General features: G+C 45.6%; 5 protein-coding genes across 6 annotated transcripts in view; 4 read left to right on the plus strand and 1 right to left on the minus strand.

Annotated features, from left to right (window-relative positions):
* The first annotated feature begins 56,803 nt into the window (after positions 1 to 56,803).
* On the plus strand, positions 56,804 to 152,025 carry PCSK6 (proprotein convertase subtilisin/kexin type 6). Its single transcript, XM_035130465.2, has 21 exons — positions 56,804 to 57,078; positions 77,695 to 77,799; positions 86,643 to 86,753; positions 88,000 to 88,143; positions 90,342 to 90,418; positions 93,804 to 93,892; positions 103,963 to 104,135; positions 105,548 to 105,760; positions 106,755 to 106,855; positions 111,440 to 111,543; positions 113,775 to 113,892; positions 121,397 to 121,585; positions 123,936 to 124,072; positions 128,258 to 128,437; positions 132,825 to 132,927; positions 134,057 to 134,253; positions 134,900 to 134,987; positions 141,034 to 141,137; positions 145,358 to 145,487; positions 146,949 to 147,061; positions 150,113 to 152,025. The coding sequence occupies exons 1-21, from the start codon at positions 56,908 to 56,910 to the stop codon at positions 150,208 to 150,210; spliced, it is 2,745 nt and encodes a 914-aa protein (XP_034986356.2). The 5' UTR covers positions 56,804 to 56,907; the 3' UTR covers positions 150,211 to 152,025.
* A 4,880-nt stretch (positions 152,026 to 156,905) lies between these two features.
* On the plus strand, positions 156,906 to 166,449 carry SNRPA1 (small nuclear ribonucleoprotein polypeptide A'). Its single transcript, XM_035130466.2, has 9 exons — positions 156,906 to 157,065; positions 159,875 to 160,022; positions 160,217 to 160,295; positions 161,519 to 161,565; positions 163,474 to 163,576; positions 164,438 to 164,517; positions 164,962 to 165,037; positions 165,542 to 165,635; positions 166,211 to 166,449. The coding sequence occupies exons 1-9, from the start codon at positions 156,984 to 156,986 to the stop codon at positions 166,267 to 166,269; spliced, it is 768 nt and encodes a 255-aa protein (XP_034986357.1). The 5' UTR covers positions 156,906 to 156,983; the 3' UTR covers positions 166,270 to 166,449.
* Positions 166,450 to 169,040: 2,591 nt separating this feature from the next.
* LOC118093023 (F-box/LRR-repeat protein 14-like) lies at positions 169,041 to 170,853 on the minus strand. The gene has a single exon (XM_035131742.2). It carries the CDS (start codon positions 170,797 to 170,799, stop codon positions 169,261 to 169,263), a length of 1,539 nt encoding a protein of 512 aa, XP_034987633.1. The 5' UTR covers positions 170,800 to 170,853; the 3' UTR covers positions 169,041 to 169,260.
* Positions 170,854 to 171,938: 1,085 nt separating this feature from the next.
* SELENOS (selenoprotein S) lies at positions 171,939 to 184,436 on the plus strand. Of its 2 annotated transcripts, none has more exons than XM_035130469.2 (6): positions 171,939 to 172,058; positions 175,353 to 175,481; positions 176,986 to 177,092; positions 179,427 to 179,516; positions 179,855 to 179,930; positions 182,237 to 184,436. In XM_035130469.2, the coding sequence occupies exons 1-6, from the start codon at positions 171,986 to 171,988 to the stop codon at positions 182,314 to 182,316; spliced, it is 555 nt and encodes a 184-aa protein (XP_034986360.1). In that variant the 5' UTR covers positions 171,939 to 171,985; the 3' UTR covers positions 182,317 to 184,436. The 2 variants fall into 2 exon arrangements, with proteins under 2 accessions (XP_034986360.1, XP_034986358.1); XM_035130467.2 differs by having other exon boundaries at positions 179,852 to 179,930; positions 182,237 to 184,112.
* Positions 184,437 to 196,924: 12,488 nt separating this feature from the next.
* Positions 196,925 to 288,358, plus strand: part of CHSY1 (chondroitin sulfate synthase 1) — a 91,645-nt gene continuing 211 nt past the window's right edge. The window contains exons 1-3 of the mRNA XM_035130563.2: positions 196,925 to 198,071; positions 211,263 to 211,758; positions 286,794 to 288,358. The exon at positions 286,794 to 288,358 is cut by the window's right edge and continues 211 nt beyond it. Of these exons, the coding sequence (XP_034986454.2) occupies positions 197,755 to 198,071; positions 211,263 to 211,758; positions 286,794 to 288,358 (2,378 nt within the window). The 5' untranslated portion in view covers positions 196,925 to 197,754. The remainder of the gene's footprint in view (positions 198,072 to 211,262; positions 211,759 to 286,793) is intronic.

Below are 288,358 nucleotides of genomic sequence, written 5' to 3' on the forward strand. Positions count from 1 at the left end.
ACGAATTGACTCACAGAACGAATTAAATTTGTCTTGCGAGGCACCACTGTACTTTGGCCTACACTCCCTTAAGCTACCTGGCTGCCCTCAGGTGCAATGAAGGGACATGGCCCCATCGCCAGGAGTAAAATACAACTGCCAGCCCAAGCAGCTTGTTCACATGAAATGCTTGGTGCGTTTCCCCCCTCAAACCAGCTTCAATCCAACAAGAAAACTCAAGCCACATTCACTTCATACTACATTTGAGACAGCTATTGAGCATGCTCAGATGAGCATGCAGAGGACAGCTTCATGAATAGGGGTTCCCTATGCAATCCAAGGACAGGAAAAAACTAAAAGGTCATGCCTGTCAGGTGAAAACAACCCTGTCCGCCTCTGTGATGTGAACAACACTGCAAATGCAGACCCTTCAAGTGTCCCTATTTTCTAAGGACGTCCCTGATTTAGAGAAGCCGTCCCAGTTTCTGATTTGATCCCAGAATGTCCCCCTTTTCCTTGTTGTTGTTGTTTAGTTGTTTAGTCGTGTCCAACTCTTTGTGACCCGAGCATGCCAGGCACTTCTGTCTTCCACTGCCTCCCGCAGTTTGGTCAGACTCATGTTGGTAGCTTCAAGAACACTGTCCAACCATCTCAACCTCTGTCGTCCCCTTCTCCTTGTGCCCTCCATCTTTCCCAACATCAGGGTCTTTTCCAGGGAGTCTTCTCTTCTCATGAGGTGGCCAAAGTATTGGAGCCTCAGCTTCAGGATCTGTCCTTCCAGTGAGCACTCAGGGCTGATTTCCTTAAGAATGGATAGGTTTGATCTTCTTGCAGTCCATGGGACTCTCAAGAGTCTCCTCCAGCACCATAATTCAAAAGCATCAATTCTTTGGCAATCAGCCTTCTCACTTCCATACATCACTACTGGGAAAACCATAGCTTTAACTATACAGACCTTTGTCGGCAAGGTGATGTCTCTGCTTTTTAAGATGCTGTCTAGGTTTGTCATTGCCTTTCTCCCAAGAAGCAGGCATCTTTTAATTTTGTGACTGCTGTCACCATCTGCAGTGATCATGGACCCCAAGAAAGTAAAATCACTCACTGCCTCCATTTCTTCCCCTTCTATTTGCCAGGAGGTGATGGGACCAGTGGCCATGATCTTAGTGGGTTTTTTTTTATGTTTAGCTTCAGGCCATATTTTGCACTCTCTTCTTTCACCCTCATTAAAAGGTCATTTAATTCCTCCTCACTTTCTGCCGTTAAGGTTGTGTCATCAGCATATCTGAGGTTGTTGATATTTCTTCCGGCAATCTTAATTCCGGTTTGGGATTTGTCCAGTCCAGCCTTTCACATGATGAATTCTGCATATAAGTTAAATAAACAGGGAGACAATATACAGCCTTGTTGTACTTCTTTCCCAATTTTGAACCAATCAGTTGTTCCATATCCAGTTCTAACTGTAGCTTCTTGTCCCACATAGAGATTTTTCAGGAGACAGATGAGGTGACCAGGCACTCCCATTTCTTTGAGCCTTTTCCTTAGGGTGTCCCTATTTTCATTGGAGAAATATTGTAGGGTATGGAATTGTCCAACCCCCAAGGCGTCTGAAGACAATCCTGTGTAGGGCAGTTCCCCCCCCCAAAAAAAAATGTTTAATGTTGTATTATGTTTTTATATATGTTGGAAGCTGCCCAGTGTGTTGGGGCAACCCAATAAGATGTGTGGGGTATAAATAATAAAATTATCATTATGGAATGGGACGTCACTATTTTCATCGGATAAATGTTGGAGGTGGGTATGCAAATGTGGCTTGAAACATAGCAAGAATGACCTTGGGTTTTAAGCTGATAATGTAAGCGTAACCTCGCTGTACCCAAAGATTTAATAGGTATCCTGACATGGTAAAAATAGGGATAAAGTTGGAACAGTAAATTACGAGCAGACTTACCCCGGTGAACATGAAAAAGAAGTGATTGCAGAAGTGGACCAAAAGAAGGCTGCTTCTGTGTCCAGCCCACGAGACAAGGCTCATAGCTTTCTGAACAAAATCAGATTTTTTAAATACTCTCCCCCCCCCCCCCCCGTGCACGGTCTGCACTTTGGGACTCCTCTGGCATCACCCCCAAGGCCTTAAATATCACAGCTGAGTAGCAGCGTCATTGCGATTTCGACACACTGGACAGATAGAGGAAGTCATGTGAAGATGAGCGTAAGAGCACTTCCCCCAAATGTAAACTGATTTGGATGAGGTTTACAAGGGGGTGGAGGTGGGGGGGCAGCATATAGAACTACAAATGGAAAATGAAGAAGTGCCTACATGAAAGTGTAATAATAAATAAAATAAATCCTCACACCAGCAACTAGCACCCTGACAGCTACTTGGAATCCAGTTCCCCAGTGGGATCCATTGGCTAAACACAGGTGCAACTGGACTGTGGGATACTGTGAGTGGCCATTTTTAATCTACCACAATGCCCCTGGCATAGCTTCACTCCAATACTTCCCCCTCTGAGGCTCCTTAGCCCACTGTAAAACTCCAAACTACTAAAATGGCGAAACCATTTCTCTTGGCTGTGAGCTATACATGTGGGATGTGTGGGGTAGATCAGTGTTTCCCAACCTTGTGCCTCCAGATGTTTTGGGACTACAACTCCCATCATCCCTAGCTAGCAAGACCAGTGGTCAGGAATGATGGGAATTGTAGTCCGAAAACAGCTGGAGGCACAAGGTTGGGAAACACTGGGGTAGATAACAGTCACGAGCCAGCGAAAGCTATTGATGTTCATTCAAGCACTAGCCATGTCCATGAAAGAAGTATATTTGGTTTTTAGCTACTGGGTCCATGTGACATGGGTCCTGAAAGCGCCACACTGGCTGCCAGGCCAAATTCAAAATGTACTATCATATACAGCCCTAAACAGCTTGGGATCCAAGTACTTAAAAGAGTGCCTTCCCCAAGACTCATCGTCTTGAACCCTGTGATTGGCAAGTGGTGGTGGTGGTGACAGGGCCTTTTCAATGGTGGCTCCTTGGTCGTGGAATGCCCTTCTTAGTGAGGTGAGCCTGTCCCCATCATTATTAACTTTCAGGAGGAATTTGAAAAAGTTTCCTGTTTACCCAGGCATTTGCTGGCTGAAGGATACTGTTCCAGGCAACCCTCAGATCTTCAGATGGAGAGATGTTTGTGACTGCCTTCAGGATGTTTTTAAACTGCAACTGATTTTAGAAATTAAAAAAAAATTAGAATGTTTGGTTTTTTCTTCTTCTTTTAAATGGTGGTCTGTTTGCCACCCTGGGCTCCTTGGGGAGGAAGGGCGGGATATAAATTCAAGACGTAAATAAAATACTGAAAAGCTGAGAGGAAATGTCAAGGACATTGATGTAAAGCCAACCTCAGAACTCCACGGAGTTTTGCAAGTGTAACGGAGAGAGCCAATTTAGCCCTTGAATGAACAAGTCTGTGGCTGGCCAAAGTGACGCTGAAGGAAGACAGGAGATGCAACATTTCTCACCGAGAGAAGTACAGCCCTGTATCCAATATAGAGGTGAGGATGGGGAACAGAAAAGTCCCAGTGAAATATAATAACACCCCTGCCCCGAAGAGCCCTATGTCAGCAAGTATGGGGGAAGCTTTTAACGTCCAATGAAACTCTCGCTTTTGGGACTGATTGCTCTAGATCTCCAGTTTTCAGACTTCAGGACAGGGCTGGCATGAAAGAGGAGCATATAAAATTATGGATGATGTGACGAAAGTGGGTAAGGTAGGAACGGGGAGACTCCAGATGTTACTGGACCCTCACCAATGGGGCCTGTGGCCCTTGGGACTGGTAGTGGAGCCCAAAAGTAGGTGGATCCAGAGCCAAAGACAGGCACAGTCAACTAAGTGTAGTGGTGACTGGGAACGGCCGCCGAGACCACATAATACCTACGTTGGCTCCCCGTACAATTCCGAGCACAATTCAAAGTGTTGGTGCTGACCTTTAAAGCCCTCAACAGCCTCGGCCCAGTATGCCTGAAGGAGCGTCTCTACCCCCATCGTTCAGCCTGGACACTGAGGTCCAGCTCCGAGGGCCTTCTGGCGGTTCCCTCGCTGCGAGAGGTGAGGTTACAAGGAACCAGGCAGAGGGCCTTCTTGGTAGTGGCACCCACCCTGTGGAACGCCCTCCCATCAGATGTCAAATAAATAAACAACTACTGTATCTGACTTTTTGAAGGCAGCCCTGTTTAGGGACATTTTTAATGTCTGATGTCTTATTGTATTTTTAATATTTTGTTGGGAGCCACCCAGCCAGATGGGCGGGGTATAATAATAATAATAATAATAATAATAATAATAATAATAATAATAATTATATTGTCTCCATGCTCCTCGCGGCTGAATTCTATAAGGGGGAACACTGAATTCAGGAGGATGAAGCTGTCGGGCAGAGACATCCGCGGACTGGTTGTAAGTGAGAAGGTAGGGAGGTGGGGGCTGCCTGGGGGAAGAGGGGCAGCACCCCACTTGCAAATAGACTTTCCAAACATGCAGAGGAAGCTGTGGAAACACAAACAGGTAAACCATAAACAATTGCAATAGCTGAGATTGTCTCAAACCATCATCTGTGTTTACGTTTATGGGAGCTAATCTTGGAGACTATAAAATGCGGTTAACCTCACTAAACAAGATTAAGCCAATATGTATGTATAAATCATTACTCTGATTTCATTATTCTCAGTCCAGCAGATCCCTCTTTCCATACCTAATGCACCAGCAGTGTGATCTCCATGACTCTTAGATCCGAAGCAGAATCTTTTGACTTTGGGAGGCAACTCAACCAGAAAGGCCAACCTGAATATATTTATGAAGGAGCCGCACTTTCTGATGGAATGAAACCCTTCTGCTGGAAAAAGAAATATGATGGTGATAATTTAGCATTTATCTAGCACATATATTTCTATATATATCTCATAGGTAGGTAGATAAAATTCTATTTTTATTTTAAAGTTAATTTTGGCAACATTCAGCCTAAAAAACTTGAAGAGAAACATTGAACAAACCTTATACAATTGTAATACTGTTTCACTCACACTTTTATACACCACATCTCAATAATGTATTACCAAATAAAATATTATAGGGTCATTAATGATTACGACTAAAAAAAAAGTCAAACCCAAATTGAGATTGTGGGAGGTAGTAGTTCTCTTGACAGAACATAATTTATAGCCACCCCCTTTTATCCAAAGAGCTCAAATTGGTATACCCAGTTCTCCCTCTCTCCATTTTATGGGGGAAACCCATTTTATGGGGAAACCCAGCCAGATGGACAGGGTATAAATAATAAATTATTATTTATCCTCACAACAGCGGGCTGAGAGACAGCGACTGGTCCAAGGTCACCCAGTGAGCTTCGTAGCTCAGTGGGGATTTGAACCCTGGTCTTTGTCATGAACTGGCAGGACGACATATAAGAGGTTCCTTCTTAACAGAAAGTGTTGTATAATTCACCAATTATCTAGCAACAGGACTAGGTATGGCACATTTCTAAGGGTTCAAAATGCTTCATGTACAATTGTACATGCTTCATGTAGACCTTCTGTCCAACCTTCTGTTGTACGGGCAACTTCAAAGCCCCTGTTCTCACTTCTTATGGTTTTTCACCTTTACACCAGGGGTGGGGTAATATCCCCCAAATATTGCTGGATTTCCATACCTGTTAGCCAGTACAGCCAAGCGAACTTGATCAGACGCACAAATTTCCTGGCTACAGTCACCCCCTCTTTGGTGTGATGCATCATATTTCTATTTAAGGTGTAGTAATAATTTGTGTGTGCATTTTATGCAAATTTTTGCCCCATTTTGCCTTATTTATTTGGAGAAGCATTTCCTCTTTTTGGTCATGCATAAGTAGCAGTCAAAACCAAGGGCTAAGAAGAAGAGGGGCTGGGGGAAGCTGACTCATGTATAGCTTGTAGTCGTGTGGGGAATGTACATAGGATACAGAGAACCGGAGAACTTTGGAGGCTGGGCTTGCAACTTCTATCAGTCTAACTCTCTCTCTCTTTCTCAAACAAAACAGACACACATTCACTGTATCTGCGAAGAACTGATAGCCATCTGATTCTAATTATAGTGCAAATATCAGTGGTGTCTGCTGGCCACTGGGACAAGAAGGCTTGAAGGAGGGAGCCCAACAGTAGGTGCAGCCAAAACCACTGACTGGCAGAGCTAACATTTGTCTCTGACCTCCTCCCTGATGAGTTCTACAAGGAGCAAAACTGAGACTAATAATCCGGACAGGGGGACAGCTGAGGGCAGTAGGTCAGCACCCCACTTGGTCTAAAGGACCAGCCTTGACTAGTTATTATTACCCCCACATTGGGGACTGAGGCAGAAATAAAAAGGCAGGGTCACTTCCAAGCTTGAGGGGCCTCTCAGCATGATGCGCTCTGGAGGACACTTCCACAACACTCCTGGGCCTTACCTGATGAATTTACAATAGTGGCTTATAGGAGCACATCACCCAGGGCAGGGATTGGTGGCAGTGGGCCCTGCCTGAGGAACAGGGTTGCTAATGCCAAACCTGGATGCAGGCCATTTAATGAGCTTCTGGCTGTGGTGAGATTTGAATCGGAGACTTCCCAGCTCACATGTTATTTGGGATATTGTTTGTTTGTCAGTTCTGTATGCCCTTAAGGCAGCAAAATCCAATTTTGCATGGTTCCTGAGATCAAGGTGCAGGTTTCTGCCTGTTTTAAGGTTGCCAGACTTGTTTAATTTCCAAGCAAAGGGTCTGCTGGTTTTTCTTTAAGGTTTCCAGACTCAAAAGAGAGCAGGGCAATTAAAGGCACAGAAGTCCTGTCCTCTATTGAGTCTGGCAACCCTAGCCTGTTTCCATACCGTTGGACATAATTTTGAATCAAAATGGCGGAGTGAACCCTTCAGAACTGCATAGGTCTTAACTACTGATTTAATAACTGCACTGATTTTTTTTTGGCGGCGGCGGGGGGGGGGGTGTATTAGAATTTATGATCAACCCTAAGTGTGAGTCTGTTGGTAGCCATTAAGGTCCACTCAACCAGCTCTAAAAAACAGTGCATCTTTTCCAAATGTGGATCTACAGGAATGAGGGAGAACCGAGCGGGCAGAGTTTTTTCGTCTCAGGTTTTTTTTTTGCCCCAGCTAGCACAGCCATGGCGACCCTCTTTAGTGGCTACTGAACATTATTGGGCTGGCAGCGTTCGAAAGGTGGCTTCTGATATCCAACAGGTCAAAGGGCAGCACAAAGCTGCACAGTTTGCAGAACCTGCAATGGTCTAAGAGGCCTCTCTAAATGGCACTTCAAACACTGCAGGCTCTTAAAATAAACTGCAAACTTATTTTTGCTTAAGCAATGCAGCTTCCAGAGGAAGTGTGGTTGTTGAAACTTTTAAAAGGTGTGGGCCTTGTGTCGTCTCTCTTCCCCCTCCAACTTGGCACAAGGTCTCAATAGTAGAGCATCTGCTGTGCATGTAGACGTTCCTAAGTTCAATTCCCTGCATTTCCAGGTTGGGCTTAAGGTTGAAAGTGGTGGCTGAGTGTCAGGCAGGAACCACTTCTACGTCTCGCCCACCACTTTCAGTGGGTTTAATTGGGGATGTAAAAAAGGAAGGGTTTGAAATCAGATGTTCAAACTACAAAATCTCACGTTGTGGAATGGGGAACCAGCTGTAATATGGGACAGTTTCTCCCATGTGTGTGAGTGTGTTTAATTTGCACAAGAAAAGATTTTACGACAATGATTTTCATCATATTAGAATATGTTCAGTTGCCTTAAACATATTCATGTGTGTGTGTGAGGATGGTTTTGCATTAATTGGTGTGGTACTGACTTTGCAGACAAGTCATTTAAGGAGTTTTCTGTTTGAAGAGTTTTATGATCTGAGTCTGGTTTACAGAAAATGAACCCTGAGAAGGGAAAAGAGGGGCCTTGAAGTTGCCTGTCCCCAGTTAGAGTCTGGACAGCAGACACAGCTCACCTAGTCATAGTCCTCCTCACTCTGGTGAGATGTCTCCCCCCTCCCATTTAAATTCTCCCCCAAATGTGTTCTGTCATACTTCGCATTCACACTATACATTTAAACCACACGACTTCTCCCAAGGACTCTAGGGAACTGTAGTTTGTTAAGGGCACTGGGGATTATAGATCTGTGAGGGACACACTACAGTTTCCGGGGTCCTTTGGGGAAAGCTATGCACTTTGAATGTATTTTGAATATACTATGTGGGTGTGACCTCATTAACTTAACGTATTCCCTAAGAATGTCAACAAGTGCATACATAGAGGTGAGGGGGACACGGGTGGCGCTGTGGTCTAAACCACTGAACCTCTTGAGCTTGTAGATAGAAGGTTGGCGGTTCGAATCCACACAACGGTGTGATTTCCCATTGCTGTGGCCCAGCTCCTGCCAAGCTAACTACAGTGGTACCTCTACTTACGAATAACTCTACTTACGAATGTTTCTACTTACGAATGGAGCTCCGTCCGCCATCTTGGATGCGGTTTAGATAGGATTTTTTCTACTTACGAATTTTTAGATAGGGTTGCTTCTACTTACAATTTTTTTTCTCCCAATGCATTCCTATGGGATTCGACTTTTTTTCATCTGGCCATCTTATCTGGTGGTGGCTGGTGCCCATGGGGACTTTGTGGGACAGAAGGCAGAGGTCAAAAGAAAGCAGAGTCCAAGCCAATGACAAAAAGAGCCAACTCATTCTAGTTTTTGCCCCATCTTCCTCCCTGCAGAGTTCTCAAGGGGCAGCATTAAGAGTAAGGAGGAGCAATCTGGCAGGCAGTTGTAAGTGTTGGTGGGGCAGTGCCCCATTAGCCCTGATCAACCAGCCTCCACTGACCCCATTCAAAGTACGGTCTGTGTTAAGAATTAGTTGCTCAGTGTGATCCTGCAGGAAATTCCATGCAGCCTCTGCATAATCCCACAGTGATTTTGGATTGGTATCTCAGACAAAGTGGAGTCTTCTGGATGTATGACATCACATTTTGACAAAAGAACTGAGAAACACACACACACACACACACACACACACACACACACACAACACTTGCTGCGTGAGGCAAGGACATTTTGGCTGCCAAAAAGCTGGAGAGGGTTGGTGGCTTTTGCCTAAGATTTGTCATGATCGCATGAGTTTTGCAACTGAGCAAGGAGACGAATGGCAATCTCTCGCATTGAAAGACAATGCACTAAGTTTTGCATCTGGGTTGAGGTGGGTGTTGTTCTTGTGGCTTACAGTGCAGGATTATGAGAGGCAGAGACCTCCCACCACCCTGCAACTAGGAAGGCTGGCATCCGTCTGTCTCATGAGACAATGGAAGAGTGTGCCTTCAGAGGTGAAGTCAAACTGTTGGAGTCTTATAGCACCTGCTGTGGCTGTAGAGGCTGATATGGGAAAGATGTGTTTTCTTGCATCTGGGACACATGAAGGCATCCAGTGGTGCTGATGCAGGTGTCCCATGGCATTTCTTCTTTCTGCACTCCAACCAGCAATCATTCCTCCTCTGGTCACTGCTGTGAATTTTAGTTGTGTCTATTTGAGCCATATAGCCAGTCCATTTGTTTTATACAAGTCAAAGTCTTCTCGGTGCCATTTCATTTTGAAACGAAGGTCCATGGAATAATTAGCCGCTAGGCAAATCGCATAGCAAAACGACAAGAGAAATAACAAGTGGGCACTGCAACGAAGTGTTGCAGTGTATTCTTAACTCCTGTTCAGGGTTCCATCTTCCAGCCATGTCCTCTCTTCTTCCCCGCCTCCCTCAAGTTTTCTGTTTCTCTTTCCCACATTCTGTGGCTATTGAATATGCTCAATCTTCATTGGCTGTTACTATGTGGGGATTTGGCCACTATTTTGTAACCAGTCTCAGCACCCATCGCAAACTACAGTTCCCAAGATTCTCTGGGGGGAAGCCATGACTGTCAAAGTGGGATAAATGTGCTATGGATGTATGATGTGGATGTGTCCTCATATTAATTTAATTACAATTCAAGTAAAAATAAAAATAAATTTCAACCAAAATGTGTGATGTACTGTATGCTGAGTGTTGTTAGGAGATCCTATTTATTCCCTTTCCAGAATTCCAGATTTCCCCGTGAATAAGAGGGATTGATTATTAAACCACTCTGAGACTTGTAGCTCTCGGGGGGGGGGAGAATTGAAGTATGTCTCCTAATAAATCTCAGCACCCTTAACAAACTACAGCTTCCATTATTCTTTGGAGGAAACCATGAATGTTTAAAGTGGCACTATTATGCTTTAAATTTACAGCGCAAATGGGGGTCTGTGTTTGCAAAGTTGACTTTGGTTAATAAGAAAATTAATTTTTTTTAAACAAAAAAACTCCACCTGCAAAAAACACTAGGGAACACAAGATATTTCAGATTAAACCTGCGCATTGTAAACATAGCCCATAAATTATTAAGGAACAGCAGGTGGGAGTAGATCAGCAACCTTTTTCAGCTGTGGGGCGGTCCACCGTCCCTCAGACCATGTGGTGGGCAGGACTATATTTTGGAGAAAAAAAAGCAAACAAATTCCTATGCTCCACAAATAACCCAGAGATGCATTTTAAATAAAAGCACACATTCTGCTCATGTAAAAACACCAGGCAGACCCCACAAATAACCCAGAGATGCATTTTAAATAAAAGGACACATTATACTCATGTAAAAACACGCTGATTCCCGGACCGTCCGCAGGCCGGATTGAGAAGGCGATTGGGACGCATCCTGCCCACGGGCCTTAGGTTGCCTACCCCTGGAGTAGATGGACATACTGTGGGGTGGACCTGAGAATGTCCTGCTGTCTGCCCATTAGTGCTTTATCATTGCCAGTGTCTGGTTTCACTTACTGAGCAGAAGAGGGGGGGGGAGGTACAGCCCACCTTTGGCTCACTTGCAATGCATTTACTTGATACATCCCTGGATTCCATTCTCTGGAAGTTTATCAGATACTTCGCTATTAGAAAATCAAGATTGGGGACAAGCTTCTTATCAGCCATCATCACTGTTGGTCTTTTGTAGGGGAACAATGTTATAAACTGAGATATGAAAGTTAGGAGCTGAATGGCACCTTAAACCTAGCTTATGGGCAACAACGGAATGTCTAGGTGCACTTTTTAATAACAAGAATAATAAGCTGGAAATGAATGAACTGCAGCTGAAATATTATGTTCATTTTTCACATGGTCTAGTCCTCATCTGAAGACTTAAAAAACAAAGCAATGCTTTCTCTGCCTGCCCCCCTCCCCCAATATTCTTATGAGGGTCCCTTCTGCAGACTTCAGAGAGTGGTTGGAAGTGGGGAGGCAGAAAAAGTCCTCCATTCCTTTCACTCTGCAGACAAACCCTGGATTCTCTCTACACCCCCTTTCCTCCAAATAAATACTGTACCAATAATTTCGGCACCATAATTAACAAATATTTAAGTCCTATACAACTGATAGCAGAGACACCCACCTTGAGTGTCCAGTTTGCAAACCTAAGACTTAAAGGTCCTTCAGTGATCCCACTCCAAAATTTGTTTTGGTTTTAAGCATCACTGTGAGAGACTAAGGTAGATAACACTTTAACATGCACTACTTAAACCGTCATAACTAACTGGCTAGTATATTTCAAATTAAAAGCACGCCATACATTAAAAGTACATTAAACAAGGCAACTAAAACCTGAACAAAACATGTTGGGTTTAAAAGAAAAGAAGATAAATTTTGTCAGATCCCCCAATCCATGAATGTTTTACTTGGGAGGAAGCCCCATTGAACTTGGTTGGCATTTACCTCTGGGTAACAGTGGCAATTTTAATCTGAAATCTTAGGCACAGTACTGCGCCAATAGCTCAGAAACTGCTCACGTTTATGAAATTCCCTGTCACAAAATGCACCTAGAGCAATAAGAGTTTTGAACGCTGTTGGGGAGTATCAGGTGTGCAGTAGTTCCACGTGCTCTCATGATGTGGGGATGACAGTGAGCTCTCACTAATTAACACTCCATGAGCAGGGCTGACTCATCCTTCCCAGGCAAAGGGCTACACTGACCCATGGCTAACCCCTCAGGCCAAAGTGTGTGTGGTCAAAGCCAACATTTCTTACTCATTTGCATAGCTGCCAAATTCTCCTTTTTTTAAGGGAAATTCCCTTATGCTGAATAGGCTTCCTCACGAGAAAAGGGAAAACTTGGCAGCTATGCATTTGCTTCGTTAAAGACACTTAGCCCCACAACCCTCTTTCCCTAATATACCTTATTAATTTCCACTCCAAAAAAACCCTGAGCACCTTCATTACCTTATGAACTTGGGGGCAGTGAGAGGGGCTCAGAGGCTTGAGGGTACCAAAGGAAGGTCACAGCCCTGGGCTCAACACTAGCATCCGCTCGTCTAAGGCTTATTCCTCAGGTAGCAATCTACAGTTTGAGCATCGTGACTGGAACTGGAGGGCTCAGATCCTTAAAAAGATCACTTCCTCTAGAGTAGTCCCAGTGAAACCTAACTCTCCACTTTATAACAATGACCATCTTGACTTTTGTAATGTTCATAGTTTAAATTGGCCTATGTTGGTCATATTATCCCAAATCTGATCCATTTTATTCTCATTTTAGGCATTTGATCTGCCATTCCTGTCCCAGCAGGAGAATTGCAAGCTGTTAGCTCTCAAAGTGGATGGAAATAGTAGTATCCATTGCATGAGACTGTCCCGTTTATGTGTTGGCAGCTCCCTGCTAAAAGCAAAAAAATATTTCTGCATTACAAAGAACATGGGAGTCTAGAAGATGTACTTTCCCAGTCAGATTAACCTAATGTAATAATGGCCATTTGCAATCTTAAAGAATAGATTGTTGTGTCTGCACAATTGGGTGCACATTTCCCCCTCTCAATTCCAAAGATAATCCTGGAGGTGTCCACTTACTTCTGCATACGCATTAGCCAGTTTTGAACAGATTGGTTTCAAACAATTTTGGGTCTGTAATTAGAAAAGCACGTAAGAAATGTTGATGTCATAAGCAGGCAAGCACACAGAACTGGGTTGCAGAGCCCAACCTCTGTATGTTGTTGGACTCCAACTCCCATCAGCCTGTTGTTGCATAATTTCCCCACAAATATATGCTTAGTAAATACCTATTTGTTGAATGTTCGTCCTTGGTTGCATGAATTATTGTGCAACCAAATTGAGATGAATGTTCAATAAATAGGTCACCGGAAGGAGCCCAAAATGTTGCAGGAGGAATCCTGCTCATAACTTCCACTTTTGCATGGATGGTGCCGTTTTGGCTACCTTCGGGTCTACGATAGATAGATAGATAGATAGATAGATAGATAGATAGATAGATAGATAGATAGATAGATGATAGATAGATGATAGACAGACAGATAGACAGATAGATAGATAGATAGATAGATAGATAGATAGATAGATAGATAGATAGATGAATGACATACTGGTAAAATGTATCTGAAGAAGTGTGCATGCACACGAAAGCTCATACCAAAATAAAAACTTAGTTGGTCTTTAAGGTGCTACTGAAGGAATTTTTTTATTTTACTTCGACCCAGACCAACACGGCTACCTACCTGTAACCAGACATACTGGTAGTTACTGTATATTCCTGCGTATAAGACTACTTTTTAACCCAGGAAAATCTTCTCAAAAGTCGGGGGTCATCTTATACGCCGGGTCGTATTTCTTATACGGCGAGTATATCCCAAACTCTATATTTTAACTGGAAAAGTCGGGGGTCGTCTTATATGCCTAGTTGTCTTATATGCCGGAATATACGGTAGTTTTTAGAACAGCAATCTTTAAAAGCTGCCCCTGCTGTTTTCTAACAATCAGATCATTGACTCAAACAATTCCATGTAATGTTGGGGAATCCAGACCATGTTGTATGCTCCCCTCCCCCCCAGTTAACCAGGGTCCTAGAGCAGGTCATGCAAAAAGGGGGGGAAAGAGCTTCATAAAGACCAGGCCCCGAGACAGCTGATTTGAGGACGTGGATTTCTAGTGCTTAACATTTTGAGTTTGTTCTAAATAAAATGTTTTGCTCCCTATCCTTAATGCAAAGAGCAGGCTCTCCAAGTGTCCCTATTTTCCAGGGACAGTCCCGGATTGACAGAAGCCGTTTCTCAGTCACATTTTATTTGCCCCTTTCTGAATCTTTTCGAGCTCTAGAATATCCCTTTTGAGGTGTGCACAATACACTAACAGTGGCCAAGTTCATAGATTTATATTTCCCATAACTGGTCTTGGTCTGGTTCAAGAAGTAGGTTAGGATAAAGTGGATTAGACATGGATTTACAGGGCAGCACCAAAACCCTTTTCACGTGAAGGTTCTAAATCTTTCACGCCATTATATATGCAGAAAAGGCCTTTTAAGAGGCAGCACATGGCTGCTAATGAATTAATGCAATTGTGGAGCATGCTAAGCATATGGATAAAGTTGCAATGCATTTTCCACATGGACTTTCTTTTTGGAGACGGCAGTCCTGTATGTAGCCTGTATGCATGGGGAATGGGTGTTGATTCCATTGGGCCCCAGAACAGTTCTGTTTCTCCCAGAACCCACTGCGCATGGTGCCACAGTGTTCCCCTGAGGATGCTGCAGCTCAGACAGGTTGCTCAAATCTGGCAGAGACCTTCTGAGACTTTTCTCCCAAGCTCCTACCTACTCTAAGGTTGGGGAACCCCAGGATTGGGAGCCAAATACATCTGTCTAGTTGTCTCTATTGCCTTAGGCCACACACCCTTTCCCCAGGCCTCACCCCTCATTGGCCCTGATTTACCCCTTCCTTGAGTATTTTGGCCTGGCTGAGATGGGTCCTTGAACTCCGAAAATGCCCCTTGCATATGGATGTTTCCAGAGGGTGTTGCTTGGGGAGTGTTCTTTGTTAGTATTTGTATTGTCTTTGCATTGTAAAGTATTTCACAAAGAATAAATGGCATCATGGAAAGGAGGTAGCGGTTGGCAGTTGGTTGGGTGATTCTTTGAGAATGAGGGAGTGTTTTGACTTCAAGCAGAAGCTGGCTCGAGAAGTTTGTGAGGGCAGGCAAGCTATGGGTTCATATAGGGTTGCCCTATTTCAAAAAGTGAAAATCCGGACAGAATAGCTTTTTTTTTTTTTTTTTGCAAAATCTCAAAATAAAAATAATTGAAGATTTTAAGCTATTTTTTAAGGGAAACCGCCAAAAATGACACTGATGACATGGGTTGCCATACATTCAGATTTTCCTGGACGTTTAAGTGATTTCCACCCGGACACTGTTTCCGGCCATGCACACTATGTCTGGGAAATTCCAGACGTATGGCAACCCTAAATAATAACTTATGTACTGCTATGAAAGAGTTTAGCAAGCAAAAGGACTAAACCCTCAAGGGAGAGAAATGCATTGCATTCATTAATAAATATATATGAATAACACTTGTTCAACTATTGCCAACCTGGCAAGTAAAGATTTATCTTCAAGTCTTGCGTAAGGCTTCTATTTTATCAAATAAACCCAACGTTCTTCGGCCCTGTGGAACCTTCAGCATCACTTTAAATAATAATGGTCTCCCCCAAAGTATTGTGGGAGCTGTAGGTTGTTAAGGGGTGTCAAGAGTGGTTAGGGGACGCCTATTCCCCTCCCAGAGCTACAATTCCCAGAGTTCCCTGTGAAGAGAGATCAACTGTTAAACCACTCTGAGAATTGAAGCTCTGTGAGGGAAAAAGGGGTCTTCTCACAACTCTCAGCACCCTTAACAAACTACAGCTCCCAGCAAAATAAAAAAATTCCTTCAGTAGCACCTTAAAGACTGATATCTGATGAAGTGTGCATGCACACGAAAGCTCATCCTATATAATAATGTCCAAGTTGTTCCTGCGTCCAGTTGTCCCGTGTGTCCCTGGGGTACTGCGCATGGGCCCCAGGGACACAGGGATTGGACAGCAGAGACAACGTACACACACGCGCACACGCTCTCCCCCCCACCCCTCTGCCAACTGCCGCTCCCGGCCGGACAAGCGCCTCAGTGTGCTTGCGCTAAAGAGCAAGGAGGAGGAGGAGGCTGCTTTAGCCCCCTTTCCCCTCCTACGACCAGCAGACCAAGGGGCTCAGTACCTTGGATGCCGGTCTGGTGGGACATGACGGCAAGCAGCCGCCAGGAACTGCCGCCTCTCGGGCCGGGGGCAAAGGCAGGAAGCGGCGCCGGGGAAAGAGAGCTGCAACTCAGCGCCTCGCTTGCCTTCGCCCCGGCGGAGGCTCCTTCGGGCCAGGCAGCGGCGCCAGGACTCGGGCCGGAGACACCGGGGAAGCGGCAGAGACACCGGGAAAGTGGCAGAGTCACCGCTGCCATGTGCAGCTGAGGACGCGGCGGGCGTCGAGCCGAGGGGGCCGCCGGGGAGGCCGCCTCGAGCTCCGGGCTCCTTCCTTCCTCCTCCTCCTCCTCCTCCAGCAGCAGCAGCAGGAGCGCGACAATGGTGGGACCCCCTCCTCCCATCTCCCGGCAGCTCCGGCCGCCCCTCGTGGCTCCTCACGGGCGTCGCCATAGCCTCTGGCTGGCTGCTGGAAGAGGAGGAGTAGGCTCGCTGGCCCTGGGATCCACCCACCGCCGCCTCCTTTCCGCCCCTTGGCTGCCTGAGCCCCGACACCTCTCCTTTTCCTAGCGGCGCCCATGGTGTCCTGGCCGAGGAGGTGGCGCCGTGGCCCCGGCTTCTGCCGAGACACGTGCTCTAGCGCCCGTTTTTAAACGGGCTGAATTCCACTAGTCCTATATAATAAAGTCCAAGTTGTCCCTGCGTCCAAGTTGTCCCGTGTGTCCCTGGGGTACTGCGCATGTACCCCAGAGACACAGGGATTGGACAGCAGAGACTGGACGCACACACGCGCGCGCTCTCCCCCCCACCTACCGTTTCCCTGCGGCTGCCAACCGCCGCTCCTGGCTGAACTGAGCGTTGGCGGGGGGGAGCGCGCACGTGTGTGCGTCCAGCGAGGACAGGTCTCTTTCCTGTCGCCTCCCGTTTGAGCTGGTAGTGGCACTCCTGCTGACGGGGCAGCCGGTCACCCCCGCCGAAGCCTCCCTGTCCCCGGGCTCCGGCTCCTGCTGCTGCGGCTCCGGCGGCCAGGCTTTCCCCGTCGTCGTCATAGGCGAAGCCCACGACGAAGCGCACTATGGCTGAGGGAGGCGGCTAGGCCCAGGCGCCGGACTCCACCTCCCCTCGCGCCTTCCCCTCGCGCGCTCGACGGAGGAGCCCGTAAGAGGAGCGGCAAGGCCACGGCCTTCCCTCCCTCTCTGTGCTCAGCTGCGGGGCACGGCGGGATAGCGAGTTTGTTTACTTGCGTTCCTGGCGCGCCCCGCGGCAGAGCGCAGAGCGCGCGAGAGAGACAGAGAGAGGGAGAGAGAGTGCTCCCTCTCACATATCCTCTAGCGCCCGTTTTCTAAACGGGCTGAACAACACTAGTACCAAAAAAAAACCTTAGTTGGTCTTTAAGGTGCTACTGAAGGATTTTTTTTTATTTTTTTTTGACTCAGACCAACACGGCTACCTACCTGTAAACAGCTCCCAGGATTCTTTGGCGGGGAAGCCATGACTGTATGAAGTGATATTATAGTGCCTTAAGTGAGTGGTGTGAATGTGGCCCTCGATCAGGGCAGTTCTACTTTTCATACCAAGTGGGTCTCCTTCTCAAAGCCTAGCACCTTGCTTACCGTACCTGGCTTTGGGAAGGCAGTGAGAGAGCTGGGGTGGGGCATCCAACGTTGCTGGGGGCCACCAAAAAGACCTTGAGGGCTGCATATGGCCCTGAGGGTTGGACTGCCTTGCCCCTACACCATACTTTAAATCAGACACCCCCAAACTGCGGCCCTCCAGATTTTTTGGCCTACAACTCCCATGATCCCTAGCTAACAGGACCAGTGGTCGGGGGAAGATGGGAATTGTAGTCAAAACATCTGGAGGGCCGAAGTCTGGGGATGCCTGCTTTAAATTCTGGCCTTTCCCCCCCTTCCCTCCCTTTCATTGTGTTCACACTTATTATCTCTCCTACAACTACATATCATCTATTACTGAGAACACTGGAGAGTCATGTTTAAATGAATTTTTGAAAGAAAGAAGAAAAAAATAGAAGAATGTGCTTGGGATTGTTGTTGTTGTTGTTTAGTCGTTTAGTCGTGTCCGACTCTTCGTGACCCCATGGACCATAGCACGCCAGGCACTCCTGTCTTGCACTGCCTCCCGCAGTTTGGTCAAACTCATGTTCGTAGTTTCGAGAACACTGTCCAACCATCTTGTCCTCTGTCGTCCCCTTCTCCTAGTGCCCTCAATCTTTCCCAACATCAGGGTCTTTTCCAAGGATTCTTCTCTTCTCATGAGGTGGCCAAAGTATTGGAGCCTCAGCTTCACGATCTGTCCTTCCAGGGAGCACTCAGGGCTGATTCCCTTAAGAATGGATAGGTTTGATCTTCTAGCAGTCCATGGGACTCTCAAGAGTCTCCTCCAGCACCATAATTCAAAAGCGTCAATTCTTCGACGATCAGCCTTCTTTATGGTCCAGCTCTCACTTCCATACATCGCTACTGGGAAAACCATAGCTTTAACTATACGGACCTTTGTCGGCAAAGTGATGTCTCTGCTTTTTAAGATGCTGTCTAGGTTTGTCATTGCTTTTCTCCCAAGAAGCAGGCGTCTTTTAATTTCGTGACTGCTGTCACCATCTGCAGTGATCAAGGAGCCCAAGAAAGTAAAATCTCTCACTGCTTGGGATTAGTTGTGGTTTTTAAATTGTAATCCCAAACTTCAGACCTCCTGCCAATTTGCTGTTGCATTTATATACAGAGAGCTGTTCTCATTTTATCTTCAAGCCGCCTTGAGTCCCTGTCAAGGAAAAAGGTGGGCTATAAATAAATTTATTATAATCAGTGCTTTTTTTCTGTGGGCACGCAGAGGTACGCATACCCCCAAACATTTTGTGAGTCTTTGTACTTTTATCCATTTACTGTAACAATTTCCCCCAATTTAACTATAAAATGGTGATTTTCTTGAGTCAAAATGAGAGTACCACTAAACATTTTTTAGAAAAAAAGCACTGATTATTATTATTATTATTATTATTATTATTATTATTATTATTGCTTTGCAGATCCCTTTTGCACCCCTGACTATGTTTTCCCAAGAGGTTTCCTCCTTGTCTGACTGTCTTGCTTTGTGGATGAGAGAGTGGACCTGTTGCAAGAAGCACAGATGCTTTGAGTGTCAGAAGGGAAAGACCTCGTTGTTGAAAGTTTCTTAGTCATCACTTCCCGGCATCCTCAAACTCCCCCCCCCCCCCGCTGCCGCAGGGGGTGAGAACCTGGCCTTTTACCAGATGCCCTTCATAATCCTCCTCTGTTGCTGATGGGGCTTGCTTCCTGTTTCCTTTGCTGCCTGGGTTACAGACCTGTAAATACAGCTTAATACAGGCTGCAATGATAATCCAGCCATCAGACTCTCTGGCCGCTGCTGTGACTGGTGTTAGCTTGGCTCCAGTTTTTTTTGTTTTCAGATCTTTCTTATCAGCTACATCTGATTGCTACGGTTCTATACTATATCTTGCTTTTAACTTAGGTGAAATCTGCACACATATAACAACCGTTTTGAAAATGCTTTTTTAAAGCGTTTTAAAAAATACAGTACATTGAATTTTCCATAAGGCTCATCATCGCCATCTAGTGCCACATTGTATATGGCACTTAAAACACAATTAAAAGATTTTATTTGCAGCTGTATAGGTGAGTCCTTAATGTGCTTTGAGCCAATACTCCAGGGAACTGTAGTCCAAAATATGTGGAGGTATAGTTCATACCTTCCAACATTTCTCCGTTGAAAATAGGGACGTCCTATTCCATAATAATAATAATAATAATAATAATAATAATAATAATAATAATTTTACTATTTATACCACGCCCGTCTGACTGGGTTGCCCCAGCCACTCTGGGCAGCTTCCAATGTATATAAAAACACAATAAAACATTAAACATTTTTTTAAAAACTTCCCTATACAAGGCTGCCTTCAGATGTTTTCTAAAGGTTGTATAGGAGGATGGGGACTAGCAATATCTTGAAGGCTGCAGGTTCCTCACCCTTGAATTAAAAGGATCTCACTTTGAGGAGCTGTTGCCAGTTAGGGTTGACAAGACTGGGCTGGAAGGACCAATTATTTGATGCAGTATAAGGCCCCATCTACACTATACATTTAAAGTAGCATCATACCAGTTTAAACAGTGATGGCTTCCCCCAAAGGATCTTGAGGACTGCATTTTTTTAAGGGTAGTAAGAGTGGTTAGAAGACCTTTTTGCAGTGTGGGATTAATTAATATATTCACTTAGCAACGTTGTTGTTGTTGTTGTTGTCGTCGTCAACATCATCATTCCAGGAAGTGTCCCCCTGCCTTAGATCTTCTATAGCAGAGCCTTACGTAGGATGGCAACTGAAGCAAGTGGGTGGGTGTATAAAAATTAGCAGACGCGTTTGTTCTGTATTTCATACTATGCAGATAAGGTGCAGAATGTACGCTTAATGTAGAAGAAGAAAGGATCATTCAGAAGGATTTATAGACTAGTTTCAAATCAAAATGTGTGGGGTGTTCTGCCCTGTGTAAGATTCCCAAAGAATCCCGGGTACTGTAATTATGGGTGCTTTGAATTGTAGCTCGTAAGGGTTAAACTACTGTACAGTTATCAGGATTCTTTGGGGGGGGCATGTGTATCAAATGTGCTTTCAATGTGTGGTGTGGATCAGGGGTGGCCCAGGATGTTTTGCCACTTGAGGCAAAACTGAAAGTGCCATCTTTTGGTGCCACATCCTCCTCCTCCTCCGCAAACCCTTCCCTGCCGCTGCCCAAACCTTCCTCCTCCTTATCTGCAGTGCTCAGATGCACCTGCACTACAGTGGCTGAAAGGATGCCTGCACCATGGTCAAGAAGATTACGGGGCAAGGGGGCTGGATGGCACAGGCTCATTGAGGCTCCAGTCGCTACCGGAGCATATAAACAAGGTTCTGCTCAGACGGATGAGGAGGGATGCTAAGCGTCTTTTCCCTCCTGCCCCACAGGTCAGTGATGGGGGCGCCACCTGCCCGTCCTTGCAAGGGAGGGTCATGAACTTGGCCAGTCAGAGTGGCAAGGCTGGCACCAGCCAACTTCTCTTTGCTATCTTCCGCTCTGTTCTTCGCCAAGAAACAAATCCTGCATTAAAATCTCACACCACTAGAGGACAGCCAAAGCCTTCATTTCTTTTCACGCATGTACCCAACTGATTCCGCAGCCTGCAATTGAACTCTTCCACTGCAAAAGATATATATACCGTATATATATATATATATATATATATAGAGAGAGAGAGAGAGAGAGAGAGAGAGAGAGAGAGAGAGAGAGAAATACAGTCAAGAAATACAGTATGAGGTTTGCCTCTGAGAACGTACCAATTTTGTTGCACGGATTTATGAGGGTCGTCCGTCCCCGTCCCCCCCGGAGGCTTATGGTTAGGTAGAAAGTGGGCTTACCATTCCTTAGCACAGTTGCGGCTTTCTCCCGATTGAAGTGCAGAGTGTTTGAGGACCGGGACATTCGCAGGGAAACCAAAGTGCTTGTTTACAAAGCTATTGTACTACCAACCTTACTATATGCTAGTGAAACATGGACCACTTATAAACGCCATCTCCAACTCCTCGAAAGGTTCCATCAACGGTGTCTCCGAAAAATTTTACACATCACTTGGCAAGACAGGTGAACTAATATCGGTGTACTTGAAGAAGCAAAGATCACCAGTGTTGAAGCAATGATTCTTCAACATCAACTTTGTTGGACTGGTCATGTTGTGCGGATGCCTGATTATCGTCTTCCAAAGCAACTAATCTATTCCGAACTTAAAAATGGAAAGCGTAATGCTGGTGGTCAACAAAAGAGGTTTAAAGACTGTCTCAAGGCAAATCTTTAAAAATGTAGTATAAACACTGACAACTGGGAAACACTGGCCTGCAAGCGCTCCAGTTGGAGAACAGCCTTTACCAAAGGTGTCATGGGCTTCGAAGACATTCGATCTCAGGATGCAAGCGAGAAACGTGCTAAGAGGAAGGCACACTTGGCAAATCCACACCGTTATCAACTCCTGCCTGGAAACCAATGTCCCCACTGTGGAAGGACGTGTGGATCCAGAATTGGCCTCCACAGTCACTTACGGACCCATTGTTAAAATCGTGTTTATGAAAGACAATCTTACTTGGCTACGAGTGATCGCCGAAGAAGAAGAAGAGGATGAGGAAGAGGATGAGGAAGAAGAAGAAGCACACTTGCATCTTTATGAAATAAAGTTATGTATTAAATTGAGCTTGCTGGTGATGTTGATACCCATGCACCCCACCTCTGTCCTCTACCCAGGCAAGCAAAATGGATTATCAAAATTGAAAGACATATTTCAGTCAGGCAAAAGCACTCAAGGAGGGTGCAAAGCAGAGCTGCTGAGTGGCCTGGGGAGAGTGGATGTGGCTGGGGAGAGTCATGAGAGCTAGCTAAAGACACCTGGGGGGCTGCATTCCCCCCCTCCACTTTTCCAACCAGGCCTGAGGTTCCCCATCCATGAGAAAAAATAACTCAACACAGCTGTGCTTTTCGACTTTTGCGGGGGGGGGGGGGGTTGGGGACAAGGTTGTTACAATGAGCTTCTGCTATGGATAAATGAATCTGTCAATTTCTGCTCCTCTCAGCTGGCTATTTTTCCAATCTTTAATTCAGTTTTCCACATTTCCACATCAGTTTGCCTTTAACAAACCATCCTCATGGAAATTTGACTGTATATTTTTTCCTCTTAATCTACGTATGTCTGTATGCAGTTTTGCCTAATATTCACAATTTGCAAAGCAATATTCTTTGTGATAAATTTTAAATGACCTTTTCCCACCATGTGTGAATTTTAATGCACACTTTACCCCAGGGGTCAGCAACCTTTTTCAGCCATGGGCCGGTCCTATATTTTGAAGAAAAAAATGAATGAATTCCTATGCCCCATAAATAACCCAGAGATGCATTTTAAATAAAAGGACACATTCTGCTCATGCAAAAACATCAGTCAGGCCCCACAAATAACCCAGAGATGCATTTTAAATAAAAGGACACATTCTACTCATGTAAAAACACACTGATTCCCGGACCATCCGTGGGCCAGATTGAGAAGGTGATTGGGCCTCATCCGGCCCACGGGCCTCAGGTTGCCTACCCCTGCTTTACCCTATTACCGTATATGCATTCCTGTATGCACTGCTTGACTGGAGAAGTGTGTTGCAAAATTCATAGGTGTGCAGATTTCAAAGGTTGGTGGTTCATTGATTTATGTATTATTTTGGAAAGTGTGGATTAAGTGATTTTTGCCTTTAATTGTGAGCTGAATCAAATTTCTCCCCCACTCCCAGCCTCTATTAATTTCCCACTACACCACTGCAACAGTGGGGTGGAGGGAGCCCTGGGCTCCCAAAATGGCTTCCATAAATATGCAATTGAAGGAGCCTGGTGTGGACAAAGGCCAGGTACTCTGTGATCTTAGCCTTTAAGCTGCTTGTCTCTCTCAGGCTTCCTCCTCCTCTGTAGATTCAAGGCCAAGTGACTCACACTTTCTCCTGGCAGTGTTGCAGCAAAGTGTCTTCTCCAAGTCATTGTCCTCCTGGAAGCCGTTCTTTGCAATTAACAATGTCCATTTTGAAGGCTGGATCTCACTGAGCAACGGCCTCAAACTCCGACTGGCCTGCAGCACCAGCGACAAAGTCAGAAATCTAAGCTGCCAAATTGGCTGTGGCCAAGAAATGAGATAGGGTTACACCTTTCTGGACATTCGGTGATGGCTTGTTAAAATCTGGGATGCTTTGATTGTGGAAAAATGGAACAGATAAAGTGAGAAAATTGCTGCATTTGGCTGAAAAGGGTGAAGGGGAGAAAGGAGCTCATACTATTCGGTCCTCATTTTTTCATTTTTCGAAGCAGACATGGTGTTGTCTCTACCCAATCCTGCCCAAAGTCAACCTGTTGAAATTTAATGGGCATGACTAACTTTAGAGTAACTCTGAGTTAAACCTAGTTGGATACAACATCTCTAATTTGGTTCCAGTGGGCCTACCTTGAGTAGAACTTGGGACACAACCCATAGATTCAGCCCATTGCTCATAGAACAGTATTATTATTATTATTATTTGAGAATAAACCATATGTAGTTACAGAGGGTTGTTTAATGATGTGTACAGAAAGGGGCGTGCATCTGCCACACATTTTAGCAGACATTGGGGCAGCTCAAGGAGAAGCCAGTGCAATGTCAGTGCATGGATAGCTCAGTTGGTTAGAGCATGGTGCAGATAATGCCAAGGTTGCAAGTTCGATCCCCGTATGGGACAGCTGCATAGTCCTGCATTGCAGGGGGTTGGACTACATGATCCTCGGGGTCCCTTCCAACTCTGCAATTCTGTTGCTCATGGGATAGAAGATCAACAAAGCCTCAACACTCTGCTGAGTGGGTTGGGGTGGGAGAAATCTCCTCCTGAGTTGGAAGGAGGGGAGGCGTTCCCCCGAGCTTTGCCACCCATTGCTCTCTGCCCTTAGAGGCTGGGAGACCAGCAGCAAAGCTGGGCTGTGGAACAGGATGCTATCCCTTGGGAGATGCCACCACACCCAGCCTTATGGGCAGACAGGTCCTGATTTGTAGTAATGTGCAGGGAATAGAGAGTGCCTCCTAGACACTCTCGGCACCCTTAAAAAACACAGCTCCCATGATTCTTTGTTTTATATTGTTTTATGAATGTCAAACTGGGTACTGTTGTAGATAAATTATATTATATTAAATTTCCCTTCCCAGTTGAAAGACTAAAACAGATGGATCAAGCTGCTCAATGTTAATTTGGCTCATCTAAGCCAGGTTCATTGCTGTCTGGCTTTGAGAGTTTCTTTTTGAGCTCGAAATTAGCTTGTTTTCTTTTCTTCTTTCTTCTCATTTGCGGATTAACACGTTTTGCATATTATCTATGCCATAATTTTTTTTAGTAAGATATTTAAGAGGCATAAATGGCATAATGAGAACAGCCCAGTCCAGAGTTGCTAACATTCACATAGATAGAAATGTTTTGAAAATAACATTACAAATTATCAATAAATATTGCATACTCGCAGTTAAATTACAACCTACTCATACATCAGAGCTGGGACAACAGCTTTTCTGTTTCTGGCATTAGTTTATTATCTTAACATAAAAACAAAGTCTGCTGGTGGGAATAGAGCTTGGTGATTTAGGAAACTGCTTGTGGTCTGGTACAGTTCCCTTGACTTCAGAGAAGTTCATAACAGGTTATGCCTCATGTGTCTATAATAATTTCCTGACTGGGAGCAAGGTCCATGTGTGGTAAATGCCTTGGCTTAAATAGGATTTGTTTCAGCATGGAAATATCCCAAAAGCTTCTTGATTGCCGGGGGTGGAGGGGGGCTGGATGGCGAAAGTACATCCTTATCTCTCTGCTGTTCAGTTCCACAGAAGTATTTCCCGAAATTTACATTTTTCTAGTAGCGCAGTCTCATTGAAAATATGCAATTTCCTGCATTCTTGATGTCATCTCAAAGATTAGAGCAACTCAGGAATTAAAAGATTGTTCTCTTCTCTTCAAACAGCTTGTAGCGTTCGCATACCCCTCATCCTTTCTGCAATTGTTTTCTCTCCTGTCACCAACTTTTAATTTTTCTGATTTATGGCTCAAGCTACATGTTACAATAGCTATGCAGCTTTTTTAAAAAAAAATGTGGGTGAGGGTTGCTTTAACACATTGTATGTGCTGGCCCCCATTCAGACAAGAACCCTTATGTGGGGACATAGGGAACTTTAACCAGCAGGTATTGAACGGCTTAGGAGAACCCCACAGTTTACCAAAGTACAAAAAAAGTGTTTTTTTTTTGGGGGGGGTATCCAAAGCAGGGACCCTCAAAACAACCTAATGAGGAATCAGTGGCCACAGTCAGTCAGTCAGTCAGTCAGTCAGTCAGTCAGACAGATAATTGGCCCCAGTCAGTCAAACGGACTGACTGGGGCCAATTGGGGTGGGTGGCGTTGAGTCAGTGGCTGGAATCTTGAACAGGAACACTCCATGCTGCAAACTTTTGCTGCAGGTCCCATTCAGAAATTTCTCTCAAGGTGGGATTGTGGTTTGGATGGCTTGTGACTGCAGCTCTTGATTGTTTTGGGGGAATGGGCCATAATTCAGTAGAACAACATGCTTTGCGTACAGAAAGTTCTAGACTTGATCCCTGATATTTCGAGTTAAAGCACAGGTGCAGAATCTGTGCCGCCCCCCATTTGCCATTGGATTTCAACTCCCAGCAAACCCAGCCAGCATGGTCGTTCATCAAGAATGATGTTTGCTCCAGAAACATCTGGAGACCTTCAGGTTCCCCACCCTTGAGTTAAAGGTTATGGTGTATAGGGTTGGGGGACTATGTCAGTTTCAGTTTCTCTCAGCTCCTCTTTCTTCCTTAAGTTCTGTTTTCCACCTTTCTACCTCAGTTTGTGATTTTTAAGTCTTCATGAAAATTTGCCTGCATTTTAGTGCAGATTTCTTCTAATATCTGCATTTGTTTGCAGTTTTACCTAATATATACATTTTGCAAAGCAATTTCCTCTAGTATGATGCATTATTGTATGCTGTTTTCACGGCTATATGCAATTTTGTGCCCATCTTACCTTATTATATGCATTTTTGTAAACTACATAGCTGGAGAACGCATTGCAAAATTCAGAGAAGTGCAGATTTCAACGCACATCTGTGTTGTGTTTCAAGTATTGTTTTGGAAAATGTGAATTAGGTAGATTTCCATTGAAATGCAAATGGAATTGGATCTCTTCCTCATCCCTAGTGTGTAATAATGACAGCATCTACTAGCCAGAATAGATGGACCAATGATTTCTACTCAGAATAAGGCAGCTTCCTGTGCCCATTTTAATGGAGTACTGTATGTAGATACCATAAATTTAAACAGTGCTCCCCTGGGGGTACTCAAGGGTACACAGTACCGGCACCTCTTTTGTTGTTCTTAAAAAGTGTGGCACTTACTGTAACAACTTCATGGTGAGTACTGGCACCTATTTCTCTATTTTAAAAAAGCACTACATTTAACGCACTATGATACCACTTTAAGGCCCCTATTCCCCTCACAGAGCTACAGTTTCTAGAGTTTTCTGTGAAAAGAGATTGACTGCTAAACCACTCTGCAAAGTGTAGCTCTGTGTGGGGAATAAGGCTCTCCTAACAACTTTCAGCATCCTTAACAAAGTACACTTCCCATAATTCCTTGGGGGAAGCTACGGCTGTTTAAAGTGGTACAATTGTGCTTTAAATGGTGTGAATATGGCCTGATAACTATAGCAAAATCCCAATGCAAATGCTAGCAAGGCTGTCCTAAGACTCCCTTTTTGTGAGTATTTTTGGCAATGTGTGTGCTTTTGTTTTAATCACTGCCCTGTGTATGTCTCTGTCCATCTCTTTATCTCTCCCCAGCCCAATCTTATCAAAGTGCCTCCTTCCTCCAGGCCAATATGACTGCTTTCAGTGTGATAGATCTTGCCCTCTGAGCTTTCTGGCCGCTCTCCCATCCATCTGACCAGCTGTTTGCTAGGTGATGGTTGTAATGAGCCCACTCATTCCTCTGCCTTAACCAGAGAGAAGCTTATTTTATCACCTCTGCCTCTGCCTATTATCCTGGCATTTCTGTTCAGGGATGAATTATTAGTGCATAGCTTGCGGCAGTCCTACATATAGGCCCCCTCACTTGTTGTGGGCAAGTTTGTGACTCTTGAGCTGGGTCCTTTTGTTTAAAACTTCAGTGAATACACAACAGGATGTTTCTTTTGACTGTTTAGAGGCCTGAAATCTCGTTAGCGTCTTCATTTGAGATATCAGAGAATTCTGTTGGAAATGGAAGCAGAAATCAACGATGTTCACTTATTAGCCCCATGTCTGCAACAGACATCAATCCAGGAAATATGACTGGTATTCACTGTACTGTAGTTGCTTTTCAGTCTGCAAATGATACATAATTGATTGCCCCCCCCTTTGCACTGCATTTCCTTAGCATTGAAATTAATGGTGTGAAATAACATAATGATAACATAATTAAATTACAGCAGACAGGGGAGACTAATTACGTATATTGTGAGCGTTCTTTTTATTTTTATCTAATATATATATACCAGGCACGTCCAACAGGTAGATTGTGATCTACCAGTAGATCACTGGATGTCTGTGGTAGATCACTGCTAGATCACTGGCACCCCTAAAAAAAGCTCACCCAAAATTTTCCTCCTCCCTAAAAAAAGCTGAACTATGACCTGAAGCCCTAAACAAAAATGGGCCTCCCTCCCTCCTAAAAGAAGCTCAACAAGTTTGACCTAAACCCAAAAAAACAGGGCTTCCCTTCCTTAAAGAAACTCAACAGCTTTGACCTGAACCCTCCAAAAGGGGGTAGATCACTGCCAGTTTTTAACTCTATGAGTAGATCAGAGTCTCTTGGGAGTTGGCCACCCCTGATATATACAGTATATATATACTGCCTCATGGTAGTAAGACCTCGAAGTGGTTTACAAAAAAGAATACAATAAAATGATCAGCAAGAAACAACTATTTAAAACATTAAAAAATATAGTTGAAATCAATAACAAGCTAAAAACTAGATTGAAACAACATTCTGAATAGGCTTGCCTAAACAAAAATGTTTTAGGCAAGTGCTGAAAAGGGTATGTGAAGACGCCTGCCTGATGTCAATAGGCAGGGAGTTCCAAAGTATGGATGCAATTCATTGTCCAATTGGGTTGTGTCCAACGTAGTGCTAAGTTACATTATGCTTGTTCTGTTGGCAAAATGTTTGACAGAACATAGCTGCGTAAGAAAATGCATAAATGGGTTGATGGTAACTCCGTTGCGTAATAGATTGCACAGTCTGCACAAAGAGCTTCAAGTAGCACAACTGTTTATTTGGATTCCTATGTTGCGCAACATTTAAACTCACCACTACATTAGCTCAAGAGTTCCTGCACTGGGGGACAAAGAAAGTTGGATAAAGCATTGGTTTTGTCAGAAGCCGAACTGCAGCAGAATAGAAACAGCACTGCATGTGACAAATACCGGTCAGAACGAAAAATCAATGCCTACTTAACATCCCTCATCCCCATTGGGCTTTATTTGGGCTTCCCCCTACCACCCTTAGAGTCCCCCCAACCCTGCTGATACCTCCTTCTTGTGCAAATTTGGTGCACATACGGTAAGGATCGGAACTCACAGCCTGGACATCAGAAATGGTGGGCCTGGTGCTGTCTGTCTCTCTGTGGAGGTTCCATTTCAGTGGTAGCTGGTACCCATAGGGTGGAAGGCATGGGGGGGCAACAGTAGGTGGAGCCAGAGAGAAAGATGGTGGAGCTAGAACCAATAATAGGCGGAGCTAACTAATTCTTTTGAAGAGTGGGAAGAGGAGTTGGGGAAGAGGACAGGGCCAGCTTCTAGACTGGTTATAAGCAAGCAGGCTGGCAGGTTGGACTGGCTGAGGGTAGACTGAAGTTGGTGGGGCAGTGCCCCATTTGCCCTAATGGACCAGCCTCCACTGTTCTATTTAGTTGTCACAAGAGCTATGTGCAGAAAACATTCAAGCAGAGGGTACACTCATCACCAGCACAACTGTGTGATGCTGCCAGTTCCCGTCAGAGCTGAAAGGACTGTAATTTTTTATTATTCAGAACTCGGCGGCTTAAAACAAACAAACAAACACCAACTCTGTGGTGCAGCAAAGGAAACCTGGGACTCTTATTTCTCCTACCTGGAGGATAGCAGGCATGCAAATGAGCCCTCCATCTGCTTGTTCAAAGTGACTCCTTCCTTTTCGTCAACTCAGGTGGGTCTCCGAGGGATTTCGGAACAGGCAGGATGCCAGCCTCGCTTGCAACAGATGCTGGGAAGTAACGGCTGCCCGTCCAGGCACACGCTTTCAAGTGTCCTTAAACTCACAAAGTTTCCCCACACCCTCTCTCGGAAACATGATGCGATGAAAAGAAAAGTACCATATGCCCATGATGTGCTTTGGGGAAACACAGCCTTTATGGCAGCTCCCAGATCTTTTCATTGGCTCCTTCATCCTTCTCCTTGGCATTTGTTTTGTTGTGTTGTGTTTTATGATGGGCGTACAGCCGAATAAACATCTTTGCTTTGCTTCTCCTTGGCTTCTGAGTTTCTTTGTAGTGAAGCTGGAACAGGTGATCTCACGATATGCTATATGGCGGAGCAGAAGGTGGCCCTCAGGTTCTCTCCATCTGGCCCTCAGAACTCTCACCAGGCCGCACACCCTCTCCACAGCCTGTTCCAACCACTGGTCCTGCTCCACCCTCTCCCCAAGCACTTTTGCCTGGCTGAAACGTGGCCTGATCCAACATAGCTCTTTTGTGTTCTTAGCTCTGCTGAAATTCTGGTAAAGAGCTAATACACAAAACGTCTTATTTATAACAATAATCACCGTGTGGGTGTTATAAAGTGGTACCCAATGCCAGTCTTGCTCAGAGTGGACCGACGTAAATCAACAGGCATGGCCTGTATTATTTATTCATTGTATTTATATCCCACCTTTTCCCCCAAAGTGGTTTCCCCCCTCCTCATTTAATTCTCGCAACAACCTTGTGAGGTAGGTTAGGCTAAGAGGCTGTGGCTGGCACACCCTCACCCAGAGAGCTTTATGGCTGACTGGGAATTTGAACCCTGGCCTTCCAGGTCCTAGTCCCAACATTCTTTTTTTTAAATGATTCTTTATTATTTAAAATTACAATTTAAACACAAACAAGCGCAAAAATAAACGATCGCAATGTGAATAAATCATAGCGAATATACATTTCTCCTGTCACTTTAACTTTACTTAAATACTTCCCTTCCTTCTCATTATGTACAATGTTTTGCTTCCTTTGTTCCACAGGTTTATATTTTGTATTGTCTTTTCTTTCCTTCTATTTTTTGTTCTTATCAAGCTTATCTTTTGCAAACATCATTCTATTTCTGCTAGCAAAGAGTCCCAACATTCTAACCACTACACAACACCGGCTCACTTAGGTCCATTTATTTCAGTGGGTTTACTCTGAGTAGCTCACCTACAGTCTCCAAGGTTACACAGCCTCCCCCATATATGTTGAAATCTTGAGAAAATAACTCCTCCGAACTGGGTTGTTGAAATTCCAGGGTGCCTTCAGCATACAGTAGTTGGACAGCAGCTGTGGAGCTGATTGAAGCAGGGATGTGGCAATAGGGACCACCCACCAAAAAATGTCACCACACACGACAAACCACCCACCAGAACTACAACAACTGTGGGCTTCCACATCAGGAATGGATATTTTTACTCAACAGACTTTCTGCAGTAAGAGGAAAAAGGCAAATACGGAAATGTGGATTGAAAATTAGATCTGGATTAAATGCAAAAAAGCACGGGTTGGCATTTGATGACGGTGGTGTCATGTGGACAGTGGGAAAAGCTTTCGTTTATGAGCAGCACCGATTCCACAATAAACTTCCACTGGGAAGCACCCAGTACTGTTGAAGCAGGGAACAGTTTCGGAAATAAGAGCAGTAATTCTCTTGTCAGACCAATTATTTCAAATGTAAGTCCCAGTGAGTTCCACAGGGCCTGCTCTCTATTCAGTTTGCACTGGGCAGCAGCTGTACAGTTTGAGGAGGCCACGTTTACTCACAAGAAAACCCCACCGCACTCAGTTGAGTTTACTAGGGATGGACAAATCTGCCCATTTCAGTTTCTCTCGAGGCTCTAATTTTTTCAATCTCAAATTCAGTTCTCCACATCAGTTTGCAATAATAATAATAATAATAAATGAAAATTCATTGGCATATTAGCACAAATTTATCCCAATATATACATTTTTGTTGCAATTTTGCATAATATACACAATTTTCCCTAATACAGCGCATTTTGTATGTTTCTTTCCTTCACATATACATTTATGTGTACATCTTTGTATATAGATTTTTGTACCCATTACTTGGTTGGAGAACTGCGTTGAAAATTTCAGAGAAGCACAAATTTGGGAGGATGGCTGTGTTTAATTTGCTAACAGAATCAGATCTCTCTCTCTCTCTCTCTCTCTCTCTCTCTCTCTCTCTCTCTCTCTCTCTCTCTCTCCCACACTTCCAGGTCAGTGTGCATAAGATTATAGCCTCAAAATGAATCTTCCTTGGTCATATCACAAGCCAATATTCAAAGAGCTAATATATAATCGTGCCATTTTCAGCCAGAAGAGGAAGGATGTCTGTTTCAAAGAGTATCCTTGATCAATTTCCTTTTTAAAAAAACTGCCTGGTTTTCTTTCTAATTGGTTACTAAGAGCTTATTAATTTGACACAGGTCACAATTGTGCACCCAAGTAGCTACCAGAAACAGCCATCCTAACACATAAATCATATTTAATATACAGTATTATTTTTTCAATTTCTTCATAATCTTAGTAACATATTAACTTTCCATTAAACAGTAAAAATTCTTTCAGATGCCTCGTTTTGGGGGAGAGTGTAATTATGTTTAACAAGGACTAATAAGTCATTTTCAAAATAGAAGCACATTAACTCCCCCCTTCTCTTGCCCTCTCTGAAGGAGAAATGGATGTTTAATTTATCCAGGGCTTAATTTATCAAGTCTAACGTCGAATGTACGTCAGCTACAGCCCATGAATTGTGTTAACATTTCAATCTGTGTTTAGCCTGAAGAACTGCCAGCTTCAATAATGCTGTCTAAATTTTATTTTCTCTGTCTATTAGCTATAATTTGAGTTGTATTGTATTTGTTGAGAGAGAACTACCCATATCTCCACTCTGGATCTCAAACTGGGATTAAAGACTCCAAGATGCAAATTCTAAAAGCCTAAGGAGAATGCAGATGTGGGGGGGATGACACCCTGCCTGTTAAATCTTGCAAGTAGTGCTGTCAGTTTCTCCTCCTTCCCAAGACAGACTCCTGTACCTTTAAATACTACATAACAGGGAGAAATTCAACCGGTGATGCTTTCCTCACTACTCCATCTCCATCAACACTGGGGAAAGGTGCTGAAAGTGTGTGTTAAGTTCTAATTTAACACTAGCTGGCCCGGCTACACGTTGCTGTGGGTCATCCCTGGGATTCCCCCACCCTGTCCCGATCCATGACGTATCCCACCCCTCCTCCCTCCAACCCCCTGGCTCATCCCTGTGTTTCGGTAGGACATCCTTCCCTCTGTTTTCCCCAGGGAGTGTTGACCCCTCCCCCCTGTATCGCCATACATTGGCCCCTGCGCACGCATCGTGAACATTTTTATATATTTAGATTTTTTTTTTAGAAATAAGAACATGAGAAGCAGAAGGTATTATTGTTTAATTTTATTTTTGGGGTTGTAATTTATTTTGGTGGGTATTATATGATTTGGGCGTTGTGTGTTTTGGTGTGTGTGTGTGTGTGTGTGTTTTGTTATTTGGATTTTCGAATTTTGGTGTAGGTGACCCAGAGAACCTAGAGAACTACTTTAATAATCCCGACCCGGGGGGGGGGGAATCAAATAATGAAGACCCACAGCCCCGTAGCAACAGAAGGCGAGTTCTGAAGCACCCGAGCTGTTTGGTTCCATTAAAAACCCAGGAAGTGGCAAGGGGAAGGTAGGAGATTGTAAATGGGGGTGGTGTGGTTGGCCACTGCAAATATCTGAGGACTTAAACTGGGGCGAGAAAGTGCATGGTTGTTTTTTTAAAAGACGCAGAGGCTTGCAATCAGTCATAGTATAAAGCGTAGTGTGAGGGACAAGGGATACAGGGAAGTCCCTCCCATCTTAAGTTCCAGCCCATCACCAAGCGCTGGAGAGAGCAAGGAGAGCTCTGCCTCCAGCGGAGAGTCAGGAAGTGGTGTCCGAGGCTCAGGCAGGGTTGCGGAGCCCATGCCTCAGGTGGGACAGGAAGTTGGACGCACGGGGGGGAGGCCAATCCCCCCAACTCCCGAATTGCGACGCAAACGTAGGGGGAAGAGGTTGGGTCTGCCAAAGTTGTGGTGCTGGAAGAAAACGCGCCAATCGCCATTCGGGAGTTCTGACACCTCACCTTAAGGATGCATTTTTATTGCTCTGAACACTGTAAATAATCAGCACTTAATAAAAGCCGTAAAAGACCATGCTGGAGTCGTTACTCTAGAGTAGCCATACCAGGCCCTCTGACAGCAACTCCCGAATCTTTTTTTGGCTACTTTGGAGTGCAGCGATGAGCGCTCAAGAGGCTGAGCATTGGAGGCTGGAGGCCGAAGCAGCGAAGCAGGAGCTACAGAACCTCACAGCGCACGCACAGCAGCAATTGCATGCCGCTCAGGAGGAAGCGCGAGGGGCGCAGGAGGAGCTGAACAAGCTGGTGGACCAGGTGAGGACAAAAGAGGAGACTGAGAAACAGCTAAGGGTGATGGTATTAGACCTGCAGAAAAAGTTGGAAGAGGAGAAAGCCGCTAGAGGTGGGGGGGCACCCCAGCCGCAGCTAGTCCAAGTGAGAAGGGGACAGAGCCTAGTCACCAAGTTCAGCGGAGACCCGAGGGAGTACCTCGGATTCGGGACAGAAATAAATTATGCGCTGGAATTGCATGCAGCAGAATTCCCAGATGACGCGCACAGAGTCTACTTTATCATAGAGCATTTGACGGGGGCCGCCCGGGAATGGGTAAGACCGCTCATCGCGCAAAAAAATCCTTGCATGAAGAACGCAACTTTATTTCTAGAAGCTTTAAAATTAATGTATGCTAGCGACAGTGAAATGGAGGCCACTAAACAGGAGCTTCATGACTTAACACAAGGAAAATCGACAGTTAGGGACTACTGGGCGAAATTCACCATGCTGGTGCACAAACTGGGGTGGGATCTGAACAGTGAGCCAGTGAAATCAGCCTTCTACCTGGGTTTGCATGCAGACGTTAAGGATGAGCTGGCAAGAGGTCCTAGACCGCAGACTATGGATCAGCTCAGCAAAGCGGCGCTAGCGGTGGGGGTGAGACAGGAATCCAGATGGTATGACAAACAAGCGACGCGCGCAGCAAAACCTTGGTTCCCACGCTCTCAGGACAGACCACATCACCAAACCCCACCCCAGGGACCGCCCCCAGACCCGCCCAGACCAAACCCAGAGCCGGAACCGATGGAGATCGGGGGAGCGCGCGCGCGGGCTTTTCAAACCCCGGCGGCGCCAAGACGCAAGGAGGGAAGAGGCGGGAATTGCTTTCTCTGCAACTCCCCCCGGCATCGCGTCAGAGACTGCCCTCATCGCAGAGAGTGGCAAGGAAAGGCGGGAACGGTTGTACCTTCCCCCACTGACGTAGCACCACAGCAGGGAAACGAGACAGCCTGGCTGCAGGAGACAAGGGGCAGCAGCCAGGCACAGTCAGCAGTGAACAGCCCCAGCCCGCCCACCCGCACAGAGAGGAGCAGAGCCAGCCCACCCCTCCCAGAGCAGGAGTGGTTCTAGAAGTCACGCTGACGCTCCCAAATGGCTATCCCCTGACAGTCCTCGCCTTAATTGACAGTGGTGCCTCAGCCAACTTCTTCTCGAGAAACTTTGCAGAAGAGCACCAGATCCAACTTCTGCAGCTGGATTTTCCCCTGCATGTGGCCACCATTGATGGCAGAGAGTTGCTGGGAGGGGCCATCACTCATCAAACCCCCCCCCCATGAGAATGACAGTGGGAAGGCACTCAGAGACACTGGCTTTCAACGTCACGACCATCTCAGATCCCCCCATCGTTTTGGGAATGAGCTGGCTGGCGCGCCACGACCCCTCCATAAGTTGGCACCAGAGATGCATCACGTTTGGGTCGGACTTTTGTCTGGAACATTGCATGCAGCACCAACCAGGGGAGGGGCCTCCGATAGCCACGGTGGCCACCATGCACGTCAAAGGGGGTGAGGCGATACCCAAGCCGTACTGGGACCTGCAGGAGGTCTTCAGCGAAGCGGAGTCCGACCACCTACCTCCACACAGGCCTTTTGACTGCCAGATCAACCTGGTGCCTGGGGCAACGATACCCCCAGCCAAGCTGTACGCCATGTCAGACCAGGAACTGGAGGATCTGCGCGCTTTCATCGACAAGAACCTCAAGCGGGGGTTCATCAGAGAAAGCAAGGCAGCAGGGGGCAGCCCGGTCTTCTGGGTGGACAAGAAAGACACGCAACAGCGCCGTCTGGTGGTGGATTTTAGACGGCTGAATTCGGTGACAGAACCAGTGGCTTTCCCCATGCCCAGAGTGGATGATCTTCTGACAGCGGCACGCAGGGGCAAGATTTTCACCAAGCTAGACCTAAGAGGGGCGTACAACTTGATCAGGATCCGGGAGGGCGATGAATGGAAAACCACGATGTTCACGCCTCTGGGCTCTTTTGAATATCTGGTGATGCCCTTCGGGTTGCAAGGGGGCTCAGCCTGCTTCCAGGCCTTCATGCACCACGTCCTGGGGTCCCTCCTCTTCAAGAACTGCTTGGTCTTTCTGGATGACATCCTTATCTATTCCAATGACCCAGTGCAGCATGTGAAGGATGTCAGGGAGGTGTTGCAGCGCCTGAAGGACAACCACCTGTATGTGAAGCTGGAGAAGTGCAAGTTTCACACCAAGGAGGTAGACTTCCTGGGCTACAAGCTGTCAGACAAGGGGCTGGCGATGGACAAGGACAAGGTGCAGACCATCCTGGACTGGCACAGCCCCAGGACGCGCAAAGATGCCCAACGCCTACTAGGCTTCGCTAACTTCTACAGGAAGTTCATCAAGAACTTCTCTCGGGTCACGGCTCCCATCACCGACTGCCTGAGAGGCAAGCAGAAGTTCAGGTGGACACCAGAGGCACAAGCAGCGTTCGAAAGCCTCAAGAGGGTATTCGCTTCAGACCAACACCTGTTCCACGTGGTGCAGGATGCGCCCCTACGCCTGGAGACAGATGCTTCTGATAAAGCTGTGGGAGCGATTCTGTTGCAACTGGACGCCAACAGAGAGTGGAGACCCTGTGCCTTCTTCTCCAGGAAGCTGACCCAGCCTGAACGCAACTACACAGTGTTTGATAGGGAACTTCTCGCGATCCACGCTGCGTTCCAGCACTGGCGACAGTTCCTGGTGGGCGCCAAGCACCCCATCCAGGTGTGCACAGACCACAAGAACCTGGAGTTCTGGAGAACGGCCAGGGTGCTCAACCAGCGGCAGATACGGTGGGCAGAGTTCTTCTCGAACTTCAACTTCTCCATCCACTACATCCCGGGGGAGCAGAACGTCAGGGCGGATGCCCTCTCCCGCAAGCCAGAGTACATGGAGGAGGAGTTGCCACCAGCACCCAGGCACGTTTTCCCCCCATCTGCATGGTCATGCGGTGCAGCAGTGGTGAGCGAGGCAGAACTCACAGCACTGACGGCAGCGGATGAATTTGCCACCCGCATCTTCAGAGACCTGAGAGGGGGGAGGGAGCAGGCCAAAGACTTTGAGGAAAGGAGGGGTTTGCTTTTTTACAGGGGAGCCCTGTACCTCCCAACCAAACAGCTGAGAGGTAAGGTTCTCAAGCAGATGCACGACAACCCAACGGCGGGTCATTTCGGAAGGGACAAAACCACTCACCTAGTCATGAGACACTTCTGGTGGCCAGGGGTGCGGGAGGATGTTCGGGATTATGTCAGGGGATGTGACACCTGCCAGCGAGCAAAGGTGGTCAGAGCGCCACCAGCAGGTTTGCTGGAGCCATTAGCCACACCGCACAGGCCGTGGGAAGTAGTGTCCATGGACTTCATCACAGACCTGCCGTCGTCCAGGGGCAAGACCGCAGTGTTGGTGGTGGTGGACCTCATGTCCAAAATGTGCCACTTTATACCGTGTGCCAGGGCGGTCTCGGCAGAAGAGACGGCCAAACTGTTTGTGGACCACGTATTCCGACTGCATGGATTGCCTTTAAGAGTTATTTCGGATCGTGGCCGCCAATTTGTTTCCAGGTTCTGGCGACGGCTAATGAACCTCCTGCAGGTGGAGGTCAGCTTGTCGACGGCTCGGCACCCGCAGACCAATGGACAGGCGGAGCGGGTCAACGCCATTCTGCAGCAGTACCTGAGATGTTACGTCAGCCAGAGGCAAACGGACTGGGTGGATCGCCTGCCACTAGCAGAATTTGCCTACAACAATGCGGTGCACGTCTCCACAGGGGTGTCGCCCTTTAAGGCCAACTACGGGCGCGACCTCAGATCTTTCCCGGAGAGGGAGGGGGAGGAGGAGGAAGAGGGCCCACAGGCAGAGGATTGGGCAGAGGACCTGGAGACGGTGCACCAGCAGCTCAGAGAACACTTGGAGAGGGCCAAGGAAGCGTACAAGAAAGGGGCAGATCGCCACAGGCGGCCGGGAGAGGTCATCAGGGTGGGGGACAAGGTTTGGTTATCCTCGGAAGGTCTTCCCACCAGGGGGCGATGCAAAAAGTTAGCACCCAGGAGGCTGGGCCCCTTCACGGTCACGCAACAGGTCAACCCGGTAGCCTTCAGGCTAGCACTGCCGGAGGACATGAGAGTGCACCCAGTGTTTCATAGATCACTGCTGTCGCCGTACAGGGAAAGTACCAGGTTCAGGGACAGCGATCAACCTCCAGAGGGAGGGGGGGAGACGGGAAACGCCCGACAGCTCAATGAGGCAACTGAGATTTTAGACTCAAGGAGAGGGGTGAGAGGGCTGGAGTACCTGATAGCATGGGAGGACACTCCGCCATCCCACAATGAGTGGATACCGGCCACGGAAGTACCTGAGGAATTTTTAGTGGAAGAGTTCCACGCCCTGTTCCCCCACAGGCCCAAGCCCTGGCACATGGAAAGGGAGGGAGAGGGGGAGGAGCAGGAGGAAGGGATAGCAGGCAGCAGCTCCCCATGGAGATGGGAAGCGGAATTTGAGGACACGGAAGAAGAGGTGTGGGTTTCACCGAGGTCGACGACGTCAGAGGCAGGAGAGGACTGGCAGAACATTTTTACTCCCACCAGCTCTGATGCCACTGACTTCTTGGGATTTCCGTCTTCTCAGGGGGAAGGAGAGAGATCGCAGGATTGGGGGGAAATTTTCACACCCACAGGCTCGGATGCCACTGACTTCTTGGGATTTCACTCGTCCCCAGCAAGCAGAGAGCCACTAGGGAGGGGGAGAGAGGAGCCTGGGAGGGGGGTGGATGTGAGGGACAAGGGATACAGGGAAGTCCCTCCCATCTTAAGTTCCAGCCCATCACCAAGCGCTGGAGAGAGTAAGGAGAGCTCTGCCTCCAGCGGAGAGTCAGGAAGTGGTGTCCGAGGCTCAGGCAGGGTTGCGGAGCCCATGCCTCAGGTGGGACAGGAAGTTGGACGCACGGGGGGGAGGCCAATCCCCCCAACTCCCGAATTGCGACGCAAACGTAGGGGGAAGAGGTTGGGTCTGCCAAAGTTGTGGTGCTGGAAGAAAACGCGCCAATCGCCATTCGGGAGTTCTGACACCTCACCTTAAGGATGCATTTTTATTGCTCTGAACACTGTAAATAATCAGCACTTAATAAAAGCCTTAAAAGACCATGCTGGAGTCGTTACTCTAGAGTAGCCACACCAAGCCCTCTGACACGTAGGTTAAAAGGGGCATGAGTGCCCTCACATGGCTGCCGGAGCCTCGCATGTGACACAACGCCCTCTAAATTTTAAAGTAAAAACCCCTTGCCGTGCCCCCAAGTGCGTTGCTGTGGGTTATCCCCCCCCGGGCCTAGTGGGGGCCTGGCAGGGGCCTACATAAAACAAAGGTCGTGCTGCGGCCTGCGATCCATGCACTTGCCCTCCCCCCCGGGCCTAGTGGGGGCCTGGCAGCCTGGCAGGGGCCTACAAAAAACAAAGGCTGTGCTGCGGCCTGCGGCCCGGGCACTCGCCCTTCCCCCCCCCGGGCCTAGTGGGGGCCTGGCAGCCTGGCAGGGGCCTACATAAAACAAAGGCCGTGCTGCGACCTGTGATCCGGGCGCTCGCCCTCTCCCCCCCCCTCCAGGCCTAGTGGGGGCCTAGCAGCCTGGCAGGGCCTAGGGGTCTGGTAATGGCCACCTTGGTGGTTTCAGTTGCTTGGTTGGTGATGTCATTATTTGGTTTGTGGGTGTGGTGTAGATTTCACAGGAAGGGAGGGGGTGTACTGTGGGAGGAGTTCCACTTGAGGGCGCTGTTTTACTTGGTGGGAAAGCAGGTTTCTACCTGCGCAGGTGTGAGATTTGAGGTTTTTTTCCCTGCAAATACTCGGGGAGTGGCATGGATCGTTGTGTCCAAATTTCAGGACGATTGGTCAAGCGGTTACGGAGAAAAGTGGAGCCCACCATTTTTAAATATATAGACCAGAGGCTGCCGCTATATCCGGAATCCTTCCTTAGAACATACACATGATAGTGGTGGATGGAGCCAGAGGGGAAAGTGGGCGGAGCAACACATGAAAAATTTACCTTTTGCACATCAGGCTAGTTTCTACACACACACACACACACACACACACACACACACACACACACACACACCAAAAAAAAAACCTCCATCCCGCTGAACAAGAGGCATTATTGGCTCCATTGAAGGAGACATTCCAGACTGGGGAAAACACTTGAGGAGGGCCCAGAGCAGGGTCGGTGAGGGAGGAAGTTTTGTGAGCCACACAGAGAGGGCTTGAGGGCTGCATTTGTCCCCTGGGCCTGAGTTTCCAGAGAGGACTATGCAATGAGAGCAGGGGACGGAGGGAGTGTTACATCCTCTCCTTTTTGTTTTGCCTGTGCTTGCCTAGTTTAATTATTGCCACTCACTCGCCCTAACGTCTGTGTACTCTGCAAAAATTATTAATGAAGATTCTGCTGTATTACGTCCCCCTAGCGGCCTGTCCAGAGAGGAGATGAAGCTGGCCGTCGCTTCTGGGGATTACTCAAGGGTAAATTAACAAGATTGCTCTCCAGAGTACACAGCATGGGGCTTTAAAATTTTTAGCTTTAACCCCCCCCCCTTTTTATTTTATAAGGAAAAGCAAGAATTATTACAGTTCTCAGATACATCAGGAACATAGAACTCTGCCTTATACTAGGTCACACCATCCGTCCATCTAGCTCAGCACTGTCTACACTGACTGGCAGCTCTCCAGGGTTTCAGGCAAGGAACAGTCCTGGCCTTACCTGGAGATGCCTGGGATTGAACCTTCTGCATTCAAAGCAGGTGCTCTGCCACGGAGCTACAAGCCCTTCTCCTGAAGCCTTAGCCAATGCAGCACATATAGGGTTGCCAACTGATCGGGGAGGGACCTGTCCTGCTCCTCTAAAAGCCATTGGTTCAGTAGAAATACTGTATTGGCCTGAATATAAGCCGCACCGGAATATGAGCCGCACGTTTAAAATTCAATTGGGGGGGGGAGATACAATACCCAAATATAAGCCGCTCTCTTAAAATTCTGCAGGTACTCATACCTGTTCCGTTTTACCGTGTGTTTCAGCAGCAATATCGTAAATGCCTATTTTTGTAAGGTCACGAATTTAAGCCGCACTTTAATTTTTCACAGTCGGAATTTGGGGAAAAAACTGTGGCTTATATTCGGGCCAATATGGTAAGCAGGTTAGGCTTTTAACGGCGTGCAGAGAAGCATTGTCGTCTGCTTATGCCTACAGATCAAAACTGCTGCTAAATCCCCCTAAAGGTAAAGGTAAAGGGACCCCTGACCATTAGGTCCAGTCGTGACCGACTCTGGGGTTGCGCGCTCATCTCGCATTATTGGCCGAGGGAGCCGGCGTACAGCTTCCAGGTCATGTGGCCAGCATGACAACGTCGCTTCTGGTGAACCAGAGCAGCACACGGAAACGCCCTTTACCTTCCCGCTGTAGTGGTACCTATTTATCTACTTGCACTTTGAGGTGCTTTCGAACTGCTAGGTTGGCAGGAGCTGGGACCAAGCAACGGGAGCTCACCCCGTCACAGGGATTCGAACCACCAACCTTCTGATCAGCAAGCCGTAGGCTCTGTGGTTTAACCCACAGCACCACCTGCGTCCCAAAATATTTAAAGTATTGGGCTAGATTTATATTCTGTTTCACATTTTTAAGCACTTGCCTTAGCATTTAGAAGATTACAGAGCTGGGTCAAACTGCTGGTGGTTTTGCCTTATGGAATAGCATTCCTCAAGGCACCCGAGGGCAGCAAGCTAGTTTAAGGTATGCAGGATAGGCTGTGGGGTACATGCAGGCCTGTCCTCCAACAAGGGGAAGGCCTCAAAAGGCCCTCCGGCAGCTGCCGTCTGAGGCAGTTGCTTCACTCTGCCTCATGGTAGGGCCGTCTGTGTTGATATGTTCCAGAGGCTGGTCTTGCTGCCAATGGCTTTGCCTGTACTGTATTCCAGATTCTGAGAGCTGCCTTCTGTTTGTTATGAAACCTCTGGGGCTAAAGGGAATGATTCTACCATCTGTAAATACCTGTCTTTCGGGAGGACAGGTGAGCCTGATGAGCAAGAGCTATTTTTGACAGGGAACATATTGTGTAGAGGAGGTTGGGGGGATTTCTAAAAAGATGCTCTCTATTCCCTGCTCAGGAAATTCCACCCATCGCTCCTCATCCTGCCGCCGCCGCCAGCCACTCTGCAGTACTCAGTGTGCAGTTCATTCAAGGGCACCTGTTGCCATTTCTCCTGACATTTATGAATAACACCTTTTACCTTGACTGCCTTTTGTCTTGTTCTTCTCTTTTTTTTATTTAGCATGTTAAACCTCTGTTTAGTTAAGGCAGCACTGGCAACATAAGAACAAATCCATACTATACATTTTAAGCACATTCAGTGTGCATTTAAAACACATGCACACCCACACCTACACCCACCCAATCCTGGGAACCTGTCCAGCACCTATAACAAATTAAAGTTCCCAGAATTCTTTGGGGGAAGTCGTGTGTCAAATATGCTTTAAACATACAGTGTGGATCTGCTTTCGTATAGTGTCCTTGTCTCACCTAGACAGCTTGCCAATTACAGCCATCATCTTCTCCAGGCATCCCCAAACTGCGGCCCTCCAGATGTTTTGGCCTACAACTCCCATGATTCCTAGCTAACAGGACCAGTGGTCAGGGATGGTGGGAATTGTAGTCCAAAACATCTGGAGGGCCAAAGTTTGGGGATGCCTGATCTTCTCTGTCCATTGGCCATGCTAGCTGGGGCTGATGGGAGTTGGAGTCCAATCACACCTGGCAGTCAAAAGTCCCAACACCCCTGCTTTAGAGATTCCTTGGCAGCATGCAGACAATAACCAAATAACCCCCTCCAGAAGTCCTTTAACTGATAGTGACCAGGGGCATAGCAAGGCGCCGTGACACCCGGGGCGGCAAATTGCTATGCACCCGGGTGGGCGCAGCATCACTACGTAATGATGCATGCGTTGTTATATGGTGGGGTATCGCTGCCCCCCCACGCCTCCAAAGCCGTGCACCTCACTCCAGCTACAAACTCCAGGTAAAAGCCCGCTCAGCGCGGCGCACCCACCGCACTGAGCGGGCTTTTTACCTGGAGTTTGTAGCTGGAGCAAGGCGCGAGGCTTTGGAGGCGCCGCTCATGGGACGGGGGCGCGGCAGGAGGAGAGATGGGACCCTGTGGATGCCAGGGAACACCTCTAAGGGTTGTTCTGTGCCCGCAATGCTGTATTGGTTACCAATGCCTTTATGTGTTTCTGCTTCCCTCTCTTTCGTGGGAAAGGATGGTGATCACCCAAGCAAGGGCTGGATTTCAGTAACTCCCTATTGTGTTGCTAGCCATGGGAAATGATGCGGTTCCCATCTTCTTTGGGAGGGCTTTTCTGTTTCGAGAAAAGGCAAGCAAGAGGTGACACAACAGAAGTACGTAAAATTATTCATGGCATGGAGAAAGCGGTCAAAGAACAGTTTTTCTTCTTCTCTCATAACACTAGAACTTGGGGACATCTACTGTTGGAAGACACAGGACAGATGAAAGGAAATACTACTCTGTGCATCGCATAAACTATTTAACTCTCTCCCACAGGAGGCAGTGAGGCCAACAACGTGGATGGCTTTAAACAGGGCAGGATGGCTTTAAACAGGATGGCTTTAAACAGGGAGGATAAGGATATCAGTGCCTACTAGCCATGATGGCTATGCTCTGCCTCTGTGGTCAAAGACTGTGCTCTTGTGCTTGGATCCTGCTTGTGGGTTTCCCGCGGGCATCTGGTTGGCCACAATGAGAAGACGAAGAGAAGAAGAGTTTGGATTTGATATCCTGCTTTATCACTACCCGAAGGAGTCTCAAAGTGGCTAACATTCTCCTTTCCCTTCCTCCCCCACAAAAAACACTCTGTGGGGTGAGTGGGGCTGAGAGACTTCAGAGAAGTGTGACTAGCCCAAGGTCACTCAGCAGCTGCATGTGGAGGAGCGGAGACGCGAACCCGGTTCCCCAGATTACGAGTCTACCGCTCTTAACCACTACACCACACTGGCTCTCGCAAGGATGAACAGGATGCTGGACTAGATGGCCATTGGCCTAATCCAGCAGGCAGTTCCTACGTTATTAGGTAAGGTAAGGTAAGGTAAGGTAAGGTAAGGTAAGGGCAATGGACCCCTGGACGGTTAAGTCCAGTCAAAGACAACTATAGGGTTGCAGTGCTCATCTGACTTTCAGGCCGAGGGAGCTGGTGTTTGTCCACAGACAGTTTTCCGGGTCATGTGACCGGCATGACTAAACTGGTGCAATGGAACACTGTGATGGAAACCAGAGTGCACGGAAACACCATTTACCTTCCCGCCGCAGCGGTACCTATTTATCTACTTGCACTGGCATGCTTTCGAACTGCTAGGTTGGCAGGAGCTGGGACAGAGCAATGGGAGCTCACCCTGTCGCGGGGATTTGAACCGCCGACCTTCCAATTGGCAAGCCCAAGAGGCTCAGTGGTTTAGACCACAGCACCAGCCTTGCCCCATCCCCAGTGTCTTCAACAGCAACCCGATGTGGAGAAGTGGTACAGGCTTGGATGCTTTGCATTCTTCCTTTTTGTACTCCAGCCAAGGGAAGCTTCACCCATTGAATTTGTGCCTTTGGGGCCACTGCCTGAATGCTGAAGAGTTTGCAAACTCTGCAGTCTGGCGATGGCGAGCCAGACTTCTGCCACATCTAAGGAAGAGAGGCTCCTCTTTGTATGCTGCCGAAACAGGACCTCGGTGGTTTTCCACTGTATTTGCATTGACACCAATTTCCAGCGTGGCTCACAGAGTTTCTCGGGGGTGGGGTGGGGAGGGTGAGCGTTGCACACGGAGAAGACTTTAAAGCTTTATTTCTTTCAATAATATATTGCTTCTTGGGACCAGAGCCATGGAAACACACACTGAGTGTTTGTATGAAGGCAAAGGAGCAGAAGAAAGCCCAGGCTTTTCTGTTTGCCTAAGGGAATCCGTAGCAGGCCCGCTCTGTATTTACTGAGCACATTCTTTATTTATTTAACTTATTGAACTCGTGCTACTGAGGGTGCCGTTGCCCACAGTCCGTCTGGCTTTCCCCGTCGCTCTTTTTATGAAAGGAATCTAGGAACCAGTGGCGTGTGGGTATGGGTGAGAAATTTATCTGCTTCACATTGGCAAAGGTTGAACTGGTGGGCGCTTGGGGTCTAAAGCCCGGAAATACACCCAAAAAGCAACCCAGAGATATATGGACACTAAAGCTTCAGACCTGCAGGTCCAGCAGTGTGACAAAGATGACAATAGGGACAGGAAGCCGAGTCAGACCATTGGTCCATCTAGCTCAGTATTGACTGCACTGACTGGCAGAGGCTCTGCAGGGTTTCATAGAATCGTAGAGTTGGAAGGGACCTAAGCGTCCTTTTGGGGGACGCGGGTGGCACTGTGGTCTAAACCACAGAGCCTTGGGTTGCCGATCAGAAAGTCGGCAGTTCGAATCCCCGCGACAGGGTGAGCTCCCGTTGCTCGGTCCCAGCTCCTGCCAACCTACGGTAGCAGTTCGAAAGCACGCCCCGAAGTGCAAGTAGATAAATATGTACCACTCCGGCGGGAAGGTAAACAGCGTTTCTGTGTGCTGCTCTGGTTTCGGTGTTCCATTGCGCCAGAAGCGGCCTAGTCATGTTGGCCACATGCCCCGAAAAAACTGTCCGCGGACAAACGCCAGCTCCCTCGGCCTGTAAAGCAAGATGAGCGCTGCAACCCCAGAGTAATCTGTGACAGTCTTTCCCAGCCCTACGGTACCTTTCCCTTTTCTGGGTATATGTATGAGACCCCAATGTTCTCACACCAAGGATCACAGCCTAAGCAATGGTAGCCAATGTGATGCCCTTCCGATGCTGTGGACTAGCAACAGCCCCGTTCAACACAGCCAGTGGTCAGGGGGCACTCAAATTAATTTGTTGCAAGCCTTTGGTCATCACAAAGATGCAAACAGCATAGAAACACATTTGAGCACAGGTGGCTCCCAGCACACAGGACCCCATGCTGTACAACAAAATTCTGTCTGATCTGTTGAGCTGTGGAAACCTTGCACGAAGATTATTTATCCCCATCTATCAACAAAATAACAGATTTTTCTCTTTATTATTCAAAAAAGGAAGTTCTCCGGAGAATTCCTTTGAGAAATCTGTCCCTAGGAGAATCGTATAAGCTGTGATACTGAACACAATGAACAACACTTTCCACCTCTCCCTGGCTGCAGAATGGTCATGGCTGATGGGAGTTGTATTCCAGCAACAGCTGGAGACAGTGCCTTATCATTAGGCAAAGTGAGTGGTTTAACAGCCAATCCCTCTTCCCAGGGAAATCTGGATATTGTCGCTCTGTGCGGAGAATAGGGGACTCTCAGCATCTTTCACTAACTACATTTCCCAGGATTCTTTGGAGGAGGCCATGACTCTTTAAAGTGGTACGATACACCTTTAAATCATAGCTGTCAAGTTCTCCCTTTTTTTAAAGGGGAATTCCCTTATGCTGAATAGGCTTCCTCCAGAGAAAAGGAAAACTTAACAGCTATGCAAATGTATAGTGTGGATGGGCCCATACTCTTGACTCTGTAACTATTCACCAGATGATGCAAACCTGGAAAGTGCTAAATTAGCTTTGGAACAAAACTTCTTCTCTTTTGAAATTCCTTGAGACGTGACAGATTCCTTCCTCACAAGGCACATGCTTCTGAGAGGCTAATCACAGGATTAGATAATAAGATCTGTTTGGTGTAATTCCAGTAATCCAGTCTCTGCTTTAGCAAAGTGAAAGGTAAAGCAAATCTCAGATAAAAATCAAGCCGGGGTTTTGAGTACTCGATACTTAGGAAAATCTGGTCTTAAGAGTTGAAATCTACTCGGCTTTTATGGCATCTGCTAGTCCGTGCTAAATGGCAAAAAATACAAGACTGAGTCTTTTGCTAACCCACTGCTTGGAGTAGCAGCATAAGTATAGTCTTATGATCTAATTCAAGGGTAGCCAACTTGGATCTCGCCAGTTGTTGCATGGCCAACAGTCAGGGATGTTTGGGACCATTGGAGGTAATCCATTAGGCAAGCAGAACGCTGCCCCACTAAGCTCAGTCTGTCCTCAGCCAGTCCCCACCTGCCCACTTCCTTACTTACAACCAGTTGAGGCAGTTGCTTAGACGGCCCATCTCCTTGTCCTTAGTCACAGTGTTGCCCTTGTAGAGCTCAGCAGGGAGGAGGATGGAGACAAACCCAGAATTCACTTACCATTCAGGTAATGTGCTCTGGTGCCCCCTAGTGTTGGCCTCCCTTACTTCTTTCCTATTCTTCCCAATGGGCACCAGTTTCCACTGGTGGGAACTGTAATCCAACAACATCTAGAGAAGAAGTCACAATATCAGCTACTCTGGGTGTTCTAGACAGGGACTTAAAATGGCAAATAGGTTGGTAACACAAATTGGCAACTGACATGTTTTTGCAATGCTGCATTTTCCACAGAAAGGGAAAATCTGGATTCAATTTGAGAAGGGAAGAAAGATAGGCTGGCATTTTGATGCTAACAATGTTGTGTTGACACTGTGGCTGCCTCCATACCAGGCATTTAAAGCACATGCCTTCCCCCAAAGAATCATGGGGACTGTAGCTTACCCCTTCACAGAGCTACAATTCCCAGCACCCTTAACAAACAAACAAACAAACAAAAAGTTCCCAGAATTCTTTGCAGGAAGGCATGCACTTTAAATGCATGGTGTATACACAGCCTTTGAAAACTCTGCATTCATAAAGAGCAGCAATCCTCCAATAAACATTTATTTGAAAGCACCCTTTCCCTTCCTTGCTATTGCAGAAGGACCTCAGATTGCCATACTTGCTGACCCTAAGAATCTCTGCATACCATTGGCTGAACTGCTTTGACCTCCCAGAAGGACCAGGCAAGTCAGGGTGTACTAGGAAAGGAAGGCTGGAGAAGAATATAAGGGAGCATTTGAAAAAAAAGAAAGAAAACTGGAAAAGGAACAGGGGAGAGCTGCAGAAGGAAAGGAGCTTCAGAGGTAAAGAAAGCTGAAATTATTGCAGATACGAACTCTTTCACCTTGCCAATTTTTGCGTCCCCTCCTCCCCTCCCCTCTGGAGAAGTATTTGAAGTGGTTTTTCCTTACCCTTAATTGCTTGGCTCACAAATTTCATTGAACTGTTTGCATCACACAGTGTGCCTCTAGCTTTGAATTGAAACATTCATGCAGAAAAGGTTATTATGATAAATATTCATTTCATGATTGCATCCACTGCCTGGGCTGGAACTCTGGATCCAGTTCGGGGCTGGCATCAGCAACTGGCGCCCCAGGGTCCTTGTAGCCCTGACAGGGCCCACTGCTGAAGCCCCCACCCCCTACATCTGTTTACCTCCTGCCTCAACCGGCACTCTGAGAAGCACCAGGCAGCTGTATTTAACCATACATATCCCACCATGTCCCAACCTGGCGGCATTACTCTGGGACATGGTGGGACATTAAAAGGGTGGCTAGACCCAGCTGCCCAATCAGCGCTCTCTGGAGGGCTGCCATGACAGCCAGATAAACTCAACAGAACACACCAGAAGAGGTGGCGGCTCATCTAAGGACACTTTGACCAGAACCTGCCCAAACCTGGAGCCCTCCCTGGCACAGTTTGAGGAGCTCTGAAATAATAACTAACTACTAACTAGCAGCAGATCTCCAGGGTTTCAGACAGCTGGCATTCCCAGCCCTAGGATGCTAGGAATTGAACCTGGGGCCCTCCTCATCCCTAAACCAAAGCATCCCTACCAGTCCTTGGTACATAGGGGCCTATGAAGTCAGGCTACATCTACTGGTAGTTCAGTACTGCATGACACTGGCTCTCCAGCTTTTCAGGCTGGGGACATTCCCAGCCCTACGTCAAAATGTCAGGGATTGAACCTCCGCATGCAAAGCAGATGCTCTACCACTGAGCTAAGACACTTTCCTCAGGGCCCAGTACTTTATAAAGGTAAAGGTAAAGGGACCCCTGACCATTAGGTCCAGTCGTGACCGACTCTGGGGTTGCGCGCTCATCTCGCATTATACGAGGGAGCCGGCGCTCATCTCGCATTATACGAGGGAGCCGGCGTATAGCTTCCAGGTCATTTGGCCAGCATGACAAAGCCACTTCTGGCGAACCAGAGCAGCACACGGAAATACCCTTTACCTTCCCGCTTTAGCAGTTCCTATTTATCTACTTGCATGTTGATGTGCTTTCGAACTGCTAGGTTAGCAGGAGCTGGGACCGAGCAACGGGAGCTCACCCCGCCACAGGGATTCGAACCGCTGACCTTCTGATCAGCAAGCCCTAGGCTCAGTGGTTTAACCCACAGAGCCACCTGGGTCCCTCCAGTACTTTATAGAGAGCAGAAAAAGACAACATTAGCTTCTATGGCCTTATAAAGCAACCTTTTGTCTGTTGCTTGCTATTCCTTCCCTGATTGCACCATCCCAGCAATTATGACACCTTCCTTCCCTAACCAGGAAATGGTCCTTTGTGTGATGCATCATCGGAGGGTCCTAGTCAGGCAGCAAATCAGACTCAGGACATCAATAAAACAACAGCCTTTCCCTTTGATGGCATGTTGGTATAATACATCAGTGGAGCAATGGGTTGCCCCGATTATGTATCGGCGCCATCCATCATTGGCGGAGGAGAACCTCAGAGAGTGTATTATTCCTGGCACATCATCATCATTCGATAAGCAGAAGCACCATGAGCTAAGAGCCACTGCAAGTTCGCAGGCAAGACAAATATCTGCTCCTTAATGGTCCATTCAGGGAAATCGTAGCTCAAATGTGGTGAATTTGTATGGGTTATTCTCTGCTGATTTTGCTGTAGCTGGAGGGGCTGCAGATGGAACCAGGGACTTTCTGCATGAGTGAGGGGTGGGTGGGGAGAAGCACATTTCTGTGATGGGAGTTGGCCTCTCCCAAACACACACAGGGTTGAGATCGCTCAGCTGCTTGTGACCATGACAGCACTCAACCCGGTGAAAACAGCCATAAAACAAGGACAGGCTAAAATCCTTAGCAGAATATAGAAGCTGAGCTTTTATTTAAAACGCACCCACCCATTTCTAAGCCTTATGGTAGTGCAGAAAAAATGTAAACATGTGTATGCCCTCTGAATACATACATATCGAATTCTACATATAGTTAAATGTTTATTTCCATGCATAAAGCTTTGAGATGAGCCTTAAAGGCAGAGTTAACAGGGTTTATTTGGTGGTGGTGATTTGTTTGTTTAGAATCATTGAAGTGGATCCAGCCAAGGCTCTAGCTGAAATCATGAAATGAATATTTTATTTAGGCACTTAAAAAAAAAATCTTGCCACCCCTGTACCAGGACTCTCCATGTGCATAAAAAACAAAAGTTTGCAATGACCTTTATTATCCTCACAAAGAAGGAAATCATACACTGAAAGACTGGCCCAAGGCTGAGTGGGAATTTGAATCTGGGTCTCCCAGGTCCTAGTCTGACTCTTTGAGCCAGAGGTGGCAGACTGGCTGGCTGGTCTCCCTCACCCATTTGCTCGCTTACTCTGAGGCCGCCTCAGCTCCTGGCAACCAGCACCCCCTGGCCAGCCCCAGAGGAACCATTCACCTGGCGAACTTGTAGCCAGGGCTGCTACAAGAAATAGCTGTGCAAGTCTTTGGGAGGCAGAGACGCAAGAGGGCATCAGAGGAGGGAGGGAAGGAAAGGTTGCCCGTAGCACCCCTGACCATCATTCAAGGCACCCTAGGGTGCCATGAAACACTGGTTGAAAACCACTGCTTTAAGCACTACACCACATAGGTTCTCTTTCATGGTAATTTCCAGGTGCATTTTTCACCTGCAAAAACCAAACAAAAGCTGAAGAATAGTCAGTGTGGTACAGTGGCCAGAGTGCTGAACTGGGGCCTGAGAAGCCAAGGTTTAAATCCCAACTCAACCATGAAGCTCACTGGGTGAGCTTGGGCCAGTCACTGCTTTTCATCCTCACCTACCTCACAGGGTTGTTTTGAGGATAAAGTGGAGAGTGGCAGAACAATGCAGCCGTGAGTTCCTTGAAGAATAGGTGGGATAAGTGTGAAGGAATGAATGGATGGATGGATGGATGGATGGATGAAGCCTGGTGGAGCGAATGGATTTACTTATCAACCATTGTTGAGTTTTCTCTTCAGAATTATCCAAGGTGTAACATAAATATGAAATGCATTTTAAAATTCAAAAGCAACCAGACCAAGCTAGCCAAGTTACGCTTTTCAAGCCACATTGGTGGAAGAGATTTAATGGCACATTCCACTCTTCCACTGAAAACAGAAAGGATTTCAAAGTGTTTCACGGTGGCTGGATTGTGACCAACATTAAAAAGATCCAAAAGGAACACAGGAAGTTGCCTTATACTGAGTCAGAGCAGTGGTCCATCTAGCTCAGTATTGTCTACACTGACTGGCAGTGGCTCTTTGGAGGTTTCAGACCGGGGACACTCTCAACCCTGCCAGATATGGAACCCGGGACCTTTTGCATTCTAAGCTATTCGACAATGAGCTACAACCCTTCCCTCAAACCAATGAATTACGGTAGTAAACTCATGGAAACAACTGAAGCTGCCTATATACTGAGTCAGACTCTTGTTCCATCTAGCCCAGTACTGTCTTCACTGACTGGAAGCAGCTTTCAAGGGTCTCACTGCCTGAAGATGCTGGAGACTCACTGAAATGGATAGAGGTGAGTTGAGAAACAACTATTACACACACACACCCTGCTATTATGCACAGGATAGAAACTTAAATTTGGGGTCCCCTCCAAGCCACTGTCAAGGTTTTGCAGCCAAAACCGGGCTAAGGGCAGCTAACACCAAATATATAATACATTAAAAACACAAAATCAAACGATTAGTTTAAAATAAAATTTGAATCACATTTAAAATCAGAATGAAATTAAGTGGGAATCCACAAATCATAACCGTAGGGGTAAGGAATTAAAAGTTCACCAGGCCCGGCCACTCGTGCTGATCCCATATGGGCCGTTAGAAAGAGACAAGGAGGCCACTTACCAGTACATACAGGGTCCCATAGAAAGAAGGGGGTCAGACTGGGCCTGGACCAAAGGCCTGGCGGAATAGCTCTGTCTTGTAGGCCCCGCAGCATCCCATAAACTGAGCAATTGATACATCAACCCTGGGGGTCATAGGTAACACCCCCTAAAAACAACATTCTCCAATTCACCCCAAACCTGGGGCCAAAGTTTTGCGATACTTTTGCAAAACCTCACATTTTGCAGTGTCCTCCAAACTGAGAAATCAGTACTCAAACTGGGGATTTGTAATTAATGGGGATTTGTAGTTAATGAAGCTGAATAAGCCCCCTGCTTCAGAGTACATTACAGAGTCAGATGTTGGAAAACTGATAAGCTTTGGGTAGGTGTTGCAAACCATAATCTGTTCTTAAAGGCCCATCTGCACAGGTGAGAGAGAGATGTCACCCATCCACCTAGCACCCCAATCAGCATACAACTGTTGCTTTGTTTTCAAGGCAGTGATGCATTTCCTCTTTATAATCACACCCACTCATCAAGAGTAAACTTCATTTTAAAATGATAAAAGAGACAATGGTCTCCTGCCCTAGACCTGACCCAAAGCCAATCATGGTTTTTTTAAAGCAAGGGTCAGTCTCCTTTTTTTTACAGCAAGGTGCTCAATTCTAGATGTTCTTAGATAAGAGAGTAATCCATGGACTAGGGAGGGGAATCCTTAAGCCCATGAACACTTCCCAGGAGAGATCCCTCGCTGGCCCAACTTTTAGAATCATAGAGTTGGAAGAGACCACAAGGGTCATCCAGTCCAACCCCCTGCCAAGCAGGAAACACCATCAAAGCATTCTTGACTTATGCCTGTCAAGCCTCTGCTTAAAGACCTCCAAAGAAGGAAACTCCACCACACTCCTTGGTAGCAAATTCCACTACCAAACAGCTCTTACTGTCAGGAAGTTCTTCCTAATGTTTAGGTGGAATCTTCTTTCTTGTAGTTTGAATCCATTGCTCTGTGTCCGCTTCTCTCCTTGAATGTTTTCGCCTGACCAGAATGTGTCGATCATGCATCCTCGTGTGTGTGTGTGTGTGTGTGTGTGTGTGTGTGTGTGTGTGTGTAAACCAGCCTACTGTGCAAAGGTAAAATTTGCATTCATTGCTCCACCTACTTTTGTCTCTGGCTCCACCCAGCACTGATGTGTGGCCCTTGGAATATGAATGCCCTTGGGCTGAAAAATATTCCACAGCACTGATCTCAAGGGTGGCCCAGCCCATTTTGCCACCTGCTGCTGTGCCTCGCCTCCCACTTTGGCTGCCACTGGAATGCCACCCTTGGCGAAACTTGGTGAAAGGTGGGGGGTGCTCCACAAGGCCTTGGTGCTCATTGCATTCCGCAAGGCCTTCACAACCCTGTGCGCCAGAATGCCCCTCCCTCCTTTTCTCCGATCACTTTGTGATGGCAGAAGCAGTGGGATGGGCAGAATACCTCCTCTTGCACTTCCACTGCCTGAGGCAGCTGCTTCACCCTGCCTCATGGGTGGGCCGGCTCTGCCTGGTCTATGCTGCCTGGAAGCAGCTCTCTAGGATTTCAGACAGGGGACATTCCCAGCCCTACCTGGATATGCTCAGGATTGAACGGGGGACCTTCTGCAAGCAAAGCAGATGCTCTGGCCCTGAGCTATGCTTATCATATAATATAGTATATTTATGCACATTTACTTGGCAGCAAGCCCCGTTGAACTGACTGGGCCTTACTTTTGACTATTCTGTTTTTAATGTTCTGTTGAAAGCCGCCCAGTGGCTGGGGAAATCCAGCCAGATGTGTGGGGTAGAAATAAATTACTATTACTATTATTATTATTGACATAGTTTTACTGTGCCAGGATTAGGGGAGTGAGTTTGCCTGTGACGGTTATGGTGAATGCCACTAATTTGTTGAGCTGCCTTCCCCAAGCTGGTGCCCTCCAGATATTTTGGACTACAACTACCATCTGCCCTGACCAGCATAGCTATACTAAAGGGACCCCTGACCATTAGGTCCAGTCGTGACCGACTCTGGTTTTGCGGTGCTCATCTCGCATTATTGGCCGAGGGAGCCGGCGTATAGCTTCCAGGTCATGTGGCCAGCATGACAAAGCCGCTTCTGGCAAACCAGAGCAGCACACGGAAACGCCGTTTACCTTCCCGCTGTAGCGGTTCCTATTTATCTACTTGCATTTTGACGTGCTTTTGAACTGCTAGGTTGGCAGGAGCTGGGACCAAGCAACGGGAGCTCACCCCGTCACAAGGATTCGAACCGCCGACCTTCTGATCAGCAAGCCCTAGGCTCAGTGGTTTAACCACAGCGCCACCTGGGTCCCCATAGCTATACTAGCCAGGACTAATGGGAGTTGTAGTTCATAACACCTAGAGGGCACCAACTTTGGGAAGGCTCGATTGGAGGCAGAGTGGATATGTTTTAAGTAATTCTGGAATGCCAAAGAGAACATGACGACTGGAAATGCTTTTTTTTAATTGTAATTATGCAATGTAAGTCCAATGTAGTGCACAATACATATTTATTATTGTGATTATAAAATAGAGCAAAGTTATTTCTGACATCCCTCCTTTGGTAATTATTTCACCATTTGTTGAATGAATTTTTATTTTCACCTGATCCTTCCCCAAATTATAGAATTTTAGAGCTGAAGGCAGCCTTGGAGATCTAGTCCAACCCCTTGCTTAATGAGGGATCTGTAACGCAGGATGTACGGTAACTAGTTCTACAACTGCCCTTGGCAGATGGCTGTTTAGTCTTTGCTTAAGTATCTCCAATGAAAGAGAGCCAGACACTGCCCACAGCAGTCTATCCCACTGCTGAACACCTCTTACTATTAGGAAGATTCTCACAAAAATATTTTTTTAAAATAAATTCCACCCCCTACAATTTCTGCCTGTTGATTTCTAGCCCTGTCCTCTGGAGGAACAGACAAGTTTGCTCCATCTTCTGTGTGACATGGCATACGGAGAAAAATGTAACTCCTAGTCAAATGTATACTGCTTCTGTGTCTGGAGGTTTTGCTTTGTTCATGGTCATTGATAGGACTATAATGAGTTTTGCTTTTCCCCTCCCCATCTAACAGAGACTATGAATTCCCTGGGGCAGAGCCTGGCATTTCTGAGCAACAAGCCTTAAACTCAAATTTAGACACTTGAGGGTGTTTGCTTTGTTTCACAACTACAAATTTAAGCATGTAAGAGAGGTGACCGAGTAAAACACATTAACTCCTGTGGATGTTGTCATATTAAAACGGAGTTTAAATATGTACTTATAAATTAATGAAAAGGTATGTGAACATGCTTTCTCAAATCAGCTAGGACTCTCTGGATTATTGAGAGGGCCTGGTAGTCACTGATAGTTTTACCTTCCTTGAATTTGTCTCATTCCCTTCTAAATCCACCCAAGCTGGTGGCCAGCACTTCATTCTGAGGTGGGGAATTCCATGGTTTATGCTGTGTTTAGGACTTTATTGTCTCTCTCCCAATACTGTATCCAGCTTCATAACGACCTAGACTATAGAAGAGGAAAAAGGCTTTCCCCTATCCAGTTTCCTCACACCATGCATCATTTTATGCAGCTCCGTCATGTCCCCCCCTTTTTTTTCTGAGCTCAGAAAACCTTCTGCAAACCTTTCCTCACAGGGAATAACTCCCTTGTGGATCTGGGTTGCCTTTTGGGGCACCTTGTGTAATATTTGTGGGTCCGACGACAAAACACCCTGAAAGTGGAATAGTTTTGTGAAGAAGCTTTATTATTCAATGCGGCCTCGAAGACCTTCTGCTAAAACGCAAAACTAAAAGCCTAAGGTAGCGGCCCAGATCATGTGACCCAGGAGGGGGTGACCATGAACGACTGACTTGAACCCCAAGCGATCCGCTTTCGCTCGGTTTAGACGGCCCGGAGAGCGCCAAACCAGTTCTTCCGACTGGGAGGCGGCAGCAGCAGCAGCTCCCAAACTCTCCCGCTTTTCCAGCAGCGACAAGCTGAAGAAGAGCGCGCGAGGAAGGGCTTCGGCGGCTCCCAAATTCGGGATCGCCTGAGCCTCCCCCCGGCGGCGGGCTTGGCTCCCGCCGGGCCGCTGATCTCGGCTTCTGCTGCGTTGCGGGGATCCCGAGCGGATCCTTCCCCGCCTCCATCTCTCCGTCCGCCCCATCCCTCCCCCCCCCGCCTCAAAAAGGCTGAGCTTCCCCCACTGGCCGGCTGAGGCAGGCGGGGGCCTGTCTGCGATTCGCTCGCGCCGGCTTTGGAGCGGGCGTCTGTGCACGCCGTCGCCACCAGCGGCTCTCTCGCTGCGCCTCTCCCCGCGCGCAAAGAGACCTGCGCCGCCGCCGCCGCCGCCACCATGCGCGCCTTCGGGGCTTGCCTCCTCCTCCTGCTGCTGGCGGCGCTACCCGCTTGCCCGGCCAGGCGCCCCCGGACCGTCTACACCAACCACTGGGCTGTGCGGGTGCTGGGGGGGCCCGACGAGGCGCATCGGCTGGCCTCCGCTTACGGTTACCTAAACCTCGGACAGGTGAGAGAAGCAAAACTTTTCTTTCTTTCTTTCCATTCGCCGTTGTGGAACCCGAGGATCCTGCACCCTTCTCCATGAGCTGATCCCGAGTGTGGTTTTTTTTTTTTTGGTGGGGGGTGTTTCCGGGGATGGTTTTTGGGGTTCTTTAGACTCCCCCCTCTATAATTTCGTAGCTGCGCTGCTCCCCAGAAGGAACTTTCTGTGCGCCCCCAAGGAACTTTCGGTCCAGTTTTTGGCACCCCTTTCCCACCCCCTCTCCGTACAGTTGTGCTGGGAGAAACCCAGGAAAGGTGCAGTGTCGACGGTGCCGGTCCGGTTTAAGGCAAGCATCGCTTCTGGATCGAAGGGGGTTAGGTAGAAAAATCCGCACGCGCGTGGCAGGTAGCTGTGTGCAAGTGGAAATCAGGAGCCTTGCCGCACCTTTAAGACTAGCACGTTTAAGGTGCAAGCCTGTACGTGTCTGCTCGGCAATAAGCCCACATGGAGTTCACTGGGACTTCAGGCAAGTGAACACAGGATCGCCGCAGTATTAAAGCCGGCTTCCTTACATGCAAACTGGGTTCCAGACGATGAAAGCCGGGAGTTCAACGACCCAGTGAAACCAGTGGAATCCTTAACAGGTTCCCGGGTTAAGTACTTAAGAGATCCCTGCCAATTTCTGTGGAAGAGTGAAATCTGAGCATATTCTTAGCTCTCTCTTGGAAACGAATGGGGCTTTAAAAGTGCTGAACTCCAACTGGGTGAGTGCCCTAAGAAAATTGTGGCAGATGTTTTCAGGGGCTGGAGTCCAGGTTTGCAGATGTGTGGTCTGCGTAGGTTTTTCTCTCTCTCTTTAGCCCCAGCTTTATTTGGTCCCCATGTTGTTGGGACTCTCATCCCAGCCAGCATGGCAGCGGTGAGAGATGATGAGAGTTGTAGTCCAACAACATCTGGGGATCAGAGTTTGGGGAAGACTGTCGTAGCTTATGAAAATGTACACCGCAACATATGTGTGAGTCATTTTAAAAAAAGATGCCACAGATTTCTTTGCTAAGACTGAATCTCTGGGCTTTAAAATATACAACTACAAAGACTGATTGATTCTTTTCGGAGTGGAGGCTTGTCGGGTCTTTGGAAAGATGCTAGATGCTTGAAAGGTAGAATCCCAGTGTTACAGGTTGTAAGTCATTTGGCAGAAGGGTGAGCTACAAGTTGTGGAGACAGAGCAAGCCTTTACGCTTTTACATAGTGAGCTGCCTTATCAGACCATTGCTCCAGCTCTCCCAGTGCTAGCTAGTCTTGAACAGCACTGCCCCTCCAGCTCTCAAGCATACAGGCCTTAAATTTGATCATTTACCTGGCATTGCTAAGGATTGAACCCGGGGCAACCTGGCTTCTTCTCAAGCAGGAAGTTCAAGGCAGTGTTTCCGTGTTCAATGCCTGCAATTTGCTGCTTCTGGTTCTGTGGAGGTGGATGGATCCTGGATCGGTGGAAGCCAGCAGGAGTTTTCCTCTTTCCTGCATGACCTCTCCCCTTCCCCACCATTTGCATTCTCTGTAGTCATTCCAGTGACACCCCCTACTCAGCCTCAAATCCCTCTCACTCATTAAATCCACCATGACTCTCCCAGGCTATTGTTCTTCCAGATTCTTTCTTTCTTTCTTTCTTTCTTTCTTTCTTTCTTTCTTTCTTTCTTTCTTTCTTTCTTTCTTTCTTTCTTTCTTTCTTTCTTTCTTCAATCTCCAGAGTTTCTTAGGCTGTGCAGACTCCATACATTTAAAGCTTACCCGTCCCGAAGAACTGTAGTTTATTCAGATGGGAGTTGTAGCTCTGTGAGTTGTTACCTACAGTTCCTGGGATTCTTTGACTGTATGTGCGTTTTAAATGTGCTATAAATGTATGGAGAGCATTCAGTAGCCTGCCCTACCCGTCCCAATCCCCACCAATTAATTTTCAGCTCAGCCCCAACTTTTGCTGAGTGGTTCCAGCCAACCGGCTCCAGTTGACACATGATAGCAGATGGACCCAAAAGGTAATTAGTCAGCTAAAGCATGACAGAAAACATCTGAGGCGGACTCCGAGGGGAACTGCCAAGTGGAAATGAATCAATATTTAATTTTTGCACAGCAAAATGCACCCTTATCAATTTAATACCGTTTATAAAGCTATTTTATATATTTCTTACCCAATTGCTGTACGTAAGACTAATCAATTTTTCTGTGGGTGGTTGTTTATTTTAGGGTTGGGGTGTGTGACAGTGGAGAAGGATTGCTATAAAGATGGAAATGTTTATATTGAGATCACTGCCAAGATTTTTTCATATATTTTTTAAATTTTTGGTAATTGCTTGAACTTTATACTATCTTTGCAGATTTTAATAACAACTCTGCTTGGGGAATTTTTTAATTTTTGTTATTTTTAGGTATGCGGGTCATTTAGTGAAGGTGGCAAAAGAACCAGCATGGGACTCATAAAACACACCCGTTGGTGTTTCTTAATTGATTCTGTGAATGTCAGGAAGGGGGCAGAATATAAACTGAAAGCACAAGGGAGATCTGATTAATCTCTCTCCCTCCCTCCCTCCCTCCCTCCCTCCCTCCCTCCCTCCCTCTCTCTCTCTCTCTCTCTGTGTGTGTGTGTGTGTGTGTGTATATAAGAGAGAGAGATCAAGATCGCAATAAGGACAGTGAAACAGCCCAGTTGTGACACACTAGAATGTTTAGGTGGCCCCACTCTGAGTTCTTTGCATTTCCAGTTTACATCCAAATGAAGCCAAGTTTCTAGCTTGCTTGCTGCTGTATTTTAAAGCATCTTGAAATCCAGTGAAAACCAAGGAGGAAACACAACAACAACATAAAACTCATTACTACTACTACTACTATCTCAGTTCTCCTCATTTTAAGACCAGAATAGGAAGCCAATTTATCCCCAGATGTTTTTGGGCTACAATGCCCATAATCTCTGACCATTGAGCATTCGGGCTGGGCTTTATGGGGGTGGGAGGCAAACAACATCCAGAAGGGCCACAGGTTCCCCATCTCTGCTGTCGGACCTTGGTCAGGAACTAGTAAAACCAAACGGTCATGTTGATAAGGAGTGGGAGGAGAATGGGCCAAACCAAAACTTATGTCACTACATATGTTTACATATACATACATGCAACTTGCCAGCAAAGCATCACCTGCATTCTCCAAATAATGCTTTTTCCTGCTGGTTGGCCCCTGAAAGGTCAGATTTGGCCTAGGGGCTGTCAGCTGCTGACCTCTTGGTGGGGGAGATTGTGAGAAGTGGCATAGAAAGGGGGGGAACCCAGTCCTCCCAGTATCTGAAAACCTGATCAAGCCTTATAGCTTGAGGAACCTCAGTCCCCCAGGGCCAAATGTAGCCCCTAGGCCTCTCTGCTTAGCCACTGTTCTTACTGGCCCAGTTTTGCAACCTTCTTGAATGTTTTTGCCTGGCTGGAGGAATAGGGAGGTGAGTGTGTGTAGAAGCTCATCTACTGCATAAAGTAAATTCACATTTGTTGCTTCATCCATTTTTGCCAGCAGCCCCCACCTGCCACTACCATGTGCCCCCCCCCAGAAGGCTGCATGGAAGAGGATGTGGTTTTCAGGTTGCAAACGACCCCCCCCCCACTCCCGAGTTGCCGTTTAGCGGGGGAGCAGCCATTGGCACATGCTTCCTACAGCATATGCCATTCAGGCAGGAGTAGCGGGTGGGGAAATGGCACCACCCACCCACGTGGTCACGTAGAAATGACCTTTCCTTTCTGGGAGTTTGCCAGTGGGTACGTAGAGAGGCCTCCACCCACCTGAAAAATCCTTCGCTCTAGAGTCTCATCATGGCTATATTGCCATTTCTCTTGGGAAGATGATCTCACAAGATGATGGAGCAGCAGATTGAATCACTGTAACTTCCTGCATTTGTAAAAATTCTGGGCTGATGTCTCACCCTCAAGGAGATATGAAAACTCATAGGGTGGGAGCCCTGCGTGCTGCTGGCCAAGGCATCCCATTGCTGGGGGTGGGGGAAGAGAGAGAGAACGAATGCCCCCATAAATAAGAACATAAGAATACATGAGCATAAGAGGAGCCTGTTGGATCAAGCCAATACCTTCTCTAGTTCAGCATCCTGTTCTCACAGTGGCCCACCAGATGCTTCTGGGAAACCTTCAAGCAAGACCTGAGCATGAGAGCCCTTTGCTGTTGTTTCCAGCCAGCGCCAGGCATGCCGAGTTGGGTCCAACCATGAAGGCAGCGCATAGCCATCATGGCTACTGGCCACTGATCCTTTATGAATTTGTCCAATTCTCTTTTAAAGCCATCCAGATTGCTATCCATCGCTACTTTCTGTAGGAGTGAGTTCCATACTTTAACTTAAGGTTACCTGATTTTTTTCCATGAATCCGGGGACACTTTTCAACTTCAATGGATTTTGTATGGGGACTGACTTGTAAATTTGGGGGCTGTCCCTGGGAAACGGGGACGTCTGGTAACCTTAGTTTAACTACGCTCTGCCTGAAGAAGTGTTTTTCTTCTATGTATCCTGAATCTTCCAGCATTCAGCTTCATTGGGGAGGCCGTGAGTTCCAATGTTATGCAAGAGAGAGAGAGAAAGGAAGAAAGGAAGGTGAACATAGGAAGCCACTTCACACGGGTTATTCTAGCTCAGTGGCATCTGCACTGATTGGCAGTGGCTCATAAAAGGGATGTTCCCAGGCCTACCTGAAGATGCCAGAGGTTGGACCTAGGACCATTTGCCTGCAAAACACTGACCTACAGCCCTTCCCTGTACCTGATGAGACCATTGTTCTACCTAGCTCACAAAACTACAATTCCCATAGTTCCCTGGGAAGAAGGATTGATTGTTAAAACCACTCTGGGAGCTGCAACAGCTCTTCTGAACGTCCAGCTTCCAGGATTCTTTGGGTGGCGCCATGCTTGTTAAAAGTGGTACCATAGCGCTTTAAACGTAGGGAGTGAATGTGGCCACACTGCTGTTTTATAGTTGTGTGCGTTCTTTATTAATATTACGGACCTGCTGCTACCTTCTTATTTATGGGGTGTCTTCACTCCCTCCCCTCCCCCATGTGGACAAGGCTATGTGCTACCTCCATTTTTTGAGGCAGTAATTAAATTTCTATACCACCCTTCATCTCAGGGCAGTTTACAATACAAAAACACAAAAACACATACCATAGTAACAAACAAAAACAGTACCCCCTCCCACAGCTTAAAAGGCCAGATTGTTTAGCCTGGGAGAAGGGGAATGTTTCTGCCTGTTGCCTATAGATATGTAACAAAGGCAGCAGGTGAGCCTCCCTGGAGAGAGCATTTGGCAAGAGGGGAGCCACTGCAGAAAAGGCCCTTTCTCATGTTGCCACCCTCCAGAGTTTTTGCGAAGGAGGCACATGAAGAAGGGCCTCAGATGAGGAACACAGGGTAATTATATAATTATAGTTTGCTCAGAAAGAGAAAACCCAGCCTGCTCTCTTAAGGGCGGAAGTAAGTTACAGTATTATGAACTTGTAATGTATGCAGGCTTTCTCAAGGGGTTTGGGGTGGAGCAGGGCGAGGGGAGCTGGGGTTAGCAAATGCATGCGAACGACAGACACAAGCAATCAAATAGAGTTTAAAGATAAGCTCTTTTTGTAATTCAAACCATAGCATCTTGCAGTGTTTCCACATGGAGTGTTATCATCCGTGACGGAAACCAGTAAAGAGCAGGGTGCTTTAATCTAAATAGAATTTTTCTTTGCATCACAAATCTTGTCCCAATAGCAGTAATGGACAGTGATTTTGGTGCTCTGCAAAAGATTATCTCATCCTTTTGTGCTTGTGTGTCTAGCCTTCAACTCAGTGGTCTCCGGATTGACAATTTAGAATGGACTTTCCCTGAAAAAGGAGGAGGGCAAGGGGAAAACCATTTTTGTCTTGTGCTTTCTAGGCAGGGGAAAGTGGAAATATGGATGAGTGAGTACACAGCTGCTTTCCAGGCTTAAGAAACCTTTGCAGACTTCACTGGCTGAACTCTGCTTCTGTCAATACATAGGAAGTTGCAGGATACAGAGCCAGACCATTGATCTATTTATTTCAGTAATGTCTACTGGCTGGCAGTGGCTGTTCAGGGTTTCAGGCAGGGGGCATCCCCAGTCCTCCTTGGAGATGCCAGAGATTGAGCCTGGGACCTTCTGCATGCAAAGTAGATGTTCTACCACTGAGCTACAGCTGTTCCCAACTACTTCCTAAATCTTTTTCTTATGCCCTTCAGTTGTAAAGAACAAAGTTGGTGGGTTGGGGCCAGTGGGGGCCAGTTATCCTAGCTTATTGCTTTCCTTGCGGGCTCTGCACTCTTTTGCAGTTCACTGCTCCTCTGCCCAAGTGGCACGGTAATTTGTCTTGGTGCTAAAAAGGATCCGTTATAAATTCTGGCTTGACTTTTAAATTTCAGCCTTGCTCCAGTATAATTAAGCTGGCAGATGTTTGGGTGCAGGAGTGCGAGGGAAGGAACGCCAAACCCTGTAAACCACTGTTGGAACCAAATCTGCCAAAGGGTGGTGGTATATCAATTAAAACAAAAACGGGGATTTCTTGCAGGAAGCTTAAATAGGAGATTTTCCTTAAAAGCCCATTGCAATGGAAGCTTGAGAGCAAGTGTGGCATTGAGTCGAATGTTGGGCTTGATCTAGGCTTAGATCTCTGCTTATTCATGAAACTCACATAGACTGAGTGGCTCAACCGGCCTTGCAGTATTCTTGAAAAGATACAATGAGGGTGGGCAGTCATTTCTATGTCACCCTGAGGCATAATACTATTGTGATTCTTCATTGGGGGTTTTTTTTAGCCAGAGCTCAGTTCCTGCACCTCTCAGGTGGGCGTCATTGCCATTCTGGTGACTGGGAGCGGCCACCGAGACCATATAACACCAGTCCTGAAATACCTACATTGGCTCCCAGTACGTTTCCGAGCACAATTCAAAGTGTTGGTGCTGACCTTTAAAGCCCTAAATGGCAATGGCCCAGTATACCTAAAGGAGCGTCTCCACCCCCATTGTTCAGCCCAGACACTGAGGTCCAGCGCCGAGGGCCTTCTGAAAGTTCCCTCACTGCGAGAAGCAAAGCTACAGGGAACCAGGCAGAGGGCCTTCTCAGTAGTGGCACCCGCCCTGTGGAATGCCCTCCCATCAGAGGTCAAAGAGATAAACAACTACTTGACATTTAGAAAGCATCTGAAGGCAGCCCTGTTTAGGGAAGTTTTTAATACATTTTATTGTATTTTAATCTTTGCTGGAAGCCACCCAGAGTGGCTGGGGAGACCCAGCCGGATGAGTGGGGTACAAATAATAAATCCAGCACCTCTTTTTGCCTAACTTGTTGGTCTGCTTCAGAATTTACCCAACAATATATTTAGACCAGAGTGCTCCAAACTTGGGTCTCCAACTGTTTTTGGACTACCATAGCTGCCAAGTCTCCCGTTTCCCCCGGGAAACCCCCGTTTTTCCAGCTGTTCCTAGCTGAAAAAACAGATTTTTTTGTTTTTCCTCGGTTTATTCTGGCGCGGCGGCCATTTTGGAACTGGACGGAGCATGCTCAGAAGCGACTTTTGATGCTGCTCTGCCCAGTTCCAAAATGGCTGCAGTGCGACTTCTGGCGCGGCAGCCATTTTGGAACTGGGCAAAGCAGCATCAAGTCACTTCTGAGCATGCTCCGCCCAGTTCCAAAATGGTGGCAGTGCTACTTCCGGTCTGCTATTTTCGGCCCGGTCCCTTATTTCTCTGACAGCAACTTGGCAGGTATGTGGACTACAACTCCCATCATCCCTGACCGCTGGTCCTGCTAGCTAGGGATAATGGGGGTTGTAGTACAACAACAGCCGCAGACCCCAGTTTGGAAAACCCTGATTTAGACCATGCCATGTGCCTCTAGTCCATTGTGTGTTTTGCTTGCTCCAGAATCCTGTTTGGAACTCCACCATTTTCTTTTAACCTAACTGGGTAGGCTTGCCTTTACCATCATGACTGGTAGCCATAGGTGGCCAGGAGGTGGCCATGCAGGTGCATGAGCAAGATGGTTGAGTGAGTCAACCTGACACTCTCCTAATGTTTTGGGCAACATCTCCCACCCATCTCAGCCATTGTGGCCACCGAGTTGGTGCAAGCTTGTCTAGTGGCACTTGCCCTTCTTTTGTTTTGTGGGTGACTCATGCTTGAGCGAGCCTGGCAGGCACCTGCATGTTTAGGGGAGTGGCTCCTATGTCAAGTTGAGCATGGAGTGTGTGTGTGAGGCAGAGGAGGACCAAGGCCAAGGCAACCTGCAGCTAGCACAAGAAGCAACTGCAGTGGAGTCTGCTAGTTACTCAGACCAGCAAGTGAGGCAACATTTACTCCATACGTTCAAACCACTATTGTACCAACTTAAACAGCCATGGCTTCCCCCAAAGAATTATGGGAGCTGTAGTTTGTTAAAGGTGCTGAGAGTTGTTAGGAGGCCCCATTCCTCTCACAGAGCTACAGTTCCCAGAGTTCCTGGGAAGAGGGACTGACTGTTAAATCACTCTGGGAATTGTAGCTGTGTGAGGGGAATGAAAGTCTCCTGACAACTCTCAGCACCTTTGAAAAAAACAACAACCATGGCTCCCAGAATTCTTCAGGGAAGCCTGTTCAAAGTGGTATTGGTGCTTAAAAGTAAGTGTGAATGTGGCCCAAGTCAGACTTAGAAGCTGCCTAAAGTCGTCACCTGTTTTTGGAATACTGAGGGCCAGTGTGGCATAGTGTAGGGGACCGGACTAGGAGCAGGGAGATCAGGGTTCAAATCCATTAAGATCTCTGGGGACTCTTGGACCAGTCACTATCGCTCAGCCTAAGCTACCTTGCAGGGTCGACGTAAGGATAAAATGGGGATTTTAGATTGGCGCCTTCTTTGTTGTTCTTCCACCAGCAGGCCAAGACCTTCCTCTTCAGTCAGGCCTTTGAAAATGAAGGTGCAGATGATTCTGATCACTGATGGGCTGCTGTCAGGGCAAACTTCTTTTAATGGCTGGTTCTAAATGTGTTCTGATGTATCCTAATTATTGTTCTTAACTGCTTTGTTTTGCATTTTTAAATGTTTTTAAATGTTGTAAGCCGCCTTGAATCTCAGCTTTGGAGGAAGGTGGGATATAAATTCTACTACTACTACTAATAAACAATAAGATGTTGCGTACCAAATCCACATCTTACTCACTTCAGGTCCTAGGTTCAGGACCTGATGTGGGCTTGAGTCCTGAAAACCACCTAGCAGGCCCAGGTGAGGAAGCTTCCACCTTTGGTGCTAGGTGCCACAACCGGAAGTTGCTCCAGTACCAGAGAAGGTACTTCCTGCCTCTTGGGCATTCTTGCTTCTGCAGCCTCCGCTGTCAACAATATGTGGAAGTGCCCCAACCCATAGACCATCCTTCTCCATTATGACTTCTTTTGAGCTCAGCTGGTCCGTGATGCATAACGTCCTTGGTCCAATTTCACTAAATAGTGATGAATGGTTCCTTCAGTGCCTGGCAGTTAACACTTAGTCGGATGGAATTGGCAGGGCCCCATTTCCATGGCAACCGAGCGAGCCGTACCCTTCATGTGCAAATGGTGGCATTGCAAGGCAAAAATAACACTTTCTCATTGTTTTGAGACTTGCTTGCTGCAGACGTAAACACCCAGAGCTGAGTGGTGCCAATCTGGAGCTTTGTGACAACAAAGCAGAAATATGCAAAAGAAGGCCAAAAAAAGAAGAAGAAAGGGACTTCTGCGCTTCAGGAAAACAATAAAACCTACATTGGTTTGAGTTAAAAGCCTAATTGGTGCATGGACGCCTGTCATAGTAGTGTAACATTATTCATCACCTTTGCAAATGGATATTAACATTGCTGATTGCTTCTATTGCTAGCTAATACTTTCAGGCCCTTGTTGGAAGAACGTAGATGAAAACTGATGCTGCTGGAAAAGCAGAAGCACAGGAGCTTCCTTCCTTCCTTCCTTCCTTCCTCCTTTCCTTCCATCACTAAATGTATGGGACAAATTGCCACTTGTCCAATGGCTGGGCTGGCCAATACAGGAGAGGACAAAGTCATCCTCTGGATGTTGCGGGGCCCCAGCTCCCCTCTTCCCTGATCACTTGCAATGCTGCTTGTGACTGATGGGGAGGCTACAGCTCCCACTCCAGGTTTTAGAAGATTAGCCAGGCAAGGATGTTGCTTCAGGCAGCACCAAAAATGAAGCAAACAAAAAATGTTTGCAATGTGATCATTACTTATCTCAAATGGTGAAGACTGTTCTTAGCCTCTACAATTCATCAGGGATCTTAATAGGGCTGAAAGTCCCTTTCCTGAGATATTGGACAGCTACTTCAAGTCAGAATAAGACAATTTTATGCTCAGTTAGGTATGGGAACTTGCAGCCCAGCAACCTCTGTTGGGCCACTATTGCCCCTTCTCACAGCTAGATGCACCCAGCTTCATATGTGTTCAAAAACTGTCCTAAAACCAACTAAATGTATCTAAATTCTCATGGCCCTAATCTTTGTGCATTGGATGGGTATGCTTCTGTGCACTCTAGTAATATCAGATTTTGTATGGCATTTCCAAGAGCCTGTGATAATTAGGGATGAGCTAATCAATTTTGGTTTCTCACAGTTTCTCATTTTTCCACTAATAAGTTCAATTCTCCACATTTCTGCATCAGTTTGCTTAATAAAAAAGTTGTCATGAAAATTCATCAGCCTTATAGTGTGAATTTAATGTGAATAATAGCCACATTCTTACATGCGATTATACTTAATGTACAATTTTTGTGTGGAGCAATTTCCCCTAGTATCATTCTTGCATGTTATTTTCGTGTATCTCTCTCTCTGTTTTTATATATATGAATGAATATGAGAACACACACACACACACAAATGAATATATGACACCTGGGAAGAAGGATTGATAAACCACTCTGGTAATTCCGCCCTATAACAACTCTCAGCACCCTTAACAAGGTACAGCTCCCAGGATTCTTCGGCTGAAGCCATGAGTGTTTAAAGTGGTACCATAGTGCTTTAAATATATGGTGCAGATGTGGCCCTATTGATATAGCTACATAGAGCCTTGCATGCAGAAAGTTCCATGTTCAATCCCCAGCATTTCTAGCTGGGATTTGGTAAGACTACAGTGAAACCTTGGTTGTTGAACGTAATCCGTTCTGGAAGACCGTTCGAGACATTCGCAAAGGGCGGTCGGCAAAGTTAAAGGAGAAAATTGAGAAATGCCCATTCAACTTCTGAGGTGCGTTCAAAAACAGAAGCATTTACTTATGAGCTTTCGGTGCTCGGCTTCTGAAACATTTGGCAGCCGAGGTGTTCGAAAACCGAGGTTTTGCAGTATCTGAAACACTAGAGCAAACCCTCCAACATTTCTCTGATGAAAATAGGGACGTCCTAAGGAAAATCAGGACATTCCAGGATCAGATAAAAAACTGGGATAGCTTCTGTAAATCCAGTACCATCCCTGGATAATAGAGACACTTGGAGGGTCTGCTAGAGAGCTGCTGTGGAGCAGACAACAGTGAACTACAGAGACAAATAATTTGACTAGGTATAGGACAGCTTGGGAACAGACAGGAGAGGTCCAAGATCACACCATGAGTTCCACGGCTAAGCAGAGATTGGAACTTTGGTCTCCCAGATCAGAGTCTAGTCCAACACTCTAACCACTACACAATCCTAGCTCTTTGCCCAGCATACAGACAAGCTAGAGGCATTATCAACATTCTGGGGCACATTCCAGCCAGGTAAAAGCACTTGCAAAGAGTGCAAATAAGAGCCAATGAAGGATGTGGCCAGAACGAATTTCAAGGGCCACAGAGAGAGAGGCCTGAAGGGCCGCATTTGGCCCCACAGTTTCCCACACCTGATTGTAAGGACATTCCAGAGGAGATCAAGGAAGAAGCTTCCTAGACAGATTTTGGAAGTAAATCTTGGCATTCAAACTGGGATAACTTCCCAGATGCGTCTTCCTGGACCGGCAGGAAATCTTCCTTGGAAGATTTCGTCTGCTCACTAGGCCAAGAGAAGACATCCTTTGCCTGAAGGAAACTGTATTTCCATAGCTTAACTTGGTTTCTCTTTTCTTTCTTTTGCTTTTATGTTTTGGCCTTGAATTCCTTTCCCTCTTCTGCCCCAACAGCTGCTTGTTTTCCTCTGCTCTTTCACTAGTGGTGCATTTCAAACCTTGCGTTTAGATTTTACAAATGACAAACACAGGGGACTGCGTAGCTCTTCGCGGGTGGCGGGGAATGTGAGTGCTTCCTTTGCCTTGCTTGTTTATGAATTTAATTTATACTAAAAATGAAGACCCCAGGGGTTGCAGATTAGAAATAGATTTAGAGGTTAGAACTAAATGAACATAATAAAGACTGAAAAATGTAAACTCTTAACAGCGGGGGGGGGGGGAGAATACTGCAGGAAAGGAAAAAAAATGACTACCCAGCAATGGGGATTGGAGATGGATTCTGGAGAGAGATGCATTTGAATTGCAAACATCTGACGTGGTAGTTTGGTCAGATATTTAATACAGTTTGCACACGCAATTGTAATACAGTGGTGCCTCGCTTAACGAATGCCCTGCTTAATGAAATTTCCGCTTAACGAAAGGATTTTTCGAGCGGAGGTTGCCTCGCTAGACGAATTCATTTTATGAAAAATTCGTCTAGCGAATCGCGGTTTCCCATAGGAATGCATTGAAATTCATTTAATGTGTTCCTATGGGCAAAAAAAATTCAAAAAAAGTCAATGCATTCCTATGGGATTCGCTAGACGCATTTTTCGTTATAAGAAAAGACCCGTGGAACGAATTAAATTCTTCTATTGAGGCACTACTGTATATGTATTGGGATGACGAGCCCAATTGTGTAATGGTCAAAGGTTGTGAGGGGGGGCATCAAAGACCTGTCACTATTTCTGCAGCAGGGTCTGTGTCTCCTAGAGCCATCCCATCAGTGTGAAAGGGGACCTTTTTAGCCACCCCAAGTTCCAAAGCTAAGCATTTTGGAACACTGAAAACACAGAGGCTTCAGTTTCAAGAAAATGGTGTGCAAGTTCTGTTATGTACAGTGGAAAACACAGCTTAAGTCACTCCAAAAGAAGGTAAGGGGGCATTCCATATCATTTGCCCACGTATGTGCATAGAAAACGGTAGATCTAGCTGAAAGACAACATGTGGATCAGTTCATCAATAATAATAATAATTTTATACAGTGGTGCCTCGGGTTATGAACTTAATTGTTCTGGAGGTCCGTTCTTAACCCGAAACCGTTCTTAACCTGAGGCACGCTTTCACTAATGGGGCCTCGTGCTGCCGCCGTGCAATTTCCGTTCTCATCCTGGGGCAAAGTTCGTAACCCGGATACTTCCGGGTTAGCGGAGTTTGTAACCCTAAGCGTTTGTAACCCGAGATACCACTGTAATTGTAAGCATATTGAAGGGATATGGGCAAGATTGTGAGATCTTGATGGAATCCCAGTGGGGCGGCAGAAACCAGGCTCACTCCCACTGCTGCCGCCACAGTGAGGCGAAGAGGTGGTGCCTTCCAGCAAGACCCCACGAAATCTCGCAGAACTCTGCCCAAGATCTTGCAGGACTCTGCGAGTTCTCGTTGCCGCTTCACTTTCTGCTGTTGCTACCAGCGCCTCTGGACTCCACGCTGCTGCTGGAGAATCAAGAAGGGGCTGCAGCATCTATTTCTGTGCTCTGGTAAAATCTTGCCGGAACCTGGAAGCAGCTGCTACTTCTCCCACAGCGGAGGGGGCGCTATTGGAACCCGGAAGCTGCAGCACTGAGCCGTTTTAGATGGGCCACCCCAGGGTGTGGATGTGATTATCGCGAAAGGACCCTGGTCTTCTGAATTTGCCAGCATTCCGCTGGGTGAGCCCTGGAGTTGCTCTCATTTGCAACTCCCAAGCTGTACCTGGAAACAGCAGAGCAAGGTGCTGCTTGTTTCCAGAGCACTCCCACCATTGGAGAGCTCCAAAAGCAGGGAGGAGCACTTCAGTCCACTGTGATGTTTCCAGGGATGGCTGTGGAAACATCAGACCAAATCAGAGCACCTTGTTTCTGGGCTGTTTTAATCCATTTGCAAAGGTTGTGAAAAGAGGGTTAGAGGTCCCCCTTGCAGTGCCAATTTTGCCACTGGTAAAAGGTGAGGTGATGGCAGTGCTGGGCTGGGAAGAGATCCCTTAAAAAGTTTTTTTGTCCCTCTGATCTGCTTCCGGGGCTTGGGGTTATTTTTTTCTATTCCTGAGAAGTTTGAAAGGGTGGGGTGGACCTTGAAAGGCTTTCCATAAGTTCCACTGCCCCATCCATGCTAGAGCTCTAGATCTGAGTGGGGATGATAGGGTAAGGTAGTCTCTGTGTGCCCATGTGCTCTATGTGTGGCAAGCTTGTGGTTTGTATAGCATGCAGCCATTAGAGGATTCAGCACAATTATTGGGCCGAAGAGGTTAGCCACCTCTGATCTATAGGATAATCGAAAGAGGGTGATAAAAGCATGTAACTGACGATAGCAAAACAGGATCAAACAAAACGACCTGGCAAAATCTTGCTAACAGAAATGCACAGATTTATCATAGCTTCACAAAACACGGTGCTATGTTGGTGCAAGGCAGAAACAAGTTATGCCACTCACAGCTGCTGCACGTGCCTGAAATGGCAGTCCACCAAAACATCTTTGCAATACCGGTAGAAGTGGTGCTGTGAAACCTGCAGAGACATGTTGGGAAGGGCGAAGGCTACTGGAAACCCAGGTGTGACGTACAAAACTGGCAAGTTGGAGAGAGGCTTTAGAATTGCAAGTTCTGCCATAATGGCTGGGGTTTCCCAGTACGGTAGGTGTAGGAAAGAGCATTGGAAGTGGACTTAAACTAGGTCATGTTACTTGTTGATTAAGCTCAATTGTGTCTTCTCTGACTGGCAGCAGCTTTCCAGGGTCTTGGGGAGAGGACTTTCCTTATCATTTAGTACCTGATTCTTGCCGCAGCCATCGTAACAAGGGCAAAAGGTTAAGCTCTCCTGCACACACCAAAGGCTCAGTCCAATGTTCTCTCTTTTTCTCTCTTTCTCTGTATATGCATGTGCACCTGCTATTTACTTAAAAACCACTCAATCAGTTGCTCCTTGTGTGAATGTTCTTCAGTTAGATCACCTCCTGCAGACCCTGGTATTCTCTCTTAGATGTTGTAGATCAGGCCAGTGGCCTATCTAGTCCAGCATTCTGTACTCACAGTGGCCGATGAGATGCCTATAGGAAGAACACAAGCAGGACCTGAGCACAACAGTATACCACCCAACTGTCCCGTTTTAAGCAGGACATCCTGGATTTACAGAAGCCACCCCGGCTTCTGATTCTATTCCCAGATGTCCCATTTTGGTTCACCTTGTGCCTGCGCACCACCCACTCCTCTTCTTCTTCCGGACCCAGGCACCAAATACCTGGAAGACCATCTCCTTCCCAACAGGTGTTTAGATCAGCAGAAGTGGCCTGGTTTTAACCTGCAGCAGAAGTGTGTGCCGTACAAATGGGCTTAAGTCAGTGCACAATGATATGCCCTCCAAAAAGGTGCCACTGAAAAAGACTTCATGCGTTCTTCAGCAAGTCATTTGGAGCACAGCCTTCGTAACCATTGTTCATCTCTTGGATGGGTGGAAGTGCTGCTGAACATACCGTAATCTGCCTGGGACTTTGGAAACTTACTGCTGGTTGGAATTGTTAAGATTTAGGTGGATGGATTATAAGATTGATGTGGTGTATGGCAACTTCATAGATGTGTCTGAAGTTACTGGTACACTTCATTTTTCCTAAAACTTTTTTTATTTGTTTTTTATTGCTTCCTATCCTCCAGGCTAAATATAGATGTTTCTTATTTATAATCTCCACTTTCCAGAGAGGAGAAGCCAAGTCTAAGCAAGAGCAAAACTTGCTTCTGAAACTATATAGTGATGGTTCTTGGCACATATGAATTGTCTTCTATCTGGGCCGGTGTCTCTGATATTTATGTGGTTTCTTAAAGGAGGAACACCATACTTTACATGGGCCAGGAGCCTTCTGGCTGCTCTGTAGCAAAATAATAATAATAAAACAAACCAAGAGATGGATAATTCTGGTGCAAACAATGTCTCTTATGAAAATAGAACAGCTGTCAGTCTGATTTGCCTCATTTCCCTTTTTGGAGTTGTGAAAAGATTAGAACTGCAACGTTATAGTAGAGCAATTGGATATACTCAGTGCTTTTTTTCTTTTCTAAAAAAAAGTTTAGGGGTACTCTCATTTGGACTCAAGAAAAGCACCATTTTATAGTTCAAATCGGGGAAAGTAAATACAAACTACAATACAAAAGTACAAAGATTCACAAAAAGTTTAGAGGTATGCGTACCCCTGTGTCCCCCAAGAAAAAAAGCACTGGATATACTAATGGAAGAATAGGCTGCTTCAGAAAGTTATAGTTTCTCTTTTACTGTAAGTATTTAAGTATCCACATCATACGTTCAAAACACCATTCGTTCCCCCAAAGAATATTGGGAGCTGTAGTTTGTTAGGAGTGCTGGGAATTGTTCTGCGAGGAGCAAACTATAGTTCCCAGGATTCTTTGGGAGAAAGCCATGTGTTTTTAATGTACAGTGTGCATTTTACCTAGATGGCCACATGTCAGGAATGCTGTGGGAGTCTGGAGGAGATGACCTCCAAGATCCCATCCAACTATATGACTCTTTCCTATTTTTTTATAGACAAAAAATATGCCTCTGTCATTAACAGAAAAAAGCACAAATATCCAACACAGGCAGGACACACATGCATTTCAACCACTGTGGACCTTATAAAGAAATTTATACGATCACAAAAAACATCAGTCAAAATAGCATTGTTCTTGGAGAAGCAATTCATGCAGTAAAATATACATTATGCATTGAAGGTTATTTATTTTATTTTAAATCTCATTATTTATAATTTCTAATTCATTAGTTGCCTAATACTGCAACATCTAGGTCCGTGGTTCCCAAACATTTCTGGGGCACATTCCAGCCAGGCAAAAAAACACAAGGAGGATGTGAAATAGGGCACATAGTGGGTGTACCTTGGGGAGAGCCCCAAGGGGTTCATAGAGAGTCCTGGAGGGTCATGTCCCCCACTCCAGGCCTGAGGTTCCCATTCTTGACTTAGTGAGTGTACAGGCTACTGTGCTGAGCTAAGCCAAGGTTTAGTTTAGCACAGGGGTCAGCAATCTTTTTCAGCAGGGGGCCGGTCCACTGTCCCTCAGACCTTGTGGGGGTAAACACGCTGATTGCCGGACCGTCCGCGGGCCAGATTGAGAAGGCGATTGGGCTGTATCCGGCCCCCGGGCCTTAGTTTGCCTAACCACGGTTTAGCTTGTTTTCTGAACCAGGGCTTGCGGCTACCCCTTTCCTCACTAACCATAAGCTGTAACCTTTGCTCCTCTTGGGGAGCCTGCATACTTCTGCATATCCCACAAAGCCGCTGTTTGGTTTTGCGTGATGTATAAACCAAGCCAATATAAATGAAGATTTAACATGCCTGAGCAAACAAGGAAGCCTTACCTTGGCGCTGAAAAGACTGTAATGTTGGTGCCAGTCTTCTGAAATGGAGCCTGTTGCAACATGCATGCATATCTAAAAATAAGTATATAAAAATAAGTATTTTCCTCTTCTTCTGCACTACAGTATTGGTTTATTTCTTCCAATGCAGATTTAAGCAGAATTAATCATAGGCGCTTTAGTGGATTCATCAAATACGGCTTTAAGCAAGTGATAGCTCTAGGAAAGATGGCTCATAAAAACTTGATTTTTATTTTTTAAGGAAGAGGCTTTTGGGGCTTGATTCTGACATGTGCCAGTGGTTTTCTCCCCATTGAGTTAAATTTGTGATTTGCAGCGCAATCCTAACTGTGGCTACTCAGAAGTAGGTCCTATTGAATTCAGTCGGGTTTGCTCCCAGCTGATTGGAATAGGATTGCAGACTAATTCTCTTAAACCAAGGTTTGAGGGATTCCCCGTTTCCCACCCCTCAATCCTTTAACAACAGAGGCTCTCCCTGTGCTTCTATACAAAGGGGAGCAAACCTCCAGTGTCCAAATTGGACTTGTCTCCAGGGTACCTTAGGGCTCTGCGTTCGAAACCTATTGCCACCAGTGGGGTCTCCCTCCCATGGATCCCTACTGCTACAATTTGCCTCTCCCTTAGGCAACTATGTGGCTCCTTCGGCTTCACTAACCAGCCCTTCGTATGACAGGAGAAAAAGCAAACAGTTTCCTCTTCCACAGGAAAGCTTTGTTCTCGCCTCTTAGTCACACCTCTGAAGGTACTGAGACACTGCCCGAGTCCACGAACTTTTAGGCACATTTAACTTTATTATTTAACTTGAAAACATTGATTTCTCTGGTTCTTAAAAGTGCATATCTTCTTTTCATATAATATAGACTTGTTAATACATCTCCTGCATCTTGATAATAACGGTTATACCCTTTCTTCCCATCCACCCAAACCTAATCTCCTGCTCCCTCTCTAACCCTCCCCTCCCCAACTGCCTTCCAATGGGTTGTTCCCCCTCCATTTAGCTCCGCCTCCCAGGGAACACCTGCCTATCATGGGAGTGATAGGTTAACCCATGATGAACCGGAATCATCATCAGGCACTATTCCGCCACACAAGGCAGGGGAACCTTGGGCTCCAGATGTTGCTGGACTACGAATCCCATCACTGCTAACCATTGGCCATGCTAGCCAGGGTAACAGCATCTGGAGGGCCAAAGTTTCCCCGCCAGGAGACAATTGGAGGGAAATCGCAACCGTCACTTTTGCAGCTGCCTGTATCTGGAGACCCTGAGCACTGTCTTGGCAGCATCACGAGACGCTGCACTTCATTGTGCATTTTGTCAGAATAAGTGCAGCAGGCGCTGCTGCCATGGCACAGCCGCACGGCTCTTTGCCTGCGTGATGTGTTTGCACCTGTGAAGGGCAGATGGTTTCCTGAGGATTTTGGTTCCAAGAACTCTGGAGGCTGTTTTGGATCAGGCATATTCTGTTGCTATTAAGTGGTGGGGCGGGTGGAGGGGAGGGCCGACAGGCCGTATGCATTTCGGAAGTGCAGTTTTCACATTTTATCTTTGGCCCATATGGTGAGCAGGAGATAAGAGACCCCAAGCTCATCCATTCACATATGCCTTTAACCAGAAGAGGAGACAGATGGGTCATGCAACTGAGATTCTGCTCTGGAAGAGGTGTAGCTCAGTGCTTTGCATACAGAATGCCCCAGGTTGTATACGGAAGCCCTCTAGCTTCTCCAATACCTTAGTCTGAAACCTTGGAGAGAGATGCCAGTCGGTGCCAACAAAAGCAAGCTAGATGAAACAATGGTCTGATTTAGAGCTTGTGCACATTTCTGCTTTTGTCCCAAGCCTAGAAAGCATAAGTCTGAGCTGTTTTCTGAGCAGGTTCCCCATGCTTTCTAGGCATGGATCTGAGTGGTTCTGCCTTTGCCATGCCATGCCATTCCCCGCCCCCCCCAAAAAAACCCAAGATTCAGTGCTAAATCAGAACAAATGGTGATCCACGGAAAACCCAATTGCCATCTGTTCCGATTCAGCACTAAAATGTGGGTCCGCCCCCCCACACCCGGTGAAAGTAGCAGGACAAGTGGAAGTGTGGAGGAGCCCTTAGTGAACCAGTGCTCTGCCAGATTCCTTTGCTCCCGTTTTTGATACTGCCCACATTTTGATAGGATGATAAACCATGCCTACTCTGCCTCCTTCATCCTTGGCATGACTGCAGGGAGGGGTGTGATGTTTGATTAATTACACCTGACAAACTCTGGTTAATGTTAATTTTGTTCTGCTTGGGGAAAAAGTTTGCTGTAGTTGTGAAGCTGGCTTGTTTCAATAAACTGTAGCTAATGTTAACCACAGTTTGAGGTGCGCATGCAACACTAAAATGTGGCTAGTTAAAATTACCTAATCCTTATGTAGCCAAAATGACGCCATCCACATAGAAGAGGGGGAGATATTGGTTTGCAGAATTCAGAGGTGAAAACTGAAAGATGTGGAAATGCAAAAGCAGCCAATAAGGGTTGCTCTTAACAAGTGGCATTGGAATGCTGATGGACTATTGGTGGGAGAGGTAGATGGAGTTGGAGCGGGAACGGAATGGAGTCTCCTGGAGCAGAGCTTGGAAAGTTGATGCCCTGAACAGGAGCTTTCCATCCTGCAATGTTTTGTAGGTCCCACTTGAACTCTGAATTCCCTTTTATGGAGGGTAAGCTGCTGGCAAGGGCTGTCTTCATCTTCTTCTGCTTGTGATCTTCCTAGTGGTATCTAGTTGGCCACTGGTGGGAGAAGAGCTGGACACTTGGTCTGACCTCTGCAGAGGCTGTTTGAATGCCTCCTGGCGGCCAAATGCGCAAGAGGTTTAGCTGTGTGAAACGAGCCTCTCCGGTTGCTCGTTGAAACTTTTCCTGCCTGAACTGAATTGCATTCTTTCCTGGTTCTAGTGTGCTGTGAAAGAACATGCAGCTATTCCTTACGGTCCTCGTTGCCTCCTGTCCTGACACTTTTTCTGTATATTGCTCATTGCAGATTGGCAGCCTGGAAGACTATTACCACTTTCACCACAGCAAGACGATTAAAAGGTCAACGTTCAGCAGCAGAGGCCCACACAACTTCCTCAGAATGGATCCAAAGGTACTGTCAGGGAGTTGTTGCGGCTACTCCCGAGTAAAGACGCTCCAGTCCGTTGTGTCTTTAAAGGTTTTATTGTGCATACTATTTACAGTGCAGAGATAGCAGGAAACATGACCTCCTAGTCACTCTCAGAACCGGCAATGGCGCCCGTTGGTTTCGGGGCCAGCATAATAACCTGGGCACCCCAAAATGCCGCCCCTTCACCCTGTGTTTGGGTGCGCACCTCAATTTGGGCGCCGGAAGGAGCGGTGCCCCTTCTTCCCCTGGCTGGCTGGGGCAGTGCCTGGGCTCCAATGTCTCCCTGAGCCATCCCTCCTCCACTTGTTGGTCAGAGTGGTGCAGGGGCTCTGATGCCTCGCTAAGCCCTTCCTTCACCGTCTGTTCCCCAGAGCGTTGCCAGGGCTCTGATGCCTCGCTGAGCCTTCCCTCCTCCATTCCGCTCCCCCCTGACCCGCTGCTAGCGCTGCCGCTGGGTGAAGTGCTGGTCAGGATGATGGGGGGGAGGCTCCCTGTATGGAGTCCCCCTGACAGGTACAGTAGGAAGCTACTGGTGTCAGGTCTACTTTGCAAGCTTGTCTTGCATTAGCCCAAGTTCCAGAGCAAGGTGACGCTGCAAAAGGCAAAGGGAACTCGGTGAAAGCCCAAAGTACGCTTGGAGGGAAATCACCATTTTTATTTAACTAGCTTTTGGGTGTGTGGGTATGTGTCCTTAAAACCAGCAAGATTAAATATATGATTACCATAATCCCAGAGTTAAAGGTAAAGGTAAAGGTCCAGTTGCGGATGACTGGGGTTGCGGCGCTCATCTCGCTTTACTGGCATACAGCTTCCGGGTCATGTGGCCAGCATGACTAAGCCACTTCTGGCAAACCAGAGCAGCACACGGAAACACCATTTACCTTCCCGCCGGAGCGGTACCTATTTATCTACTTGCACTTTGACATGCTTTTGAACTGCTAGGTGGGCAGGAGCTGGGACTGAGCAACGGGAGCTCACCCTGTCGCGGGGATTCGAACCGCCGACCTTCTGATCGGCAAGCACTAGGCTCTGTGGTTTAGACCACAGGGCCACCCGCATCCCTAGAGTTAAAGGTAGGCAGCATGAAATGATGATGGCATATATCCCCAAATATATTGCCTAAGAAGCCCCTTAGGCCAGTGTTTCTCAACCTTTTTTGGGCCACGGCACACTTTTCTATGAAAAAAAACCCCGCAGCACACCAACTCTGTGCCGCCCTATATTAAGTTTAATTTGGAGGGGAGACGTACCGGTAAAGCATGCCGCTGAAGAACTGCATAGTAGCCAGGCGGACCCACCAGGCGCAGAGCCTGCGGAGCGAGCGGGGACAGACCCCAGGCGGGCAGACACGGGCACGCAGCTGCCGCCGCCTCCCTCCCAGCCGCCCCAGGCAGCCGCCGCCGCTCTGGCCCGGCGAAGGGAAGCCCTGCGCAGCCTTCCTTGCCTGCCTCCTCCTCCCCAGGAGGGCGATTTGCATTGTCACATGCCTGGCGGCCGCCAATAACCAACACTGACCCGCCGGAAAGGAAGCCGGCCGGGTCACGACGCGGGCGCTCGCCTCGCGTCGTGACCCGGCCGGCTTCCTTTCCGGCGGGTCAGCGACGTGACAGTGCAAATTGCCCTTCTCGTCGCGGCACACCAGCCAGTTGAGAAACGCTGCCTTAGGCAAATGCCACCTTGGAAGGAGCATCATTGGGTCAACCTTGATGGGCTACACCAATGATAGCCAACATGGTGCCCTCCAGTAGTGTTGGAGCCCAACTCCCATAAGCCCCACCTCACATGGCCAGGGGTCAGGAATGATGAGAGTTGTAGTCCAATATCTTCTGAAGGGCACCGCTTTGGCTATCCCTGCAATATGCCTGCCTGCAAACTATACTCTCCAGAAGTCTGTGCAAATGAAAGTCAAACGAAAGGTTAACCCATCATAATGGCGGATGTTTTGCTAGAATATAAGATTTGGGATAACGGTGGGCCCCTAGGTTTTGCAGGACAACTTTATGTGGGTTTTACTTTACTTTATTTATTTGTATTTACTTCAATTTGCAGTACAGTACTGTAAGTTGCCTTGGGGTGACATTCCTCTCCGCAGAAGCCCTTTTAGTTGGCAGAAGGAAAGCTTTCCTCTGGGCCAGAACCATTTTAGTGGATGAATAAAATTGTGGGCATGAAACTTGTGTACAGACAGTGGGCCTACCCTGAAACAGCGTCATATAGAATGCATTTTGTTCCAGTGTGCTGGCTGGGCCTCATTTTTAACCAACTGAACCTTTCGAAACTGCATTTGATTTTTTGATTCTTTGGAATGCTGATTATGAAGGCTGCTGGTCTACAATACAGCAGAGAATGGTGCTCTCCGACCAATTCCGTATTGCCAAACGTAGCACGTGTGCACATACAGCAAACAAATTAACCCATGTGCCTTCTCATTCAAATATTTGAACTTATTTGCTCACTGTCTAACAAGCTGATGTAGATAATTCTTGAATGTGCACCCACATTGCATCAATAATAGTTGATGATGGCGTGGGATTTTGGGGGATGGGTGGAAGAAAGAACTAGAATAAACAAACCGCAAGTGCTGAACATCCCACCAATTGCGAGAAAAACTGATGGCTGTTGTTGTTGTTTTTTGGTGTTCTAATTAAGTTTTGGAGCCCTAGGGAAGCTAGGGCGAGGGAAGGGTATGAATCCATATCTGCAATGGAAAAGCAGGCATTTTAAATTGATGCAAACCAAATGGTTTTCAAAAGAAATTCGGCCTATTTACCGAGTTGTATCGATCAATACAGTGTGCACACCAGACATTTAAAGACACCCCCCCCAAAAAAAGAATAATGGGGAAATGTGATTTCTTAAGGGTGCTGGGAATTGTAGCTCTGTGAGAGGTAAACTATGGTTTCCAGGATTTCTTTTTGGGATTGGGGGGTGCACTTCAGATGAATGGTATGTATGCAGCCTAACAGTTTGAAAAATAGAGTACAGCTGTATTTTGGGTGCTTGGAGCTAGGCTGGATTCATACCTGTATTCCATGCCTTGCTTTTCTCCCTTAGAAGATCACTTGGGAAGTGTTTTGCTACTTTCACTGGTGTACCTAATGTGTATGCATGAATATGCTAATACTGGTGCTAAAGCAAGCCTTTAAACAAGTCGTGCTGCCTTGAATTTAACTGGAAAAGATGGAACTGCATAACTTAAGGATTTGGGGAGGGGTGTGTGTGTGTGCGCGTTGTTTTTAAAAGTTTAAAGCTCCCAGTCAACTAAGTGACTTGGTGCTTTTAAAGCTGAAAACCTCTCAAGATTATTTTTGTTTTTATAGAAATCTGCATCCTATTTCAGAGGGTCCCTGAACTGGGCGATCTTTTGCCAATGAAACTTGGTAGATCAAGTGGCTTTTCCCACAAGCTTTGCAGTTTGTCTCTTTCAATTTACCTAGACTTCCTTGATGAAGGGAGGAGAAAATGTTCTCAGAAACGTGTGGAACTTTTTAGATTTAAAATATTAGGAAAAGTGTCTAGTGCTATTGACTTCTTCTTTTTTCCAGTTCAGTTGACTAAAGTTCTGAGGGTGGGGCACGGCATCTATATCTCACAAGTTTTATTGTAGGGCCAAGCTGTCACAATACTGCATATAGACACAGAAAGCAAACACAGTTGCGGATATCTGTCAGGGCAGCTGATCGTAATGCTAACAAGCACCAAAAACCTCCAGATTTCTGACAGAAGTGATGAAAAAGGAAGAGGGAACTAGGAGGGAAGAAGAAAGCAAGGAAATACTGGTATCAGTTATTAGAGCGGGGAGGGGGGACGGGGACCTGTACACCGTAGGTCAATCTTGGGCCCAAATTGGCCCATGCAGCTATTTTCCACAAATCATGCCCACCTGTCCACTGTTGGGTAACATCAGCTTCACCAGCACATTCCCTGCAGCCAGCAGGATTGAACCCTCCACTCACACTTGTGCTAGAAAATCGTGCTTAGTCTGGCTCTGCCCTCACCCACCTGTAAATTGTGAGCCTCCAAGGGTGAAGAGATAAGAAGCTGGCCTGTAGGCCAGGAAAGGTTTCCTGCCGCTATAACTGATCTTATACTGTAGTGACCGGCTGGAATGGCCACCCAGATGACGAGAGACCAGATGACCACTGGCCCCAGATGATGCAGCAGGTCAGCTTTGCTTGCTGATGGAAGCATTTCTGGAAGAGATTTCTATTACAGTCATACCTCGGTTTAAGTACGCTTCGGTTTGACTACTTTCAGTTTAAGTATTCCGTGGACTTGTCTGGAACAGATTAATCCACTTTCCATTACTTGCAGTGGGAAAGTTCGCTTCAGGTTAAGTACGGACTTCCGGAACCAATTAAGTACTTAAAACCGAGGTACCACTGTACTGCTCTTTCTAGTAATGATCTCAGGTGGTGAGTGGCAATGGGAAGCCGCCCATAGCAGCTAGGGCAATCCAGTCAGATGGGCGGGGTACAAATAATAAAATAATTTATTATCAGCCAAAAGAAGAGTAGGATGTAATAAGGCATTGTTTTTCCATCCCGCCTTGTGGTCTTTGGATTCAGTGCTGTTTTCGTTCCACTGCATTTAGTCTTCTGCCAAAAGCTACATTATTTGTCCCTCTGTTGGCCGTGGCAAGATTACATCATTATGTTACCCTATCCATGCCAATGCAAAGAAAACAACGTGAACAGATAGTTTATGGATTGAAAGGGACAACAACTGATCATATTTGCTGGATTAATTTTCGTTTTAGACATGGGGGCAAATAAGCGGACAATGGCAATTTCTACTCCTGTTTCCATTGGAATTTTGCAGCATCCCTAGTGAGGCGAGTGGGGGTGGAACTGGTGTCCTTTTCCTCCCCCCCACCCCCCAGAGAATTGTGGGAAGAAAATAATGCCCAAACAGCCAGCTTTCCCATGCCATTTACATGCAGTGAACTGCAAACTCCTAAAAGCACCGAATCGGATGATCATTCTACATGCTAGTCTGATGCATCTTCCGTATTGGAAAATCATAACAAATAAAGACATCCCAAAGGGATACCCTTCATTAGCATTACATCATGATGAGGGCATCTTGTTTTAATGACTAGGCTGAAGTTTTAGTCAAGGTTCTGGGTTGGATTGGCTTGGCATTTTCGTTGTTTTCCCTCAAGTGAATTGAATCACTTTCCTGGTTTATACGTGTCTCGGCCTGCGTGTTGCAACATTTAGGCAGGGTTGGAAGTAGACCAATAAACCAGCATGCCAATTAGCAAAATGCAATTAGCCATGCAAGATTTCGTTCTCTTCCCAGTGGGCGTCGCTACGGATGCATCTGGAGGCAGTGCCGGATCTACACATTTTGTTGCAGGGGGCAAAAGTCTGTACAGTCTGCTACCCGCTTCTGCAGATTCACGTCCTCTCCTCCATCACCCTTGAGAGAAGGAGGCCTGCCATGGGATTCTGCCACCCAAGGCAGCTGCTTTAGCCTGCCTCACGGGTGACTGGCCCCAATGGGTACCAGCCCCCCCTGGAACTCTCTCCCTTCGGAGGTGCATCTCGCCTCACCTTTCTTTAGCTTCAGGCGACTGGCCAAGGCTTGTCTTTTTGGGGGGACATTTTGAGGAGGAGATATGAGGTTGTCGCTGCTGACAGTAACTGTCACTCAGTGCGGGCCTGCTCCGTCTTCCTTACGCACAACAAAATTCAAAGCGACCATCTCTCGTTCTGCTTGTGTTTATTACATTTTTACCTTGCCTCTTCTCCAAGGAGCTCAGAGTGGCATACACAGTTTTCCTCCTCGCCCTCATGTTTATCTTCTCAACAACCTTGTGCGATTCTTCTTAGGTTATGGGGTTATAATCCAGAATGCGGCTGCCAGATTGGTGACTGGGAGCAGCCGCCAGGGCCATATAAAACCCGTCCTGAAAGACCTACATTGGCTCCCAGTATGTTTCTGAGCACAATTCATTCAAAGTGTTGGTGCTGACCTTTAAAGCCCTAAATGGCCTTGGCCTTGTATACCTGAATGAGCCTCTCCACCCACAACATTCACCCTGGACACCGAGGTCCAACTCCAAGGGCCTTCTGGCTGTTCCCTCGCTCCGAGAAGTGAGGTTACAGGGGACCAGGCAGAGGAGGGCCTTCTTGGTAGTGGCACCTGCCCTGTGGAATGGCCTCCCATCAGATGTCAAGGAGATAAACAACTATACAACCTTTAGAAGACATCTGAAGGCAGCCGTGTTTAGGGAAGCTTTTATTATGTTTCTGTAATTTATTACGTTTCAGTAATTCTGTGTTTATAATGATTCTGGAAGCCGCCCAGAGTGGCTGGGGCAACCCAGTCATATGGGCAGGGTACAAATAATAGAATTATTTCTATTATCAGTGGTAGTATTGGGTAGTGACCGGCCCAATGTCACCCAGTTGGCTTCATGGCTGACTGGGGATTTGAATCCGGGTCTTCCCAGTCCTAGTCAGTCACTGTAACCACTACGTCACATTGCCTCTGCTTTGTTGTTGGACATGAAGCCCTGTCTGAGAAGCTGGTACCCAAGGGGTGTTGGGGTGAGAGAAAGTTTGCGTAACGTGTTCACCACCTCTGCCAAAAGGAAGAAGGGGACAGCAGTAAGTCCAAATAGGTTGAGTGGTTTTCCTTGCCGAATTTCTGGAGTAGACTTGTTTGCTAGGCCTGATTAATTAGACAACTGTGAGTGACTTTTAGCAGTCTTCAGGCTGCCTTTGCTTTGTGCTAACCCTCAATTTTCCCAGTCCCATCCTGCTCCGCAGCTTGACAGGAGCTGTGAGCCTTGGCAGGAAATGACCTAGACAAGTGTGTTATGGAAAAACTATATTATGCTCATCATCTTAAACCACATAAGAAAGAGAGAACCCCCAAACCCTGCTTTTAATGCCCCCCCATCAAGCCTTTGAGGGGTTTTTTAAATAAAATATTTCTAAGCTTCTGAGGCTTGAAGGGGTGAAAGTGCCGATAATCCTTTAAAACAATAACGCTAGAGTCGGTTGAGCACATTAAATGTCTGGTTCACGTTGTTTCTTAGCTCTTGCGTTTCAAAAGGTCACAACCGGCCTTCCCCCACCCAGGGATTCCTATTTATTATTGCAGAAATGTTAGGCTAATCCGTGTGTCGGAAATGTTCTCCCTTGCTGAGAATCCACTTCAGATCCTTTGAATCCCCTCGGGGATCCTTCCTACCTTGGAGACTAATCCCAGATTTTCATGGCTCCTTTCCTTGATGAAACTGTCCTTGTAGAAGCTGGGGGTGTGGAGGATTAATTCTCTTATGTACTTGAGCAGGGAAGTTTGCATTAATTCACTGGAGTTGTATTATAATTCCGATCTGTTCCGATGAATAAACATTTGCTTTAAACCTCATACTTTTCGGTATACAGCATGCCTATAATCTAATTTATCTTGTTAATGTGCTGTGGAGGGGTCTCTACAGCTGTGGAACATCTGCTCTATCAAAAGCTACTCGAGAGCAAAGGGGAGCATTCTAGAATTTTTATCTCGACTTTTGTTATCAAAACTCACTGAAGCCCTTTTAACAAACTTTCATTTTTCCTCAATGGCGTGTGTTTGAAGTAGGGTTTTTTTTTTTTGGCACCCACTGCTCTAAGAATTACGTTGGAGCTTCTTTGTACTGGGATTTGTTTAGGTTTAAGAAGAGAAACCCATTAAAAAATGGCAAAAACCGGGAAAAGGCAGACAGTTATGTAGAAAAACAATACAGTATGCACAGGATGAGGAATTCTTCATGTGCTTGAAACTGCTTTTAATTAGATAAATGGCCTTGATGTCTAGTGTCATTCTGATGAGGTTAAGATAGGCACCTCAATAAAATGGAAAGGCGTTTTCATTCCAGACAAAGCAGGGGAAGAGAGCACTTTCTGTGGCAAACTTTTGTAGAATTCTCTACCTCTAGTAGGCCCATCAGACCTCTTTTGTTGTTTTGAACAGATTGTAGCAAACAGTTTTTGGTACTGTTAGGGCTTGTGGGTAGGCATGAATAAGTTAGGCTTTGTTAATTAGTTAGGTTCATTAAAAGAAAAAAAATTCTCAAAGGTTTATTGCTCATAGCATAAGAGTACAAGAATAGTTAAATCAAACAGAATAGAGAAAAGCCTGGGTTGAATTATTCCCCAAAACAAAACAGTACAGTATTAAGATAGGGAGATTAATGTAACAAAATTCTACCGTATCTCTACACATTTTGCTTACAAAATCGTCATATTATACACAAAACACTTATAAATCGATTCTAGACAAAGTCAAGTTTCAAAACAACAGATACTGATTAATTCAATTGCAAAAAATGTTGTTAGTTTGTATTGAATGCTTGTTGGGTGAAAACAAGATGCATATTAGGTTGTTAGGTTAATTTTTTGATGTTTTAAGGTTGTGCACATTTGTATGTATATTATTACTTTCAACAACCTGGATGATACACAGTGTTAGTGAGAGTAGACCTAATGTAGAGTCCATTGATTTCAATGGAACTTCTTTTGATATGATGTGTTTTCATAATATGGGCATCCCGTTTTTTCTGATTTGTGCCTTCTTGTGTAATTGCCAGAAAGAACAATTTGAATGCTTCCTTTATTGTATTTTTAATTGTTACAATTTATTCTCTTAATCTTTGTGAGCGTGTGTTGTTGGCTGGTCGTACAAATATAGTTAATAAGCAATTTGTGAGCCATATGGCAAGAACTGGGATTTAGATGTCAAAGCAAACAAATATTTTCTTATGGATGCTGTTGTTAAAAAAAATCCAAGCATTCCTGTGAAACACTGCTATTTAATTTTTTTTCTAGGTAAGGTGGCTGCAACAACAGGAAGTTAAACGAAGAGTCAAAAGACGCATTCGGCGTGACCACCATTTTGTTTCCTTCAATGACCCACTCTGGCCTGAAATGTGGTACATGGTAACTATACATTCACACTGTGTGTGTGTGTGTGTGTGTGTGTGTGTGTTCATATTATGCATATTTGGGGAGTCTTGCAAAAGTCTTTTGGCATCACAGAATCACACATTCCCTCCACCTCCTTCCTCTGCTGTTCAGGAGTGGCAGGATGGTGAGCGTGAATGTGTGTCCTAATGTGGCCCCCGAGCTTCTATATCTGGCCCTTTCAACTCTATACCTCCTCTTCCCAGTTTGTGCTGCATTCACACAGCAGTTTATTCCATTTCTTCACGTTTCCCTAACTGTTAATTTCCACGTTGCATTTGAGCTTTTGCACAATGTAAAAGCCTCCTCTGGAAAACTAATCCAACACAGAGCATGTTTAGCACTCAATTGTTATTTGATTCCAGAAAAAGTGGTTATTTATCTTTAAAAAACAACAACATTTTATTCATTGAAAATCAAGATAGTGTATACAAAATACTCTAAATGAGCAGAATGCAGTCAATAAATTGAGCCTGATACAATATCACACTTTAAACAGATTGCCTTTTTTAAAAAAAATACAAAGAAGAAAAATCAAATAATTAAAGAAAGAAAAGAGAGAGAAAACTAACAAATAAAACTACCGACATAGCAAACAGGCTTAAGTACAAATTTAAAATAATCATAACGTAAATGTTGACCCAGGTCAATTTCCCATTTTGGTCATAGTATTTCTTATAAATAATAATAGGATATGTAACCTAATCTTAGATGCTTCAAAATGCTTAAATTTGTGTGCATCAAGTTGGGTTACAAGCTAAAAAACCTAAGCAGCTAGTCTTAAGTTTGCTGGTTTTGAAGACTTGGCTAGTTGCTGTTTACAAGGCTGAATTTGATTGGTGAACAGAGCACATCACAAGGCTGGATGGGACATTTGAACCTCCCTCAAGCTTCTAGGGGTAGCCTTGGCAAAAAGGACCAATCCACTGAATTTGGCTTTCTGCCCAGGAAGCTGTCTTACACTGAGTTAGACCATTGTTCCATCTGGATCAGTACTGTCTACAGTTCTCCAGGGTTTCAGACACTGTTCTCTCCCAGCCCTATCTGGAGATGCCAGGGGTTGAGCCTGGGAGCTTTCTGCATGCAAAGCAGATGCTCTACCACTGAGCTACAGTCCTTCCCCTATCCTAGCTTTTAAACTTGCTTGTTTAGCCGTGCAGAGTGTTGCTTGCTGGCCTGTGTGAGGAAGAAACGGCTAACCGACTGCTGCCTTCGCCCTCAGCACTGCGAAGACAACAACAGCGACTGTAGGTCAGAAATGAACGTCCTAGCAGCCTGGCAGAGAGGATATACTGGCAAGGATGTCGTGGTAACCATTCTCGACGATGGCATAGAGAAGCACCACCCTGATCTTGTGCAGAACTATGTAAGTAAAGCTGGAGACCCTTGGATCACCTCTTTTACACTAGCCCTTAAGACCGCAGTCCTATACAATGGTGCTTAGAAGTGAGTCCCATTGAATGTGCTTCTGAGCAAAGGTGGCCTCAGGTGGAAATTGGTAACTTGGGCTTTGACTCAGTTATGTGCTCCATTGACAGGAGACTGCCTATGGACCACAAAGAATCATAGAATTGTAAAGTTGGAAGGGACACTGTGGATGAACTAGTCCTCCAACCCCCTGCAATGCAGGGATACGCAGCTGTCCCATCCAGGGATCGAACCTGCAACCTTGGTGTTATCAGAACCATGATATTTGAATACGTCAAGGGTATGGGAACCTGTGGCCTTCCAAATGCTATTGGACTCCAGCCTCCGTCAGCCACAGCCAGCATGGCCGACGGGTAGGAGCATCTAGATCAGGGGTCAGCAACCTTTTTCAGCAGGGGGTCAGTCCACCATCCCTTAGACCATGTGGTGGGCTGTACTATATTTTGAAAGAAAAAAAGAGAATGAATTCCTATGCCCCACAAATAACCCAGAGATTCATTTTAAATAAAAGGACACATTCTACTTACGTAAAAGCACGCTGATTCCCAGACCATCCACGGGCCGGATTGAGAAGGTAGTTGGGTCGCATCCTGCCCCCGGGCCTTAGGTTGCCTACCCCTGATCTAGATTATCAGAAAGACTGACTTAAGGGCATTAAGAAAGGAACCCAGTTGGTCTCCCAGGCACCCTCCAGCAACTGGCATTCAGAAGCAGAGAATAGCCATTGTAGTCACTGATGGCTTTATCCTCCATGAAATTGTCTGATCCTCTTAAAGCTCTCCAAATCGCTGGCCGGGGGATCAAGTTCCATAGCTTAACTATGCGTTGCACAAAGAAGTGCTTCCTTTTCTCTGTCCCGAATCTTTCAACATACAGCTTCATTGGGTGTCCACAAGTTCTAGTGCTATGAGAGAGGAAGAAAAACATATTTCTCTACTTTTTTCATGCTGTGCATAATTTTATAAGCTTCTGTCGTGTCACCTCTGGCTCACCTTTCCTCTAAACTAAAAAGTCCACTTGCTCCAGCCTCTCCTTATGGGGAAGATGTGCCGTCCCCTTGATCATTTTGGTTGCTCTTTTCTGAAGCTTTTCCAACTTTGCAATATCCTGTTTGAGATGAGGCAACTAGGACTGCACACAGTATTCCAAATGCAGTCACACCATAGACTCATCTGATAGGTATCTCTCCAGGCACAAAATAAGGGAGTGGCTCAGAGGCCTCTGTGTTATGCATGGGCCCTCCAGAGCATAATCTCATTTCAGGATTTTTTAAAATAAAAAAAATCTGCTAATTAACTAATTTAATAAATAAAATGCCACAGCCCTAAATGAATAACTCAAAACAATTTCCTCCCACCCATACTCTAAATGCATTGTATTGTCTGTTGGCTTCCATAAAGGAGAAAAAATATTCTGTGAGGTGAACTAAGCCGCTGAAGAGAGTTGGGTTTTTTTTTTTTTTTAAAAAAAGCATTTTGTTGAATTTGCACGCTTACCCGCTTTCAGAATTGGGCTGGATATCTATGAGAGCACGATGAAGTCAGCGCTCTGGAATTGACATTTGCTTGATGCTTACTGGCTCCTTATAGCCTCAGATGAGTAAATGTAAAAAATAGGAATGCCCAGCAACATTTAGAGGGCCACAGGAACTCTGCCCTTGTCCTAGAACAGGCATCCCCAACCTCGGCCCTCCAGATGTTTTGAGCCAACTATTCCCATCATCCCTGACCGCTGGTCCTGCTAGCTAGGGATCATGGGAGTTGTAGGCCAAAAACATCTGGAGGGCCGAGGTTGAGGAAGCCTGTCCTAGAGTTTTGCTTCTTTCAGCAGGCAGAAAAAGCGGCAGAATGGGGGACCTCATAAGAAGCTACCTTTACATCAGGTGCAACCTTTTGCCCCATATGGCCTAGTAATATCTGTTGCAACTGATAGTGACTCTCCAGGGTCTCAAGCAAAGGTCACAAAACCTGCTATATGATCACTTTCTTATTAATTTAACAACTTTTATATCCTATAAACTGTGTTGTTTGTAAGAACCTCTATCCTGCCAGAGTGTCTCTTGTCCTGGTAAATGCTTGCTCCTGGCGATCACGTCTTAGTTTTTCTAATGTGAACAACTCCCTCTGTTTCTTTCAGGACCCTCGTGCAAGCTATGATGTCAATGGGGATGACGAAGACCCAACTCCGCGCTATGATGCCAGCAATGAAAACAAGTAGGCCTGCTTTTTAACACTGACTTAATGCTTTAAGGGGTGGAGGATGTTGCAGTCTGCACTTAACCTGAACCAAACGCCACCTGCTACCTGTGCTGTATGACAGCATATGGACAGTCGTCAACAGTTATCAGTCAGTCAATCACCCATTCCCACCACCCTTCTGAGTAATACCCCACCCCCACCCTCTGACTATTCATAAGGGTCTGGTGACTTCTATTTCAGTGTATCTGAAGAAGTGTGCATGCACACGAAAGCTCATACCAAAATAAAAAAACTTAGTTGGTCTTTAAGGTGCTGCTGGAAGGAATTTTTTTTATTTAGCATATGGACACTTTGCCGAATTACATTTTGATATAGATTATAGTCCTTTCTGCACAGATTTATAAAATCAGTGGATGGAATTCAGCATTGAGCTAACATGATTGTTCCATCAGTGCAGGCATTTTTGCTTTGCTAGCCGAAACAATCTCCCCTCTCCTTCCCCGCCGCATGCTGTTCTGGGGGTTCTTTTTACCTGCCAGAGCAGATGGGGTCCTGCAAGAGTGGGGAGGGAGATCATGTTGCACTAGCAGGAATTTGGGCTAATATGGCAAATAATTGTGCAGCCTTTGAGTATATTTTTGTCCTTTTGGAGTCTGCTTTTTCCACTTCTGTTGTTGTTGTTTTTTTGCCAATTAATGAAAACTTGAAAATGAGTATTAAAATATATATAGTCGTACCTTGGAAGCTGAACGGAATCCGTTCGACTTCCAAAATGTTCGGAAACCAAAGCACAGCTTCTGATTGACTGCAGGAAGCTCCTGCAGCCAATCGGAAGCCGCGCCGAACGTTCGGCATCTGAAAAATCGTTTGAAAACCGGAACACTCCCTTCCGGGTTTTGATCGTTCAGGAGCCGATTTGTTCGGGAGCCAAGGCGTTTGAGATCCAAGGTACGGCTGTATATTTAGAGGCCACTCATCCTCCGAGACCCTAAGATGTTGTTTGCTTAACGTGTGTGTAAATCCGGCACTGAGAATTATAGTGGAAAACACCTGGGGGCGGGGTCATCAAGGTGCCAGGGAGATTGTGGCCTCTTTGAAGGCAGGGCTCTGGTGCCTGCGACAGCTCTCCAGTGACCAGTTGCTTCCTTTCTGTGCTGGCAGCAGCTGCCTATGAGGCTCTGAAACCCCCACTAGAAAAGAGGTCACAACCCTATCCACACCTTGCCCCATTAAAGTTAGTGATCCAGCACAGACATGATCTGACAGCTGTATGGTTATTGCTACTGGGCCATCTATAATACATGGTACATTACAAAGGACAAAAGTACTGGTCCCTTTCCTGAGGGGCTTGTGAAACAGAGGAAGTGGAGGGAAACAGAGGCAGGATAAAGAGTGGAATCATAAGATTCTAGTTCCATGTGCTTAAACCCAAACCCGACCTGTACTGTATATTTAAAGTAGCAGAATATACTACTTTATTTTTTCAATAAAGTATTTTATCAGTTTTTTAAAAAAGAAAAATACAAAAAAACAAACCAAGTACATTCAGACCTGGAATACAATTTATGGTAACCGTACAAACTTGTGTATCATACCACTTAAACAGTCCTGGCTTCCCCCGAAGAATCCTGGGCACTGTAGTTTAAGGGTGCTGAGAATTATTAGGAAGACTCCCATTCTCATTACAGAGCTCCAATTCCCAGAGTGGTCTAACAGTCTAACCTTCTTCCCAGGGAACTCAGTAGGAGTAGTAATAATAACAACATATCTGAAGGCGCCGAAAAATGCTGCATTCCCCTCCCCTTTCCAGATAACCTGACCTGTGTTTAACACCTTTAATGCTTTTTATTGGAAAGAAGGGTGGGATAAAACTGTTAACCATGAATATAAATAAATAAATAATAATAATCTCCACTATCATTTGGAACTCAAACCATGGTTTCAGCTTCCAGATGTAATGGCAAACCATGGTTTATGGCCACTTGGATTGCTTTGCACTCCAGCTTTAGGTGAAGTGGGCAAAACTGCTCAGTCAAACCAAAACTAAGCTTTAGACTAAACCATTAACCATGGTCAAAACTAACCTTTAGACTAAACCATTAACCATGGTTTGGTGTAACGTTTAACTTGGGATGCTATGATGGCTACATCAAGTGCAGAGCTCCACCTCCACCTGCTGTGTCCCACCTGGTGTGGAGAGAGTTGCCTGTGATTCTCTTAAAAGGGCAAGTTGTGTGGCGGAATTCACAGATGGCTGGCTGAAGTGCAAAAGCAGTTTCCAAACCGGCAGAATCCAAGCCAAGAATTCATTTTTATTTGTATTTATTATGGAGGCCTTCTGTGAATTTCTCTCTTTAATGACACTAATCCTCTGAGCACTTCATTAATTCGGGGGATTAGTTACCAAAAACGTCTGCACACTTCTGAAAACTTGCAAGAGGCCAGGGTTTCCATACAGAGTCTCCACTTCAACACAGAAAATAGAAGGGGTATTTTCATCATTATTTTTGATAAAGAACTTTCCCACTCTAAAACACTGTAATTCCATTAAGGTCAGTGTACCTTAATGTATATTAGGTGTATACATTGTACAGTATATTAGGTGTTCACAGTGTACAAACTGTGTACACAAGATGGTTTAGCTGTATACTCATACTGTTATTCACATGTAACGTTCAACTAGCATACACTCTTGTGTACCTGTGTACAGAATTTTTGAGAGATACAAATCAACAAATGTATACTCTTTCACACAAACACTTATATATGTGCAGAGATAGCTTGCATCTGAGTTGAGTGTAATGTGTGAAAACACCTGACGTTCATCAGAATGGAGTGATAAAGGTTTTTCTGAACTGAATCGCTTGAAGATGAAAATCGGGCTGTTGCCTATTTCAATGTTTCCCTATTTTTTTTATTTAGAAATAAAGACAGTTCAGACACCACCATTGGCTAGCACGTAATGTTTGAAGTGGTCTGGGGTCATGGCACCACATATATCTATATCTATATCTATATCTATATCTATATCTATATCTATATCTATATCTATATCTTGGATAGAGGGAGCAGACTGCATGTGTAGGGAACACTGAACTTTTCCCCACGTACCTTGGGAGTCGAACGGAATCTGTTCCAGAAGTCCGTTCGACTTCCAAAACTTTTGGAAACCAAGGCACAGCTTCCGATTGGCTGCAGGAAGCTCCTGCAGCCAATCAGAAGCTATAGAAGCCGTGACGGATGTTTGGGTTCCAAAGAACATTCGCAAACCAGAACACTCACTTCTGGGTTTGTTGCGTTTGGGAGCCAAAACATTCGACTCGCAAGGCGTTCGACTTCCGAGGTACGACTGTATTTGATTTCTGAAAGAGAAATAACATTCTCTGTATTCTTTCCCCAGGCATGGCACCCGTTGTGCTGGGGAAGTGGCAGCGTCAGCGAACAACTCCAACTGCATAGTGGGAATTGCATACAATGCAAGAATTGGAGGTAAGGAAGACATTTCTCTTCTGAGCATGGTCTGCAATCAGCTTTTCTGGAGGGCTGATTTGAGAAAGTAGCACTGAGTGTTGGCCCTCATCACACCTTTCCGAGGGCTTCTGGCTAACCCCTGTTACTACTAATATTCCTCATTCACAAGTCTCTTTTTTGCCTCTAAATCTGGCATTTTGGGGGTGGGTCCTAATTTTTTACGTAAGAGACACAATTCTCTAAGCTCTGCTATAAATCCTCCATGGCTTTTTCTAAACCACCATGGAAGTTTTGCTGGGGGACAGTATATACAGCTTCCCAATAAATGAACATAGAACAATACCCACAATTTTAGTTTCTACAGGTTAAGTCCTCCTCTGCCCGCACCCTAAGGTCCTTAAGTAACCTCACAGCTTTCTTTATGCTTCGTCTGAAATGTAAAATCCCACATTAGGGCATTTTTGTTCTTTTCCTGTGTAAGAATTGTTTGGTGTTTTGGTCCTTTTCTTGTGCATTTTAAGTTTCGTAAAGATGTCTCTGGTGTGTTAGTGTTAGGGCTTGCTCACACTTACTTTTCCTCCGCTCTTTCCAGGCACGGCCTGCAATTTAAAGCTCTGTGTCTGAACACCCCTTTTAAGTCTCTGGAACTTTCCCTGTGAAAACCTGCTCTTTAAAGCTCAATTGGAGCAAACTGCAGGAAACCAGCATTGGTGTTCTGTCTGATTCAGCTTTTAAGAGTGGAAATTTTGGGGCAAGGAAATTTTGGGGCAAAAAAACCCCACCATGAAGCATAAAAGCACAGACCTCTGCCTGGAAAAAAGAGCAGGGCAAAAGCTAAGTGTGGATAAGCGCTTATTTCTGCTACACAGAGGTCAACCTCCATGTGGGAAAAAGATGTGTGCGTTGGAATGGTCAGATGGGAGTTACAGCAAAATTCTCCTCCCATACAAACATATGAATCTCAGAACCACAAGAAGCTGCCTAATACAGACAAGGTTCTCTCTGCTTGAAGATGTCAGGTGTGCAAAACAGGTGCTCTGCCCCTGGGCTATGGCCAGGATAACAGGGATTCCAGAGCTAAGGACTGTCAATTTTGTAAGTGAATCTGTTAGTTTCAGTTTCTCATTCCCCCAATCTTAGTTCAGTTCTCTACATTTCCACATCCATTTTGGGTGGTGGGTTTTTTGTAAGCACTCATGAAAATTTATCAGCATTTTAGTGTGAATTCCTTATTCCAGCGTGATTTTTTTTTCTAATACAACTTTGCCTGATGGACGTATTTTTTCTCACAGCAATTCCCCCTAAAACAAGGCATTTCTGTGTGCTGTTTTCATGAACATGTGCGTTTTTATGGACACTACCTGTATATTTGTTTTTGCACACATCACTTTTCTGGAGAATTGTATTTCAGAATTCAGAGGATTTTGAATTCAGTGTGGATTTCGAAGGATGCTTGTGTTTTGCTTCTCACATTGTTTTGGAAAGTGTGAATTATGTAGGTTCACCTTAAAATTCGAGTTCACTTGAATTTCTCCCCCACTGGTAGTGGGAGTGCTTTTGTGCGTTAACTGAATATGAAATTACTGTATTTTTGTAATGCTGAATTCGCTTGCTCTTAGATCTTTTGCACAGTAAAGGAAATTGAAACCTCATCTGTTTACATCTGTTGACTTCCACTGACCTCTCATTCCTCTCTTTCACTGGACTGGGAACATTTTGGGGGTGCAGACTGGATGCATGTTGACAGGGAAGTTCCCTTCCAGCTAGGCAGCTATCTAACCTGGTGCGATGGAGTAACTTTCGCCCCTATAATCCTCTTGTTCCACTGCACAGTGCCAGAGGAGGGGCTGAAAGGGCATGGCTGCGCCTTGGTGAGAACTCTGAGATGGAACTTGTTTGATGTATCTGGAGGAGGATTTGTGTTTTTTACTTGCTTTGCGTGTTAGCATTTGGAGCTGCATGCTCAGCAGAAACTGCATACGGAACCCCTGTTGGAGCAGCACACATTGCCCTGGATACAATCCCACCAAGTCTCTGGGTTTAGGAAAATAAGAAAGCTATGTTTATTAATGGAAATACATCTTAGTTCCGTCTAACAATGGTAGAGATACTTTGAGCCATGCTTCCTCTTGCATCTAGAGAGCTTGAAGTATGTCTGCTCTCCTGAGGGAGGGAGGTGCGGAGAAGAAGAAAATAAAGAGGAAGTGAGGTCAACAGTCTAACACTGAAGGAAGATCTACAGGTCAGCACAAGGACGGTCTAGGAATCTTAGATGTTCCTCTCTCTCTCTCCTTTCTTATGAAGATGCATCAGCTTATATGAAAGCTGAGTTGCACACTGGCAACCCAGTAGTCACTGCAGGCAGTTTTCCATCACCTTTTGAAACTGCCTTCTCAACCTGTTACCCTCTGAAAGTTATTCTACACTTCTGCTTGTCCTACCTCTTTCCTGCAGGAAAACCAGTTGTTTACCTCTGATTTGGAGCACACGTCAATTGGGCTTTCTGTGGATTGCCAATTGCTCCGATTCAGTGGTAAAGAGCAGGTTTTCCTGGGGAAAGTGGCAGGGCAAACAGAAAACCTCTCGGATCCATGCGGAGATAGGTTTGCCATATATCAAAAAAATAAAATGCCTTTCATCCTGGATGTCATTTCTGCCTTTCAAGTCCCAGTAATGTCTAGAAAAATTCAGTTGTATGGCAGCCCTATGCATAGACAGCATGGGACAAGTAGGATGCTTCCTGAATATTGCTGGACTGCAACGCCCATCATCCCTACCCATTGGCTGTGTTGGCTGGCACTGATGGGAGTTTAAGTCCCACAACATCCAGAGTCGTCTAGGTTTGGGAAGCCTGTTTAAAAAAATAAAATTACCCTGCCAATATTGGTTTTTTTTAAAGATGGGTGTAGGGAGCACTGTACATTTTGTACAATGTACACCAGAAGCGAATCTAAATAGATTGCTAAAAACTACAGCTGGTAAGGACTAGGGTTGCCAGATCAGCAGCATGCCAACCCTGAGATATCGGGGCTGAAACGTGAGAGGTAGGGTGGCCCCTGGTGATGTTACAGGATAGGCCCTGGAGACAGGGGTTAATTGGGAGAGGTGAGCACAGGAGGGCAACCCCAGCCTAATTGTCTATGCCATAATTTATAGCCAGCTCCTGCTGGGCTGAAGCTTGCAAGCTGCACGCACAGTCTTCTTATTGAAGGCACCCTTGCCCACCAGCAGATTCACCTGGAGGGGGCCAGACAAACTTGGAGACTTCAGGTCAGACCTGGCAGTCTGGTAGCCCTTGTGAGGATTGTGCTCAGCTTGATGGGGAGTCCTATCTGCCACAGTCCCATTCTTTTTCTTTTACTTTCCGATCTCTCATTGCCCTTGCATTTCCTTTCCGTTTTACTTCTGCCGAGGGCACAATACATTTACCGCTCAATAAACAAAAAGGGGATGCCAGCCCATCTTTCTTCCTCACACCCCCTCCTTTAAAGCTGTGCGCCTTCTGAAGCTTTTATTGCTCGCACCGTGGGAAGTGGCTGATTTATTCCTTCTCCTTCCCATCTCCTCTCTTTAACCTCTACTTCACTCTGACAACCTATAGATTCCCCCTGCAGTTTGGGCTTCTACTCCGGGCTTTGATTGTTGGCTCTGCTAACTGCGTCGGATGTTATGTGCTTGGGAATTAAGGTGATGCATTTCTCGCTTTTCTGCGTGCCCCTGTTAACTTTAATAAGCCTGATTCACAGGCACTGGCAGGTTGATTCAGAGAAAGCAAAGTTGGGAGTGTGGGAGGGGTAAGGCAGCAAGCCACAGACCAGTTTGAAACTTAAATTGAGCCTTCACCAGACATGCAAAAGAAATAGTGTTAGCTTAAAACAGGGTCCTAATGTCCCTGGGTACACCAGAACCTTTCTTGATCTTTCAATGTTATTTATTTCACTGCTCGACCTGGTTCAATTTGCAGGACTGAATGTGGATTCTAGCTATATTCAGTTGGATCATGGCTAGAATCCTTCCCATAATTGGGAAAAACCTGCAGCCAGGGTTTCCAATTGAAGAGAGGATTAGTACATAGGAAGCTGCCTTAAGTGCCTTATGCTGAGACTTCGTCTATCTAATTCAGAATTGCCTGTACCATCCTTTCTCAGGCTTGAGCCCCCCCCCGATGTTGTTGGACTACAACTCCCATCATCCCTGATCACTGGTCCTGCCAGCTAGGGATGATGGGAGTTGTAGTCCAACAACATCTGGAGACCCAAGCTTGAGGAAGGCTTGTCTACACTGACTGGTAGTGTCTGTCCGAGGTTTCAGATGGGACACTCCCAGCCTTACCTGGAGATGCCTGGGATTGAATCTGTGACCTGCTGCATGCAAGGCAGATGCTATACCACTGAGCTGTGTCCCTTTCCAATGCAGTTGGAATCCTCCTTGCAGTTCAGCATACAGGTCAAGAGAAGAGAAGATGGGTTTGGAGTCAGTGCACGTGTCCCAATTCTCTCCACAACAACTTGAGTCCTCATGCTTGAAGCAACTTCCTTTCGTTTTTAATCCAAGATAAATTTGGGCCAAACTGCTAAATGTCTCAAAATAGTTAAAACAGCTATGGATTTGTCCTGAATAAGTTCACATCTATGCTGCTGGGAGAGAGTTGAGTTAACCCTTCCGCTTGTGTTGTTTTCCTGATCTAAATCTCCCATCTCCAGCGCTCAAGTTGCTATTTGCCACAAACAAAAACACAGCCTGGTGACAATGCAACGTATGTGGGAATTCCTAGCCGCTTGCTGAAGCTCGCAGTACCGTAATGGCACCACCAGCCCATCCATGCCAAATCCTTATCCTGTTATAAAGATTCTCTCTTTCCTGTGATTAACTATGAAAGCAATCGGTGGTGTCTGATCTGTGAACACAGCCTTGATTTCAGAGTGACTGAAATGGAGGTTTCATCCTCCCAGGTATGTACCTGCAAGTCAGTTTCAACGCTGAGTGCATTAGCATCGCCTTTCATGAAGAATAGATGTTCAATCTCTCATTAATGTCAGCAGTGGACTCCTTCTCTCTGGTCAAAAACAGTAGAGGGCAGCCATCAACTTTTTGGAAGCATTTGGCTGGCAGATGTTGGCAGTAGAAAGCTTAACTAAATGAACCTTTGGGCTGATCTGGCGTGGTAATGTTTATGGTCTGGCTTAATTGGGTTTGTAATAGCATAAATCACAGCATCTTAAAAAGCAGAGACATCACCTTGCCGACAAAGGTCCGTATAGTTAAAGCTATGGTTTTCCCAGTAGTGATGTATGGAAGTGAGAGCTGGACCATAAAGAAGGCTGATCGCCGAAGAATTGATGCTTTTGAATTATGGTGCTGGAGGAGACTCTTGAGAGTCCCATGGACTGCTAGAAGATCAAACCTATCCATTCTTAAGGAAATCAGCCCTGAGTGCTCCCTGGAAGGACAGATCGTGAAGCTGAGGCTCCAATACTTTGGCCACCTCATGAGAAGAGAAGAATCCTTGGAAAAGACCCTGATGTTGGGAAAGATTGAGGGCACTAGGAGAAGGGGACGACAGAGGACAAGATGGTTGGACAGTGTTCTCGAAGCTACGAACATGAGTTTGACCAAACTACGGGAGGCAGTGGAAGACAGGAGTGCCTGGCGTGCTATGGTCCATGGGGTCACGAAGAGTCGGACACGACTAAACGACTAAACAACAACAATAGCATAAATGCTTTGTCGAAAGGATCAGACGTTGATTGATTTGGCTATTTCCTTCTGTCTTGCTCATGTGACTCCCCCCCCCTCTGGAAATTCGAATACCACTCCTCTTTGTTTTGCCCTCCTATTAGGATCAGGGTGGGGAACTGGATCTGACTGGTCAGTTGGGTCCTTATCTCCTACACACCCACCCATGGACCATGGGCCAAGTTTCATAGGTGGGTGGGGCCAGCCACCTGTTAATCACCTGGTGTCAGGTGACCCGTTTTTGCCTGTGATCAGCTGGTGGTTGGAGAGCTACAATTCTCAGAGTGGTCTAGCAGTCACTCCCCCTCCCCAGTGAACTGTAGGATTGCAGCTCTGTGAAGGGAAGGGTGTGTGTCTCCTATTAACTGTCAGCACCCTTAGCAAACTACAGTTCCCAAGATTCTTTGAGGGAAGCCATGGCTACTTAAAGTGGTATGATGATGCTTTAAAAGCATAGTGCACATGTGGGCTAACTGAGGAGATCTGTGACCTGCCACAGGACCATCTCAGCAATGGCTGCCTGGTAATGGAATCGCCTCCCCAACCACCAAAGTCCTGCTGGTGCCAATTCATGTCTTTTTTCTGGCACTGGTTGAAGACAGTTCGATTCCTCCAGGCCCTTGAGCAGACCTGCATCTGAATTATTTGCGGACTTGCAACAGATGGATGTGTTAATGATACGTTTTGAGTTTTATTCTCTTTTTATGTTTCCTTTTATATTGCTGTGATCTGTCCCTGAGCTCACTCGTGATGAGCGGTGGAATACAAATTTAATAAATAAATAAAATGTGAGAGGAATTGTTTTGAGAGCCAGCTTGTGCGATAGATTTGTACATAACAATAAGAGCTTTGAAAGAGGCAAAGGGATAGCTCACTCTGTGTAGAACAGGAGGCCCTTAATCTCTAGGTTGTGGGTTCGAGCCCCACGTTGGGCAAAAGTTCCCTGCACTGTAGGGGATTGCACTAGATGAATCTCATGGTATTCTCAGGAGCCAGTCAGGAGTAGGTCAGCAATAAAAATATACCGGTGTGGGTGAAGTCAACTCTTTATTCAAATACTGTAACCAGTGCATGCCTAGTGATCACAGCAACTCTTCCCAGTAGGTCTTGCCCCAATGTGGCAAATGCATGAGGACTGAAGGTCCCCACCTCCCCACCGCACTCTAAGGCTTCTCCCCTGGTTCCTTCTTCAGCTCCTCATCTTGTGTCTCTTTCCTCTGCCTTCTTCATTTCTCTGTGTATTCTGGGAAACCAGGGAGGAAGGGGCCTGGTCCCAGCAAGAGGGGGAGATTCCCTGCTTCTTCAGCAGCCTGCCTCCACTCTGCCTCTTGGTACTCCCTGCCCCGTTGCTGCCTCTCAATCTGGACTGCTGTCTGCCACAGCCTCTTCCTGCTCACTAAACCCTGTTTCCTCTTCAGCTTTGGACACCTCCTCCTCCCAGTCTGCTTCCTCCTCTCCTTCTGACCACTCATTGTCGTCCCACCACCAATCCCTGGGCTCTGAGCCTTCTTCCCCACCACTCCTCTGCATTCAGCCAGTCCACAACATGGTCCCTTCCAACTCTATGATTCTATTATTCTGCTTTGTCTCTGGTCAAACATGTGGGTTTATAAGAACATAAGGAGAACCCTGCAGGCCTATCTAACCTTTCCTTTTAGCCTACCCTTTTATAATTTTTGCTACCTGTTTTTCTAGTATGCTTGTTACCATGAGACCTTGAAATGTGTTTGAAACAAACAAACAAACAAACAAACAAACTGCAAAATGTAGAATCTTCAGAATGCTACTATCATGTGTATCTCCCAACTGTTGCAGCAGTCATGGATTATAGATTTTTCTATCCCAGGTTTGTGCAAACTTACACTTATATCTCCCCTTTTCCTTGACCAGCTGTTCTTGTAAGGTGGCAAGGCCTGGCAATGAACTTTTGTATCAATAAACTTGCTGGGAAATGCTTCTGAGAATTCAGCTCGAGGGAAGGATTTTGCCCAAACAACCTTGCTCCATTCCCATTATATTTAAGAGGTATCTTTGCGAGCAGAGAATAATGTTAGAAAGGAAATCCATTTAAGTTGACTGCTGTCTACCACGTAGCTGCAACCGTAATTTTATTTCTGTCTGTCGATTTTTGTTTTTCTTAAGGAAAAACATACAAAAAAATAGATACGTCATGAAAAAGGCAAAAGAAAGAAAGAAAGGCTCCATGCCTAGCTATATTAAGCCCTAAAATTATAATCCACTGCGCTTCCTTTTCTGCCACCCACAGTAGCCCTCTATACTGTGATAAATAATCAACCTTTCCTCTTTACAAAAATGATGAGTCAAATGTCCCAAAATCTAGAGATTGCCTCATGTGCATAGGAGAGTTAAATTATATATATATATATTCTCAAGGTTGGGCACTCTGCTGTTAGTAATTTTGTCTTCCTGTTTGCTTGGCTTTATTTCTGTCTGTTTGAAAAAAATATTTTCAACTGCAAGTAAGATTTTGGGTGCAACCCAATACAAGCAGCTGCTGCATGAATGCCATTCATTTTGATCAGGCTTGTGCTGGAGGCTTCCCAGTGGATCGTGCCCCTTCTCATCCTCATCCAGGAGAGCTAGGGCCAGTTAATTGCTTGATTATGTTCAAAGTCAGCCTCAGAGATTGAGACCCTCCCCCCTGTATTTCACTACCAAATGGCTTTAGCTCCCTATAGAAATTCCATAAATCTTTTGGTTTCCTAAATGAAGGAATGTATCTTCCCTCCCTGCCACCCCCAGCAATTTCTTGTTTATTCTAATTTTTGAAGGCGTTGCCTGAGGCATACCAGAATTACGGACAGAGCCATCATCTTTTCAAGTTGCAGATATGGCCAAATTTAGATTTGCCTGTGGTTATGCAAAAATTGGAAATCTTATAACTGGGAAGCATTTTATCTGAGGGCATTCCTGAAGACTGTGTGGAAGCTGGATCTGGTCCAAATTTCAGGCTGTTTTTATCTTAGCATTTTCTCTGGAATTGTCATTGTTAGCTCACTCAGTTATGGTTGCTTGACTTTTATTATTGCAGCCTGTAGACCAAGACTAGGAACATTGCGGTCCCTCCTAAAGCCCTGTTCATTGAGCATTCGTCCTGATTTGCTTGCACAAAGCTCATGCCGGTATTGGATTATATCTGGTCTTTATTAAGCATTCGTCCTGATTTGCTTACAAGGCAGTTGTACAACAATGAACATTCGTCTTGCATGTATCCTTATTTGTTGGCAGGCTGGTTATACATCTTCCCCTTGGACATTCATTAATCCCACACTTTTCAATGCTTTTTTCCTGTCACTCTCCAAGCCTGATTCTTTTAAAAAGTGGATTTCTTGCACTAAGGTGCCAGGCAGAGCCCATTAATCCACTTGAACTGTACAAATCTAAAATACTGGTATGTGCTTGAATCCCTCCTGCAAAATAGTGACAGTCTGGAGGCACCCTACAGATAAAGATACAGCTACTCGCCTTGTTTGCATATAGTGGAAAGCCTTGGTTTGTTAAGCCTCAATGTGGTTTGTTTGAATGACTTAACCCAACCCATCAACTTAACTGTAGCTTGTTTTCCATCAACAAAGCACAATGTGAAGTTTTTGGCTTATGAACCATGGCTTGTACACTGTGGTTGGGTCAAACCCAACGCCCTTGCTTAACCGTGGTTCGTTTGGCTACCCCATTCCAGATGCTCGCCAAGCTACAGAGCAACAAGAAAATAAAACCCAAGTGTAGGAGAAATCAGCCATGCTTTGGTTGCTTGTATTCGTGGCAATTCATGGTTTGTTGAACCAAACCATGGTAAAAGCAACCCACCCTGCCTACATGGCTGCTTGAAAACTTTCCAGCTTGCTTCAAACAGTCTAAGGCAGTGGTGAAATGCAGATTTTGGGTGTAGAAGACAGAAATGTAGTGGTTGCCATTTGAAGAAGAGTTCTGTGTCATCTGGAAGTGGCTTTCATAGTTTTGAAAGAAAAGTCACTTGTGTCACTGGCTCTGTGTCACTTTTTCCTGTTGTGTCAAGAAAACTACTTCCAATATGCAGTTGAATCAGCAACTGTGGAAGAACCGGGGGGGGGGGGGGGAGAGAGAGAGAGAGAGAGAGAGAGAGAGAGAGAGGAAGCATCCAAAACAAGCTGGCAAAATGAGAGCTTGTTTTAGGGCAGCACAAGTTGCAATTGTTTGGGGCTATTCAAGATTGAAAAGCATCTTTTCATGCCTCAGAACAAAGGCCTTTGATTGCAGTCCTCCAGCTTTTCTGGAAAAGAAAAAAAGAGGGGGGGAACCTTGAAACTCTAACACCTGATACATTTTTTTTTTAATTCGGGGGATGCTTTTAGGCATTCGGATGTTAGACGGCGACGTGACAGATGTGGTGGAAGGAAAGGCGATTGGCACCAAACCTGAATACATCCACATCTACAGCGCAAGCTGGGGCCCTGACGACGATGGGCGGACAGTCGATGGGCCTGGCCCTTTAGCCAAGCAAGCATTTGAGCAAGGCATTAAAAAGGTGTGGGGAAAATTCAGCGCGGTGTGGATAACCTTCTTCTTGGGTGTTTTTCTTTTTCAGTCTGCATTTTGCATAGGGTTCTTAACGTTTCTGGCTGCTTTGGCAGGGGGTTGCCAGCCTGTTCCTGCCTTCTCCAACCTCTAGCCAGCAGCTACCAACCACAGTGACGATGCCTAGCCTTCAGAGGTGTTATGCCTCTGAATACCTCTGGGCATAGCTCTGAATCCCAGAGCTCTGTTTGGTCAAGTCCTGCTTGAAGACTTCTCATGGTCACTGTGAGAGCAGGATACTGGACTAGATGGGCTGTGGGCTTGATCCAGCAGGCTCTTCTTACGCTCTTCTGTTTATGTTCTTAGTATCCTCCAGGTGTTTTGTGCTGCAACACCCATGATGGGAGTCAGAAACACCTGGAGTGTCTATTCAGACAGTCATGGAACGCTGTACCCCTAGCCCAGAGTTTGCAAAGTGGTTAACTTTGGGCTAATTGTTGGAAGGGTGGTGATAGCTCCACTGCCCTTGGGCGTACCCAGGATCAAAACTGGGGGGGGGGCACGCCGGCCATGCCCCCTACCCCCAGCCACCTGATTGGCTGGCTGGCGATGACGTGGCCGGGATCCCCACAGGAGGCGTGGTCAACATCCACGCCCCCCAGAGGGGAGGGGGCCGTTTCCAGCCAACGAGGCAGCAGCAGCAAAGCTGCCTCCCTCGAGAGAAACCTGGACCTGGACCAGGTCTCATACATGCAAATGAAGTGCCGCAGAGCATTGTGGGGCAGCAATTTCTGTGCTGTGCTCGCTGTGACTTGAAGGAGTGTGGGCTGGAGTTAGCCCTGGTCCAGATTTCCTTCAGTGGAGGCAGCGCTGCCGCTGCTGCTGTTTCGCTTCAGCCGAGCAGGCTGAGGTGGAGCACAGCTGGCAGCGTCCCTGCCTGTTGTGCTGTGCTCTCCCTTTTCTGCTTCTAGGGGGCAGCTGCCCCCCTGCCCCGTGCTGGGTACGCCCATGCCACTGCCCTCAGCCTGCAGGCAAGTACACCCCTCTGAGCTTGGGAACCCCTTACTCATTGAGGTATAGGTCCTGGAATACCAGCCACCAGTGGAAAACCAGTGTCGCAAGCCTGCGAGACAAAGTTTTGAGGTGACACCATCCTGAAGTAACCACGTTGAAAGGCAGAAAAAAAAACCAGACCGTTGTTAGTAGCCCTTATTTTCACTGAGAGTAACCCCCTTTGTGCCAACAGTGGGACCCACAAGAGGGTATGGGGCCAGTCATTTCCTGATCCCTGAAGTTGCGGAAGGAAGTTGTGGAAGATTCATCCTTCCAAAACTTAAATCTTGTGGAGATGTAGGAATCCAGGCTAGCGCCAGCCAATGACATATTGCTTTCCATTTCCATTTCCTCACTCCAAACACTCAGGGCCGTAGAGGAAGGGGTTCGATATTTGTCTGGGCCTCTGGGAATGGCGGAAGAGAAGGGGACCACTGCTCTTGCGATGGATACACCAACAGCATCTACACCATCTCCGTCAGCAGCACCACGGAGAACGGGAACAAGCCATGGTACCTAGAGGAGTGCGCCTCCACCATTGCTACCACCTACAGCAGTGGGGCTTTCTATGAGCGGCAAATTGTAAGTAGACGGTGCAGCCAGTTTAATTTGACTGCCTAGGCTGTGGGAAACCTGACCCTCCAAACCAAAACTTGGGATGTGAGTTCTCCAACTCAAGCGTCCCTGAGACTGACTACAGATGTACGTTGAAAGTCGAACGGAATCTGTTCTGGAAGTTGTTTGACTTCCAAAACGTTCGGGAACCAAGGCGCGGCTTCTGATTGGCTTCAGGAAGCTCCTGCAGCCAATTGGAAGCCAATCAGAGGTTGTGTCAGACGTTCGGGTTCCAAAGAACGTTCGCAAACTGGAACACACACTTCCGGTTTTCGATCGTTTGGGAGCCAAAACATTTGGCAACTAAGCCGTTCAAATTCCAAGGTATGACTGTACTGGAATCAGAACAAGGAATTAGGAAGGAACAAATGCTTCATATGTTTGAAGGCATGAAGCTCGCAGGGTGACCTTTGGTCAGTCACTCACTCTCACCCTGTTGTGAGGATAAAATGGGGAAGAGAACTATGTATGTCCCCTTGAGCTCCTTAGAGAAAAGGTGGGATATAAATGTGATCCATCAATCAGGAGATGCTCGGTGTCTACCTTGTAAAATCTTGCTCTGACTTACTCTTGAGGGCTACAGACTGCCTTGGCCTTGGCTAGCTGTACAGAAGCTGGGCACAGTGGAGGTTGGTCCATTATGACAAATGGGTCACTGCCCCAATAAGTTTTAGTCTGCCTTTAGCCAGCACCCCCCAAGTGCCCACCTTCCTTTTTTCACCCAGTCCAGAGCATGTCAGCTTCGTATAAGGGTTGCCCTTGTAGAACTCAAGCAGGGAGAAGGATGCAGACAACCCTGGAATGAGCCGACCCTACTTGACATTAGCTCTGGCGCCACCTACTGTTGACCTCCCCACCTTCTGCCCTTCCAGTCCCAGTGGGCACCAGACACCACTGCCTGAATGTGAACCACTCTGCCACTTCCACTCCCTACTAATAGCTGCACTGACTTTCTCATTAGGTTACCACCGATCTGCGGAAACGTTGTACAGATGGACATACTGGCACCTCTGTGTCTGCCCCCATGGTGGCAGGGATCATTGCTCTGGCTCTGGAGGCCAAGTAAGAGCTCTGTTTCTTTCTCTCGCAGTTTGTAGATTTGTTGTTAAAAGCAAGAGTCTGCTCTGGGGAGCAGGACACAGGGGAGATGGAGCGTTTGAGGAAGGCAGCATAACAAACCATTGGTTTTCAAGTGTGCTGCTTACCATGAATTGCATATAATTGCTTTCTGAAGTTATGTAGAAGAGCATAAGAAGGAGCTGCAGATTGAGACTCTCGTAAGCCTGCCCTCCAGATGTTTCAAACTACAGCTCCCATCTGGGCAGTCTAGAGCCAATGACAGATGTAGCCCAAAACATCTGGAGGGCACCAGGGGGAGGTTCCTGTGCTGCCTTAAGCAGAAATGAATGGTCTCTGATGCCCTGGGCCAGCTGCAGCATGCCAAGCTGTCACTGATTAAGTTTGTCTGCAGTCTGGGTAGCTAAGTTGGTTAGAGCAGTGTTTCCCAACCAGTGAGCCTCCAGATGTTTTGGGACTACAACTCCCATCATTCCTGACCACTGGTCTTGCTAGCTAGGGATGATGGGAGTTGTAGTCCCAAAACATCTGGAGGCACACTGGTTGGGAAACACTGGGTTAGAGCATGGTGCTGATAATGGTTCAATTCTCATAAGGGACAGCTGGATATTCATTCCTGTGGGGGTTGGACAAGATGATCCTCAAGGTCCCTTCCAACTTCACAATTCTATGATTTCGTTGGTTTATTTTATTTCACAAAATTCATATACTGCTTGATTGTAAGGAGCAAAAAAGATCCTCAAAGCAAAAAAGAACAAGGCGATGAATTCATCAGTAAAAAACAACTATTTAAAACATCTTTTAAAAAAATGATTGAAATCAACAATAAGCTAAAAAACAAGATTACGATGCATGTCAACATTCTACATGTCTGGATGGACTTGCTTAAACCATGAACCTTCTCACTGAGAAGCACAACTTCCCTGGACAGGCTTCCGAAGAACCCCTGAAAAGCACCACCCCATCTTCCACTAAGGGGGCAGGCATCAGATTCCATAACTTTGCTGCATCTTCACTCCCACAAGATGTAGTGATAATGGCCACCAACCTGGATGGCTTTCAAAGTGCGTTAGAAAAAAAACTCTTGGAAGATAAGGCTCCTAGTCGTGATAGTGATATGCTCCCTACAGCATCAGTGGCGCTGGGTGTGCCTCTGAGTACCAGTTGCTGGGAGTCACTGGTGGGGAGAATATTGTCGCATTCAGGTCCTGCTTGTGTTCTTCTGGTTGGCCACGGTGAGAACAGGATGCTCCACTCGATGGGCCTTCGGTCTGATCTGGCAGGGCTTTTCTTACACCCTTGAAACCTCTCTTCTCTCTTATTCCTTTTGCATAGCAATAGACTTTTTCCAGCTTTGTTTTATTTTTAGAATTAGGAGGGGTGGGGGAAACAAACCCCCGAGCTCAGACTGCTGACTACTTTTAATACTCCCATGCTGTGACTTTGGCTCTCGTCGCTAATATATTGTCGGCTGCTGTGAGCTCACAGCGGTCGAGACGGTTAATTTGTTACATTATTGTGACTGGGGATGTAGAAGTGTCTTGCCAGCACAAAGAGAGCTGGCAGCGGTGGCCTCGCTCCCCACCCCCTGCGTTTTGGGGTGGGTTGGCTCAATTCTTAAACACTTGTGTGAACGCAGTTTGAAAGGAGTGCAGTGTTCGTGACCAGTACATTGGAGAAGGTTAAGCCTGTAAATTTTGGAATTGTTTAGCTCTTGACATAAAATGCACCACTAAGTACCCGGGATCAGGCACGTTAAGCGAAGCTGAGTGCTGAGACGTTTCCTTTTTTATTGCCGGGGAGCAAATGAATTAACATTTTTCTGTTGCTAAATGCATTGCTATAATTACAAATTTGTCTCTCCAGGTCAGGGAATGGGGAAAACATTTCACCCAGAGAATTGCATAGGCAGTAGTGGAGTGACCCAGGGTCACAGGAATCCAAAGACCTATTACTATTTCTGCAGCAGGGTCCGCGTCTCCAGCATCCTAGAGTTGCTGAAGCATCATGAAAAGGGGAGCTTGTTCAGTGACTGGATGCTCCAAAGCTAAGAACTTGTTGTTGTTGTTTAGTCGTTTAGTCGTGTCTGACTCTTCGTGACCCCATGGACCATAGCACGCCAGGCACTCCTGTCTTCCACTGCCTCCCGCAGTTTGGTCAAACTCATGTTCGTAGCTTCGGGAACACTGTCCAACCATCTCGTCCTCTGTCGTCCCCTTCTCCTAGTGCCCTCAATCTTTCCCAACATCAGGGTCTTTTCCAAGGATTCTTCTCTTCTCATGAGGTGGCCAAAGTATTGGAGCCTCAGCTTCACGACCTGTCCTTCCAGTGAGCACTCAGGGCTGATTTCCTTAAGAATGGATAGATTTGATCTTCTTGCAGTCCATGGGACTCCCAAGAGTCTCCTCCAGCACCATAATTCAAAAGCATCAATTCTTCGGCGATCAGCCTTCTTTATGGTCCAGCTCTCACTTCCACTTTTATATGCTCTCACTTCCACTTTTATATGCCTGTTGTCTTTGTCCATGGAGTTTTCTTGGCAGGAATACTGGAGTGGCTTGCCAGTTCCTTCTCCAGGTGGATCACGTTTAGTCAAAACTCTCCACTATGACCTGTCCATCTTGGGTGGCCCTGCATGGCATAGCCCATAGCTTCTCTGAGTTACAGGGCATTGATCCATGAAGGGGGCTAAGAACTTAGGAACACTGAAAACACAAGGGGCTTCAATTTCAAGAGAATGTTGTGCAAGTTCTGTTGAATACTTCATGGAAAACACAACTTAAGTCACTCTGAAAAAAGTTATCGGAGCACTCTGCATCATTCCTGTGTGTGTGCACTGATAATAGTAGCTCTGGTCAAAAGGCAACACAAGACCTGCACTGATCGTTGCAATGCATCTCCAATGATTATTGTATAGTTATCAGATTATTGTATAATCTTAGAAGGGGTGATAGGGCTCATAGGGATAGTTCCAGAGGCTGCATGAGAGCACAGGGTGGGGTCAGAGGCAAAAGTGATTGCAGCGTTGGATGTGACTCTGACCTTTGAACGGAAGCTACATTCAAGCTTTGCAAAAGCCAGAGGTTTCTATGCATGCATGCATACCCCTCTCTCTCTCCATCTAGGCAAGCAAGAGGCATTGTCACAGCTGAAGGATGCATTTCAGATTTCCGACCAAGCAAAAGCACTTGAGGAAGGCCTAGAGCAGAGCTTTCCAAACTGTGTGTCACGACACATTTGTGTGTTGGCTGCCGTGTGCCGTGCGAACGTTCCCCACGCTCCTCCTGGGGCTGGAAAGGTGTTAGTTTAACCTCTGATAGTAAAACTGAACTACTGTGTCGTGAAATGATGCAAAACTGAATTGCTGTGATGCGAAATTGTGGATGTCTAAGAAGTGTGCCATCGACGTGAAAGGTTTGGAAAGCTCTGGCATAGACGGCCAGGGAAGATAGAGAGGCTGCGGCTTAGAGAGTGTGTCCAGAGGAACACCTGCTCGACAGAAGCATTACAGGACCATGTGACAGCTTGTAACTGGAATTCTTCTAAATATTTTGGCTTATGCACACATAAACACATTTTCAGAGGCAAATATTTAGGGTAGCCAAACTACTTAGAGGTACATACCAAAATCTTCATACACACTCCACTTATCTAGCTGGTATAAACAAGCACTTCCATTTTGAACCCATGACAGTGGGGGGGGGGGGAGATCGCTTGAGTTACTTATTGGAAACCTATTCTATTACTTTGATACAGTGGTACCTCTACTTACGAATTTAATGCGTCCCGAACGCACATTTGTAAGTCAAAAAAAATTGTAAGTCGAATCCCATAGGAATGCATTGGGAGAAAAAAATTGTAAGTAGAAGCAACCCTATCTAAAAATTCGTAAGTAGAAAAAATCCTATCTAAACCACATCCAAGATGGCGGACGGAGCTCCATTCGTAAGTAGAAACATTCGTAAGTAGAGTTATTTGTAAGTAGAGGTACCACTATTCCTCTATACCAGGGGTTGCTGTCCTTTTGGGGGTCACTGGACACATTTGGAATTTGGATCAAAGTATAGTGCGTGCCAGTCACAAAATGGCTGCCGTGGGGGGCGTGGCACAACACAAAATGGCTGCCACATCCAGAACAGCAGAAAAGAGGCTGGACCACAAAATGGGTTTGGCCATGCCCCTTTGGTAGGGAAAAGATACCTACACTGCTGCTGATGCGCTCAGAGGGAAGCTCTTTGTATACCCCATCTCTGTTCAGAACAGATGGGAGAGTGGGTGTCCAATATTTAAGGGGGTAAGTTCAGTGTAGGAGAGACTGAGCCTGTGCAAAAAGGAACTGAGTGGGAGGAGCAAAGAGTCTTTTGTGAAGTCTGCATTTTTGAGAGGATGTTTACTGAGACCTTTTCATGGGCACCATAGGAGATACTGTCAATGCTTGCTATATACTGGCTGATGTTAGAGGGTTTTCTGCTGTTGCCTTAGTCTTTGCCTAGCCATTTCAGAACCCTGCCAACAGAACAAGAGAGACTTGTCTTACCCTTGGCTTGTTCTTCCTTCCTTGACTTTTAGCCCTTTACTGACCTGGCGAGACGTTCAGCACCTTCTTGTTAAAACATCTCGACCAGGACACCTCTTGGCCCCCGACTGGAAAACAAATGGAGCTGGACGTCGAGGTGAATTAACATGCATGCTTGGGGGCTGGGTTTGCTTTCTGCATTGCTGCATGGAGGTGTGACAGTCAACAAATGGGGACAACACTGCAATACCTGCAGTCTTGGGATCATCTTCAAGGGACAGCCCAATGTAGAGCACATTGCAGTAGTCTAAATGTGAAGAAAGCATTCATCCTGCACCTGCCTGTCCTGGCCATTTGAAGCTGGCTTTAAAAATGCCAAAAGTTCTCTCTCTGCTGTTGAAGCTCCATATTTCCAAAGGTTAACAAGATCACCTACAAAGATCGCCTTGTGGGTCCCAAGTCTGTGTGCAACACATTCTCAGTTAGGTTACTTTATCTGAAGGCTCAAGCCATAGCAGTTGCAGTCTGTGTACACTCCTACTTTTTAGCGGAAAACCTCGCCACTAGGTGAGAAACCTGTATGATTCTTCTGTTTCTTATTCTTAGCAATGCATCTCCCCACATGGCGCTTGTGGGATTAAGTTATAAATCCAAATCAATATCCACGGAGATTTCTGAGCTGGAGATCTCATGTATCCATTTCAAATAGCTCCTTCTATTACTTGCCCCACAGACCTGCCGAGAAAAATGATTATTGGTTGCTCGGAGGTCTGATAATCCCCTTAGAAGCCTTTTTTATCAATGGGTATTTGCGAGCTCCTGTCTGTTTCAGGAGACAAAAATCCAAGCAGCGGTGACAGATGTAAAAGCAAATAGCATTTTGAGAAGGCTCAACTTCTGCTGGATTGGAATAGTGATTCGATGTGGGAAATCCTGCCTTTTTGTGTTTTGTTTCATTTTGTTTTGTTGGATGTGACAAAAAACTATTGCCAAGGTGCAAAACAAGCCTGTGTCAAAATTAAGTTCCACCTCTGGGGTTTCCTTTCAGTGACTTTAAAGTAATCCTTATAGTAAGACTGTTGGTTACTTCTGAAACGAAATAATCTGTAGGTTCTACGTTATTTTTCCTTCCAGAAACATTTTTTATTAGGGATGGTTATGTATGCAAAAGGAAGTACCTTTCAATTTGTGTGTGTGTGTGTGTGTGTGTGTGTTTGTGGGGGGGGGATCAGATAACAACACTAGTTTTCCTTTGCAGTTTTATAGTCAAACTGAAAATGCTCAGGTGTTATCACAGATACTGGTTAACTTCTTTAATATAAAATACATTACCAAAGTCTGATTTGGACACATGTTGCAGATGTGATCTCCATTCCAGTCCTCATAGGTTAATAGGTGGGCTGAGACATATATCAAGTGTTGTGTGTCAGTTCAGTGGCCCAAATCATTTTATTTGTCCGGCCTGTAGGCAGAAGAGCTTGTATAAACATTTAAGATGGGCAAAGCAATGCACACTTCATAGGAAGTTAACACACCCTGCCTTGATTTGACATTAATTTCAACCACATTAAAAAACATTGAAGAATCAATTACCAATCCCCCGCTTCAAATGGTTTCCAGTGGTCTCTACGCATTACAGCACAGCTGAAACCTCAAAGTAATTATTGAGAAATGTGTAAGTTTTGAAGCCAGGAATGTAACCGCTAGAAAGCCTTTACAAACTTTTTCAAAATTAGCAAATGTGAAAACTGCACTTCCAGTCTTGCATTTGTGAAATTCCTTGCTCTGAACCTTGACTTTAGTTCTGATTCCAATGGTGTTTTGAGCATACGAAGCTGTTATGTTTTTAAATGTGTTGTAAGTCACTTGGGGACCTTGGGGTAACAAATGTCTAACAAGTCTAAATAATAATAGTAATAATAGTAGGGCAATATGGGATATTAGAGACAGGTCTATGAGGCTGGCTTTATCTTTTGCATTTTGCCTCTGGATGCTGAGCATGAAGTTAGATACCTGGTTCTGTTCCCCATTTTTATTTTAAATGCTGTATTTATTTCTGTCAACAATTTATATACCAATACTGTGGCTTCTATTTTTTTAATAATAATTTTTATTAATTTTAATCCAAATCATTTATACAACATTATTTAAAAGTAAAGCAGGGGAGGGATCAGAATATCTAAGCTGATGGCACAAGAGGCGCAAAATACACAACGTTTTGTAGGTTTTGAATGGAGGAAAATTAAAGCTGTTCTTTTGTGAAAGTGTTGCACAAACACATGAACAAAGCCCACAAGGTGCTGGGACAGGGGAACAGTTTTGAGAGGCTTTGAAAAATAAGGGTTTGTTTAATAAACCAGTGAATCTCTGAGACACCTGTCTTTTCAGTTAGCCATTTGTATGGATTCGGCCTGGTGGATGCAGAAGCGCTTGTTGTCGAGGCAAAGAAGTGGCGAACAGTCCCCACTCAGCACATTTGTGTCGGGACCTCAAATAAGAAGCCTTGGTGAGTGTTTAAATGAAGTGGCTTGTTAGGTGGGGTGGAATCGCTATGCAGGCTTCCTGGTAAGTAGCGCACTGTTGCATACCTGTGGAAAGAGAAGAGGGGAAGCGAGGCAGTCAGCGCAGTGCAAACAAACCAGTGGAACCAATTTAGCATGCTCACTAGTGCATGCCCACTAGTTCGTCACCATGGGGTCACGAAGAGTCGGACACAACTAAACGACTAAACAACAACAACTAGTGCATTTGCACAGTTTGACCCTGCTCTTTTGAAGCCATCTGAGTTGGTGGCTGTGACTGCTTTCTGTGGGATTTTGTTCCATAGTTCAATTATGTGCTGCATGAAATAATTTTTTTATGTGTCCCGAATCTTCCAACATTATGCTTTATTGCATGTCTGAGTTCCAGCGCTATGAGAGAGGGGAGGAAAAACAACAACTTTTTTATCTATCCACTTTCTGCACACCATGCATAATATTATCAACTTCTATCATGCCACCTCTTACTCGCCTTCTCTGTAAATTAAAAAGTTTGAAATACTGCAGCCTTTCCCCCTAGGGAGCATGCCACACTGCAACATTTTGTTGCAGGGCCCACTTGTCCGTAATAAATCACTCACACACACAAAAAACAGGGAACGTTTTAGAATGGAAGTCCAATGAGTCTGAGAAACACTGGCAAGAGATGAAAAGCTATATCACCCCCGCTGTGGTTTAACAGGCTTCCTTGTGTGCTTTGGCTCATTTGCAGTGTTTATAATCACCCAGTCACAGAGTTGTCTGGAGTTGGTTAGTACAGTTTAATGTGTTTACTCCTTGTGAGGCTACAATGACAGATCCATTCCTAGATCTCCTCCAGTATTTCTTCCCTTCACGCATTATGTTTTTATTTTTTAAATTTCACCTTCCCCCCCCCCCTTTTAAAAGTTTGTTTGCTGCTGGTATAACTTGGTGTGGCTTCCATGTTGACAACTGTTTCTAATTACTGAACTGCATAACCTTTTTCTGAACCTTGAGGATGACTGGAAGTTGGTTCAGTTCTGCCTCGATCCCTCCCTTTCCCCTTCCACCCATTTTGGGATGGGGATAGGTTACAGGGCGAGTGTTGCTTAAGTGTACGTTCACAAGGCTTTGGCAAGACTGCAGAGCCAGTGTGATGTCATGGTTATGTCACAGCCCGTCCCAGATAAGGAAGACATGTGTCTGATAGTTAACACTTTATTGGCAAAGGAAACACTTACAGCAGCTTCCATGGTGCTCCGGATACACATGCACACATGCTTCCAACCTCTAGGCAGCTGGCCACAGGTCTGGGCCCCATGGAGCAGTTGCAGCAACAGTGGGACCCCTCCCCTCCTCTGGGTTATATACCCTCCTCTGACAGCTTGCCTGCCCACAACCTGAGGCTTTTCCTGCACAGAAGTAGTCACTGCTTTAATAATAATAATAATAATAATAATAATAATAATAATAATAATAATAATGTACTGTATATGATGCCCATCTTTCTGAGTTGCCTCAGCCATTCAACAAAAAAATAGTAAAAACACAACACAACATCAAACACTAAAAACTTTCCTGAGCAGGGCTGCCTTCAGGTGTCTTCTAAAAATCACAGAGCTGTTTATCTGTTTGACATCTTCTGGGAGGGAGGGAGCAACTACCAAAAAGGCCCCCTGCCTGGTTCCTTTTCAAGCCCCTTCTGGTTCTAGGAGACATTGGGATGGAGGAAGTGAGGAATCTACTGACCTGTCGCTCGTTCCTTTTTCCTCTGCCTCAGACTACCTTGACTCTCCCTCTCCCCAGGCTTCTGCCTTGTGGGTGGCATCACACCCCATAAATCACTGGTTCCCTCTCCTGGGTCACTCCCCTGGTCCCCTGCCTCAGCCACGCTCTCTTCGGAGCCCTCCCCCCCCCAAACTTTGACAGGTTAGTATTTCAGATGAAGAGTGGGGAGACGTGGCTTCGAATCCCACACCAGTTAAGAAGCATACTAGGTGACTTTGGTCCAGTTACTGTCTCAGTCTAGCCTACCTCACAAGGGAAGACCCTATACAGTGGTGCCTCACTTAACGAATGCCCTGCTTAACAAAATTTCCGCTTAACGAAAGGATTTTTCGAGTGGAGGTTACCTCGCTAGACGAATGCGTTTTACGAAAAATTCGTCTAGCGAATCGCGGTTTCCCATAGGAATGCATTGAAATTCAATTAATGCGTTCCTATGGGCAAAAAAAATTCAAAAAAAATTCAACGCAATCCTATGGGATTCGCTAGACGAATTTTTCGCTATAAGAAAAGACCCGTGGAAGGAATTAATTTCGTCTAGCGAGGAACCACTGTATGCTGTTGTGAAGAGAAATTAAAATGCAGTTAATTCATTTTCCAATAGGTGGAGGACCAATACCCATTTAATAATAATGATACTTTGTTAATAAAACACCTAAAATTGTTTGGCACTGTATAAAAACTAAAACTAGCACTGGCTCAGTCTACCGGTTACGGTCTAAAGCAAAAGTAGGGAACCTTTGGTTCTTTACATGTTGTTGGACTACACTTCCCATCATCCCAAGGTAGGATGGCCAATGGTAAAAAATAATGATGATGATGGGATTTGTAGTCCAACAGCGTCTAGTGGTGGAAGGACACAGTTTTCCCACCCTGATCTAAAGAAATACTTATTGTTTATTAATATCATGCTGTTCTGCTCAGAGCATCCAAACCAACGTTTAAAGCATAAATAGATACATTAAACAACGAAATAAATGACAGAAAATTGTATGTTGATAAATACAACTTTAAAAGTGGCCATCTCAGTCTAATAACAGCAAACAAAATACAGTCATAACTCGGGTTGCGATCGCTGCAGGCTGCGCTTTTTCGGGTTACGGATGCGCCTAACCCGGAAGTACTGGAACGGGTTAATTCTGGGTTTTGGCGCATGCACAGAAGCACTAAATTGCGCTTTGAGCATGCGCGGAAGCACCAAATCGTGTCACACGCTTGTGCAGATGCGCCGCTGTAGGTTATGAACGCTGCGGGTTGCGAACGTGCCTCCCACATGGATCATGTTCTCAACCCGAGGTTCCACTGTATAGTATAAATTAAAACAGCATTTTACACGTTAGTGTTTGTAAACCTTATAACTGTGAATACATTAGCATTGCATTCATTTTTGTAAGGCTTACAGTATGTGTACATATAACACACATTATCTCAGTGATCATTACAACAACCCTGTAAAGTAGGTCAGGGCTATTGTCTTTGTATCACAGAAGGAGGGGAAAGGGAAAACTGGGCTTGAGATAGTGGTTTGCTTGTGTGTGTGTGTAGATGTGCAGCAGGGTGTATATATGTATATGGCTTTGGCCCTGCCCACATTTGAAGTTCGCCCCACCCACCCTTAGTATGTGCCTCCTGGAAGGTTAACCGCATGGGAATGCAACCCTTGGCTTGAAAGTGGTCCCCCACCCCTGCAGTAACGCATCTCCAGCTTGCCTGGTGTTGACTAAAGGCACCTGGAAACTGGTGTTTAACATTTGCTGGAATCTTACAGTCTGCAGCTGGTCAGTGAGGATAACCTAATTTCCTATCCTCCTCCTCTCCACTTCTCCTACCCTGTGGTATTTTCCCCTGTGAAGTGAAGTGGTTGAGGACTTGGGTCTGAGGCTTAATTCAAGCTGATACTTTCCAGTGGAACTTGTAGAAACAGGGTGGAGTTTATAGCCCAAGCAAGTAGCTGCTCAATAAGAGGCTGTCTGATTGCTATGATGATGATAATGATGATGTTGATGATTCATTCCATCTCTGTACCGCTTTTTGTTTTAAAGTAAAAAATCCCAAAGCGGTTTACAACACATTAAAACTTCAAAGAAAACAATCCAGAATAAAACAAATTCAAGCTTCAAAATATTTCAGATCCTTCTCTAAGCGATGTTTTGCTTTCCTCACTCCTGGACCAGACCCCATTCACCCAGGTGTCTGATGAGCAGTCACCTTGGATGGATAAGCTTCTAGAAGCGTGTTGAGTCAGGCCACCAGGGCGACTCCAGGCAGGTGTGGGGATGCCTTCATTGCATCCTCACCCATAAGAATGAATGTTTCCTTTCACAAAGACTGGGGCAGGAGGAAACGGGCTTTGGGTTAGGATCTGGGAGGACTCCATGCCAGTTGTAGGTCAGGCCAAAGGCAAAACTGTGTGAAGCCATAGATGTGACTCTTTGTACAGGAGGCTGCATTGCAGCCACAGACAAATAAGAGGTTTCTGTGTACAGACCAGTGTGGTGTAGTGGTTAAGAGCGATAGACTCGTAATCTGGGGAACTGGGTTCGCGTCTCCGCTCATCCACATGCAGCTGGTGGGTGACCTTGGGCTAGTCACACTTCTCTGAAGTCTCTCAGCCCCACTCACCTCACAGAGTGTTTGTTGTGGGGGAGGAAGGGAAAGGAGATTGTTAGCCGCTTTGAGACTCCTTCGGGTAGTGATAAAGCGGGATATCAAATCCAAACTCCTCCTCCTCCTCCTCCTCTTATTCCTATTCTTCTTCCATCCTCCGTCTAGGCAAGGAAGAAGTGTTACCACTGTTCCAGGAGACATTCCAGCCAGGCAAATGCAGTCAGTGAGAGTGCAGTGCAGGTTTGGTGAGGAGTGTAGCTTAGGGAGAATCCAGAGGGCCACACAGAGAGGGTTGGAATGGTGTATTCGGCCTCAAGATTCCCCACCTCACAGTAGGTTCACATAGAAAGAAGATTTTAGCTGAACTTTAGGAAGCATTCCTGATGGCACAAGTTATTCAGCAGTGGACCAGGCCGCCTCGGAACGTGGACTCTTTTGTTAGGGGACTGTGCAAGTCTCTGCTTTAAAACCTCTATCAGGAATCCTGTAGTAGTTGGCTCCCTGTATAGGCTGGTGGTTGGACTAGATGACATTGGAGAGACTCTTCCAACTTGATTATTTTAAGCATTACGAGCCAGACAGAATTCACTTTGTATGACATCCTAATGGTGAAGTATATTGTTGTCCTGAGACTCCCTGAGGACAGATTCCGTTATATTCATGGGGAATCTAGGTATTGTAGTGGCTAAATAGTAAGATGGATACATCAGGCAGAAGAGGTAGCTGTGTCGCTATGTCCCTCTCATGAACACTTTTGTCTGGCTCCAGCAATCTGTTTTATTTATTTAAAAATCCTCTCCTCCCTTCCCCTCAAAGTAGTGCTCTTGAGGTAACAGCAAGTCATAAGAACGGCAGGCATATAGCAGTAAAGCTTGCCTGTAAAAGGAAGAGAAAATCTAAAGATGTTAAAATGCTTTTCAGTGAAGTTAGTATTAAGAGCAAATAAAATTGGCTGTTAAAATAAAAACGTCTTAATCTGCTAACAAAACAATGTAAGTATTACTATTGCCCACATCTCTTTGATAAGGGTATTTCATGAATGAGGTGCCACCACTGAGAAGACCCTGTTTGCCACACCCTTAATCTCTGCCAATGCAGGCACTCAGAGGAGAGTCTCTGAAGCAGATCTTAACTTTAGGGGAGGCCCATCTGGAGGAAGAATGTTCTTTAGATGCCCTGGATGACCAAAGCTGTTAGGTCTTTTAAAATCCAGAAGTTCACCCAGAAACTTACTAGAAGCCAGCACAGATTTTTTAAGACGGGCGATAAATATTCAGATATGGTGTGGGAATGGGAGTTGTGATCTACACACAGAGAAATCTTCATTGTTCAGGCGTCCCCATTCCTTTTAGCAATGTATGGTCATTTCTATATAGCAGGGACAAGGCAATCTGTGGTCCTCCAGATGCTATTGGACTCCCGTTCCCATCAGCCCTAGCTGGGATGGTCAATGGCCAGGACTGATAGAAGTTGTAGTTTGGCAACATTTGGAAGGCCACAGGATCCCCATCCCTGCGTCACAGGCTTGCGCTTAAGCACTCTGTTGTTCCAAAGGGAAGTCAATGCATGCAGGAACATATGGGGCTCCAGTTCTGGAGGTAAGCCCCACTGGCTTCAGTAGGAAATATTTCCATACAATTGACTTAGAATCTGGCTGAAAAACATTGCTTTCTTGGCCTTATGCGATTTGTCGGTGTTTCCAGTCAGGACGCTAGAGCTGACGCTTGCTTAAACTGAAAGTTGGGAACATTTGGCCAAAACAGCTTCTTTAAATCAGTTCATGCTGCATGCAAATAATGTTTTGAAGTCCCCTTGTAAAAAATCCTGTTTTCCCCGGGAAATGACATCACTGTTTATAGCTTTCATCGATTCTCCCTTTATGACTAAGGCGAAATAAAAGACCAGCGATGTAATCCCCACGAGTCTCTTCCACCATATGCTGAGAAGCGTCCCTAGAGCACGTCTAGGGACTAGTGAGCAGCTTCCTCCCAATAAATTAGACATTAACAACATGCTCCAGACCCTGTGCTGGGAGTTGGTTCGTTGCTGGTGGGCGGTGACTGTGTAGGAGAGACGATGGTCTCTGACAGCACGAAATCCTCGGCTGAACGAGATCCAAGACTGCTGTCGAGATTGGCTTCTCGCTTCAAGAATGCTGTTAAAAGCAGCTGTAGGCTGACCCTTTTTTTATTGGGAACTGAAGTGGCAGTTCCAAGGACCAAGTCATGAGCATCCCCACCTGAGTAAGGTAGCATTCCCAGGGGCGGGCCAAACATGCAACTTGGTCTCGTGGTACCAAATGCAGCCCCTTTGCTGAAGCTAAGCAGGTCATGGCTTGGTCTGTGCTTGGATGGGAGACCACCAGGGAACGCCGCCTATGTGACCTTGAGTTCCCTGATGGAAGAGCGACAGGACATATATGCTCTTACTAAATAAATATAAATACATTTTTAAAATCCTCTAGGCTGCAATACAAATTGTTATTGGAGCAGCATGTGGTGGAGTTTGGCCAACTACCAAAATGTCTAAAGTGTTCCACTTTGACTTAGGGTAGGGCTGGGGAACCTGTGGCCCTCCCTTCCACATGTTTCTGGACTCCAATGCCCAAGAGCCCCATCCATCATTGCCAGTACCTAGGGATGATGGGAGTTGTAGTTCAGCATGACTCGGCGAGCGAGAACAAGTTCAGCTCCAGCTCAGAACGAATGCTGCAGACTTCCTTGGCCACCAGAGGAAGAAAGGAAAGCATGGTCTGGATAGTAGAGCCATTTTTCCAAACAGAGAATTGGGAAATAGAAAGAGAAACTGGCAAACAATCAGAACTGGGTGCCACCTCTCTAATGAGCCTTGCCATATATAAAAGAGCTGGAAAAGATAATAGAAAGGGGCTATCTTGAACGAAGGCTTGGAGCCCATTTCATAGGCCTTGAGGTGGGCAAACTGTAGCCTTTCTAGATATTGTTGGCCTCATGGCCAGTAAGCAGGGATAATGGGTGATGCCATTCAGCAACATCTGGAGGGCCAAAAATTCCTCAGCCCTGATTTAGGGTAAACCTATTCTGTCAGGATTCTGGACTGCTGACCTCTGAAGGCTTCCCTTTATTTCCCGTTCTCTAGGTTCATCCCCACCAACAAGACGGTGCGGACGGCAACTCTAACTAACGCCTGTGTGGACCACCCTGACCATCACGTAGCCTATCTGGAGCATGTCATCGTACGGGTTTCCATTGCACACCCACGCCGGGGAGACCTGCAGATAAACCTCATCTCTCCTTCTGGTACGAAGTCCCAGCTCCTGGCTAGAAGGTGAGCAGATGCCCTCTTGAGGGTTTGTAGCCTGGCTGGACTGAGGTCAAAAGGCATTTAGGGCCTGCTCCTCATGAATGCCAGTAGGTGGTGCAGGGTGGGGAGAGCTTGGATTTTGCAGGTGGGATTGCAACTCTACTAGGCCTGCCCATTCATATGCCTATTTTGGCATTAAATGGTATGGATTGTATTGAGTCGGGGGGGGGGGGCGTTTCTCAGAGGAGACCCATTGAAATTAATGTACCTAAGTGAGTCCTGGGCATTAATTTCAATGGGTCTACTCTGAGTAAAAGTTGGATGACGGCAACCCTATGTAAATAAATAATATAAAAGCCTTCCCATATTACTCAAAAGTTTAATAAATATATTATTATTACATTTATACCCCACCTTTCCACCAAGGAGCCCAGGGTGGTTCTCTCCCTCACCATTTTATTCTTCACCCAGTGAGCTTCACGGCTGAATGGGCATTTGAACCCTGCAAAGAGCCCTGCAAAGGCACTTGAGGTACACAGCAGAGCTGGGCTAGTGAGGGGTGTGACGTTGAGAGAGGGACTTGGCCTGGAGAGAACCTTGAAGGCCAAATATAGAGTCTCAGAGGGCCACATGTGTGGCTCCCACACCCGACACCCCTCACCCCTGCTGTATAGAGAACAGGAAGCCAGGTGGTTACAGGGAGATAGGCCCCTGGAGGACAACATGAGGCTGGGAACCAGACAGAAACCAGGGAGAACCTCCCTCCTGACCCCTGGAGGACAACAGTAGAACTGCACCCTTTCTCCTTGAGGCTGAGGCTCTGGGGAAGAATCCCATGGCAGTTTCCTGGTACCTCCAAGATCCGGTCCCCCCACCGAGGGCAATGTAATCAAGACTAGGTTGCACAATATGTCCACACTACACAAGAGGGGCTATAGGTAGCCACTGAAATCCACTGGCATTTGAGAACCGTTCAGCATTTTGTTGATGCCTGCCTTCATTGGTCTCTACTTCCAGCTGGACCTGTTTTGCATATTTGCAACAGGCTTTTCGGTCGTGCTGCTTTCTGCTCCCCCCCCCATTAGCACATGGTGATTGCATGCCCCTCTGCCAGCTGCAACTTCACGTACCGTGAACACGAGCAGGAGGCCATTACTGTCCTTTTGGATTTTCTTTTATAAAGATGCTGACATGGCTTGTGTTGCCAAGTCAGTCTGCTAATCCGGAAAAGCAACCGAAGCCCTCGAGATACAAGCTGCTCTATGGCAGCGGAGCTGAATCAAAACAGTTAAACATTCCGGGATGCATGCTAGTAGAAAGCAGCCAAGTGGGTCCAGAGACATGCATGCTGAAATAAGTCCCCCCTAGATCATGGGTAGGCAAACTAAGGCCTGGGGGCCGGATCCAGCCCAATCATCTTCTAAATCCAGCCCGCGGACGGTTCGGGAATCAGTGTGTTTTTACATAAGTAGAATGTGTCTATGCATTTATTTAAAATGCATTTCTGGGTTAATTGTGGGGCATAGGAATTTGTTCATCCCCCCCCCAAATAAAGTCTGGCCCCCAACAAGGTCTGAGGGACAGTGGACTGGCCCCCTGCTGAAAAAGTTTGCTGACTCCTGCCCTAGATCTCTTCCCCCACCACATAACTCCTCCTCTCCAATTTTTTATGGCAGATATTATTTCATTGTTCTGTTGATGTGTAGATGTTGGCAAAAAAATTGCTGTTCCTTTGGTGCCAAAAAGGAGAGTTTTCAGGGTTGATGGCAAAGTCGAATTTGGAGTTCTATTCCGAGTTTTAGTATGAATGGGTTGAATCCAACTAGTCCTACAGAGTAGGCATGGGGAACAGGGCCGGATTTAGGTTTGATGAGGCCCTAAGCTACTGAAGGTGGTGGGGCCCTTTATATGTCCAGCTGTCCTTTGTCAACAACTAATTGTCACTGTTTTTTGTGTTGAATATATGATATATGGTAATTTATGGACCAGTCCATGCAGAATGTAGGCACCCTATATATAGAAATGAGCAAACCAGTGATATTTTAGGGAGCAGGCTAGCAGGCGGGGCCCATTACTTACATCATAGGAGCCTACACAACACAAAACACTGTTGCTGTATGTAAGTTTTATTTTGTTTTTTATCTTATATCTTGGAAATGTACATCCAGGTGTTTTTTTTTTGCTTAAATTTTTGGGGGGGCTCCCAAGAGAGTGGGACCCTAAGCTATAAACTTGTTTAGCTTATACGTAAATCCGGCACTGATGGGGAACCTTCAGCCTGTGAGCCTAAATTAGGTGGTTGAACTAGATGGCCCACGAGTTCTCTTTGCCACCTCTTGGTGTGACCTTTTGATGTTTGTCATCCTATTAACAGACAGCACGATGATTCTAGTAATGGTTTTAAGCACTGGGAGTTCATGACTGTCCACTGCTGGGGAGAAAGGGCCGCAGGAGAATGGACACTGGAAATCCAGGATAAGCCATACCACGTGAGAAACCCAGACATGCAAGGTAAGTGCCTCTGGATTGTGTCTTCTCTTGCAGTGAGAGGCCCAAATGTTTGGTGCAGGTGAGACATGTGACAGGCTGCCACCCTACAACTCCCTTCCCTCTTCTCTCACCCCACAGCCACCAAAACTTGAAAATCAGCACATAAAACTCAAGCTTCCTCGCAGTGTTTGCATTGGCAATGTAGGGATTTCTTTTAACGCTTCTTGCATGCTGTTTTTTAGCTCTGGATGGGGCTGTTCTGTAGGTTGCGTCATACGGTATAGATCTATATTTATTTCTCGCTGGCTGAAGCTTTGCAGTGAGTTGACATATTAACAAGTGACGGTGTGTGTTTTTGTGCTTGGTACGCAGGCCTCTTCATTCCTTAGGAGCCGCTCCTTTCCCTCCAAGATTTCTGGCCCCTAGTCTCTCTCCCACCCCCCAATCCTGCTCCCAGTTAGAGTCATGAATGGTGTTCAGAAACATTTCCCCCCTGTTAATACAAGAGGGGACAGTGTTCTCGGGAACTGGCTGCAGTTTGGGCAGGAGGCAAAACATCATGAAATACCTCTGATACAAATGCCATTAAAAGGCCTCAAGTTGACGTTTAAACACTGAGCAACACATGTCAAGAGTCTGTGCCTTTCCAATAGGGTGTAAAAGGCTGGCGTAAGGACAGGATTGTTGTCATTTTCTTTCCTTGGTGTGATTCTGGGTCTCCAAACCTTGGCACTGAAATGAAGTGCCCCCCCCCCAAAAAGTGACCTTTGCTATAATTTTTCATTGAGGCTCTCACAGCTGACATAACAGTTATGGCTTAGCTTTGTCGAAGGGCTGACTTTTGATGCTGCTCTGCCCAGTTCCAAAATGGCTGCAGTGCGACTTCTGGCGCGGCGGCCATTTTGGAACTGGGCAAAGCAGCATCAAAAGTCACTTCTGAGCATGCTCCGCCCAGTTCCAAAATGGCGGCAGCGCTACTTTCGGTCTGCTATTTCCGGCCCGGTCCCTTATTTCTCTGACAGCAACTTGGCAGGTATGCCTGTGGCCCTTCTGCAAGCATCTACCAGCTAGACTTGGAATGGTCCCAGTCCAAGATCTTGGAGAATTGCTGCTGGCCAGTGTGGACCATACTGAGCTAGTTGGAACAATCATCTTAACTTTGTGTAAGGCAGCTTTCTTTGGAAAAGCGGCAGCCAGTGGTGGGTATGTGAGCCCCTTAAAAGAGAGGAGGGATAAATGGCGTATCTGCAACTTAAGTTCTGGAGATCATGCCTAAAGCCAAAATCGTGCATAGTCAAAACACGTTGAGCGCAATGGTGAGTGGGATTGCCGAAGTCATTTTTCCCAGACGCCTGCCCTCTTTCCTCCTCCTTTTTAATTTTTAAAAATTATTCTGCGTGTCAAGCTGAATGTGCGTAAGTTGCAGGCTTACTGTAAGTAAGTAAGTAAGTAAATAAATAAATAAATAAATAAATAAATAATGTGCTCGTTGTGGGTGCTGCTTGTGATCCCTGCACCCACTGGGAATGAGTTACTGCAGCTTCTTTTCTGAACGCCTCCCAACATATTTTAACCACCGGAAGCAGCAATAAATCCCTGGGAACAGATTCCTCCTCATGCCCTTCCTGGAGTGCTTTAGAGCAAATTTGTTCTGTGCTTAGGTGGATTACTTCTAATGCCCTTGATAGTTGTTATTTTAAACCCTCAAAGCCCACCCCATTCCTGAGCTTTCATTGGAAAGGCAACCCCCCCTTTCCCCCTTTTGCTTCTGTGATACCATTGCAGCACAATCCTAACCATGTCTACTCAGAAGTACAGTGGTGCCTCGCAAGACGAATTTAATTCGTTCCACGAGTCAATTCGTTTTGCGAAAAATTCGTCTTGTGAATCGCGGTTTCCCATAGGAATGCATTAGAATTTCTTTTTTTGCCCATAGGAACGCATTAATTAAATTTCAATGCATTCCTATGGGAAACCGCGATTCGCAAGACAATTTTTTCGCAAAACGGATTCGTCTTGCGAGTCACCATCAGATCGCAAGATGCATTCGTCTTGCAGGGCATTCGTCTTGCAAGGTACCACTGTAAGTCCTATTGAATTCAGTGGGGCTTTCTCCCAGATAAGTGGAGTTAGGATTGCAGACTTGAATCAGGCTGGTTGATACGTTTTAGGGTTTTTTTTCTTTTAACAGCAACAACAACAACAACAACAACAACAAAATATCGTAATGCTTATGAAAAGAATGAGCAAAAAGCAAGGAATTGTGCATGTTAGCAAATATTTAGCCGCCCCCCCCCCGAGAATGATTTAGTGCTTCTGCTTCATACCAGATGTATTAAATGCTTGAGTAGCCAGCCTTTTTGAGGACCATTTGTAAATCTTGGACAGCAGTTCAAGTTGCAATCTTTGGAGAAGGGTGACTGCACAGGCTTACAAACTGTCTTCCAGGGAGTCCTGAAGTCACTCAAAACTTGTCTGGAACTCCTCCAATTAAAACAAAGCTTTCCAACCTTTGGGGGCACATTTGGAATTTTGAGAAAGCACTATGAGCACGTGTCACAAAATGGCTGCTGTGGAAGTGTGAGAACACAGCTGGGCAGACCACGTTGAAGATCCCTCAGTTAGAAGACCATCTGTTCCGCAGACGAGCCGTTCTGAAAGACACCTTTCTCGCCACTACTGATCTTCCCCAGCAATATGCAGCCACCAAGAAATGAATGTTATTTATGTTGTGGTGGAGGCGTTGAAAAATATGATTCACCTTTCTGTAGTTTTAAGCACTAAAGGCCATTCAACTGTCTCATAACTCTGCCACCTCATTCTGAGGTCTGTGTTAATGAGGTCTTAAAAGGATGAAGGAGAAACTAAATTGTCAATCCCTGCATTCCCTTGTTATCTCAAAAAGTCACTTATGTGTATATTAGTTGCCTCATAACCAGTGTTGCTTGGGAAATATTGGAAACAAAAAAAAAATCAGTGCAGTTTTGAAAGGTTCGGTCTGCCATCTTGATTCAAAATGGCATCCAGGTGTATCCAAACATAGATGAAAACCTGCTTCTTAACCTCAGGAAGCATCTTGCAATATTTGGTTAGAGTATTTTAAGATACTCCAAATTGGTTCATTCCAAATGTGCATGGAATGAACCAATAGCTTTCCGAAACATACAGTAGACTTTTGTAATTTTCACACTTATTTAATTTGAATTGATGTTTTAATCACTTTATTTGAGCATTGAAACATTTCAAAAGAGTAAACACATTTACCAAGATTTCATTAAGCACTCATTTCAAACGTAACTGCTAATTTTCTCTTCCACGTTCTCTTTTCAGAGCCATCAAGGATCAAAATCATTAAAAGAGATCAACATCAGAATAGGATTAGTTCTAGCAAGACTTTTACACATCTCCCTTTTGGAGCGAATATTTACCTGAAATAGGGATCATTTTCACAAGAAATCACCCTTGAAATTAGGATGCAAAGCTGCCGTAATTTGCATAGGTGTTTTATCCATTTTAAGTAATTGTGTCCATTACAACCTTGTCAAATAATCCATTAGTAGGTGGTACCTGGGAGCATTTCCATCAGTTAAGGCAGATGACTGATTATTAACAGTTAATAGACTTAATGACCTAGATCATACATAATGCTAAGTGTTTGTTCATTTAAGGCAGCCTTCCCCAGCCTGGTGCCCTCCAGATGTTTTGGACTGTTAATTCCCATCATCCCTCATCATTGGCCATGCTGGCCTAGGATAATGGGAGTGTAATCCAAAACATCTGGAGGGCACCAGATTGGGAAAAGCTGTTTTAAAAAATTGTTTAAACCATGGTTTGTTTAACAAAGCATGAGTTAACCATGACTTGTCCCACGGACAATCAAACAAACTATGCTTTGTTCCTCCAAACTTGGGTTGTTTTCCAGCTGCTCTTGCCTCATGCTTTTGTAGCTTGGTGAATCCCTGGGTTGGGATGGCCAGGCAAGCCATAGTTAAGGAAGAGTGCTAGGTTCACACTTCAATGCCAAGTAATCATTTTTTAAAAAGTTGTAAGGTAACAACAAGCTGTGGCTTATGATTGTGGTTTGTTGGGAGTAAACAAACCCCTGGACAGGGTCCAGACTATCATATAAACCATAGTTTAATGCACTGTTGCTCAGTGTTAACGTGCAAACCAGCACAATATTTATGAATGCCGAATCTTTTGCAGGAAAGTTAAAAGAATGGAGCCTCATTTTATATGGAACAGCTGAGAGCCCATCCTCGAATTCCAGCTCCCATCACTCCAGGTCAAGGATGCTGGAGATGCCATCTTCTGACATGGAAGCCTCAAAAGCGGCTTTCTTCCAAACTCAGATGGAGATACTGGAGGATGACGAGGAATACACAGGTAAAGTGCCCAAATCCCATTTCTCTGTCTGACCCTCCCTCCCTCTCCTGCCTCAAACTCCACTTCCTTATGCAAACAACCGGAGCTGTCACTCCCCCCCCCCTGGAAAAACTAGGAGATGGTTTGTAATCCAGTACTCCAAGACCTCTGTTGCCAAGTCCACCACAAGTACTATGAACAGAGATGGTACTCCATTGGCTTCAAAAAAAAATTGACCCTATCCAAAACTAGTACAATGTTTTGTCCATTCCCCATTGGCATTCAGCAAGTACAGGAATCCCTTAAGATTCCTGAGAAAGTTGGGATTTGGTTTCCATGTTTCTAATTCCAAACTGGTTAATCCCAAATGCATGGTGCTGCCCCTACTAGCATAAAGGGAATTAAAACCGCATTGCAACAGGAAGTTTCCAAGCCTTTTTGGGGTTATACAGATAAATTTCCGACAGGTATGGACAATGCCTCTTAAATTTCAGAATGCGATTTGATTTGATTTATTGTATTTCTATGCCTCTTTCCATTCAAATGAATCCCAGAACAGCTTACAAACAATAACGTCATAGAACATCACAAAGGCAGGATAAATAATCTAAAATAATTGACGACCATCAATAAAACAATAAGCTGAGCGTCACAATTACAGCAAAAGTCATAATATATGATTAACAAATCAATGTGGCGTTTATAATCTCCATCTGGTACGCAGGCTGAGACCCTACCTGCCCACGGACTGTCTCACCAGAGTAGTGCATGCTCTGGTTATCTCCCGCTTGGACTACTGTAATGCGCTCTACGTGGGGCTACCTTTGAAGGTGACCCGGAAACTGCAATTAATCCAGAATGCGGCAGCTAGACTGGTGACTGGGAGTGGCTGCCGAGACCACATAACACCGGTCCTGAAAGACCTTCATTGGCTCCCAGTACGTTTCCGAGCACAATTCAAAGTGTTGGTGCTGACCTTTAAAGCCCTAAACGGCCTCGGTCCAGTATACCTGAAGGAGCGTCTCCTCCCCCATCGTTCTGCCCGGACACTGAGATCTAGCGCCGAGGGCCTTCTGGCGGTTCCCTCGCTACGAGAAGCCAAGTTACAGGGAACCAGGCAGAGGGCCTTCTCGGTAGTGGCACCCACCCTGTGGAATGCCCTCCGACCAGAGGTCAAAGAGAATAACAATTACCAGACCTTTAGAAGGCATCTTAAGGCAGTCCTGTTTAGGGAAGCTTTTAATGTTTGATGGATTTCTGTATTTTAATGTTTTGTTGGAAGCCGCCCAGAGTGGCTGGGGGAACCCGGCCAGATGGGCGGGCTATAAATAAATTATTATTATTATTATTATTATTATTATCTACATAACAATATTATCAACATTCACAGAATAGCAACTGAAAAGATAAGCCCTGCTAAGTTTATGCATACACTCCCCACGCCCCCATAATTCAGTTCATTAAAATACACATGAAATACATACACATAAAGTGGGGGTGCAGAAAGCCACACCAGTAGTCCTTCCCCCTTTTTCATGACCAGGGCATGGCAAATCTCTCAATTTCAGTTTCTCAATTTTTCAGCCTTACGCTCAGTTCTCCACATCAGCTTGCCTTTTCTTTTTAAATTATTATTCCCTTATGAAATTTCATTGGTATCACGTTGCTAATTTATCCTAATATACACAAATCTGTATGCAGTTTGGTCTAATATGCACAGTTTTGCAAAGCAATTTCTCCTCATAGAAAGCATTTTTGTATGTTATTTCACGACCATATGCAAACTGTAGCCTATACCTTTTTGTACACGTTTCTTCGCTAGAGGACTGCATAGCAAAATCCAGAAAAGGTGTGAATCTCGAAGTATGGCTGCGTTTCAGTTCCTGTATTTGCTTTGTAATGTATGCATTTCCTGTAGTTTTGCTCGATCTTTAGAACCCTCCCCAGGAAAGGTGGCTTAACTGATTTCCTCTCAATCTTCAGAAAACCAGAAATGCCTGTCCTGTTTCAGAGGGGTCCCATGCATCCGCGATCCCTCTCCTTTCTCTGCAAATATGTGGGCAGCAGACTCATCCTAAGTGAGAGGGGCTAAAGATGTGCAGGAGCTAACATAGCCTTGCTCAGCACAGCAGGGTTGAGGATCTTGTGGCCTTCCAGCTGTTTCTGGGCTACATCTCCTATCATCCTGGATCCCTGGCTATTCTGGCTGGAGCCAATGGGAGCTGAAGTATAGCAGCATCCAGAGGACCACTGGTTCCTCATCCCTGCACTACAGCATGACAGGTGTGAAGCACCACCATTGCCTAGAAACCATAGCCTGGGAGTACAGAACACCAAGGAGGCAGTATTAACTTGTGTGCTGGTACAAGGAGCTACTGGGCTGCTCTGTAGTTGCAGACAGGACCACTGCTGCTGGTTCCACTTTTGTGTCTATCTTGCTATATGCATAAAAATGTAAGACTGTTATCACGCAGCCCCCATTGGAGGATTTGTAGTGGTGCATCACAGTCCTGGATTTGCATGAACTCGGAATAGGAGAAGGGAGCAAAACAGAAAGCAGGTTTTAAATGGTGGCTTTAAACAACAGCAGAGGCTTGAATAATTAAGGCAGAGGAGCTGTAAGGAGAAAAAGGTTAGATGAGATGTAAAGGGAGAGGGGTGGGGTTTGGCAAGCAACACAAGCAAAGACAGCAGTCCCTAGTAAATTTAGATGCACCTTTAAGACTGAACTGTGTCTCCAGTTTTAATCCGAGGGGGGAAATGCAACCACCCAACATCCCGGACACCAAAAGTTTTGGAAATGTGCATGCCTTTTTAATGGCCACCTCCTTGAGACAATTAAGTGGACAAGCTGTATTGCCAGGGTGAGACGTTCAATTGGCCTGGTAGCTCCACTTTAGGCCTTGTAACTCAAAGCCCCATAAAGAAATGAGCAAGAAATGTGAGCTGCTGCTGCTGCTGCTGCTGCTGCTGCTGCTGCTGCTGCTGCTGGCTTGGCTGATATCCTGTATACTAATATTATGGCTGTGAGATAAATGTTAGGTTCTGTTTGACTCTTGGTTTATACAGCCTCTTCCTGTGAGCCAAGAATTCAAGAGTGGCTGAATGGGTTTCTTTGGACAGAGCCCACTCCTCCTGTTAAAAACCGGCTGCAGATGCAGCTTTGTTGTCCTTCCAAGCTCTGCCCAACCCTCCCCAGTGTTATTAAATTATTCACACAAAATTTATTGTCGCGTTTGGAGTCTTTTTCCAGGTGGTCTTATAAACGTTGGCGAAACCCTCAAAAATGTAGAATCATACACAGCTGCATAGCTCAGCTCAGCTTTGAAATGTGTCCCAATATTGGACCTCTGTGTTTTGTGGGACATGCAAGTTCTTGTGCTCATTTATGTCATTTTGGGCGGCGCTTGCCATAATACCTTTGACTCTTTTTGCTGGCAATATCTGGATTCTAGAAGTAAACAAAACCACGCTTAGGGTACTTATACCTTTGAGTGTATCTATCAATACCAATGAAATCTGGACCCCAAGCAAGACATTTTCACAATTCAGGGATGGATTCCAGACAGACCAAAGCATTTGCACAGGGACAGTGAAGGGTGTGGCCTGGAGACAGTCCTGGGACTCAGCTATACAGCTGCAAATAAAATGTTATGATTTGGGCCATTGGGGGGGACCTGGCCCCTACCCCCCAAAATATGGGGGGGTCCAAAGGGCTCGGCCCCCAGGAGCTGGTGGCCCTTCCTCTGTGTGTTGCCTTTCAGCTAGATATACTATTTTCTGTGCATAGACATGGGCAAATGTTTTGGAGTAGTCTGTATCTTCTTTCAGAGTGACTTAAGTTGTGTTTCCCACAAGGTTTCAGTGTTTGCAACAGAACTTGAACGCCATTCTCCTGAAACTGAAGCACCTTGTATTTTCAGCGTCTGCAAATGCATACAATGGTTAAAAAGCTCCCCTTTCATGCTGATTGAGCAGCTTTAGGATGCCAGAGATAGGGACCCTGCTACAGGAACAGTAATGGGCCTTTGACCCCCTGTGACTCTCCCCACCCCCTAACCACTAAACGACTGATCATGGTGCAGTCTGAAGCGGGACACCTAAAGGAGAGCTAAGCGGTGGACCCCTTTTTCAAAACCTAAGTTGGTTTCAGGCTCCTCGTGCCAGGCATACACTGACCGAAAGAGCCTTGCTGGTTTTTGGCTCTCAGTATGATTATGGTAAATGGGGTTGGGGAAGGAGGGGAAATGAGTGCAAAGTATTCCCAGCGTTTTTGGGTCTTTTGTTTTTTTTAAATCCTACTGGTATGTGGTACACTTGATGGAATGTACACCGGATGCAATTTTGTAGGTTGAACTAGGAGGAGTTTTATATCTCTTCTTTCAGCAGAACTGTCTGTCTCTCTAAGGTCCGTGCCATACGGAATGTGGCGACAAAGGATGTGATGGCCCCAACGCCGACCAGTGCCTGAACTGTTTCCATTTCAGCCTCGGGAGCCTTAAAACTGGCAGGTAAAGTGCCTTTCAGGTTGGACAGAAGTCTTGTCGCACATGTTAGCTTTCTGAAGGAGCAGGTGCGGCGGTTTAGTGGTGGGGCAGGACATGGGAGAGCGAGGTTCAAATTCCCACTCAGCCATGGGTGAGTGACCGTTCATTGTCTCTCAGCCTAACCTACCTTGCAGGGTTGTTGTGTGAAGCTGAAATAGGGAGGGGGAGAAACAAGTATACTATCTCAAGCTCCTTGGGGGCAGGGCAACTGGGATATAAATGTAAAAAAAACAAAACAAAACAGTAATACTCCAATCATATCTATATTTTCTAAAGTTAAGTTGTATTGATTTTTTTATGGAGTTAACTTTCAAGCATGCTGAGGTTTGCAGCCTCCTTATAATTCTTCCAGTTTATGATTGACATAATATATATGAAACAGGGGGTCCAACAATGAGGTGAGGATTACGTGAGGATGTGAGCTGCAGGCCTGGGTGGGTGCTTGTCTCCCTCACTCCTCCTCTTCTGTGGCCCCTTCTGTATATTATTGATAATAATAATAGTTTGTTATTTCTACCCCACCCATCTGGCTGGATTTCCCCAGCCACCATGGGCGGCTCCCAACAGAATATTAAAAACACGATAACGCATCAAACAATAAAAACTTCACCTAAACAGGGCTGCCTTCAGAGGTCTTCTAAAAGTCAGATAGTTGTTTATTTCCTTGACATCTGATGGAAGGGCGTTCCACAGGGCGGGTGCCACTATCGAGAAGACCCATCTGCCTGGTTACCTGTAACCTCACTTCTCGCAGGGAGGGAACCGCCAGAAGGCCCTCGGAGATGGACCTCAGTGTCCAGGCTTCAGTTTGTGGGCCCCCAGAAGGTTTCCTAGAGGGAATGTGGCCCTTAGGCTGAAAAAGCTTCCCTGCCCTTGCTATAAAGGAAGAGGAGCTGATTGGCTTGATCCAGCAGTCTCTTCTTATGTCTCCGGAAGCCACATGTTGGCAAAGCAAACAGATGAATGGGCGATCCAGAGAATCATGCAACATTTAGATGGCAGGAAAGAACTGTGATGCTCACAATGGAGACGGGACCATAATAACTATGCTGGTTGTGCTCATTTTCCTTGTGTTTTTCTCCCCACCCCCCAGGAAGTGTGTAAATTCCTGCCCCCCTGGCTACTTTGGGGACACTTCGCAGCGGAAATGCCGCAGATGCTACAGGGGCTGTGAAGCGTGCTTGGGCAGAAGCCAGAACTCGTGCACAGCCTGCAAACGCAGCTTCTATCACCACCAAGAGACGAATACGTGTGTGATGCTGTGTCCAGCTGGGTTTTACTCTGATGAGGGTAAGGAAAGGAAATGCTTCTCAGCTAAGGGCTGCCAACCAATTGATGGTGTATTTTTTACCCAATATAATTGTCTCTGTGTTACGGTAATTGATCTCAAGTTGTGCATATTGTCAACCCTTCATTGTAGCTTCCCACCTTTAAGGAAAAATATTGAAGGAAGGGTAAAAGCACCTACAATTTGATAAACAGATACCAACCCCCTTTGTTAGAAAGAGAAGCTTTAGAAGTATTTTCTTTTTCATTCTCTCTCACAGTAACACAGTATAACCAAAATAGCCTCAACAAGTTCATAATTATGAAACATTTGCAGCACCAGCCGTTAACATTTGTCCTTGCCCATTAAAAATGGGAACCATTAAACAAGCTTTTAATTATTATGCTGTTTTAAATCTTCACTTTTATCTCCAAAACAATGAGGTCTAGAAACTTATTAATTTAAAGCTGAAATTCATAAGTTTTGTGAGTTTTTCTTTTGATCATAAAAACTAAGAACTAGTTTCCCACCTGGTCTAAAAACAATTATACTCTTAGTACTGTATTAGATTATTGTGAATTTGACAAATAGAATGCAAGAATCTGAAGCTTATGAACTCCAATATCTGCAACTGATCATCTTTCTGATTCCCCCTCTTCCCCAATAAAGGTCAGAGACGTTGTCAGAAATGTCACCAGAATTGTAAGAAATGTGTTGGTGAGATGGACAAATGCACTGTCTGCAAAGATGGATTCAGGTAAATTGCTAATGGAAAAAAAATAGTGCTAGGCTTTCAGAATTTATTCTGAAAAAACTAACATTGAATTTATCAAATTATTTAATAGGGGAAACGGGTCAAAACTAGGCATGTACAGTTGACCCCCCCCCCCCGTTGCTGGATCAGGCCAGACAAGAGTCCATCTAGTTGGATATCCTCCCCCCCCCCCAAGTGGCCAGCCAGGCTCCCCCTTGGACATTCACAACCAGGCCGCGAAAGCAACAGTAGTTTGTCGCTATCACCTGGTACACAGAAATTCCAGTTTACCGGAGCTTTGTTCTTCTCCTCCCTACCCCCACACACCTGTAATCTTGCATACCTGTGCAATCTCTTGTAGTAGAGTCTGTAAGAATTTGGGTTGCTGGGAATTGTAGTTCTGTGAAGGTTCAGCTACAGTTTCCACCCCTGCCCAGCCTAGGTACAAATGGAACTGGGACATGGGGAACCTGCCTGTTATAAGGTTGCAGCCCTCCTTCTCCTGCTTTACCAGCAGCGTTGTTTTTATTATTTTATTACTAAATGCATTACCCACCCTTCACCAGCAGGTCCAAGGGTGGGTACAACAATTTAAAATTTAAAACAGGAATAGAGTGAGCCCTGAAAGCACACGTCTCAGGTGTCGAAGGTCAGGATAAGGGGCTGCATCTTCAGCATCAGCTGCAAGCTGCAAGGTGAAAGTGTCAGGCACACATCGGTGGGGAGGAAATTCCACAACCCAGGGGCTGCCACAGAGACTACTCCCAGCCCCCCCCTCCAAGTTTCTGAGGGAGGTGGAACTGTCAAGAGGACCACTCCACTGATTTTAACACCTGGGAAGGTCTGTAGTGAAGGAGGCAGACTTTCAGCTATTTGGGGCCTACGTCATTTAGGACTTTAAACACGCCATGAGCACCCTGAGTTGGGCCTAGAAAGGAACTGGCAACCATGCGCTTACCTACATCTTAAATTCAAATTTCCTGCAGTAGATGTGTTTGTAAAAGGAGAGGGTGCAAGCATCTTTCTGGAGAGGGAGGGCAGAGGGAAAGCAAATAAATATGTTTATGTTGAACTTTATGAAACACACATTTTTCTGTCTGGACTCAGATGCCTCCTTCAGACTTGCCTAAGTCAGGCTGTGTGTGTTGTGTACTGATTATTCCAAGCAAGCTGTGTTTACTTAACACGACGGCATGAAGATTCACCCTATAGTTTTTGCTCTGTGCTGAAAATGTCTGCTTAAGAGAACAGAGGGCTCACCCTGACTTTCCTGATGGTCCCACCACTTTCCTCCGGGGAAACCCACTCTTTAGTGCTGAATTGGAGCAAATGTCAGTTGGGTTTTCCGCAGACTGATGTTTGCTCCAATTCAGTGCTAAAGAGCAGGGTAAATGGAAAACCACCTGGCCCCGTGCTTTCTAAGCATGAGACAAGCAGAAGCAAGCACGAGTCCTGAATGAGGATCTTTCAGAAATGATTTGAGAAACTTTCCTTGATTAGCCTTGGCTAACTGATTGAGCTACAAACATTTTTCCATTCACCCCCACCCCCAAAAGCCACCATGTTTCTACAATATAAATAGCATGATCCCAGAACATATTTTATTTTGTTAAAGGCGATGTAGGGGAAGTCTAGCAATCAGCTGTGCAACCTTGGTTTAAACCAGTATTTCCCAAACTTGGGTCTCCAGCTGTTTTTGGACTACAACTCCTATCATCCCTAGCTAGCAAGACCATTGATCAGGGATGATGGGAATTGTAGTCCCAAAACATCTGGAGACCCAAGTTTGGGAATCACTGGTTTAAACCTAAGTGCTATTAGGAAGCGGGGCATCTAGTTTGAGTCTTTTTAGTTTAGAGAAAAGGCGAGTAAGGTGATACTGTATATTATTATGTATGGTGTGGAGAAAGTAGAAAAGAGAAAAGTCTTCCTTCCCATCTCAAAATACTATAACTCACTGGGGACAGCCAACGAAACTGAATATTGGAAGATCCAGGACAAAAAAAGTTGCCAGATGCAGCAAATAAATAAGAGGTATAGATTCATGGCTAAGTATAACAAGTTAAAACCTTGATCCAACAAGTAACACAGATACCCTGCCCTGCATCTTCTTTTTGAAGAGTGGGGCAGGCATAGAACTTAGCACAGCAAGCCGCCTAGTCCGAGGACTGGGCAAGCACACAGACACTCCTTTGAGTGGGTTGGGCTTATCCTTGTCTCTGTGTCCTTGGAGTTGGCTCTCAGGTATCTCCTCCTCTGGAGGAGGCCCCTCACGGACAGGAGGGGGTGCAAAGGGTGGCTTCTCAGTAGGAGGCACTTGACTAGGGCTGTCCAGCATCGCAGGAGAAAAACACTCCTCTGCCAACTTGCTTGGAGCTTCCCCTAGTCCCAGCTCTCTATTACCCAGACTACTGGCCTCTTCTCCAGACTCAGGCACGTCCTGGGGTCCGGATTCCACCCTCCCCATTCTGCCAGGACCCCTCCCCAGGGTGATCCTGAGCACCTCCAAGACAACTTCACGGGACTCACGGCAATACCTTCCTTAAAATGGAATCTCTATTGGAAGATTAGTTTCTTTATAATCCCCATTTGGTTCTCCCTTGCCTTCTCCAGTAATAAAGTTCCATCTTGCCTTCATGAGGAAAATGATACATGGCAACTCCGAGTGGATTTAGGAAGATGGGTCCCACTGATAGGTTTTCCCCCAGGAAAGAAGCGGAACTTAAAATGTCAAACACCAGAAGCTTTATCTGAACAATTTGTTCAAGTGGGAGCCCCAAGGCCACCTCGAGCAGCTGCACGCCTGTGTTGCTTCACTGCAGAGCCCAAGGCCTCCTTGCCTGATTCATTTATAGGGCAGTAATTGGTCTGAAGTGACTGCTTCAATAACGGCACTTTGGCTAAAGTGGAAAATTGCAAGTTGCCTCCAAAGATTATCTACTTCCTAGGAAAGGGGGGGGAGAAGTATCTTTTTATTGTCCGCTAACTTTCTTAAGCTGCTCCCCCAAAATCATGGCTTGTCACCTTGAAGAGCATTTTGCCAGCAACGTTTCTGTCTCTGCTTATTAAAAAAAGAAAAATCTTCCAGGGCGAAACCAAGAGATGTTTACAGGGACGGTTCAGCTGTAAATCAGGCTCACCGAGGAAGTGCAGATGGACCTGAGGAATCTGTCCCCATATCTCTATAAAGTAATGATGGTCTGGTCTTGAACTGATCATTCTGTAGAGTTTGGGCCTTTTGGCCTAAAAAACATCACCTTATTTTTAAATGGAAGGATGGTGTGATGAAAAACCTCGACCAGGTGTGGGGTACTTTTTGGCCCTTCAAAGGTTGCTGAACTACAGCTCCCAGCAGCCCCAGCAAGCATGGACAGTGGACAGAGATGATGGGAATTGTGGTTTTGCAACATCTGGAGAGCCAAAAGTTTCCCACACCTGGCTTAGACCAAGGATGAAAGTTCTTCATGTGGTGGAGAGTGTGAGAGACTGGAGACAGACGGGATCTGGGTTCAAATCCCCACTCAGCTGTATGTGTGGCCAAGAGTGGGGCTGATTAGTATAACCCCACTGCCCCTTCATACATTGACAGAAAGTGTGCGGCATTCATATAACTCAGTACTGTCTACACCAGGCACCCCCAAACTTCGGCCCTCCAGATGTTTTGGACTACTGTTCCCTTCTTCCGCAACCACTGGTCCTGTTAGCTAGGGATCCTGGGAGTTGTAGGCCAAAACATCTGGAGGGCCGCAGTTGCCTGGTCTACACTGTCTGGCAGTGGCTCTCAAGGGAGGGAGTTTTATCCCAGCTCTACCCAGAGATGCCTGGGATTGAACTCTGGACCTTCTGCATAGAAACCAAACGTTCTACTACTGAATTGCAGTGTCTGCCTTGCGTTATCTTTCAGGGATACCTGACTCCTAGCTTGTGCCATTGGAGCATGTTTCGACAAGTACACAGCCTTGATGAGATCATAGCTACTAAAAGTAATCAAGAAGGGGGCGTTTCTCACACAATTCATCATCTGCACAGATATATGAGTGCATGGCTAGGCGCAGGAGTCGTAATGAGTATTGGTCAGTGAATATGTGCTTGCCAGGCTGATGGGAGTTGGTCCAAAACATCTGGAGGGCACCAAGTTGGCAAAGGCTGGTATATGGACCATGGCACCTGGCATAAGTGCAAGCAGCACTGCAGAAATGGTTGCATGCTACACAACGGCATAGAGAAAATAAGCAGGCCTTTGCACGTGATGAAGTATTCCTAAGGACCAACCTACATTATAACACGAGCAAACATTTGCAATGTACACTCCTGTTTCGATTTTGGTTGCTATTTGACATCTGTATGGCTAACGCATCATGTAGCTCAGCTCTTAGCCAACCAAATGCTACCAAAGAACATGCACTCCTAACAGTAGGACACATCCATTGGTTCAAGGGCAATTCTCCATCATGTCAGGATTGTTCATGACTTCATCTGTGTAGAAATCACTTTGGGGGGGGGGGGAGCGTGAGACTATGGTCATGCCCCCAGCAGCACTACCACATCTTCATATGCTGCAGATACATAAGCAGAGCTTGTTGTCCGGTTTGGGTAGATATGTAGAGGTTGCAGGATCGACCTTTTGGCCGTGATCCTGTTCTGCTTCCTTGTCTCCATTTCTCCATGGGCGATTGCACGAACAATTCTATAGCGTTCCTTGATCTGTACTCAGTGGCTTTGCCAAAGGAACAGTTGACCTCAGCTGGATGTTAGTAGCTCCACTAATGAATGGTTGGATGAAATTCCATGGTCTGCTAGGTTAGATGGCCTTGGATGGTTTAAAAGTTATTCAAGGGACCTTTCTAACATTTCAGCCCCAATCACATCAAGGCACAGCAACCTCTTCTGTAAGAAAGGGTCACTGCTGGAGAAATTACAAAAAGGCAGCCAAAAGCTAGGAACCTTTTGGGGGGCAGGCATAGCCTTTTAGAGATGCAGTTTTTCTGATTCCACACACACACACACACACACACACACACACACACACACACACACAATTTATTACTACAGTTTCTGTGGGTTCTTCATAATGGAGATCTTCGAAGAGTTAGGCTTGACTGCCCAGATACGGATATGAAAAAACATTGCCCATTCCTTTAAGTTTGAAAGCTGTTTTTTTTAAGGCAGTGGTTCCTCTGCTCCCCAAAAAGGAAATTAATTTCTGTTGTGCTGCTAGCTCTGTTTCAACTGCCTCTAAAGTCACTGTCAGCATTGCTCTTCAGAAAAGACAGCTGGCCATTTTTCGCCCGCCCCCCCCCCCAAATCCGTAATTGCACTTTTAAAAATGAAATCTTTATTGCTTTGAGTTGGGTAGGTTGAGCTGGGCAGAAGAGGCAATATTGCAATAGCAGGTAGAGAGATGTCCAGAGACCCGAACCTTAATAGGATAGATGTTGTACCGGTTCCTGCAGAAAAAGCAATTGCAGCCTGCCAGAGGCAGTATGCCTTTGAATACCAGTTCCTGCGTATTACAACTGGGGAGAGTTGCTGTTGCATTTGTGTCCTGTTGTGGGCTTCCCATAGGCATCTGATTGGCCAAGGTGAGAACAGGATGCAGGGAGTGGGAGCATATTTCTAGGCTTCAGTGCTAGTGTGGACCCTCCTGGACCCTTTGGTCTTTATCTGGGACCCTACTCTAGGTGCACCCTTTAAGGGACAGGGCCTTTTCTGTGGCGACCCTGCTTGTTGAATGCTCTCCCCAATGAGGTCTGCCTGCTACCATCATTAGCATCCTTTCAGCGCCAGGTAAAAACTTCTCTCTTCTCCCATACATTTGACCGCTTTACAATGATTTTGCTGTCTATTGATTGTACATTTTGCTGGTGTTTTATTGAACTGTTTTATGTGTTATTATTGTATGGCCTTTGTTGCAATGCGTTGTATTTTATTTTACATTGTGCTTTGCACTCTTAAAATTTTGTAACCTCCTCTCGGGCACTCCTAGCGTGTCAGTCAACCACTAGATTGAAATGGCATTGATGATGATCTCCACTGCTTTCCTCCACAGCCTTGTAGACAATAGCTGCGTTACAGGATGCAGGCCAGGCATGTACCTGATCAAGGAGCCAGTACGATGTGAGGGATGCCAGTCAAACTGCCGGACATGCGTGGGTATGTTGTGTGAAGTAGTTACAAGAGGCAGGTAGTACGTGGGAAACACCAGCTTGTTGACCAGAATTGTTGCAAGCTTTGCATGTCCTTCACTGCAGAGAAAAACAAAGCCAGCCTGCAGGAGCTGCAGAAATGAAAGCTACTGGGTGTGCGGCTCCACCAACGAAGGAGTGATGTCCTGGTTGGTCCTTGGCTTCTTCCCAACCATGGTTTGGTTTCACCATGAGCCAGCATATAGGCCCATGCCATTTCTGGCTTCCTGGGTCATGGGCAACCAGTCCCTTGGCTTCCATTTCTTGTTTGGAGTGCAGGCACAAACCATAACTGATTAAATGTACAGTGGTACCTCGACTTACAAATTTAATCTGTTCCAAAAGCACCTTCGTAGGTCGAAAAATCCGTAAGTCAAAAAGCGCCATTGGAAATGCAATTTCCCATAGGAATGCATTGGAAATGGAAAAATTCATAAGTTGAAGCAACCCCATCTAAAAATTCTAAAATCGCCATGGTTTCCATTCGGATTTCGAGAAATTCGTAAGCGTGTGGCCATTTGCCCCATTCGTAAGTTGAAAAATTCGGTTGTCGAGTCGTTCGTAAATCGAGGTACCACTGTAATGACAAATGTATGGTTTGCTATGGACCAGGAAGCTAGCTAGGGCTGATGGGAGTTGTAGTACAGAACATTTGGAGGGCACCAAGTTGAGGGGAGGCTGCTCTAGTGCATATGTAGGAAGGAGCTGTCCCTAATACATTGGGCCTGTTGGAGCATGTCAAGCTGTCACTCAGAATCTTTTGTGCTGGCTGGGGTTGTAGACCAAAAAACATCCAGAGAGGACCAGAGAGGTTGCGGGAGGCTGTTTTAGACTGAAAAGCCAACAGGGTTTCTAAAAGGGAAAATACAGGTGAAACTCAGAAAATTAGAATATCATTGAAAAGTGTATTTATTTCAGTAATGCATCTTATTATTTTTATTTTTCTTCTAATTTTTACAAATGCTTTCTTTTGGAAATTCCACAGTAATGAAACAAATAGTTACAATAATACAAAAATAAACATCGCTATTACATTTCATTAATTATATTCCATTTATAATAGACCCGCCTAACGACAAATAATTGCAATTGCAACAAATAAAGGCTTGACATATCTTGCTTTGCATGTCATGCATCTATCTCATATATTGGTTTCACCTTTTAAGTTGCATTACTGAAATAAATGCACTTTTCGATGATATTATAATTTTCCGAGTTTCACCTGTAGGTGTCTGCCTGTGGCGGTTCGCAAGCAAGGAATTGGAGCATTGAGCTCTGTATCTGCTTTAAGTCAAGTCTGCATTCAGATTCTTATTTCTAAGGATTGCATCCAGCTAAAATCTACTCAAAGTAGATTAACTGAAATCATGGCCATTAATTTCAATGGATCTACTCTTGAATAAAGCTAGGATTGGATACAACCCCAAAGAGTCCTAGGCCCTCTTCACACACCTTCTAGGGAAGGTGTGTGAAGAACAGCCAACTCTTCATATTTAAACCATAGAAATTTTCCACAATCCAACTGGATTTCGCTCTGCCAGGGCCAGCATCACATGTGGGCATGGCTGGGCAGAGGGGCCACTGACAAGAGCCCCCTGCACTTGCTGCAGTGTGAATGTAGACTCACTGGGGAACAAGGGGGAGGGTTGTCCTGCCCGAGGGCCCACCAGAACCTACTCTCTGTTGTGCAGTTTGTATATCAAAAGGTGCGTTCAATGTAACATTACTTGAACAAAGCTAAAAAAGTTAATTTATCTTTTACTAATGACATGAGTGCCTGAGACAGACAGCCTACTTTCTACTCCATCACATATTCTGGATGTGTTTCAAGAAGACTTTAAATATATATATATATGTGTGATTGGAGTATTGTTGTTTATATTCCTTCTGCTTTAAAGATAGAAGCCTTACCTTTCATGGGACTCAAAGGGAGCCATATGAAAAGCCTGTAAGAAGCACAGCAGAAGAGAGCTTTTTGAGTACATAAAAGCGTCAGTGCTTCAAAATCTGTACGTTTGCATGGGAAGCTTGTGCTGTGTCCCACTGAGAATTTGCTTCGGTTTCCAGCTTGTTCTGCCCCAGACCAGTAATAATTCAAGAGCAAATGCACTTTAAAAAAACAAAACGAAGAAAATCTACAAAACTCAGAGTGAACACAAAGCATGTGCCGAAATCCTTTTTTTTCTCCCTGTTGAAAGCTGGACAATCTCCCCATTCCAGAGCGTATGGCCATGATCCAAAGAGCTACTTTATGTATGCCCAAGGGCTTGCGTGAACTTAAAGCAAAATTTCAAATTGTCGCGCGTTTGAACAGCAGAATTCTGAGCCACATCACAATTGCTGAGTTTCAGCTGCAAATTTGTGGAGCACTGCTGCTCATGTTCCCTGTTCCAGCCTTCCCCTCCAAATGTTTTTGACTACAACTCCCATCGGCTCCAGACAGCACTGTCAACAGTCAGAGGTGATGAGAGTTGTAGTTTTGTGCCCCCCAGAAAGGACGTGTTGGCATTTCACGCAGGGATGCTACCACCACAGACCATAAACCTCCTCATCTGATCCCAGATTGCCAACCACATACATGCCAGCTTTTAGGGAGCGCAAAGCTCAACTTCACTGGTATGTTCATATATACTCTTTTTATGGCCCGAGCGACGTTGCTACCAGAGTCCTACGATTTGGAGTCCCCCAAGTCGTTTGTTCCCTGCCAGAAACATTTTGTCTTTGCAGCTGCCCCTTTAATGGCCTGGTCTCTAGCCAAATTGCAATTGAGAGGGGCATGTGCTTTTTCCACGAAATGTATTTGGAACGAGCCTGTCTGTCCCTGCCTGTAAAATGCTTTCTGCTGCAGTGCCACAGTGCACGCCACCAGCCATGCTGGACTCTCAAAATTTGCAAAGTTCAAGGATTTGTGGTTCTTTACAAGGTGCAGTTGATTCAATCTGCATGTCTTTATAATTAACCTTTTGCAGTTCATAGACAGCAGGTGGTTAGAGAGCTCTCTGTGTTAGAGAGGCATTGTGGTATAGTGGCTCCAGTGATGGAGCAGTACTCCAAGAGACCCAATTTCAAGCCCTCATTCAGCCATGAAACTCTCAGTGAGCTTCCTTCAGCCATCTCTCAGCCTAACCTACCTCACAAGGTTGTTGTGAGGATAAACGAAAGGTGGGAAGAACCATGGATGCGCCACCCTGAGCTCTTTGGGAAAAGAGCGAGAGGTTCATTTAATAAAATACGTATGGTGAGATATGATCATAGAGATGAAATAACACACAGCCTGAACTTGTGTGGTAAACTGAAGGCGGCTATTGATGCACGATGCAGTTAGGTTGTTGCCCTGTCCCTGTCTCTCTCTACTGATAAGCTCAGCATTAGCAATTAAAGAGTGACCAACAGCTTAAGAGTGGAATTGCTAAGTGGACTGTGCCCCCTTAAATTCTGAAGGAGCAGGTAGATTTCTATGACCCAGAAGCTCAGCTCCTTGAGTGCTTCAAGACATTTGCAGATTAATCACCTGCTCGTGTTCAAACTAAGCTCTACAAGGGCTCGGAACATCCTTTTCTTAAAGAACAAATCTGAGGAATCCAAATTTCTGCTTGCATGAAATGGCAAAAGACGCCCTAGCAGTAACTAGCTGGTACGTAAGCTGTAGATTTTTTGCACTAGGGTGTCCTTGGAGAGATGAAGCTTCTCTGGCTCGTGTTTATCTTCCTGCTGGAAGGAAACCAAGGCAGATTCCTCCTGCTGGCTTGTTAACGTCACATTTTAATTTTTTTAAATTAATTGTTTTTAAAAAACAAACCTCAAAATGATAGCAGCTTGTACTTCCTTTGTATTGTAATCTCACAGAAATTCATATGAATTCCTCCTCCGTTTACTCTTTTAAAAAGACCCTGAGCACTTTGCCTTGGATGATAGTCCTTGGCCACCAGCATGAATCACACCAGATTCTCCATTCTTCTAAGCCATAGAAAATCAAAAGTGATTCATTCACACTGGTATCCAAGAACTGTCATCCTGTTGCACATTAACAAAGGCAAAATGATGAGAATCTAAGGGCTCTAGCAACTCATTTCTTCTCCCTTAGGAGTAGAGCAGCAGTTTCCTCGCCTCCATTATCCCCCAGTTTGCACCCGGTACAGTGATTTTCTTACCAAACTTGTGTGCTTGTTTTTTCCCCATGCTCCTTAGGGTCGGGCCGAGAGGAATGCATCCAGTGTGCCTGGAACTTGCACCTGCACGAGTGGAGGTGCGTCCCAACATGCGGCGAAGGCTTTTACCCCGAGGAGTTGCGCGGACTCCCCCACAAGGTCTGCAGAAGGTAGGAGAGCAAACAGTTTTGACAACCCGGTTCTGACGATGAACGTTGGAAGGTTCGGGACAGATAAAAATGCTACTTCAAACTGTGCCCTCCCACAGGCAGCCATAATGGCTATCAGCTTGGTTGGCTTTAAAAGGACAAATGGATGGAGGACAAAGGCTATCAGTGGCTCCTAGCCATGATGGTTGGCTCTGCCTCCATGGTTGTTGGAGGCAGTAATGCTTCTGAGTACCATTTGCCGGAAACAGGAGGAAGGGAAAGTGCTCAGGTCCTACTTTCAGGTTTCCCACAGGCATTTGGTTGGCCACTGTGAGAGAGGTAGGCCATTGGCCTGATCCAGCAGATTCCACTTATGTCCTTGTATCCTTTTGTGAAAGTAGTGTGGGAGCAAGCGTGAACCCTTGCCAAGCGCTCTGCTTTGGCATAATACAAACAAGGATCTCTCTTCTTGACTCAAAGCAGCTCTGTTGTGGTCAGATTTAAGGAAGAGATAATATTCAGAAACAAATTTATTCCTCTTAGTCTACCACTGTATACCAAGTTGATACTGTCTTCTTTTAACCTCCTGCAACATCTCTTTCCACAACAAGGAAAGAACTGGGAGGTGAATTCCTATTGAATGGTATTTAGCCAAGACCTCCCCTTCTCTCCAGGAACCAGGCTCAGATACTGAGCATATGTTACGCGTAAAGGGTCACAAATTAAAAAAAACCACATTCCAGAAAGGTGTCTTCGCTCCCTCTCAGACCATAACAATAGAGGCTCTTCCCTGAGAGTAAGGAAGAGAGATATCTATTGAAGCAGAGGATACATACAGGCTCAGCAACAGGTAGTCATGGCAGCCGTGGCCCTCAGGCATAGGATTATAGAATTGTTGAGGTGGGAGGGATCATGAGGGTCATATATTCCAACCCCCTGCCATGCAGAAATCATTTGCCCAATCTGGGGCTTGAACCCATGACACCGTGTTTTAAGAGTCTCGTGCTTTACTGACTGAGCTATACTAGGAAAGACGAGACTAGCCAAGCTAGAAGCAGTGGTCCATGATTAAGGAGTTCCAAGATCAGGGCAAGGAGTTCTGGACTGCACAGGGGCAACAGAACTATTCTGGTGGGTTGGCATGGCACTTGTGCTGGATACAACGCAGGGACAGCAACTGTCTGGATAAGAGATCTCAATTTTTCTGTATAGGAGCAGAGTTTTGGTAGGGCTGTGGGATAAGCTAGTGGTTAGATATGTCTACCCTCCTTCCTTCTATGCCAAGGATGGGAAACATCTGTGATCCTCTGCATGTTGGCTGGACTCCAGCTTCCTCAGTCCCAGCCAACATGGTCAATGGTTAGGAATGATGGGAGTTGTAGTCCCTCAAACCCAGGAGGGCTGTGGGCTCCATGCCTTAGTTTGGATTATGGGCATGCAACTAGCTACTAGAAAGAGTTGCCTTTTTCATCTCTTCCTCAGATGTGAAGATAACTGTTCAAGTTGTGACAGCTCGGGAAGAAAATGTCTCCGGTGTAAAGAAGGCTTTAGCCTGCTTAGTGGCTCATGCATTGCTAGCGACAGATGCCACAATGGTATGTATTTGCATGGACATTTGTTAAAGATGGGAAGATCTAAACCATACATTTAAAGCACATCCAATGCACATTTAAAGCACATGACTTCCTCCAAATAATCCTAGAAGCGTTTTTGTTTTAAAAGTTTGTGCTGGGAATTGTATTGCTGTGAGGGGGAAACACCACATGCTTTAAATGTGCATTGCATGCACTTTAAATGTTTGGTGTGGCTCTGCCCAAGTACCCACATACTCAGGCAATACCACACACACCTGACTAGCCACTGATAAGGCTGCATCCACACCATGCATTTAAAGCACATGGCCTCCCCCAAAGAATCCTGAGAACTGTACTTTACTCCTCACAGAGCAACAGTTCCCAGCACCACTAACCAACTACAGTTCCCAGGGTTAGATCATGTGCTTTAAATTATACAGTCATACCTCAGTTTACGACCACCCCCGTTTGCGACCGCTTCGGTTTCTGACCACTGCGGACCCGGAAGTGTTTACATCTGGGTTCTGCGGCGCTCGGATGCGCAGAAGCGTGCATTGGGGAGCAACCAATTCGGGGAGAAACCGGCTCCCCAGAACGGATTGCGGTTGCAAACCGAGGTATGACTGTACTGTTAATACAGCCTCTGTCCCCCTTTTCTTGGTTCCATCACAGCAGTTGAAAGATGATGCAGCTGGGGAGCAAAGGGGAAAAAACCTTGTGCAGCTCAAGTGGAACTAGATTTTAGTATCAAATTGGAGGGCATCTAGGGCATCTAGGGAAGAAATGTGATGGGACTTTAGGAACTATCATTTCAATTGCATCATTACTAGTTCTGCATACCTACATTCCCTAGAATCTCATCCTTATCTTCAGCCAGATGTTGCTCATTCTTCACTCCCTTCTTGCATCAGGAACTTGCGGCAATTTTAATTACTTTTGAGGTTGAGATTTCATATTTATGGAATATATAATGAACTTTACTGAAATGTAACTTTGTTTTTTTTAAAAAAAATATTTTTATTAATTTTCCAATTAAAACCAATTATATCACATTCAATATTTCAAATTATACACATATATATATCAATCAAACCGAATGTTATGCCAAATCATCTAAAGAATTTTTTATTTGGGTTCCCATGCTTCAAGAAATTGGGAATTCCTCGCAACTGTCCACTGCCGTCTTTTTTCTAAAGTTCAAATCGTCCTCCAAGTTCATAATAATCCAGATCTTCCCCTGAAATTTAACTTTGGGGCAGCAGGCAGTAGAGAGGAATCAGTGACCTGAAAATGTGCAGGTAAGGTAAGAAAGAAAAAAAATTCCTGTAATTTCTCCTGGCACAGAATTTGCATGGAGCTGTTTTAAGAATCGACTGCTGAAGGATAGGCGAAATTGGCATATTCCAAGTCTATATATGATGCTGCTGAATAACATTTTTATAGCTCTTTCTTAAATTCAGCCTGTCTGTCATTGCACCCTTTGTCAGCTGTTTCAATGAGAATATCGGGAGATATCCCTAAAAAAGCATAGATTGACCAAGCTTTCCTTACCCACCTCAGGGTTCATCCATACTTCCTGTTTGTTCCACTGCTTTCCTCCAGGGAAAACCACTATTTACTGCTGAATTTGACGTCACTCACCTTTTCTGTGGAGTTACATTTGTTCCAGTTCCAACGGCAAAGCATGGGCTTCCTCTGGGAAATTGGCGGGGCAAACTGAAAACCGCTGGACCCCTGCTCTCTAGGCATGGTGCAAGGGGAAGTGTGGAGGCCTGCATGGGAACCTCCTGCTTTGGCTCTGTGGCAGCGCAATAAAATGAGCTAGTGGGGAAGGGTTGCAGCTCAGTGGAAGAGCACCCATTTTGTATGCAGATGGTCCCAGGTTCGATCCTTGGCATCTCCAGGTAGGGCTGGGGGTGCCCCCTGCCAGATACCCTGGACAACTGCTGCCAGTCAGCCAAGACCATATAACACTGGTCCTGAAAGACCTACATTGGCTCCCAGTATGTTTCCGAGCATAATTCAAAGTGTTGGTGCTGACCTTTAAAGCCCAGTATACCTGAAGGAGCGTCTCCACCCCCATCGCTCAGCCCGGACACTGAGGTCCTCCACAAAGGGTCTTCTGCTGGTTCCCTCCCTGTGACAAGCGAAGGGACAGGGAACCAGGCAAAGCGCCTTCTCATTAGTGGCACCTGCCCTGTGGAATGCCCTCTCAGATGTCAAGGAAATAAACAACTATCTGACTTTAAAAGACATCTGAAGGCAGCCCTGTTTAGGAAAGTTCGTAATGTTTTATCTTATATCGTGTTTTTAATATTCTGTTGGAAGCCGCCCAGAGTGGCTGGGGAAACCCAGCCAGATGGGTGGGGTATAAAGAATAAATTATTATTACCAAAGACAGTACTAAACTAAGTAGACCCAGCAGTCTGACTCTGTATATGGCATCTTCCTTTGTGGTGTGGGCACAATGGGCAGCCAGGGTTCAGAGCTGCAATAACTCATCCCCACCATCCTTCAGTTTTCCCAAATTATCATAATTCTGCGTGAGGCCATTTTGTCACTTTCTTTTCCCTTCTTGCTCATCTCCTTGTACGACTCAACTGTGTTGGTGCATCTGTGCAGTACTTGAGCAGAAGAGTGTTGTGTAGTGGTTAGAGTGTCAGGCTGGGACCTGGGAGACCAGGGTTCACATTCCCACACTGCCATGGCCAGTCACTGCCTCTCTGCTTAACCTAGAGATGGGGAGTTAACAGAGATGGGGGAGAACTATGTATGCCACTTTGAGCTCACGGGAGGAAAGGTTGGGATATAAATATGGTAGGTAGAAGGATTAGATAAATATCTCCATTCTGAAGTTTATGCATGTGTAAGAGCTATGCTCGTGAAATGCACTTGCCCCTTCCCATCTCGAAACTCTCCAACAGATGGATGAGCTGCTTTTTCCCGTTCTCTCTTGTGTAGCAGAATAGCTCTTGCTGTGCTTTTTCCAGTCCTACTTTGTTTGGCTAAAATGTTAATCCAATTTCTTTCCCCCTCTCCTCCCTCTTTCCAAATGTATGTATGCTCTCCCAGCTGATGAGGTCTTCTGCGAGATGGTGAAATCCAACAAACTCTGTGAGCGCAAGCCGTTTATACAGTTTTGCTGTCGGACGTGCCTCTTGGCTGGCTGAGCCGAAGATTTTAATACCCGCCCTCTGGAGGCCCTGTTGTGCCAGTTCCCTAGGACAAAGTCTCCCTTCTCCTCCCTGTCTGCCCCTACCCCTACCCCACCCCCCACTTTGGGAAGCTTCACCCAGCGCTGACTGAAGCTTTGGCTTGCAACTCGGATCACTTTCATATTGCCTGCCAGTCTGGTTTCTACAGTGCCACATGCCTGGTTAACACCCAAGCCTAGGTAGCATCCTTGCTTTGCTTGTTGCATCTTAAAAGAAAATAAATAAAAATAAATAAAAATGCAGATGGGGACACAAATCCTTCTTGGACATGTCTTGCAAATGGAGAGTGACACCAAAGTCCACATGCCCAGCTTCATTCAAAATAATCAACCCTCCCAAATAGTATCCAGGCAGGTGACTGGGCAGATTTAAGGTATTTCTGCACTTTTGAGAAGAAAAGGGCACCTCTTGCCCACCCATCCCAAAAGAATTTGCAGCCCTTTAGCTATACAGTGATTGAGTTCTCTTCCGGTGCAACCCTGGCTTGATGCACTTCACCCCAGCAATGTTATGCTGAAAAATAAGGACAATACCCAGTTGCCTTTTAGGAGCAAAATTAGCCATAGCAAACTTGCAACTTGGCAGTCACCAAAGAGGCGACCCCAGAGTTGGCAGGAAGAGGTGAGAGTGGTCTTTGTCTAAGCCCCAAGTGTCCACCTTTACTGCAAGCTGCTCTGAGTGGCCACATCCTTCCTAAGTGACTGTGACTGTCGGGAACCCGGTAGCCCTGAGCACCCTGCAGGATTGGGCGTCGAAGCCTTCACCGTGAAATTGCTGGGAATAAATTCATCTCTTGTCTGCAGACGCAGACTAGAATAATTTCCTCTCCGCAACAAAAGATTATTTCTGCCCTCCTCCCCTCCCCAAATGTTTGCATCTCCTAGCTTTTTCAGCTTTGATTGATGGCTTCATTTTTCCGGCCTACCACAACTTGCTGACAAAACCTTTCCTGTCTAATGACAGCTCAGTGACTTTAGTAAGCAATCCCTTCCAGGAGACGTTCTATTTAGCCAGCCAGGAGGGAAGGGAAACAACCAATTCTACCGAACGGCGCTATACAACACATCTGAATGTATTCACTATACATATAAATATATATATATATACATATAATAATATATATTTTTTAGTTTGTTGTGTGGTGTTTATATAATTGTGTTTAAATATATTTGGCTATGTTGTCTTACAGAATTTTTTTAAAAAGTAACTTATACAGTCATTGCCTTTATTCACAGAAATTTTAAATTATTTTTTACAGGGACAGACTTTTTTTAATGTGTCTCCTTCCGTTCCAGTGACATCTTTGTAAGTTTCAACAAAAATGTCCCTTTCCCCCCTCTTCAGACATATGTAAACAACACTTCTCTTTTTTCTTATAATGCCTGTTCTGATTCGCGTTGTTGGCTGTTTTAATAAGTTAAACCTTCAGCCCGTGAAATTGGTGGTAAAACATTAATTGGCTCTTAACAAAGTGAGTTTTCTAAGCTTTTTTTCCCCTAGCTAAAATTAACTGACATAACCGTACTGCTTTGGACCCATGTGCTCTCAAACTTGGCTTGAATGAATAGTGAAAGCCAACACAGTGTTTCTGATGTGATCAATGGCAAGAAGTTGACAAGGCAACTACACCATGAATAAAATGTTTATAGTCCTGATGAGTTATTCTGTACTTACCCCACCCCGAAGCAACCAAAGTAAATTGCTTTATTTTACTATGATTATCCTATTTCTGTGTAGTCTTTTAATTAACATCCGGAGGGGGGGGGGGTCAACGACCTATATTTATTGATGAGATGCACACACAAAAATCCATTGGGATGTGATTCATCTTGTAGATTATTCCCAGTGAGTGAGCTAATGACCCACAACATGATTCAAGGTGCCTCTAATTTAGGGATGGGGAATCTGTGGCTCTACAGATGTTGGATTACGACTCCCATAATCCATAGCCCTGCTGGCTGAGGTTGATGGGCTTTGGAGTCCATCATAATCCGGAGGGTCACAGGGTCCCTATGCTTGCTCTAACAGGGCAGCTGGTCTTAAAAATATTTTTGATTATTTCTAATGTAGGAATTTCAGAAGATACTTATGGGCTTCCCATAGGCATCTGGTGGGCCATGGAACAGTGCGCCAGATTCAACTAACTCGCCCTCCCAGCTGAAGCCCGTGCAATGACTTCCACTAGCACAATGAGGCTTCCCTTCTCTCCTCCCACTGTTTGCCCCCAGTGGGGTGGGGGGTTCAGGAGAACCCCCAGAACAGTATGTGTGGGGAAAAGAAAAATCAATCCATCCGGCAAGAAGAAATGTTTGCTCTCATGGACCATTTTAGCACAACGTTGCTGCCCAGAATCCCGGACTAGGTGCGCCTTTGTCCTGATCCTCTTATTTCTTAGTCAGGAGAAAATACCTCTTCTGAGGTGCTATAAGCTGGGGTAGCTGCTGTGTTTCAAGTGTTGGTGGACAGTATCTGGATAGCACTTCATAGACTGCCCCCGGTATAACCGGTGACACATGTGCATTAGAAGAGAGAGAGAGAGAGAGAGAGAGAGAAATAGGTTTTCCCCCTTCAGAACTTCCTGTTCAAATGCTAATTTCATACCCTCCAACATTTCTCTGATGAAAACAGGGACGTCCTAAGGAAAAATGGGACATTCGGGGATCAAATCAGAAACCGGGCAGATTCTGGAAAATAGGGACACTTGAAGGGTCTGTATTTGGTCCATTAGCAGCTTTATCAAAATTAGGTGCAAAAACTTATCATGAATACCTCTCTTGTTCTCTTAGAACGGCAATGGCACCCAGCTCAGAGATTCTGGAACTGAGTCCCAGCTGAAAGAAAGCCCTGTATGTATATAGGCCTCCTAGTGGCAACCCATAATACTGATCGGGCCTGCAGCCACTTACTGTATTTATGCAAATCTAATGTGCCATCAAATCTAATGTGCACCTCAGTTTTCAAAACCTTGAAACCAAAGAAATATTTGCTGGCGAATGTAAATGTGCCATCTAATCTAACCCTAATTTTCGTGACGTAGTTTGGCCAAAAAAAGGTGTGCATTACGTTTGAGTAAATACAGTAACTTTGGTGACTATGGACAGGCCTGTATCACCAGGTGCTCCTGGGCCATCTGCTAGCCCCAAAGTAACTTCTGCTTGTCAGCTGCTTGGACAGGAGACCATGTGGGAACCATATGGAAGCTACTCAAAGCTCTTCAAAGGAAGGGTGAAGTGTAAGCACGGCCGATAAATAAAAATAAATCCCGATGAGAAACCCTGACATCTGGCCTGCGCGCTTCATAATCCACGGGGCAAAAATGCAGCCCATCAGCCATTTATGGTGGACCTTGGAAAATCCTGGCACCCTGCTTGGAATTACAAAAATTGTGTGTGTGTGATTTGTGTTCATTTGACAACAGCGAGGGAGGCTTGACCTGCTGACGGAAGAGAAAGGATTGTTTCAGAAGTATGCCTGTGTTTAAACTGAAGGGACGGGAAGGGGGGGTGCTCAATTAGCATTAAGCTCAATAGCAGGAGAGTAGATAGAACTATTTTTATTTCTTTTTAGTTACAGAAACATTTTAGTTTCCTAAGGTTGCAGAGACCCTTCTTATTCCTCTCCTAGAGTGGTTTAACAGTCCATCTGTCTTCATAGGGAACTCTGGAAATTGTAGGTCTGTGTGGGGTACAGGAGCCCCCTAACAACTCTCAGCACCCTTAAAAAAACTACTAGCTTGTCCCTTGCTAACTGGTACAAACAAGGGTCCTTGGTAACCACAAGGAAGCATGCTTTTTCTCTCTCACAGGATCACAAAAACCCAGCAGCAGAGGAGAGTGAATGTGGGGGCCTGTGATTTACACATTCATTTCCTCTCTGACCCAGAGCTGTAATTATAATAATGTCCTATCCTGTCATCGGCATGTCCAGAACTTCCGTCTCCCAATCTCCTCAAACAGGAGCGGTGGTAGAAATGCCAGCACACTCTCAGCAAATACCACAGGGGCAAAGAAGTTAATAGACACTGCATTTGATGCACGAGCAACTCCCGGTGCTGAATACAGCTGCAATTAGCAGCAGGGAGAGGAACACCCTTACCATTTACTCTCGCTCAGGTGTGCTCCCGCTGCTGCTGCTTCAAGCTGTGCGTGCATGACGTTAGCCACAATCCATACCTATCCTGTAATTTCTTAAGAAATACAACTGTCTGGTGTGTCTTTCCTCAACCCAGCTTCCGCACAATTTGAAAACATAAGCCACACTAACTTCAGAGTTCTTATTATTTATTAAACTTATTCATCATTGTTTTCCTACCAATATAACCCGAGGTGACCCATAAATAACAGTAAAACCGCCATAAAACAAAGCATAGAAGAAGCAAATTTTTAAAAAGCAGAATTAAAACACCCCCCACCCACTGAAGGGGACCACAGATAATTAAAAGCCAAAGGCCTGGCAGGAAAGAAATGTTGGCTAGGGGCATTAACTTAACAAAGAGCTTCAGCAGCCTCTTACAACAAGGAGGGGGGGGTACCAGTCTTGGCCCACTGCAGGGTTCAGGTTAGCACATGAGCCCATATTCTCTAGCCATGCTCACAGTCCATCAGTTTATAGGCAAGAGGGTTGGACTCAGTCCTGCTGGGTATTACAGTACTTAGACACTGCATCCCCTGTGTGGAATGCATTGTCAAAGCAGATCCCTGCAGCCAGCGGGATTCGGGGGCAAAACCAGGCTTTATTTTGCCTGGGTCAAAGACACAGTTTGGCACACACACACACACCAACTGCAAATTTGCTTACACACACACACACAGGCTGGGGGCCTCAATGGCATCCCTCTGGAGGCTTTACCCAGCGCAAAAATAACCTGGCTAGCCCCCCCCCCCCATAGCTCTGCAGGATTGACTTTCATCAGCTGCTTAGCGGAGTTTTCAATCCAGCTGGGTGCTGCTTTGCCAGTGTTCCTGGTGGAGACTACTCTGGCAAGGCAGGTGCCCTCCCCTCTTCAGACGATTGACAGGTGGGTGGCTCTGGGGGGATTCAGGAAGATTCAGGTCTGTCCTGCTCTGCTAGCTGCCAAAAAGCTTCCTCTGTTTTACATAATCCCTTCTTGCAGATATAAAACCAGAGATTTGGAGGGCACCTAAATATACCCCCTCCCTGTCCAATAACTTTTCTTTGGCTGTGCACAATAATAATTTAAAAACTCTTTCAGGCAACTATTAATTCTTTTCTATTAACTTTTCACTCGTGGGTGACCGACTAGAACCAAAAATACTCAGTAGTTTTTTTAAAAATAATCAGCTGTGGCAGAGTGTGGCACAGTGTAGAATAATTTATTATTCATTGGCAAAAATGTGGGCTAGCCGCAAATTGTGTCCCTCTTTGTTAGTGATGTCTGTTACCTGGATCTGCACTGCCATAAAATTAAAACATTTTCCCTTTGTTAAACAGCTTGCAAATGGAATAGAGAAGTGTATTTGACGCTAGTGTGCCACCATGTGGTCTTCAGTGAAAGAAAAATAAAAGATTTTAAAATTATGTATGGCAGAGGAAATACCTGTTGTGGCTTGTCTAGGATATTTGGGGTTGCATCCACATGGCCCGTTGGTTGAATTTCCATCCTGATATGTTTGCCCAAAGTTTGCAGGGAGATTGTAAGAGGTTGGCTGCTTATTCATTCTGACTTATAGTTGCCATATTTTGAAGAGCAAAAAAGAAGACACATTGGCCGACTTCTACTATTAACTATGGATCACTATGATGACTCTCATTTAAACATACCGTACCCATGAAATACAGGATGTGTCCTGGAAAAAGAGGACATATGGCAAGCCTACTTGTATGCAGATCAACTGTTATCCCACACTTTTTAGTAGTTTCTAGTTCCTTTCTGCAAAAAAGAGCCATTTTAATTTCATTTTTAGTATGTTTATAGCACAAGAACAAATCCACTTTAATTGTGCCCCTTCAATTCATTGAATTCCACCAGCAAAACTGCTACAATCGAGACATGGCATGACATTTTATGCTATCAGACCCCTAGTCTATCTAGCTCAGGATTGCCTCTGAATACCAGTTGTTGGGGATCACGACTGGGGAAGAGGGATTTTCGTGCTGCCATGCTCTTTGTGGGTTTCCCAGAGGAATCTGGATAACCAATATAAGAACAGGATGCTGGACTATAGATGGACATTCGGTTTGATCCAGCGGGGCTATTACTCACCAAATGACAAAATAAGGATAAAACAGCAAGAATTCATCAGGAGCAAGGACTGCAAACCAGAGGTCAGTTGGAGGGAGCATTTGGTATGTGTGGAATTGCACGTGTGCTTAATTGGGAGCAGCCTTTCTGAGCTCCATAGAACCTGCTTGCAAGTACAGTGTGCACAGAATTCTGCTAAAGGAATTTGGTTGCAAGTATGCACAGAATTGTGCTGAAGGAATCGGCACGTTAGTTAACTGCGTCTAACCAAGCGGGGACCACATACTTCTCTTCTCGAGTGTAAGCGCAACTGGACCCAAAAAGCCTCTGCAGGCCTCCCAGAACTCAAAGCGTCGCCATGACGACGAGCAAGCGCCGCTCGGCACTCGACTCACCCCGTCTACGTGGCTCGGCAACTCGGCTCTGCGGGCTGCGCGGTCGGTCGGCGCATGCGTATTAATCCGGCTCCTCCGTCGCCGTGCCGGTCAGGTTTTCTTCTGGTGTGCGGCGGCCGCGGGGAGCGAAAATGGTGAAGCTGACGGCGGAGCTCATCGAGCAGGCGGCGCAGTACACAAATGCCGTGCGGGACCGGGAGCTGGACCTGCGCGGTGAGGAACACGGCCTCGTGGTGGAGGTGGCGGCGGCCTAGGAGCGGGAAGCGCGCGGCGCTTGCTTCACTTTAGTAGGCCTGAAGCGCGCGGGCAGTAGGCAAAGCGGGAGGGGAAGCTGAGTCGGGGGACGGTGGCTCAAGAGGGTCACGTTAGGTGGCCCACGTGGGTCGCGCTGCCCCTGTCCTGGAAAGGGTGTGGTTGGCGTACTTGTTGCAGCTGGTGATAATAGGAGCCCAATGCCGCAGAGGTCACCTGGGCCTCACTCAAGGAGTAAGGTTGGTTCGGTGAACCTCCCCCCGAAATAATGGACAGATGCTAATGTAAGAAGAACCCTGTTGCATGTGTATGTGTGTGTATATATATATATATATATATACACACACACACACACACACACATATATATACAGTACATACAGTCTCTAATAAGAGGCCAGCCACACGGTTCCAGGAAACTGAAAAAGAGCTCACGAAGACCCTAACGCCTTCATATTTAGTATTCATTTTAATCATTTATTAAATCTGTATACCAACCTTCATCTGAAGATCACAGGACAGATCACAACAAAAAAATGCAAAAAGGGACCACAAAATACAAAACAAAGAATAAAAACACCTAATAACCCTCCCTCCCACAAATATTTGGCATTTAGAGTGATCCTTTAGAATAGAGCTTTTAATTAACTGTTGCAACTATTAACTGTTGATGGAACTTCTCTCTGTGAGCCTGCTTTTTAAAAGCAATTTAAGACAATGGCTACTACCGTGTTTCCCCCCTTTTAAGACGTAGCCATAATATAAGACATAGCAGGATTTCTAAGCAGTTGCGCGATATAAGCCATAACCCGAAAATAAGACCTAGTGATAGACCCTTCCCCCTCCCGCCAGCCAACTCCCCCCCATAAAAATCTCTCCCCATTTTACTGTCGCTCCAAAGACACGTATTTCTTTTAAAAGCTTGTAAAAATGCACCGTAGAGCCGTTGCTGCAGCCTCGTGATTTCCCCTCCCGTTTCTGTAAGCATTTTTAAAAATACCTGTAAAAGGATTCCAAAATATTTTTTTTAGCTAGGCTGTGTGAGCTCTACTTGGTGAAGAGGAGAAAAGTGGCATTTGCGGTGGGGAGAAGATGAAAGCACGAGGGAAAAAAGAGGGGCGATTGAAGACGCTGCCTTCCCCTTTAGGGAGAGACTCTGTGTGCGTGTCTCTCTCTCCCCCCCCCCCCCGCCTCTCTCTCTCTCTCTCTCTCTCTCTCTCTCTCTCACACACACACACACACACACACACACACACACAGCCCACCTCTCGCTTCCCCCCACCTTTCCCCCTTTTAATAGCCTTTTAAAAAGTGAGGATTCTTTTTTCTTTCTATTGCTTGTCTGTAGAGCTTCCCCTTTAAGGATTTGTACCGGGATCGCTGCCGGTGGCGCAGTCCTTGCCTTGGGGATTAAGGACTTTCCCCTTCTCGCTGTTTAGGAGCTGCTAAACACTGCCCTACACCCTACACAAAAGTTAACATTTTGTGGGTAAGAGAAACACGGACGGGTTGTTAGGACCAGCAGATTATCTCACCCCGCTTTCCTGCTGGCTCAATTGCTACTTAATTGCTACCATTTACCATCTTAATTGCTGCTCAGCTGGCTTCTTTGTTTTCTACAGTATCTCAGCCGGTAGCCTCTTTGCTATCAGTGCTACAAAGTGCTACATTGTTGGAAGTTTCGCTCTTAAGTCTTGGGCAGTTGGCTGTCTGGTAGAGATCCTTATTTGCTTTAGTATAGGCTACTGCTACGACTGCATCACACAGATAGATTCCATTATACTGTACTGGTTTAAATTTAAGAAGCTCCAGTGTAGCAGATTGCTATTAATTGAGTCCCCACCTGGGAGGAGAGAGAGAGAGAGCAGCCCTTCGGAGGAGCTCCCTCCCTCCCTCACGAACATCCCAGGGCCGGGGAGAGAGGGCTGGGCCAGTGATGCACACACCTCCCTTCCCTCAGACTCCCTCTCATGGAGCTTGGTGGTGGCTGTTGCCCGTCATTTTCTTTCAGTCAAGAGTCCTGCCCCGCAGGGAGACAGGGAGCAAGAGGGGCACTGCTCCTGATGTAATAAAAATACCGGTAAGACATTCCCTGAAAATAAGCCACCCAGTGTTTTTTTGAGGAAAAAAGTTATAAGACGGTGTCTTAAAATGTGGGAAAGACGGTACCACAAAGGAAGCTTCCATATACTGACCCAACCATTGGTCTATCTAGCTCAGTGTTGTTTCTACATTGACTGGTAGTGACTCTAGGGCAGACAGGTCCAAAGTCCCTTTTGGGGGCCTAATTTGGCCCCCCCGGGTGGTTTAATCTGGCGCCCGTGGCAGTTTATTTCTCAAATCCTAAAAAAAAGCTCAACAACTTTGGTCAGCCCTCACACACGTTCACTTCATCAAATCCGGCCCTCTTTGAAAAAAGTTTGGGCACCCCTGCTCTAGGGTTTCAGACAGATTCCCTAGATATTGAACCTGAGACCTTCAAACAAAGCACATGCTCTACCTGTGACCATAGGCACACCCGTTACATAACATGATTTGAAGTAGTGAGAACTACAAATTAGTATTGAGTGGTCTGATGTACTATTTTTTGCTGCTTATCCTAAAGCGGCTGGCACCCAATTTCACTGAGTATCCCCAAGTCCATCCTCTCAGACTTACCTGTAAGGAATGCTGAGGTGAAAGTTTTCTTTCAAATGTTGTCTAATGCATACCCAAAGTATACATTTCCCCTGCACTATATCTTTTTTTTTTGTCCCATGTTGCTTCATCAGGATATAAGATCCCTGTGATTGAGAACTTGGGAGCTACCTTGGACCAGTTTGATGCTATCGATTTCTCTGACAATGAGATTCGGAAGTTAGATGGGTTTCCTCTGCTGAAAAGACTGAAAACATTGCTAATGAATAACAACAGGTTAAGGTGAGTGCCTTTCCAACTGCAATTTTGAGGTCTCTTTGGGTGAAGTTCTCGATAATCTACTTCTTGTACTGCTTATTCAAGTGTAAGTTTAAAAGCAGCTGAAGTTTGGGGAAGAGGACAGAATTATATTACAACTTCCAAGATAATAATTCTGATGGCTTCCTCTCCCCCCCACCCTATTCTTATTTTTTTAGCCGAATAGGTGAGGGACTTGAACAGTCTTTACCAAATCTCAAGGAACTCATTCTTACCAACAATAACATCATGGAATTGGTAAGTGAAATAAAGGATGAAAGAAATCATGGAATGATTGAATGACATAAGCACAATCACTAGAAAGGCCCCAATTTTTCTAAGATAGGGTTTTCTCACCATTTTTTATTACATGAGGCAACTTTCTCAGTGAGGATTTTACCCATTCTGACTTCTTGAGAGCAGTTGCAATGTAGTAGATAGTACCAGTGAAATGTTACTCAGAATATTGTTTCCATGTTGTTGCTTAAAATAAATGGCCCAGGTTTGCACACAACATTAAACCATGGTTTCGTGCTATGTTCATGAGCAAGAAGACCCTGAACAACACTGCTTCATGTGCTCTCCCATTTCTTCCTTCCATGCAGCTAGGAGGAGTCCTTGGCAGCAGTTAAACTTTGCTTTCCACTGATCTCAGCTTGTCATTGCGAATGAGCTAGAGATTGTGATTCGTAACAAATTCTGATTAGTTTAAACAAGCCAGCTTCAGAAACAACAGTTTGGAGCTTGGGGCTGGACTCCTGCTGCCTTCAGCCAGCATGGCAGTCATTTGATATCTACCATCAATCTTGGCGGTTTGCTTGGTCTGCAAATAAATGGCCATAAAGGCTTGTCTGAGCTTAGGAAAAGTAAGGTTAACCAAATAAGCTCTATGATGCAAAACTTAAAATTATTTCTTAATCAGACACTGTATTTGTTAATATGCAGTTTTGCCATTGATATTTGTTTAGGGAAATTGTTCACGTTTAGGGAATTGTTTAGGGAAATTGTTCACGTGCTGTCCCCATTAAGATCACAGATTTTTCTTTTGGTGCATTTATATGTGGAGAGAAGCAATAGCATCTACATACAATATGGTTGGGTGTAGTAAGCCATACGCACTCTTGGAGAACAGCTCAGTAACCAAGTGGGGGAAAAATCAGTTGAAAATAAACCCTAGAATGGAAACTGATCCCATAAATAACCTTTGTTCCTGTTGTTCTGGGTGAATTTTTGAATGCAAAGACACTAAGGGTTAATTGTCTTGCTTTTACAATGTAAAACCATACAACTGAGACAACTATGTTTAACATGTTTCACATACTGTAGTGCGTTAAGCCTAACTGTTCTTAAGCTATAAATTTTGAAATGCATACAATGATCCTCATTCTGTAGTATAATTAACTCTTGGTTAAGGGGCTGAGTGTGAGCTGAAAAACGTATATTAACATAGCTTTAACTACATTTGTGTTTCTCTTATTCAGGGTGATCTAGATCCTTTGGCAACTGTCAAATCACTAACATACCTGAGGTATGATAACCTTTGTTATCAAATCTTATAATATGCCTTCCTTACCAAACATCTGTCCTATAAATTAAAGTTGGCAACATGATCTGCCAAATATTTTTTCCTGAAGCCTTCAACACTTAATAGAACTAAGAGGGTTTGCTTTGTTTTCTAAAAGCTCCCTAGGGATTTCCGAGTGTGGAGCTGTGGTAAGAATTCACCTCTACACCACCACGGTTTGTTACCCAGGTGATGGGTTGTTGTTGTTGTTTAGTTGTTTAGTCGTGTCCGACTCTTCGTGACCCCATGGACCATAGCACGCCAGGCACTCCTGTCTTCCACTGCCTCCCGCAGTTTGGTCAAACTCATGTTCGTAGCTTCGAGAACATTGTCCAACCATCTCGTCCTCTGTCGTCCCCTTCTTTTAAATAAACCACAGAACCAAGGAAACTGTTTCAAGTCCAGCATCCAGATTTAGGAACTCTGTGTTTTTATTTATTTTATTTATCTATTGCAATAGAGCTCAACCCAAAGTGCCAGTTCAGAGGGTTTGCTCCAAGGCACTTCAGAGCAAAAGCTTATATGGTAGTTCAAACGCAGCAAACAGAGTCATAAAACATCTTCACGTATGTCAGGAAAGGTTTCACGTCATGAATTAGAAAAAAATGTATGGCCTCTTCCTGCTATCCACTCCCCCCACTATCGCCTTGTGGTTGACCAGAAGTGCCTAGGCCTTTTGCCCATTTTGGGTATTGGATGTCCCACATTGCCCTGGCAGCCTAGTCTATTATCATTCTTTGTTGACGTCTCTCCATCTATCTTTCAGGAAGCTTCCAAGGATTTCTGATTAATACTCTGGTACTAGCTCATAGGAAAACATCTGCCATTTCTGCTGCTTTCAGGGTCAGATAAGGAGAGATGGAATGCAGCGTAGGCGGGAGAGACTCACAAATGAGAACACACAAAACTCAAGCCTAATACATTCTGTCTAACAGTTAAATGCAAATAAAGTGAAACGCTGAAACATTAAAATAATAAAAATGTACCCCTGGGGTCTTTAGATGTAAATTCTTACCACAGAGTGACGCTTCTTCACAAGAGGAGAGTATAATATGATGAGATAAATAATTATATATTGAAGAGATCCATATTTATTTTATATAATTAACATTTGCATAGTTCATTTTTAAACATTTTGCTGAGGCTTTTTCAGAATGAAATGAAAATATTATGCTTCATGTAGTTTACTTATCAGATAATATTTTGATTCATAGATGGCACCGGATAGCATAGGTCTTTGAAATAGGTGTCATGTATTCCTGTCTCTGATTGTAATGTTTGCATAAACTTTTATGTTCATGAGCATCACAAACAGATATGCATTAACACAGGCATCCCCAAACTGCGGCCCTCCAGATGTTTTGGCCTACAACTCCCATGATCCCTAGCTAAGAGGACCAGTGGTCAGGGATGATGGGAATTGTAGGCCAAAACATCTGGAGGGCCGACGTTTGGGGATGCCTGCATTAACACGTAGCAGATTAGTAGGTTCTACCTCCAAGAAAATTTGAGTGCAGTTCTGACATCAGTAACTCACTAACGGTGACAGCAATCAAAGCTTTTATTCTTAATCAAATAGCTTAATCAGGTTACTTTTGGTTATTAATCTCTCTTTAATTAGTCAAGCAACTCAGCTTTTTACCTCGGTCCTCAAAGTGTCTGGTCAACCAAAGCATAGTTAAGAGGTTGGCAGGACTAGGGTCTTGCCATTTGGGCTGGCCTCTTAAAAATAATTATTCCCAACATTGGTAAGAACCTGGGAGATGAAGGGGAAAGACACTTGGCAATAGGGAATGTTGGGCCAAAACGTTCCTCTTTAGCAGTACCTTTGTTTGAACTGTGTAAATATGTTTCTCCTTTTCCTCCCTTCAGTATTTTAAGGAATCCAGTGACAAATAAGAAGCATTATAGGTTGTACGTCATCTTCAAGGTCCCACAAGTCAGAGTCCTGGATTTCCAAAAAGTGAAATTAAAAGTAAGTGTTCTGGCAATTGTGAATAATTTGTCTTTTGAGAAGCTATGCATTTAAATGTTTACTACTTGAGTTTTCTTTTCGTGCCTATAGTATAACATAATTTTCTCATTATAACGCATTTTCAGACTGTGACATTTGTTTATGGCAGTGGCTCTGCAAATGTAATTCTGAATGCCTTTCTCATGGCCATGCAGATATCATGAAAACACATTTATGAATTCTGCAGTCATAAGCCTGGAAGCTTTTATATTTGGAACTGTATTTTAGATTTGAATCATTATTAACATAAAAACAGGATTGCCTTCTCATCACCAATCAGCAAATGTTAGCCTAAAAGAAAGCTTGAAGCAGTTTCCAGACGATAAACATGCTGGAGCATTTTAGTATATATCTTATGGTGTGTTCCATTTACTTTAAATAGTTTCTGTGAAGGTAATTCCTAGAAATGGGGGTGTCTATTCCCTGCCCGTAGCTGTGGCTTGGAGGAAAGAAAGCAGAGTCTTATCAAAGATGCTTTGAGAGTAAATGTAGTTTCTTGTGTAACAAATAAACGATAGTTTGCCTGCTGGCTGTGACTTCAATCAACTTCATACCGTTTTTGAAGTGAAATTAATGGACAGGAACTATTGCATGGTGGGGAATATCTCAGTGGACTCCCTTGCCATCTGAGCTAAATGGAAAATAGATCTTGGGTTATAGGTTTCACTAGGACCAACTTTTAAGGCTTCATCTTGGTGCCACCTTGCTTTTTCAAGAATTGCTCCTCACCGTGCCATTTCTTTTGGGGGGAGAGGAGCTATGCACCGTATACATGCTTCTATTGAATGTTGCATTAACTCTGTGTGTGTGGTATCGCTGTAGGAGCGTCAGGAGGCAGAGAAAATGTTCAAGGGCAAGCGGGGTGCACAGCTTGCAAAGGATATTGCCAGGAGAGCAAAAACGTAAGATACAGATAACCACTTTAAACTGGCAGTCTCCTTCAGAAACACCACAGCTGGTTTGTGAATACTCTTGGGCTGTAAGAAAATTGAGTAGTCGGTGCACTAGTTAGCACCAAAATTGCCTAGCTGATGAATGGCAAACATTGCTTCTTTTTCTTGACAAGTACATTATGAACCCTGACAGTTTTAACATCCAAGCTAGGAGCTTGAACAACACATACGATTGATATTTTTTTCATAAAAGGCTCTAAAAAGGGTGGGATGTGGAAAGGTCACTCTGCTGGTGTTTCTGAAGGAGCTATTATTTGATTGTATCAGTTTGTTAACAAAGATAAGATACTACACCTGATTGAAATTGGTGCTTCCGGAGACTTCTCTTTGGAAGCTCGAGAAGCATGATAATAATTATTTGACTTTAACAAGGCGCCTTTTTTCCTTCTGAAGTTTCAACCCAGGTGCTGGCTTGCCAAGTGACAAAAAGAAGGTGGGCCCTTCCCCAGGAGATGTGGAAGCAATTAAGGTAATGTTTTTCAGACTTCTACAGGGAGGAATCTACCAAGAAAAACATTCACTGTCATTTACTTCCAGAAGATAGATCCATCTATGTGTGTATTGAGTGTGCCACATTGCTTTGTTTTTCAGGTACAGGCATAGTTTGCGTAGCTTTTCTTTGCAAATAAAGAGTTCAGATTTTGTAAACATGCTATAACTGTCTTGCTCCTTATTGCAAAAATTCAAGTTTCTAAGTGGCCAGATCAACACAGTCTGATGGCTAGGGGTAGATATCAGTAGGTTAAAAATGTATTTGTCTAAGGAGCAACAGCTAAAATGTAATAGATAATAAAATGCCACCCTCTAGCTGGAATTGAATTGAACTCTTTTTGGCATGCTGAATCGTTTTCCTTGGTGTTCAGACCAGTCTTGTTAGCACTGTTGTAATAGGCACAGTTCAATTGTTGTGAAACAGGCATTGGATTTAATGTAAAAAGTTTTGCATAAGTGACTTTTGATCTTTCCCTTTAAGAATGCCATTGCTAATGCCACAACACTTGCTGAAGTAGAGAGGCTGAAGGGTCTGTTGCAGGCTGGTCAGATACCTGGCAGAGATCGTAAAGCAGGTAAGGAATATCTTTGGAACCCTTTTTCTTGCAGGACATTTAGAACAGAGGTTAGACTGCCCCTTTTCTCTCTGTGCAGGGGAGTTGGCCCTTGCCAGAAGTCAATAACAGCAACACACACACCCCTGCCGCCAGCCAAACAATACCCCAGCCCAAGAATCTGTTCAGCAGCCTTGGCTTTTGTAGCTGGAGTCAATCACAGCCCTGCCCTTCCAGGCCAAGTGGGAAAAGGCCTGCCAGGCAGGGAGCAGGATTCACAGCCAAGATGGTATAAGGCAGCTTCTGATTTTTAGACAGCTAGAATTTTCCATAACCTAGAATAGAAGGCTATGCAAAATTAAGTATTTCTTGGCAGCAGTAGTTAGTAGAATGGCCATCATTGCAGCATGAGGAAACAAGTTAAGAACCTGCAAATTCACTTAATGCTAGTGAGCTAAATTTGAAGCGTCAAAAGCCCATATTTGGAATACTTCCATAGAATTAAAAAACAGAACTGTACTGTCACCCCTTATCAGCTTCACATTTGTGGTGGAGGGAATGATTAAAATATTAAGAAATTGTGCTCTTTTCTTTAGGCCCTATGGATGAGGCTGAAGAAGAGATGGAGGAAGATTCAATTGCCAATGGATCCTAAAATGCTTTTTTTCTGCATCTGGGAAGTCTGCAGAATACTCTGTACCATTGTCTGCCAAAGCCTTTTGATTGATTGCTGAAGTGGAATTATTATTTTTTGTAGTTTTTGTTCAGAAGCACTCTTGTTAATTTTTTATACTGTACATTTTGAAGTAAAATTAAAACTTTTTTCCTAAACGCAGCATAACATTTGGTGCAAACAGTTGGTTTTAAAATAATATTATTGCAGCCTTATGTTCCGTGTACCACAGCCCCACCTCCAAGTGCATGTGTTGGTGCCATTACATCTAATTTAAAAAAAATTCCTTTTGGGGAGATGCAGTTCACTTGCAGAGAGCCATGGTCACATGGTTTCTTGTTTGTTCCAGAAATCACCATGAAGGATTGGAGGAGAGGCCTCTAAGAGCCTGCTAAGCCACACCCACACTGGCAACTTGAGCTCAGGTTAACCCTTTCATGCACACAAGTGTGAATCAATAACTATACTACAGCAGTTAAAACCCCAGAGAGGATAAGGTTGACCCCTATTTTGACACAAATGTCAGCCAGAATGCCTGCGCTGCTTCCGTTACATGCCTTGGTGAGTGATGGATGTGTGAATGTGAATCCACCTTATAATAATCCATCCCCATCATTCAGCCCAGACACTGTGGGGAACTTCTTTCTTGTGGATGTCCACATTCCCTTAGGGGGTGTTTTGTGGGAGGTACATTTTGTTGGTGGACAGGGCTTTAGCTTGTGGTAAGTGGAGCCAGAGCTAAAAGTGGGCAGGGTTTTATGTTACAGTACTTCCTCTGCACCCCAGAAGCTGCCTGGGGAGAGACAGATTATTCTCAATGGAATTATGAACTGTTTCTTCTCTCCATTCGCCCCCACCCCATGTGAAAGCGAGTCAGTGGCTGCAGTTTTCCCATCCTTAGTGCCTAAGGGCTTGCCGCTGCCACCCTTTGTTTGACAAATGCTCTGGGTGTGAACGCACTAACATGGCAAGTATTTCCTATTCTTTACTTTCTGCGCGAGGTGCTGGTTCTTATTGATGGAACTCCCTCAATCATTAGATCTCTGGGCTTCTTATGGCTTGACCTAGCCTCTTCTGTCCTGTCTGAGATGGGGCTATGAGCCACACACACAACCTTCCATCTCTTGCTTCTGTGTAGTAATGCAGCCAGGGCCAAAGCCTAGAGCAGGCATCCCCAAACTTCGGCCCTCCAGATGTTTTGGACTACAATTCCCATCTTCCCCAACCACTGGTCCTGTTAGCTAGGGATCATGGGAGTTGAAGGCCAAAACATCTGGAGGGCTGCAGTTTGGGAATGCCTGGCCTAGAGCCATGAGCCACCCTACACCTGCCCATCCCATGACCACCCAAAGAGTGCCAGTTGATGGGAGGCACTGGCAAACGGATCCTGCATCAGTATCTGGATCAGCAGGCTCACGCCAGGCCCCACAAAGGTTGCCATTGGTTGCAACAGTATCCCCCCCACACACACACACACAAAGGATGGAGGTGATGACTAGTCATGTTGGCTATGGTCTACCTCCACTGTTGGAGGTAGCATGCCCTGGAGTACTGCTTACTAGAGTGGGTAGTGATTGTGGTGATGGTCTTTGGTCACAAGAGTGCCTGGACTTATCAAAAACTTCACTCTTGTGGTTTATCACAACAGCTACTCACTTTGAGTTTTAGTAAAGCAAACAGTCTTAATTTGTCAGCGCCTCAATCATATCAAGTGTTGGAACAACTTGGCCACAATAAGGAATTTTTGCCCATGGTATGACACTTCCACCTTCCCATTTCAAGACTCTGGCACCCTATCTACATAGCCTAGCAACTCTAAAATATACGTAGACATGCTTTTACTCTCACAAGATTGAATGTACTGCCCTCGGCTGTACTCGAGGTACAATTCCAACAGATTCCACACGAAAAACACTTATGTCCCTGTGGAGATGGCAGTACCAAATCAGTGCATGCCTTTCTGGCTTGCACTCTTTATAAAGACTTTTGGAATGAGATTATCACCCCTCTTATTGTCCACTCCACGTCTTCCCACCACTGCCACAGTGTCCTTTCTCTTGGCAGATCAAGATGAGCAAGTGACAGCAAAGGTTGCAAGGTTTTTAGTTGGGGCAATCTGAATAAGATCCACTATTTGACTATTGATTCAGAACCCTAAAATGTATTTTATATAATTGATATTTTTTTATTTCTATTCTTTGTATATCAGGTCTTTGGCCTAATCCAGCAGGGCTTTTCTCATGTTCTTGTATCATGGTAATATTCTTATTTTAAAAATATATTTGTTTCTACAACCAAAATGTGCACGTTCCCAGGTAAGTGTGTTTAGCTCCAGAAATTCCTGGACCCGTGAAGGTGCTGTGATTTCAGGTCTCCCCCCCCCCCCGTTTCTGTGCGCTTTTTCATACCGGTAGTATTGTTTTCTTTTCAAAAGGGTTGGCAAACTCTTTATTTTGTCGTAAGATATCAGGAATGTAGAAGCAGTTGCACAGCATGGAATAATAGAGGTCTGCTAATTGCATACTTTTGCAACTGAAGTAATACCTAATTAGGGATTGTTTTTGATTTTTAAAGAAATCCTGCTCCTCTGCCAAAAAAAAGGCGTCCAGAGCAGCTTACAAATCACTAAAAAGAAAGTTTTTATCTCTTAAAGACTTCAGACATACCATTTGAAAAGACACAACACAAAGAAATGAAAATGTTTTGCAGAATAGAGGAGAAAATAACCAAACACCCTTAAGTTTTCACATGCTTTTTATCAGAAAAAAAATATCAAAATGGAAAGGCACTGGTGAAAGGCAACAGTAATAATAGAATTGAAGAGTTGGAAAAGAGCCACAAGGGTCATCTAGTCCAACCCCCTGCAATGCAGAAATATTTTGCCCTGCATGAGATTAGGAGTCTTGTGCTCTACTGACTGAGCTACGTCAGTAGACAGACTGGCAGATTACACAGCTGTTTTGAGCATCAGCCTCAGAGAATCGACAGTGCAGGCATCTGTTGCTCCAGTTGTAGGATGCCGTTTAGGCTGAAGTTGCAACCACAGCAGTGGAGCTTGCGTAGCCCGCCCAAGCCCTGTGTGATATAAGCCAGACTTGCGTCTCCCAGAGTCTCGCAGCAGGTAATGTTCAAGGTCGAAAGGGGCAAGCCCCCTCTAGCCAGGTGCCCAATCCCCTCGTCGGTGATATTGCAGTAGCTTACTTCGAGGATGCGCAAGCTCCTCATGCCCGACAGGAACAGCAGCGCCTCGTCCCTGATCTTCTCACAGCAGCAGAGTTTGAGGTGGCGCAAGCAGGAGAGGCCCTGGGCCAGATACCGACACGTGAGGTTGGTGAGCCGCTCGCATTCGTCAAGGTTGAGCTGCTCCAGCTCCAGACAGCCACGGCTGGTGATGCCCGCAAGGTGCCCAATGCCCACGTCGCTGATTCTCTGGCAGAAGCTCAGGTTGAGGCTCTTCAGCCTGCTCAGGAGCGACATGGACAGCAGAGCCCCATCGCCGATACCCCCACAGAAGCGGAGGCTGAGGTGGACCAGGCGGGGGAGGCCTTGGGCCACGTAGCGGACGGCAAGATCGCTGAGTTGGCCGCAGCCCGCCAGGTCGAGTTCCTCCAACTCCAGGCAGCCGTCGGCAGTGATGCCCGCGATGTGGCCAACACCCACATCGGTGATTCTCTGGCAGAAGCTCAGGTTGAGGGTTCTCAGCCTGGTCAGGCGCGACAGGGGCACCAAAGCCCCATCCCTGATACCCCCACAGAAGCGGACGCTCAGGTAGCGCAGGCGGGGGAGGCCCTGGGCCACGTAGTGGACGGCAACATCGCTGAGTCGGTCGCAGTTCTCTAGGCTGAGACACTCCAGCTGCAGGCAGCCACTTGCCGTGATGCCCGCCAAATGCCCTACGCCCACGTTGGTGACCAGGCAGCAGTGGTCCAGGGTGAGCTTCTTGAGGTGCCGCAGCCTGTTGGCGAGGAGCAGGAGGCCCGCGTCACTCACCTGCCTGCACCCGAACAGCACCAGCTCCTCCAGGCCTTTGAGATGCTTGCCAATCTGCGCCAGGCTCCTCTTGGTGAGGGATGGGCACCCGGTCATGTTCAGCGCCCGCAGGGAGGGCAGCCCGGCCCGCAAAGCCCGGCACAGCTCACTGTAGGTTTCGGGGGTGCAGCTTGCGTGGGTGACGGAGCCCAGGGTGACACAGGGCGTCATCACGATCCGCACCCGACGGATGCCCCAGGCTGCCAGGCTGGCCAGCAGCGACGGATCGGCGCGGAGTTGGCACAGGGACACGGGGGCCTCCGCACGCCACCACAAGACCTGGTAGGCAGCGGCTCGCCAGTCGCGGCACACCTGCGACACCTGGACCTGGTCCTCGTCGTCCAGGTACTCGAAGATCTTGATCAGCAGCTCCGGAGGCAGGAGAGAGATGGGCGGCGGCGGCGGCCCCTGCTCGGAACTACTGCTGCTGCTGCTGCTGCCGCCGTCGAGGGGCGCCTTTCGCTTCCTCCCGCCGGGACCCATTGCCTGCGGAGCCCAGTGGCAGACGAGCAAACTCCGTCTGCTTAGCCGCCCGGCGCTGCTCGAGACTAGCTGGTGCTGAACCAGCCCTACGCTACTTGTGCCCGAAGCCCAGCCCAGCAATGGGGCGGGTGAAGCCAGAGCCCCCTCCCCTTCCAGGATCTAAACTAATGTCTTTCTTCCACGGGCGTAACCAAGGGAGGGGGAGCAGGGGGCAGCTGCCCCCCCAATCAAGTAAATCAATAAAAATACTTAACTGAGGTTCTGTCCCCCTAACATGAAACTTGCCTCCCCCATAAATCCTGGCTACGCCCATGCTTCCACCCCCAAAATCTTAGGAGCCAGCTCCTAGGGGCCGAGGTCCCCCCCCCGCATAAAATATTTGAGGGGGCCGCCCCCCAAAGTTGATAGGCATTGCCAATCAAATAGGGTGTGCGTGTGTCGTGTCATGTTATCGATCATGCGGTGTGGGCATGCCTGCTTCCACTCCACCCCTTTCCCCCCCAATATTTTATTCAAGTTGGCCCCCTTGCCCAACATGCTACCCTCGAGGTGCTGAACTACAATTCCCGCGAGCAGCAATGCCGAACCTAGGCTAATAATCATGGGAGTTGCGGTTCAAAGCTTTCAGGGGGCGCCAGGTTGGCGGAGGCCGGCCTGAATTGACCCGGCTGTGCCCCTGCTGCTTCCTCGTAGAACTTGGGAGGGTTGAGGTTTATTTTTTTAGAAAAAATGCAGTCAAGTGCTATTTAAGTTTTATGCAATAAGTATGTCGCAAACGCCGCAGCCAGCGGTTTTGCAAAGGCTTTGTGCTGTTTTTCGTCCAGGTCTCCTCTGGAGTAAGCCCCGCTCCCTGCCATAGATCTTATTCCCTAGCAAAGCGCGCCGCTCGATGGCTGCCTTTGCTTTCAAAACTTTGCCCAGTCATCTTAACTTTCGCTCCTCCCCCTTATCCGGATTGGCTGAAGCTCCTCCCTCCTGTCCCCTCCCACTTTCCTCGAGGAGCACCGTTTTTCCCCGCCAGTCTCCTCCTGATTGGCTTAATCTTCTGCACGCCCTCATTGGCTCGGAACTGGAGTTCTGAGGTGCGGTTTTTTCATTGGACAGTTAACGAAAGGGGCGGGGTGATTAAAGCTAACAGGACCCGGATGTTGCCGGGAAGGCGGATCAGTTCCAGGTCTGCTGCGACATGGATTTGGAGGCAGCACAAGAGGAGAAGCCGCCCCTGGAGCGGGAAGGGGTCCAGTTCCTTCAGCAGACAGGTGACGGGGTCTCTGGGGGGAAAGGGAATTAGCATATGGCTTTCTTGAGGCGGAGGGGCCAGGAAGCGGCCCTTGAAGAGCCTCCATTTTCAGGAATAGCCTACCTTAAATCTCAGGTGCTCTCTGGGGGCAAAGTAGAGGGGTCGTCGTTGTTTATCGGTGTTAAATCGCCTGCCTGTCGATCTGTAGAGGAGCAGCTGCGTTTTGTGGCGTGTGTTCAAAAGGCAGGTGAATTCACGGGTCTTCTCAATGGCCTAATATTGCAATCTGTCACAGGGTGAGGTCTGTAGCTGCTAGTAGTAGAGCCTCTGCTTCTCAGAAGGTGCCCGCCATCTCCAAAGTAAGGTGAGAGAATTCTGGTCTGAAATCCCAGCGCAGTGAAGACAGGTCTGGATGGGCCAACAATGGCCTGACTTTTTGTAAGGCAGCTTCCTATGCTCCTAAAGCCTATGTCGTGATAAATAAAAACTGGTTTGCAGGCTGGCTTGCTAGAGTGGTCTAAGCGCTCCGTGGAGGTTTGCAAAGGTTTACAATTGTATAGATATGATACAGGAGGGGAAAGGAATGGAGAGAGAGGAGGAAAGCGAGTGAATGCAGGTACAAGTAGAGCAGGCATCCCCAACCTTCGGCCCTCCAGATGTTTTGGACTACAATTCCCATCATCCCTGACCTGTTAGCTAGGGATCATGGGAGTTGTAGGCCAAAAAATCTGGAGGGCCGCAGGTTGGGGATGCCTGAAGTAGAGCAATGCTAATTCCTAATCGCATATGCAGGGGGAGGGATTTAGGATGTGGCAGAAGTCTCCATTGCACCTGCTGGAATCATGGGCAAGCAATATGGCAACCTCCAATATGGATGGTTCTGCTTGGATAAAAGTAAAGGGACTCCTGACCATTAGGTCCAGTCGTGACCGATTCTGGGGTTGCGGCGCTCATCTCACTTTATTGGCTGAGGGAGCCGGCGTACAGCTTCCAGGTCATGTGGCCAGCATGACTAAGCCGCTTCTGGCGAACCAGAGCAGCACACAGAAATGCCGTTTACTTTCCTTGCACTTTGACATGCTTTTGAACTGCTAGGTTGGCAGGAGCAGGGACTGAGCAACGGGAGCTCACCCTGTTGCAGGGATTCGAATCGCTGACCTTTTAATTGGCAAGTCCTAGGCTCTGTGGTTTAACCCACAGCGCCACCTGTGTCCCAACGTGCTAGCTTGGATGTAACGCTGTAAAAAGCACCAAAGTTGTTGCCACTGCCAACACCTCCAAATATAGCAATGCCTCCACCATCTCATTTATCCAAATCCTCACTCGGTCATGAAGCTCACTGGGTGACCTAGGGCCAGACAGTGCCTCTCAGCGTAACCTACCTCACAGGGTTGTTGTAGGGTTTAGATGAGGAGGGGGAGACCCATGTATGCCACCTCGATGAGGAACGGCTTAGGGAGCTGGGTATGTTTAGCCTGGAGAAGAGAAGGTTAAGGGGTGATATGATAACCATGTTCAAATATATAAAAGGATGTCATATAGAGGAGGGAGAAAGGTTGTTTTCTGCTGCTCCAGAGAAGCGGACACGGAGCAACGGATTCAAACTACAAGAAAGAAAATTCCACCTAAACATTAGGAAGAACTTCCTGACAGTAAGAGCTGTTCGGCAGTGGAATTTGCTGCCAAGGAGTGTGGTGGAGTCTCCTTCTTTGGAGGTCTTTAAGCAGAGGCTTGACAGCCATCTGTCAGGAATGCTTTGATGGTGTTTCCTGCTTGGCAGGGGGTTGGACTGGATGGCCCTTGTGGTCTCTTCCAACTCTATGATTCTATGATTCTATGATACATGCAGTATCAAGCAACCTGTAGGTTTTTCTGCCTCTGGGTTGTTGTTTTTTTTGGTGTACTAAGTATTTGTTTAGTTTATATCTTTGGTTAATGGGATTTTGCGTTCCCAGGCAATCCCCCATCCAGGCTCAGACAAGACCTAGACAAAAGTGCCACATCATGTGTCACATGTACTGTGTGTAATATGGCATTGTACCTATGGCCTACTGTTCAGCCAAGGGTGGCTCTCAAAGTGACATGCAGCAATCTACAAATGGCACCTTACAGTGGCTATGTTTTGTTATGTTTATGATTTAAAGTATTTGCTTTGTTCATATTAAGGGCTGGAGTCAACACTGGGCATGTGGCGTTCTGCTCATGCTGTGGGACTTCCTCTTCCTCTCTTCTCCCAGCATACTTTCAAACTCTGCTCCAGATGTTCCACCATCTCTCTGGGGTAGATTTTGGGGTGGGGAGCAGGGGAAAGCTCCCTTGCGCAAGTGGAAGTCTACTGCGCTAGCAGAACAGCGCTTTGTATCTTGCTTTGTATAGCTGTCTAAAATAATTGACCAGTTTTATTATTTCCCCTGCCTCTCGGATGAGATTTTTGCCTTTAATCTGTTTGATAACTTGCAGTTGCACTCAGATGTTCTAGATCGCTCACATGATAAAGGAGAGCAGGCTAAATTCACCCCATCCTCTACCTGTCAGAGAGAAAACTTTTGGCCTCTAAGGGCCTTTTGTGCTCATGGGGGAACACTGTGCATTTTAGACTCCTGATTTTCTAGCACACTAAATGTTCTTGTGGGGGGAACATGCAGAGCAGGCTCCTCACTTCAGAATCTATCTCCCCAGTTTGTGGATTAGGTGCGTGGAACTAGCATGCTTGTCATCCTCTTTCTAGACTAATTTCTAGCTGCTGTTTTTGTTTCTCTCCCTCTTTTTTTGAGTCCCAGTGAGTAGGGAGTTCATGGTTTGGGTTTTTTGTTTTGTTTATTATGACACTTTGTCGCCAAAATGACAGTTATAAAAAATGACCGAAGAGCTAACTAACTTCTGTATAATAAAATTATTTGTCCCCTTGAGGAAGATGCTTGGAAACTTCTCTAAAGAAGCTCAGGAAACTGTCTCATGAAAGAATATAGTAGGTGTTAATAATAATAATATTATTATTTAATACCCCGCCCATCTGGCTGGGTTTTTCCAGCCACTCTGGGTGGCTTACAGAATATATAAAACATAATAAAGCATCAAACATTAAAAACTTCCCGATACAGGGAAGTTCTCTAACCCCCAGTAACTACAAGAGTACACAAGAGACTGTGCGCCTCTTGAGTGGTTGCTGGACTTCACTTCCCATCCCTAACCAATGGATATGCTGATGGGGATACGGTAGATGAGAGTCCATCAGCATCTTATGGGCATTACGTTGGCTCCTGCTGCCCTTCAGCCAAGCCTAATTATTGAATCTGTTTGTGTTCTCTTCCAGTGGGCTCACTTTTTGCAGACTATGGGTGGTTCATCCTCCTCAGCTCCGTTGTGATCTATCTGCTTATACAAAAGCTCTCGCGAAGCTTTCGAGACAAGAGGCGGCCTCGCTTGGATGCAGCAGCTGTTGGTTTGTATGGGATTGGGAGAGGATGTGTTGTCCTGCACTGCTTTTGCCATATAGAGTGACTTACACACATGCCATAAAGCTGAATCTGTGTGCATAGCCATAGTTTCTCCTCCTGATGATATTCATGAATGAGCTGGGATATAAGGGCTAAGGTATCCTGGACCCTGAATAGCTTGAATCCAGGGTACCTTAAGGACCATTTGAATGAATGATATTCCAGCTCATTACAAAGATCATCCAGAGCAGCACTGTTAGTTGTTCCCGTAACAGAGGCCTGATGGACCACAACGTGAAAGCAGGCATCTACTGCGCCTAGTCTCCCCGGCCTAACAGCTGATATGCAGAGTAGCACAGCAGCTGTTTTCCCGCGTATCTTCCAGCCTCCAGGTGGCCCCAGAGCTTCAATTCTAGTTGTAGATACTTTTGGATACAGTATTTTTGGTAGGGATTGAAGAGAAAGCGGCAGAGAGGGTGTTTTAATGGTGTTTAGAGGGTGCTCCCCACTTTATGCAATTTTGCTTATGCACATGGGGACCCGGAACGTAACCCCGGTGTAAACTGGGGAGTCACCTGTATCTTCCTGGCACACCTGGGCCTGGGTGGGTGTTTTGTCCCTTCAGCCAGGTGATGCTTTGGAGGGTCCCCAAACCCTTTGGGGGTTTGCTGTAGGAGGTTTTCAGAAGTGTGCAGAAGCAATGTCCCCGTTAGCAGCTGGCATATGGTCTCCCACCGAGCTTTGTTAACAAGACAAACGTCTGAAAGGGCCAGGAGCAACTTTGCAGTTAGTAAATTGTAGATTTTAGTTTGACTATTCAGGTGAACCAGTCGAATAATGTGGAGTGGGTTAACTAATGAATTCTGAACAGTATTGCGGGGGAAGTTAGCTAAGTTGGGTTTGGCTTATATTGGAATGGTTGGATCAATCCATCAACCTCTGGTGGATGATTTCGAAAGATTGGATCCAGCATCACTTTCGCTGTGCATTTTGTGCCAGTATCCATACTCAGCGGAGTTATATCTCAACGCAGCTCCTTCCTTGGAATTGTCTTCAGGGTTGAAGGTACACACAGTAGGCAGTAAACACTCATGGACGCCATAAAAATTCAGTCAAGTGTAGAGGTTTACTTGACAGGCATAAAAGCATATTGATAGCAAATATATACATTCACCACTGCCGTGGTCAATGCATACTTAGAGTCCAACAAAAGTCTAAGACTCTCTCTCTCTCTCTCTCTGCTTCTCTCACCGCAAGCCAGAGACTCACAACAAGTTACACAGAACCATTGTTATCAGTACAGTTCCCACAGAAAACGTCCTTGCATAGACAAAATAATCTCAGCCTTCTGCTGCTTCTTGAAACTTCTTCTCTGTTTCTGGAACAAATGATTCTCTCACACACACAGAGAGAGAAAATATCCAACAGGAACAAGATGAAAGTAGCTCAAGCCTCTTTGGACTTTTTGTGATCTCAGCTTTTGATAACTCATTTCTGTGGTTGGTTTAGAACCTGATGCTGTGGTGAGGCGACAGGAAGCTCTGCTCGCAGCCCGTCTGCGCATGCAAGAAGAGTTGAATGAGCAAGCGGAAAAATTCAAAGAAAAACAGAAGAAGGTAATGCTGTTTGAGCCAGGTAGCCTTGCACTCGACAGTCAAACCAATTTTGGGTAAAACTCTGCTGAGTCGTGGGCCTGCTAACTCCTTGCATTCCAGGGAAAATAAGAACCCTCCCCTGAGTTGGCCTTTTACAGGGGTCGGTAACCTAAGGCCCACGAGCTACAAGCGGCCCACAGGGGTCATTTAACCAGCCCATGAGCCACCCCCGAACCGAGCCACCTGCTCAGTGAGTCCCCACGTGCTGCCCTAAACCAACACAGTGCAGTGTGGTGCAGGGACTCGCTTCTGCGGCGGCGGAAATTGCGCCTGCGTAGACACAGACGCCAGAAATCGTGTCTGTGCAGACACAGGTGTTAGAAATCGCGGGCACATGAACGATCCGGCCCACGGAGGGATCTCCACTGGAGTGAACCGCCCCAGGCAAGGTAAACCTTGCCGACCCCTGGCCTTTTGTGTACTCCCTCCCTCCTATGGGGAAAAAGAACTGGTGAACTGTTTGAGTGCAGTCTCTCGCTGCCCAGCCAAGCTACTTTTGCCTGCCCACCCCTGGCCCAAGAATGAGTGATTCAGGTTATGTGGCCATGGAGAGAACTGCGTTCAAAGGCAGTGGCACTGACCTCACTCGGCATGGTAGGGCAAATGCCATGGGCCCCAAGAAGCCCACTAGAGCGGACATCAGGTTTTGAAATTTAGGGGTGGGGGAGGAAATAATTGTAAGTGTCCGGTGCTGAAAGGAGAAACTCTAGGCTGGGTCCCTGCAGTGGCCACAGTCTCTGTCCCTCTTCCTCTCTACCCTGGTGCCTCTGGATCCCACCCTTGACTGCATTGGGGGCCAAAGGCATTTGGGGAATGTAGATGGTGGCTGGTGATGCTTTTCCTTTCAAGGCTAAGGGTGTGCTGGCCTTGATGAGTGCATCACTCGTGTGCCTGCGGCTGCTTTGAGGAGCCTGTCTCTCCAAATCATCCCCCAGAAAGCTTACTGGGCCTGGTGGCAATGATCCTGTATAACTTGCTCCCTTTCAAGTGCCCATCCCTGAAAGGAGAAGCACTGCGGTGAATGGCTGCAGTGGCCTCTCCGTGCCATTTGTGCCTGCTCGTTCCTGCTCCTACTGCCCACGTAGCATTTCTAAGCCTGCTCAAGTGAAGGTGGGACAGTCTGGTTTTGCTCGGTACTTTCCCCCTGTAGCCGAGAGAAGGGACACTCTTGCCACCAGACTGAGACTCTTACTGGATTGAGAGTTCTCCTTTGAATGCAACAGCAGGGGAGTTCTCCGTGTCTTTAAAAGATGTTGACTGGCGTTTGTTTTGTCTTTTTAAGGTGTATCATTTTGTAGACCTTGCATATTAGCTATTCAGCCTGTATCTAGGTAACGCCCTGTAAGAATAATTTCTGGAAAGCAAGCTCCGCCGCCATGAAAGCAAAACACTGCATGGCTTCGTCAAACAACTTTGCACACTCTTAGGTAGCAGATGTTGCAATTAAGCCTTGACTCTCTTGGACCTGGTTGCAGATTTTTCTGTTTCTGTCTGCCTAAACCAGGCTTGCACACCTTCTGACCCAACCAGCTGTTTGTTGTGGCTTCCCAGGTCCCTTATCATGAAGTATCGGGCTTGCAGTCAAGACAGGAGGCTGATTCAAGGTCTGCCATGGCTGGCGAGCTGCGCTTGCTTTATTTGATAAGGTTTATATGCAGCATGATTAACCGAAAATAAAACTCTTAAGCACTTTGATAGTATAAAATATTCATAAGAATACAGTGATGCATCCACAGACATTAAAAACAAGGTGACAATATACATTTATAGAAATGTAGATCAAATCAATAGTATTAAAAAAAACAAATATACACAATAGGATTTACATTTCTTGAGTAGGATTGGTTAAATAAAAAAGGGTTGGGGTGTTTTTTTTTAGCAGGAATGGAAAACAGTACAGTGAAGACACCGGCCTCTTATCAGTAGGCAGGAAGCTCTAGAGCAGGCATCCCCAAACTTCAGCCCTCCAGATGTTTTGGACTACAATTCCCATCATCCCTGACCACTGGTCCTGTTAGCTAGGGATCATGGGAGTTGTAGGCCAAAACATTTGGAGGGCCGCAGTTTGGGGATGCTTGCTCTAGAGATTAGGTACTGCCACATTCCTTGCAACTGTAGAATGAATGTTATATAGCACTTGTAAAAGTGCCAATTCTGCAGATCAAAGCAGTTGAGTTGGCACATGGGAGACGCACATTCAGTCGGGTGGCTCACCCTAGTTGGTGCAGGTCTGAAATACATTTTGTAACCAGGTTTTTTAAAATAATCTAAAATAAATCTGTTGTTGCCCCTTAGGCTGAAGAAGAGAAGAGAAGACAGAAGATTGTCATGTGGGAAAGCATGCAGGAAGGCAAAAGTTATAAGGAGATCCTGAAACAGAATCAGGTTGGCTTGGTCTTTTGGGAAGGGAGGGACAAATATACAGTGGTACCTCAATTTTTGAACATAATCCGTTCTGGAAGACTGTTCGATTTCCAAAACATTTGAAAACCAAGGCTCAAAGGGTGGTTTGCAAATTCAATAGAGAAAATTGAAAAGAAGGGGGGGGAAACTCAGCACAAGCCGTTCGACTTCTGAGGCGCATTCAAAAACAGAAGCATTTACTTTCAGCGTTCAAAAATCGAAACATTTGACTTCCAAGACGTTCGAAAACCGAGGTAGCACTGCATTCAAAATAGAGAATGAGCTAAAATTGCTGAATTAACTCTTCCTCTAAACAGCAGGAACCTGAGCCTGGACCATCTGCAGCGGCTGCTGTCCCAAAGCCAAAGCCCAACAGGAAACCTTTGCGAGATGCTGGTAAGTTCCAAGTCTGTTTAACAGCAAACAAGTTTATTTCTGTCCTCCTGCCGGGTGCTTCCTGGGACCGGTTCAACACAGTTTCATGCAGCTTAATGGGGAAAGTATCTGCTGATGGGGAGGTCCTGCCTATGTCTATTCCTTGCAGTGTTCACAACACATTGGAACAAGTTTTGCTTTGTCATAAGAAGAGCCCTACCAGATCAGACCGTTGGGCATCTTGTCCAGCATCCTGTTCTCACAGTGGTCCACTAGATGACCATAGGAAGCAGGGCCTGAGCAAACAGCACACACACCCCCCCAACTTACAATTCTCTGCAACTGGTATTCAGAGGCAATGCCCAGCTTAATGGACTAACTCAGCATCGGCCAGTTTCCTGTGCCCTGAATCAGCTTTACCAATGGGAATTGTCGTAGACCATAAGAACATAAATGCACTGCTGGATTTGACCAATGGCTCAGATGCCCATGTGAAGCCCAGATGCAGGATCTGAGTGCAATAACCCTCTCCCCTCTTGTGATTCTCAGCAACTGGTATGCAGAATCATTGCTGCCTCCAACCGGGGAGGTAGAGCATAGTCATCATGGCTAGGAGCCATTGATCGCTTTATTCTCCATAAATTTGTCTAATCCTCTTGTAAACCATCCAAGTTGGCAACCATCACTACATTTTGGGGGGAGCAAATTCAATTGTTTAACTATGCACCTTTTAAAGTACTTTCTTTTGTCTGTCCAGATTTCTAGTCCAGAGGGATGATGATGATTTATTTGTAGACTGCCCTCCATCTTAATCAACTCATCCCAGGACAGTTTCCAGCATAAAATACAATAAATTCAAGTGCATAGCATTGATTAAAAATAACCAATCAAACAATTAATTAATGAGAATACTAATTTAGCCTAAACAGAGCCTCACGTGGCTATGCTAGCATTCATACATGTATATACAGGCAAACCTGATTCTGTGTTAACAATTACTAATTTGGAGGTCACCATTATATCTTTTTTAAAGACAACAACCCCACACCTCTTTTTTATTGTTTAAATCAGATTACAAAGCAACATATGCAAACATGAAATGAAATGTGTAATTTCAAGAACCAGTCAAAGCATTTGCGCCAGTGTTTCCTTGAGTTAATGGAGGATGGAAACCATGCTCTTTGGTTGCAGCATATTGATTAAACACGAACCAATTCATAGAGAACGTGGCTACTGTAGTTTGATTCCATCTGGCTCAAATTTGATGGATTAGTAGTTTCTCCATGAGGGACAGGCTCCAGCTTTGACCATGGCAGTGCTAAAAACAAGTCAGCTTCCAATGTTCTTCTTGTAGTGAGTTTGGGTGCAATGAGTAAAGAGGAGATCCCATTTGGGATTTGGCAAAAGGTTTTGTCCCATTTTGCTCACAATTTCTATGATCCAGTTCACACCAGCACTTTTAATTGGTCAAGCTTTTAATTGGTCAATCTTGCTTAATAAGTAGGATTACATATAGCAATAGCGGACTATCTTTAGGAGGTTTTCACATACTCAGATTAAAACCAGTGCAGATGGGGCGTTGTCCCAAATGTTAACCCATGCAGTAGGAGAGCTCATCTAAATCCTGTTCCCAACAAGTCCTTAAACCATCGTAAGAGCCAGCCTTATTTGATTCCAAGATACAGTATATCCAGGATATTATCACTTTGTCATGAGCATATTTTTTTTGGCCCTATCGAAAGTTTCAAAGTGGAATAATGAGTGTTTACTTGACTCTCACTTCAGTCAATGTAATAAAATGAATCTAGGCATGTAGCCTCAAGTGTTGCTATTTTGTCTGTAATGGCACACCCGTCAACGGAACTGAATTCTCATAAAAATAATGCGTGATATAAAGGGAGACTTTTCCCCACCCCCTAAATTGTTGAAATCTATTGATATGGTAGAAAAGTGAGCGGAACATAGTTGTGCCTTGGATCCCGAATGCCTTGGTACTCTTCTGTTTTGGCTCCCGAATGCCGCAAACCCAGAAGTGAGTGTTCCGGTTTGTGGACGTTCTTTGGAACCCGAACATCCCGACGGGGCTTCCGTGGCTTCCGATTGGCTGCAGGAGCTTCCTGCAGCCAATCAGAAGCCGTGCTTTGGTTTCCGAACGCTTTGGAAGTCAAATGGACTTCTAGAACAGATTCCGAGGCACCACTGTAATTGGTTTCAAAAGTGAGGTTAGAGCCAAATGTCTGGACCACATTTTCAAGTCACTCAAGAGACTGTGCTGTAACTCCCTTTCTTTTCCTTGAAGTCATGCTACGGTTTCTCTCTTATCCCAGGTTACAACCCCCTCTCTGGAGAAGGTGGCGGGACTTGCTCGTGGAGACCAGGGCGCCGCGGGCCTTCCTCGGGTGGATGAGGCTAATTCTGCCGGTGCTGTCCATCGACACCGGCAGGCATTAACTTAACTCCACAACTGTGGCTGTCTATGGGTTGCTTGGCACAGGGACTTTGGGTGGGGGGCTGTTTTTAGCACTGTGAACAGCATCAAATATGTGTGAAATCAAGGGTGGGATTCAGCTACTGAATCCTGTCTGCAGAAGCCCTGAGCAGGTACTTCAGTTTGCACATTGGGGCATTCCTCCCTCTCTTCCCTCTGTGTGCCCCTTGAAATCGGCTGGGGGGGGGGAGGATCGGGAGAACCACAGGAACAGCGCATCAGGGGAAGGGGGGGGGTCATTCCATCCGGGAAGCAGAAATGCTTGCGTTGAGTGGAGGAGCGCAACATTGGATTTCCAAAACATTTTAATGTACCCAAGCTGCCCAAAATAAATGGTGAGCGTTGACAAAAAGCGATGCTCGTGGGATGGGGGCGGACAGTTCCTTTCCTTTCCGAGAGGCCTGGTGGCCATGGCTTTGCACTTTAGTCTTTTCTTTTGAGACGCCTTTTCTGTGAAATGGGGATGTTGCCCATTCTGCCTTGCAAGAGGGCTTGTGACTTAACCTTCTGCTGAGAGTGGGTTGGACTCCGCTGGAGAAAAGCCTGTTTTAAAAGGCAGTGTGTGCTAACCCCCCCCCACCCCCCTTCAAAAGTGAGCTTCAGGCATCAAAACTGGAATTTTCTCAAAGTAGCAGAACAAACTGACATTGGGGGAGTGTGCTGGCAGGTCAGTGCAAGTAATGGTTAGGTAGAACGACACTGCTTTGGGGGGCTAGGACCAGGTGGGTTTCCTGGCCACCGTTTCCTAACTGGCTTTTCCACCCAAACTTCCTGCTGGCAAGGTGGTCAGGTTGCATGACTGATGGATTTGTTTTGAGCTTGGCTCTGAGCATTACTGGGGAACCTGTGGCTTTCAAGATGTTACTGTCCTGCTCCAACCCCCATCAGCCCCCAGCAAAACTCCAGAAAAAGAAATCTTAACATACAGTCAAAGACCTCATAAAGGCACATTAAAATCACACAACTTTTAACATACGCCAAATTAGAATATATGGTGCTTATATAGACCGAGGACAGGAACAAACCACAAATGAAATTAACGAGATGATCTTTTATGGGTCTTTTGCAGTTTAAAAGAGATTCAGCAACAGTTTCCATTATTATTCCAGTAATGGGGCCAAATACAATTCGAATATCATTCCTGGATATTTTTAATAGGATGAGAATAAATAATCTGTTATGATCATCTCTGTCACAGTTGCATACAAAAGCCCCAAGCATGTGTTAATGTTTCTGTTGCTCCATCTCTCCTATGTAAATGAGGAAAGTATTGTGTGAGAAACCAGCCTTCCCAATCCTGATGCACTCCAGGTTTTCTGACTCCAACTCCCATTCAGCCCCAGCCATCACAGCCAATTTTCAGGGCTGATGGGAGTTGTAGTCCAGCAACATCCAGAGGGCCACAGGTCCCCCAGCCCTGCATCTGGGAGTTTTCATCGTCCACAGGTGGAAGTTATGGATGCGATTGTCCCTGTACCAAGCAGCCTTGAATGACGCAGTCCTTATAAATGGTGAACGTACCACTGAGGGCTGCTGAAACTAGACAGCAAGTGGAGAGAGTTTTTGCCATTTCCTCTTTTTATGTTCTCAGCTTTGTATGACAAATATATATATACACTGTAAATAACATTACAGCAATTTCTATAGCTTTTTTCTATAGAGAATGTATTCTAGCTTAATAGATGTGTCTCAAGCAAGTAAATTTGTTGTGTGTGTGGCTTGTTCTGAAGATCTTCCTTCCCCGCCCCTCCCTCCCCGCTCAAAATATTGTTAATTAATAAATATTATTTATATAGTGCTAGCAGCATACATGAGTCTTTGCAGAGAAGCATATGGGAGGGGAGGAAACATACCCAGAACAAAGCAGGTCTGGTCTTGCTAAGAGAGCTTAGCTTGCAATCTAAAATTTTGCTGGAGAGGAGGATATTTGCATATGTTTGAAATACTTTTATTTCTCCTTTTTGTCAAAGAAGGAGTCCAAAGAGGCTTGCAAGCAGTGCAGAAATACTGTCATGTAAATAAAACAATTGGAAACGAAACATGAAGCTAGGGCTGTAGTCCTTGTACATGGGGGACAGCCATGTTGGCTGGATTACCAATTCCAATCAGCCCTAACCATTGGCCTTGAAAGCCAGGGTTGGTGGGTCTTGGAGTCCACAACTTGAGGAGGAAATCACGTTGGCTACTCCTGCTATACACACTTAACTTGGGAGTAAGCCCCGTTGAGTGTTTGCATCTAAGCAGGTGCAGGTAGGATTGCCCTGTTAAGTACAGCAGACTAAAACAAGCCGTGGGAAGAGCTCACGAGAAACGTATCTTCAGCAACAGTCCCCAAGTCTGCCAGGGATGTGATCCTCTCAAAAGCAAGTGACATTCATCTCAATGGAACTTATTCAGAGAATCAAGAGAACTCTGGTGTTGGAAGAGACACCAAGGGTCGCCTAGTCCCAACCCCCTGCAATGCAGCTCTTCCCAACAGAAAGCTCTGCCCCTAATATTTACTCTGAATCTCCCTCTTTGTAATGTGAATCCCATCAGTTTGGGTGCTAACCTCTGGAGCTGCAGAAAGGTGAGTAGAGGATCGCAGCCCTGCTGTGGCTGTGCATGCTAACACACATTTCCACGGGTGAAGACGGTTGCAAAAGGCTCTTGCTGCTGATAGAAAAACGTCTCTCAAGCCAAACCTCGACCAAAGCTCCTTCCTGGAAGGCGGATTTAATTAACATGGAAAGAATTTTATCCTACACTTAACTGCTCTGCAAAGGAGCCTTTATTTATTAAAGTTAGGGCCCAGGTGACATGTTTTTTTAAAACACAGGAAGGATGTTTTTTTTTTGTGGGATCCTTTTTTTATGCCAGGTTACTTATGCCAATTTTTAGTCATGCCACGATCTACAGAAATAAACCAGAAAAAAAGTTTTTGATTTGGTTTAACCTGCAGTTACACCAATTGTGAGAACACACTGGATGCAAAGTTAGCAGGAGTGTGTAGCCCAAATGCTTTGAAAAGATTAAGTCAGCTTGAAGCAGTGGTGGCCAAACTTGGCCCTCCATCTGTTTTGGGACTACAACTCCCATCATCCCTAGCTCACAGGACCAGTGGTCAGAGATGATGGGAACTGTAGTCCCAAAACAGATGGAGGGCCAAGTTTGGCCATCACTGGTTTAAAGGTTTCAGCTGAGCATTTGCTTGTCCCTGTGTCAGTGGTTCCTCCCTTGGGTTGTTGTCAAAAATCAAGAATTCACTGGATGGTGTGATCCTGTTAGAATCGCATGGCTGGCAGATGAACAGCATAAGAGTAGAGAGCTGCACTTCCAGGTCCTCTTTAAAAAGCCTGAATCGAGCGACGGTGTGTGAAATGTTGGCCAAGTGCTGTGCAGCTGGAGGGATATTTCCCCTCAAGACTTTGTGAAAGCAAATCACTCCTGGATTTTGGAGTGGGAATGGAAAAGCTTAGCAGCGCCCAGAGAGGGATCTAGAAGCTGCACGATGAGTAAGGCAAAGTGGGACAAGCTCTGCGCCAGCTTCAGTAAAGCATAAAGTTACTGCTCACCGCAGCCAAGCTGTGGGCTTGCCCTTCCTGTAACTGGCTTTATGGGGAGGGCTGCAGCTCAGCAGTGCAACATCTGCTTTGCATGTAGAAGGTCTCAGGTTCAATTCCTGGCAGCTCCCAAGAGGGATGTCCCCTGGAAAGCTGCTGTGTAGATTGTACTGAGCTACGTGGATGGTCTGACTTCAGGATAAGGGCATGAGAACTAGCTTATTGGGGCACCTCTGTATTGGCAGGTTTCAGCTTCGGTTGGCAGGCCCTTGGCAAGCCCAAGAACCGGTCCAGCACCTGCACAGCCTCACCTGACTCGGACAATACAGTAGAGAGAAATAACCCCAAAAGAGCACCATCAATGCGCAAGGGGGGAGGTAACAGCAGGCTTGCGGAGAGGGAGGAAGCCAAATTTTGCAGAAGTACATGTGTGTGTTTTCTTTTGGGTGGGGTCGTGGTGGAGGTGACCCAAAGCAGCCCAATGAAGACACAGCAGAGTGGAAGTAGAGTGCTGACGGTGGAAGGTGGAAGTCTGGCAGGGTGTGTGTAGAATTGGACGGAATGGAACAGCCTAAAAATGGTATGGCTCACAGGCTGACCAGATGCGCTCCACGCTGCTACATTTTGTTGAATGCGCCACTTCTTGTTCTGCATTTGGATTATCTCTCTGGGATTCCTGAGGATTCACTTTGGGGGTGGGGGGCGGCCATCCATGCCTCTCTACTGCCCCATGACCTCTGCCTGTGCCACACCCCTCACTAGCCCTGCTTCACACTCCCAACTGTTTTTCGTAGAATTGGTAGAATTGAACCCAAGGGTCATTTAGCCCAACCCCCTGCAATGTCTGGCTGGAATGTGTCCCCGAACTCTGATCGTGCTTCTTGATTGTTGGGATGGAGGATCGAGAGGGCTCTTAAGTTTCCATGGAGAAACTAGCCTACTGTACAAAGGTAAAATTTGCTTCTGTCGCTCTTCTCACTTTTCCTTCTGACCCCCTCCCATGGCTGGAAGGTTGAAATGTGGCTCTCCGGCTGAAAAAAGGTTGTCCACTTCTGGCTTAATGCAATAAGGCACACATGCACTCTGGGATGGGCTGGATGAGATATAGAGCAGCAACACACACCAGCCCCAGGTATCAGAAGTCACTGATTTAGTTTATCTCATTCTCTCTTGTCTCAAAAAGAGAAACGTCTGCGGCCTTCCCTCTCCGCGCGCATGTGCCTTGCTGAGTTACATCCTCTGGAGGGCAGCATTGGCCTGGATTTTGAATGAGTCGCTCTACACATCTCCCCAATGGCTCGTCCAAGGATACGATTACTGTACAGTCATACCTCGGTTTCAAGTACGCCTTGGTTTGAGTATTTTCAGTTTAAGTACTCCGTGGACCTGTCTGGAACGGATTAATCCCCTTTCCATTACTTTCAGTGGGAAAGTTCGCTTCAGGTTAAGTACAGACTTCCGGAACCAATTGTGTTTGCAAACCGAGGTACCACTGTAATATTTACCCGACAAGCTGAAGTTGGGATGCTTTTCGACATCTGGCCCAGAGGGCAAGAAATCTGGAGCCAGGAGGTGTCTGTGCTGCCCAGGGGGGGGGGAGAGATTTGTTGGAAATAATTGTAACCCAGACAAATGCTCCTGCTTGCCCAGTTTAGTTTTTCCACGATGACTCTGTTACCTTGAATATGCAAAAGGGTATATTCCCCACACCCGCTCTGACCACGTGGTTCTGATGGGCTGGTTGGGGTGCCCACTTGCAAAATGGCAATTTCAGGCCTACTTTGGCTTCAATAACTATGAATTAGCTTCATAACATGGTTCCTTCCAGATACTGTTGAACTTCCAATGCCAGTCAGCTCCATCAGGGATTAATGTATAGGCATCCAAATACCTTTGGAGGGCACCATATTGGCTAACCTGGGACTAGGTAGTCTACAAGGTGTCTCAAATTCCATGGTTCTGATCTGCATCTGTTACTTAACTACATACCTGCCAACATTTCTTATACTATTCAATGATAATAATCATAACAGGTTACAGATAATGTTTTTTATTATATTTATTTATTTACCTACCTACCTGCTCATCTGACTGGGTTGCCCGAGCCACTCTGCATGGCTTCCAACATATATAAAAACATAATAAAACATTAAATGTTTAAAAATACAGGGCTGCCTTCAGATGTCTTCTAAAAGTTGTATACCGGTAGTTACGTATTTCCTTGGCTCGGGGGTGGGGTGGGGTTGCATAACTCCACACCCTCCAACATTCCTCTAATGAAAATAGGGACATCCTAAGGAAAAGTGGGATAATCCGGGATCAAATCAGAAACCAGGACGGCTTCTGTAAGTCCAGGACTGTCCCTGGAAAATAGGGACACTTTGGAGGGTCTTTAATTAGGACTCTCTCTACATTAGAGAACTTTAAGGTGATGGCTTGCCTTTTCATGCTTGATTGATGGCATTCAAATAAAACTGCACATTGCCAAATCCTCCACAGAAGTGCCTTTTTGAGATGCTGAAGGAATGTAAGGTAATTTCAAAACTGTGCACTTCTATAGACATCTGCTCAGAAGTGAGCCCCGCTGGGGTTAGTTGAGCTTATTTCCTGGAGAGCTGCTGCCAGTCAGTGCAGATAGTACTGAGCTAGTTGGATCAATGATCTGACTCAGTATAAGGCAGCTTCCTATGTTCCAAGATTTGAGGCAAACTGTTAACTAAGGGCTGGGCCTATGTCTCTCCAGGTGTTGTGGGACCACAACTCCCATCTTCCCTAACCATTGGCCATGCTGGCAGGAGCTTATGGGAGTTGGAGACCAACAACTGGAGGACCATAAATTCCTCACCCCTGTGTTAATCCATCACCTTTAAGTGAAGATGTGAGGGGTTTACTTTTGTATTTTAAAGGTTTTGTATTTAAAAAAAGAGAGAGAAAGATGCTACTACTCATTAGAAGTCCATTTGTTGATACTGCAACACACAGAAGTAGACTTTACAAAAGGAACACACTTTAAACCCCAAGTATTAAAATTTCCTTCAGTAAATGGAAGTTGTCCCCTGCAATTAATCACCTAGGGATTTAATTGATTCATCTACTTAGAACTGTCTATGAGATGTTGTGTAATTAAAATTGCTTATTGACTAGAAATGAGCTTAAGTATGTGCATGTGTTCATGTATGTGTGTACACTTGTGTGTGTGAACATGTCTGTCTCACAGTGCTGAAAAAAGCCTTTCTCTGTGTCATTGCTTCTTGTGAACCTCCTTATATCAAGTAATGCACTTGGTCCATTTAACCCAGGCCACATTCACGCCACTCATTTAAACACTATGATGCCCCCTTAAACAGCCATGGCTTCCCCCAAAGAATTCTGGGAACTGTACAGTGGTACCTCGGTTTATGAACACAATTGGTTCCGGAAATCTGTTCATAAACTGAAGCGTTCATAAACTGAAGCGAACTTTCCCATTGAAAGTAATGGAAAATGGATTAATCCGTTCCAGATGGGTCCGTGGCGTTTGTAAACCGAGGTGTTCATAAACCAAGGTTCCACTGTACTTTGTAAAGTTGTGAAGAAACCATTATTCCCCCTCACATAACTACAATTCCCAGAGTGGTTTAGCAATCCCTCTTCCCAAAAAACACAGGGAACTGTAGCTCTGTGAGGGGAATCGGTGCCTCTCAGGACCCTTAACAAACTACACTTCCCAGGAACCATCCCAGCCGTGGCTCTCTTAAGCAGTACCGTATCATAGTTCTTTAAATGAATTGTGTGAATGTGGCCCCAGACTGGTAGCAACTCTTCAGGGCCTCAGACAGTGTAGTCTTTCACAACATCTGTAATTCACCATTCTTTTTGACTGCAATAACAAGGACTGAACTGGGAACCTTCTGTATGAAAAGCACACATTCTACTCAGCTATGTCACCTCCCCTTAAAATTTCCTGTCATGGAACCCAAGGCGGATGAGATCCAGCTCCATTCTTGACAGGGTCATTGATATAATGCCCTCCATAGACCCCTTCCTGCTGCTGTACCATCCTCAAGTGTTGCAACAATGAACCACCATTTTATATTTCCCATAGTGCCCCAGATACCCTAGTAAAGAGCCATTAAAAAACCCCTTAATGTCCCAGAGTGGTGCTCTGGTGCATTGTGGGAAATTTAAAATGTCAGTGCGTAGTTGGTGCCTGTTGACCGAGAAGCCTAGGCAATCTTTCAAGGGTGCCACGTATCCTATGAATCCCTGACCAGGTCTTTCATGGAGTGTGAATTCTTTGAGACCACATTATACTCCTTGCTTGACACTGACCCCATTTAGGCTGCTCCGTTCTTTTTATCCTAAGGATTTGGAAAGGCACTCTCTTCCCCTCATGCGTTGCTAAGCCACTTGGAGCTTTGTAGGTCTGTAGCCAGAGTGCTGCTTTTCACCCATATTCAATCTTTGAAAAGATGGGTGGTAACAGAATCATAGTGGAATACAGCTGGTGGCATGCTGCGTCCCCCACCCCCTCTGCTGGATGCTATTTAAAGGTTTTGGAAGGAAATAAATAATATACACTATGGGCAAAAAAAAACCACCCGAAGTCACAAGAAGCCTTTGGCGCAGTGACAGCTTTATCCATCAGTGTCTTGCACTGCTTCTGATCTCAAAAGCAATGATTCCCCACAATGCACTCCAGCTGGGGGCAGTTAGAATGAAAAGGTCCACGGCTTCGTTATGTATTTGTTTGCCTAGGGAAATGTAGGCCCGTGTACAGCAAGCCCCATTTCTTTTTCTTCACCCCTTTCCTGTCCTCTCCTTCATCCTCCGGCTGCCTCCGTTGTCAAGTAAAATAAGGCAGCTCTCTGACAGCTGTGGGGTTTTTTCCTATGGGAAGGAGCCAGTGGGTCATGCAGCAATACCCAGCCACTTCCTTCGTTGCATCAAAAACCACACTGGCTCCTGGCTTTTCCTGTCAGAAAATGCTTGTGATTTTAGGATATGTCATCTTTCCCTGGAATCAGGAGAGGTTTTTTTCTTTAATATTGATTTAGGACCCTGGTTTGAATTATACTGCCTTTTGAAATATACGCAGATGCATTGCCGTATCTCTCTCGCAGCTTGTGAGGAGAGAGGAAAACTTGCTCGGAGCTCTTTGACTCAGGAGGGTGGATAATAATAATAATAATAATAATAATAATAATAATAATAATAATAATAATAATAATAGTGTTCTTGTTCTTTTCCCATTTGCTACAACCTCATCTGCCCCTCATGGCAATACAAGGGTACAGTGGTACCTCAGTTTAAGTACACAATTGGTTCCGGTGGTCTGTACTTAAGCTGAAGTGAACTTTCCCATTGAAAGTAATGGAAAGTGGATTAATCCGTTCCAGACGGGTCCGTGGAGTACTCAACCTGAAGTGTACTTAACCCGAAGTATGAGTGTATTTGGTTCCAGAAGTCTGTACTTAACCTGAAGCGAACTTTCCCATTGAAAGTACTGTAATGGAAAGTGGATTAATCCATTCCAGATGGGTCCGCGGAGTACTTAAACTGAAAGTACTCAAACCGAAGCGTACTTAAACCGAGGTATGACTGTATTCCGGGCAGTCTAGAGCCCTGGGCTGCATCTGTTGGCTGAGAATTTGCTACAGCATATTGACTTCTTCAATCCATTGCTAACCTTTAGGTTCATTTGGATTTAGCTTCTACCCATTTTCAGTTCTTTCTCACCAGCTGGAGGATCTCTAAGCTATTTCCATTGAAGTTCCTGGACTTTGGGGTTATAAAGGCAGTGATCTGTGAGCAAGTCAAGATATCAATTAAGTGTCCCAGGTCCAACCCCCAGCATCTCCAGGTAGGGCTGGGAAAGTCTGCTGGTTGTCTAAAATCCTGGAGAGCTGCTGCTGGTCAGTGTTGACAACACCGAGCGAGATTGAGCAATGGGTCTGACTCAGTATAAGGCAGCCTATGTTCCTGTCTCCTTAATTGTAGTCCATTGCATCCCTCAGGAACAGCAAACAGGAAGCTGTCCTGGCCTAGCAAAAATTTGGACGTGGTTTCTGCACAGAATAGTTGTACCTGCAAAAGAGGGAGAGGAGAGCACCATCATGGGAGCCTGGCAGTGTCCTCCTCACTGCTAAAATGTTGCTCAAGTTTCAATGTTTTTAAAATACTCGCCAACCTTTTCTGCAAACCTAGCCATCTGACTTGCACCATGCAGTCTGGTGATGGCTTTCATTTTCGTTAATTAAAAAAAGCATTTTAAAAAAAGAATTGCTTGGCTGTTCTCTTTCCGAGACTCAGGAACAAACGGGACCTTGTAGCTGGCAGGGAAAAGTGTGATGCACGAATGGAAACTTTGGCCTCATATTCACAGAGAGGGCCAGCCTGTGTCCAGGCTGTACCACTTCGGACTGTAGGTGGGGAATGCTCCTTCGTATAATAAACTCTCTGCAAACAGAAATCTAGCCTGTCAGGGAGTAGAAATTCTAATTCTAGCTAGCTTCCTGATGTGGTGTTTTTCTTTGCAGGGGGGAATGTTTTTGTATGGAGCGAGCATTCAATCAGGCAAATTGAGATGACTGAATATTTTATTTCATCCACGTTTTTAAAGCAAGCAAACCTGATCCACACTCCCCAGACTAACACACAGATTGGAATGCAGTAATTCTGATTCAATTCTCAACCTAATAAACGTATCAAAAATGCATTATTTTAGGTAAAATGTGAATTTTTAGTGGGAAAGTGGACAAAACGCATATTTTAGAGGAGGTGTCCCCAAAATGCATTTTGCAGACTACACTGCAAATTTAGATGCAGCTCCCACTCCTCTTTCCTATTTTTAATAACAACAAGGAAATAATAGACTCTTTGACCATGTTGCAAGGGGAAAATAAAAATAAACATAGATTGGAAAGCCCTGTGGGAGACTGAGACAGCTTTGCTTGAACGTCGAAGTTGAGTCACATTATATAACAAAGTTGGATTTCAGTGGATTTTACATCACATCCCCTGTGTGTGTCTCCAAGAGGCTGCTCTAGACAGCAACTTGGAAATGAAGCTGGAATGACAATGGTGTGTGTGTGTGTGTGTGTGTGTGTGTGTGTGAGAGAGAGAGAGAGAGAGAGAGAGAGAGAGAGAGAGAGAGAGAGAGAGAGAGAGAGAGAGTGAGAGAGTTGTGGATCTGTTCAAAGGACAGGACAGGCTACTGTTTTGAACAAACAATCTTCTCTTTGCTGGGGTACACTGGTGTGTGATTTTCCTTGAGCTAAACAAACAGAAGATGGCATGGGAGGCAAGGTCCTTGACAGCGGACAGCCCTCTAGCCATCTTTTATTCCAATGACTTTTTAAGCTTTCTTTCAGGGTTTCACAAACTGCTCTACATTCAGAAAATACCCAAGTGATGTACAGAGATAGAATATGAAACACAATGCAGGTCATAAAACAATACCGAAACATAAAAACCAACAAGAATTTAAGAACTCCACATGTTTTCTTCTTTATTGTTTAGGTCATGGGTAGGCAAACTAAGGATCCGGCCCAATCGCCTTCTAAATCCAGCCCGCAGACCGTCTGGGAATCAGCGTGTTTTTACATGAGTAGAATGTGTATTTTTATTTAAAATGCATCTCTGGGTTATTTGTGGGGCCCGCCTGGTGTTTTTTTTACACGAGTAGAATGTGTGCTTGTATTTAAAATGCATCTCTGGGTTATTTGTGGGGCACAGGAATTCGTTCATTTTTATTTTCCAAAATATAGTCCAGCCCCCCCCACAAGGTCTGAGGGACAGTGGACCGGCCCACTGCTGAAAAAGTTTGCTGACCTCTGGTCTAGGTAGCCTCTTAGCCAACCAGAAGGCTCTGCTATCCACCTATCTTGAATAAGCTTCAATGCTGACAGTCCATTGGCCACGATTGCTGGGGCTGATGGGAGTTGTCATTCAGCAACATCTGGAACCCTAACCCTGCTGTAATCCAAGACGTGAGGGGAAGGGAGGCCTATCAGAGGCTCGGCTGCTGTACCCTATGTCCTGCTTTTGATCCACATTGACGATTGCTTGCTGACCAGGAACATAAGAACATTATCATTCCTCTACATTGTAAACTTCAGATAAGGGTACTTCACTGATAAAATACTCAAACAGAACACTGGCTGCATTTCAGTGCCTTGGGTTCGGGCTGGGCTCATGCTCAAGGAGTGGGAGAAATAAAATTGGCCACCTCAGAGCATTCGTGAACGCTGCTGCCTTATGGTTGTACATTTTGTTCTGGAGTTCCAATCTCCAAGTGGAAAATATATGAGTTGAGCAATAAAGTAATAAAGAGGCCGCATGTATCATTTGCAGTGTTTATACGGACATACAGTATGAAGCTGCTTTTTCCTGAGTCATCCATCTAGAGCTCAGAACTGTCTTACTCCAATTAGCAGCAGATCTACAAGGTCTCAATGGAATTCCCAGTTCTGCTATCTCAGATCCTTTGAATGGGAGATAGCGGTGAATCTGGGATATTTGGCATGCAGAGCCTGGACTCTTAGAATTGTGACCGCCACATAACTTTTCCCATTGAAATGCTTGCAGCCAGTGTACCCAGTCTTCCCTTAATTACATGCAAACCTTAAATTAGAGGTGGGCCACATTCCCTTCAGAGCAATATTCCAGGGGAAATCCAATGGGTAGATCCATGGGTAGATCACTGCCAGTTTATTTATAGTGGGAGATCTCTTGGAAGATCAGGACCAAGCAGTCTCTTGGACAGGCATCCCCAAACTTCGGCCCTCCAGATGTTTTGAACTACAATTCCCATCTTCCCCGACCACTGGTCCTGTTAGCTAGGGATCATGGGAGTTGTAGGCCAAAACATCTGGAGGGCTGCAGTTTGGGGATGCCTGCTCTTGGAAGTTGGACACCCCTGGCCTAGGGAATGTGAAGCAGGGCTGATGAAGGGATTTAGCCTAGGGAGATGGTGTGCATGGCCTGAGGAAGTCCTGAGGCCCAGATAAAAAGGCTTGGAGGCTGCATTTGGCCCTCAGCCCCCTGCTTTAAATTACCACGCATATGTCCTCAGGTACTGGAACCAGGATACAAAAGATAGCCCCGAGAAGACCTGCTCATTTTGAGGCCGCATTGAGGCTCATTAATCTACAGAGTCTGAGGCTAACTGTCCCTCTTTTGGGTGGGCCTGCAGACACAGAACATACCAGCCCCATCATGAGGCACAGTGAGGCAGCTGTCTCAGACGGCAGATGCTGAGAGGTGGCAAGGAGTTGACAGAGCCTTGTGCCTCCAAGGTTTGCCACCCTCAGGTGCAGCGCAGGGTCCTATCTTATTGCCAGCATTGACGTGAGATTCAATAGCCAGTCTCGTTGGCTGTTGTACATGGAATGGGGAGGATTCTTGGGGGAACCCATGACTATTAAAAGTGGTATAATAGCGCTTTAAATGCATAGCACAGGTGGGGCCCTAACCATACATCGGATCACTGATTATGTAACTTAAGAAATACAGCCCACTGAAATCAATGGCATTTCAAACCAGTTAGCTCCTAGCATCTGAAAAAGGACCAGGTAAGTCTCTGGCTATTAGCAACACTTGAGGGCAGGTGAAAAGAACCTCCATGTCCAGAGGCAGTCTATCCCTGTATATGCACCAGATATGGGGGCCATTAGGAGCCAGAATGCAGGACTGGTTCTGGCTTCCTCACTTTTACTCACAGCAAGGGAATCTTTGGGTAAATATTTCTGGGTCTCCCTCTCCAGCTCTTTCGGATGACAGTTCCCATCAGTTGAAGCAATAGTCCAAAACAGCTGGAAAGGTGGCCCCAAGCTGGCAAAGGCTGGGCTGGAGATGACCACAAATTTGGATCGCTTTAAAATAGGATTGGGAACTTCCATGAAGAATGGCTACCAATGGCTACCAGGGACGATGACTACTATTCTGCCTCCTCAGTGGAAGGCAGTAATGCTTCTGAATGCTAGCATGCTCTTGTGCCCGGGTCCTGCCTGCACCTGGTCTGGCACCAGGTGGGCCATTGGCCTGATGCAGCCAATGATCTTTATAAATGATGATCTTTATAAATACAGGGTGAGTCTTTTAAAAGAGGCCCCGTGAAACATATGTACTCTGTATCCACGGGGCCTCTTTAAAAGGACTCTTCACCCTGTATTATTTATTATCATTTATTGAATTTATATACCGCCCTATACCCGGAGGTCTCAGGGCAGTTCACAGAACACAATCAAAATATAAAACCACAAAATATATAATCAAAATAACAACAAGCCCCCTTTACGCAGCAAAACTTTTGTTCTTAGGGGCTAGTAACTTGCGCGCGTTCTTATTTGCCAGGCTGGGCTAGGCGGCCTTCCCCGTGGCCGGGCGAGGCGAGTCGTCATTCAAAAAAATCTCGATTTCGAGCCTCCCTCCCGTTTCCCCTTTCCTTCCTCCCCGCCGGCCTTCCCTCTCCGGGGCCCCCCGGCTTCCCTGCCAGCAGCCTCCCTCCTCCCTCGGCCTGCCCGTGCCCCAAGTGCGGGAGAGACCCCCTTTTCCCCTCGGAGCCCGCCGTTGGCGAAGAGCGAGCGAGCGGGAGAGGCCGAGGGTTGCGTCCGGGACGCGCTGCGCTGCGCCCGGGCTCCGTGCGCCCCGAACGGCGGCCGAGCCGTCTGGCTGGCAGGCGGAGAGGTGGCGGCCAGGGGCTGGCTCGCCTCCGCCTCCCCGCTCCGCCCTCTTTTCCCCCCGCCCCGGCGCGCCATGGCGAATTGAGCTGTGTGGGGATGCGCGGGCAGTATCCCCGGGCCGGGCAGGAGCGGCGGCGGCGGAGGTGGTGGCGGCAGGAGGAGCGGCAGCCGCAGAAGGAGCAGCAGCAGAAGGGCCAGGCGGAGCCAGCGGGCGCCCGGTGAGCAGGCGGCGGCGGCCCCGGGCTGCGTCCAGGCGGCGAGCCACGGCAGCACTAGCGGCCGCAAAGGAGGCGGAGGGAGAGGAGGAAGAAGCGGCGGAGGCGGAGGCGGAGGCGTCCGAACAAAGCGCGCTTCCCCGGCACAGCAGCACAGCCGCCGCCGCCGCCGCCGGAGGAGGCGGAGCGGGAGGCTCCCCCATGGCCGCGGCGCTCTTGGAGACGCTGAGCTTCCCTTCGCCGCCGGGGCAGCCCAGCCGGGCCGGCTAGGAGCAGGACGAGGAGGAGGAGGAGGAGGAGAAGGAGGAAGGGCCAGGGGCGCGGGGCGCTCCTGAGCCGGAGCGAGGAGGTGGGGGTGTCCCAGCTGGAGTTGCGGGGAGGAGGCGGCCAGGAAAGAGAAGGGGCGGCAGAGAGATAAAGAGAGGGCTGCTCTTTTTTTGAGGGGGGGTGTCTTAAGCAAGAAAGAGAGGGGGGCAAGGCGGCGCTTTTTATTTTTATTTTTATTTTTGCAGGCAGCCGATTAAGCAAGGCGCGGTGGGGGGAGGAAACGCGCTGGAGTTGGGAAGAGTGGTTAGGTCTCCTTTGGGGAGGGGGAGTGGTCAGTTAGGTTGTGGGGCGGTGGAATCCTGCTGAGTTTGTGGGAAGAAGGGATACAGAAAAGCTCAGAACTGAGGTAGGTGGCAGAGGACTGGGATATCTGGGGAGGACAGGAAGAGTGAGGCCTTAAAAGGCGGAGAAAGCCCCCCTTTCGGATTCCAGAGCTCAGACCTACCCCCCCCCACGCACTACTCTTGGGGTGCTTCCTGTTTTGGGGGAAGCTCTAGTGTGTGGCCAAGGGACAGAAAGAGAAGGCGTCCTGTTCTGGAGATTTGAAATTGAGGGGGTGTGTGTGTCTGTTTTGGGGGGCCCTGGGTGTGCTGAGGCAGGGGGTGGGGAATGGCTGGCAGAAGCCGCCGCTCCTGGCTCAGCGTGTTGCTCGGTCTGGTGCTGGGCTTCATCCTGGCTTCCCGGCTCATCCTCCCTCGAGCCTCGGAGCTGAAGAGAGCAGGACAGCACCGGCGGAAGGCCAGCCTGGAAGGGTGCCGGACAAAGGCCAGTGCGGGGCTGCTGCACCGAGACTCCCGGGGGGCCTTGCTGTGGCATCAGGACCCTGCCGAGCACCAAGGCGAGATCCTGCCTGCCAAGAACTTCCTCTTCGTGGGGGTCATGACGGCTCAGAAATACCTGCAGAACCGAGCAGTGGCGGCTTACAGGTGAGGACCTCCATTCTTCACTCCCACCCACCCGCCTTCTGAACCACAGACTTACCGGTAATTTGCCATCTGTTGGTTAGGAAGGCTTCTAACACCCATTTGTGGGACAGGACATGGCTCATTGCTGCTGCTTTGTATTCAGAGTGTCTCAGGTTCAATCCCCTGGCATCTCCAGGTAGGGCTGGGAGAGTCCTCTACCCTGGAGAGTCACTGAGAGAGTACTGAGCTGGATGGGCCAGTGATCTAACTCGGTGTAAAGAAGCTTCCCATTTCAGTCAACTTTTTATTCAGAACAATGAGGACTAGAACCTTACTTTGTTAGGAAAAACTGTGGTTCAGTGGTAAGGCATGCAGAAGGTCTGGGGGTTCAGTCGCCAGAACCTCTAGGGAGGACTGGCAGAGGCTCCAGCTTGAAATCATGGAGAGCCACTGCCGGTCCCCGTAGACAGCCCCCGTGCTAAATGAACCCAGTGGTCTGACTCATAAGGCAGCTCCCTGTCTTCCTAGCTTTTACCTTGCAATTAACTGCTATCCTGCATCTCTCTTCCGTGCCCAGCAATGCATGTGGCAAGGCCTGTCTCATTGACACCCCATCACCTTCCTCCCACTCTGCACAACCACATGGTACATGTTAAACGGGTCTCTCTTTCCACTGCGCATGGGAGATGGGGAGAGAACCCTCTCACCTGTCGTCCTCTCCCAATAATTCATTCCCAGGGTTTTCTTTTGCCTGTTCCTTGCTCTTCAGAGATGTGAGAGCCACTCCTCTCTGGCGGCCCTCTCTCACAAGAGAACAATCCCTGGCATAGGGAATGCGGCTTGTAAGTTCTGCCAGTTAGCTTCCTTGGCATGATAATTCTGTATGTGAAAACACACGACACACCCTCCCTTGGTTTTGGTGGAGGTGGTTTGGGGATCTCTGGAGCGGAGGGGAGAGAGACTGAGACCAGCTTGCTTCCTTTGTATATGTGCTGCTAGCTTTCCATCTGTTAAGAAGATAAAGGCTTGCATTAGAGAGGAAGGGAATCTTGTTTTATTTCCCCTCCCCCCTCCCCATAAGCATCTCAAACCTGCTTCATAATTCCAGGAGGGGGGTGTCTTGCTGAATACCTGCTGGCTTCTCTTAAGCACTGACAGATGGGCACTGGGATTGACCAGGGAGGCCTTGCCTGCGTCCTGATGGGCAGCCAATCTTTATAACAGCTTTGTGTGCCTGCTGTTGTGATCAAAATCCCCCAAGAGGGCATCTCATCTCTATCTCATTTCTAAAGCTTCCTGCTCGGTGACTTGAAGAAGGATCCTGCTGGACAGTAACGGGGGTTTATCCTATAAGACATGTGGGGTGAAATATTTGCCCTGCGTCTGTCCAAGGGATGAAACCAAAACAGCTTAATTTGACCAAACGATTGAAACCCGAGTTTCGACTCTGCTCTTCCCCCATGGTTGCAGGCAGTGATGCTTCTGAATGCCGGGGTGGCGGGGAGGGGGCCAGTCCTCTTGCGCTTGGGTCCTGCTAGTGGGTTTCCCATTGGGGCATCTGGTTGGCTACTGTGAGAATAGGATACTGGACTCAACACACAACCACAGGGAAATAATTTCAGATATAGACCACCCAGAGTCTTTAGGCCAAGCACTTTCTGGTCCATATGAATTCACATTTTGATGTTCTTTGAATGAACACAGACAGCTGCCTTACGCAGAGTCGGCTACACTGGCTAGCTCAGTGTTGCCTGCATTGGCAGGCAGCCGCCCTGCAGGGTTTCTGCAGGACATGGTGGGGATTGAACCAGGGACCTTCTGCATCAAAAGACGATGCTCTACCACTGGGCCTCCTTGGCTCTTCTCCCCCTGTTTCTTCAGTCTGAGTCTCTTCCTCTGCTTGTGGCAGATACCACAAGAATTACTAAATTCAAGCTGCTTAGGTAGGAAGTGATGTAATAGGTTAGACACAGAACAGCCTGTTGGCGATGGTGGAATTCTCAGCTTAATGTCTCCTCTGCAAGGGGGGGGGGAGGAATTCCCAGGAGTGTGATGCATGCTGCAGGTTGAATATCCCCTTCTCTATAATGCAGGTGGGTAGTCTGTGGCCCTACAGATAGTTAAGACTCCAGCTCATCGCCCCAGCCAACATGGACCATGATCAGGGATAAGAACATAAGAAGAGGCCAGTGGCCTGTCTGGTCCAGCATCCTGTTCTCACAGTGACCAGTCAGGTGCTTGTGGGAGCACATCAGCACTCTTTCTTCCTGTGGTTTCCAGCAAGTGGTATTCAGAAGCACTGCAGCCTCCACCTGCTGAGGCAAAGCATAGCCATCATGTCTAGTATACATTGCTAGTCTTGTTGTACTACTAATCCTTTTTAAGCCATCCAAGTTGGAAGGCATCGCTCCCTCTGCGGAAGTGAGTTCCATAGTTTAGCCATGCATTGGATGGTGGGAGATGTAGTCCGATGGCATCTGGATGGTCACAGGTTCCCCTAAAGGACTATTAGATTTGATCAAGTGTGTGGCAGGAACGTGTGTGTGTGTGTGTGTGTGTGTGTGTGTGTGTGGAGAGTTCAAGTCCTTTCTTCAACCCCTAAAGCAGACAAGCTGGCCTGACTTCAATTCCTGCAACAGTGTTCTGAGAGCCAGGTATAAATGTCTGCCTTTATGAAAGGCATAGCGCGTGAAGGGCATATATGCATCATATCCTCTCGAGGTGCAAGCTATCAGATGTTAGGCCATCCAATGTTAGTGGTGGGCAGGTTTAGCCCTCAAACCAAATCAATGCTTGCAAATGCATTGGACTTGGGAATGCAATGCTTCCGGGGAAGGTCTGCAGCTCAGTTGTAGAACATCTGCTTTGCATGCAGAAGGTCCAAGCTTCAATCATTAGCATCTCCTGGTAGGGCTGGGAAACGCTTCCTGCTTGAAACCCTGGAGAGAGATTGCCAGAAAGTGTAGACAGTACTGAGCTGGATGGACCAATGGTCTGACTCTGTACAAGTCAGCTTCCAATGTTCCTGTGCTCCTCCATACAATAGTAGAGAAAGGGGACAGTCAGGAATCTGGGGGGGGGGGGGGCGGGGACAGGGGCAGGAGGGACAATAGGCAAACCTCTTCCCTGCACCTTGGGACCCAAAAGCATTAAGAACCAAGCATGCCCCGGCCTGCATAGCTTCCATTTTGGGTTTTGTTCCTTGGGTTGTGCTGAGAGTATAATGGGACATTAGGAGAAAGTGATAGGATATTGCAGGCTAGAAGGCTCTTTAGGTGGATTTCTTTTCACAACAGGGGGTCTTACCTTCTGCACTCAGCTTCCATTGTACACATTTAAAACTCTTATTCCCCTCACAGTTACAATTCCCAGTAAATTAACAACCAATCCCTCTTTCCAGGGAACTCTGGAAATTGTAGCTCTTGGAGGGGAATAGAGTTCAAACAATGCTCAGCACCTTTAAGAAACTGCAGCTCCTAGAATTATTTGGGGGAAGACATGACTGCTAAAGTGGTACTATAGTACTTTAAATGCATGGTGTATTATTCAGCAAAACTGGCGCCTGCAGTCCACCTGAGAGCCGTGATTTAAGAGGCTTCCTTCATTCATGGCTCATCTTTTTTCCTCCGAATCATTTAGGTGGCATCGATTAAGCACCCTTGTTCTCAGCGAGGCTGTAAGAAGCTAATGTTCATGTACTGAATTATAACTTTTGGCAAGGATTCTGGCACAAACGAGCCCGTAATTGAAACCAGCTCATTTTCTTTCCCCCCGCTTCTAACGGAGTGGAAGCTTTTAAAAATGTAATTGATTGATTGGGAAATTATTTTATCCCACTCACCCCCCCCCCCCGATCCCTTTACCATATACAGAAAGTTCAACTTCCAGGGAGCCAATAGATTTGCTGCTTGAGGGGTTTCTTTTGGGTCTAGAATTGTGAAGATTGCAAGGTGAAGTGCTTTGTTAACTAACACACAGACCACCAGAGTGTTGGCTGTACAATACACAGAAATCCAAAGCAATTCATTGGCTCAGTCGTTTTTCAATGTTGTAGCCAGAGATCTTTTTTCAACGTTGCTACCTGGGTTATTTTAACTGGACGTTCTTCTTTGGCGATCACTCATAGCTGAGTAAGATTGTCTTCCATAAACACAATTTTAACAATGGGTCCGTAAGTGTGGAGGCCAATTCTGGATTCACACATCCTTCCACAGTGGGGACATTGGTTTCCAGGCAGGAGTTGATCATGGTGTGGATTTGCCAAGCGTGCCTTCCTCCTAACACGTTTCTCCCTTGCATCCTGAGATCAAGTTTCTTCAAAGCCCATGACACCTTTGGTAAAGGCTGTTCTCCAACTGGAGCGCTCGCTGGCCAGTGTTTCCCAGTTGTCAGTGTTTATACTACATTTTTAAAGATTTGCCTTGAGACAGTCTTTAAACTTCTTTACGCTCTTTACTCTTTGCACTGACCACCAGCATTACGCTTTCCATTTTTAAGTTCAGAATAGAGTAGTTGCTTTGGAAGACGATAATCAGGCATCCGCACAACATGACCAGTCTAACGAAGTTGGTGTTGAAGTATCATTGCTTCAACACTGGTGATCTTTGCTTCTTCCAGTACACTGATAATAGTTCGCTTGTCTTCCCAAGTGATGTGTAAAAATTTTTGGAGACACCGTTGATGGAATCTTTCGAGGAGTTGGAGATGGCATTTATAAGTGGTCCATGTTTCACAAGCATATAGTAAGGTTGGTAGTACAATAGCTTTGTAAACAAGCACTTTAGTTTCCCTGCGAATGTCCCGGTCCTCAAGCACTCTGCACTTCAATCGGGAGAAAGCCGCACTCGCAGAGCTCAGGCAATGCTGGATTTCGGCATCAATGTTGGCCCTTGTGGAAAGGTAACTGCCTAGGTAGGAGAAGTGATCAACATTTTCCAACGTTACACCACTGAGTTGGATTTGTGGCGCTGCAGAGGTGTTATTTTGTACTTGTTGGTGCAGCACTTTGGTTTTTTGGATGTTGAGTGATAGTCCAAGGTTTTCGTAAGCTTCTGCAAAGATGGTTTGGAGGTCATCCTCTGAGCGTGCGCACACTACGTTGACATCAGCATACTGAAGCTCTTTGACGGAAGTTACGGTAACCTTACTTTTTGCTTTCAGCCTGTTCAGATTGAAGAGCTTTCTATCTGTTCGATATATGATTTCTACTCCGGTGGGGAGTTTCCCACCGACAAAGTGTAGGATCATGGCAATGAAAATAATGAATAGAGCTGCAGGATAACGACCATGAGACCATCGCCTTTTAAATACGTGTTCTCTTCCCCTGAACCTTAGCCCTTTGTAGGCTACATAAGAAAAACACCTTGGGGGATCAGACCAATGGCCTATTTAGTCCAGCACCGTGTTCACGCAGTGGCCAAACAGATGCCTGTGGGAAACCGTCAAGCAGGATCTGAGCAGATGGGCATTTCCCCCTCCTGTCGCTTCCAGCAACTGGTATTCCGAAACATTGCTGCCTCCAACCATGGAGGCAGAGCAAAGGCATCATGGCTAGTAGCCATTGAGTCATAGCCATGTTGTCCTGGGTAATTCACCAGGCTTTTTAAACTCAAGCCTGTTATCCCTTATTCTAGCCCCCCCCAATGCGCAAAACCCACATAGGTGACACTAAGTGTTGCATGTAACGGAAACTATCCTTTTTGAGAACCTAACTCTTGATTTCCTAGAATCATAGAATTGTAAGAACTGGAAGCTACCTTGAGGGTCATCTAGTCCAACCCCCTGTAATGCAGGAATTCAGAGAAGGCTTCACTGGTTTGCTTATTCTGGTATATAGGTAGCCTTAACTTGATTGCTTTGTTCAGGTATGCACGGCATGCATGTAACCCATGAGCTTTGCAAAGTTTCATAGCAAAAGCAAGTTGCAGCCCCTTCCTTGGCCTCACAGAGCTTGCAGTGGTGAAATAGTCAATGGGGCGCACAATAGAAGAGATGGAAGTGGAGAGGCAGGAGAGAATACCGAGGCGAATGTGTGCCAAGGTTATTATTTGCAATTAAGCATAATGTGTATGTGCAGCAAAGGTCAGTTTTGAGGAACCTTTTAAGGAAGGGAGGTGGTTTTGCATACACTTTCAGAAACAACAAGAGTTCGAGGGGTAAGAGCAGTAAGTGGGAATGGGAAAAGTATTTCAGGATGTAGGGGTATGTTTGGGCAAAGAGTGGGAAAATAAGTACCCATATACAGGCTGGGAAAATGCTACAGAGGCCTCTAAACAAGTGACCAGGATAGCCTAAGGATCACCTGAGCCCTTACATCCCAGCCCTATCACTGTGATCATCCAGAGGAGAGCTGTTTGTTGTCCCCTGAGTTGCAGAGGCCCGACTGGCATTAATTGTAAGCTGGGTATTTAGTGTCTCTGGTCTTCTGCTGTGCGACACTGATGCAGCAGAGGCAGCCTTGCTTTTTATTTCCAAGTGCCTCTTGAATACTTTTTTTTATATATATAATGCCAACAGGGCTATTAATTTTTTTCTTGAGTAGCCAGTCATTTTAACGACTCTCTTGTACTATTGCTTTTAATGTTGTTGTTTTTTTATAAAATGCTGCTGTCCACTACCTCTGATCTTTTATGAAAATGTGGTATATAAATGCTATCTATCTAATAGTGAAGCTAAAGACATGGAGATTAAAATTAGACCCAGAAGGCAATGGGAAGCCACTGTAAGGGTTTTAACAGCAGGAGGAGTGCATATATAGTCTGGAGCTACTACACATGCTGCAGAATGAGGTGGTGGAGTCCTCTCGAGGTAGTAGAATGGACAGTACCACTTCAGACTGCTGGCATAGGGGTGCAGTGTTTGAATACTCCCTCATGTAAGAAGCAGCCCTTCTTACATGACAGAAAACTAGCCCAGCAGGGAGTAGGCTGGGCTAGAACCTTAGTGTGCTAGGTTTCTGGTAGACAGTTCCTTGCTGCTCCCCACACTGGGAATGTACAAACGCTATCTTCTACTGCAGACTCTTGTGATACAATTCTACAACTACCAGTAATTTTTGCTACTTTGTAGGCCAGGTCTGAGACACTTAAAGAAGGAGCTGGGAGAAGGGACATAGCTCAATGGTGGAATATTTGCCTTCTCCCTGGGTCCAATTCCTGGCATCTCCCGGTAGGGCTGGGGAATGTCCTCTGTCTGAAACAGTGGAAAGCCGCTGCCAGTCAGTGTCGACAAAACTGAGTTAGATGGATCAATGGCCTGGCTTCATATTAGCCAGCTTACCTATGTTACTAACTGGCAGAGTTTGCTTTTTTTGTTAAATTATCGATCACCAGATTTCCAGTGTCTGTGCCACTGAGATGCTAGTGTCTTATAGATGTTTAGTATCTCAGCTGTAAATGTCCACCCCTTCATAAATCTTGTTTGTTTGATCAACATTCTGCCAAAAAAACCAACAACTCCTGCATTTCCTTTCCAACACATGGTTCTTTATGTATTTTCTTTTAAAAATGTGCCAGTGTTAAAAAAAAAAGCACACCGAATGGATTGGGAGATAGTAAATTGGATGATAAGAAGAACCATGCTAGATCAAGCCAATGGAAAGTCCACAAGGAGGGTAAAAACACAGTCAGCCTTCTCTCCCATCCATGTTCTCCAGCATCTGGTATTCAGAGGCATTGCTGGACTAGCTGGACCAGTGACCAAGCTAAGCATAAGGCAGTTTCCAGTGCCCTAAATTAGACTTTCCTGTGGTAGTGGCTGTAGTACAGTCCAAAGGCCCATCCGGTCCAGCAACCTGCTTTCACAGTGGCCAACCAGGTGCCTTTGGGAAGCCTTGAGGACCAAGATTATTATTGATGAACTAGGAACTTAAGAAGATGCTTCACTCTAAAGCCATAAAAGTGACACTGTAAAGACTAACCCAACTCTTGAAATTGTTGAAATTACAATACAGCTTCTCTGCTGAGGAACCTCTACATGTCTTGACATTGAACTGCACATCGCAGAGGGATTTAGGTCACACAAAGTGCTAGTTTGGGTCTGTTGGTCTGAGGGAAGCTGTGGTCCCATGGACACTAAGCTGCTGAAGGCTGAGATAATATATCTATTTGGTATGGTTCAAATTCCCACAAAACTCTTTAAAGAATATTGGGAATGGTCCTCTTTGCCTGATGAGTATCTGTCAGGCATCCTCCAGCCTCATTTTATTGTGCACAATATCCAGGTGAATATTTATTTCACCCACTGTGGAACCCAAGGTGGCGGTTTCCTTCCCCTGTTTTGTTTTGTTTATTTTGTTTTTATTTATTTACAAGGTTACCCTAAACTACCTCTAAAGAGCTCGGTGTGATGCAAATTCTTCCCCCTCCCTTATCACCCCAACAGCCCTGCGAGGTAGATTAGGCTGAAAGTTCTTGTCAGGCCCTCGGGATTTGAACCCAGATCTCCCAATGCAGCACTCCGAACACTGCACCTATCCAGGTTATTGTGACCTGAGGTGCCCACCTGGGAAGAGTAACTCAAAGGAATTCCTCTGCAGATTAGTGTCTGTGGAACTGATTCCTTGAGGCAGATGCTTAGAAAAACCACTGCCTTAGGTGTAGCTCATCTTTTGTACAAATGAAACTGCCTGCCTGTATTTTCTGCCAGTCATGACTTGGAGCAGTTAATTTTTCATGGTGCAGGGAAGCAAGTAAGGGAATTAATTTGCTTTTGTGAAGTCATTAAACAGGAGTAGCTGGGAGAACCTAATCTTGCTACTTTATCAGATGAATCTGTGTGGGGTGGGGTGGGGTTGGCGGAGTGCTTTTATAAGGTAAAGCTGCCTTCATAATGAAAGCAAGAACAGGGTTTTGGTGTTGTTTTTTTACACACACAAAATCCCACACACCAAATGCTTAACTTTGTGGCCTCTGAACGATTGCAGATCCCTACAGTTTCTGCCTTGAGTTTCTGTATTTCAACCTGTGACACCCAGAGAAGGGAAGAAACCCAAAATTAATGTTTGTTTATCTCTTTCTGGCTTTGGTGGTTGTGGGGAAGAAGCTGCCTCGGGTTGACTTTTGTTTAATTTTAGGGAGGAGAAACTTTTGTTTCCTGGATGCGATCTCTAAAGAATGAATCAAATATGTTCTGTGTTTGGTTGTTTTGAAACTAGTTGCGTACACTAAGCCCTAGTTGTGTTGGTCTGGGCTTAAAAAAACAAACCCGAATTGGCAAGGTGAGAGAAAGGGGGGAGGGGCAGAGAAGAGTGGTCTCTCCCCCTCCCCCAAAAAATGCAATTGGGAGGAGCATAAGAAGAGGCCTGCTGGATCAGCCTCCTGTTCTCACAGGGGCCACTCAGATGCCCCAATAGGAGTCCCACAAGCAGGACTTGAACACAAGACCACTCTCTCCTCTTGCGGCTTCCAGCAACCAGTCTTCAGAAGCACACAGGCTCCGACAGTGGAGGCAGAGTAGAGACCCCTTTTTTTTTTTAACAAACGGCCTGCCGCGTCATTTAAAAAAGAGGAAACACATCACCGAGAAAGAAGACAAAAGCAGGTACAGATTTGCATCTGCTAATGTGTATCGATACACATTTAGAAATACCGTAATTACTGTAATTGAAACAGAAATACTTATCACCTTAGTGGGAAGGGACTGTGATCAGGTGACCCGGCTCAGTCTGTGCTGCTAACTGTTGATGAGCAACTTCAAGACCCCCCTTGTTCTCCTTTCTTGGTGGTGCCAAATGTCCAAATCTAACTCCTGTTCTTTTTTATTATTTTGACTGCCTGCTTTTACTATAATGGTGCTCCGGCTGAAGCAAACACCTCAGTGAGCTTTTGTATTCACAGAAGGGCTGGCTCATCTCTGCTCACAGAAGTAGGATCTCAATACAGTAGATTCCCTATCTTAAATTGTGCCTTCTTATTTTCTAATTGGCTTGCCAGATACTTTACCTGTGCCTGGACAGCAAAAGTGTTTTATAGCCTAAATTACACTTAACATATATTAGTGTCAGATTTCATTTTGTTGTTATCCAGTCCATATCTGTAGGACAGGCTGGGTTGATAAAATTCTGATAAATTACCGGTAATCCACTGTGCCGACTTTAATATGTATTAGGCGTATCAACAGCAATTCTTCTGCTCCTTCTGATTTTACCCTGTTTCTCATATTTTAAGACATACCCATAAAATAAGCCATAGCAGGATTTTTAAGCATTCAAGGAATATAAGCCATACCCCGAAAATAAGACATAGTGATAGGCGCAGCAGCAATGCCGGCCGCGGCAGAAGGAGGAGGAAAAAAATAAGACATCCCTTGAAAATAAGCCATAGTGTGTTTTTTTGAGGAAAAAATAAATATAAGACATGTCTTATAATATGAGAAACACGGTATTATGCTGGGAAAAAACCCAAACTACTTTCATCTGTTTCCAAATAAGCTGCTAGTTTAAGTATATGTAAATTATTTTAAAATGTGTGAGTATTTTAAATTCTAATGCCACATAAAATAGTCTTTCCATCCTTTTCTTAGTCGTGTGTGAACAGATCAGTTTATTGTCTAAAACTATTGGTGAGTCCCCAGTATAAAATAGGAAGAACATGTTTAAAGAGTGCTTTATTTTTGCACCTCGTGAGTGTTTTCAGGTCAGATTCTGAACACCGATAATGTCTGGAACAAAGCTGTCTAACATAACTAAAAATGTTCTACCTTTGTTCAGGGAAGGAAGAAAAGGTGGCGGCTATAAAACTATCTGGTTACTGAGCAGAGACTTTCTCTCTCATCATCTTTTCCTGCCAAAAGCACACTTCTTGTAGGTAGAAATTATAGGTGGAAATTTGAGAAGAGAACATTGGGTAGTCTAGACTTCATGGTCTTTGAAAGCGTGGAGCAGAGACTGAATGTGTATGTTGGCCATAATTGTCCCTTGGGTGGCTCTTGTTTTTTGGGTCTGACTTGAGAGAGACCTGCAACAGAAACCTTGCATTACAGTGGCGACAGCAGTCTATGTTACAGTAGGTCGCATTCTTCACACCATACATTTAAAGCACCATGATTTCACTTTAAACAATCATGGCTCCCCCTAAAAAATCCTGGGAGTTGCTAAGGGTGCTGAGTTTGCTAAGGGTGCTGAGAGTTGTTAGGGCACAGCTACTCCCCTGCCAAATGTACAATCCCCAGAGTTCCCTGGAAAAGAGGGATTGATTGTTAAACCACTTTGGGAATAGCGTATGGTTTTGAGTGTGGCCTTGCTGTCCAGATTAGCTTGGTTCTGCCGTAATGCACTGTTGAGGGATTCTGAACAGATTTGCAGTGTGCCCAATCATTACTGCTTGTGACTGTTAAAATTATAGGATCTCACACTGAAATACATACCCGGTGGATTCAGACAAAGCAATATCAAACACTACGGCAGCCTCTCCCGACTTGGTGCTCGCCAGATATTTTGGCACCACAACTCTTCATCTGCTTCAGCTGCCACAACTCACAAGCCTCTTAGAGAATGTCAACACACACATAGATGAGGATGCCCTCTTAGACATTATGTGCTTGAACCTCCATAAAGCATTCAACAAACTCCCTTGCAAAAGGTCCTTGAATAAACCTTACATTCATGGGCTGAGGGTACACTGTCAGGAAGGGGCCTCATGTCTGATCCCCAGCATCATCAGGAAGGGATGGGAATGTCCAAGGACTATGGCTCTGACTGTATAAGGCAGCTTCCTATGTTCATTCAAAGAATGACAAAATGTGAATTCATATGGACTGGAAAGTGCTTGGTCTAAAGACTCTGGATTGTCTATACCTGAAATTAATCAGCTTATGGTTATGGGTATGTGTTTAAACACCTAGGTTTCAGTCCCTAGGTCAAAAGAAATGATTTGGGTTAATTTCTTGGACGGCTTCAGGACAAGTACTTCACCCCATCTGTCTTATCAGAGAAAACCCTCTTACTGTTCAGCAGGATCCTTCCTCAGGTCAACGGGTAGGAAACTTTAGAAATGAGATATAGATGAGATGCCCTCTTTTGGGATTTTGGTCACAATAAGCACAGCTCTACAGCCAGGGCAGAGGGCTCTTATCAATACAGTGAGTTAGACCCATTGGTCTAGCTAGCTCAGCATCGGCTACACTGACTGGCAGTAGCTCTCCAGGGGTTCAGATGGAGTTCTCCCCCAGCCCTACCTTGAGATGTCAGGAATCAAATGTGGGACCTTCTGCCTGCAAAGCAAATGCTCTTCCACTAAGCTGTGGCCATTAAAGATCATGTGCCAATCAAAACATAGGCAATGCCTCTTTGGTCATTACCAGACCTCACCTGTCCAGTGCTTAGAACAGCAGAGCACCTGCTTTCCCCCCAAGATCTTCAGGTAGGACTGGGAATATCTCCTGCTTGAACCCCTGCAGAGCAGCAACCTGTGTAATGCTGAGCTAGAAAGACCAATGGTTTGACTCAGTAGAAGGCAGCTTCCTATGTTCCTACAGTCTCCACGAATATTAAACTTAGGCAAATAGGCTTTACTGTGGATTCCCTCTTGCTATTCGAGGAATCACACATTTTTACACTTATTAAGCAGAGGCTGCTAGATAATGAATTTCAAAAAAACTATCCTTTTCAGCCCTCTGTATGTTCCCCTGCCTATCTGGGGCTGCAACCCCATCATGGAATGATGCCTAACTACTTTTATGATATGACCACGCCATCACACTGTAGAGCATTTATGTTGGCCTGCTTAAACGCCTTTCCGTCTTCTGTGCTATCCGGAAGGCTTAAGGGCATCCCCTACCAGAATAGACTCTGCCCCTGTGGCCAGAATGTGCCGGACTCTATGGACCACATGATTCTGGAATGCCCTTTTTCTAACATCTTCTGCGTCGGCCCTTCGATGCCCTCTTTGTGGCTCAGGGCCCCTTCCAATAAACAACACGTGGTCCAGTTCCTGTTGAGGGACGACTCCCCTGTACTAGAGTTATGGTGCAATACCAGACCAGGATTTTTGAAATCAAATCTAGTACATCTGGCCTACCCAATAGTGACTGCTGAGGATTCCCTATCCCCCACCCTTTCCCCCTATTCATTGTGTGTTTTATAATCATTCTATATATACATGGTTTATATGATTCTATTGTTTTATATACTGTATGCAATAAAGGTGTTGTGATTGTGAATATGCACAAACAGAGCAGTTTTGCGTAATTGGTTTTTGGTCTTCTACTCTGCAGAACGTGGTCCAGCACCATCCCTGGCAAGGTTGAGTTCTTCTCCAGCGAGGGCTCAGACACCTCTCTCCCCATCCCCATCGTGCCACTGCCTGGTGTGGATGACTCTTACCCGCCCCAGAAGAAATCGTTCATGATGCTCAAGTACATGCATGACCACTACTTGGACCAGTATGAATGGTTCATGCGGGCAGACGACGATGTTTACGTCAAGGGAGACAAGCTGGAGAACTTCCTTCGGAGCTTGAACAGCAGCGAGCCCCTCTTCCTTGGGCAGACGGGTCTGGGCACCACAGAAGAAATGGGGAAGCTGGCCTTGGAGCCCGGGGAGAACTTCTGCATGGGGGGCCCGGGCGTCATCATGAGCCGGGAAGTCCTGCGGAGGATGGTCCCTCATATCGGGGAGTGCCTTCGAGAGATGTACACGACCCACGAGGATGTGGAGATTGGGAGATGTGTGCGGAGATTCGCAGGAGTGCAGTGCGTCTGGTCTTACGAGGTATGTGACTGGTATGGTCCGGGGTATCAGTGTGTGGGAGGAGGGGAGTGTTGAAGACTTCTTGCTATTTCTGCAGCTGGGCCCATGTCTCCAGTATCCTAGAGTCTCTCAATCAGCATGGAAGGTGGGAGCATTTAGGCCACTGTGTGCTCCAAAGCTAGGCACTTAGGAGCACTGAAAACACAAGTTTCAAGAGAACGGTGTGCAAGTTCCGTTGCACACCATTCTCTTGAAACTTGTGCTTTTGGTTCTTCTGAAACTTGTGTTTTCAGTGCTTACATATAATGGGACTTCATGGAAAACACAACTTAAGTCACTCAGAAAGAAGACATTGGAACACTCCAAATTATTTGTCCTTGCATGTGCACAGAAAATTGTACATCTAGATCAGGCATCCCCAAACTGCGGCCCTCCAGATGCTTTGGCCTACACCTCCCATGATCCCTAGCTAAGAGGACCAGTGGTAAGGGATGATGGGAATTGTAGTCTAAAACATCTGGAAGGCCGAAGTTTGGGGATGCCTGATCTAGATGAAAGGCAACACATGGAGATCAGCATTGATAATTCTAGTGCCTCTTATTTATTTATTTATTTATTTATTCATTCATTCATTCATTCATTCATTCATTCATTCATTCATTTGGTTGTTGTATAATCTTAGAAGGGGTGTTGCTGTAGCCATTATGAAGGGACCCTGAAATTCTGAATCTACCACTACACTAGTGCTGATGGGGAGAGCTTTAACTGTTTTTTAATACTTTTTTTTAAGGTCATGTTAATGAAGATCTGTTGTGCTTTGAGAAAAATGCAAATTTAGGTGACATATCTGTCTGGAAATCTCTGTTGCTGTGTGTGTTCTCCCCCCTCCCCTGAGCAACCCACAGCATATGGACTGAAAACTAGTATTCCTCAAATTGTGTGTGATCGTTGGAGGCCTTCCAGGAAATCTGCTTTCAGATCTAATGGTTTTGATTTTAAGGAATTTTGGTTAAATTTTTATCTAGGGAAATATTCATCTATGCATTGTGCGGTGTGGGGGGGGTGTGGATGAGAAAATTTTGGCGAGTACCCTTTGTTACATTTTGATTATGTTTGGTTTATAGGGACTGGGTTCAGGCAAAAGTTCATTGCAGTTCAGTAAGTCCCTAGCTTGCCTTAAGCTCTTTAGCACTGAGGCAAAGCCCAGAGGATAACTGAAGGAGAAAATGTGGTTTTCCTTTCTTCTCTTATGGACATCTTGCTGAAGACAGCAGCTTGGTGAACTACCTCCCAAACTCAGAAATCTTAAATTGAGATAGGAAGTTAAAGGTGTGGAGAATTCCCATTAGGCAATATTTCGATGTTTGGCTTATATACCGGTCTCCAGTGTTGCTAGGATAACGATTAACAGAGCCTTCTCCAACCTGGTGCCCTCTAGGTATTTTGGGCTACAACTCCCATCAGGTGTATTGGCTGGGGATGATGGGAGTTGTAGTCCAAGATATCTGGAAGACTCCAGGCTGGGGGAGGCTGGGCTATCCAGGTCTTTCTGTTTTCTTCAGCTCTCTTATTTACAAGGAAAGGCGGCTGAAAAAAATAGCACTGTTAGTAATCACCGCCACCATCTCATGTGTTTTTAATTAGTGCCAGAGACAGATCTAAATAACCTCTGGCATTTTAAATTTATTCCGAAAGGGAAGTAACCGTTGGTTCTTTGTCAGCCTGTGGTGAAACTTGCGATCTTTTTGCACCATGCAAAAGCTAACCAGTTTGCAAGAGCTTCCTGAATCACCTTGCAGATGGGACTTTAACATGCCTTGCACCAGTGACACCCATTTCTTTCCCCCACCTCCATTGCATTCCTCTTTCCCCTTTTTAATTTTTTAGCGCTGAGCTTGAGGGAGAGTACCCTGAAACCCGAAAGCTAGCTTTGGTATTCTTAGTTGACTGGTCTGTAAGAGAGGTTATTCTGAAACTGTTCGCATAAACTCTTACCTTTTCTCCCTGATCTCAGTTCCTGAATGATCAGAATCACTCTGTATTTCATCTTCCTGTTTGCATACACAGTCTTAAGTCGCACTCTCTGTCTCTCAAGCTTTGAGAACCCAAGTAGAGGGGAAGGTTAAAACATGTACCTGCAAAATATACTCCTGTAAGAAACCAAACAGCCCCCCGAGGAAGGAATTCAATGGTCAGGCATCTGCCTTGCATGCAGGAGGTCCAAAGTATGACCCCTGTGCCTCCAGGTACAGCTGAGAGAGAGAGATTTTGTCTAAAATCCTGGGAAGCTGCTACCAGTCAGTGTAGACTACTGAACTAGATGATCAATGGTTTGACTCAAGTTCCCTATTTGAGCACCTGACTCACCATTGAGAGCTGAACAAGAAAATGAGTGGGCTGTCATCATTCACCTATTTGCATTGCCCATTTTTAAGGCAGGGGTTTGGAGAGTTGAGGTTAGTTTATCAGTAAACAGGGCACAGAAACATCCTCCCTTGTGCCCCCCAGTCCATTGCTCAAAACGCTTTCCTTCTTTTTGACTCTGGAAGTAAACTTGAGACGATAGAATAGTGTTTGTTATTCTATAAGAGTAGAGGAGATACATTTTGATTTGGTTTTGTTTCATTTGTATGCCGCTTTCCCACAGTGAGCCGTGTCCAAAAATAGCTTGCAAGAAACAAAATGCAGAACTTTGAGGGTGTGTGCATGCGCAGTAGAGAAAAACCAGTTTGCAAAACATACCAATACATACATAGAGGACAAAACTATGGAACTCACTGCCACAGGAGGCAGTGATGGCCACTAACTTGGATGACTTTAAAAGAGGGTTGGACAAATTCCTGGAGGGTAAGTCTATCAGTGGCTACTAGTCATGGTGGTTATGCTCTGCCTCCACCTTGAGAGGCAGCAGTGCTTCTAAATACCAGTTGCTGGAAACCACAGGAAGGGAGAGCATTCTTGCGCACGGTAACTGCTTGAGGGTTTCCCTTGGGCATCTGGCTGGCCTCTTTGAGAAACAGGATGCTGGACTGGACGGACCATTGGTCTGATCCAGCGGGTCTCTTCTTATATTCTTACAAATCAGCTATTTAGCAAACATAGAATAAATTCAATATTTCAAAACGTAAAATAATCTCGACACAAATATATAAGTACAGAGCAAAGAGAAAGCTAATGTGCAATAAACTTCCAGTTTACTGAAAGAGCCTCAGCAGACTGGTTTAAATCTTCCTTACCAGGTTGGATGATATAACAGCTGGCTCCAGAGGAGGCTGACAGCTGCAAAAGGGAAATGCTTGGTGGGGAGGGAATGATGGCAAGTCCTCTTCCTTGGCCTCCCAGATGTTCCATTTGCTTGTGACATTCCACATTTCATTTACTGTTAAGCTACAATGCACACACCCCATTCTATATGTGCATGGCATTTGTATTTATATATATCAGACACGTTCAACCTGTTGACTGCGATCAACAGGTAGATCGCCGAGGTGCTGCAGGTCAATTGTGCGATTGAAGAAATGGATAACCTGCGTGCTCCTGATCGGTCACTCCGTGTCCCGTGCCCCTCCCCTGGCGCTATGTCCCAATTCCTCTGCTGCTGTGAAATCTTGTATCCCCCTCCCTGAGCGTAGTGGTGTTGTGGAGTTTTTATGCACCCCCGGGGGAAAAAGCTCAACAACTCTGGGCACTCCCCCCACAAAAAAAGCTTAACAACTCAGTTCTCCCCAAGAAAAACTCAACAACTCTGGGCACTTCTCCCACCCCCAAAAAAGTTCAACAACTCTTGGCAATGCTCCCCCCCAAAAAGCTCAACAACTCTTGGCAATGACAATGGGTAGATCACTGCCAGTTTTATTATACTGATCACAGTCTCTAGAGATCACAGTCTCTAGAGAGTTGGGCATGCCTGATACATATCAATGGAAAGAGGCCACTTTTGTGTCTCATTTGGCCCTATTGTAGGCTATTTACCAGTATACAGAGGTCAAACCCTGAAAGCCAAGTGAGAATCTACTAAAGGGCATCTGTAGCCTGCCTTGAACATAATGTGGGCAGATGGCAGCTAAGCGATGGTACAGAAAGGTAATCTCTATGCCACCCCACAATACTACTCTCTGGCAATTCTGCCCAACTTTCCCCTGAGAAAGTAGCTCTCTTTCTTTTTCACCGGAGATTATAAAAGGAATTGTGCAGCTGTACTTCTTAAAAAGACAGGGCATTCTTTATTAGTTACTTTTAAATCCTGGTATCTTCCGAATGACCTTCATCGGGTGATAGTAGTGAGGAGGGGAGAGGGTAGACACTGCAGCTGCTTTGTATATATGGGGTTGGTTGGTGCCTGGGAAGAAGGGGAGGCCAGCTTTCGTGAGAAGATGCGCTGTTAATCTGCTTCCAGTGAATGACCTCTCCTAAGGGAATAAGCTGTTGGCTGTTGAAACTGATAGGGCATTGGCGTGCAATGCAGGCAATGGCAAGCTGAATGGGTGGTTGTGTGGGGAAAGGACCTTACGGTGATTTGTCTTGGAAATTTCATTTGTTGTTTTCTTAAGAACTTTATGGCTTGCAGCCGGAAGGCCACCGTAACCTAAAAGCAAAATAAATTGGGCATCCATAAGCATACAAACATAATAAAGTGGAAAGGTATATTATGATGATAACATCACAACTGCCCATTCAAGTTAAAAGCAAATACAATAAATCCTCTCTTTATAAAATTCAACAACAAAATGTTTTAAACGCAAAAGTACCTCTGACATACTCAGTGTCAAAAAAGATGATCAAGAACTTGGGGCACTCCATATGCTGGTCTTGAATTTCTTCTTCTTCTAACAATAGGCATTTCATAGTGTGTAAAGTCATGGAATCCTCTGTGTTCTTGTTTGCAAATTCCCTTTAAAAGAAGGGAGATTCTGGGTCTTTATGAGCAAAGTTTATTCCTCTTCCCATTGAGTTTTTAAAACCGAAAGTGGGTTTGTTTGTTCCTGTTTCTGCATCTTGCAAGTCTTAGCAACTTATCCTTGTGAAAACAACACCCCCCCACACCCCTACACACACCAAAGTATTTCTGAAGTTGGAAATGAAAACAAAGGGTTGGTGGGGGGAGCTGCCCAAAATAAACCTCTGTGTGGTTTCTAAAGGTGCGAGTGATGGCCAGGCTTCTCTTTTGCACAGAGCATTTAGCTCCTGCTCTTCCTTTACCAAAGTGGAACCTTATGACTTTGATGGAAACTCTTGCGCATAGTGTGTCTCCTGGCAAAACGGCACTAGGGCAGCCAGAAACAATCCCATTCACTGATCCGCAGCCTTCTTTTTTCACCACTGCAGGCTGCATTAAAATCTGGCTGCTGTCTTGAGGGCTGCAGAAACTATGATTCCCTGGACTGCTGCCCCTGTAGGGCAAACTGCAGGCCAGGGCAAGTTTTTCTAGGACCCATGATTGCTTTCCCCTCCCAGGCCAACTCTTCCCACCCCCAGCCCCATGTTCAAAGGCTTTTGGTCAGACTAGAACTCTCCCCCCATACAATTCTTGCCTAGAGCACTGGTCTTCAGAGGGTGGGTTGCAACAGGAGCACTCCCACAATGCAAATATATGGTAAAATATTAAGAATGGGGTCCCCAGATGCATGTCTGGGTCAAACGTGATTCCTGAGTCTGAATAGATTGAAGATACGTGGCCTAGAGGTTCCTGGTTCTCCCTCCAGAGCTATCTTAGACCCAGCACTGATAGGTTGTTCTCTGTGTGCTCCAGGTAATGCACACAGCTGTGGTAAGGTCTGAGCTCAGTGGCAGAGCATCTGCATCGCGTGCGGAAGGTTTCAGGTCCATCCCCAGCACCCCCACATTGGAGTGGAAGAAATCGTGGCTGTAAACTGGAGAGCATCTGTCAGCATTGTCTGTAGACAATACTGAGGTCAATAGACCAATAGCCTGACCCAGGGACATAGCTGTCAAGTTTTCCCTTTTCTCACGAGGAAGCCTATTCAGCATAAGGGAATTTCCCTTTTTTTAAAAAAGTGAGAACTTGACAGCTATGCATAGGACACTTCTTTATACCGTACTCTATGTTTTCCCAATGCGGTTTAGAACATAAGAAGAGTCCTGCTGGATTAGGCCAGTGACCCATCTAGTCCAGCATCCTGTTCTCGCAGTGGCCAACTAACGGGAAGCACACAAGTAGGACCTGAATTCAGCAGCTCTCTTCCCTCTAGCAGTTTCCAGTAGCTGCTATTCAGATGCATACCTCCCCGGACCGTAGAGGTAGACCATAGCCATTGGAGTTCATGACACAATTCCTATGTGTCATTCCCTTATCCTTTGTTGTGTCGTTTTCTTGCATTGCTGCAGGCTTCTCCCCCCCCCTCCTCCTCACAATCATGTTCTTGGTTGTTGCTGTAATGCAGTTGTGCAGAACCTTTTTTGCCCAAAGGACTGCATTTGCCTGCGGGAAACTTCTCAAGGGCAACATGCCAGTGGCTAGCGGATCCAGAGACAAGAGAACATGGGGCAGAGGTAAGAGTGGGTGGATCAGTGGGTGTGCCTCTTACCTTTGTACTGTAGGGTTTTTTAAAACGACTTTATTAAGTAATCAAAATATTTTACGACGAAGCAAAGGCTACATTCGTTTTTATTTAATGCACACTGTGTATAAGACTAGGTTTTTTCACTCAAAAATAAGCTTTAACAACTGAGGGGGTGTCTTATACGTGGGTAGGGGTGCTGGGTGATTGGTTGCAGCTGCGAGCTGCATATTGTCATTGGCGATTTGTAGTGTGATTGGTGGCTGTGTCAAGGGTTTCTTTGTATTGGCTGTTGGAAATGGGCGTGTGATTGGTTGCTGTGTCAAGGGCTGCTGAGGATTGGCTGCCGCTGCGGCAATTGTGCTATTTACTTCTGCTGTTGGTGATGGGGCAGACGTTTGTAGCATACGCGAGTGACTGATAGCGAGCGGTGCGAGCAGTTGCAACCGTTGGGTTAGTGATTTACTGCATCCCCCCCCTCAAAAAAGCTCAACAACTCCAATCCTCCCCCCAAAATTTCAACAACTTTGGGCCATTTTCTGAAATTGGAGTCCCCCGAAATAGGGGACATTTTATACAAGGGGGCACGTTATACATGGAAAAGTATGGTATATTACACACACACACACACCAACAATGGTGCGAGTCATTGCTCAGAGGCTTACACAGTAATGCCTAGCAATAGCAGTAAGTTCTGTTTTGGTATTTGCTTTCCTTCCCCATCCCTAGGTTTGACTGCGCAGATGGGCAGTGTGGTGTAGTGGTTAAGAGCGGTAGATTCGTAATCTGGGGAACCGGGTTCGCGTCTCTGCTCCTCTACATGCAGCTGCTGGGTGACCCTGGGCTAGTCACACTTCTCTGAAGTCTCTCAGCCCCACCCACCTCACAGGGTGTCTGTTGTGGGGGAGGAAGGGAAAGGAGATTGTTAGCCGCTTAGAGACTCCTTCGGGTAGTGATAAAGCGGGATATCAAATCCAAATCCAAACTCTTTCAAGACCAATGACCAAGACTACCCGTAATTCAGGTTTTCTTCCACAGTGGAAGAAAAGGGGGTGGAAAGGTGTTGATAGCCCTCTTTCATTTGTGTAGGTTATGAAGTCATACCATAAAAGTGTACAAAGCAGAAAACAAAGTTCCACTCCCTTTAACAGAATACAGCTTCCAAAAATAAAAATAATAAAAAGAGATAGTTAAAGCAAAATAAGTTTTTTTGCAAACATGAAAATAATATTTTTTAATTCCATAAGATAAAATGCACACTACAGACAAATGTTAAGAATGCGCTCTTGTGTTTGCTTATAGGCCAAATGCCAACTACCGGTAAAAGTGAGTGCTCCTCAGCTTTCCCAGACTGGTTTAACAGTCAGTCCCTCTTCCCAGGGAACACTGGATATTGCAGCTCTGTGAAGGGTCTCCTAACACCTCTTGGCAGCCTTATTACAGTCCACAGGATTGATACCGCTTCAAATGTGTGGTGCAGAGGGGACCTCTGAAAGTGGTGCAGGTTGTGGGAAACAGAGCAGTGAGAAAGGGTTCTTCCTCTTACTGTTGTGATAAGACTATCAGTGGCAGCAGAGCTGCTGCAATAGAGGACAAGAAAGGAATAAGGAGTGTCCGGCACACCTGCCAGACATGGTGGTGCTTTAGACTAGCAAGCAATGCAAGATGGGGTTCCTTGTTTGACTGACTTTTGGCAAACAAATCTCGGGAGCTCTGCAGCTTCTCAGTTGCCATGCTTAGCCTTAATTGAGCCTTAAAGCAATCTCCAGCATTTTGAGCAGTAAAAGCTTTTCCGAACCCCCTGATGGTGTGAACTTTCTTGGCAGCCAGCTGGAGCCTCTCAAAATCTTGCCAGGAATCCTGATTGTCTAAAAGGGTAGGGATTATCTTCTTGCCCTGGCTGGGACAAAGTGACCTTTAAAGTTTTTTGCTTCCCAAGCCCAGGGACGTGGCACAGAGTACCAGTCTGTCGTACTGCTAATATGATTTGTGCTTTTGAGGAAGTTTAAATGGCTCGTTGGTTTTGTTTGGAGTGAAACAATTAATTTCTGTTACAGTTGTTGTTGTTTTTAAGATGATTTTGTGTGGCTATTGCCACTTTAAATCATCTTTATTGTCAAGGATTTGCTGTGTGGTTTTAGCAACAATAAAAAGAGAGAGAGTTTTCAATTGTCCTTAGAGTTGGAGGACTGGATAGCTCTGCCAATCTCATCACAGCTCAATCTTGTCTCATTGAGCAGTGAAGAGTCTTGGAAAAAACTGCCTTTCCCCCCTATGTCCTTGGCAGTAGCTATTTTAAAACTTTTTAAATATTTTAGTAGGCCAGGATATATTGTCTTAAATTGCTTTCAAAATAGCTAGGTGCTGCCCTAGGTAGAGTTGAGGGCCTGTTTAAGTGCTTAGCAGAATCAAGCGATGGGAAAGAGAGAGAAACTCCCTTCCCTGGATTATATCACTCTGGGGTGCAAGAGGGGAGGGGGAATCTTTAAATAGTCATCGTATCTATCTTTTGCACATTCAACACTAGCCTAAGAGGGAGTACAATTCCCTTTCAATCAAGCTACACTCACCCTGAATGGGAAAATCTGTGCACGTTCTTATGTGTACTTTCTTGCAAATCAGGAGTGAGGAACATGTGGTTCTACAGATGATGTTGATGGACTCCAGCTCCCTTCAGGCCCAGGCAGCAAGGCTAATAGTCAGGGGTGATGAGATTTGTAGTCCAGCAGGCCACCGGCTTCCCATGCCTATTGTAAATAAATGCTCCTCTTTTTCCTGTTTTCTTCTGTCTATCAGTGGCTTCTCCTTTGTTACCCATTGCCCATCCTGTTCGGGGCCTCTTTCCTAATTGGGGACTAGGGATGAGCAAGTGAGGTTGCCTTATGCTGTGCGTGGATCATTGGTTCCCTCTGGCCCTATGATGCCTGCTCTGACTGGAATCAGAATTCAAAGCTGAGGTCTTTCCCAACCCTCCTCATCCTGAAATGCCAGGGATTGAACCCGGGGTGTTTTACATGCAAAGCATAAGTCACTGAGTTACAGCACCTTTCCAAATGATGTAGGTGCTGTGGGGGACCTTTGGCCCTCCAGGTTTTGTTAGACTACAACTACCATCATCCCTGACCATTGGCCATGCCGGTTGGGGCTGATGGGAGTTGTAGTTCAGCAACTTCAGGAGGGCCAGTGGTTCCTCATGCCTGCTGGCCTAGAGAGCATGCCTCCCCAGTGTTAAGGCTGCTTCCGAAGTCATTTGGTTTCTTCAAAAGATTCCTGCACTAATCTGGTGTGTGTGTGTGTGTGTGCGTGTGTGTGTGTGCGCGCATGCGCTGCCTGGCTTGGTTGTTGTTGTTTAGCCGTGTCTGACTCTTTGTGACCCCATTGACCGTAGCACACCAGGCACTCCTGTCTTGCACTGCCTCCCGCAGTTTGGTCAGACTCATGTTCGTAGCTTCAAGAACACTGTCCAACCATTTTGTCCTCTGTCGTCCCCTTCTCCTAGTGCCCTCAATCTTTCCCAACATCAGGGTCTTTTCCAAGGATTCTTCTCTTCTCATGAGGTGGCCAAAGTATTGGAGCCTCAGCTTCACGATTTGTCCTTCCAGTGAGCACTCAGGGCTGATTTCCTTAAGAATGGATAGGTTTGATCTTCTTGCAGTCCATGGGACTCTCAAGAGTCTCCTCCAGCACCATAATTCAAAAGCATCAATTCTTCGGCGATCAGCCTTCTCACTTCCATACATCACTACTGGGAAAACCATAGCTTTAACTATTCGGACCTTTGTAGGCAAGGTGATGTCTCTGCTTTTTAAGATGCTGTCTAGGTTTGTCATTGCTTTTCTCCCAAGAATCAGGTGCCTTTTAATTTCGTGACTGCTGTCACCATCTGCAGTGATCATGGAGCCCAAGAAAGTAAAATCTCTCACTGCCTCCATTTCTTCCCCTTCTATTTGCCAGGAGGTGATGGGACCAGTGGCCATGATCTTGGTTTTTTTGATGTTGAGCTTCAGACCATATTTTGCGCTCTCCTCTTTCACCCTCATTAAAAGAATTCCTCCTCACTTTCTGCCATCAGGGTTGTGTCATCTGCATATCTGAGGTTGTTGATATTTCTTCCGGCAATCTTAATTCCGTTTTGGGATTCATCTAGTCCAGCCTTTCGCATGATGAATTCTGCATATATGTTAAATAAGCAGGGAGACAATATACAACCTTGTCGTACTCCTTTCCCAATTTTGAACCAATCAGTTGTTCCATATCCAGTTCTAACTGTAGCTTCTTGTCCCACATAGAGATTTCTCATAGAGATGAGGTGATCAGGCACTCCCATTTCTTTAAGAACTTGCCATAGTTTGCTGTGGTCGACACAGTCAAAGGCTTGGTTGTACAACTGCTCTAACATAGATTCTGGCCCTAGCCATGCATTCAGGGTGAATGCATGTAGATTCAAAGTGGGACAAGGATTCCTTCCAATCCCACCCCGTCTCCAAGAACCTTATACACGCCAACCTTCTGTCCCATTTTGACTTGTTGAGTGTGAATTTCTGAAAGGGCATTCGAAGTGTGTTTGGGTGAGTGTGCTTAGAAGTCTCCCTCCAAGAATCCTGATTATCCAGAGCTTCTGGATGCAGAGAGGTTTCTAAGAGTGATCAGCTGAAGGCAATTAGAAGATCCCTTTGGACCTTTGCACTCTGTGCAAAGGTTAGAGAGGTGGAATGCACTTGGCATGCACTTGGGAGGTGGGGCTTGCACACCCTCACCCTCCCTTCTTAAAGCCCATGCATGTTTGCTCCAAACACATGAACAGGGCTTCTGTTAATTAGGCTAGCCTTGTTCCAACCCATGCCAAAGTCCTCTTATCTTTGGAAAATGTTGAAGGAGGGGCACAGCAGTCTCACTGGTGCTTAACAACAAATTAGCAGCTCTTAAATAACAGCTTATGCTTGGACAAGAAACTGGGCCTATAAACTAATAGGGTCGTAATGTTATTTAGATAAGGCCAGCTCTGTTGGCATTAGTCATATTTATTTATTTTTATTTTAAAATAACGTTATTCTGCCAAGCCAGCCAACTCTACGGTAATAGTTCTCGTGTGGGCTTTTGTTATTAGCCCCACTGCAGCGGTTTGTGAATGCAAGTAGGTTAACCCTACAGAGAAAATGGGCTGCAAGTAAAGTCTTGAAGGCTTTTTCTTATTTTCATCTTGATTGCAATATAATTCCAGAAAAGCAACTCCTGCTTTATTAGTTTTTAACAGGTGCACAGCTCTGAATGTGAATGCAGGAAGTGCCTTTTGGTTTTTATGTGTGTTTTTAAAAAATTGCTTCTGATAATAATTGCTTCTGATAATAATCTTTGTTCATCCAAGCCCTTCTGTCACAGTGCCTTCCTGAAAGGAACAAGTTTTCTTTGCTGAATAGCAGCGAAAGTTAGAGAGAGAGAGAGAAAGAGAGAGAGAGAGAGGAGAGAGAGAGAGAGAGAGAGAGAGAGAGAGAGAGAGAGAGAGAGAGAGAGAGAGAGAGAGAAAGTAACTGAGTATGGGCATGACCAGTAGGGATATCACTGTTCTGTGAATAGCACTTCCACACTAATGAAGCATTGCAGCATTGGGCCGTGATTAATTACTTGGCAACAAGCCCTTGCAAACAAAAAAACCCACCTTGAAACAGACCAAAATGCTTTGGCTGTGTGTATCGCTTTATCAAGTTGGTGTGGAATGTTAACGGGAAGACATTGCATGAAGCTGCGACTGCTACATTGACTTCTTGAGAGCATAGTGGTATGCATTTAAATGGCGGCTCCAGTGGCAGCCTGTGATATTATTATTATTGTTATTATTATTATTATTATTATTATTATTATTATTATTAAGTCATTGGCATACCGCTCTATACCTCTAGATCTCAGGGCGTTCACAATGTAAAATCACAGTATAAAAGAACACAAAATGCATAATAAAAACAAAAACAAAGACAACCCAATAATCCCCCCTTCCACGACACATTTTAAAAAGGCACCAGATGTCAATCAGCTAAAGGCCTGGTTAAAGAGGAACGTTTTTGCCTGGCGCCTAAAAACGTGTAATGAAGGCAGCAGCCGAACCTCCCTGAGGAGCACATTCCACAAATGGGGAGCCATTGCAGAAAAGGCCCATTCACATGTTGCCACCCTCTGGACCTCTCGCGGAGGAGGCTCATGAAGAAGGGCCTCAGAAGATGATCTCAGGGTCCAGGAGGGTTCATATGGCGACAGGCGGTCCTTGAGGTATTGCGGCCCAGGTTTTAAACTAGGGACTGGACAACCTCTCCAAGCCTCTCTTGTCTGGTCTGCGGGATTCTCCCCATGCCACACACCTTCGCCTAGGCCTCTCTTCACACCCTCCTTGAGTGTCTTTGCCTGGCTAGACTTCCAATACTGCTTCTTTCTTGCCTGGCTGGAGGATTAAAGAAGGGTGTGTAGAAACTAACCCACTGTATAACAAGTAAAAACCTGGATTCATTTTGTAGCGCTTTTATTTTTGTTTTGTTTTTATTCCAAACGTTCTTTTGTATGTTGAAGGTCTATATTATTATAGCCTCTGAAGGGACTTGCGGGAATGGCACATAACATAAAGCTCTCCAACATCGAACAGGAGTGCTGAGATAAGGATTTTGCATAAATGATAAAATTTATGTAAGTGTCACAACATTAATAAAACCGAGCGCTGTCCTTCTGAAGTTCTGTGCCATCACAAAACCTCTCCCTGAATCTTGGTCTTTCTTCTGGCTGGAGAGGAAATTGCCTCGTCTCATTCACCTCAGCTCCACAGCAGTCTTCTCAAAAGGGTTGGCGTTCAGGAGACTGAAACCTGGAGCCCTTCATAACGTAATGGATATCCACAGACAATGTGGAACTGGGGGAAATTTCACCACTCATTTTAAAACTTTAAGGGAAACCTCAGTACTAACTTCCTCTTATAGAAAGGAGACCACAGGCACAATCCCAACTGTTCTGAGCTAAAACAAACAAAAACAAAAAACCCAATAAAGGTGGTCACACTCTGCCTCAACTCTCCCCCTTGCACATGACCACTTTTCGCTCTGGGTCTGCCAACTACTGGCATGTGGCCCTCAGAGGATTGCCTGGAAGGGAATGTGGCCCTTGTTTCAAACCACACTTAGGTTGTTTGTTCCAGTAGTGTGTGTTGTCAGCTTAATAGTAACATAGGAATCTGCCTTATGTCAGCTCAGCTTATTTGGCTGCTGCAGTACTGGCTTCTTTAACTGCCTCTCTAGGATTTCGCGCAGAGGTCTTCTGCTGGAGCCTTTAGTGGAGTTGATTGTTTATTTATTTGAAGTATTTATTTATTTATTTATTTATTTTACCTTGCTTTTGTTCAGTGCTTTGCATCCGTAGGGGAGGTAGGTGGGAATTATATGGACTTGCTGGCTTCTTTCCTCCCGTCATTCCCTCTCTTAAGAGACTCAAAATGATGCCACTAAGCTAGTCTTTCTCTCAGTGTTACTCCTTTCTGTAAGTCTCCATAATGGTTTCCAGTCACTTTCTGTGTTAAAGCTCCTGGTCCCCCCATGTCACCCCCAAATTCATCGTGTTGTCCCTTGCTTCTTTCTGTAGATATGCTTCAGATGTTAACATCGGCATCAAAAGTACAGGAAACGCAGCCATCTCCTATTTTTAATTGTTTCTCTGCATGTCTATCTTGTATGAAATTGAAACAAGAAATACAAAAAATTCCTTCCAGTAGCACCTTAGAGACCAACTAAGTTTGTCATTGGTATGAGCTTTCGTGTGCATGGACACTTCTTCAGATACCTTGTAGGATACGTGGATTGTAGAGGGTTCTTAATTCCAAGACCCTTGGGTATAATGTCCAGGTTCTTGCATTTAGTCAGAAAGAAGATGTCAGTCTGTACCTGTGCAAGTTTCTTGGTGAGGTTGATGGACTTCCATTTCACGCAGCTCAATGTGGTGCCTTCCATAGTACTAGTTACAGGTAGGTAGCCGTGTTGGTTTGACGTAGCCGAAACAAAAAATAAAAAGAAATTCCTTTCAGTAGCACCTTAGAGACCAACAAAGTTTGTCATTGGTATGAGCTTTTGTATGCATGAATACTTCTTCAGATACTTCTTCTTCACTCTGTATGAAATTGATCTCTTGCATCTCTCTGTTGGTGAGGAGGTGTGTCACACACTCGGTTTGCAGTTTGGAGCTGTGTCACGAGACTGGAAGCACGAGCCAGCTGCACTTCCTGTTTGCACCATAGCCGCATCCAAAAGCATGCTTATCACACAGTAGGGCTGGAGGTAAAACGTGCCTTCGAGCACCGTCTCTTTCTATTCACATCTAATCCCCCCAACCTTCTTGTATCTTATATGTGTTCTAAAAAAAAAGGAGTAGTTACATGTAGGTAGCCGTGTTGGTCTGCTGTAGTCAAAACTAAATAAAAAAATTCATTCCAGTAGCACCTTAGAGAACAACTAAGTTTGTCATTGGTATGAGCTTTCGTGTGCATGGTATCTGAAGAAGTGTGCATGCACACAAAAGCTCATACCAATGACGAACTTAGTTGGTCTCTAAGGTGCTACTGGAAGGAATTTTTTTTTATTTTGTTTCGACTAAAAAAATGAGAAGTGGTAGATAGGTTGCTTGGCTCAGTGAGCAAGTGTTTGTAAGTGAGCTTCATTTTCTTTCCAATAGTTCTCTGTTGCAAATGTATTTTTATATCCAAGACCCAAGAAAATGGACCCTGCTCAGAAAGAATAATATATATATATATTTAAGGCTTGCTCAATGCCCTTTTTGTGGCTTATGTAGGCTCAAAGAGAGCTGAGAGAGAGAGAGGAACAAAATTCTAGCTTGTGCTGGAACAGTCTGTGAAGCCTGATGCTAAGATGAGCCTGATAGAATCTCCAAACCTCATCTTCTCACATCTGCCTTCTAATCGTTTATGAGAAGAGGTAGCCTGAGATCGTATCTCCCCTGGCCAAAAATAACTCTGTAGCATCCCCTGGCTGTATATGCTCAGTTTTTTTCAGCTTGAACATCTGTTGAGCGAGAAGAGAAGATGTTCTCCCCACCTCGAAAGAAACAAGTTTTTGTCTTCGGTGTCTGAGACCATAATCCTTTGCTTTGCTACGCAATCGCAGCACAGCAAAGCCACACCCACACCATAAATTTAAAACACATTTATACCACATTAACAGTCATGGGGAATCCTAGAAGCAGTTGTTTGTTAGAGATGCTGGGAGCTGTAGCTCTGTGAGTTTTACTACCTTCAGCTGCACTTCCCAGGATTCTATTGCGGGGTGGAGAGCCATGACTGTAAAAGCGGTATAAATGTCTGGGGTGGATGTGACACAAATATGGCTCTCCTTTCTTTCCCCCCAGTGCAAAGAAAGATCCAATCCTCCATCAGTGTTTGATGTAGTCTTGCGCAAAGAGACATTTTATGGGGTTGGGAAGAGAAGAAGCTCAGGGCCAGCCAATGGCCCTAAGCTCATACGAGGATTGGTAGCCCTAGTGGTATTTAAATTTGGTTGCTACAGTAATCGCTGGTGGATTTTGAAAGTGTCTCAGGAGCAGTTCAGCCGTTTGAAGCAGGCTGAGCTATGGCACCCGGTCCCATGGAAGGCAGTGATGGACACCAGCTTGGATGGCTTTAAAAGAGGATTAGACGAATTCATGGAGGATAAAGCTATCCATGGCTACTAGCTATGATGGCAATGCTCTACCTCCATAGATGCTGCGTTAGATGGGCATCCTCCATGCAGATTTGTAAGAGGTATTATCAGCATTCAAGGGCACATTCCAGTCAGCAGATCTAGTAAGAGAAGTGGCCTGTGGAGAGGGAATGTGGCTTGGCAAAAGCTCCAAGAGCCACATAGAGAGACTTGGAGGGCACATTTGGTCCACAGGGCCTGATGCTCCCCACTCCTTGCCTATAGCAAGGGGTGCCCCAGATACTTTCATTGATATACTATGTGCTGGTCCAAGGGTAAACCGAGAGGTGAGGTCCAGGGCCAGTCCGAAGTCTAGAGAGTCCATGAGAAATAAGATAAGATAAGATATCTTTATTGTCATTGTCCCCTTGCGGGAACAATGAAAATTACTTGGAAAATTACTCGGTTGCTAAATCCGAGAGGTCAGTCCAATGAAGCTGAGGCAGGAAGCAGGGCAGGCAACTAGGCAAGGTCAGGAGCAGGAACACAGGCAGGAATCCAGGGCACATCTGAAGCAGGGAGACAAGCAGGAACCTAGGGCAGGTCAGGAACTGGAGCACAGGCAGGATCTGGCAAACAGCAATGTTGCTCCCGCAACCTGGGCTAGGGTCTGACCACCTTTTATCTCTGCCGAGGTAATGGCCAGTCCCGATCCCCCGATGACTCACCACCCTGCCTTCCTTGCCTGAATGCAAGCACTCCTCCTGCATGTACTCAGGTCTCTCCTCCTCTCAGCCCTGAGCCTCTGTAGCTGCGAGACGCCGGCGGGTTACTGGACCCAGGAGCCGTCTCAGCCTCTCCTGTCAGCAATGAGGTATTCTCAGCACCTGGAGCCAGGACAGGCTCAGGTCCCTGACTCGGCCCAGCTGGTCCTTGTTGCAGGAGAACCTTAGCAGAATGAGGCTCTTCAGGAACAGGCCCCAGACTAGGTTCAGCCGATGTCCCAGGCAATGGGTCCGGTACAGGCTGCAATTCTTCCGGCTCCGAGCCCGAGTCCCAGGCCATCACATACCGGTACTAGTTCTATATAGGGGCAGACGGTCTTTCAGGTACCCCCATGGCTTTGCTACACCGGTTTTGCCCCAAGGTGGTGGTTACCTTCCACCAAGCAGTTCTTGTCCCACACCTAGTTGTCACGTCCGACCAATGTCCAGAAGACGAAGAGTTACCATAGGTGTTCAATATAGAGCCAAGTAAAGTTGAAGCCCGTGAGCAGAGGAAAAAGGAGGCATTCTATAGGTAGTGTTAAAAATAAATAAGACAGTTCCCTGATCAACTCTCTTTGGGCTATCGAGAGCCATGTCTCTCCTGCAGAAATAGCCATGTTCCTCTGGGACTGACACAAAGACTCTTTTGTAGCTGCTCTTCTGCACATCTGTTTTGGCTTCGAACCATTAAAGCGCTGCATTCCCCCTACCCCCGGAGAATGATTCTGCACCCCCTAGCAGATTATTTTGTAACTTTGTCTTGCTGGGTGTACCACCCTCCCCCTAAACATGCACACCTGACAATAAACCTCAGGCCATAATTCAGTTCCCACACTACAGTTTGCAAATAGTTACACAGTGGTCTCGCCATGGGTCCCTGCCCACCTGTATGCTCTGTGCTGTACAGGGCTGATCTGTACAATGTTTGGCACTGTATTAGCTAGACTGGTTTAAAATGGCTCCCCTGGGCTTCCTGGTCTGTGCCTAATAACATTTACACATTTTCCCCAAAGAAGTGCCAGAGAAGTCCAGCGGTGCTTTGTGGTGTCACTTCTGAAAATGGCCTCAGAAAGTTTGAGGGTGTCTAGGTGAGAGCGCCAGAAAGTTCAGGCATTAGTCTCTCTTCAGCGATTCTTTGTGTTAGGCCTCAAGCCTACCGCAGTGGGACTAGAACCTGAAATATTTGTTGTTATTATTACATATATTTCCCAACTTTCCTCCAAGGAGTTCAAGATGTTATAGGCACTCCCCCCTCCACATTCTATTCGTACAACAACCCTGAAAGGTAGGCTAGGCAGACTGGCCCAAGGTTGAAGGTGTGTCAGGTGTGGGATCAGACTCTTGTCACCAAATCCCCCCCCCTGCCCTCCAAAAGTGCCAGAGATGCTAATGAAACTCACCAAGGCATCCTCTTTTAAGATCAGTAGGCCAGAGAATGGTTCTCGCCTTAGGAAGATGCATTTGAGTGTTGGGCCAGGGCCTTAGAGAACAGGGTTCAAATCACCACCCAGCCATGAAGCACACTGGGTTACCCTGAGCTGGTCACTGTCTCTCAGTTTAGCCTACCTCACAGGGTTGTTGTGAGGAAAGAAAAATAGCAGGGCAGAGACTTTGCTGCTCATTTATCCCAGCATTGTCTAATTCAGATGTGGGCAGCCTATGGCCCTCTGGATATTGTTGTGTTACAGTTCCCATTATCTGTTTACCCTAGCTTCTTGATCTGTTATGTTCTGAGAAACTGAATTCAACCTTTACGGTTCACACACAAAAATATTAAATGGCAGAGGTAAAGAAGAATCCGAATTCTGTACATGTTGAGGCAAAGGGTGGGCGATAATATGCCCTGTAAAAGACAAAGCAAGGCATCCCAGGTCAGTGAATTTTGTTGTTTAGTTTTATTCCTGCATTTAGTGTCTAGACTTCATGAGTAGGAGGTTTTTGAAGCTTTGGGAAACTGTACAGAATGACCTTACTTAGAGTGTGGGTGTTGAACCAGAAGGTTTTAAGGAAAGCAAACTTTGATAGTGATTTGGCAGTTGGCAGTTCACACAACCATTCATGCATGAGGGAAGCAGGAGGGGAGTGGAAGGCATCTGCTCTGAAGTTTTAAGTTTAGATCCTTCCCCAACCTGGTGCCCTCCAGATTCTTTGGACTATAACTCAGCTAGCTGGGAGGATATGGGAGTTGTAGTCCCAAACATCTGGAGGGCATCAGACTGGGGAAGGCTGAGTTAGAACTTCAGCCAAACAGAAGGCCTAACTACAGTCTCATGCAGGGTTCAAACCCCAACCCTTTTAAATTAATTAAAAATGCTGCTTTTAAATTTTAATTTATATCCCATTCTTTCTTTCCAAGAAGCCCAGGAAGGCAAGCAGATACGCAGCAAAGTAAAAACTTTCTAAAGCAGATTAAAACCTTCTAAAACCAGTGACAACTAAAAACTGCTAAAAGCAGCTACAGTTAAAAACTTTCCGAAAGCAATTACAGGCACCCCACATCCCACTTGTGTGCAACCGTGTTTATGCGGGTCGTCACGAAATAAATAGATTGGCCTTAATAAGTGTGTAAGATAGTTTATCTCTCTTCATATTCCTTTATCTTCCTGTTTGATTTCAAGGCCGTGTGATCCAAATGAGAGATAGATCTGGACTCCAATCTCCTACTTCAGCTCGTAGCCGACTGGGAACCTTTGGGGCTGAATTAATTTCTAATTACAATTTCCCATCTGTACTGTTGGATGACAGATTAAGACTGTAAACCTCTGAAAAGGTTTCATTTTTTGTTTTTTGCACAGTGCATACTTCATCCTAGGCATGCAATATTTTTATTACTACCGTTTACTTCACACAATACCGTTGATGTATGCCCCAATATTCACCACAGTTAAAACTAACAAGGCGTCTTGTGAAACCATTGTGTAAAAACAGCTTTAAACCCTGGTGTTAAATTTTGGTCAGGCAGAAGCCCCAGATAGCTGTTATTTTGTTAAATGCCAATTTAGTGCTTAACTGTGGTTGAAGCATGAGTGAGGAATGTGTTTCTATTTATTTGCTTCTTGCAAGGTTTATATTCTGCTTTTCTCCTCCAGCTGGAAATGTCCAGTATGGCTAGGTAAAGGTATCCCTGACCATTAGGTCCAGTCGCGGACAACTCTGGGGTTGCAGCGCTCATCTCGCTTTATTGGCCGAGGGAGCCGGCGTACAGCTTCTGGGTCATGTGGCCAGCATGACTAAGCCGCTTCTGGCAAACCAGAGCAGCACATGGAAACGCCGTTTACCTTCCCGCTGGAGCAGTACCTATTTATCTACTTGCACTTTGATGTGCTTTCGAACTGCTAGGTTCCTCCCTTATGCTTTTCATTAATGTCTCCAATACTATTATAAATAATAGGGGTGACAGTGGACATCCCTGTCTGGTTCCCTTGTGAATTTTTATTTCCCCTGTTAATTTCCTATTTATTACAATTTTTGTGTTTTGATTTCGATATATTATTCCAATTGCTTTGCTTATTTTTTCCCCTATTTCCAATTCGTGTAATACCTTTTCCAGAAAATCCCATGATACATTATCAAATGAACTGCCACAGAGAGTGCCTTTTCCTGGGCTACTCCCCCCCTTGAGTTTCTGGGCGTAGTACCCCTGCCAGTCTTAACACCTGAGGTGGTCTGTAGGGAATGAGGTGGTCTTTCAGATATTTGAGGCCTGAGTTGTTCAGGGCTTTAAACACTGGTGTGACCATATTCACTAAATGAATAAGCAAAGCAACAAAAAGCTGAACTGAAATGGTGAATGAAGGAAGTGTGGGTCTCAGCGGAGGGAGAGGAGGCCTGTCATTGATCTCCTGCAGAAAACCTGAGCCCCAGAGCTGCAAGCGGATACAGCTTGCGATGCGATTTCTAGCTAACTGATTTCTAGGAAACAGGACACAAAGAAGCCTTTGTCTGTGACGACTGCAAAGTCCTCTCTCAATGCACAGTCATGCCAGCCAGTCGCGACGACCCGGGTGATGTGTAAGAGTAACAGATCCGTTACTGTGCACAACTCCCCTGAATTCTGAATGAGTTACAGCTCTACTGACAACCAGCCCTCCTTTATAGGGAGAACATGTGACTGGGATTGGGGTGGTGGTGTCCTGCTCTTTATATTGGCTCTTCTCTCTCTCCCATGTTCTGGTTGAATATTTAGTTGACTGCTGTAAGGTTTAAATGCAATGTGATTGATTTCTTAAAAAAATGAAATGTAAATATTGTCTCATCTAAAATAATGTGCTTTTGAAAAGCTTTTACAAAATATAAGAAGTAAAGCAGCACCATTTGTACACACACACACACACACACACACACACACACACACACACACACACACAGAGGGAGGGAGAGAGAGAGAGAGAGAGAGAGAGAGAGAGAGAGAGAGAGAGAGAGAGAGAGAGAGAGAGAGAGAGAGAGAGAGAGAGCTCCTCTAGCCTCTGAGGAGATGTATTTTGGTGAATACAACTCCAGGGTTAGAAAAAAGAAGTATTATTTTCCTAGCAGAATTAAATTACCAGGGTGGGAAAATTTAATTAGCAGATCAGTACATTAAAACTATAGTTAGTTAATTGATCAAGCTGATAGTTAATGACAAAAAAGTGGTTGTTTTTCACATCTATTTAGGGAATGAACAAAGCTGTTTAGCATTTATGAAGTGTCAGCTTTCATTTACCAAAACCTCCACGTACAAAGGCAGTATATCTGAACACCTGATGTTGGGAACACACAACTGTAGAAGTCCTTTGACAGGTGAAAATGATAAACTTCCTACTTGCAAACCCTGTCTGTTGCTGAAAAGCAGAATTTGGGGAACTTCGACCTCACCCAGGAACACAGTGGTTATAAATTGCTGATTGCCTCACCCTTCCTTGTAGGAAGGGACTGTGGCTCAGTGGATGAGCACTTGCATAGCAGATAGATGCTCCCAAGTCTCACCCTCTGCTTTTCCAGATAAAAGAATCAGGTAGAAAGTAATGGGAAAGGCTGGAGAAAGCCAGTGTCATACTGGTCTAGATGGACAAGTAGCCTGACCAGATACTGCAGGCATCCCAAACTTCGGCCCTCCAGATGTTTTGGACTACAATTCCCATCTTCCCCAACCACTGGTCCTGTTAGCTAGGGGTCATGGGAGTTGTAGGCCAAAACATCTGGAGGGCCGCAGTTTGGGGATGCCTGAGATACTGTATAAGGTAGTTTTCTGCAAAAAGACGCGCCCTGGTGGATCAGGCCAGTGGTCCATCTAGTCTAGCATCCTGTTCTCACAGTGGCCAGCCAGGTCCTTACGGAAAGCCTACAAGCGGGACCTGAGCACAACAGCAGCCCTTCCAACTTGCAGTTTGTAGCAACTGGTATTTAGAGGCAATTCTGAGCTGGATGAGCCAATGGTCTGACTTAGCGTAAGGCAGTTTCTTGTGTCCTAAATCAGCTTTCACCATGGAAGTTGTTGCTGCTCACAAGGACCTAAAGATGAGCCCTGCCAGATCAGACCAATGGCCTATCTAGTCTGGCATCCTGCTTTCACAACCAGATGCCTGCAGGATGCCTTCAAGGGAAGGTCCTGTGATGCTTCTTTCAATATTACGAAGAGAAGCTTCACTTGATCTTTTGGTAATGTGTGAACTGAGAACAATTCGATTGTCACTGAGAAATTTTAATTGCTTGGCAATCTTGGTATAGGATTACAAGTAGCGGGGGAAGAGAAAACACCAGGCAGCGCTTAGTCCCAACAGCCAGACTGTCTCTGCTTTGAGGGTTAGCTTTTTAACAACAAAGTGGTATATAAATTTTATGAACTAAATAAATAAACGATGTCTCAAAGTTGCATTTATACCCCACCTTTCCTTCAGAGGTCTAAAGTACCATATTTTTCCGTCTATAAGACATACCCATGTATATGATACCCCCTATTTTGGGGGACTCAGATTTAAGAAAATGGGGGGAGATGTACCTGTGTATTAGACGCCCCCAAATTTGTGACATTTTAAAGGGGGAAAACCTAGTCTTATACAGCACACGGAAAAATATGGTATATATGGTTTCCCCCCACCCCCATCCTCCTGTTTTATTCTTGCAGTAACCCAGTGGGGTAGGCTAGGCTGAGAAGAGAGTAATCAGCCCTTTATTACCCAGTGAGCTTTGTGGCTGAATGAGAATTTGAACCAGGTTTCCCTAGTCCTTGCATGTGATATGGGTGAGCGAGGGCAGAGTTTCAGCATCTTTTCCCTTGGGATCAGAGTCCAGTCAGTTCTAATGTGGCTTAGGGTAAGTGGCTCTGAGTAACCACGACCAGTGGCTTCAGCACCCATGTCTGAAATGGGAGGGAGGGGCTTCCAAGTCAGACTGTGTCGTTTCCAGGTATATGTGAGCTGTTGCACATAGAATCATAGAATCATAGAGTTGGAAGAGACCACAAGGGCCATCCAGTCCAAGGGCCATCCCTGCCAAGCAGGAAACACCATCAAAGCATTCTTGACATATGCCTGTCAAGCCTCTGCTTAAAGACCTCCAAAGAAGGAGACTCCACCACACTCCTTGGTAGCAAATTCCACTGCCAAACAGCTCTTACTGTCAGGAAGTTCTTCCTAATGTTTAGGTGGAATCTTCTTTCTTGTAGTTTGAATCCATTGCTCCATGTCCGCGTCTCTGGAGCAGCAGAAATCAACCTCCCTCCCTCCTCTATATGACATCCTTTTATATATTTGAACATGGCTATCATATCACCCCTTAACCTTCTCTTCTCCAGGCTAAACATGTGCCCAGCTCACTCAGCCATTCCTCATAAGGCATAATTTCCAGGCCTTTGACCATTTTGGTTGCCCTCCTCTGGACACGTTCCAGCTTGTCAGTATCCTTCTTGAACTGTGGTGCCCAGAACTGGACACAGTATTCCAAGTGAGGTCTGACCAGAGCGGAATACAGTGGTACTATTACTTCCCTTGATCTAGATGCTATACTCCTATTGATGCTGCCCAGAATTGCATTGGCTTTTTAAGCTGCTGCATCACACTGTTGACTCATGTCAAGTTTGTGGTCTTACCAAGACTCATAGATCCTTTTCACATGTACTGCTCTCAAGCCAGGTTTCTTAATGCTCTGAAATGATTGGCATTGTGCTCCCAGTGAGGAGAGATCCCAGTCCAAAAAGACTGTGCAAACAGCTGTTAAAGTGATATAGGTGTTCTTTAGATGCATGGTGTGGATGCAGTCCAGGATTTAGATCAGACATCCCCAAACCTCGGCACTCCAGATGTTTTGGACTACAATTCCCATCTTCCCTGACAACTTTTCCTGTTAGTTAGGGATCATGGGAGTTGTAGGCCAAAACATCTGGAGGGCCACAGTTTGGGGATGCCTGATAGATAAAAACTGATTTCCTTGCAATAAAGTCAGCAAGAAGACAAATGGAACAGAAAATACCAGGACTTAGTATGCATAATCAAAGACTCAATGTGCTGAATGCTTGAACATGTCTTAGTTTGGTATGTTACCATCTTGTCCTGGAATTGAGGTTCTAGTGCACTGACAATGGTATAAGTTCAGCAGCTCTATAGACTTCCAACTTAGAAGCCTGAAAAAATTCCAGGTTTTCAAATCCAGGTTTGATTTGAGTTTTGCCCATTTTACCAAGGCGACTTGAAATTTAGAGGCAGGCTGTTGCCTACATTGGTAGTTTCAAAACTCTGTTCTGGAGAACGCTTGAATTTATTTGGAAAGTTACTAGGTTCTTCAAGTAGGAGACGAAGCAATTGCAGGCGACTTTGCCCACCTCTGCTCAACTTCCCGCACAGGACACATATAGAGAGGAAGCTTGGGTGTGTTTTTAAGGGGGCTGCCTCAGATGATGATGAGGGCCAGCAGTGCCCGCCCCCCTGCAAGTCAGGGATGGGGAACCCTTTTTCAGACGGAGGGCCACACCTTCAAAGGGGCACACATCAGTGGTGAGTGGGGCCAGAGTCAGAAGTGGATGCAGCAATAAATGTAATGTAATTTTTTTTACATTGTACAGAAGGTTAGTTTCTAGACATCCACTTCCCTTTATGTCTTCAGTCCAGGCATGTAAAAGGCATTATTGGCCTGGAGAGAGAAGGTGTAGCTGAGGAGGAGGTGTAGCCCAGGGAGGGGCAGACTGAGATGCCTAGAGTGCTGCATTTGGCCCCTGGGTTTGATATTCCTCACCTCTTGCCCTAGAATGTATCCCAAACATTCTTGGGAATGCTCAGTTGACAAATCAATGTGGACAGTGTTCCCTGTAGGTAGAAACAATTGGTTTACAAAGGCAAGTGACTTCAATTAAGAAATGAAGTGTAATTTTTTAATTTGAGCATGCCCTTTGAGGGTACATTTCAATTTAACAATTCGCTTTCCCTGTGTTCTGAGTGATACTTTGTGGTATCAGGCAAGAGGAATCGTAAGGTTGGTTCAGGCACAACCACGGCATTTAGGCTTTTTGCATGCGGTCAAGCTTGCTTCTGTGCACTTACACTGAAAACCTTTGCACCGAGGCTGTGTGCGAGAACTGACCCCTTGTTACTTGGATAAGATACCTTTCCATGTTGTGTGCTGACAGGCTGGCTTCCAAAAAATAATTATTTTGCAAAGAATGCATATTATGTCAAGTTTAGGCTTTTAAACTGCTGAACGCAAACACTAGTTTCATTTGTGGAATCAACTTTGGATTCAGTAGTGGGATTTAAGACAACCGACACTGTAACACCATGTAGCAGTTGCGTCAGGATATGACTCTTTTTCATTTGTTTTGCTACAGTTAAACAGATAAGGCTGGTGGAAACTGTTTATTGAAATGGCAAAATATAGTTTAATTACTAGCAGATTTTAGGCATTTGGAAATAATAATTTTGGGGTATTATTTTACCTGTTTGGTCATTTTTTCATAGAAGATCAGCAGCCCTGATCTTTGTATGTGCATGGGTGGGCAATCTTTTGTTTCATTTTAAATTGAAATTTCCTGTGATGATAATAAAACATCTGTGCCCTTATGTGTGCTGGGGGATGGGTATAGCTAAAAACAAACATCTGTATGGGGGGTTGGATACAACTAAATACAGATATATTTCACACACACCCTGGATTATTCTGTGCTTTGTCTTAACCTCTCTTGTGTTTTCTGTTTCTTTTAAAGTTGAAACCACAAAGGAGAGTCTGTCTGATGTGCTCTTTTTTCATTTTGTAAAGGCTAAGTCATTTCCTGCATTTAAAAGGGTTTTGTTAAATCTTTCTTTCTCTTCTTTTTTGGAGGTTTTATGTCAATCTGCACAACTTGTTCACTTTCTGGGTGGGGGTGGGGAACCCTTTCAAAAAACAGAAATCCTTGTTTTAAATTTTTGCCTACCATGAAGTGTGTGAATCTAATCTCTCATCAGATAATTTGGTCTAAGAATCACACCTCTTATGTTTATTGAACACAACAACTTTCGTTGTTGGGGAGAAAAGTTTCATTTATCACCTTGTCTTTCCCCACTTATCTTCCATTTCCTCTGGTCTCTTTCCCTCTTCACATCCATGAAATCTAGTTTTTCCAGTTCCCATTCTCCTGATCTCTGTGCTATTGAGAGCCAATGTGATGGAGTGATTAAATGTAGACCAGAGATACCTGGGTTGAATTCCCCAGTTAGTTATGAAGCTCACTGGGTTTCCTGGGGGCAGTCAATAGATCTCAATCTAACCTACTTTGCAGAGTTAAGATTTTTTGGGAGGGTGGGGTGGGGACCTGGAAAAAATGCTTTAGTCTTTATAAGCACCTTTGCTTTATTCATATTCACTAGTAACCATAGCATATCTGCAAAAATTGGTCAGTAACAACAGAATTAAACTGGCAGAGCAACTGTGGCAAGTAACTTCTGTGGCATCAGAGCAGCTTAGCCAATGGCTAGAGACAAACTCACAAACTTGACAACTGTTAGTACTTTCTGGGGCTGAGGGACTTTCGGGTTTGCTGTTGTAATTGCAGCTTGAAACAGCTCTGATGCCATGGAGAATTAGGTTCTGGTCTGTTTCTGCCCACCCATGCTGGCTGCAACGGACAGGAAGGGTGATAAAAGGCTTCCTGTTTGGACTGGAACCTTGCCTGAGCAACAATATCTTCTTTGCTCTGGGTTTTTTCCCTGTGCATCTCTTGGGTCTAACTCCCTGGATTAACTTCTGGCCCAATTCTGACAGCTGCTTTATGGCTCAGCCTTAACAACAATAGCCAACCTGTATTTACTGGCCTAAATTAAATGGACCGTAATATCATTTAGGGCAGGGGGGCATAGGAGAGGCTTTAAATCTGCCACATAATTAGAAATTTAGCTAAAGGGTTTAGAACCATTAGATTATCAGGTCAAGGCTGGAGTGGAGGGTTAGCTTGGTTGTTTCGTTTTGGAGGAGAAGGCCATTCATTTTGTATTTATTAATTACTTCTGCTATTTTTGCTGAAACATTTTAAACCTATGGTATAAGCCAGCCCTATTTCCCCTCAAACCTCCTCCCCAGCTTTTGAGTAGCGGGCAAGTGTTTCACATTAAATTATAGTTAAACCTGGGCCAGGTTGGTGGGGAGAATTCTACCATGTCATATTGCTAGTTCAGGGTGCCATTTTTCAGAGCAAATGTTTGCTTCAAGTAGAAAGCTAGCAATGTAGGAAGAGAGCTTGGCTACAGCTGTTGCCTCTCTGTACTAGTTGCCCTGCAGTGAGGTATGTTGTGGGGGAGCGTTAAAAATGGCACTTCCTCACATTCCATTTGACCACCTCATTCTGTTCCATCTGCATACATACTTGGAAATTGATAAAAATCCTACCTAAAAATTCTGCCAAATTATTACTATTTTAAATCATCCAGTACTTCTGGTTTGTTTTTAAATGAGAAGTGGTATTTATTTCAGCATCTAATGCATTCCTATTTTCATTTAGGAACCCAGTGATTATAGTAGTTTTCTTTTTGATTTAAATCATTTGCATCGGTTTTAGCCAGTGGTATTTGAAGCCTCAGCCACAGAGGATGAGATTTTTAAAACTTTCTAAAATCAATCAATCTCAGTGGCTCTCATGCATTCTCCCCATCTCCCCCTTTCAGTCAACTTGTTTCTCTCTATAGAATACAGAATAAAACTCACAGTGGGAAGTAAGTGGCCCAATAGCTCTTTGTTATGAGGCTTGGAATGTTTAAAAACTCTGCTTGTGATAAATTTCAGTGACAGAATAAATGCCTCTCATGAGCACTTGCATGGACAATGGTCTGTATACTCTGTCACCTGGTCCTTTAAGGCAGTTTGGGGTGGTAAAGGAGACAACTGTCTGTCTGTCTCTCCCTCAACAGTTGTGTATTCATCTGTACATAATCCGTCTTCTCCCTTGCTGTTCGTTAAAGGTAAAGGTAAGGGGACCCCTGACCATTAGGTCCAGTCGTGACTCACTCTGGGGTTGCACGCTCATCTCGCATTATTGGCCGAGGGAGCCGGCGTATAGCTTCCAGGTCATGTGGCCAGCATGACAAAGCCACTTCTGTTCGTTAGGTTGGTCTAATTCTAATGGATGCAGCTTGAGAGGAAACCATAAATCTTATTTTTCTTCATCCCCCAAGCCTAGGACAGTGATTCCATCCATTTAAAAGTGGTGACTTTATTGCCTGGTATTTGTGACTTTTATAGGGTTCTCCCGTAGTAATGTGCTTTTCACACTAAGAAGCAGCAAGAGTCTCTGTAAATGACCAGTACATCCATTTAATGCCACTGTCAACATATACCGTGTTTCCCACATTTTAAGACACCGTCTTATATTTATTTTACCCAAGAAAATAAGCCTATGGCTTATTTTCGGGGGGGGGGGTGTCTTTTTAATTTTTTTTAAACTGTAATTACGGCAGCCAGCGTTGCTGCTGCTGGGTTCCGGAGGCAGCCTGCAGGGTCGGTGCCCAGCTGCGCCGGTGCTGGACACTGGAGAGAGCAGGAGACTGAGCAGCCACTGCGGCATTGCGCTGCCAGAGACTCGCAGCCACTGAGGAGCTTGCGGCGCCGGGGCTTGCGGGCGGCTCTCGCCTTGCCGCCCTTTCTCCTGCTCCCGGGGGAGACGTGGCTTCTATTCCCCATTGCCAAGGAAACAGCCCGGGGGAGAGACGCCAGAGCTGAGGCGCCCCCCGCCCGCGGATCCCACGTGCCGCCGAAAACGGCAATGCTTAGGGCCCCCCACTCCTCGCCCGAAGTGGAGTAAGGCCCCCCGAGCGGTCCAGGGCTTGCTTCCGAATGCGCAGGGACAGGGCTGTGCTGTTAAACTCTTTGCAAACTCCTTGCCCAAAAGAAAGCTGTCCTGCAGAGTGCCGGATCGAGGAGCCGGTCTGCAGAGTCAGCGCCCAGCAGCGCGGCGCTGGATTGAGGAGGCGGTGCTTCGTGCGGAGCTGCTGGGCGCCAACCCGGCAGGCCGCTTCCTCGATCCGGTGCTCCGCGCGGCGCTGCTGGGCGCCAACCCGGGAGGCCGCCGGATCGAGGAAGCGGCCTGCCGGGTCGGCGCCCAGCAGCTCCGCACGAAGCACCGCCTCCTCAATCCAGCGCCGCGCTGCTGGGCGCTGACTCTGCAGACCGGCTCCTCGATCCGGCACTCTGCAGGACAGCTTTCTTTTGGGTAAGGAGTTTGCAAAGAGTTTAACAGCGCAGCCCTGTCCCTGCGCATTCGGAAGCAAGCCCTGGACCGCTCGGGGGGCCTTACTCCACTTCGGGCGAGGAGTGGGGGGCCCTAAGCATTGCCGTTTTCGGCGGCACGTGGGATCCGCGGGCGGGGGGCGCCTCAGCTCTGGCGTCTCTCCCCCGGGCTGTTTCCTTGGCAATGGGGAATAGATGCCACGTCTCCCCCGGGAGCAGGAGAAAGGGCGGCAAGGCGAGAGCCGCCTGCAAGCCCCGGCGCCGCAAGCTCCTCAGTGGCTGCGAGTCTCTGGCAGCGCAATGCCACAGTGGCTGCTCAGTCTCCTCTCTCCCATGCCCAGCGCTGCTGGGCGCCGACCCTGCAGGCATGGCTTATTTTCGGGGTATGTCTTATATTTTACAAAGGCTTTAAAATCCTGCCATGGCTTATATTATGACTCCGTCTTAAAAAGGGGGAAACACGGTACGTGGAGAATCTGCCTTAATCTGGAAGCTTTTAGAATCCTAGAATTGTAGAGTTGGAAGGGAACCTGCGGGTCATGTAGTCCAACCCCCTGCAATGCAGGAATCTCAACTAGATCATGCATGACAGATGCCACCCAACGTCTGCTTAAAAACCTTCAAGGAAGGAGAGTCCACCACCTCTCATGGGAGTCTCTTCCACAGCTTGCTACCTAGGGGTCTTTGATGGTGATGCTGAGACTTGAAACAATGAGCTTCTGCGGCTGCTCTGCTAATGGGCTAATGGACCTTGCGGTTCGAGGACCCGCCCCCCACGAGAAATAAAGACACAGTGACACATGGTATTTGAGTTAATGGGTAGAATAAGGGCACAACTTTATTGGTTAGAGCAAGTGAGAGGTATTGGCTTAGGCATTTGACTCTCTAGCAAGCGTGACTCCACCCCGCTCAGCGGGGGGGTCATATCAGGTTAACACCCCAAGGAAGGAGCCTGTTGATGCAAATACAACTGAAAGCTCCCCCTGGTGCCACCGGGGGTCGTGCCATGGCCCTAGCCACCAGCAGGGCGTCGGACGGGATCCACGACCGCCGGATCCCTTAAGGGGATACCCCTATAAGAGGAGGGTTGGATGATGGCCACAACCAGTCCTCAAACACAACAGACAACTCCATATTCCAATGCCTACCGCCAAATACCAAAAGAAGTTGTGACGAATTGCTATGAGGTAGGCGAAAAATCCAAGAGGCCGGTGCCAATTAGCTAATTGGATAAAAAAACCCTACCAGGCCCCTTGGGCAACCAAAGGTGACCAACCGAAGTCCATAGCAAGGTCAAAGCAAACACACTAAGGGAAGACCTAAAGGGAGGGTGGGCGGGAGATCCGTTGAGGTGCAGCAGCAGAAGGTGCAGCAGCTAATGGGCCTTCCCAATCTAATCATATGCTGCATTCATCCCAGTTTCATTGTCATGGATTCCTCTAAAGCAGGTACAGGAAAACAGTGCCCATCTGGATTGTTGCTGAACTCCAGCTCCCATAAGGCCCTGACCGCTGGATGTTCCCTGATGAGAGTTGGAGTCTGGCAACACTTGGAGGGCGAGCAGTTCCCCATCCTGGTCCTAACAAATCCAAGGAATTGCAGTTTGAAGACACCTATTAATATTCCAAATCCCCCCCTCCTCAAAACAATTCCCAGGAGAGAGGAAATGACTGTTAATCCAGTTTAAGAACCCATCTGCACTGTACATTTAAAGCAGCATTGTGCTATGGTTTGTTAAGGGTCTTGAGAGGTATTAGGCTTTTATTCTCATTGCAGAGCTACCATTCCCATAGTACCCTAGGAAGAGGGATCGGAAGTTAAACCACTCTGGGAATTGTAGCACTGTAAGGGGAATAGGGGTCTCCTAACATCATCATCTTTGGGTGAAACCATGACTGTCTAAAGTGGTATGATACTTGCTTTAAATGCACAGCGATGATGGGGCCAAGTCAATGGTGTAAATCGGCCCAAGTGGTCAGTCTGACTCCTTTTTATCTGCTCTTTTTTTAAAAAATAATAAATCCCAGAAATCTGCTGTGATCTCTCCATTGCCTGCAAGGGGAATATTTTGGGTTTGATGTCTCAATCAAAACCCTTTCCTCTCTTAAATTCAGACTCTTAGGCATAGCTTCAAATCCATCAGTCACTGTATATTCTCTCTCTTTTGAGGTCATTACTACATATTTTCAGTTTACTGTGTAGCTTGGGTAGCAGATTCCGCTTTAGAGCCTGTTCCTCTATTTATTCCACTCTCCATCCCACTATGCCAAACTGTCACAAAACAGATAGGCTTCTGTCCAAGTCGCTGCCTCTCATCAGACAAACAAGCTTCTTATTATAAGAAGATACTCTTATCGTTGACTATTCAGTCATCTTCTTTGAAGAAATGTCCAGCTTATCTTGAAAACAGGAAAAGCTATCTTGAGTAAAAGACACTGAAGGATCCAGAAAAGTTTCTTTCTTAAAATCAAAGAGACCAACAGTAATTCTGGCAACTTGTGGCTCAAAGGCTGCTGCTGTTCATTCAGTGCTAAAACCTCTCCCCAAATCTGGAACAAATGCAGTTTTCAGGTTGGACTTCCCTGAATAGTGGTTTTGAATGATTTTTCCAGCAAAGGTTTGCAGAAGGTAGATCAGGGTGTACTGATAGATCTTGGAGTGATTTGCAGTAGATCAGTTGTTTAACAATCACAATAACAACAGACTTTCCCCACCTAAATTAGGAAGAATTGTGAGCTTGGTTCAGTTCTGGCATTGAAAACAAGACTACTACTACTACTAATAATAATAATAGTGATGTGCTCAGAGGTACCTTGCTTTTTAATTCTTAACTGTACATCTTGTTCTGGCTTATATATTTTGGAGTTCTAGTAAAGAACAAGCAAGAAGACAGACCATCTCTTTGTTCATAGCACTGATTCCCAAAATCTTTTTCTTCTTCTAATTTTGTTACAAAGTTATAAAGAGAAATTCTTAATCATCTGCTACAGTGAGAGACCCCCGTTTGGATACATTAATGTATCTTTAACTGAAGGAGTTTTTAAACAAAAAACCAGCTGTTTTCCGTGTTTGGCTGCTGTCGTCTTCCCAGACATGCATGTTGCCTTTTTGTCACTAAAAGCTGAACATTTTGGATAAATATTAAGTGTTGCTAAAGCATTTGAAAAATGTGGAAGATAGCAATTTTGAGTTGGTTGGGGGTTGGGGGAAAGGAGTGAGGACTCATTCCTGCTGCTGAGGGAAATGTCAAAGACTTTGTGTGAATTTGCCAGATCTTGCAACTTGGTTGCTTGCCTGCTTGACATTTTGGCAAAAGTTGCAACCAGTAAGTAGCCTGAGGGTAAGTTTTCAAACTTCCATAATCGGAAGCCTTTGGAGTGTACACCTGTTTGGCAGTCTTCACTTTTTGGTCCTTTCTTTTACTTTCTTGAGACTCCAAATTACCAGCTTTCACTCTCTGTGTACACCTAGAGGGTGGCAGGTTCTGAAGTTACTATGTGATGCAGTATAGGTTTTGCATAATACCTGCTGGGAGCAGAAAAGCAAATTACAGCCGCCCCCAACGCACAAAAATCATGGTGCCCAAGACTGACCAAGTATACCAGAGGCAGTATGTCTCTGAATATTAGTTGACGGGAATCACAAGTGGGGAGAATACAGTTTTGTGCAGGTCCTGCTTGCAGTCTTCCTATAGGGATCTGGTTGGCTGCTGTGAGAACAGAATGCTGGACTAGATGGGCCTTTGGTCTGATCCACCTCTTCCTATGTTATTTGGCACCTGAGTCAGAGAATCCCGTTAAGTGCCTCCTCTTTCCCCTTGCAACTTGGGAACGAAAATACAACAATTATAATGAATGAAATAGCTAACAATTTGCTTCCATTTCACGACACCCAAAATCAGCTGCCAGAGGTGGTCACCTCCCAATGGCTAACGTTAGGGCTGGCCCCGTGTCATCGGTGTAAATGGTCAGTGACATAGTTTCCTAAGCAAATAAAGAAAAGAGAGAGTTCCCAGCCCCAAGGAGCTTACAAACTAAAATGGACACTGGAAAGCAGACAGCAGAGACCTGGGAGGAGGAGAGGAGGGCAGTGAAGGGTGAATATTTGCAAATGCAGCTGCATGCTGTCATCGTTGGGAATGGGGATTAAGGGCTTAGTGAAAGGTGGAAAGGTCAAAACCCATCTTCTCCCTCTGCAGTGAGCTGTCTTTTCCCCGCCAACCGGCTTAGTTCCATCCTAGTCACTGAGGAAAGGGATCTCTTTCTTCCATGATCTGAGTGAACTGGTGGAGGAAGGATAGAGAGATCTGTCCCTCTTCCACCAGCCTGCTCACTCGCTTGCATGGAACTTGGTGTACTCTCCTGTGGTGAATTCCTGGTCTCCCGCGGTGACCAAGCAGGTTGTACAAGGCTGTATTACTGCCAAATTGGGATTGGAGCAAGGGAAGTGACCTGAATCACTTGTCATCCTTGAAAGCATACATGGCACGGACCCTTGCGGACCTGCACCACGGGCACAACCACATTCCACACATTTCTTCAAATGGCGAAGAAATGCACCTCTGCCCTATGGAAATATTACAACCCTGGGAAAATGTGCCTGCAGAAGCATTTCCTTAAAGGAAGATTCCCTGCAGGGAGATCAATATATAGGCTTAGAGACCAACTAAGTTTGTCATTGGTGTGAGCTTTCGTGTGCATGCACATGAAAGCTCATACCAATGCCAAACTTAGTTGGTCTCTAAGGTGCTACTGGAAGGAATTTTTTTAATTTTGTTTCGACTATGGCAGACCAACACGACTACCTACCTGTAACTAGAAATATATAGGCTTGTCTTCAGCAGCTTGCTTCATGGTTCTTAGTCTTACGTTATTTCAGTTTTATCAGCGCATTGGGAAGAATTAGTTCTCTAGATTCTAGCAAAGGTTTGAGGCATCATAAATGACATTTGCTTGTGTGTCGAATGGGAGAGTACATGTTGCTGTGTGCCTAGCTTCAGATCTGGGATGCTTTGGATACCTGCAGCATCAAAATTTTATTATTTCCAGGTTGTTTTGTTGCTGTTGTCAATATCCTGTTTCGGTCAGCTTATCCTCAAAGAGCTGTCATTGCTACAGATCCTCCTTCGTCACGATTGTTCTGCTATTTTATTGGTCTCTTGCTTGCTGTGTAAAGTTTGGATCTCTTTGAGGGTTGTTTTTTTAACCGTCATCCTTCCTCTTCTTGAATTAATTACCCAGATCTACAGTTCTAATGATGGACAGTATGAGGATAAGTTAACACATGCTTTTTTAAACCCAGAACATTTTTAGTGAGCAGGGCTCTCTCTATCTTTCCTCGCCCCTTGGTAAAGTTCAGCAGTAGACGTGTTTCTGCTTGCACATGATTATACCATGGAAAATTAATGATCTGAGCTGATTAGCTCCACTAAGATGGAGTTTGACTTCCTGTGCTTTATGGGTGTTCATCTGCCCTGGGGCTGTTAAGATTTTTAACAAGGCCTCTCCACAAGACCTTTCCATCCTGCAAATGGCGAGCAATTGGGGACAAGTCTGGACAGCGGATGAAGAGGCTGACTTGCCTAGCTTTGCAAATGAGGTCCTAAGAGATAAGATTCCCAAATAGCTCTGAAGTGGAAGGGCTGAATTCACCCTTCTGCATTGTGTTGTTGTTGTTGTTGTTGTTGTTGTTGTTGTTGTTGTTGTTGTTGTTGTTGTAGAACAATCCCTATTGTCCAGCAACGTGTGTTAAATTTACAAAGCAAGAATACTCCCGATCTCATATAATATGTATTATTACATTTATATCTTTCCTTTCATTGAAGATGCTCAGCATCCAAATGCCTCTCCTAACATTTTTTACCCTAACAACAACCCTATGAGGTAGGTGAGGCTGAGAAATGGCGAGTGGCCCAAAGTCAGCTAGGGAGCTTCATTGCTGAGTGGGGATTCGAATGGTGGTCTCCCAGGTCCAAACACTCTTGACCACTGCATTCACTGGCTCATCCATGTTAGGAGATGCTTTTGCTTAAGAATCTGAGAAGTGTCCTTGCTGGACCAAGCCAATAATCTCCCTTTCTTCACAAGAAACCTAGTGTTACGTTCATTCATTTTTGTAAAACTTTTTTTACTCACTTTTCAGTTGAAAAGGTTCCCAGAGCAGCTTACATATGATCAAAAAAGGATAAAAATTCTCTGCATGCAGACTGACAATCCAAAAGACATGACAGGGGATGGGGAAGGAAGCAGGGGCTGATGGGAATTGTCGTCCAAAACATCTGGAGGGTGCCAGAGTGGGAAAGGTGGCAGTTTAAAATACTGGGGTAGATGAACCAATAGGAAGTAGGATGATATTATTATTATTATTACTATTACTATTATTATTAAATGTCAAGTTGACATATACAGAGCATTTATACATAAATTCTGTCAGCAGCGTAAACTCTCATTTTATATAATTTGCAGCTAAAACTCAATAAAGAAGAAATAAGAAACAAACAAAACAATAAAGAAAGGGGAAAGAAGCAGGAAAAACGAAAGAATCTTGCATTTATTTAAGCTTCACCTTGTGCTCATGTTATTTTGTTTAATGGAAAGAATGAAGTGACATAAAATTTAAGATTTACAGACAGGCAAAATAAAAGAATGATTAGGTAGGTTTGGTCTTCTTAAATGTATGCCCTTATATAAAGTTGTTTGAAACCCAGTCAGGCTGGAGATTATTATAATATTATAATGCAGATAATACTGATGGGGTTTTGTTGTTGCTGCTGTTATTTTTTGACAATTGGCCTTACAAGTGATATCTCAAATTCTCCAGTCCTTAAATTGGCATCCTATCTTTCTTTTGAACCCACCAGATTCCCTAGGATACGGTTTGAAAGCTTGCAAAAAGGGAAGAAAAGGCACTGATTCCTCTGCTTCCTACCCCAAAAGAATTAGCTGGCAAAGCAAACTAAAAATTGCTCAAGGCATCCACACTTATTCCTTTTGAGCATGCCTGTGGCTCCTGGGCATTTCATAACATGCAGCCTTTGCAACGTAGCTGGCTGATCTCATTCTCTGAAATCCTTGATTGCCGGAGAACAGAGTGACAATCTAGAGAACAAGGAAATTCCAAATTGAAACCTCTTCTATATTGAAGTCAGAAGCTTGACATTAATTTCCAAGCAAAGCCTTTGTGTTTGTCACCCTGCTTCCCCCCTCCTCGCCTGTCAGAATTTTTAAACACCCTTGGCATATTTGCTTGCCTTCCTTGCAAGGTTGGTTTCTCTTCCAACCCTTCTTATTTAATTTCCCGTCTTTCCCACACAATTTAGCAGCAGGGCCAGGATTTTCTTCCAAGTGTTTCTGAGTGCAGTTCTGAGGCGATCTATGCAGCAGTTTGTACACACCCTCTTTGTTTTGGCAGCAGTTTTTCCCAGCTAGACTTGAATGGCCTTCTAGCACATTAATGGTGTCTGGCTCTGGACTAACCTATCTTGAGAAAGGCAGTAGCTGAATGGTAGAGCACTTGCTTTGCAAGCAGAAGGTCCCAGGTTCAATCCCCAGCATCTCCAGGTAGGACTGGAAGAGATCCTGTTCTGAAATCCTGGAAAGACCCTGCAAGTCAGTGTAGTCAATACTGAACTAGATGGATCAATTGTCTGGCTAAGTATGGCAGCATCCTGTGTCTGCTAGAATGTACATTTGAAATTCCATTCACATGCTTCTAAGTTATTTAATGATAACAGTAGAAGCCCAAGCTACAGATGTTCCTGTGCGTTCACTGTCCAGTCCCTTCGCAGCAGACATGTTTATAGTTTTTCAAAGAGAGAAGGAGTTAGGGAGTGCTCTGTTAGTAGACCTTGCAGCTTGGGTGAGTTCGATTCAAAGGCTTTATTCATGCAGGAACTATTTAAAGGATGAGTGGAGATAGGAGAGAAGTGGCAGACATCTTGTCTAGAGAGAACAGCAAACAAAAAGCAGGTTTTAGGGATGGAGTTAACTTAGACAGAGGGGCTTACAAATTGCTAGGTTGCTACTCAAACAGTGCCCTCATGTAGTTTAAACCAATGCATGTATTAACTACAAACTCAGGAGAAGGAAATACTTGTTTTTTCCCCCCACACTCTTCCTGTTTGAGATGGATGCAAAGAGGGGGGGGGGAAGAGGAAGTGGGAGAGAGCATCGCTCTTCCAGTTTCCAATAGGAGAAGGGTAGGGCTGGGCAAGATCCCCATCTGAAACCGTGGAGAGCATCTGCCAGTCAGTATTGACAATACTGAGCTGACACACTATACAGCAACTTCCTATGTCACTGTCCCATACAGTGTACAGTCCTAGAATAGTGGGCTTGTTCTTTCCCTTCCAGAGGCCTGCAGCCTCCTTAGGAAGCCTCTGTTGTGAACCATCTGTTCCACAAGGGCTGGTCTGGAGAGAATTCATTTAACCATAAGCCTAGCTAATTTTTGTGTGTGATGGCAAGGGCGTTAGAGCAAGAGTGGGCAACCTTATTTAACTGGAGGGCTGCATTTGCTTCCGGGCAAGCTTTCAAAAACCACATGCCAGTGGTGAGCAGAGCTAGAGGCAAAAGTAGGTGGAGCAACAAATGTAAACCTTACCTTTGCACATTGCACCAGTTTCTACCCTTCTCTATCCTGCATCCAGGCATGCAAGAAGCATCATCGGAGTGCAAGGAATGCATTTCAGCCAGGCAAAAAACCACGGTGTGCAATGCAGGACTGTTGAAGGGGTATGACCTCAGGAGAGTTCTGACGGTCAAATAGAGGTCTGGAGGGCTGCATTTGGCCTCCAGGACTGATATTTCCCACCTCTGGGCTGCAGGCATCATTATCAGTTTATGCAGAACTACAGAAACCTAAGCAGAAGTTGTTTAATGCATTTAAAGACATCTAATATATAGATTTTATAGTACATTTAAAGTTTTAAATACAGTTTAAAATGGAAAATGCTTGCTTTAGTAGATTGCACAAACTGTTCCCATTCTGTAACAGCTGCCACATTCCACAGAAAGTTGTGTGATTGCAAAATCCCTTCGGATGCTGTCTCCTGCATTGCTTAGAAGGCATTTCCCCCCCCCCCCAAGCCAGCCTTGTTTAATAGCATTGGTGAACTACATTTTACCCCTGCCTTCTTGTTGATCAGTCTTAGCTGGGAGTTGCCAGCCTGTTTAGGCCTGTGGGCGCATTTGATTTTTTTGAATGAGCACCATGGGCAACACCCTCTGGGTCCACTTCCCTTCCTCCAGATCAGCCTCCCACCCGAGACAGAAAGAGTGAAACGATGCATTCATGTGTTTCACTTTTCCAAGCTGTATCCAGTAGAATTAATCCGAACCTCAAGAAGCACAAAGACTTGAAAGATGAAGTAGGAAAGAATGCTAGTCTTCCAACTTCCTCCTTCAGCTCTAAGTACAGTGGAACCTCGAGTTGTGGACGTAATCCATCCAGCATTTGCATCCAGAAGCGCCGTATCTGTGCATGTGCGTGGCGCTATTTAGTGCTTCTGCGCATGCGCAAGCACCGAAACCCGGAAGTAACCGTTCTGGTACTTCTAGGTTGCCACACGCAACTTAAAAAGACATAACCTGAAGCGGATGCAACATGAGGTATGACTGTACTTGTTATGGGAGGGGAAAAAGTAAACGCCCTCAACAGCCTTGTGGCCAAGAGGATAGTGAAGGATGGTTGGGGAAGTTCAGAGGCTTTTTGTGTGGCAGGGGAAGACCTCAAGGGTGTCATTGCACTCAAGGGTGCTGTGTTGGTGACCCCTGATCTGCAGCTTCTTCCCTAAAACACAAATGGACAAGCCATGAGCAACATGTGGCCCCTAGCCTCTCTGCATGGCCCACTAAGTCCTGGGAGAGCTCTGCCCATCTTTCCTGGCTGCATAGCTGATTAGCTATCCACTGAACAGTGGTGAAAAGAAAAGAAAAGAAAAGAAAAGAAAAGAAAAGAAAAGAAAGGAAGACCCCCAAATACACCACAAAACACAATTTTAGGTCTATCAAGAGATGATAGCCATGACATAAAAACTCAATGGTTAGCTGAAGCTCAGACCACTTTTACTGCCGAAGAAAAGCATGGGGAAGTGGTTGGAGAGAGCCTTTGCTGTCTTCTTTAAAAGCTGCCAAAAGCATCTGGCTGACTGCTGTTGGAAACAGAATGCTGGGTTAGATGAATTTTTGGTTTGATCCAGTAAGGCACTTATTGTGGTCTCCACAACTCCCTCCAAAATTGTGTGATACGGTGCAGAACAGTTTCAGTGGTCTTTCAGTTTTGATTACTGAAAACGTATTTCATCTGGAAGCACAAATAGGATTGGCAGTCTGTGAAAAAGTCCTAAACCAGATCTATGTTTGATTCCACCCCTCCTTTCAGTACAGGCTCCTTTCCTTTCCTTCATTTGTTTGTTCATTCCTCCCCTTCCATTCTCTTTTATTTCCTTCCTCCTTTCTTTTTCATTTTGTGAGCTTGAGGCCTTCTCATAACCGAATGCAGCTTAAAATTTTCCCATATACAACCCCTTTACGTGAATCCATGGATTTGCTGTAAGTAGCCACCCCCCTCAGATGGCAGGCAACTTATTTACAGTTTGTGAGTTTAGATTTGTGAGTTCAGAAAACGGCTCTACTGTGCAAGGCCATTCCTGATGGATTGTTAGGAAAGTGCTTCGTCAATCCTAATAAATCTGCCAGCAGCCTTAGTCATCTTCCAGAGAACAAAGTTCAGTGAAAGCTTAGATATCATCTTCAAGATATACTGGGACACTTAAAGAGTTGTCTTGATCCAACGAGAAACGCCACATAGATTAACGGTGAAAGCTGCAGCAGACGCAACTCCACTGATTGCTTAACCATGGTTAAGCAATCAGAACGGACTATGAGACCGTTCCCCACTCTCTTACAGAGCACAAATTTCTCCTTTGGGACCTAACAAAGAGTTCAGCACTACAGGTGAAACTCGGAAAATTAGAATATCATTTAAAAGTGCATTTATTTCAGTAACGCAACTTAAAAGGTGAAACCAATATATGAGATAGATGCATGACATGCAAAGCAAGATATGTCAAGTCTTTATTTGTTGTAATTGTAATTATTTGTCGTTAGGCGGGTTAATTATAAATGGAATGTAATTAATGAAATGTAATAGCGATGTTTATTTTTGTATTATTGTAACTATTTGTTTTATTACTGTGGAATTTCCAAAAGAAAGCATTTGTAAAAATTAAAATAAAAATAAAAAATAAGTTGCATTACTGAAATAAATGCACTTTTCGACGATACTCTAATTTTCCAAGTTTCACAAGTTTCATATATATATAGTAATTGGTTTATAATCATAAGAAGCTTAGATGCCACTTGGCAATTAAGCAAGAGACCGAGCAATAAATAAATAAATGTAATTTTAGTGTCTATACCAGGCATCCCCAAACTGCGGCCCTCCGGATGTTTTGGCCTACAACTCCCATGATCCCTAGCTAACAGACCTGTGGGTGGGGAAGATGGGAATTGTAGTCCAAAACATCTGGAGGGCCGAAGTTTGGGGATGCCTGGCCTATACTATCATTCCTTCTCTTTCCTCTGACTAATTAATGCATACATACCCAGAATGGCAGCACCTGCCTACCAGTGCAGGAGGGATCAGCAAGACTAGGGAAGAACCCAGATGTTTGCAGATGCGCAATAAAATAAAATAAATATTATTTGGGTGGGGGACCTAAGTGGGTAGGAGAGAGGAGCCAAAGCAGCCTGATAAGGACTGAGAATACTTCACAGCCTTAGAGTGCTAACAGACTGTTTGGAGGAGAAACTAAACATGGTGGAATTGAGTGGCTGGTACCCTGCATGCAACATTTTGTTGGAAGCTCCCATTTCTTCTGTACTGCTCTCTACTGTACCACTAAATATCAGCGTTCAGCTTTTCCTTTGCAAAAAAATTAAGCTGTCCGGAATTGTTGAAATGCTCTTGCTACAGAGACTGGAAGCCTCTCCTCAAGTGCAGATTTAGCAACCTTTAGAGGTATAACTGCCTTTGTTTCACGGTTTAGAAACCCCATGAAGCAAGTAATGGTTTCACAGGGAGCTTGTCTGGTATTTCTAATCTTTACAGCCCTGCTGGCTCAAATATGACATAATTCCATAACTGCTTTAAGAACACAAGGCTGATAGCTGAAGATTCACTTATCTCCTCAAGTTCCAGATCCTCTTCCCTTTTTGCATGGAATGCTTTTGGGGTTGCTGTGCCCCAGGTAATGATTGATCTCCTTTAGGCATCAATACAGGGTTGCTCATGCAGATCTTCCAGGAAGAGGTTGAGTGTGGACTTTGCTTTCCCCCTGCACCACTCCTCTCCCAGCAGGGGGAAGCGAATGACCAAACAGGATATTTCACGGTTCTTTGAATATTGGATCTCCTCTGATCCTCCACAGGGGGTGGGGAGTCTGGCATGGTGGTGGTGGGGATAACATTTGAACAGGCTTTAACCAGAACTGTAAAAAGAATGGCCTAGCTATTTCATAAAATTCTGCTTTGCCCTTTGCCCCAAAGAATTTATTTGTAACCTCCCAGTTCTGTTGACAAAAGGCTCCTCTTTAAAGGAGGCTCACAAAAAGATAACCTTATAGGCAAAGGGGAAGAGAAAGAACAAAGTGAAACAACAAAATAGATATCTGATCAAAAAATTTCTGCATTGCTGAGCTCTATACAGTCATACCTCGGTTTAAGTACGCTTCGGTTTGAGTACTTTCAGTTTAAGTACTCTGCGGATCTGTCTGGAACGGATTAATCAGCTTTCCATTACTTTCAATGGGAAAGTTTGCTTCAGGTCAAGTACGTTTCAGGTTAAGTATGGACTTCCAGAACCAATTACACTCATATTTCGGGTTAAGTATGCGTCAGTTTAAGTACTCCGCAGACGGTCTGGAACGGATTAATCCACTTTCCATTACTTTCAATGGGAAAGTTTACTTCAGGTTAAGTACGCTTCAGGTTAAGTACAGACTTCCAGAACCAATTGTGTACTTAAACCGAGGTACCACTGTAAATGACTCTGAGATAGCAGCACACCCGTAAAAAAATATATCTGCATATCTCCAAAAGCTTTGATAGTCTGGCATCAGCTGAAGTTGGCCTAATAATAGATAGCACCTTAACTGTTTGTTTAGCTGTGTTCCGCCGCCCCCACCCCACCCCATGCAAAGCTGTGTTTCAAAAGTCTTTTCTCGTGCTTTTGGTAGTATGGTAAAATGAATAATTCTAATAGAAGCATTAGAAGCAGGAAGACTTGGGATGAAATATTGAAGTGGAGTCAGACCCTTCAGTCCACCTCGTCTTGTTCTGTGTACCCCAGCCGTACCCAACTTGGTGCCCTCCAAATGTTTTTGGACTACAATTCCCATCAGTCCTGCCAGGTGTGGCCATTGATCAGGGATTATTGGGGTTCATTATCCAGACCATTGGTCCATCTAGCTCAGTACTGTCTGTACTGAGTGGATGTAGCAACCGAGTAATTTCGTTGTTCCCGCAAGGGGACAATGACAATAAAGATATCTTATCTCAGTGTTTCTCAACCTTTTTTGGGCCACGGCACACTTGTTCCGTGAAAAAAATCACGAGGCACACCACCATTAAAAAAGTTAGAAAATTTAACTCTGTGCCGCCCTATATTGACTATAATTATGACTGTAAGAAACACTTGCCAATTGCTGTGTTGGTTGCAATCTCCTGTAATAAGGCTTCACAAGCCGTCCGGCGGGTTAGTGGTGTGTATTGGCGGCCGCCAGGCTTGTTTGCAGTGAGCTTTGGGAAAGAGGAGGAGAAATATTGCTTTCCGGCGGGTCAGTTTTGTCTATTGGCGGCCGCCAGGCACGTGACAATGCAAATCGCCCTTCTCGTCGCCGCATGTCGCGGCACACCAGCCAGCGTCTCGCGGCACACCAGCCAGCATCTCGCGGCACACTAGTGTGCCACGGAACAGCGGTTGAGAAACGCTGTCTTATCTTACTAACTGGCAGCAGCTCTGCTGGGATTCAGGAAGGAATCTCTCCCAGTCGTATTTGGAGATGCTGGGGATTGAACCTATGGCCTTCTGCATGCAAAGCAGATGCTCTGCCAACTGAGCTATGGCCCTTCCCATGCCATTTTTAAACTGGATTGAACCCGCAGTCTTCTGTGTGCCAAGCATGTGTTCTGCCACTGAACTCCAGCCCCCCTCCTTACAGAGTGTTTTCTGCCTCTGTCTATTAAACCTAACACTCCTTCAGTTCCTTTATGTATGACCTTCAGGCGATTTTGTTCCAGTTACAGCCAAGAAAAACACTTTTTTTGTGACTTGCACATGTGGGGTATGGAAAAGACTGGAGCATTAACTGGAAGAGCCTTATTAAAACCAGCTCTGTTTATATCAATCTGGAATGGAGCTGCAAACGAAGGAAGAAATATATTTATATGGGGTTTTATCCAGTGCTAGTTCTACTCCAGGGTAGGACTCAACTACTTCAGGTTCATTAATTTGTTAACTGACACAAAACTAAAATTGCATTTGATGGTGGCAATACTATTTAACAAAGGCAATTTATAATCCTTTTTTATTATTGAGAACACAAAATACATAATAAAAACAAAAAACAAACCAATAACCCCACCCCCATTTCTCTGGAATATTTGCCCAGCCAATATTCATTGTGTTCACCTATTAATAAAAAGTACCGACTTAAAAATGTTTGCATCCTTAACTGGTAACACAGAATCAAGTTTGCCTGTGTGCACCTGTATAAATGGTAACATCTGAGCCTCTGTTTGGTGTAAATGAGTAAGACTGCCCATCGGTTTTAGTATTCTCATTGACTAGCTTAATTGATTGTTTTTAATCAGTGGCATGTACTTGCATTTATTGTATTTATGTAGTAATAGGAAACCGTCCTGGGATGAGTTGACGAGATGAAAGGCAGTCAACAATTTTTTTAAAAAATCCCTCTGGGCTTTGAGATTTAAGCAGGCACTACCCTTTCAGACATGCCTTTGCAGCCATGAGGACTAGAAACCTGGACAGACGAAAGAAAGTACTTTACGAGGTGCATAGTTAAAACAATGGAATTTGTTTCCCCAAAATGTAGTGAAGGTTACCAACTTGGATGGATTAGACAAACGTGTGGAGAATAAGGCTATCCGATAGTCATGATGGTTATATTTCACCTCCGCGGTCAGAGGCTCTGAATACCAGTTACTGGGAGTCACATGTGGGGAGAGTGCTGTTGTACTCAGATGCTGCTTGCAGGCAAGCCACAATGAGAACAGGATACTTGAATAGGTGGATTGCAGCTCCTTCCTTACCTCTGAATATGTGGTGCAGGAAGAACTAGATGCTGTGCTCATGCCTTCCTTGTGGGCTTCTCACAGGCATTTGGTTGGCCATGGTGAGAACAGGATGATGGGCTTTCTCTGCCTGATCCAACAGGATTCTTCTTATGCCCTTGTGCATCTTCTTAACCTGCGCTTATATGGAAGACAAGTTTCCCAGGCCTCTGAATTCTGCACCCCACCCCTGTTGCATTCTCTGGGATTTCGGCGCGCCTGTGAAATCACAGCCATCTAGGCAGCCCTGGAAATCCATTGGTTTTGGAACAGGAACAGTACAGATGGCTGTCTGAATGAAAAGTCATGCTTGGCCTTGTGCCGAAGTGCTTGAAAGTCAGAGATAGAGACCACAGAATGAGCAATAAGTTGGATTCTTAATAGGTAACGTCAGCGCCTAGAAAATCTCCTGCAAGAAGCAAGTCAGTCTCAAATTTTGGTTTTTTTTAATTTTCTCGTTATTTTTGGATCTTTGTACTAAAGCTTTCCTGGCAGCTTTGCCCAGTGCTTCAGTTGTCGCTCTTCTTTGGTGATTATACCCTTCCGATGCTGTCATCCTTACCCTATACCTCACTTACCAAAACTGTACCCTTCCATCTTTTCTCTCCTTTCCCCACTCTCTCTTTCACGTGATTTAGGTTTGCTGTCCTGCTGTTAAGCCTGTAATAGCTATACATCAGACCTTATGCTTTGGCCTAAAGCCACTCTGCTGAGCAACTTGTATGCTCACTTCTCACTCACAGATGTATCAGTTGCAGGTTTTAATAGCAGCAGCCTGGACCACCCTAGCTACCAAAGAAAATACATTTTGTGGAGTGACACCCCTGCTATAGAATAGCCTCCCCAGATAAGCTCACCTGGCACCTTCTACGTGGTCCTTTTAGTACCAAATGAAGACCTTTCTATTCCCCCAGGTTTTTTATAAATCCTGTTTTAAACCCAGGTTGTAAGCTGTTCATGCTGTCTTTGCTACAAACAAAGGGTGAGGGTGTTTTTGTTTTTTCCTTGTTATATATTGGCTTTTAAAGCTTGTCTTGCTTGCAAGTCATCCAGGGAATATTTTTGGATGCAGGGATAGATAAGACACCGAAAATAAGACACTGTCTTATATTTATTTTTCCTCAAAAACAAAAAACACTATGGCTTATTTTCAGAGGATGTCTTATTTTTTCCTCCTTCTGCTGCCACAGCTGGCATTGCTGCTGGGCCTATCACTATGGCTTATTTTGGGGGTATGGCTTATATTCCTTGAATGCTTAAAAATCCTGCTATGGCTTATTTTATGACTACGTCTTAAAATAGAGGAAACAGGGTACATACATAGATATAATAAATATAGTTCCATCCATAGGAGCCAACTCATAGGGGCCAGGGGGTCTTCAGCCCACCCAATAAAATATTGCATGCCACTGAGTTGTACAGCTTAGGGCATGCAAGACAGCACCAGATGTTCACATGCTGCAGCATGCAGGTGGAATGGTGTCAGAACTTCTGGGTGGTGGGTCAGATGCAGACCTGCAAGCCTCTCTGTCTGGCCCTTGGGACTCTTTCCATGCCCCCTCTCCCCAGACCACACTTCTCTGCAGTCTGTGCCTTTGGACCAGAGGGGCCAACTTGGACCCCAGCTTATGGGTGCCCAATGGCACCCACGACGTAAACTGACGTCACAATGTCATGTTACATCAACGTGCTGCACCAGTGCTTTCGAGGCCTAGCAGGGCTGTCTGAATGAAAAGTCATGCTTGGTATTGTGGGGCCTTGGATCATGCCCGAGGCCTCGCGAGACCTCTGACATGACTTCCGGTATAAACCGGAAGCCCCCCCCCAAGGCCTGGCAGGGCTTAGGACATCGCCTCTGGGGTTGTGTCAGGCCTCTAACACGACTTTGGGTAGAAACTGGAAGTCTCATCAGAGCCTGCGCTGTGGGTGCCAAGCACTCACAATTTTGTGGGTGCCTGGGTCCCCAGGGGCCCCTGTAGTTGGCGCCTGTGCTTTGGACCATGATAATAATCTCTTGCTTTCCTGGGCGTGAGATATGTGCATGTGCAGAAACCTCTGGCTTTTGCACAGCTGGATTGTTGCCTGCTGTACAGAGGTCAAAAGTCACAGTTGTTGCTCCACTCACCCCTGTCTTGTGCTCTCACCACCACCACCAAAAAAGAGGAAATGTCCAATAAGGGAATGCAGCTCCTGGCTTGGAAAAAAGTTCTCCACCCCTGCTCTAACTGATTCTTGTTTCAACCAGACCCAGAACATACGACAGTCCCATTTTTTTTGCTCATATGGAAAGGGTACAATCTTGCCAAGCATTCTTGCTATGTAACAACATTTTGTGTGGTTTGTAAAGGAGCAGTGCTCTGTGGGTTATGTTCAAATTAATAGCCTTGTTTAGCTTGAAAGATGAGCTCGTCTTCTTCTTGTAAGTGATCACTGTGAAAGGTTTACAAAGCAGTTCTTGATTTACAATGTGCTTTCCAGTCTTCCTCTTCTTTTGATGTTGAAAACGCACACTAAGAAATCAGATTGCCTCTCTATGTCAGGTACAGCAAACCCAAAGCTCTTTCTTCAGGTCCCACGACCTGAATCCAAATTGCCCTGATCTGAGAGCCAGACCCACTCTACACAAATCTATTGTAAAACAGAAAATTCCAAAAGGAGTGCATTGATTTTTGGCAACCCTTCAGAAGACAACAATGACCATAAAGCATGGACAGAGCTGACGTTCATACTGGTTAAGCTTTTTAGCTGTAGTCTTCTAGTTGTAAATTAATGGTTACCAATTGCCCTCTATGCAGCAAAACATCCTGTGCAATTGCATATGGCTGTTAGAACCATATAAGACCATCCCTAAAAGTTAACCAGATGGAACAAAGCAACTCGACACAAAATAAAAATAGTTTACTACGAACTACGTCAATGGTTTGATAAACAATCTGCAATGTGCTGATAAATGCAAGATCCAGTCAAGATAGTTGTTGGTAGTGAAACCAATGGTAATAATTTACCATCCATTGATTAGCATAATCTGTTGGTTATGCAGACTTGTGTTCAGTCTACAAATATTTCAGAGCCAGCTGCCATTACGGTAGTTTGGACAAATTTCTGCCCTGGTGTTATCTGCTGCAACGCCCTGCAATGCAGTTGCTGCTTTCACAACATTCAAAAGAAAAGTCAGATAGTTATTTTTTTAAAAAGAAAAGAAAGTCCGCCAAGATCATCTTCAGTTTAGACTGTCAAACCCAATGCCCTGCAGCCAGTGGTAGATTGGTATTATATAAGAAAAGGGTGTGTTATAGTTTTCCTCAGGATGAAAGTAAGTCTTCACCTCTTTTTAAGGTGAACAAGTCAACTTGGATGAGAGCTGTGTTCTTGAATTTGCAGTGATCTGCTCTGTGTTTCTTGGAGATGTTGGTATTAATTAAAGCAGTTAACTGAAACACCAACTTTTTGTCAACCTTGGCTTCCCAAAGGAAGTAAATTGTCACCAATTTTACCTGCATTTAGGATTTCCAAGAGAAAGCCTGTTATTAATGGGCATTAACAACACTGGTGGTCTACTAATTACACTGTTCATTAAATAGTCTTTAAGTTATTGGGTTTTATTTTTTTGTTTTTTAAAGTTGCTGCAAGCAGAAACCTGGGCTCAAAAAGCTTGTTTCTACTTAATAACAGAAAGGGTGGGGAAAGAAAGAGATCAATTTCAGCAGTGGAGATGGGGAGTCAGAATAGCTAGGTCAGTGGTGAGGAAATTCTTCACCCAATGGTGAGGAAATCAGCCTAGGTCTGAAACCTGTGGTCCATGGGCCAAATTAAGTGCGGGGGAAATCTTAATTAAAATAATAATAATTTCAATTAAATGTTCATTGTTACGTATTGGGGGGGAGGGGATGACAAGATGAACATCCCTCTTTACCCAGACTGAAGGCATAGTTCACATCTAAATAATAGCAGTAAAGTTCATGTGAGCACTGAAGTGGAGAGTCCAAAATTTGGTGATGTCAATGTTAAAGCAACCATATATTATGGGATGTGGAAAGTACAGCTTGTCCGTTAGAGTCTTTGTTCCAGTCTACCATAAAAGAAGGTCGTCCCCCCCTCTAGCCACACAAAGTTTTTTGCATTAGTTTTTCAGAAATCACTGGACCCCCAAATTACATTATAACATTTTTTTGTACATTTAAACCATTTGCTTCTTTCCAATTTCTAGCTATCAGTATTCCTGCTGCCATTAATAAGTAACCAATTAAATGTTTATAAAATAACCTTTGGTTGCCTGCACTGAGACAGGGTTTGTAAGGCCATATTCCTACCGGTAAACACCTGCCCTCTTGCTCCACATATACAGTACACTGGTACCTCTGGTTACGAACTTAATTCGTTCTGGAGGTCCGTTCTTAACTTGAAACCGTTCTTAACCTAAGGTATCACTTTAGCTAATGGGGCTTCCCGTTGCTGCTGCGCCGCCGCCATGTGATTTCTGTTCTCATCTTGAGGTAAAGTTCTTAACCCGAGGTACTACTTCCGGGTTAGCGGAGTCTGCAACCCGAAGTGTTTGTAACCCGAAGTGCTTGTAATCCGAGGTACCACTGTACATGATATAAGCTGAGAATCAGCACCAGTTTTAGTGCTGGTGGAAATGGACTATGCTAACCGATAGTCCAAAGATAGATAGGGTTACAGGAGGGAGATTGGGGGGGGGGAGGGGGGAGACCTTCTCTGTCTTCAGAGACTGATTTTGACTGAGTTCTTGTGTTGTCAAGAAGACCTTGTTTGCTTTTGCCTCACCCCCAGTATCTTTTTATTGTATTTATTTGTTTAGTTATCCTTTCCAATATTTAAAGGACACTTTTTGCTACAGTCTACACAACATTCAGTCAAGCAACTCATCAAGCAAACAAATGCTGTGTTTTAAACAAAACAAAACCCACAGGGGCCCCCAAAATCCCCTAAGTTTCATAAATAGGCAAAATAAAGACTTCCAATGCCAGATGAAATAGAAAGGTCTTTTTCAAAGACCTGAGGTTTGACAGGGAGGTGGGCCTTTCTGAGTGTGTTTTCACAGTGGGGTTTCCACAGGGTCGGGCTCACAAGACTGAATGTCTGTCTCCTGAGGGATTTGAGGCATGCATCTCAGCCATAGGGACTGCAAACAGAGACACACCCCCCAGAGATCTTTGTGATCAGGTAGGGTTTATAAGGTATCAGATGGTCCTTAAGGGTATCATGGACCCAAGTTGTTAAAGGCCTTACAAATGCCACTGTCGTGGCAGTGTATGGGAAGCCATTGCAAACTTTTAAGCACCAGGATTGAGTCTTAGCTGTGTGTTTGTGTTCTGCTGGGAAATCTTGCCGTTTTTGTGTCTGACTCATGATGAAGTAGCTTTGTATGTTCTCTCACCTTTCTCACTTGGTCCTGAGGGTGAGGATTTTCCTCAGCAGGATGTGAGTCATACTCTTCACCTTCTTCTTCCGGAGTTAAAAAGTGGCTTAAGAATCGTAGCCAGCAGGGTTGCGGTGGTAGATAATCACACTTTTCTTCTTTGCAATTTTCTCCTCACGTAGAGCATGCTTCTTGCCCTTGCTGCAACTTTTCTGTGTGCGGTCTCAATAGAGAAGGGACTGGGGCATGCAAAAAGCTCATACGAGGAAGAAACTGTTTAGTGCAGGTCTTGAAAGCAAAACAGCAACAAAAAAAGCAATTGCTATAAATGACAGCAAATTGGCCGTAGATCATGCAAAACTTAGCTGACTCACTTGATCTGAAAAACATGGTTTTATGTGTTCTGTTAGCAGAACATTGAAGGGAACCCCTTTCAATGCTTGACTTGTCTGCCAAGGACCCCACGCCCCTACCAACACCACACACATGTGCTACGGATGAGCCATGCACTGTGGAGGCTTCCCAGTGAAGCCACATAACCCCAGGGTTCTTGTGGGAGCACTGGGTCAGGTGTATTGGGCCTCCTCATTATCTCTCATGACTTGAATAGTCCATCCTAGACTCAGGGATGGAGAAGCTGTGGCCCTCCAGGTGTTGTTGGACTTCAACTCCCATCATCTCTGGCCACTGGCCATGCTGGCTGGGGGCTGTTGGGAGTTGGAGTCCAGCAGCAACTGGAGGGCCATAGGTGGAAAGGGGAAATCAGTATTTGCTGGTGGGCTAGTTGTCTTTCTGTGAAGGAGTCTGTCCTGATTGGAAAGTTTGGTGAAGCGGTATCTAGATAGATGAAATAATAAATGCTCAGTCTCCTCTTTGAGGCATCTTGGTAAACTTTTGATGAATCCCTGGGTTCCATAGAGCACAATTTGAAAACAATGGGATTGGCTTATACAGTGGTACCTCTACTTACAAATAACTCTACTTACGAATTTTTCTACTTACAAATGGAGCTCCGTCCGCCATCTTGGATGCGGTTTAGATAGGATTTTTTCTACTTACAAATTTCTCCCAATGCATTCCTATGGGATTCGACTTACAATTTTTTTCGAGTTACAAATGTGTGTTTGGAACGCATTAAATTCGTAAGTTGAGGTACCACTGTACTAGGAGACTGAGTATTACAGAAATAGTAATGCTTGAAGGTTGATTCACTTTAGGCCCTGTGTACAATCTCCTGATTACCTACAGTAACAGGCAATAGGAAAGTTGTAGATAGCAATATGGTCTCTGGGATCAATGGGAAAGGATAGAGAGATCATTCTCTTCTGTTACAATGGAAATGCCACCTTTAATCCCTTAGTTGTTGAAAGAGAGTCTTAATTGGCTGTCATGCAGCTTGACTACCATTGCCAGCCTTCTTCTTGCAGAACCCTGATGAGCTTTTGCAGTGTATTTGTGTTCCTCGGAACACAGTTTGCAAACTACTGGCATAAGGGCTTACAAAAGAGTAGTGCTGTTCTTCTCTGGCCTAATGTCTGAGGTGGATTGAAAAAGAGCCCATTTTGCAAGAAATCAAGGAGTGGTTGTCTATAAACAGCTGTTCCTTTTGAACCAGGCACTGTGCTGTTTGGAGATGTTGGAGGTTAAAATAATTGTGGCGAAAATTGTATAAATGTGTGAAATGGCCACAACAAATCCCCCACTCAGTTTCCAACCAAGTAGCTTGGGTAATACTTAGATGTTCTACAGTACTTGCCCATTGTGTGTTAAATGCAATCACGACACAGCTTGCAAATAGCCACTTGCCTATGGCAAGTAAGGAGAGCAAACAGCATTTTTCTTTGTAAACTGGTTGAGAATGGGTTCCTCTCCCTGTCCCCATTTCACAGATTGCTGATGTGCCACAGATAGCTTGCATACAGTATAGGAAGCTGTCTTGTACTGAGTCACACCGTTGGTCCATCTACCTGAGTATTACCTGAGAACATAAGGAGAGCCCTGCTACACCAAATTCAAAGCCTATCTGCTCCAGCACCTTCTTTTCCACATTTCACTATTGAGGCAAATATTCTGCCAAGAGACTTTAACCTAATGCACTGTTAGATATAACCCTTAATCTGTAAGGTGTGAGTTAAGGTCACTTTGCTTAGAAATGCAGATCACGAAAAATTCTCATCCATCCATAATGCTGCCTCTGATACCCTGTGAATTTGCATTATCTTATACCCCATAATTTTCTCTAATCCCATCTTTTCTAAATTGATAACCAACATCTTATCCTTCTCGGTAGTGGCGCCCGCCCTGTGGAACGCCCTCCCATCAGATGTCATGGAGAAAAACAGCTATCAGATTTTTAGGAGACATCTGAAGGCAGCCCTGTTTAGAGAGGCTTTTAATCTTTAATCGATCATTTTATTCTTCTGTTGGAAGCCGCCCAGAGTGGCTGGGGAAACCCAGCCAGATGGGTGGGGTATAAATAATAAATTATTATTATTATTATTATTATTATTATTATTATTATTATTATTATTGGTAGTGAGTTGTATCATTTTAACTATGCTTCCTTTTCTGTCTGTCCTGAATTTTCTACAATTCAGCATCATTTGATAACTGGATTCTAGTATTGTGAGAGAGTGAGAAGAACCTTTTTGTATCCACTTTCTCCACACAGTTTGTAATTTTATATGCCTTACTCGCCTTTTATCTAAACGAAAAAGCCCCTTTCTTAAAGGGGAGTTGGTGCTGACCCCTGATCATTTGAGCTTGGATTGCCCTGGTCCAACATCCTAAGCACTCTAGCATTCTGGTTTGCACTTGTATGCATTGCTGGTGAGACTATTAAAAATGCATGCAGATCTTTTTGACTTATGCAGATCTTTTTGGCCTATTTGCAAGACGGCAGTAACATCTTAATCTGGAATCCTGAAGGGAAAGTTGCTGAATTTCTTTTTTTATAGTTAGGATCTCTTTGCACATGGCACATTTAATTTCCTTGCTCCAGACAGTGTCTGCTGCCAAAGGGATTAAGCGAAATGCTCATAACCCTGCTTGCTCATGGTACAAATGCATGGGGTGCGCTTGTGTCTGGAATGGATGGAGAAAATTGCTCTGCGGTTAAGCAGTTTAAAAAAGAAATGCAGACCTGTATGAAGTCTCCTCACCCCCCTTTGTAAGCAGTCCAGTTTTGTTCCTTCCATCCTTGGGCTTTGGTTATTTTCTATGATTGTGTGAACCTTCCCCACAGGTGGTCTTTGTCCACCTGTGTTTGCTTTTATTCAGGCTTGGTTGGATCCCAGCATCTCTCCTCCTAAAACTTTTTATCTCCAGGGGCCTCATTCAAATGCTCAGTTGTATATACCACCATCTGCCATCAATCCCCTTCCCAATCTACATAGGACAAACAGGTTAATCTTTGCACAGAAGAACAAATAGAACATAAACCTTCCATAAAAATGCCAATGTTCAGAAATGAGTGGGAGAACATCTCTCTCCTGTGACTATGCTGTTGATCTCAAAGATACTGTACTTCAGCAAAGGAACTTGTGAAGGAGATTCTTGCATTAAGTTGATAACTAGTTAGATTCTGCTGGCTTAGGACCCAATTGCTGCCAATTTCTCACTCAAATAGCATAGCAAAGTTAGGAAGATTGTGGTATCACCAATCCTTTCTGTTGTGCTTTAACTTAGTGGGTTAGTGAACCTCAGCCTAATTTTGTGTGGCCCTCTGCAAGTGATAAATTTAGACCTGTGCTGTGTGGCAGTGGAGGGACACCGAAAAGAACAGAGATAGGAAGGAAAGCACTTGATGGGTGTTGCTGAATGGGGTAGTGCAGAAAAAGATTGATGCCTTACCATAGGGTTCTGAATTCCACCCATTTGGGGGCCACACTGTGTTCCACCATCACTGATTTTACCTACCATCAGATGTGGCCCCCAACTAACTTTTCAAATCATTCAGTGGTCCTTCATAGGAAAAAGGTTCTCCATCCCTGCTAAGTTCCCCAGCATTGGACACAATTGCCATATCCATTTGGCCCCACAATTTACACCCTCCCCTTCTGCCCCCTTTTAGTATGTGTATGCCAATTTCCTTCATTTGAGGTGGACTTTTGTACACAAGAGCCAACTTTTATTCTTACTGCTAGGTGGGAAATAAGCATCTTTTCCACGATGTTGGATGGTTTTTCCAGAGAAGAAAGGAAGGCTGCAATCCTATGCATCCTCTTTTTTTTGGCAGGGGTGGGAGAGAAAGTCCCACTGAATAAAGTAAGGCTTCTTTCCAGGTGAAGATTCAAAGGATTGGGCTGTTAATCATCCAGTTCTGTCAGTCTTCCAGTTCTATCCCTTTCTCTGAACATTTCGGGATGGAAGTCTAGACGAAGAAGGTGAAGGATTTCCCTCTGAACACAAGAAGCTGGAAACATTTCAATGGGAGAGGTGGATGCTTCAATACTGTAGCAAGTTGGCAGCATTTCCAAAGCAGTTGCTAATTTTAATTCTTCCGAAGCGAAAGCTTTACATGGGTGTAACTCTTAAAACTTACTGGAAGCCAAACTTCTCGTTTCCAGATGATAAAACAAAGGAGATACGTCTCCATATTCCACTTCTTCTTTCATGGGAGAAGGGGATGCTGTCAAAATAGCCAACTTCATGTGTAAACAAAACAGAGTCTTATTAGAAGTGAAATGGGTCAAAATTCTTCAAATGTTCAAGCCTGGTAAGTCACCTTGGTGAAAATTGGGCAGTGACTTGCTTTGCCAGCTGTGAAGTGGCAATTCTTGGTAACCATCGTGACTGTAAGAAAACAACAACAACAAAAAACCTATCTATGGTCCAAGACTGACTTTTTGCTTAACACTATCCTTTTTTTTTTCTTGGTCTAAGTACAGGCCCAAGCCACAGAGGTTGATTATGTATGTCTCTTCAGAGAAAACAACCCTCTGAATTAATACATATGGAAAAGTTACATTGCAGCGAGCTGTCCTGGGTAACCTTTCCCGAAGCAATGCCAGCAGTGTGGGGATCTTTTAACCTTCGAGTTGGGCAGAAAAGTGGAGAGTCTTCAGCATAAGGGACTGTTAGCTTGCGTTGGAGTTGCAAGAGATCCACATGTTTGCTTCACCTTGGTAGCCAGCCATTATTTGTGGTTGCCCCTTCTCAGGTCCTGTTGAGCATGCAGATGACTTGGGAAATGGCTGGAGTCAGTCTTTCACACTGAGCTTTGGAGATACCTGGCAGGAGCAAAATAGATTCTCTCTGCTTCTGAATGTCTCTGTGAAGTGAGAGGTGGATGTTTCGTTCCCTTCCATGTTCTCTGTGCCTTCAGAGAAGCTGGGAAGGGCAAGACCCGTTGCTGCCTCTCCCATCTCCAGGTTCCAGATGATACACTTGAGAAAAGATCTTCCTCTGTTCTGGGCAGCCAAGGAAAGGCGGTTGCCAGGAAGAGTTTTGGTAACCCAGGTACCACTGTATACTTTTTTAAGGTCATGTTAATGAAGAACTATTGTGCTTCGCGGAAATGCAAATTTAGCTGACATATCTGTCCGGAAATCTGTGTTGCTGTGTGATGTTCGCCCCGCCCCGCCCCCCAATAACCCACAGCAATGCACAGCATATGTATGGGCCAAACCAGAACTAGTCGGCTCCTTCTGTCGTTGGCTCTGGTCCTGCCACTCATTTGCTTTGGCTCCATCTACAGTTGGCCCCTCTGCCTGCTTGCCCTACCAGTCCAAATGGGCCCCAGCCTCTGCTGAATGGGACTCACTCCTTCTATAAAGGGACCTTCAAATGTACCACTTAACCTCTCCCTACTGTGCCAAAAGCTGCATTCCAGCTCCTGCTGTACAGAAAACCTGTGTCAGAGAAATATATATATATATTTCCTCTTGGCTTATATAGAGCGGTTTTAATGTCTCGAAGAAAGGAAAAATTAAGCTGCCAGCTGTTTCCTTGTGCAAATGGGTTATTCTAGTCCCCGAGTGCACATCTCGCTTCCCTGGTCTTATTCTGGTCTGTGAATCACCAGCAGGCAGAGTGGTAATTTTGGAAGACCAGCAGACACAGCAAACTGCCACTTTGGCTTTGGGGACTTGCCCGCAGCCCAGCTGTATGTGAAAAGGATGAATTAAAGACAGGAATAGAAGCAAAGTGCTTCTTCCCCTTCCCCCAACCCAGAAAAAAACATATAATCTTCCATATTGCCGACTTCGGCTGCTTTGAAGAAGTTGGGGTGGGGGGGAGGGAGCAGGGGAGATAGCTTGGATATGTAAAAGGTAAACATTAAGAAACCCTCAAGGTTTTAATGGTTTGTCCAGTAATAGAAATAAATGATGAGTCTAAAAGCCACAAGTGGCTTAGTACAGAATATATGCATAAATCTTTGACTGCCTTGGAAAGAAGTGGATGGGCAAAATCTTGCAGAATGTCACGAGTTATTCCTAGTGCCTGCATCATTGCCTCTACCCATCATCATAGGATGTGGTAGAGCTGGAGGTCCTGCTTTAGATGCTCTCAAATGGAAAGGAGTGTTGTTGTTATTGTGCAAGCAGTACCTTGTTGGAGTTGGAGTGTGAGCTATAAGCCAAGACTCTGGCTATAAGCCTTAGCTACTAGCCACAAGGGCTATGCACTGCCTCTACGGTTTGAGGCAGTAATGCTTCTGGATACCATTTTCTGGAAACCACAGGAGGGAAAAGTGCTCTTGTGCTCAGGTCCTGCTTGTGGGTTTCCCACCAGTGGCTGGGTGGCTACTATGAGAACAGGACCTGATGGGCCACTGGTCTGGTCCAGTAGCCTCTTTCTACATTTTTAGAATGACCCAGTCTTTTCCTTCTTCTTTAAAACTCAGTGCTGCAAAAGCAGACAGTAGTTGCTCAAAAGGACACTGGGCCACCACCTCGAGAGCTAATTCCTTCACAATTCTCAGCACCTTTAACAGCACCCCAGAATTCTTTGGGGGAACCCATGGTGGTTTTAAGTAGTATAATAGCACTTAAATGTGTGGTGTTAATGTAGTCCGGTGTCTCCCAAACTTGGGTCTCCAGCTGTTTTTGGACTACAACTCCCATCATCCCTTGATAGCAGGACCAATGGTCAGGGATGATGGGAACTGTAGTTCAAAAACAGCTGGAGACCCAAGTTTGGGGAACACTGAAGTAGCCAATGTTGGGGTGTCATAGGCCTGGTGTAGACTCTTCATTATGAGGGAGGCCTTTGGGGGAAATTCCAGTCAAAAGTTCTAAGGTTTGTGGGAGCCACTGAACTTTTCCATTCTCCAAATCATGGGAAGTGTCCAATTTTCGATCTTTGTAGGGCTGCTGGACCTTTCTTCCTTCTGTCCCCATCCAGGAAGCATGTTTCCTGAATGAGTTATCCCCAAGTAAGATACGGGAGTATCTTTTGCCCTCAAGGAACATAATTTTGAAACATGTCTGGCAGCTCTCAAATAAGTTGCTATTTCTGAGCACCACTCTGAGGAGGTTTTCTCTCTCTCCCTTTTTCTTGTTTTTCCTCTCTTTTTCTTGCCAAGTCAGGCCAAATGACATTCTGGTCAAGCACTAACTCTGCCACAATGTCCAGTCAGAGCAACCTGGACATTGGCAAGCAGGGCACAGAGGTCATAGTCTTTAGCTGTTCCTTGCCAGAGCAATGTCCTTGTGAAATTAACTCCATTTTTGCCCCACTGTACTGTACAATGGAAGATGGTTGCTGAGCACAGTTCAAAGTGTTGGTGCTGACCTTTAAAGCCCTAAATGGCCTCGGTCCAGTATAACTGAAGGAGCGTCTCCACCTCCATCGTTCTGCCCGGACACTGAGGTCCAGCACTGAGGGACTTCTGGCGGTTCCCTCATTGCGAGAAGCCAAGTTGCAGGGAACTAGACAGAGGGTCTTCTTGGTAGTGGCGCCCGCCCTGTGGAACGCCCTCCCATCAGGTGTCAAAGAGAAAAACAACTACCAGACTTTTAGAAGACACCTGAAGGCAGCCCTGTTTAGGGAGGTTTTTAATGTTTAATAGATCACTGTGTTTTATTTTTGTGTTGGAAGCCGCCCAGAGTGGCTGGGGAAACCCAGCCAGATGGGCGGGGTATAAATAATATATTATTATTATTATTATTATTATTATTATTATTATTATTATTAGACACAGATAGTTATTCAGGCAAGTAACTGTGCAAGCGTAGCAGCAGGAGTCGAGGAACCAAGCAAGAAGCCCTCCTGCCAAGCTTTCTTGCAAGACTATCTATCTTTCCTCACAGGAATGTCAGGTTCATAGACACATTGTCTGTCTGTCTGTCTGTCTGTCTGTCTGTCTGTCTGTCTGTCTGTCTGTCTGGGTGAGTCTGTGTTTATGTATGGAAGCAGTGGCCTCCTCTTCTGACACCTGAATAGCTTCTTCTTCCTTGTGCTCAGTCATGTCTGGTGGCTGGTCTATACCCTCCTCTGCTCCTGAAGAGGGGGAAGACCTCCATCCTCTGTTCCCACAGTTCCCCCCACCCTGTCCTTCTGAACTTATTGAGCCATGCCCGATCCTGACGGGACTGGAGGGCTCAAGACTACTTTTGGATAGAAATCCTCATCTTCTCTTGGGAACCTTTCTTTTCTAAGCAGAAAACCTGTGCTAAACATATTTAAATGTGGGTACCTGGCTATGGAACATAGATCCCCAACAGAAAAACAGTGCTGCTTTCAACTGTGAATTAATCTTCTTTCAACTTGGAGCCCATATCCGATTTCTTGGGTTATCTGTACTAGTTTTTCCATCATGCAATACCCATCAAAATAAATATTTAAAATCCTCTGAAATCTGGAATAGTATGCTTTTTTCTGCTGTCTGGGCAAGAGACTGAACACAGTGACTAAGAAAGCAGCAATCATTTCTTTGAACCTGTTCCAGAGTTGTGTCTCCCTCTGGGTATTAATCTCTGCTTTGTTACTTACTACTTACCAACTACCGTACTTACTTCAGGCCTGATTATATCTGATTTGGACTTAAAACACTCTATGGGTGGCTAACTTGCTTTTCCAACCATTTTTTTTTGTTAGCATGACAACAGCATTAATATTTCAAGCAAAAGGATAAGATGGGGAGGGGGTTAAAAGAAAAAGGGGGGAGGCACTTAAGGTATAGCCTCTAACCCCAAGCAGCATGGGGTCTAGGGATGACTGGAGCTTTCAATTTTAGTTTCTCTCTCTTTCTCATTTTTTCCAATCCCAAATTCAGTTCTTTAACATTTCTACATCAGTTTGCAATTTTTTTAAAAAAAAGTCCTCATGAAAATTCAGCTGCTTTTTAATGCAAATCTATCCTAATGCACATATCTTTGTATTCGTTTTCCCCTGATATACACATTTTCTCCTTACACAACACATGTTTGTATGTTATTTTCACCGCATGTGCATTTTTATGCATATGTTAACCTATGTACAAATTACTTGGTGGGAGAGCTGCACTGCAAAATTCAGAGGTGCCAAACTCTGAAGAATGGGTGTGTTTTGGTTTGGAAAGTGCGAAATAAGTGGATTTGCTTAAAAACTGTGAGAATGTGGAGAGGACCTTTTCAAAAACATTTTTGTTGAAATTTATGTGTATGTTTTTAAAGTTGTCTGATCCCCAGGTTCTTTAAAAATGATGCCATTTTTTACCAAGCCAGTAAGAAAGTCATTTTTTTAAAAAAAATGTTTTGTGAGATAGTTTGAGGCCAAAAACTTGCATCTAAATGTTTTATTGGTCTGAAGCTCAACATAAAAAAAACCAAGATCATGGCCACTGGTCCCATCACCTCCTGGCAAATAGAAGGGGAAGAAATGGAGGCAGTGAGAGATTTTACTTTCTTGGGCTCCTTGATCACTGCAGTTGGTGACAGCAGTCACGAAATTAAAAGACGCCTGCTTCTTGGGAGAAAAGCAATGACAAACCTAGACAGCATCTTAAAAAGCAGAGACATCACCTTGCCGACAAAGGTCCGTATAGTTAAAGCTATGGTTTTCCCAGTAGTGATGTATGGAAGTGAGAGCTGGACCACAAAGAAGGCTGATCGCCGAAGAATTGATGCTTTTGAATTATGGTGCTGGAGGAGACTCTTGAGAGTCCCATGGACTGCAAGAAGATCAAACCTATCCATTCTTAAGGAAATCAGCCCTGAGTGCTCCCTGGAAGGACAGATTGTGAAGCTGAGGCTCCAATACTTTGGCCACCTCATGAGAAGAGAAGAATCCTTGGAAAAGACCCTGATGTTGGGAAAGATTGAGGGCACTAGGAGAAGGGGACGACAGAGGACAAGATGGTTGGACAGTGTTCTCGAAGCTACGAACATGAGTTTGACCAAACTGCAGGAGGCAGTGCAAGACAGGAGTGTCTGGCGTGCTATGGTCCATGGGGTCACGAAGAGTCGGACACGACTAAACGACTAAACAACAACAACAAATGTTTTATTAAAATAAACAATCCTCTCTAGCAAAGACCCGCCTACAAGTTGTATCACTCTAAAAATTATCCCTTCTCTTCCCTTAAGTTTGGGGCAACTTCAGACATTCAAGTTACCTTCCACTGATCTTACTGCACTGAATTATCAATATTAATGAAGCCCAGGCCAGATGAGGAACTCTTCAACCCATACCTCTCTCTTTCAATCTACAACTGTTGCCGTATTGCTTGCAGAGAGGGAAAGCTAGCTTCCCCAAGGGTCAGTTTCATTCTTATCTGCCCTGAATTACAGGGCTTAATTTGTAGCCAGTGTTGAGATCAAATGGTGAAACTTGAGAAGAGAAACAGATCAATGCAAAGTATTCTGTGGTTTGATTTTATTTTGCTCTTCCTGCATTCTGGGACTTAGTTTGTAGGGTCTGAGATCCAATGTTGATGACTGCAAAGTGAGTTATTCAAAATTTGGCCCATCAGGGTGGAATATCTTCAGGTCATATGAGCTTAAATTGAGCCAGGGTGTATCTGGGCTTAGCTCCAGAAACAGTAATTTGTGCAAAGTCTCAGTCCTGAATGTGTGTAGAGATATTAATTCCCCATCTCTTGGATAAGTGTGTACAGGATTGCAGCAGGAGTGCATGATTTCTATGTGGACTTCCTTACTCTCTTTGTAAGTTAAAATGTAATCCCCATAGATGTCCTTGTTATAAATTAAGCCTTGTCAGAAACTATGTATTATGTAAAATATAGACAGGGCTGTTTGTTACTTAACGCTGGACAACGCAGGAGATTGTTACTCACTGATAAGAGTTCATGCTTCACATGCAAAAAGATTGCAGGTTCAGGCACTGCTGTCTGCAGGTAGAGCTGGAGGGAAATTGACTGAAACCCTAGAAAGTCGCTGCCTGTCAGTTCAGACAGTATTTAGCTACATGGAGGTGGTCATTTGAGGAATTATAAAGCAGCTTCCTATGTTCCATTCACATTACAGGTTTCACATATGTTGTAAATCGGTTTTCTTTTCTTCTTTTTTGTAGTTGCAACTTATACTTTAGTCATGAAGTGCATCTATTAAAAATGAATTTACAATGTACAGTATGTGAAACTAGTAATACAAAAGGAATGTTAAGGGCTGCCTTAGACTGCACAGGGTCATGGGTCCATTTTCAACAGCCTGCATGAAAATGCCGGCCCTAGAACTTGCTGCACAAATAACCACTGTCTGTAAGTGAATTCATGCCATCATCATATGATAGTCATATGTCTGCCTCTGCTCCCATTTATAAGCAAAGCAATCAGCATCCTTTAAAGGAGTTAACGGATTTACTGGAATTTGTACAAGATTCTTTTTTGGTATGCTTCAAATTAGGTTCTGATGCTCATTTCTTAGGCTTCGTTAAGCTTGTGATCTGACAATGCTGTGGTGCTCACTGCTAGCATTTAAGGGAGGCTTACTTTTAATATCCTGATCTATATTTCTTAATATCCTGCAAAGCATTTTTTGAGTAATGCTAATGCCAACAGCCTACGATGTATCCAAAGGCCTCAAGCTACATTTTTTTCCTCCCAATTGACACGGCAGATTTCATCTTCGCCAGTCACAGTTTGCAGTCGGTATATGTGTCCCTTTGTGGTTAGTGGTGTACAACCCATGTTTGCATTACATGTTCAGGGTTAAGAACTGGCAGAAGGATTATTATTTATTTAGAGCAGTGGTTCCCCATTAGCTAAGTGCTGTGGGCTCCCTGTTTTTCAAAAGCCAAGCCATGAACCCCCTACTTCTGAAAATGTTGATATCTCTGTGGTAGTTTTCGTTAGGTGAATGGTGCCACCATACCTTCCAACATGTCCCAGTGATAAACCAGGACACACATCTTCCAGGCCATGCTCTTGCTCAAGAGCACAGCCCCCCCCCCCAAACAGGATGTCCCGGATGGTTGATAGATACTGTATTTTTTTGCTCCATAGGATGCACCTGACCATAGGACGCACATAGTTTTTTAGAGGAGGAAAACAAGAAAATAAATATTTTGCTTTCTTGAATTGTCCTAGGTGCGGCTCTGGCTCTGGCTCTGGTCGGGTTCTGCTTTTGCACAGGCTCTGGCTCTGGTTGGGCTCTGGCTTTTGCACGGGGCTCTGGCTCTGGCTCTCACATTCGCTCCATAGGATGCATGGACTTTCCCCCTTCCTTTTTGGGAGGGAAGAAGTCTGTCTTATGGAGCGAAAAATACTGTATGTGTCACAGACCTCTGGGTAGGTTCTGTGGACTCCCTGGTGTCCGCAGACCACCAATTGGGAACCACTGATTTTGAGCATTTGAACCCCACTTCTCAGCCAAAAAGACTTCTGGGGTGAGTTACATACAATCAATTAAAACAATGCCGTCCCTGCCCACATGCTTACAATCTAAAACAAACAAACAAACAAACACACAAAGGCACAACACAAGAGAAAGAGGACAAGGAGGGAAGAGGAAAAGAATTAGACTCAGGCCCCAATTCTTAAGCAGTTCTTATAACAACCAGCTGGCACAGCTCAGGGGCAGGAAGTGCCTGATAGAGCTGGCCTTTTGGCAAAGCTGATGCAATGAGTCCTGCTTCCCATCTGTCCCACTGAGGCAGTCTGGTGGAATGACTGCCCCCAGATGACAGCTGAGGTAGAGGAGGCCTGGTGGAGCTGGTTTTTCACAGAGCTGGTGGAGCTGGTTTTTCATGCAGCGAGTTCTGCTTCCTATCTCATGCCAACGGGCTAGTTCATGTTCCTGAGGCCAGATCCCACAGAGATGGTGGCAAAGCTGTGGGTGAAGTAAGGCAGGGCGAGGTTGGAGGAAAGGCAGGTCAGACGTTGGCAGGACTCAAGAGTGAGCCATGTGCTCTGACAAGGGTTGGGAACAGACTGGGGCCTTCTCCAGGCTCCACCCCTTATTGGAGAACACCAGGGGCTTAGAGTACCAACCCTCTGGCCTGAAGATGAGCACTACTCCTCTGCTTCATTGCCTCTCTCCTGATGCTCTCCTTGCACTGCTGGACTGGTGACGTGTAGTGGGAGCCATCTTGTTCCTCAAGTTCAGGGGAAGGCCCTTGTGAGGGTCTGGGGTTTTGCCCTGGTAGTCCAGGAGGTTCCTCTCGGGTTTTATCTCTGCCAGCCTCAGTTGCTGTGGCCCCCTGATCTCCATCAGCCAGCTCAGAGTACCTGAACTTCATATCTAGCCCCTTAGGAGGTGGCTCTGCAACCTCCAACTCCATGTCTGGATTGCTGCTAGATTCAGGGGTCATAACGCAATGTTGCTTTGGTCATTTTTTTATGGAAAGGTGGTATAAGCTTTAAAGGTAACAAAATGGATTCTGGCATCGCTACACTTGGGGAGAGGTAGCTGAGCGGTAGAGCAACTGTTCAGCATGCACAAAATCCCAGATTCAGTTTCTTGCACCTCCAGTTGAAGCAGGGCTGAGGAGCGTTTTCTGCCTATGGGCCAGATCCTTAGCACCCTACCTTGCCTGGCCAAAGTTGACACATGGCTGGGGCAACATGGCATGGATCGTGATAAAGCATTTTATTTTACATTGAATAGGTATAGTACCCATTTTGTGGCCAGAGTGGTCGATCCAGGGTGGTGGAGTGGTTAGAGTGTAAGACTAGAACCTAGGAGACCAGAGTTCAAATAAAAAAGATGGAATACGTATGTGAAAAAGAAAATTCCGCATGTGAAGGCGAAGTGACAGACAGGGGCTTCTTGTTCATCCTAAGACCCACTGAGAAATGATGTAGTGGTTAAGAGACTGAGCTATGAAGTGCCTGTTTTGACTCTCACATCTCCAATGAACTCACTAGGTGGCCTTAGGCAAGCTACACTGTCATGTTCTCAGTCATCCTATCTGCAAAATGGGTGTGGGGTGGGTGTGCGTCATAATATGACAAACACTTGGACCACTTAAAAACTCTGTAATAGGGAACGTCAATGTGGTGTCCTCCAGTTTTTTTGGATTACAGTTCCCCTCATTTCTAGCTCTTGGTTATGATGGCAACTGGAAACTAAAGGCAAAATTTGCAGTTGTTGCTCCGTCCACTTTCGCACCTGTCCCTTGCACTATACTACGGTAACATAAAGCATTATTATACTTTCATTTTCATTGAAGCAAAGAGAAATGTGTGGCTTTCTGCCTTTCCCTTTCCAAAATGTTTGCTTTGCTTTGTTTGTTTTTTATTTAGAACATTGCTCAGGCCTACTTTTTAGAAACAATAACCCCAGACTTCAGGTGACTCATCGGAGGAGAAAAGCAGGTTGTGAACATCTGTGTTTGGTCTGGCAGGATTTTATTTTATATTGGCCCACTTTTATGGTTCCTGTAAAGCCAGCTTGGGGAAGCGGCTGTAACTAGATTTACAGCCCTTAGTTGTGGTGTATCATGTTCAGTTACGAAGTGAAAATAAATTAATATCCATTGCACACAGCGCTTGGCAAGTTGCCATTTGTGACCCTCTGCAGGTTCTGGGCACCGTTATGTATTTATACTTTTATCAGGGGACCTTTTACTAAAAAGAAAATAAAGGAAAGGAAGGATCGAGTCAGTGTCCCAACAGTTTTAACAAGCAATCGCAACAAAAACTTTATTGAAAAGGCCATAGTGCAGTGGTAGCACATCTGCTTTGCAAGCATGAGCTTGATGGGCCAGTGTCTGAAGGAATCATGTGGGAAAGGGCCAAACTCAGTGGTAGAGATCTACGGATGAAGGGAAGTATACTACCACCACTACTAATAATAATAATAATACCTGCTTGCATAAAGTTCCAGGTACAATCCACAACAACTCCAGGTAGAGATGGGAGAGACTTCTGCCAGAAACCCTGGAGAGCAGCTGCCAGTGTTCTGGTCATGAATAATGTGCATTTCTCCATTTTCACCCTCAACCAGGGGTTATGTTCCTGTCTTTATCCCCACCCCCACCCCAATTTTACTTCCACACTTTTAAGAACAAGCATTTTTTCTGTGGACATTTCGAATTCCAAGCTATCTTGACACCATATAAAAATTGCAATTTTCACCCCTCTCCCAGCTGAAGCCGCAAACCTGCTATGCCGTTGCATTGTTGCTATAAGGCCAGTTGTGCTCTGAATGAAAGATCTCACTGGGCAGGTGGCAGCAAAGTGTGTGACGTCTTACAATGCAAAGGATGTTTCCCGGATAATGAGGGAGCTTGTGTGGTTTCTGTATTGCTGCCCTCTGCTGTTATCAGACAATGGTTTTTGGCAGAACTCATGTGTAGCCCTTTAAATGCACACTCCGGAATGCAGCCCAGATGCATGTGATTGAATTGGTAGCGCATGCCAACGCTGGTGATGGAGCACCACACAAACAATCTCCAGAATATGAAGGCCTTGAACCACATCCCCACCCCTATCCTCAGATATAGACGTGGATATATCTGGTTCCAAATGTCTGGATATGGAAAGTTAGCTAGATTGGTGTAAACCAGGCATCCCCAAACTTCGGCCCTCCAGATGTTTTGGACTACAATTCCCATCATCCCTGACCACTGGTTCTGTTAGCTAGGGATCATGGGAGTTGTAGGCCAAAACATCTGGAGGGCCATAGTTTGGGGATGGCTGGTGTAAACTGTGCAAGCCTTCAGGCTACTCAGAATTCTGTATTAGATCAAATGGAAAAGCATCTCATTTTTAGGTTGTGTAGGCACTTTAATAGACTGAGTATTTTGTGGTTGTACACATCATAGAAGGTAAATAGAAGATGATAAAGCATTTTTTTGGACCCATTTAGTTACCATAGGCAATATTCAATTTTTTAAGTTCCACAAAGCTATTTTATCAAGCACAGTGTGGTTGTTTGGGAGCTGTGTTTAAAAGTAGGGTTACAATTATCAGTCATTTGTGTTTTTTTCTGACTTCAAGTGTTTGGGTGTGTATTTGTAAGTAAGAAACGGGAACTTAAAAAAAATGTATACTATTTCTTTCTCCTTTTAAATCCCGGTTCCAAAAGATAGCTTCTAGCTTGGCGCTTGGAGCAGAAGGCAGGAGCTCGCTTCTGAAAGATGGTGTAGGGTTTATTCCCCCCCCAAAAAAATGTAAGGGGGTGGGGGAGGGGGGAAATTCTCTTTTAGTCTAATTACTTTCCAAGTAAATATAAATGTCACGGCTTTTCTGCTGATTGGACAAGGAAAAAAACATCGCTTCATGAGGTCATTGCATAATAATGTAAATGAAAGATTAAATTGGAGCCCATTCAACTTTCCCAATTCACAGCTGGATTTGAAATGCCTTGGGAATTGAGTGACCTTGGGCTTCCCTTACTGTAAAGTTTCCCTTCAGAGAGCTGGCTTCCTTCTTAGAGCTCTCCATAGCTTCATCAAGCTCAAGGCACCGCACAGAAGGGAATTCTGGGACCCTTTTACAGGCACCAAGAAAAAACCAAACACCAGCAGCACCATTTTATAGCCCACATTTAAAAGCCGTTTATTCTGCTAGATACAACTTAGTCCTTCCAAACACCACCAAATTTGTGTTTGTGTAATTGGTTGCTGCACAAATTGGTATGTGTGTGTGTATCATAGCCTAAAACCCTTTTCCTATGATATGTATGACAAATCTCCTACTGAGCAAGGAGAAAGACAGTCAACGATGCTTGGGCACAGCAGCTTAAGTTGGGTGGAGGGGAGAAAAAAATCTTCATTTTCATTGTGTTTGCATAAGAGACAATATTCTGTCATCTTTAGGTCCAGATGTGGGAAAAGGCATCCAATAAGCACATGTGTTTTAACTTACCGCATGTGGATTCGTGCTCCTCTCTCTGATTTATTTATTTACTATCCAAAAGGTTCACCAATTTTGATGGAGAGTCAGGCCTTTCCTGAGACCCAATTCCCCAGCCTCCCATCTGTAGCTGAGGCCACTGAGCTTGAGGCTTCTTGACCCCCATGCTGCATCCGCTTTCCTTTCAAACCAGGAAGTGTCCCAAAGGGCTCCCCCTTCCCACCGCTAGCCTACAGCTGCCTTGCGGAGAGGTATTCCTCGCCATGGAGTGACCAGGTCACTCAAGGAATGAGCAGCTCTTGGCGCAAAGGCACACACACAAAGGCACAACTGCACAGGTGTGTGTTTTATCTGTAAAAACTGCTTTGAACAGTTTTTGCCAAGCAGTATAACACTCTTTCCTTGACAAAGAGTATTCTCAAAATGTCCTGGGAGCCATATCCATGTGTGCAGCTGTGCCTGGGAGCTGTTTTTGGAAACACCTGCTGTCCTTAGCTGCCTCCCAACTGCAGCCCATTCATTTCCCCCTATAGAACTCAATGGGCGCCACTGAGGACAAACCCAGCTCCCACCTGCCCTAGGATTTGGGGGTTTTTTTTGAGCAGGCGTGAGTGTGGCAGGAGGTAAGAGCAAAGTGGAAGACTGCATGAGGCCACAATGTAGCTTTTATCCCAGTCCGTTTTTGAATTGGATCTTATTTTTATTTTGTCATGGACTGGCTGGTTGCAGAGGAGTGGTGGGAGGCACCAGCTGGGGAACCCCAGGGCACCCCCAGGGGGAAAGAAGGCTCAGGGCCAGGGGAGTGGTGGTGGGACAACAATGAGTGGTCAGAGCAAGAAGAGGGAGTGGACTGGGAGGAGGAGGTGCTGGAAGCTGTCTCTTGGTAATAGGGTTTCGTGAGCAGGAAGAGTCTTTGGCAGAGAGCAGCATCAGAAGCGGCAGCAGAGAGGGGTCAGGAGGCAGAGTGGAGGCAGGCTACCGAAGAAGCCAGGGAATCTCTCCCTCTGCTGGAACCAGCTCCCTGGTCTCCCAGAACACACAGAGAAAGAGAGGGCAGAGCAAAGAGAGACAAGATGAAGGAGCCTTAGGGAAGGAACCAGGGGATGAACCTTAGAGAGCAGTGGGAAGGCAGGGACCTTCAGTTATCACAACTTCCTCATTGGGAGCAAGCCTGCTGGGAAGAGTTGGTGTGATCCCCAGGACTGCACTGTTTTGGTTTCTTTGAATTAAATGTTAATTTCACTAACACCAGGTGTTTTATGGCTGACCTGCCCCTGACTCTGGCTCCTGACATTTTTAATATATGCAACTGTTTAATACAATGGTACCTCGGGTTACAAACGCTTCAGGTTACAAACGCTTCAGGTTACAAACTCCGCTAACCCAGAAATAGTACCTCAGGTTAAGAACTTTGCTTCAGGATGAGAACAGAAATTGTGCTCCGGCGGCACAGCGGCAGCAGGAGGCCCCATTAGCTAAAGTGGTGCTTCAGGTTAAGAACAGTTTCAGGTTAAGAATGGACCTCCAGAATGAATTAAGTTCATAACCAGAGGTACCACTGTATATGCTTTTATTGTACTGTGAAATCCCTTTCAGATGTTCCATAGTAAGGCTTCATGAATGAAATGAACAAATAAATATTATTTTGATATTGATAACAATTTGCTGAATACATTGGTATGCCTGTCACCATGGACTCAAGTAGTGCCTATTGTCTATTTTTGATTATTTTAATGCAGATTTTGTGTGTAAACTTCTGGCAATTTACTTGTAGGTTCTCCCCTCCACCCAACTTAAGTTGCTGTGCCCAAGCATCGTTGAGTGTCTTTCTCCTTGCTCAGTAGCTTTCCCTTTAACCTACTAGCAGGCTAACCTGAAAACAAGATATGGTTACCAAGACTTTTGGATTGGTCTGTGGAGACCCAGTGGCAAATCAATGCCAATTGTTTTATTGTGATTTATCCCACACACACACACACTATAACCAACAAAATCCAGGTGTTTGCCTGCTAGCAAATCACACACCCTTTATCTGGACATGATACAAAACTGTTGTTCTGCTTTGGCACCAGTCATTTCCCAGGTTGCCTGTGGCCCGTGAGTACTGACTCCACCTGACCAAGCAAGGGAGAGAGTCGATATCCTCACCCCTTCACTTTTCGTTTAGGCTACCAGTGTGTCACAACTGACTCTACACCAGGCATGTCAAACCTGCGGCCCTCCAGATGTTTTGGACTACAATTCCCATCTTCCCCAACCACTGGTCCTGCTAGCTAGGGATCATGGGAGTTGTAGGCCAAAACATCTGGAGGGCCGCAGGTTTGACATGCCTGCTCTACACCATAGATACGAGCAGGGCAGTTTATGCTCAAAACACCAGCTCACCGAAAGCTGCTTTTTAGACGCTGCGTTCTTTTTAGGAGGAAGGAGTTAAAATATGGAGCTAGAGTATGGGGCTCCTGTTCCAGGGATATTCTTTGGCTGTCTGCTCATCTCAGTATAAACTGACTTTATTCCCCCCCCCAGCAGCTGTTTTTCCCCCAATGCACTGAAATGGCAAAAAAAACCCTGAAAGCTTGCAAAAGGGGGGAGGGTTGCATTGGAAGTGAATGTAACACAAACTTTTCAGTGAAAAGTATTTTGAGCCTGAGCCAAAGGGTCCTACAATGACAATATTCAGTTTCCAGTGAAGGGGAGATACATCCCACAGAGAGAGAGAGAGAGGGCCGGGGGGGGGGGCGCTCTGGTGGGTTAAAAGTAAACATTAGGCCAGTGGGTCTCAAACTGTCTTTGGCAATCCTCAAAAGCTTAGGGGTTTCTAAATGAGAAAGGCATATTGCCTACTACAAATGCTGAGCTGAAGTACCTCCTAGGAAGAGGTGTTGATCTTGTTGGGTAGGATATGCCTCCCTCCTGGAAGAACTTCATGCCATACATTTAAAGTGTAATTCTGTGCTCTGAAATAAGCCGCGCAGAGTTAAGGGACGCCTGTATAAAATAGCAGTTTAATTCATTTCTTCTGTGGCTGTAAACTCTGAAGCCATAATGGTCAGCTTCCCTGTTGCTGTTGCTGTTGATTGGCACCATTTTGTTCTAATCGCCCTGTAGTATCGCAGCAATACAAGGCAGTGTTCTCTCTCTCTGTATAAGGGGTGTGTGTAATATATATAAATAAGGGTCTGGTGGATTCTGTTTCAGTGTATCTGACGAAGTGTGCATGCACACGAAAGCTCATACCAAAATAAAAACTTAGTCGGTCTCTAAGGTGCTACTGAAGGAATTTTTTTATTTTGCTTCGACGGCTACCTACCTGTTTTTAAAATATGTTCTTTTCAAATACAAATGTTAAGTTCTTGGGCCATTGGGTCTGACTAGGGTGTGTGTGTGTGTGTGTGTGTGTGTGTGTGTGTGTGTGTTCACATATGTGTGCTGAGGAGTGAAGAAAGCGATATAAGTCTCAGAATTCAGCTCCGTGACAAACTCAGTTAAATAAAAAAGCAAGTTTCTAGCACATATGGTTTTAAATCTATGAGTTTTACCTACTGAAAATTCAAAGAGAAGTGGCTGAACAGGATTTCCAGGACTTGAGGGGGATGGAGTTCCGCATGATTAGCAAAACCAGATTACTGCATTCACAACTGTAACCCTTTCAGAATGAATTATTTAATTTCTGCAGTTGGCAGAGCTCTGGTTTTCTTGATGCAGAATCTCAGACTCCAATTCCATGGGCTCTTTCTTGGGAACACATATCATTTGGACTCGGCAGGCTCTGTTTCTAGCTAAACATGTGTAATGTTAATGTGCTGTGTTTTTGATTGATGGTTGAAGCCCAATTCCGATTGTATCAGCAGTAGTTTTCAAGAATGTACAGCACTGCAATGGTAGCTGTTCCTCACAACCTCGTAGCTGTTCTCTGGGTTCTGGAAGGACATTGCATAGCAAGAGGGACTAGTCCTCTGGGTGGCTGATTTTGTCCCTCTCTCTGTCACTTTCTTACTGTTGATATCCAGCCACTAGAGAAGAAGGATGAGATCCCACCCTTCCAAGTCCATTCCTGAAGGCCACACTTGCCATTTCTTCCCATGTGGTCCTGCTCAGTGGTTGACATTAGTCATTCATAAAAAAGGGGGCTAGCTGCAAATAACCCATATCTAACCTTGCAATGCTGTGTTTCATAACATCTAGACTAGACCATTGGTAGCTTGTTAAAATGCAGTTGTGTAATCAACAAAGTGTGTTGGCTTCTATTAATTTCCTGTTGGGGCTGTTTCCATATTCTGTTGACTGCTTATTGAATGCAATGCCTCAGGGCTATGGAGGGTTTGATTTTCTGTTCACGTCCCGTCCCCACCACCACTTACTTGCTTTATTTTCTTATGCAAACCATGAATTGCATTTCAAAATAAATCTTAGGCTGAAGTAAAAGTTGCACACAAAAGGTTACTTTTTTAAAAAAAGAAAGTTTTGCTTCGAGGGATTGTATGGTCCATACAGACCCTTTCTTGTTTCTTCTCCCAAAACTAGCTGGTTTTGTGGGCTGCTATTATTATTATTATTATTAAATTTTATTAAGGGTTATAGAGAAAAATACAAAACTTAATATCTTCCCCCTTTTTTTAATCAAACCAAGATCATGGATTGATTTTCATATGTTTTTATTTAGTGCCATCAGTGTTACAATGTATTTTATTACTATTATTAATATTGCATGCCCCTCGCCAGCAGATCGCAATTTAAAATTTAAAACAGTTAAAACATAAAGAGGGGGCAGCCTAAAATACATTAGTGTAGGTACCCAGCAAGCCTCCCCAAGAGAGTGTTCCATAGGTTAGGTGCCATTCCCAAAAGACCCCATCCCCTTGTCGCCATTCTCCTTACATCTGTGAACCACCTGGCTCCACCCCTGCCCAGTCCAAACTTGGCCTGGCTCCACCCATTGATGCCACATATTTATCAGTTCACACCGTGGCAACCTTGTCTTCCTGACACTTGATGCATTTTGCATCTCGGCTGTCCTGCCTGGCTGAGCTAGGTGGCTGTGACTTTGCAGGTGTTTGAATTCATTTAGCCATAAATATTTATGCCTACCGAGCTTAACTTGAGCCCCCATGTTTATCTCCTGCCATCAATATTGTATGGCTTTGAGATGCCTGCACTTCCCATGGCTGTTTCCCGATACCAGTGGAAAGTACTTGATACACCTGAATATAGGACAGAGACTGTGGCTGTTTCTGTTGCTTTGGTATCTGAGACCACCTCAAGCAAAGACTCGCCTTTGTTTTCCTCCCATCCTCTTCCTGGCCCAAGTCATATCATTATCCCCAAAGCCATCCTTTTAAAGTAAGCCATCGGCTTACGTAAGCCAGCGTTTTCCACAATTCTGATAATGAGGCCATGCTTTAAAAACAAACTAAATCTCAACTAAAACTAATCTCAACTAAAATTGGAGGCAAATTTTGCCCCTGAAATATGTGCTTTTAGAATGATTAAGTAGGAAGCTGCCTTAGACCAGGTCAAGGCTACTTAACCAAGTATTGTCTACTTTGAGATGAGAACAGTAACTCACGCAGAGATTCAACACCCAGTCTTCTATGGGGACAGGCATTTCTAGTGCGTCCCTGTATTTAGAATGATTGCAGTGATCCAATCACACTTGAAGTTACACGGCAAGACACACACACCCCTTATGCAGCAAAACAGAGAAAGAGAGAACAGCAGAGACCAGTTAGGAAGACGCAGAGCACAGAATATTGCAGAGGCGTAGCAGGGAGCCTCCTGGTGGATAGGAGGTGGATAGTTGTATCTCAGCCCACCCACAATTTAGATGAGATTTAGTATAAGGCAAGACCAGGGGTCCCCAAACTAAGGTCCGAGGGCCAGATACGGCCCGCCCAAGTCAATTGTGCGGCCCCCACTGACCCCCACCGCCGCCCGCTCTTACCGGCGTGCCGCAGTGTGGTTGCCCATCTCCTGGTCGGTGCAGTGTGGGCCGGAGAGCGGGGGAACACGTTCCCATACACATGCACACAAACTATTTCTGGTGCCGCACCAACCCGGAAGTGCACAGGAATTGACGTCTACGCATGCGCAGAAGCCATTTCCAGCGCCGTGCCGCACCAGAAAAAGTGAGTGTGCATTCATATGGGAGCGTGTTCCCCCGCCTTCCGGCCTGCCATGCAATCGGTGCTGGAGGAACTGGCCTAAAGCTGGGTAAGTTTGGGGACCCCTGGGCAAGACTAATAAGAGGGGAATTGGTCATATTGAAAGCCCTGCTGGATCCCTGCTTGGAGGAGATCTAAAAGACAACACAAAATGAAAAAGGGGTGAGGAGGAAAGAGGAAAACAAGCAAACTCTCAGGCACTGGTGGTTGGTTGGTTGGTTAGTTAGTTGGCTGGTTTGTTTAAGTTACATGGTAGTTATTATAATGCCTAGCTTGAATGGAAACAGTGCAGGCATGGCCAAACTTGGCCCACCAGCTGTTTTGGGACTACAGTTCCCACCATCCCTGACCACTGGTCCTGTTGGCTAGGATGATGGGAGTTGTAGTCCCGAAACAGCTGGAGGGCCAAGTTTGGCCATGCCTGGTTTAGGGAGAGGAGGAATCCAACAAAGCTATTCTTTTCAGCAGAGCTAGTGGAATGGACCCAACTGTCTCATTGGTGGATTGGCAGCTGAAAGATGGGTGGCTAATTTCACTGTTTGCAGGAATAAGGATGCATTTTACTGTTGCTCAAGGGCAATATTTTAAAAAAATAAATATAGTGGATTTAAAAAAAAACATTTTGCCATGTCATATGCTTCAGAAAGATGCCTGGCTTTTTAGTGTAGAAGATAGGACAAAGATGGGTATGAGTAGTAAGAACTGAAGAAGTACATTGCTGGATCAGACTAACATACCATCCATCTAGCCCATCATCCTGTTCTCACAGTGGCCAGGAAGATGTCTGTGGGAGCCCAAAAGTAAGACCAGAGCACAAGAGCTCCTCTCCCCTTTTGTGTTCCCTGGCAGCTGCTTTTCAGAGACCCACTGCCTCCAACAGTGAAGGGAAAACATAGCCATGGTTTCTAGGAGCCATTGATCACCTTATTCCCCCATGAATTTGCCTAACTTCCCTTCAGAGTCATTCATGTTGGTGGCCATCACTTCCTCTTGTGATAGTCCGTTGTAGTGACATGTTTTACTGCTTTAAGTTCTTTTCCTTTTATTGTTATGAAAATATATTTACGTGTACTAGCAGGAAAGGCTTCTTGCATGGTCCCTTGGGAAGACAGTCTTAATGCAATTGGTGGAACAGGTTATGCTAATCTCTGGACTGTAGTAGATGTTTGTTTCTCACTGGTCTACAATCCATAATCCTCTTAATTCCTTTTGAGTAGCCGCTGATATTGCTAAAACCTATGCTTAAAGAGCAGGGAAGAGCTTATCTTAAAAGCCCTTCTATTCATATAAGCAAATGTGTAGAATGATTGGCTATTTTATCCATTCTTACATAGTAACATTCTCTCTCCCCCACCCCCACCTCCCTGTCTTCTTAGATGCAGCAGCTATTTTACGAAAACTACGAGCAGAACAAAAAAGGTTACATCAAAGACCTCCGTAATAGCAAGATCCACAGGGCGATCACCTTGCACCCAAACAAGAGCCCCCCCTACCAATACAGGCTCCATAGCTACATGCTTAGTCGCAAAATAGCAGAGCTACGCTACCGGACCATCCAGTTGCACCGAGAAATTGTCCTCATGAGCAAATACAGCAGTATGGAAGTCCACAGGGACGACCTTCAGCTGGGCATCGCGCCTTCCTTCATGCGGTTTCAGCCAAGGCAACGAGAGGATGTTCTGGAGTGGGAGTTCCTCACAGGGAAGTACCTTTACTCCGCTGCAGATGGGCAGCCACCTCGTCGCGGGATGGACACCTCTCAGCGCGAGGCGTTGGATGACATTGTGATGCAGGTCATGGAGATGATCAATGCCAACGCCAAGACCAGAGGGCGGATCATAGACTTCAAGGAGATCCAGTATGGCTATCGCAGGGTGAATCCTATGTACGGGGCAGAATACGTTCTCGATTTACTGCTCTTGTACAAGAAGCACAAGGGGAAGAAAATGACGGTTCCTGTCCGCAGGCATGCATACTTGCAACAGACCTTTAGCAAAGTCCAGTTTATGGAGCACGATGAGATAGATGCCAAAGAACTGGCCAATAAGATCAACCAGGATTCAGGGTCTTTGTCATTCCTCTCCAATTCTCTCAAGATGTTTGTCCCGTTCCAGCTGAGTAAGTCGAAAGCGGAGAAGAAGGAACCCAAAGACAAGAAGATCAACATCTTGATTCCTTTATCTGGGCGCTTTGACATGTTTGCTCGCTTCATGGCGAACTTTGAAAAGACCTGCCTCATTCCTAATCAGAACGTCAAATTGGTTGTCCTGCTTTTCAATTCGGACTCCAACCCTGACAAAGCAAGGCAGGTTGAACTGATGAGGGATTATCGCCTGAAGTACCCCAAGGCAGACATGCAGATCTTGCCGGTGTCTGGTGAATTTTCCCGGGCTCTGGCGCTAGAAGTTGGGTCCTCTCAGTTCAGCAACGAGTCCTTGCTGTTTTTCTGCGATGTCGATTTGGTGTTTACAGCAGACTTTCTCCAGCGGTGCAGAGCGAACACTGTTTTAGGGCAACAGATTTATTTCCCAGTCATCTTTAGCCAGTACGATCCAAAGATTGTCTATAGTGGAAAAGTTCCTAGTGATAATCACTTTGCCTTCACCCAGAAAACCGGCTTCTGGAGGAACTACGGCTTTGGGATTGCCTGTATTTACAAGGGTGATCTTATTCGAGCTGGTGGTTTTGATGTCTCTATCCAAGGTTGGGGTCTTGAGGATGTCGACTTGTTCAACAAAGTTGTCCAGGCTGGCCTAAAGACTTTCCGGAGCCAAGAGGTTGGAGTTGTCCATGTACACCATCCTGTCTTTTGTGACCCCAACCTTGATCCAAAACAGTATAAAATGTGCTTGGGCTCCAAAGCATCAACTTATGGGTCTACGCAACAGTTGGCTGAGCTGTGGCTTCAAAAAAATGAGCCCAGCTTTGGGAAAAACAGCAT

This window comes from Zootoca vivipara, chromosome 14 (genome assembly GCF_963506605.1).
Source record: "Zootoca vivipara chromosome 14, rZooViv1.1, whole genome shotgun sequence".
Classification (NCBI taxonomy): Eukaryota; Metazoa; Chordata; class Lepidosauria; order Squamata; family Lacertidae; genus Zootoca; species Zootoca vivipara.

Coding starts and splice junctions, on each gene's coding strand:
- SELENOS (XM_035130467.2), top strand. CDS start 171,986: ATGGATTTGGAGGCAGCACAAGAGGAGAAGCCGCCCCTGGAGCGGGAA. Junction 177,093..179,426: donor TCAAAGAAAAACAGAAGAAG/GTAATGCTGTTT, acceptor GTTGCCCCTTAG/GCTGAAGAAGAGAAGAGAAG. Junction 179,517..179,851: donor AGATCCTGAAACAGAATCAG/GTTGGCTTGGTC, acceptor TCCTCTAAACAG/CAGGAACCTGAGCCTGGACC.
- PCSK6 (XM_035130465.2), top strand. CDS start 56,908: ATGCGCGCCTTCGGGGCTTGCCTCCTCCTCCTGCTGCTGGCGGCGCTA. Junction 57,079..77,694: donor GTTACCTAAACCTCGGACAG/GTGAGAGAAGCA, acceptor TGCTCATTGCAG/ATTGGCAGCCTGGAAGACTA. Junction 88,144..90,341: donor CTGATCTTGTGCAGAACTAT/GTAAGTAAAGCT, acceptor TGTTTCTTTCAG/GACCCTCGTGCAAGCTATGA.
- SNRPA1 (XM_035130466.2), top strand. CDS start 156,984: ATGGTGAAGCTGACGGCGGAGCTCATCGAGCAGGCGGCGCAGTACACA. Junction 160,296..161,518: donor ACAATAACATCATGGAATTG/GTAAGTGAAATA, acceptor TCTCTTATTCAG/GGTGATCTAGATCCTTTGGC. Junction 163,577..164,437: donor TCCAAAAAGTGAAATTAAAA/GTAAGTGTTCTG, acceptor GTATCGCTGTAG/GAGCGTCAGGAGGCAGAGAA.
- LOC118093023 (XM_035131742.2), bottom strand. CDS start 170,799: ATGGGTCCCGGCGGGAGGAAGCGAAAGGCGCCCCTCGACGGCGGCAGC.